Source organism: Balaenoptera musculus, chromosome 19 (genome assembly GCF_009873245.2).
Source record: "Balaenoptera musculus isolate JJ_BM4_2016_0621 chromosome 19, mBalMus1.pri.v3, whole genome shotgun sequence".
In the NCBI taxonomy this organism is placed as follows: domain Eukaryota; kingdom Metazoa; phylum Chordata; class Mammalia; order Artiodactyla; family Balaenopteridae; genus Balaenoptera; species Balaenoptera musculus.
The window spans coordinates 32,075,522-32,322,647 of record NC_045803.1 but is presented as its reverse complement, the minus strand read 5'-3'; the positions used below and the strand labels follow the sequence as shown (position 1 = coordinate 32,322,647).

The 247,126-nt window shown below is 42.0% G+C and overlaps 3 protein-coding genes and 1 pseudogene across 5 annotated transcripts; 1 reads left to right on the top strand and 3 right to left on the bottom strand.

Annotated features, from left to right (window-relative positions):
• Positions 1-12,773: 12,773 nt before the first annotated feature.
• On the bottom strand, positions 12,774-117,600 carry NUP93 (nucleoporin 93). 2 transcript variants are annotated; one of them, XM_036834419.1, is made up of 22 exons: positions 117,473-117,600; positions 101,388-101,580; positions 89,494-89,611; positions 52,587-52,649; positions 46,461-46,589; positions 35,365-35,439; positions 32,614-32,703; positions 30,967-31,106; positions 26,740-26,872; positions 25,155-25,312; positions 23,906-24,071; positions 23,542-23,635; positions 22,530-22,721; positions 21,680-21,806; positions 21,491-21,563; positions 21,153-21,197; positions 19,451-19,567; positions 18,575-18,693; positions 17,701-17,818; positions 17,170-17,253; positions 15,586-15,714; positions 12,774-13,055 (listed from the first exon to the last, which is right to left on the bottom strand). In XM_036834419.1, exons 2-22 carry the CDS (start codon positions 101,564-101,566, stop codon positions 12,945-12,947), a joined length of 2,460 nt encoding a protein of 819 aa, XP_036690314.1. In that variant the 5' UTR covers positions 101,567-101,580; positions 117,473-117,600; the 3' UTR covers positions 12,774-12,944. The 2 variants fall into 2 exon arrangements, with proteins under 2 accessions (XP_036690314.1, XP_036690315.1); XM_036834420.1 differs by lacking the exons at positions 89,494-89,611; positions 101,388-101,580; positions 117,473-117,600 and adding exons at positions 63,857-63,862; positions 75,502-75,512 and having other exon boundaries at positions 12,779-13,055; positions 52,587-52,652.
• Positions 117,601-164,031: 46,431 nt separating this feature from the next.
• LOC118884612 lies at positions 164,032-183,625 on the bottom strand (annotated as a pseudogene).
• A 2,574-nt stretch (positions 183,626-186,199) lies between these two features.
• Positions 186,200-186,738, top strand: LOC118885053 (60S ribosomal protein L21-like). Its single transcript, XM_036833361.1, has one exon. It carries the CDS (start codon positions 186,210-186,212, stop codon positions 186,690-186,692), a length of 483 nt encoding a protein of 160 aa, XP_036689256.1. The 5' UTR covers positions 186,200-186,209; the 3' UTR covers positions 186,693-186,738.
• A 6,291-nt stretch (positions 186,739-193,029) lies between these two features.
• On the bottom strand, positions 193,030-232,781 carry CES5A (carboxylesterase 5A). 2 transcript variants are annotated; one of them, XM_036833354.1, is made up of 14 exons: positions 232,709-232,781; positions 231,380-231,584; positions 229,862-230,000; positions 228,273-228,406; positions 224,698-224,851; positions 224,140-224,244; positions 222,410-222,514; positions 220,933-221,070; positions 218,428-218,433; positions 217,809-217,874; positions 208,814-208,961; positions 196,004-196,153; positions 193,550-193,622; positions 193,030-193,458 (listed from the first exon to the last, which is right to left on the bottom strand). In XM_036833354.1, exons 1-14 carry the CDS (start codon positions 232,779-232,781, stop codon positions 193,227-193,229), a joined length of 1,728 nt encoding a protein of 575 aa, XP_036689249.1. In that variant the 3' UTR covers positions 193,030-193,226. The 2 variants fall into 2 exon arrangements, with proteins under 2 accessions (XP_036689249.1, XP_036689250.1); XM_036833355.1 differs by lacking the exon at positions 196,004-196,153.
• Positions 232,782-247,126: the final 14,345 nt, after the last annotated feature.

The window sequence follows — 247,126 nt, the reverse complement described above, 5'->3', positions numbered from 1 at the left end:
GGCTGCCCTGGAGGAGGGGGAGCCTCGAGGGGAGACGTAGGCAAGGATGGAGGGGGTCTGGGGCATGGGGCTTGGGAAGGTGCGGTCAGTGGGAGGGACCAGGTGGTGGGACTGGAGCTCACGGTGCCGTGGGGGGCGGGGGAGGGAAGAAGTGGTGGGAGAAGAGGCTGAAAGGGGTCCGACTGTTTCTTCAGTCACTCACATTTATTGAGTGCCTACTGCATACCATACCCCGTGCTAGGCAAGGAAGGCACCACGGAGAACAAGACAAAGGCCCTGCCCTCCTGGAGCTCACATTCTAGTGGAAGAGACAGACAAGCAGTAAACAAGCAATCATCATGGTACATTCAGTGATAAGTGCTATGAAGAAAACAAAGCTTTTTTTTTTTTTTTTAAAGGAGGGGCATTTAGGCCTCTCTGAGAATGAGAAATTTGAGCTGAGATCCAACAATAAGGAGGAGACACCCATAAGTGAGCAGGTGTGAGCACAGGGGTTCCAGAAAGAGGAGAGAGCATGTGCAAAGGCTCTGGGGTAGGAGTGTGGTTGGGGCTTCAAGATGGCAAGGAGGCCAGGATGGCAGGAGCCGAGGGACTGAGGAGATGGGTTTGAGACATGGAAGGGGGGACACCAGGCCTTATAAGCCAGGGTTAGAAGTTCCACGTTCTATTATGTGATGGTCAGATTTATATTTTTCAAAGTTCACTTTGGTCATTGTGTGGAGATTGGATGGAGGGAGGCAAGGGCAAAGCAAGACTAGTGGGGCCACTGTGGGTGCATGAAGGTGGTGGCCGGGCCGGGGAGTAGATGTGGATGGCAGGGTCGTGAGAAGTGTTGGGAGTTGAGATATATTCTGAAGGCAGAGCTGATAGAACCAGCACACGGATTTGTGTAGGGCAGGAGTTGGAGAGAGAAGGGAACAGGGAAGACTCTATGGGGGAAATGTGGTGTCATTTCTGAGTAGGGACACCTGGCAAGGAGGGCCTTGAATGCCAGGGTAGGAGACTGGCCTTTGTCCTGGGGAATCAGATCTCATCTGTTTCTGGAAAGCTGGTGGGGGGCATAGTGGGGTGGTGAGCAGTGCCAGGAAGAAAGCACAGGGCCAGGGAGGGCCGGGAGGGGCTCCAGTGACAGTCAGGCAGAACAGACAACTGCACAGCTCTGAGCCCTAGGGCTCACCCCTGACTGCACACAACACTCAACCATCTCACTGGAGCCTCTGACAAATGCTGACTCCCCCGCTGGGGATGCTATGGGCCTGGGGCCGAAAAGGGGGTGAGGGGCCGGCATCAGTATTCTTAGAAATCTCCCCAGGTGGAACTGAGGGGCAGTCAGGCTGAGACCCAGTGGGCTAAAGAGAACAATCTTTCACACGCAGACTGCCCACCCCCACACCAACCCCCGCCCCATCCCCACGTCCACATCGGCCCCGGTCCCACGAGGCTCGCCTGGAGAGGATGGGTATGATGCAACCCTGGTGTCGTGAAATAGCCGGGTAAGAGGATGCGCTGCTCGTCGGCCTGATTCACAACACCAGCTGCAGCAACGATACCAGAACTCGGCGAGCTTCCTCCTCTGGACGTGGCTCCGAGGGTCTGAGGCAGTGATGGCAAGCCTGGGCAAACATCCTCCCGGACCGATGGCTGCCCTGGGCCAGCGCCATGCAGAGGCCCAGGGCTGCAAATGATGGAGGCTGGGTCCCTGCCCACAGGGGGGCGCACAGACTTGATGGTAGCGAGGAAGTGGGGAGCAGACACAAAACCCTGTATACAGTAGAGGGGGAAGGGCAACAATGGAGGTGTCTGGCACTGGAAAGGTCTGGGAAGCCAGAGGCTGACTGCAACCTCTGCAAGCGACCAGGACCAAGAAAACTGAGATTTCTCTTGAGCCTTGCAAACCACATTAAGTGTGTCTATTGCAATCCTGGTCCTTCTATCCCGACAGTGTTACAGGAGTTGAACATTGAAGTACCCTGAAGCTACTGGCAGCTAAAGCAAAAGGGAAACATGTTTGATGATTAAGATATTTTCATTGTTAAAGGAACAACTCCTGGTTCCTTTTACTTCACGGTTAGACTTGCTTTTTGAAAAAAGTCTTTTTAGCCAACATTCATTCCACAAGTAATTGTAGGTATTAATAATGGATTAGACACAGCCTGGCTGTTTTGGAGGATACACAGAAGGACAGGGCACGATCACTGTCCTCAGAGGAGGTAACGGCCACAACAGCCACAACCCAAGGCCCAAAGGCAGAAATCCCTGGATAAAATGCTACAAGGATTCAGAGAAGGGATGACTTCCTCTGGCTGGGGTAATGATGGAGTGGGATGTATGAAGCAGCACAGTTAGAATAAAGGCAAAAAGAGATAAACAAACATTTAAGGCAGGAGAGTGCCATGTGTTAGCTTGGAGCTTCCTGGCAGCCAAGGCAAAAAGTAGAATTATAATCAGTAGTCACTATCTGATAAAAAGAGTGAGATTTCACTTTTTTCCCCCTCATCCTCTTCTCATAAAGAAAATAAATCTCCGTCAACCCTTGATCCCTCCATCCAAGCTTGGAAAAGTTTCCAAAACGAGGGTGGCTTGAGCTCATTTCTGCTGCATCAACACAAACTGAAGCAGTGATTCTAACAGAAATTCAGTCCTGTAGTCACAGGCATGACCATGTGCTCTTCACCCTGATGACTCAGCCTATGTGCTCTCCAAGAGACCAAGAAGCCAAACCCATTGTTTCTCCTACCCCCAGCTTTTCACTTTTAAATACACCTTCAGTTTTTCTAACTTTCCTGTAAACCTTCTTGTCTTTCTTGAAAAAAACAGAGGAGAAACATGGTCATTCTGCTTGATTTTGAACTCCACAGTGCATTCCTAATCAGAATACTCCTTAATGGCATCTTTTGGAGCTCAGGAGCCTCTGACCTGATACTCGACCTGGGACCAGGGGTCCTAGAATCATGGAACTGCTTTAAAAGCTCAGCTTCCCTCACCCCATCCCCCAAATTGGGTCCAGCCGTAGACACATGGAGGGAGTGGGAAGGATAAGAGTCAAAGGAGGCCTGGACCTGGCTCTGCACCACCTACCTCATGACCTCGGGCCTGTGTGCCTTAGTTTCATCATCTGCCAAATGGATAATTCTTCTCAATGAGTGTTTTGATGATCGAGAGAGGGAACTTGTGAAAGAAGCATTTCAGAGGACATTAATATTGCTCTGCAAATATATATGTGTGTGTGTGTATATATATTCCGCCCCCCACCCTTCCCACAGCTCTTTAGCTACCAGCAAAGAAAGGTAGGGGTGGGGGAAGAAACCAACTCATCCTTGACTATTTAAGGCAATACTTTTTAGTAACGGCAGGCACTAAAATTTATTAACAAACAAACCAAAAAGTTAGGGCATTAGGAGGAGTTGCGGGGAAGGGTTGCTCGGGATCAGAAGGTGGAAACCCAGAGAGAGTTGGATTTGGTCATTTGCATTCATCACAACTCGGGCTTCGATAGGGCAAACGTCCAGAGGATCCCAGAAGCCCAGAGAGAGGGTCTCCCCCATCATCTTGTTGCCCCTTTACCAGACACTTGAAATAAGCTACTGACCTCCTTAATATATATCCCAAAGGATCTTCTGCCGGTGGTCACCCAGGGTTCAGCTGCAAGATGACACTTGCCATCCGGAATGCATTTGTGCTGAAGTGGGGAAGGGGCTGGATCCAAAGGGAGTCTGCCCTCCAAACGGGGTCCCTCTGGCTGGGTGCGAGTTCCCAGGGTATGGAGCCCTACAGCAGGAAGTCCGAGGGGCTTTGCGTGGAGCGGGAATCGAGTCCTCACTCCCAGGGAGCTTCGCTGGCAGCAGCACTGAGTGCTGGAGAGGCTCAGGACAAGCCCAGCAAGGCCTGTACCTGCCAAAGGTGGACGCGGGAAGGCTGGGGGCAGGTGGACACTAGGAAAGAACACCCCTGATGAGGGCCCAGGGATTCAGCCAGAGTTGTCAGATGGTCATTCACTTGTGATTTCCTGGGAAATGGACACTGCCGTCCCTGCCACCCCCTCACCACCCCCACAGTAATGCATTTCAACTGGTGCCATTTTAACTGATTAACCATCAACATCAAAAACCATCCTAGACAACTAGCTTTGACCTTGGTGGGTACACAAAGGGCAAGTTGACCCAATGGGCACTAGGTATGGCACATATTTTTCCTAACTAGTTAGAATTTTTATCTTCCTATTTAGTGCATCTCTGACAATCTACGATTTATTGAAAGCCCGTGTTGAGGAGGGTGGGGGGAGTCCACATTTAGAGGGGCCTACTTCACTCCCTGCTTCCAGTCAGAACAATGGTCTTGACCCTGTTCTTGACCCAGGACCTGAAAATCACCTGGGGAACTTGAAAAAACCAGTCAGCGCCTAGGCCCCTCCCCAGACCAATTAAGTCAGAAACTCAGGGGGCAGGGGCTTGGAAGCCAGTATTTTTAAGAGCTCCCCAGGTGATCCTAATCGGTATCCAGGGTTGAGAATGGCAGAGCTGGGGCTATAAGCTTGAGAAAGATGTGACTAAGGCTGTGCACAGCACAAAATCTGGCTTTTCTTGATAAAGGTAATGCTGATTTAGGGTTTCTTAAAAATAATCTTTCATGTTGTAAAAGGATTTTAAAGAGTTTTTTTATTCTGGGTAGACTCATGGATACATAAGCAGGCCATCAGCCCTTTGCTTGAATTCACTGCCTAAGGCCAACAGACAGTTTTACAGTTATTGATCTGTAAGACAAGTGTGTGTCCCCAGATGAGACCACCCCTCGTCACTCTGCCTGATGGACCACACACCCCAGGTGCAAACCCCACATACTCACCTCTTGGACAAGGTGGATGCCCCACAATCAGGTTTCTGCTCAGCCAGGAAGGGCTGCACATGAGGCCTGTGACCTCTGGCAGTTCTCCACCTGGCTCCAGGGCCCCTCAACTCACCTGAGTCCTGCTGTTTCCCCAGCTTCAAGGTCATAGGAGAGATTAACAGCTGCATGAGACTGCTGGGGCCGAGTGGGGAGCTGGAGTGGAGCTCACTGTATCATTCTGGGCTGGCTGGGGCCCCCCACCCCACCCACCCGTCTGCGGTCTGGATCCTGGTCAAGAGCAGATGGCTCCTGCATCCCCCAGCCACAGGAAATCCTGCCTCTGATCTTCATCAAGCCCTTTCTTGTGGCATCTCCTAAGGCTTCCTATTTTATTATAGTGTCTGTGCGCACCCACACACGCACACACCTGCTTATCTCTTCTCCCCGCCGACCACACCACACCATGAGCATACGAAAGCAGGAACTGCAACTCAGTCTCACCTAGGAAGAGGCCCTTTGCTGTTCGTCTCACCTCAGTAAAAGGTAAGCTTCTTGAAGGCAGGGATGTCAATTCATTTCACCACTGTGTCCTAGAACAATGCCTGGCACAGGATAGATGCTCAAACATTTGTTGAACTGCATTCTTCATTCAGCGGTCACTGAATCAACAGGAATCACAACTTGAACTTGACATGCCAAGGTTGGTCCCCTTGTAGCAAATTTTTGGCTTACTGATTTTAACCTAAATTTGTCTCTTGCAAAAAACAAAAAGATTGCCATCCCTGGGGTGGGGGTAACTGAGTCCACCCTGCACCCATGTGAAAAACCTGTTGTGAAGTGCAGAAGCCAAATGGTAGAGGACATACCTATAGCCCTAGAGACCTGTCTAAACAACGCTGGGAGTAGGGTGGCCAAAATTAACCTTTATTGAGGGCCCACAGTATGTCAGGCAATAGGTAGGTGATCTCTATAAATTAACTTCATATTCCCATTAGCCTGATGGAATATGATTGGTATCCCTGCTTTACACCTGAGCAATCTAGTTCTAAGCAGTCAAACGACTTGCCCTCAGTCACATGATTACCAGATGGTGAAATGGGGATTTTAGTCCAACTTTCAGGCCAGCTCCAAGGCTTGTGGTGTCTCTTGAAAATGCCAGGCCCTGAGGCCTGGTGGGCTTGTTTCATTCAGGGCTCTGTGCTTGGAGAGCCTTCAGTCTTGGGCTGGTCCTCCAATATTCATTTCCTTTTCCTCCCCCCGACCCCCACTGTTGCTGAGCTCTTTCCTTTCAGAATTTAGTTTTCAAAGAAGTCTCGAAATCTTTCTTAGGCCTTTTGTGCTTTCTAAAGCTAATAATCGCTGCCGGCCACTAGAGGGCCACATCCCAAACATTCATATTTAGGGAATCAAAATGCCCTTTTGGGTTTGGTTTAATTTTCCTAAAAATACAAGCCAGCTGATGTGTGTGGCTGACCAGTATGAAAGCTCACCCAGGGACCCACTCTGAGTGCAAGAGGGTCAGCCGGGTAGTGAGGGTGATGCCTCCGGGCTGGCACTGTTTGGTGGGAGGCATTTGCAGCCAACTGGGCAGAGGGGCTCTCCAGCCGACCTCCCCGAGGAAAACGTCTTACCCCAGCAACAGCACCGCCAGCATGCAGCTCTCCTGGGCTCTGGGGCCTCACTGCCCACCATCAGTCCTCATACTTCTCTGTGGCTGTGTGCTTCCCGGGGCTTCTATGGAAATCTGGCTGTTCCAAGGGAATGGCTAAAGCACCCATTTGGGGTGACCCGTGGCCCTAACCTTGTCCTCTTTCCTCGTGGGTGGCATTTTAAAGGTTTTAACTAGGACTCCGCTGAAAAGCCTCTAGCTCTGAGATCTGGGTAAACGGGGCTACGCTTTACTGCAGCAGCCAGCTCTCCACCTGCCCCCAGCCCCGCGACAGCTTCCCCTCTCCAGCCACCGGCTCTTGCCAGCCCCTGCTCCAGGAGGTGCTGCAGGGCGTGGAAGAGACCACTAAGCCCTACATGGGGTGGGCCCTACATGGGCACTTGTCTGAGGCCCAGATTTCCAGGTGATTCATCAGGAAGTGGCCTCGCACAGGTCGCAGAGGCCAAAACAAGCTGAGGGCCCCCAGGCAAAGCGAATGGGCTGAAGCTCTTCCATGTGGCTCCTTCAAGGAGAGAGTACTCCTGCCACCAGGCAGCTGGAGCCTGTCTCTCCCGAGCTTCTCGTTAGGGCCAGGTCTCCCAGGTGGAGAGAAATGAAGACCCCCCTCCCTCCTCAGCCATTTGCACATCCCCAGGCAGAAGCCCAAACCCCAGACCCTGAAAACCCTTCCTGGTCAGAAACACAGGCAGATACTGCCCAGGAGAGCAGGGGACATCTGTCCTGTGACCAGGCCCAAGTCTCTCCCACCATCGAAACAATCTTGCATCCCCTTCCCAAGGCCAATAACTGGCTATTGACCCCCATTTAAAATGCTTTCCACTGAGAGCCCAGCGTCAATGGTCACAGAGCTCCAACAGCTCCTAGTCCCAGAATGCATGCCACATGCTGGGTCACCATCAAAATGCTCTGGATCTATTGTCCCACCACACCTCCAGCCAGACCGACCTCCCTCAGATCCCTAGCCAGGGGACTGAACTCTGAGACTGGTGAGGGGAGAGCAAGACTTCAGAGCTGGGATGGGAGTCCTGTACTTACAGAAACCTGTGGGGACTTCGAGGACCCAGGGGCCCAGCAGGCCTTAGCCTTCCTTGCAGGGAGTGGAGAAAGGGGCCAGGCCCAGTCACCCCCAGAGGCTGGGAAGAGGCACTTCTGCTGCCTTCCGAGGAGCCCCAGGCTGTGCCTCAGTTAAGGACATTCCCAGGAAAGGAGGCCTGAGAGAGGTTTCTGCTCCACTGAAGGACTGAACAATGGGGGCACATGACACTTAGGGAGAACATTCCGGAAATTTACTGGCTACAGACAGGGGTGGTGGTGAAGGAACCATCCTAAACAGAGTAAATGCAGAAGTTACTGTACAGGAAGGAAGGTGAGAACACATATACCGACTCTCTCCCACCCTGTCCCTTCTCCCCACAAATAGCACACAGAGCGACAACGTCAGCAAAGCAAAGATGAAAGGAAAATAATCAGTCAGCCAAACAAAGCAAAGAATTCTCCCCCGCTACATCTCTAATCAAAGTTACTGATCAAGTGAGAAAAGCCTGCACTTTGCTTCGTTGCTCTCTTTATAAAATACACATTTGAAATTCCTGACGGAAAAATACCCAGTAGAAGCTAGCAGCTGAGGACAACGGGGGCCCACACTCATCCAACTCACTCAGCCTGCCTGGCTCTTCAGAACTGAATTCCCCTTACTGCCCTCTCTCCAGTGACTTCATATCTCACTGTCATTTCCGCTGCCCACAGAGGCACAAACAGTGCAACAAATCAGGGTAATCCAATGTAGCTGGAGAGCTCCTGGCAGCCTGTGTCAAGCCTGGAAGCCTCTACGCAGCAGATGCCAGCCTGAATAAGGCAGCCAGAAGAAACTGGGACAAACTTATACTAAGAACTTATTCACTGTTTATCTGAAATTCAAATTTAACCAGGTGTCCTGTATTTTTATTTGCTAAATCTGGGGCAGATGAAGGGGCCTTAGCTGCAGGCCGTGCAGCCCTGGATGCCACCTGAGAGCCTGCCTAGGCCCGCTCTGCTGCGGCCAGCCAAGAGGCTACAGTATGTCTGCTTCTCTGTTAGAAGTCCCCTCTGGGATCACGGGCTCCCCTCTTTCCTGTTCAAACAGAAGCCACTGTCTGGGCAAACTCTTTTGCCCTCCCCATCCTAAGAAACAGATTCTCAAGGACCCCAAGGGCAAAGGCAACAGGGCATATAGAGTATGCCAATATGCAATGCTGGGTTTCTGCCAGCCCCTCAACCTTTTATTTTTTTTTAAAGATCTGGTCTTTATCATTGTTAACAGTAAATCAAATGTCCACCCCCTTCTTCTCAATGTTTCCCTGCAGACCGTGCAGCTCTGCAAGTTTCCTTCTTTGAAGGATCAGTCCTGTTTTATCTAACCCCAGGAGACACTCCCCTCCACCTTCTTTCAGACTGAATGCCTGTTAAAGGTCCCTAAGTCTGAATCCAGGCATGTGGAGTTGGTACAGAGGATGTGGGGAGGGGCCTGGCACAGGAGGCCGAAGCAAAGAATCTGCTCATTCAAACCTTTGCTGAGCAAGCCATCGTGGGCTAGATACCTAGGAGAGAGCACACTGAAGCTATTTCAAAAATCAAGATTAGGACAAAAAATTTTCCTCCCTTCCTGAGTTAGCCACTTAGAACCAACAGTATTTCCACTTAGATGATCCTGGCAAAAAAAGGAAAGAAAGAGCCCACTTAGACTTCTGAACAACTCTGGGATGGGGACTTGGTGACCCTGGCTATCCTCAGCTACCTAGCACAGCCCAGCACATGCAGGACTGTAGCTGCTGAACTGAACTTAGGCTGACACATCAACACACCAGGCCTGTTTAGGCAGGCCCTCCCTGAGCTGCAGCCAGTCACAACAGTTACACGTATAACAAGGCAAGGAGAAGCACAGATCATTTGAAAATAATTTTGGAAACATTTTAGTTAGTGGTTTTAAGCTTTTTTCCACCAACCTTTTTAGTTAGAAACAAGTGGCAAGACATTTATTTCCCTAGTGTCCCTGTCCTGTGAGGGATACTAGTATACTATGAAGATGGCAGAAGATAGGCCGGAGATAGGTGACTTCTGAATTCAACCTACAAAGAATGAAGAACGGGGGACCATCCAGGACCTCAAAACAGCCTCATTTTCCTGCAGGGAGCTACACAATTTCCGTTTAATGAGTTGCTGACTTCTTCCTGATATTCCTGAAATGCAGGCACAAAAGCCTTTTTTTACTGATATAAAATGAGCATCTTGAACAATACCATAAAGTGCACATCTCCATTAGGAATTTTATAACGTTTTCTCCCAATTTGCTGGACACAGGGCTCAGTCAATCTCTATGACTGACTGAGGCTAAGTGAGAGTCCAGGCAGGCTGGGGCCTGCCAGCACTCTGGTGGGCCTGGGACAATGCCCCAGCTTGGGGTTTTATTCAGCGTTCGGCATGCCCGAGTCACTTCCTGAGTGGCATGATGGAAATGTGGCAGTGATGTGAACTACCTAATGAGCTAGACAAAGGTTCAGATGCCTAATGGAGAAACAATGATTGTGGGGATCAGTGTAAAGCAGTAGGACGTTGGCACATCTGCACGTTATGGTTAAATTGAGTATTAAAGCTTTGGCCAAAACAGTTCACTCAAACAGAGCGGGCAGGGGTGAGAATCCAAAGAGTAAATGCTCCTCCATTTTTTTTCCCTCTATATCAGCAAGTGCGGGATTCTGTGGGAAAGTCTATAGTACTGTTCTTCAAGTAACCTAAACCCTAGAATTTAAATGATTCATCAAAAGAATAACAATAGTGGCTGCTCTACTGCCATTACAAGTCCCTAATTAGACTGTAAGTTCTTGGAGGGCAGGAGCAGGGCCTACATTCTGGCTTCAGTGTGCATGGGCATCTCCTGCTCTTTGATGAACGCATCCAGCTCAGGAGTGATAAAACCAAAGGATTCGCTCTTAGAGCTCACTAGTTCCACTTGTTTTCCCTTAGAAGTTAGGCGGCCACGGTTGTTTAAAAAAAAAAAAAAAAAAAAAAAAAAAAAATCAAAGGAACAGAGTCCATGCAATCAAATCCCTAGGCCCCTGAAAGGGACTCAGATCAAGTCAGTATGTCCCTCTGAGTGTCTCAGTGAGTTTATTACGAGCCACTCAGAGGCAGGCACTGACCCTGTCAGCCTCCAAGTACCCTTGATTTTGTTAGAAAGATTGGAATCTCATCCTGGGAAGATGAAAGACTCCCAGGGCCACTTTCTCTCAGTTTCTCTGGGTAAATGGTGAAATCATGGACCAGTATCAAGGGAAAGGATTTAGCTCCCTGACTGAGTGAGCTAAGGATGACTTTTAACCTAATAAGCTATCACAGGACCATGATTTCTGGGCACAAGCTGTAACCATGGGTACATGGGAACCTGTTGATGCTGTGGCCTTCTAAACTCGGCCTCATGTCTCCTGCATCTCTGCACCCAGCAGGCCTTGCTTTACCACAGAATCCGCCGACAGGACAAGCCCTGGGTTTGCTCCATGAGCCTGCCCCAGCCCTTCTGGTATGAACCGAGTTACCTTATTTCTCCTATAAATGTCTCTCGCTACGCAAGTTCTCAAATGCCAACCAGGGACTGCGTTCCTCTCAACTCCACCCAGCTCCCCCTTCAGGGCAGCTTTCCTCTCCCTTCTGTCCAAGGGTAGAGGACCTCATCCCCTTATGCAGGGCTCACGTGCAGCTCTCCTATTTGGAGCTGGCAGAACTGCATGACGCAAGGAAAGGCAAATTCACAATTAATTCTCACAGTGAGAATGATGAACAAGAGGTGAGCCAGGGAGCAAATACATATTTAAACACCTTGAGCCTTCTCTCCTTTATGGCACTGTTATATTTCTATCTACAAGATCTAGTATCAAAAAAAAAACCAGAACCCTAAGTCACACTTTATGAAAAGTCCTCAGAATAATCTTTTTAAGGCACTGTTAAAGCAAATTGTTTGCTTTGTTTACAATATAATCAACACATATAAATTGGGCACAACTTGCTAAATCAAGTCCCCTGCAGTGCTTGCCTTCTGAGACTTTCTTAGTAAAGCCCAATTGAAGGTGAATAGATGGGACTAGAGGAGGGAGACAGCCCCTTAGGCTACATCCTTGATAGATATAAGGGGATCCAACTGATGAACAGCAGATGGCCCCATTATCTATTAGCTCTTTACTACAAGGAAAGGCAACAATTAGTATTTTTACAACCAGAGGATTGTGAGGGTAACCATGCCCTGTGACAAGAGAGAGTTTCCTCCCTAGAAGCAAAAAGTACCTTTGGAGACTCTGGGGATCTTAACATCCTCCTGGGAGAGTCCGCCTCAGGAGCAGTCCATAAAACCAGTAGAGCCGACCATACCCAATTTCTCGTAGCCCCAGCTGGTCCATTCAGGAACAAACACTCGTCCTCACATCCTCTCTAGTTTAGTCCAAAGCTTCGGGAGAAACAGGGCCAATGATGGGGGACAACCTCTGCTCAGGGACCACACCCCCACAGTGCTGATGCCCAATGTAATGAGACCCATGAGCTGGCCTGGCCAACTGGCTTCATGAGTGGGAAAGGGAAGGAGAGGGGAGGCTGTCCAAGCAGAAGAACCAAACACCAGAGAAGGGAAAAGGGGGCTTAGAAGTCCTCTTGAAGAGGAGAGTACACAAGGCCAAGCAGTCGCCTCGCAGTGCTGCAGCTACAGAGGGAGAAGGGGCCACGTTTGCCCTCCCTCGAGCTCCAGCTGAGACCCCAACAAGGTTCGTTTACTAGGCTATCGTTTCCTAGGCCTATGTTTTCATCTCCAGTGGGATTTCAACAGAACAGCAAACCGATTAATCCTGGGATCAGAGCAAATAATTTGGAGGATGGTCTTGGACCCCCGGACGCCGAGGCCCACCTTGGTGAGATAAGAGGGAAGAGGACATGGAGTGCTTGGTATTTTACACACAAATCTTAACTTACCAAGGCTGAGACTGGCTTTCACATTCAAATAAAAATGTGAAAAACAAACTGTGACCCTGCTACAGGGAATGTTGTATCTAATAAAAGCAACTCCCAAAGGCTTCATTTCCTTGCTCATTTTGGGTGAATTTTTAATCATTTAAGGTCAACTTTAACCAAATCACAGATGCCTATATAAGCCTATCATTTTCTGGCCCAAGCACTAGTGAAGACATTTCCTCCCACACAAATAAAAATTTGAACAAAATTTCAAAGGAAAAAAAAAACAAAACAATGAAAATAAAAGAATGTGAAAAGAAATACAAATCAAAGAAATTTATTGGTGTTGACAAAAATACATAATACAAAAAAACAAAACAAAACTAACACAACAGAAACAAAACCAGAAACTCCCCCCACCCTGGCGGGCCCACACGCCTGAGGTACTGACAGCGAGCAGCCCCAGGAGCCCCTTGGAGCATCGCACTCAATTCATGAGGACCTCCATCTGCACCAGCCTCGCGTTGGTGTCCCCAGATGTCCGGTAGGGTATCATCCCAGCAAAGGTAATCAGGGCTCGGGCTTGGCTGCGGAGTTGCTGAGAGAAAGGGGAAGAAGAGAAGAAATCCAGTTAACTTCCGGGTCAGGGCACTGTCCTGGGAACCACCACCCCGGCCTTCCATTTTCTACCCCTTGGGGTCAGGGCAGATTCCCGGTGGGTGGATGACAGTCTCACCCTCCACCATCATGTTCCTCCAGCATGGTGCAGAGTTAGCAAAGCTCGGTTGCCGGGGCCTCAGTTCCAAAGCCCTTCTGCTTAGCAAAAGATGGATGGGTGTGCCGGGCAAGCTGCCTCGCCTGACATGTCTGACCAGCTGCTGACACGGCCCTGTGCTTCAGACTGCCTGCTCTACTTCTCTGAGCCTCTCTCTCTCTCCTGGCTGGTTTCTGTCCAACTGTTACCATGGGGTCCTGAGTTTCTTTCTAGGACCCTCATGAAGCACCTGCACTACCAGAGGCAACAGTCGTGCCTAAGTGAGGCCCATTCCAGCTCTTTCCTCTCCTGCGTCTTCCCCTTTCCTTCCTTTCACTCCTTACATCCCTTCCTTCCTGACAAAAGTGCTTGGCCCTCTTTTCTCAGGCAACAATATTTATGAGATTCCTGGATTGCTCCAGGAAGGAAAAAGATTTAAACTCAGGTGTTTCCAACAACAAAAATAGGAACCTTCACTCCAATTTCCAACGGATAAATTATTGAATAAAGAATAAAGAAACGTAAGAGAACAGCTTCAGGTTGCCCCACATTGAGGTGTGTTGGATGCTTATACCAGCAGGAAAGGAAACCATATCTGGAATAGAAAGGGAGGGTCTACACACATCTTTTGGACCAGTAATGAGATTTTTAAGAAAAATTCAAGGGTCACTTACTAGGCTTCTTAAGGACCATTCAAGAAGAAAACTGAAAGGTAAGTGCCTTTTACCTGATATGTGAAGTAAATTGGCAAGTAAAGGTCCTAATTAATGTCCAAACCAAAAGAAATTTACTTTATGATGAGAGTATCCATCAGATTTTCTTTAAAAGTGCAAAAATGTGCATGGGCTCTCCTGCCTAACTTGCAGCTACTTTACATAAGCTCTAGGGGTATGCAGGCCAAGGGACCCATCCACCCCCTGGCAGCACTGCACCTTAAACCATGAGGCCACTTCTTGGGCAGGCAGCTTTTACACATAAGTCTTTCCTCGACTCCACCCATCCCTTCCTTTCATTACAAAGGACAGCAGTGGGTAAGAGGAAGACAGGAGAATGGCTTTATCCATCATATGTAAAAACTAAGTGCCTAAAAAAGAGAGACTAAAACACACAGCGTGTGAGTCCAGCTGGTCTTCAATCAGTTCCCTTCAGATGTGGAAAATGGACCTGCCAGGCCACCAGCTCTGCTCTCTGTGAGCAAGCCCTGCTCTGACTTGTAAGCAGTACAGAGAGTATCAGAAACGCCCACCACTTCAGTAGTTGTATTCACAACAGCACTGCTGCCAAGGCCCCAGCACAGCAAGCCCACTGCTGGCACATCTCCTATGTAGGCTCTTGCCTGTCCAAGGGCAGATGGCAGACCTGCAGCTGCCTCTCGTGCACACATGGATGGGCCTACCACGTTGGAGGACCACTTCTGAGCACTGCTATGTATGCTGCTAAAGGTGAAAATTCCCACCATCACTCACGAGGCAGAGGTTCTGACAGTGACAATGCCTGTAGGGGTCATAGCGGAGAGAGCCCTCAGATATCCATGGAGGCGGGAGATAGATTTTCACGGCTCTAGTTTCTTCACTGCCAAAATCAGGTATGGCTGTTGTACACCATACTGAGAGACTCACCAAACATTAAGTGGAAATGTTAAGGGAAAGGTAATTCTAAAACACTGCCTGTTTTAATGGTTTAATTGGGTCAAACACCTTTCTTTCCCCTTTTGTCAAATCAATCGTACACCATATGCTGTTGGAATCCCAGGGTTCTATCTACCTGGACTCTACGTGACCCAAGCAATGCCGGAGGCCCCACAGGCAGTGGAAAGGGCACTGGCCCTGGTGTCAGACAGACCCGGCTTCCAGACGTGGCTCCTTCACCTACCACCTGAGGGGCCCACAAAAGCAAGACGCCTCCTGACCTAGGCCTCGGATCCCTCAACTGTAAAGTGGGGATAACGACTGTCCTAGGTACCTCTCTGGAGTCACTGTGAGATGACAGTAGAAACAAGGGTTTGCACCAAATTGTTGACCAAAAGTAAGTATGGTTTTCATGAAAGTGCTGAACTGAGACTCATAAAATGACCTTCTATTTAAAAATGGGCAGGAATTCTTGTGGAATCAGTATAAATTAGCATTTTGATTTTTTTAAAGGTGATATTCACTGACTTGGCACATCTTTGTTTTTTAGCTTGAGAAGAGTAGCAACCCCATTAATGTTCGACTTCTTCCGGGAGCCCCCGACACAAACTTTACCCAGCTGCCAGGTAGTAAAGAAACGAGCAATTTAGGGTCATGACCAGTGGTCTCATGAGGTGCAATGGACAGCAAACCAGAAAGGTGGTTCTCAGCGATGGTTCTGGCCAACCATCTGGCTGGGATCTTACAGAATCACGGTCCTCGATGACTCGCTGGGGCCTGGATGCCGACGATGGACTTGTCCCCTTGAGCCTCTTAAACTGTGTGAACAAGATGTTCATGGTGGCGAGAAGCACTTCCGAGAGGTTGTGCCTGACCTGCACAGAGGGACACACATGAAGTAAGGAGAAAGAACCAAGCCCTGGGGCCGACCACAGGTTGGGGGAGGGGGGAGCAGTGCTCCAGGAAGGCCTGGTCACATCACATCTCCACAGCTGCCAGGTGGAGCGCCACACAGCCACCAAAAAGGAGCTGATGGCATTGCAAGGTCAAGCGTGAAAGCAAAGCGCAGGCGATGCTACTCAGAAGGTCAGGCAGGTCACTCTTCTGCTCCCTTCTTTATGCCAGTCCTCCTAGGCAGGGGCAGTGAGCAAAAGGCATGCCGACCACGTGTGGCCAGCAAGAGTGACCAGCGAAAGCCTGCATTTGAATGTCAGTAGGCAGGGACGCACACGCTGGTTCTCCAGTCCCTACCGCTCCCCACTGTCTCAGATCCACCAGACTGTCTCCATGGGACCAGCACAGCCCGAGCAGAGTCCTTGGGAGTGTCTATGAGGACAGGCCCTGGTGCAACACTTCAGTCCATGAAACACTGAATGATGTAACCAGGGGAGGGCAAGAAACAACAGAAGAAGGAGCGGCTAGGGGTAGAACTGCAGCAGGTGTGAAGGGAAGGCTGGCGAGAGGCAAGACCTCCTGAACTGTGTGTACCACAGCAGGCAGCCGCCTCACCACACATGCAGAAGCTGGCCTTCCTTCTTCCTCTAGAACAGAAACATGCTTTCATAAAAGGAATGTGCTTACTAATGGTTTTAAATTGAAACACTGTTAGGAACATCCCGGAACCAGGCAGCTGGCCCTCAGTGCCTGTGGTTCTAGAGAAGAGTCTTACCCTAGCTGCACATGGGAATAACCAGGGAAGTTCTGGGCTACAGCTCAGATCAGGGAAACCAGAATTTCTGGGCCTGGGCACAAAGATTTTTTTAAAGGTCTCCTAGCAATTCCAGTGCGCAGCCCAGTTGAGCACCCTTGGGCCAAGCAGTGGCAACATGCTAGAAACCCTGCAGAGAGACAGTAGCTCTGGGGCTCTTGGGCTGATAACTGAGTCCATGGTCACTGCACCTGCTTCTTGAGACAAAATGGTTCAGAGAAGGGAAAGAAGGACGTGAATCATGATGCATATTTCATGCACCCAATGGAACTACTTAGACAAGATCAGAGTTAAGCACTGACTCACCCTCTAGAACAAGTGCATAATAAAGAATCAAACCAGATCCCACAGGATCAACAAGAAACCTATTTCTCCCAAGAACATGTCTCGTCTCTAAAGCGAGCGTATTTTCTGAGTCAGGAACTCAGACAATAATCTGATGGGGATATGTGTACTCACAGAAAAACCAGCCCAGGATACCTGAAATTGGACTCGTCTTAGAAAACTCAGTCTGGATGGTGACTGTAGTAGGACTGTTAAAGTTACTGGCACGTTAAAACAAAAGCTTTCAGTAGAAGTCGGGGAACAAAGAATTTTATAATTCAGGAAGAAAAGGACTCACCTCATCACTGAAATTTCTGAAGGCAGCCACTCTCTCTTCCACACTTTCCTGATTCAGGGGCACCAGCTTCAAGCGATCAATTATCTATTTAAAACAAAACCCATCGGTCCCATATGATACAACCATCACAGTCATTTCATCTCCTCAAACACATAGTCAGCATCTAACACGTTCATAGTGGGCTTCCTAATAGAAAATGCTAATCCCCTCATTCAAAGGCTTTGATTCTAACTTGCTGACTGACTCAAGTCCTGTCCTCGTTTTCTGAGGCAGTTTTACAGTTCAGAGATTTCAAATTACTCTGAGAAACCTCTCTGTTTTTAGACTAAAGAAGAAAGGAAGAGAAAAAAGAAAAAGGAAAAAAAGAGCAACATAGAAATCCCTTTTAGATTCACAGGATCATACTTGTCCTTCTTCACTTAACAGGCATACTGGTGACATTTCCTTTCTTTTAAATGAATCTCACGAAGTGTTTTGATTTTTCAAGGGCATACATTAACCTGCACTTCAAACACCCCTCGTGAAACTTACATCAAAGGCTCTGTCAATATGCCCACTGTGATATTCATCAAAAAAGGTGATCAAGTCCAACAGAAGATAGAACGTGGAGTCCACAAATTTATTTGCACTGATTCCCTGAGCCCTATACCTGAAGGACAAAAAAGAAGGAAGGGGGGTATATTAGGAATTTCTGTGCAATCTATGACTTGAGGATAGCATCTAAAAAATGTCAAAACCTCTTAAACTCTCTAGATGAAGTGAACTAAGGAGTGGAAAACAGTGTTTCTTTTGAAATGGCCAAGCATTTGATGGCAGGTTTGACAGAAATCCACCTATAAATGTTCTGTGTGAAGCACAGTTCTCTTGCCTCAGCCCCATCTCAGCAAGCATCTCCAATCCAGTTTTCACTGGGTCACTTTATTAGGCTGATCTGCAGAGGGCACAAAAAGTGACAACTATTGCCCCAGCCTCGGAGTTACACTGGTTAAAGTATGATAACTCCTCGAACTCATGGGGAGGAAGGTAGCTTCTGAAACACTGGCCACTACACCTCTAAGAATTTCCCCATCCATCCATCACTAGCTTTGTTCCAAAATGCCTTTGAGATGGCTGCTAATGACATATAGATGAGTATAATGCCTAGAATTAAACCTCATGTACAGGATTAAAATGTTGAGATACCCTTTCATACCCTTCCTTTTGGCAAGAATGTTTACCAAGTGACAGTGCCAAGTGACAGTTGGTTATGACGTGGGGGAACAGGAACTCTCAAACTGTCAGTGCTGGTGGGAGGGTGAGTCAGTAGAGCCATGCTGGGGAACTCTCTGATGCTACGGTAAAGCTGAAGATGCATCTGGGCGGGCGCTGGGAGCCCCGGCACCCCCTGGAGCCAGCCCCGCCTTACCGCTCCGCGACGGAGAGCGCCATGTTCTTCAGCCTCTCCTTGTTGGACTGCGGGGCACTGATCTGGGGGACGACGGGGCTCAGCAGTTTGTTCATCAGCTCCAGCACCTTGTCAGCGTTCTGTTCGGTTTTTTAAATTAAGAAAGGAATCAATTAAAAATAATCAGTAAGAGGAAAAAAACTAAACAACCGAAACCAAAGAGGGAACTTTTGTTCTGTATCTTGATCTGGGTGGTGATGACACAGATACATACCTGTGGGAAACCCATCAAGCTGTTCACTGAATATGTGTACATTTTTCTACTTTTTAATTAGACCTCAATCAAAACACTTTTAAATGAAAAGAAAAATGAATTATAACCCTCTTTTTGCCCACGTTGGTCAGTTGATAAAAGGAGAGAATGTACTCTTCTTCAGGCCCTAACAGTCACCGGTATTCCCCGCATGTTCTCACAAAGAGCTACTTCCTCCAGTTCTCTCAGAACCCCTCAGCTGTGGTTTTGTTCCCTGACACACACCGGTCACAGCGTGTGTGCGGCTGCCCGGAGGGTGAGCACCAGGCATCTTCACCAGCAGCTTCACCACCCAAGTGTGATGGGCGCTTCCTCTGCTGCCAAGGGAAACTTTGCTCAGTGCCCGCGGGACAGCCTTTCAATATGTCACTCTTGTTTGGCCAGAAAGATCTTATGGGCAGAAATAATTCTGTAAAATGGTAATTTCACCCTGACTGGACTATTAACTGCCTAAGCACTAGGAGAAAATGCCTCAGCAGGGAGAGGGGTACAACAATGGCACCATCGAAATGTTTGTGCATTTAATGCCAAAAGGCCGACGATAGATCTATTAAGTGCAGAACAAAGAAAAGAGCACATTTTACCTTGGCAAGGTCATAAAGCTTTGCTGCTTCTTCAAACAGTCCTTTATTTTCTGCCACGGAAGCAACTTTGTTGATAATAGGCTTTGTGTCACTAGTAAACTTATCTATGACTCCAGGCTGACAAGACAAATTATGGAGGGGAGGAAGAGAGAAATGGGGGGACAGAGCTGTTATTTTAAACACAGAGAAGCAACTGAGATCCGAAAACTACTTTAACTGAAAATACTTGCCCTGGGCAATGCACATATTTCATCAGCTAGACTCTTGCTTTCTTGAAGATATAAGGTCCTATTAAACATATGAAAAGGACCAAGGAAACTACCCATGAAGAGGCAGACTCAAAGGCAGCACAGAGGAGTCACCAGTAAGACTGTGCTTTCTAATTTTCCAAAATGACCTAGAGAATCGGTGAAATCATCAATGGTTTTAATTTTGCTGATGAGTAGGCACTAGGGGGAAAATACCAGGAGGCTCAGAGAAAGTATCTGAAAGATTCTGAATTTGTTTTCTAAGACAGATGGCAAAAGAAATCCAGTCCTGAAAAAATGTATGGCAAGTGGTGTCAGGATACTAAAAAAAAAACAAAAAACTGCATCATCACTCAACAGCAACCAAATGGTCAAGAAAGTATGAGAGAGGCTTGAGGTACCGCGAAGAGAGAGGGCAGACTGTGTGACGTCTGACTGGCCATCTGATTCTCCATCAGCCCTGGACCAAGTCGGGTGACCTGCTCCGCCACGCTGGCAGCACAGGAGATCAGTGAAGAGCACGGGCTCTGGGGTCAAGAAGGACTGGGCTCAAATCCCAGCTCACTTCCTTACTAGCTGTGTGATCTTGAGGAAGATAACCTCTCTTGTCTCCACTTCCAAGTCCCTTGAAAAACAGATGACGGTTCCCACTGTGTTGGGTTCTTGTGATGATTAGGTGAGAAAATACATGTCAAGCATTCAGCACAGGGGCCTGGCAGTTGTCACTGCTCCATAAGCATGGCCACTGTCACCAGCACTGCCACTGGTCTTCTTCTGAATGAAGAATGCCACCGGTCTTCTTCTGGATGGTGTGAGCAGTGGGAGGTCATCTTGAGACTGCTGGCTCTAAACCACCCATTTTTACAAAGGAGGAAAGTGAGTCCCTAAGAGAGGCATGTGGAGAGTGCCCGAGTGGGTCAGGAGGGGTCTGACACCAGGGCCTCTGCCCCTTCTACACTGTCCAAGAGCCATGATGGGTCTTAGGGAACTGCTAAGGCTCACGGGAGCAGCTGCATCTCTGGGGTCAGTGTAGAGTTCTGAGCCCTCAAAAACTATCTTTTGAGGGAGGTCAAGTACATTTGTAACTTTCCCCTCTGGGGAGAGTAGGTGCAGTAGGTAACCAATTTCTTTCTTGCATATTTTCTGAGCCAAGAATGGCAGAAATGTAGCCTTCTCAGCTGAAAATATGGCAGGTGTGAACAGAAGAGTATTCTGAACATAATAAAAAAACTATCTAACCACAAATTTACATATTTAAGGAGAAATGTAAATGTATGTAAAATCAAGGTCATCATTTGGGGCCTGTAATTTTCATTCTTTGTTTTTAAAACTAAGCAACTTCATTCAGATTTGCATCTTCAGTACCTTGAATCCTAAAATCTAACTGTATTCTTTGGACAATTATAAATCCCCAACTGCAAACTAACACACCTCTAGGGGTGCACTTAACCCACCTTTCTACTTCCATCGTTCTCTAGTTTCCCAAGAATCATATCGAACTGCAGAGACAAAAAAAAGTTTACTCAGTTTATTGGACGAGGATATACACATAATCCACAATTCTTTGAAGACAAGAGAGGAATAGGGGAGGTGGGAGAAGTCTTGCACAAACTAGAGAACAGTGAGACTGAATCAACATTTTCATTGTCAGAAACCAAAGAAAACTCTAACACTCCCCTGCCCCCAGCCACATCCACCAAACTCATATTGAGGTGACCATCCAGTATCACATCAGCATGAGAACTTGTACACTGGAAATCATGGGGGCGTGGAGAAAAGTTAACAGACATACCTCTCGACTTTCTATCACCAGCTCGCTCACACAACGCAGAAACATGTTTTCTCCTTGACTGTCTTTCTCGTCTCTAGAAGGGGACAAAATCAACCTGGTTTCTGGTGTGGCCCCAAGGTCTCTAATTGTCATTCTCACAGTGGCAGAAATCAAAACCAGCTGAAGTAAATGGTCAAAAGCCAGTCTAACCTGAGGAAGTAGAAGTACTGGAGGGCCTCTCTCGGGTCCGTGGATTCAAACTTCCGGGTGTAGAGAATGAGTAGCCGCACGAAGTTCAGCCTCCGCATGCAGGGAGGGTCGCCAGGCTCATGGCTGACTGCACCAACGGGGACAGAACTGGTCACAACCACACTGCCCTTCTGACCCACGCAACTGAGAGCTATGGGAACTGAGTCCAAAGACCCCGTGGCGGCACCTACTCCTGCAGCCCAGCCGATGTTCGCCAGTGTGGGCTTAGGCCAGTCCCCTTCACCACCCTGTCCTCAATTTCGTCCCAAGTACAGATTGGAGAAAGTGGCATTTTTTTAGTAAACCACTAGTATGCTGGTCTCTGAATGAAAAGATGGTTGACAACTGACCATTACGGCATGTGCTCTGGAGTGAGTCTGCTGTGCTACTAAGGAAGCTGCAGCCATTCATGCACAGGTATCTTCTCTCCCTCCCCGGACTCCCACCCCATGCAGGTAGGCACACAAGATGGCTGGCTGGGCCTTCCAATGTCTCCAGTTAGAGCCCTAATGGGAACCAGTCTCATGACTCTAGGGACTGTTTCTCCTGCACCACCCTCCAGGCGACCTGACTCACTGGCCACAAAACTAGCACTTAGCACAGCATTTTATCTATTAAACACCTCAGGGAATACTAATGGAGGGGGGAAAGGCAAGAACCCTCATACTAATCATCCCAGAAGCCCAACCGTCTACAACACTCTAAAGTGATTGGTACCACTTGCCCAAATCCCTGCTGGCTGCAGCTATGTGTCCACTGCCACCCGATGGGGGGATGTGTTATGGATGTGCCACTGCCAACAAATACTCACGGAGCTGAGCGCTCTGTCCCGAGGATTTTAAAAGCAGCTTTAGCTCAAAGAGCACCAGCGCCACGTGGACAGCATGGCAGCGCAGCCGCTCCATGCGGAAGAGAAAGGCAATGGCAGCTTCGAACTGCGCGGTCAGGAACAGCACTTGGAAGTAGAGGAAGGGCTGATGGTTCACCGTGAAGTGGGACTCGCCTGCGCGGGGAGAGGAGGTCAAGCTGACTCAGAAGGAGCCGGCCTCTGCTGGCAGCCCCGAGCCCAGAAGAAGCCCTGTGTGCTCAAAGGACTTGCTGGGCGGGACAAAAGCACCAGCCTGAGCCTGAATGGATGCGGGGGCTCTGGACACAGTGGACGCCACTCCAGCCGTGGCCTGTTTCCACGGCCTCTGGACCTCACAAAACAACTGGCGAGCGAGGGCTGTGTTGTAAAACCCAAACTGCTTGCATTAGTTGGGAGAGAAACAGAGCTCAGGACCTTAAAACGGAATACAAAAGGGGCTGTTTCTCTCCTTTATCCTGATAAAAGTCACTCAATAAGGACAGGAATGATTTCAAAGCTTCGGTTTACTCAGATTCACAGATATCTGCGTTCAACACCGCGGACCACTAGTTGGAAGCTCCTTTTCTTCCCCAAATTTTTAAACAGTGAGAGAAAGAAAAAAAGAAAAGTTATTTCTCCCTTGTTTGTGCTCAGATATAGTCACTGCGAGGTCTCTGAGGAAGCAGCAGCCAAGTCCTCTTATGTCTCTCCCTGAGCCAGCGTCTGCCAGAACAGTTCAAAGAACTAGTGGAAAGAGTGTACTGTCAACGACCATGTAAGTCACATACTCTGTTTACGGCCACGTGCGTGGCCTCTACCCAAATTTGAACTCATTGTTTTGTTGTGTTGTGTTTTGAAGATCCAGAGGGTTCCGAAGGAGAGAGAGTTCAGAGATGAAGGATTTTCCCAGAAAAAAGCTAAGCAGTGACCTTAGGTGGACAAGAGAGGGAAGGTAGTTATGTTCAGGGTATCTTACCGTAGTCTTCCAACAACTGTTTCTGGAACTGAGAGAGAGTAAGCCTGTCTTGTGGGGAGCTGGTGCCGTCGTCATCGAAACACACCTGGTTCAACTAAACCCCCAAGAGAAATACAGGCATTGGTACAAGCTACTTCCTGAGCCGGGTGGGGACTTGTAGCCGGTTAGCAGCCATGCTCGAGGCTATGCTAATGGCTGTGTTACTGGTTGCGAATATTACACAATAAAAAATGGGCCAGGAGACAGGAAATCCACTAGTCCAGTCACCTTATTGGCATTATACATTAAGCAGTAACATCTGTGTGCAGTGTGTGAGCAGGGGGAAGGGGAGAATGCCCTACTGGGCAAGGGAAGCAGCGCCTGCCTTCAGCCACAGGTAGTCCTCAGTTTTGTCGGCCACCTCGCTCTGGTTGTCGGTGACGTCACATCTGCCAATGATACAGTACACAGCCCGTTTGTAGGGGTCCGTGTTGTTCCTGAGGGCCCTGCGGTAATGCAGTCGGAGCTTGTTCTCCGTAGCTGGGGACAATCTAGAGACACAAGGGAACACACAGACACATATGCTAAAGATCCTCACGGGCATCTGAAAGCACCCAGGTCCCAACCACACAGCAGAGTCACGAAGCCTTCCTTCACGGAGGGTTAACACTGTCCCACCCATACCCACGGGCACCATCACTTTAACCAGACTTGCAGCTACCAGCACCTGCGTCTCCACCCACTGGCTTCCTCAAGCAGTGGCTGTCAGAGGCACGTGGGAAGGTCTGGGGAACTAATCCTCCACCCACCTCCCCAGCAGCCCTCAAGCAGTGATGGGCAAGAGTGAGTCAGTCCCTTAAGTGCCTTAGCCCCGCTCTGGCTTCTCCACTCCCTTATCCCTGTGAGATCACCTCCCAAATAAACTCCGTGCACTCACACCCTTGCCTCAGGGTCTGCATCTGGGGGAACCCTAAAACACTGTCCCTACTTTACACTAACATGAGCCAGACAGGGCTTATGGTTTAAGACAATCTCTGGACATGGCATTATTGACACTGCCAAAAAAGTAACCCTGGTTTTCCACACGTATAACTGGGGTAACCACCCTTATTTCTTCTACATACATGTATGTATATTTAAACTGGGTTCGAATATGAACTTAAGTCCTATTACATTAACAAAAACCAGAGAAAAACGAATGCTTAGCAGTTCCTTAATGCAAGAGAACTAAAAAAAAACAAAAACAAAAAACTTACTGAATTAATTCAATGATTATATCTCAAGTTTGCTAACTTCTAACTCTGGCCTTTGAGTATGAAGTGTATATTGTCATTTGGGTCAACCAGAAAAGCACTAAGTGTGAACAAGTGAAGTGTAATACAACAAAGTTTCATTTAATAAAGCATCCTTGATGTGCCTGGGACTTTGTAAGTGTACACATGGTGTCAGAATGGGGCTCTTTTAATGTTTTCAACTGTTATTCTACACAGTTCTACTTGCTTTCTAAACTTCATTTTTCTCCCAAGCAGAAACTTATTTGGAGCCATGCACAAGGAAAAGAGAGCAACGCCAGTGGGGGCCACCCTGCTGATTCCACGTGGCTTCTTCTGGATGCACCATCTCATTCACCGTACCTTCTGTCCTTGCTGTTCATGTACTCCTGGAACCAAGTTTTAAACTCTCCCAGCTGGTGCTGGGCTCGGTTGACCACCTGTGAAGCGGCAAGCAGGTCTCCACAGCGCAGGCAGTAATAAATTAACGCCCACACAGGATGGCCTTCCACCTCTCCATCCTAAAAGAGGAAAGGTTTAACTGACGACTTTCGATGTGCTGGCCCTCAGCTAAGCCCTCTTCTTGTATTAAGTCACTTAATCTCACAACTCCACTAGGCAGGGACCATGAATGGCCTCCTCCTCTTTGTTTTACAAACCAGGAACCTGAGGCATGGGGATGTTAAATAATTTTTCCAAGGTACGCTGGTAAGCGGCAGTCTGGCTCGAGAGCCTTTCCTCTACAGCACTGTGTGCACAGGATTCAAAGACAGCCAGTGGGTTCTCCGTGGAACCCCAGTACCCACAGCAATCAGGTGACATGTTCTTCTGTGATCATTTACAGACGTGCACTCAGGCTAAGGACGTTCACTGACCAATAAGAGACTATCATCATATTTGCGTTTATAAAGTGTTAACCATTAATGATTAGCTAAATGGATTCTGGCACTTCCATTCACCTGTTAGTTGTTCATTCACTTAGTATCTTTGTTTTGGACACCGTGCTACGTTATGCACTGGGGAATCTAAGCAAGCAGCTCTGTTCCCACTCTCCCAGCACTAGAGCTTCTCTCTCCTAAAAGTGGCTTTGTCATCACCTGTGCAGCAGCCCTGTGGTTACTCCTCTCTCTGCTTCTCCCCAACTCCTCCAGAAAAGTGGACCTCAGACTTCCTTTCTTGGCCCCTCCACCCTTCCCTCGGCAGGACTCTTTCTTAAGCCCAGATCTGATCGTGTCACTTCCTCACTTAAACCCCTTTGAGCAATTTACATCCTAAGTGCTTAGCCTGGTGCTCAAGGCCATCACCAGCTGGCCCCAAGCTGGTCCAGCCCTACCACACACCCGATACGCCAGATACTCTTTCTTGCCTCCACGCATTTGTTCACGCTCCTCCCTCCTCCTGGAATACCCTTTTCCCAGACCCCTGGCTGGCAAGCCCCTACTCTTCAAGCACAAGTGTGGGTCTCACCTCCTGTATGAAGCCAGGAGCCTGCATCCCACCACCCCTGGTACACAGTTTCGGTTCAGCACTTTGCACAGAGTCTGTATCTGGCTGTAACTAGACTGTGAGCTGAGAAGAAAGGAATGTTCTAGGACCCATATCTAACTCTGTTCTTCCAGCTGTTTGAGCCAACAATCTCAGAAGTCAGCCCTGACTCTGCCACATCCAAGTTCTTCCACAGTCCTATTGGGTCTACTTTCAAAACATGTCCAGAACCCAATGACATCATCCCCCTGCACCCTCCTCCACCCTAAGCTGAGCGACCACCATTATCACCAGGACTCCTGCACCACCGGTCTCCCAAGGTCTCCTAGCTTCTCTCCCCGCCCCCTCTGGTCTCTTCTCCATATAGTAGTTCCCACACATAACCTCATTTAAACTGAAAACGCCTATCTGAGAGAGACTGCTCTGGGAAAGTAACTGACCACATACAGAAAGATGCCAATACCTGAAGTCCAGGCAAGGGAGCCGGAAGTTTAATGTTCAGGAAACTTCGAACCAACTGGTAAGTCCCAGGCACCCCGCCCAGCTGGGCCTGATGCAAGTTGCCAAAGACAGTCACAAGGGTGTAATTCTTATAACTGGAAAAAATTTAAAGGCAAAAAAAGGGAGGTTGAAAACACATATTACACGTATCTATGTCCATACCCACAACATTAGACTGTGAACTCCACAGGGAAGGGCCTGGATTTCAACCTAACATAGAAGAGTAAACAGTGCACGCTTAATGAAGCAAACTACATTATTTATTCATTGGGCAGTGGACCACTGTGAAGATTTCTCATCACTGCGGATACTCAAAAGAATCCCTGGAGCAACATAATAGTGGACTTCAAATGCATTAAGGGCTAACGTGCAGAATAATAATTGCTCCAGCTCACAGCCTAATGCTCTAGTGGGATCTTTTCAAATTTTTCATTTTGAAAATTTTTAAACCTACAAAAAATGAATAGTCCAAAGAATGCTCATATACCCTTTACTTAGATTCACCAATTGTTAATATTTGTATGCATGTTTTTTTCTCTCTCTATATATGTAGATATACACACATACACAAACACACATACTTTTTTTCTGAACCATTTGAAAATGTTATAGAAATATAGAAATCAGGGGCTACCTCATCTGTAAATACTTCACCATGTATCTCCTAGTTAGGACATTCTCCTACCCAACCTCAATACTATCATGACACTACGAAATTTAACATTAATGTACTGTTATTATCTAAAATATAACACATATTCAAATTTCTTAATAACATCCTTTATAGTTTGTTTTTTTTTTTTTAAATCCAGGATCCAGTCAAGGGAATGCATGAAATTTAGCTGTCATACCACTTCCATTTCCCTTAATCTAGGGTAATTCTAACACCTTTTATATAAAGACACTGACCTTTTAAAAAGAATCCAGGCTACTAGCTACCTGGTAAAATGTCCCACAAGCTGAATAGTTTCTCATGACTTGATTCAGGTTCAACTTTTTTGCCAAGAACCCTACCTACACAGCTGATGCTGGTATTGCCACAATGAGGCAGGTAATAATACCATTTTGCCCTTCTTGGTAACATTTAATTTGATCACTTGGTTAAAGGTGTTGTCCACCAGATTTCACCGCTGTAAAAGCACCTCCTTTCCCCTTTGTAATTAATAAGTACTCTATGGGGTAATACTTGGACGTCATGTGAATAATCTGTTCACCAATAATCTTTCACCCAATAGTTTCCACTGGTGGTCTTTGCTGAACCCATTGTCACATTGGTGGTTGCAAATGATTTTCTATCATTTCCTGTTTATTTATTTGCTAGCAGGCTTCTTAAAATCCTTTACAGTGTTTTAAAATTGCTTTTGTATTAAGATTAAATGGTTCAAGTTATAGATACCCAAACATGGGGTTAATACATTGAAGAACTTTCTAAATATGTTTCTTGTCCAAAACAAAACAGACTGCCTCAAAAAGTCAGGTGCTCCATATGTTCAACCACATAATAATATTAATATTATACCACATTAAGTATAATAACCAACTGAGAGAGACAGGGTGAGAGTGAGAGAGAGAGAGAAAGAGAGAGACACACACAGAGAAAAACACCTAACTGTCAATTACAGAAAACAGACTCAATGGAAATTGATGTAGTCATAAAAAATGATACTGACAAAAAATTTTAAAAGCAAACTATATAAAACCATATATTGTACACATTTGGATTATAAGCTGTGTAAAATATACATATCAAACAAAATATTCGCATGTCCAAAAAGGTGGGGGGGGTGGTGTGGGTGTAAGGAAATACAGCAAGGTGCCAGGGGCCTCTGGGAGGGGAGAGGGGACCGCTCCCTTTTTCAGGTCCTCTTTTTGGCATCTTCCAAAATTTCTATAACAGTCATGTAGTATTTTCATAATGAAAAATGAACACAATTCAATTTAGCAAATGTAATGAGTTCGCCATCACTGGAAGTATTTAAAAGCAGAGGTTGGAAAAGAGATTACAGAAGAGTCCTGCAGCAACCAGGACAAACAGATGCCCACTATGGTCTCTTCAAACTTGAATGAAGACAACTCACATGCTGGAAAGGGCCTCAGAGCCTAAATTCCTTGAGAGCTAAGAAATGTGTACCTTGCTTCAAATTTGGAATGTGGCAGGAAACAGACCAATGCTATATTTTCTCAACATTTTCAGCCTTATACCCCAAAAATAATTTGGGACCAGGTCTACTTTGCCACCTGGTGTATTACATCACTTGAAATACTGTATGTAGGTTACACTGCCAGTGGATTAGCAACAGAAAAAATATTTTTTTTAGTGAGTACAATTATCTGAAATATTCCCTTTATCAAAAAGGACAACAAATCTTAAAAAGGATGCCATCAGGGCTTCCCTGGTGGCGCAGTGGTTGAGAATCCGCCTGCCAATGCAGGGGACACGGGTTCGAGCCCTGGTCTGGGAAGACCCCACATGCCGCGGAGCAGCTGGGCCCGTGAGCCACAACTACTGAGCCTGCGCGTCTGGAGCCTGTGCTCCACAACAAGAGAGGCCGCGATAGTGAGAGGCCCGCGCACCGTGATGAAGAGTGGCCCCCGCTTGCCGCAACTAGAGAAAGCCCTAGCACAGAAACGAAGACCCAACATAGCAATCAATCAATCAATAAAATAAGTAAATCTTTAAAAAAAAAAAAAAAAGGATGCCATCAGAGAGTGATGCTACTAGAGTGAAAAAGAAAATAAGCATACAATAGTTGTGCACAGGAAACTCCCAAATAGCTCCAAGTGCTGCTAAAGGAATTAATGGAACAACATAATTCCAAAAAAACTAAACGAAAAGAATAATAAAAGAAATGGGATAGCTTACATATATAAAACCAAAAACTGCAGCCTGGTACCACTGGTGAAGTCAAGCGCCAACGTTAAGGATGAGGTTTATTGAAGAAAAGTAGTCATGAGCAGTCATATACGTACACACATTAAAAAATAAAATCCTAATGTTTTTTATATGCTGTAAGAATTTCTGACTCATATTTTGCTGATTTGTAGCAAATAAATACCACTATATACATTAGGTTCTTTATGGCTGAAGACTTAGAAACTTACATTACAAAAATTTAGTGAAAGCCTGATATAATACTTCATGAACTCTTTGTGCCCTGTGCCAGAAGCAATAAAAAACCAATAATAAATCTGGAGTTCCAGATTTTTCTTAACAAAAGAATGGAGGCTAGTGAGTTTAATATGTCTGATGGTGTTCATCTCACGTAGCTATTATATAATTAATTTAGTATTTGGTATAAAAACCTGTTCCCTCTCTGCTGTACCAGGTCTGAATTACCTTGACTTCCTAATGAAGTACTATTTTGTTGACAGAGGGTGACCACACTACAAGGCCATTGGCAGCTACATGGGCTCAGCAGCAAAGAACTGCAATGGAGCAAGTGTATTCAGCTTGGCTTTCTCTTCTCGAGCCAACAGAGAGAGGCCCAGCACCCTGTCTCTGAAATAAAGAGGGTCTGTTGCACGCTCATGACAACCCCTGCTGGCCAATTCAGAACAAGGAGTGTCCACAGGGAGTGGATGGATGGCACGGGCCCTACCAACGAGGGGGACAACAGTCAGGGCACAAGGGCACAGCCACAAACCCCTTGGTGACCAACTCCAATTAGTGAGGAGATGGCAAAAAAAACCCAGGCACAAATCAGAGGCATTAGCAGCCGGGAAGGACCTGGACTCACAAGGATTAACCAAGTAGAGCCAGAAGGAAAACAAAGGATCAAGGGGTCTTCCTAAGGTTTGAAGGTGGTAACGCTGGGTGGGAAAATTAAAATGCCTAGAGAAAACCAAAAAACCTAAGCAGTAATGGCTGAACCACAGGAGGGACAAGGATCCTGACCCAAGGCATCGTGCCCTAATAACCATGACTCTGTGCTGAGGGACAGAGAGTGGACAAAGAGAAAAAGAAAAGCCTAACAGTGCTCAGTGCTCCCACTCAAAATGATTTTACATCGGTGCATAAATAGTGCTGGTAGAGAAGTGTTTCGGAAAACAGCGTAACACCTCTCAGACTTGCTCAACCTTGTTTAAATGATACCAGCTACAGAGCACTTAGCTTGAGGACTACTTGAAACCCAAGAATGGCTGCCTTCGGGGGATTTTAAAGCCAGTCTCTGTGCTGCCGTTGCCTTACCTCTGCTCGAGGTATCCCAAGGCCTGCCTGACGAACTCCATGCGCACTTCCACGCTGTTGCGGCTCTTCAGGGCATCAGTCGCCGGTGTCAACAACACGTCTGTCATTTGTTTTACCATGGTCCACATGTCAGAGATGTTCTGCACATAAATGAGACTGCATGTGACAATGCTGTGGGGCCAGGGAAATTGCCTGGTTCCTGCCGGCAATCTGACTCAAAGGCAGGCGGGACATGGAGGGGGAAGAGGTTAACGTCCTGTCTGAGGCCCTCAGGCTCAAGCCCAGTACAGAAGACGCACCTCTTCCCGGCCAGCTGCCAGGCTCCCTCCCGTCTTCCCTGCGAGCAGCCCCCGTCCCGAGCTGGTTTTCAGATCAATTACTATTCCAGGTCTGACATAACCACCTACATAATTAAGACCACATAAAACGAACAAGAACACTGAATCTCAGTGGGTTATCCCTTAAGAGAGAGTGAATACATTTATAATCATCCAAAGCTCTAGGAGTTTAAACTCAAGTAGCTGCATTTCAGTCCTTACAAGGTCATTGGAATTTAAGGCTTAAAGTAAGAGTTTAACCTAAATAATACAGGTTTTGTCCTCCCAGAGGCTCTCCAGGGGCCACTGCTCTTACCCCACCGTGTGAGTGGCACAGCCTCCTTTTCTCTTGCCTATTCACTCCCTTCAAAAGACGCCTTCCTGTGGCCTCCTAGGAAAGGCACCGGTGATCTCTCCTGTGTGTTACCACCACACAGCTGGACTCCCTCTTCCCAGAATCCTCCTGGCTGTAAACCTCTCCTAAAAATGTGTTCCCTGAACCTTTGCAAAACATAAAGTTAAGAATCCTTGGAAGACAGTAGCGATTAGAGAAAAAGCAGGTTTACACCTTTTCCAAAGGAAAAGAGAAAATCCTGTTTTTACTGTTTCTCTCAAAAATTAAAAACTGTAGAAAATCCACCCTAAATGTGACCCTTTTTAGGTGGTCAGATGGTAGATAAATTCTTATTTTCTTTAGATTGGTTTGTATTGCCTTATATTTACCATTAAAAAAAAAAATAAAGCATTTTTGAAGGAAAAAAAAGTGTGTGCAAGTGCTTGCTTCCGTTATAGCCTTTCCTCCTTTCTCCCTTCCTCCTGGCCACCTACCAATCTATCCATCCCCTTTTTAATTTTTTTCCCCCAGCGGGAGAAAATTGGCCAAGGATGAGAACTGAGGGACAGGAATAAAGATGGGGAGTCAGAGAGGAACAGAACCAGTGGCTTTTAAAGACCCCACCTGAGTCAAGTTCAAGGGGCTCACTGGTGTGAAAACTGCATCACCTTTACAATTCACATCTCGTGAAAGAGCCTGTTAGTCTGTCTAAGGAGGGAAACTGGCAGGGAGGAGCTGGAGCCTGACAGGACTTCAAAGCAAACACAGCTTTGCTGGGCCTTTTGGAGATGCATAAAGATACATATATTTATATATATAGGATCATCATCAAAAAACCATCCCAAAATTATTTAAAGTAAAACTCTGAAGAACAGTTAACATCTTCTTCCATGGCATAGAGTTTCTCTTCAGCACATTCCTGCCAAGTCAGCAAGCTGCTAATCCCATTGGAACACCAGACCCCACATGTCTCCTCAGGTCAGCTCTGAGCGCTACCTTATCATCCAGCTCTGTGACGGAAGCACAGAGGTCCACAAGGTTAGGCTGCAGGTGTCCGTTGACAATCTTCTCGTTATAGATATAAATCTGAAAGGAAAAGCCAAGTAAATAGCACAAATTCTATTTTCACCTTTTCTTTTTAGAACCCCTTGAAGCAGTTCTGAAACCAGCTTCTGCCCAATGGTCAGAAGCTTTCCTTCCTCAGAGTGGCTGAGCTATCCACACTGCCTGGAGGGCAAGGCCCCCGGCCAGCTTCCCAGTTCTGTGCCTGAGCTTCAGACAGCAGCAGCAACACCCACCAAAGCTAGTCGCTAGCCCAGCCTTCCTAACATCTGAGGAGTGGGAGCAGGGTGGTCCCGGGGGTTGGGGGGGAGTCCCAAGGGCAGTTCTGTGTTGCTCTGCCCAGCAGACCATCAGTCCCAGAGAGCAAGGACCAAAGTGGAAGATGGGACAGTGGAAGGTCTCCTGCTGCTGCTCCTAGGAACCCAGGGAAACATTTGGTAGTCTTTCTGGCAAAAGGACTGAATGGCCCCAGGCCCAGGGCTTGTGGACTTAGTAAGGACTGTCAGGTCGCAGCCCTCCACGTGTTTTAGAAGAGCAGTTGCTGCCCATCTGCAGTACCCGTTTCTCCGGGAAAGAATCCCAGCTCCTTAGTAAAATTTTCTCAAGAAAAAGGAACTATGTGACGTTCAACGAATGGAAAAGCCAATATTACTTTGGATTTTATTTAAAAAAACCCAACATAACGATGGTAAAAACGAGTAAGTTCTACTCTTTGCATCTGAAGTCCTTGCTCTACCGAGGACTGAACAAGGTAGTGATGTTAGACAAGTCAGGACCCTGTCGAACCTTACCTCCCTCTACTCTAAATGGGGGAGAGTATCATGCAGCCTCCAGGAGTGTTATAAAGATTAAATGAAATGGGGAGCCATTTATGAGGAGCCTTCCCTGGGGTACTGTGTTCAACATGGGATATAAAGATTTGCTCTCCACTGGAGGGGATAGCCATGTAAACAGATACATGACACTCCAGTGTCCTGAGTGCTAGTAAACCTTAGTTTTATGAAGTTTTAGTCTTTGCAGACACAGAAGATACATGGTTTCTCTCCTCAAAAGCTTGTAATTTCATTAGGCCTGAATTCTGACGGTGCCTGTGGCAATGGAAGTCAGTCACATAATGAAAGTGAAATTTTAAAAAATGCAGATGTAGTGTGGGAGAAAGAGAGAGATCTAAAAACTGGAGAAAAAAATAAATGAAGGCCCAGTAGTAAAACATGAGGGAGTTGGAAGGAGGGGGACTTATGTGAGGGAAGCTGATGTGGCTGGTTTGAGATGCCTAGAGTTAGAACTGGCAGTGGTACACTGAAGGAGCGAGGCTTAAAGAGAGCATTTAGAACATTTTTCTCAACAAGGGGTACAAGAAGGATCTCCGATAATACCATCAGCTCACCAAATAATTCAGTTAAGGCACCCCTCTGTTAAAGGCACAGGGTCTAGCAGTTTCTCCCCTCCCCCTGTTCACCTCTATAGCCACCATGTGTTTTTGTCTCCACCTACCCCACCCCACCCCCCCCCCACCCCAGCCCAGGTTGGACAGAAGAAAGGAATTGGGTGATGCTGAGGGCCACAGTGGCACCAATCGTGGGAGGGCTTTCCTGGTGGTGCAGTGGTTAAGAATCCACCTGCCAATGCAGGGGACATGGGTTTGATCCCTGGCCCGGGAAGATCCCACATGCCGTGGAGCAACTAAGCCCATGTGCCACAACTACTGAGCCTGCGCTCTAGAGCCTGTGCTCTGCAACAACAGAAGCCACAACAATGAGAAGCCCGTGCACTGCAAGAAGAGTAGCCCCTGCTTGCCTCAACTAGAGAAAGCCATGTGCAGCAATGAAGACCCAACACAGCCAAAATAAAAAAATAAAAAACAAATGAATAAATAAATTTATAAAGAAAAAAAAGAATCGCGGGAGTTGGTCACGACAGAACAGATGTTCCTTGGTCACTGCTGGTGCAGGACAATTTAAAGGGGATGGAAGCCCACCACCCTCAATTCAAGAAACAAGACTGTTTTCCCTTCTTGATACTTTGTGCAGCAAAGCGGCAAATTAGAATAAAATACACAGGTGGCCAGCACTGCTTTATTCAAAAAGTCAATTCCAGGTATGTACTGTCCTAAGCACAGTTTCAGTCAACAGAGTCCCTGAGCTTTACCACAAAGTGTCTCAATCCATACTCAAACTATTGCATGGTCATGATATACCACAAGAATCACAACCCCCCAAATATCATAAGCTTCTCCACGACAGTAATATCAGGTAATGGTGAGTACGCTATGCTTACCAAGGCAGAAAAGCATTTAGAAAATTTCTCTCTACAACAGAGTGAAGAAGCATTTCTGATAATACCATTCACCGACCAGGTGATCAGTTAATACAGAACTCCATTTGCTCAGCAGTGCAGTTACTGAAAGCTTTACCGTACATGGGCTGTTGCCAAATGCAAAATGAGATGCCTTGGTCAGTGTGTGAGGCAGATTTCAATTTCCCTAAATCAAACCTGAGTCATTCTATTACCCAATTTGATAGACTTCTCCAGGGACCCAGATGGTAAAATATTAACATGTCCTCTGAACGAAAACCCAACCTGTCTTCAGGGTTGGACTTTCACATGAAGTCTGTGTTCTCCTTTGCTTCCCAGCGGGCTCACAGGGATTTTCCTGGATTCGATCTTCCTTGGGAACACACTCACCTGCCGGGCATAGGCCATCTCGATGCTGTCCAGAGAGCTTCGACCAGGGGGTCCCGCATCACTGATGTAACTTGGCTGTAGATAAATACACATTCAGAATTGGTTCAGAACAGCATTCAGTCATGTAAAGAAAAAAAAAAACCATAAACATATGTTTGTCTTTAACAAAGCTGTTTCTGTTTCCTACTCAGACTTCCTCAAAATGATGATTTTAGGAGCTTCGATAGAAGGCAACTCTCTTACCATGATCACATGAGAAGGGAGCAGGCATGGGACTCAACTCAAAAATAACAGGAGGTTGGAGAAGCTGTAAGGATATCTCAGTAACGGTTTCTGGAAAGGCACCTCTTTGTAACATTCGGTTTCAATTCCCCAGTCCACCTCATCTTCCCCCTCCATGTCTTTACACCAGTGAGGCTGTGGTGTATGTGGGTCTCCTGTTTCCATCACTCATATCAGACAGCTGAGGAAATGGAGTTTATAGGGTCGCAACACCAGGATTCAGACATTTCCTATCTAGAGTCCACACTAAGACAACAGCTACTGATGAACTTTATGCATCTGAAAATATGAAGCCAGTCTAAGTTGGGCATTCATTTATTCAGCAAACATCTGCTAAGTGCCTGCCTGCCACATGCACAGTGTGTACACTTCCATCCCCACAGGGATGACAAGACAGCCCACAGAGGCTGTTCCCAAAGAGCTTACCATCTGATGGGGAGAGTTAGACACCAACATATGGAAAAAATTATTAGTCTTTTTTAAGAAAGACTAAAGTTTAATTTTTAGCTAAGTTTATTCCCTACTGTAAAAAAATATGGATCAAAATCAGGTATGTTCCAATTAGGTATATTAGGCATATTCTTAAATTTCCAATATTAGTTTGTACTGTACTGTAGCAAAGATCGAATTCTTCAAGCTTCTCTCATTAAAAAAAAAAAAAAAAAAAAAAAAAAAATCAATGCTCTATTCTCTAAAATCTAAAACAAAGCAGTTTAAAGTAGGTTCCCTGGGAGACACATGGCAGATAGCAGCAAAACTTCCTAGCACCACCAAAGCTGGTAAAAGGGATACCAGCATGAGCATGCACTGGGGCAGGACAGGGAACAGGAAGAAGCAGGAAGCAGAAAGGTGGGTTGTAAACCCTCAGGTTCTGGAATGAACACTGGACTGTCAGGACACCTGGGTTCCAGGAGGATGGCTCCACTCCCTTGCTTTGGGGTCTGGGCAAAGCACATATCCTTGGAGCCTCAGGTTCCCCTTGGCTGATGAAGGGGCTGTTCTAGACAATCTCGAGAGGTCCTCCCCAGCTCTGATTTTCTGCAATCATTGGTATTAAAAGAGCTTTAAACAGTTTACTGTTCAAAATATCGAATTTGATCTCACTACAGTACAGTAAAAACCAATGTATTGGAAATTTAAGAATATAACTAATATACCTAGTAGAATACACCTAATTTTGATTCATACTTGTTTATAGTAGGGAATAAGCTTAGCTAAAGGTTAACTTTAGTCTTTCTAAAAAACGGACTAATAAACTTTTCCATATGTTGGCATCTAACTCTCTCCATCAAATGGTAAGCTTGGAAGATGCTGCTGCTTGGCTGACCCAATGACCATTTCACATCCTTACCTCTCACTTCTACTCGCTGCCACTTCCCACTCTGGCATATGGAGTTAAATATATCCAATGGTGTGCTGGTAATGTTTAACAACTGGCTTGGGAAAGGGGACTTTATTTGTAGCGTTTGCTGATTTCTGTTGTAAATATTCCCACCATGGCAGAAATCAAGCTATTCCAAGTAGTATCAACTAGACGGCAAATTTCCTGAAACTCTAACAATAGGTCCTCATGAGCTGACCCCTACACACTACCCTTTCCCAGCCTCTACTGCAGCTAGGAGTGGCCATGCACCCTGGTTCTAGCCAACCGGATGAAAGCACAAGCCTGGTGGTACATTCTGGCTTAGTGCAGCTTCTGCTTTTCCTGATAAAGGGAGAAAAAAGAGCCTGGCATGGCCTTTCAGCTTTCTCCCCTGAATGCAAACAGGCTGTCTAGAGCTGCAGCAATCAGCGTGTGAGCCCGAAGTAAGTGGCCGTGCTAAAAATGGTGGCATACAGAGACAAAGAGGTGTCTCTGATGGCACTGCAGAGCTACTGAATTAAGGCCCACACTCTCCACACCTGCAGACTTGTTAGGTGAGAAAAATAAATCGCTATTCAACCTACAGAAACTCAAGTTTTCTGTTACTCACAGCTGAAAGCATTCCTATTTGAAATGATTGAAAACCATCAGGTTATAGTAACAACAGCCACACTTACTGAGCAACTACTATATGCCAAGCACTGTCTTAATTTCTGTGTTTAACTCCACAACCCTATGAGATACATACTTTTATTATAACAATTTTACAGATGAAGACACAAAAGCGCACAGAAAGCACCTTGCCAGAGGTCACTCCAATAGGAAGTAGTGGAGCCGTGGCTTGTGCCCACAGCCTGGGGCCACACTGCCAGCCGGGGCAGCCCGGGGCAACTGTCCAAGGATGGCCATTGAAGAACAAGAGAGAGTAGCAGTTAGAAATCCTGGCTCCGCTACTCACTAGCTACATGACCTTGATTGAGTATATTGCTTCTTTTGAGCCTGGGTTTCTTTAGCTGTAACACAGGGGCAGCAGCAATGGTATTTACCTCATAGATTTGCAAAATAATCTTAAATAGGAAGAAAACAGTACTTACTTCACAAGGAGTAAGTAGGAATAAATAGAAAGAGCTCACTGTCCAACATTTGACCAGTAAATGCTAGCTGTTACCACTTTTTAAATAAAAAATAAACCATAATGAACACGGGACTAAATCAGATGTTGAACAGTGGATAGATATGGACACTACAGAAACATAACCTAAGATATTTTCTTTGTGCTGGCTGGAAATTCTCATCTCACTCCTCTACAATGAAAACACATTCCTTGTAGGAAAAGAATCCCCCACCAGCTCATTTTCTATTTCTGGACTAATTCTGAGTGTTCCCAGTAACACTGCATTTGAGGACTGTTCTATAATGTGGCCACCTTTCTGGAACAGAACTCTCTGAAAGTTGATGATCCCCGAGTCTTCTGAAAGAACAGAGCACTAAGCCTGTTAATTCCAGTAACCTAACTGGGGGGGATAAACGGGGAGGAGAGGGGGAATGGCACTAAACACTTCTGCAAGGACACAGTTGTTTCAGCTAAATATACATAAACAGCCTTGAGAAATATTTTCCAGTACTACTAAAAACCTAATTTTAAAAAGTAGTTGGTTTTTTGGCCTTCAAATTTCCATTTAAATTAATTTTGCCTAATGCCCTTGTTTTCAAACGTACCTTTCCTTCATTTGCCCTTGGCTGAGCCTGTATTTCACCACACACAAAGTCAGTTATCCATCAACAGGATGTGTACATGCACATTCCTGAGCAGAGGAACCAGCAAACATTCAATGGAATTTCAAAGCCAGGAGCTGCTAGAGGGCTGGGAAAGGAGACGCCGGTATGCTGTGTGGGAATAACGTTCCAAACTCTTCAGGTTTTCTCTGTACTGGGGCCTGATCGGAGCACAGTGGGGATAACAGGAGCACAGAATCAGAGACCAGAAAGGCAGGGAAGATGGGTGGGCAGGGCCAGAGAGAACAACAAGGGGCTCACCCAGGAGTCTGGAGATAATGTGGAGAAACAGCAGTCTCTGGGAGCACAGAGAGGAGAAGGGTCTTCTCAGTGTACCTGGTGTCCCCCAAAACAGCCATTTTTAAGAGAACATTCCTGAACAGGCAGGATGTGGGTGGAGAGTGGCAGGAGGGAACTGCAAGCTTTTATTAAGCAACTACTTTTGTACATAACATATCCAGGGATGAATAAATCTCTTTTCCCAAGGAGAGCACATTCTAGGTGGGGAAAAAGGAATGTAGCACTCACTTCTAGCAAAACAAGTACAGAGTAAAAAGAAAATGTGATGATACTACAGAAGGAAGAGAGTTTTTAATTTTCAAGTGGAATGTTTTGGCTTTATGTAAGCAAAACAGAACCAAAGTAATTAATGTACAATAGTTGGCTACAGTATCTGTACATAGAAGCCCAGTACTACCAGAAAAAACACCGAGGCACCAGAAGACCCAGGTTCTAAATGCAACTCAACTGTGTGACCTTGGGTAATGACATCTAACTTTTCTGGAGCATCATTCTCCATGGATAAAACGGGAAGAATACTTGGGTCATTTATACAATGAAATCTATTACAGACACTAAAAAATGACAGACACCTACATGTACTAACCTAGAAAAAGCTCCAAAATAAGTTAAAAAAAATCAAAACATAATGCTAAGTAGTAGCATTTATTATATAAAATGGTGCCATTTATGGAGTAAATTGATAATAAACTGATCAGATGGACATATATGTATAAATGTGCACATAAATACCTGAGACGGAATTGGAAGGACAGAATGTCAGAGGTTATGTTTGGGTTGGGGGTAGAGGAGAGCAGCTGAATTTTCACAATCTCTCTCTATCTCTACCATTAGAACACTGTGCAAGAAGAAGGTGTTCATGTGATATATCCTGATGTCAAAATGAAGGGCCCGTTGAGTTGGGTTCTTTAAACTTCTTTTTGAAAGAGCAGCTGAGCACTTTCTATATTTGAAATCCTACTCAAATTCCAACACGTGAAACAAATTAGGAAACTACCAGGGAGCCATAAAATACAGCTTGGAATCATCTAGTCTGGGGTTTTCAAACTCATACTGTCAGTCTATATTTTTACTGTATTCCATCAAATCTAATACACCATCAACTGTAAGGCATCATGTTATTTATGTACCATTAGGAAAGAAAAATGCTGACAAACTATGACACACCACTGAATTTAAGGCGTATCTTGATTTCAGAGATGTTAAAATATAGAAAAGATGTGTAACTGGGAATTGGTGAAATATGGTATTAAGTCAGTGATCAAAATTAGAGACTACATTCAACACACACTGTTCACACACCGCATCATTATCTTTAATGATTAACCTACAACTTAGCTTCTCTACTGAGCCTATTGCTTGCTAGGCTGAGCCATTTTCCAGACAATACATTAAAGCACCATCCACTGACTATGTCTAATATCAATACAGCCACGACACACTGAGGCTAGATAAAAATTTACTTTTAAATGTTGCCTAAGATATATCAAGGATTCTCAACGATGCTCAAAGCCCGTAGTGTCATGCAAGGAGCGCAGACTGGGGGTGTTCTTCCCCACAGGCCAGACACGAGGACTAGGGCATGGGAGTTCTTAGCCAGCGGTCTCTTTCTTACTTCAAAGCACATCATTTTTTAAAAAAATTAATTAATTAATTAATTTATAGCTGTGTTGGGTCTTCATTTCTGTGCAAGGGCTTTCTCTAGTTGTGGCAAGCGGGGGCCACTCTTCATCGCGGTGCGCGGGCCTCTCACTATCGCGGCCTCTCTTGTTGTGGAGCACAGGCTCCAGACACGCAGGCTCAGTAATTGTGGCGCACGGGCCCAGTTGCTCCGCGGCATGTGGGATCTTCCCAAACCAGGGCTCGAACCCGTGTCCCCTGCACTGGCAGGCAGATTCTCAACCACTGCGCCACCAGGGAAGCCCAAAGCACATCATTTTTATTCACACTACAACCTGGAAAGTTAATAACAATCTTTCGATTCCTACCTTTCTTTAAAAATTATACCTTTTTCTTCAATGATATCCTAAGGAAATTAACTTCCCAAATTGAATTTATGCTACTGAAGCATCATTTCCCTTATTAAAACTTGCCAGTAATAGACATTACTAATGTGTTGTTGCTCTTCTGTTATTGGAAGGCTTGGGGGAAAAATGTTTCAGGAACCACCATCTCCTAGTTCATTTTTACTTAAAAATAAAAGCCTCAAGCCTCTCTTTATATTAAATTAGCTAAATTTGGACATTTTCCTTCAAATATAAGGTCAGCTCAAAATGACTGGAAGCCTCTTTCCTAGCTAATGACTCTCTGGATTCCAACAACCTTATTCTTGACAATAAGGTGCCCAGGAAAGAATGGTTTAGATGGCAAGTCATACTTTAATTATTTCTTCTACTTATGTCCTGAGATTTTTTTTCACTCCTAGTGACTTTATAAGTCAAGGGACACTTAAAAAGGGAAAGATCCATATTAAAATGATAAAAATGAACTTAATAGTGTGTAGCTTACCAAATACCAGCCACCACCATAAACAGTGCTGCGATGTGTTGAGCGTGCACTCTATACCAGCTCTGGGCCAGGCGCCTTACACACGTTCTACGTTCCTTCCAACGGTTCTTCAAGAGAGGCCTTTTACAATGAGGATGAGAACAGGAGGCTCCCGGGAGAGGCCCGGGAACTTAGGCCTGCCGAATTCCAAAGCCTGTCTCAGGCCTTCACACTCTGTGGTTTCTTACAAAGAGGGTAGAGAAGGTGCCTGCCCAAATGGAGATAATACCACCTTTCCATCATTTTGAAGAACATTACATGGAAAAAACCTGTAAAAACACATGGTTCTTCCACATATCCACCAGAATGGTTGAACTGAAAAAGATAAAAAATACCAAGTGTGGCAAAGATATGGAACAAAGAGAATTCTCATAGTGCTGGTGGGAGGGTACACTAAGACACCGTTTTGGAACAGTGCTGAACATATGTGTACCTTCCGCCCCAGCAATTGCCCGCTTAGATGTGCCCAATGGATGTGCAAACGTATGTTCACCAAAAGACAGGTACAAGAATGCTCTCAATAGCACTCTTTATAAAAGCTAAGAATTGGTAACTATCCAAATGTCCATCAACATCAGAATGGATAAACAGACTGCAGTCATACTATTCGGCCATGAGAATGAATAGCCTTCAACTACATGTAACAATATACAGAATGTTAAGCAAAAGAAGCCAGAAACAAGAGTACATACCATATGACTCCATTTACACAGAGTTTAAAAACAGGCAAAATTAATCTATGACATCAGAAATTAGGACAGTGTTTCTCTTGGTGGTGGTGGTGAGGGGTGGTGAATGAAAAGGCACAGAACGGGGGATGCTGGGGTGCCGACAATGTTGTTTCTTCATCTGGGTGTGTTCCCTTTTGGTAATTCATTGAGCTGTACACTTAAAAAGTGCACACTTTTCTGTATATATGCTATACTTCAGGAAAAAAGTTCAAAACAGCAACAAACAACAAAACCTACAAGGTTCCAGAAATGGCAATTCCCTGGATTATCTGAAGAAACATCTGCATCATTTGCCAGCTTTTTCAGTAAAGCTATCCACTCTGCTAGGTGTCAAAACAGAGAACAGCAAAAGTATCAATAACTCCCTTCCAAGAGGGAGGACTCGAGGTCAAGGAAGCAGAGTCTACTAAATAGACTAGTCTATTTTTAAGACAAGAGCAATCAAGAAAGAATATCTCATTAGCAGCTTATAATTACTTCCAAATCCCAATACAGACTACAACCTATTAACACAATTTTAAAAACTGAAGTTTATAAAACCATGAGCTGTTCTACTTATCTGCCCAGACTCACAAGAAATTAAGAAACATTAGGCTGGCCAAGGATTTTATACATTAGCTCTTTTTTCCCAAAGACTCTACTCCTCTTTGAAATCTTTGAGTCTAAGAAATGTGTAACAGGGTCTTTAATGAGTAATTTCCTAAGATAAATGACTTTAGCATCTATTTATTTTGGGGGCTAATTTAATAGAAAAACTGGGTTTTAAATCAGGAGCCAATTTGTAGATACAGGATGTTTGAAGCTATCCTGCAGGCATGACACACTGCCAAGCTACCCACCTTTGACCCAGACTTCAACACAACGATGGTCTAGAAGCCAACAGTCCTGGATCTCACCAGCATATTACACATCTCTCTGAGCCTCAGTTGTCCTATCTCCCATGAGAAAAGAATGCTAGCTAGTTAAGAAACAACTTCTGGGGAAAAGATTTATCAGCAAGCACTGGCAATATTACTTGAAATGTCTAATGCTATAATTTTTGTGACATTATAATTTTTAACCTGCACCTCCAAATTATCTGAAACTACTTACTTTAAAACAATAGTAAGGGATGCCCATTTTGGGTCAGGTGCTTTATGTTATCACTAATCTTCCCAATAATCCCATTTCACCAATGAAGACATTAAATGTCTGCAGGGTTAAATAACTTGGATGAGGTCTCAGAACTAGTCAGTGCTGAAGCTAGGATCTGAACCCCAGGGCTGTTCTCTCCCCAACACCAGCGTGGTAAATGTGTGGTTAAGTCACAGCTCCCACTGGCACAAGGGCAGACATCACTAATCAAGCAAGACACTCTTTCCTGCTGATCCCAAGATGCAGCCTCAAATCCCTCTCAGGAAAGATCTCCAGGATAAATAAGTGAAAAAAGCATGATACAGAACAGAGCATATAGTAAAAGAACTTTTGTGTAAGAAGGAGGGAAGATAATATATATTGCCTTGTATTCATATAAAGAGACTCTAGAAATATTACACAAGAAAGTAATAATAGTGATTACTTCCAGGAGAGGCAAAGCGGGGAGGGAATGAGCTTCTGTGGACAGGGTACTTTAATTCTTGAGTCATATGAATATATTACCTTTAAAAAAATTAGATTTTAAAGAGGAGAAACCCCTCAACTTAGCACCACCACCAATCAGTGAACACTGGCAATTAAAATAAACCCTATTAAACATACCCACTCTAAAATCACACTGTTTCAACATATCCCTAATACTCCGGTTAGCACAAAGTTAGCTAAGGCCAAATGATTTATTCAACAAATATTTCTAGAGCATCTAATATGTTCCAGGGACTCTTCTAGACACTGGAGATATGAGTAAACATAACAAACAAAAATCCTTACCTTCATGGAGCTTACATTCTACTGTGAGAAACAGATAGTAAGCAATATAAAGACATATACCTATACAATGGTTTAAAGTGAAGAAGTGCTAAAAAGAAAAATATAGCAAGAAAAGGGGATATAGAAAGTGCTGAATGGGGAAAGGTTGGTTTGGATTTCAGATATCAAGTCCCTGGAAGGCCTCACTGCGATGGCACTGGGTAATATTTGAAGAAAGTGAGGGAGACAGCCATGCAGTTACTTGGGGGAAGAGCCTTCTAGGCACAAGCAACAGGAAGCCCAGAGGACCTGAGGCAGGAGCAAGCCTACCCGGTTCGTTCCAGGAACCTGCAATGAGCTTGTCTGGCTGGCGCAACAAGAGCAACAGGGAGAGCAGAATAACTTGAGCTGGGAGAGGCAACAAGACCAGGTCAGGTAGGGACTTAGAGGTCATGGTAAAGACTCTGGCTTTCACTCCAAACGAGATGGGTGTCACTGGAGGATCCCGAACAGAGGAGTGACACGATCTAGCCTGTGTCTTTTTTTTTTTTTTTTAAAGAAATTCACGTTCTTTTATTTATTTATTTATTTATGACTGTGTTGAGTCTTCTCTAGTTTTATTTATTTATTTATTTATGACTGTGTTGAGTCTTCTCTAGTTGCGGCAAGTGGGGACCACTCTTCATCGCGGTGCGCGGGCCTCTCACCATCGCGGCCTCTCTTGTTGCGGAGCACAGGCTCCAGACGCGCAGGCTCAGTAATTGTGGCTCACGGGCCCAGTTGCTCCGCGGCATGTGGGATCTTCCCAGACCAGGGCTTGAACCCGTGTCCCCTGCATTGGCAGGCAGACTCTCAGCCACTGCGCCACCAGGGAAGCCCTAGCCTGTGTCTTAATAGCGTCACTCTGGCTGTTGTGTTGAAAAGACTGTACAAGGGCAAAAGCAGGGAGACCAGTGGGGTTGACAACCTCTAAGATGGCTCCCAACAATCCCCACTTCCTGGGATCCGAGCCCTCGTTTAATCCTCTCTCCTTGAGCATAGGCTGAATTTAGTGACTTACCTTGATCAAAGTAAAGCGACAGGATATTACTTTCAAGATTAAGTCACGGAAAGACCGTGGTTTCTGTCTTGGGGGCCCTTTAGCTCTTCCTTGGATCCCTCACTCTCTTGCTCCAGGGGAAGCAAACTACCATGCTGTGAGCAACACAAGAGAGACCCACATGACAAGGAACTGACGTCCCTAGCCAAGAGCCAGAGAGGACCTGAGGCTTGCCGAGAGGCACGTGAGTGAGCCTGGGAGTGGATCCTCCCCGAGTTTAGCCCTGCAATGAGTGTTGCCTCAGCCAACATCTTGACCGCAGCCTCAAGAGACCCTGAACTATTTCTGGTAAACGCAGCTAAGCTAAATGATTGTTTCCAGCCACTACGGTTTGGAGTGATTGGTTACATAGCAATAGATAACAGAACTAACCAGTTAGGAGGTTAGTCCAATAATGTGAACAAGAGATGATGGTGACTTGGTCCAGAGTGCTAACAGCAGAGGTGGTAAAAAGTGGTTGGATTCTGGGTATATTCTGAGAGTAGGGTTAAGTGGATTTGCCAACATGTGAGAGAGTCTAGGTGAGAGAAGGGGAGGACAAAAATGAATTTAAGGTGTTTGATCTGAGCAAGTGAAAAACTGCAACTGCCCTTTATAAAGATGATAAACTCTGTGAGAAAAGAAGGTTGATGCCAGGAGGGAGTTAAGGGCAGTTGCTACCATGACTCAATTCTAAACATGTTTCGCTTGATGGCTCTGAGATATCTGAGTACAGCCAAGAAGGCCACTAGAAAAATGAGTCTGGGGGTGTTTGGAGCTGTGATGTAAATTTAAGTCTTCAAGTACATAGATGGTATTTAATACCACAAGCCCAGATGAGATCAACGGGGCAGTGACTGAGGAAGAAACAAGAACAGGTCAAGGACTCAGCCCTGGGACACACAAACACCTAGGGGTCAAGGAATTTGAGGAAAATTCAGCAAAAGAGGCTGAGCAGAAGCAGCCAGACACGTTGGAGGAAATCCAGGCAAATGTGGGCGTCTGGAAGGCAATGAAGAGAGGGCTTCAAGGGGGAGACAGTGATCAACCATGCCAGGACTGTCAGTAGTCAAGCAGACAAGCATTCTCTGACCTCTGAGTTTTCATCGTGGTTTACCTTCTGGACTCAACCTACCTCGCTTTCTTGAGTAAAGTCAAGGGCATCTTCTCCCGATGCCAGCAGGGTGTGGAGAATCCGCTGTTTCACTTGCTCCCACTCAACCAGCATTGACTCTCGATGGTACTCCTCAGCCATGCCAAAGGTCTGTTGGAGAGGAGCAGAGAGAGACGACCCAAATGAGAAGACAAAGAACACGGTTTCCCTTGAAGCGCATCAGAAATTCAAAGCCCTCCAGATCTGCCATCTTTCCATGAGTGGAGCAAAAGCAATCTAGTTTAAATTATCCTTTAAGAATTTACTGACAACTGTTTGCAACATGCCCTATTTCATCAAGTCTAACACGTTAAATGTTTTTTTAATTGTGACAAAATTCACTTAACAATAAAACTTACCATGTTAACCCTTTTTAAGTGTACAGTTCAGTGGTATTAAGTTCATTCACACGGCTGTGCAAACGTCACCACCATACATCTCCAGAACTCTTTTCATCATGCAAAAATGAAATTCTGCACCCATTAACCAATAACTTCATTCCCACCTTCCCCCAGTCACAGGTAACCACCATTCTACTTCTGTCTCTATGATTTTGACCACTTCTAGGTACCTCATGGAAGTGCAATCATACAGTATTTGTCTTCTTATGTCTGGCTTATTTCACTTAGCAAAATGTCCTCAAGATTCATCCATGTTATAGCATATGCAGTCTCGTTCCTTTTTAAGGCTGAATAATACTCCACGGTATGTACACACCACATTTTGTTTATCCATTCATCTATCCATGGACACTTGAGTTGCTTCCAATTTTTGGTAATTGTGAATCGTGCTACTGTGAACATGGGTGTACAAATATCTCTTCAAATTCCTGCTTTCAATTCTTTGGGATACATACCCAGAAATGGAATTGCTGGATCAGATGGTCATCCTATGTTTAATTTTTTGAGCGATTGCATAATGTTTCCAAAGAAGCTGTACCATTTTTCATTCTCATCAACAGTGCACAAAGGTTCCAATTTCTCTACATCCTCTCCAATACTCACTATTTTCTGGGTTTTTTTGATTGTAGCCATGCTAATGGGTGTGAGGTAATAACTTATGGTTTTGATTTGCATTTCTCTAATGAGTAGTGATGTTGAACATCTTTTCATGTGCTTATTAAGATAAATATCATCTTAAAACCTCTGAAATTAGGCTACATATTACAATTCATAGCATGTCAAAAGCTTAAATTGAAGTACTTTTTCTTTGTAGTACATAAAATAATGATGGATTATAAAGTCAATGGTATCTTAAGATTTAACGAGCCTCTAAGATAAGACAAAAAGTAGGATTCTCCCAGTGTCTATTTTTTTAAGAAACAGTAATATTTTCATAGGAGGAAGCAAATCAGTAAAAGAAAAAACAGAGCCTTTTGCAATTAGGTTTCCTATCAGTCTTCTCAAAGTCACTACTGAAATGTCTGGCAAACCTCACTTCTATCTGCTGGTGACACTGCAGCTTGCCAAAACAAAGGCACTCACAAGGAAAAGAAAAAAGAGAAAGAAGGAAAACAAAGAAAAGAGGAAGGGGGGCTTCTCTGGTGGCACAGTGGTTAGGAATCTGCCTGCCAATGCAGGGGATATGGGTTCAAGTGCTGATCCGGGACGATCTCCCATGCCTAGGAGCAACTAAGCCTGTGCACCACAACTACTGAGCCTGCACTCTAGAGCCCGCGAGCCACAACTACTGAGCCTGCATGCCACAACTACTGAAGCCCATGTGCCTAGAGCCCGTGCTCCACAACAAGAGAAGCCACTGCAGTGAGAAGCCCGTGCACCGCAACTAAGAGTAACCCCACTCACCACAACTAGAGAAAGCCCACACGCAGCAACGAAGACCCAATGCAGCCAAAAATAAATAAATAAACTAAAACTAAAAAAGAAAAAAAAATCTAGGAGAGTGGTTTAAAAAAAAAAAAAGGAAAGAGGAAGGGAAGAAGGGAGGAAGGGAGAAAACACACACACACACACACAAAACAAAAAACAAGAAAAGAAAAAAAACACCAAAAAACAAAAGCAAAACCAAAACCCCTCTGAGGAGGAGATTAAAGCAACTTAAAGAGACATACTGAATCATAACCATTCTTAGCCTATTATTCTTCAATTGGCAGACCAGGTTTCCCAACAGCTTAAGCCCACTTCTCAAAAAGCCATTTCATTTACAATCAGATTGGCATCTAATTAGGCAGCACCAAGGGAATGAGTATTAGTAATGCCTGCTTTATTTTGGCAATGCAGATAATTTATACTGATAATATTCATATATATGAGCTCTGGGAAACTATCAGAAAAATCATATACTCTTTCTACAAATGGGATGTTTGAGTGTGGACCAATATTTATTAAAATGTGAAAAAGAGAGCCGACACCCACAAAAATGATTAGGAAGAGGGTTGGCACATCTTGCAAATTTGATTTGGTCCATCTATCAATGGATCTCTTTTCTAATATGTATTGTGAAGACAAAAAAAGAAATGACTATCAAAAACTTTAAAAACAGTCTTTCATCTGGTTTTCTTCTCACTGAAGGTCAGGCAGAACAGACCACTCCAAGTAGCCTGGATTGAAAAAAATACCCAGAGAAAAATCATTTTCTCTTGCTACATTAGTGACCTTAAACACGAAAGCTATGCATTTTGAATAGGGAAAAGTATGCTGGAACAGAGAGGTGGGGTAGAGGGGCGGGGAAGAGGTAGTTTCCCTAGAAGCTATCCAGAAATAGTGCACATGTTGAACCACATTTCTTCTAAAACTCTTCCATTTAGTGGGCATCCACCTCCTTAACCTTGAACCTGTCCCAGAAAGGGAAAATAAGAGGGCCATGGGGCAGGTGGACCAGGGCGGGTTGAAATAAGGAGGTGGAGGGCTGGCATACCATACAGCTTTCCAAACTTGCAATAGGAAGTGAGGCACTGACTAAGCGCTGCCACTGGCCCAGGACACCACAGTGTCACAAGAATTTTTCTTAAGGGTAAGTCCTCTGGCTGACAAAGAATGGCAGAGCACTAAAGGCAATTGAAGAAAACACAATCTGTCTCAGAGACACTGTTGATGAGGATGGCAGGGGCAGACTTCCAGCATCACATAAGGGTCAGGGCGACAACAGTGGGAATTAACCATCCCCTGTTAATCAAGCTGCCCACCTGTGTGCCAAGAACTCCTGCATCAAGAACACAGGAAATACTCTGAAAACTGGCAGCTTTCTGGGCTCAAATCCTCAGATGTATCTGAGAAATATGCCAGGCTACTCATTTAGAAACAGCTCCACAACCTGAACAAACAGCACTGTCGTTCCATTCATCATTAGTGTGATAAGGAGCTTCAAATAAAAATAAATGGCCCAACATTAAAATTCTCTTCCCTTCACCATGCCACCCCCAGCTTATCTTAATTACATTAGAGATAATGGAACATCCAATTTGTGGGCTAATCAGGGATGATCAGCCACCCATCTGCCCTCTTCCAGCCTATTCCCTTTAGACCCACATCTGAACCACCAGATGAGGTGCAAAGAAGAACGTCAACTAGAGGAGCTAATGAGAGAGAATCAACAGAGCTACTCAAAAGAGCTAAGAACTAAGAGAAAAGGAGGACAGTGAGGATCTGAGACAAGGTGAGAGACAGGAATAGCAGGGATAAGGAAAGACAAACCACAGAAAATGACAAAGCAGTGAAGAAACTATTATAAATTAAATCCGGGGACTTCCCTGGTGGTGCAGTGGTTAAGACTCTGTGCTCCCAATTCAGGGGGCCCCGGTTCGATCCCTGGTCAGGGAACTAGATCCCACAGGCATGCTGCAACTAAGAGTTCGTATACCACAACTAAGACCCAGTGCAACCAAAAAAAAAAAAAAAAAAAAAAAAAGATTGTCATTGCCAAGACAGGCAGACCTCAGATATATTAAAAAAAAAAAAAATTAAATCCGAATCTTTCAAGTTATGTGGGGAAATATATCTCTTTGAACATAGTTAGGAAAGGAAGGCAGGGAAAGAACTGGGCAACTGAATTAAGAACAGGTGGGGAGCACTCAAACCCCATTTTCATAAAGGGAAGAGGGCAACCTGCTTTGACTTCACACCCACTTATTATTGAGCTGTTGCTGGCGTTTAGAAACTCTACATATGTTCTGATAATGTTGTTCTGTTTTTGCTGGGATGCACCAAATGGGAAAAGATAGGACACATTTGTGGTTTTGTAGCTTGTTTTCTTGGCATTTCAGCAGGATATTGGCAAGTTATTCAAACGTGAAATTACCACCAATAATGCCAAAAAGCTGCTCACCTTTTTGTTTGAAAATGATTCTTGTTCAGCAGCAGCCTCTGGTGTCCAGACAGGTGAAAGGTTTCCCCCCCCAGGGCCAGCTCCCAACACCGGAACATCTCCCTCACAAACACATATGCACACATTTTGCACTGTGGTATGTCACTTAAATGTTTTGGCTGGCTGCACATTTAGTCTCAGTATGGCACAACGTTCAGAGACTGCCAATTTCAGAAACACATTCCGCAGGGTAAATGGATTAATAAGGCTCGGTGGCATTCGACAATCCTAATTTAATTTCATCGGTCCTTTACAGCAGGAGAATCAATGTTGGTGAGTAACTCACTCCAAGTGTGAACCAAAAAAAACCTTAAAAAAAATATTTTCAAATCTGGATCAAGTGAATTTCTCTATTTCTAGGAATAAGTACTATTGCCAAAAATATAATTAATTAAATTTTAGGGAATTTTACTCTGATAATTAAACATATCAGTCATTTAAATAATGTCTCTGAAACATATTCTTATAAATTAGAGCTGGCAAGACCCCCTGCTGCCCTATCTCACTCATATCAGCACTACTTAGACACTTCCACCTGTATGGAATATTTTAATAAAGCACACTGAGAAGCAGCATTTTTTTTTTTTACTTTCTTATTTTTTGAACCACATAAATAATACACAAATACATTTCACTTGATCTAAGGCTTACATAAGTAAACAGCAAAACAGAGATTCCCTTCACCCCTACTCCCTTGCAGAGACAGCTACTGCTTCCAGACTAATGGGAACCCTCCAGCCTCCTTCCTGGGAAAAGCTGCATTTTTAGAACCAACTCCACATGATCGCTAACCTTCCTCCTCCCTTCCCAAAAGACCCCGGGGGCCTGAAAATCTTACTCCATAATGGAATGTTTTGGAAAGGTTTTGATCTTTTAATCCTTGTCAAACAGATGAAGATAACTCACGTTAGTAAAGTAAATGATCTTTGACTATCTTGAGGGAATGCTTGTTGCGAAATATTGCTGCACATATAATGGCTGTTCTGGCTGACTTATTTACTATCCTCTCGAATATCAAGATGTTTTTTGTTTGTTTGTTTCAAAGAGCTTGGAGAAATTGTTAATTTAAAAGCTGGTGTAGAGGGGTTTCCCTGGTGGCGCAGTGGTTGAGAATCTGCCTGCCAATGCAGGGGACACAGGTTCGAGCCCTGGTCTGGGAAAATCCCACATGCCACGGAGCAACTGGGCCCGTGAGCCACAACTACTAAGCCTGTGCGTCTGGAGCCTGTGCTCCGCAACAAGAGAGGCCACGATAGTGAGAGGCCCGCGCACCGCGATGAAGAGTGGTCCCCGCTCGCTGCAACTAGAGAAAGCCCTCGCACAGAAACGAAGACCCAACACAGCCAAAAATAAATAAATAAATAAATAAATTTATTAAAAAAAAAAAAAAAGGTGGTGTAGAAAGTCAAATTGTGTGATAAAAGGAAAAGAAATTGAGGAAAATTATCAATATCATAATTGCTTTTCTGAACTGCTGATTCAGTAGAAACCAAAATACCATTTATACTGTAACAGTGAAACTGAAGAATTGTCTGGCCCTTCCATTTTAAGATTAACTTAATAATTAACTGACCAGCCCAGTGTTTCAGATGCAGTCACTAAATACACGTAGAGTTACGACCATGGTATTTTCCTCAAAAATAGTTCCTGTAGAACTCCCTCTGGTGAACTATCAAGAGAGCTGGGCCTGGAACACAACAGAATCCAGCTTCTAGAACCTCCACGCCCCAGTATACACTGCTGCCCTCACAACAGTATACATATACATTTGGGTTCATTTCTCACCCTCTTCCGGGACTCTTCGATGGCAGACAGCAGGGCATTGTCCTTTTCATTCTTTAGGAAGCCCTAGGAAGGAGGAGAGAAATGACACAATTTAGGTTAAAATTAACAAAATTAACCTTCAAATAATCAAAAGCACGCTGTAGGAAAAAGAAGAAAAACACCCGTAAGGATATCTGCTACCCTGCCTACCTTCACCCTCACAAAACTCTCTCAACTTGAATATGGCCCATATTATAGATACAGCTTTGGCTATGTAGCCAGTCACAGTGCCTGTAACTGTTCCTCGGTCTATATTTCTCTGTTGTTTTCAGTTAATTCTTCAATTTCTTCCTAACACTGAGGAAGGTATCAGCCATCCCTTTGTTTGGGTGTTTTTCACTTGTTTGTCAATGGCTGGGATACCTGAAAAATCATTTATTTATGCTTTTCTTCTGGGGTTGTGCTACATGCACTCCCTATTTCAGGCCTGATGACACCTGCTGCTTATTTAATACTGGTGGGGTGAAGAGGAACTGGCCCACAAGGCTGGCTTAATACACACAGGGTTAAAAATGTCTGCAAAATGCAACTTCATGATAACACAACAGATCTAGTTTTACATCATGGTTCCCCCATTTACTACTTGCATGGGTGACGATTTTAGACAAGTCACCCAGATTCTCTAAACCTTAGTTTATTCATATGTAAAATGAATATTAAATGAGACAATGTAATCAAGTGCTTGGCCCAAGGCTCAATACATGTAGCTCTAGCATTAGGACTGATTAGATCTAGATCTGTTGGCGACATTAAAGAAAGATGCCCAGGGTGACTTCCTAGTTGCTATTCACTGTCCTCATTGCTCAACCTGAGATCCTGGGGAGGAGGGCAAGGGACAGATGCGGACAGAGTGGGCTTCCATGCCGATGCCTTGCCCTTCACACAGGGGTGAAGCTTTTTCCCCACAGCCTGGGATGTGGGGGCCAAGCAGGAACAAGGAAGATGATCCATTAACTATTAAGTAGAGATCAAACTCTTGGTTGTAATATGAAAGATTCTGAGTCACCCTATAGATTAGATCCACCTACACTATGGAATGCAAGGTACCTGCGTGTCAAGCACACTATGGGTGTATTTATACATGTCCCAAATCATCTGTTTTTTCAGAATCATGTTTTTGTTTTAGGAACTCTTTGGGGGAATATAATACAAAGTAGAATTAACCTCAAGTTTTTAAAGTGACATGCTAAATTTTAAAACATCTGACAGTTTTCTTGAAAATTTACTGTCATGGTTAATTGATTAATTTATTGATCACTTATTTATATTTCAACAATTGTAACATTTTAGTATATTTTGTTCAAACAGTTGCAGATATAAGGCTGTGATTCTTAAAACAAAACAAAACAAAACAGGGGTAGGGGGCTGGATAAGAGTGGGGACATACATTTAAATAAAATATTACTAATCTTCACAGGATTCTCCATATCTGTTGTCACATCCCAACCTGGGCAGTGCACTGGAATGGACAGAGACAATGGCCAGCAGCTCGGGGAACAGTTCCCTCATCGGCTCCTCCAGGGCAGTCCCTGAGGCAGCTCTCAGGCAGCTCTGAGGACACGACACAGAGGCTGCTCCCAACACCTCTACTGATATTCGGTGGTGGGGGGCGGGGGTGGAGGGAAGCATCGGCCACTTGCTTCTAATATAATGCCCTCAGTAAACCAGAGCACATAAAGCTAGGACCCCACATAATCCATTCAGAAGGGGGCAGCTTCTCATCACGTGTCTGTTTCTGGCCATTGCAAGGGAGCCAGACACAAAATGATGGGAAGGATTTTAATGGACCTTGTTCATACCCTTCACAGCAAATGATTACATCAAGTCAACAAATCTTTATTATGATTTCCCTTTTTCTGAGTGGGTCTTCAATGGCTAAAGCTAAAGGCTTTAGTGTCACAGTTTATAAACAAAGCTATAGAACTATTATCTTCGACAGCTGTTCCTGAACAAAGGGCATAGATTGTGCTTTGTTGCACCTTTTCATGGCTGCTGCTGATGGTCAGAGTGGTGGTGATAACCACTTCCTGACAAGGCCTGGTCTCATTTTTTTCTTTTTGGCTGGGGTGGCAGGGAGTGTGCCAAGTGCCCCACCCCCTCTCTGGGCTTCTCTGCTCGTCCCAGTAACCAGCCCATCCCATTCTTTTAACTGCATCCGTGTCTGCGTATAACCCATATACACATACACACAATTCAAACACAAATGCAAAGCAATAATCAGACACATTTGTTTAAAAGCAACATAATATTCTGTAAGAAACACAATTTCAAAATTTCTAAGAAATGAAATTTCAAGTAGTGGTTAAGAAAGAAAAAGAAGAAAAAAAGGCATTGCTTTGGGGGCAGATTACTCTCTTCTTTATAAACCTACCTTCCAAAAATCTCACTTAATAAATTAAATGAAGCATTTGTGCATGAGAATAAAAGTACAGACATCATCTACATATGAACAAAGACCATGAGCCACTATGCACCTCTACAACTGGGCTTTCTCTATAGCACAAACCAAGCCCACAAAATATACAGATTTTGAATTTTAATTTTTCATCCTTTATTCCTTCTTTCATCATTTATTCCTTATGTAACCTATGTAAAAGAGTCCCCTCCTATCATATTTTATTTTTAAAAACAACGTATTAGTGACCTATCTTTTGAAAAGAATCTTAAATAATATTGTCAGAATAGTGCTGGGATCCGTGTGCCATCTAGTGGCAGTGAGTTTCTTGTAAAGAATATATACCTTAAGGAAGAATAACAAATTAAAGAACTAATAAGTTGGGCAAGAAAATACCTGCCTCAGCCCAAGTTTCCCACGGATCTCTTCTACTTCCCTTTTCATGTGTGTGTTTCCTTTCCTTCCAGCTCCTCCTGTGAGGCACCTCTCAGGCTCCTCATCTCAGAGATATATTTTTATAAGTTTATCAGAAAATGGGTTTTCTATAGAGGTGAGCTGGGGTGTGAACAGTGTACTAGGAGGTGCCCTCACTCATTGGGTGGGGCTCCCTGTCACACTGAAGACTCCTGTTCAAAGCGAAGGCCCAACAGCTCACTTCCTACTTGGAGATGCCAGCCATCTAACAGACCCTCAGAGACCCTCATCATTAATATCTCCTCTTTTTGCCAACAAGTGCTCCCACCCAGCCCTTCTACTAATACCCCCTCTTTTTGCCAACACAGTCTCCCACCCAGCCCTTCTACTGCTGGCCCACTCAATAAAGAACATTCCATAAACATCTGCAGGCCTGCTAAGTAAGATAACTACTCCTGACTTACCATCTGTATACTGCTCCTCTCTGCCAGAGTCATGGAAACAGACCCTCTTTTAACTGACTCCTTGAATGGGTTTTGGTTTCAAGCTTTCTGTAACATATAATAGCTCCCATTCAAGAAGCAATTAAGGGCCAGACATTGCTCCAAGCAATTCAAAGACATTATTGCTAATCTTTTAACAATATGAAAGAGTAGACATGATCACTCCATTCTCCTCCCTCCCCCGCCAATCCCATTTTACAGGTAAGAAACAGATTTCAGCATTCAACTAACATGACAAGGGTTTCCGACCAGGAAGAGGCAGAGGCAGAATTCAAACACAGCTCTAACTCTCAAAAGACCAACTGAAGAAAAAAAAAAGACCAACTGTTTCTGAAATACTTAGGGAATAGTAAACTTCTAAATTTAGAAAATAAAGATAAATTTCCTTTTATCTCTAAAGGGATGGGAGTCCAGGAGGGGAGCAAAATATCCTTAAATTTGTTTTCTTCATCAGTTATTAGTTCCCCTTTATAGATGATGAAGTTGAAGGCTCAGAGAATACTAATTCTTATATCAGTACTAGTAAGAGCTAACACTTATATGGATATGGTGATTACTTTGTGCTAAGTGTGTTACACATATTTGGTTCACTGGTTTACTTTTAACCCAATGCTAAACTGTCTCTCAATAGTACTTAACTGGATGATCCTTTAAAGTATGTTCTTAATATAAGTTTAAAAGTTGAAAGGGCTGTGTGAGATGGTTTCCAGAGCTTCTATCAACTCTAAAACACTGTGGTTTCATATTAAGATCACCTGGTTCGTAAGTAGCCAAGTTCAGACTTAGAATCCAAATTTTCTGATCCCTTTTCTACCTTTTTCCACTCTACCATGCAAGTCAAGATGAGCTAGACAGCTATTTTACGCTTGCATATTTATTCCTTTCCTCCCCTACTTCACATAGTTAGGTGAGGAATGAAACAAGTTTGGGGCATTTCTTTAGAATGGTGTTTTTCAAAACATGCGCCAGAACCCATAATTGGGTTATGAAATCAACCAGCATTTTTTAAATGAAATAAAATGTAATAGAGATATGTGGTATGGGTAAGTACTGTTTTGTGAAACTTTCTTTCAATTATATATACTTATTTGTATGTATGAAGTGGGTCATGGTGTTAAATGTATTTCTTACTATGGATCACAGACAAAAAAGCTGGAGAAATCACTGTTCTAGCCTGCCAACTCTATAGTGTTCCAAAATATTATTATTATTTATTGCTGTGGAACAATAAACACTGTACACCTGCACAAGCAATATCTCCAGCCACATGTTCCATCTTTAACAGAGCAAGTGGGCTGCCTTGCAATGTATGCTGTCTGAGAACAACCCAGAATGTAACTGCAAGGTAAGCCAAGTCTCCTATCAAAACTGTAGTCACATCTCAGGGACCTGGCAGCCAAACTGGCTTTTAAATGGCTCGGGTTGAGAAAGACAAGTATGAAAAACTGCCTTATTTTAATCACCACGAAGACTCTGGGTTTCAGAATATAAATGACTGTAGAAAAAGTGAGTGGGCAAAGGATGTTTGTTTTTGTCAAATGGCCAAATTCTCTTCACTTATTTGCTTTCCAAAAGTGAAAGCTGTAAGAAAGAAGGGTCTCTGTGAGAAAAATTTTAGTATCCACTTTAGCTAGGAAAGTACGATGGCAAAAAAGAGCCTGTATTGATTCTTTCACAGTTCTTTGCTTTCCACCAACAACAAATAAGTGATTTATTGAACAGTTATGTAAACGGTTTGAATTGAAGCACACACAGATTTCCTAACCATTAAAAAATAAAACAAAAAAGATAAAATAGTCTAAGTTGGCCCCACAAAACAAAAGCCATATTTTACATGGCCCTCAAAACACAAAAGACCATTCTAGGTCTCTTCCCCTTCAACAGACCAACTGGCGATCAACCCTGTCAAAATGTAAAGTGAGGCAGCCATAGCAGGCCTGACTTTCTATCAGAAGGTATCTGACGAGACAAAAACACATGGTGAGTGCTATAAAAAATCTTGTCTCTTCTCTCATTTAATACATAAAATATATACAAATTTATAGGAAGTCAATAACCAACATTCCAAATCCAAGTAACATTAACACAAGTAAGCAGTGACCGTAGTTAATGGTCACTGTGGTTGGAAAAAACATTGCCAAGACACAAGCAGGAGCTAGGAGGGCAATGAAAAAGGAAAGAAAAATAAGCAGGGCAAAAAGTAAACTTAAAAAACAGAATAATCAAGAGGGTCTGTTCCAAGATGAAACAAGAATTCCAATAAGCACTACAAGTATTTCTTAGAACTTTAGATAGTGAAATGGAGAAGTGTCCACTTTCTGTCAAGACAGGAATATGAGCTGTACCCATTATTTTGCTCGAGCTCATTCTGAATAAAATACCACTCCCTTAACCTCTCCCAAACCTTCTTCCCAATTTCTGAACGAATGACCTCTTCTGAAGTCTTCTCTCGGGTAAAATTTTTACAAAGGTAAAACTGCTACTAAAGGAGAAAGTGAGGAAGGACAAAGCAAGATACTGTTTTCAGATGAGCACAACAGAAATCCTGCCAGCACTCGAGCTGCTGGGCTTATCAGATGGTGTGGACATGCTTTTCATTAGCTCCCTTTGTGGTGCCTACAGAGAACCCTCAAGGAATTTTTCAGGTGCAAAGAGATATTCTTTACTGAAAGCCCAAAAGATGAACAGAGAAATTTAAAATTTGGGGCATTTTCAAAATTTGGGGAACATTCATATGGTTTTATAGCATGCGTGGTTATTTTGTTAGATCAATATTTAATGCATTAAAACAAGAGTATATAAAATGTCAGCTTAAAAGGCCCAAGAGAGACTGACTCTCCCTTTGTAAGAAATACAGACTAAATAGCAAATACAAGCTTTATTCTCCAACTCAGATATTCAGAATAAGTTCCACTGCTTGTTTTCTACCAAAATTTTAATATTTTAAATTGTTTGTTCATAGATTGCATTAAATATTTTTTCAGACTGCATTAAATTTAAAAGATATATATCTCTTTAAAATTTAATGATATCTATATCTATATCTATATATCTATATCTATCTTCAAAAAATACCCCTGCAGAAAGCAGTGCTAAGCTGGCAGATTTGACATTGTCAATTGTAATACTTTTTTTTTTTTTTGTAATACATTTTTAATGCTGTTGTATGATTTCTCACTGTGCATTTATGCAAAAGCCTAGCCACCCTCATTCAGCAGGTGGCAGCAGACCCTGCAAGAGTGGCTGAGGAGTTTGTCCCACCATTTGCCAGTTCAGCAGACCCATCGGCCTACAGGCAGCTCTGGAGTCACAGGTGGCAGACCTTGGTGCTGTGTGAACACCAGGCCATCTGTCACTGTTAGGCTGCAGGGTCCCATTTCATACATGGTTTCTGCTACTGGCCTAAACAAAGGGTCACACAATTACATGATGGATTTGGGCCCATTAAGGCAAAGCAAATCACTTGCTCCCATATAATCCAAATTGGTTTACAAGATGGTCTACAAATTCTCACAGGCTAAAGAGAACTCAACGTGTGCAGAGAGATTCTAAACCCAAGAATACAGAGCTCTGAGCAGTGCTTCCTCCTGGGCCCACCTAGGGCCTTACCGGCAGCATTCTGACTCAAGTGTACTGGCTTGCCTGATCTCTTGCAGCCATGCCAACACAACTGTGACAAAATTCCATCTCCCCTGTGCCTTCTGGAAAAGCCACAAGCCTTCGAGAGAGCCACTCATGTAAGTCCATCTAATAGCCTTTGCGGATCCCTCCCTATTATCCTCTCCATCCCACAAAAGAACAAAAAGAAGGGGGTGGGGGGAAGTGGAGAGGGAGAGAGAAGAGGAAGGGGAGTTGGGAGAGGAAAAGGAGCAAGGACCTCAGGCCTACAGCTTCAAGAATTAGCCTTCCCATCTTAGGAGAGGGAGAGGGGGAGATGGGGGAGGAGGGAAGATGGAGGAGGAGGAAGAGGAGGAAGAGGAGGAAGAGAAGGGGAGGTGGGGGAGGAAAGAAAGGGGAAAGGAAGGAGGAGGAGGGGGAGGGAGGGGGAGGAGGAAATAACTATCATATAACAAACACCCAAACTTCCAAGATTTTCATCACTGGGTAAAGAAAGAATATAAGAAGTAGGACTCACTATGATCCAGAAGGAGAAGGTCACCTTTGAAAATGGGGACATGTCATTCCTGTAGGGCACTGGTGAGGGGTGCAAGGATGTGTAGCACACCTCCCCTGCCAACACAATGTAGGCATATAACTACTAGATGCCTCTTCCTAGTTCTACACCAAGGCATCAAGCTGGGGCTGCTTAGCACATCTGGTTGCTGCACTTGGAGAATAAGGCCAAGGTTAAGGTCTGCAATCCTGTGAGGGCCATTTAAGTCTCTTGTGCGGCAAAGCCAGTTCTGTCCCTTTGAGAGGGCCCAGGGCATCCCTGCTATCTATCTCTGGCCATCGAGGAAAGGAAAGCATCTGTCCAGCTCAGTTATTGGGAGATTCCATGGAGAAGGGGAGCAAGTAGTAAGGGCATAATACAAATGAGTAAAATAAAAAATGATGGTCATTTAGTCAACTAGGGAGGGAAAATGCTTTTCAGCAGAAATGCCCCCTCCTCCCAGATCCAGCAGAGCCCTGCAATAACCTTTTGGGGTTGTGTAAGCAGCTTTCCCCTGCTGGTCACAAGAGGTCTGGGGAGAGGATGTGACTTGCTCAGCACTGACACCTCACCACTTCCAGAAAACTAGCCAGAGCCTGCACCCTAGTGATGCAGCAGGATGTGCCATGCTGCAGTCGCTGGACCTCTGCTGGCCACCCTCTCTCTCCACTCCTGGGGAGGGGCGCAGAGGAGCAAGAAAATTAGAAACCAAGAGAGGGAGGGAGAGCAGCCAGCCAACCGCTCTCAGAATGCTGAGGTGGCCCCACAGGAGAAAGCAAGGACAGCAACTCTGAGCATTTTATCTCCTCTCCCTGCCCCCAAAGCCCGTACCCCTGCCCCACCCTGCCCCAAACTAGCATACTTGCTAGAGCCACCCTTTGGGGACACAAGAAGAGGGAGGATTCTAAAGAGAAAACTTTTCAATCTAGCTTTGCAAATGGAATAAACAGTGTGCCAAAGTATGTGTGGCTTCAAAAATCAGCTGAAGAACCCTCTCCTTACCCAAAGGTATGAACAGATCTAAAAAATATTAATCCCATAGCCACTCTTAGGTGATGGAAATATAAGATAAGGAGGATACACTAAGGGATGATAAAAATGTTTTAATATGTCTTTGGGAAACTGATTTCCATCTTGGAGATGGATTAGTCCACGTTCAAAGAACTTTGAGTACTAAAACCGCACTGCAATATAAAATGGGAATGCATCAATCACGGCCTCTATCATGGCCAAAGTCCCCTCCCACTGCCCCCCAAAACCACTCTAAAAGAACTTATTAAAAGAACCCCGTATTATTTTTAAAAAATACAGGTTTCCTGCTTTGTCAGATCTAGTGTCTTTTCCCTTTGGCAACAGGAGACAAAAGCAAGATTTGGGGGCTATGAGAAAGACAGACAGCAGAGGGTGTGTCTCTGAGGCAGTCAGGTGGGAGCTGAGTGGTTTTTGCCAGGCGGGTTTCCACAGCACTCAGGATTAAGCCTGAGTTCTACTTAGCAAGCATAAGGAACGCCGTTAGTCAAGACAATGTTTGGGAACCACGTGTCATGTTAATTCCCTGCTGGTACACGGTGTCAGTCATTTACACTGCAGTCGAAAATCACAGCTCCTCCCGCTCTGCAGCACTGTTTATGCTGATGGGATTGGAGCACTGATCATCATGGCTGTCACAGAAAACGGAGCTTTGGTTTTGTTGCAGTTTCTTCTTATTCAGAAATTCTTTTTCAAAAATTCATTTGTCCGGAGACCACTAAAACAACAGACTTTCTCTTTTATAACTTCCCGTTGCCTTAAATGGAATCTGTCATGGTACCCCTTTGCTAACAGTACTTGGGATTTCACACTCTCTTAATTAAGTTTGGAAGCATTTTGACTTTGCCTTGTCAGAGCTGAGGGAATACTGCAGGATGCACTACCACTGTCACCACGGGCACAGAAAACATAAAACACTGCTTAGCTAAAATGGCAAATACAAGCAACAGGAAAGGAGAGGGCAAGACCACTTTTCAAACACAAATTGCCCCAAACTTACAGGGAGCTAAAACCTTTCACCCAGCTCATGCACACTAGGAGGAGAAGGGGCAACCCTGCACTGTGGGACCTAGAGATAAAGGAGTGATGTGCTGGGAGGACATGTCAGAATGCCTGTGCCCATCCCGGAAGACAAGCACTTCGCCCTTCATGTGGAGCAACACAGTGAACCTAAAAAGCTTGACTTGCAGGATATATCTTGTTTTAATTGTTTGGTTATAAATGCATATCATCTACAAAAAAGGACCAGGAGGACTCCAAGCACAGCTCAATAAGCCATTTTCGGTAAGACTGAGAAGGAACATCTCTGTGAGTAGGTTGCTAAAGCAAAGACAGACTTTGCTGTAAGCTCAATCCATTAGATCCATCACCAACTAGTAAGCCCACAAAGAGAAAGAGTCAAATGCAAGCAGAGGCACAGCACAGATTACGAGTCTGATGGCGTAGATTTAGGCAAAATTGACTGCTTTCCAGATGTACGACCTTGAGAAGCTGTTTAATGATAGTAAACCTTGCTTTACTTGACTGTAAGATGAGCTGACTGCACTACATCAACTCTAAGGCCAGCTCCAGAAATTCCAACTCCATGAGAGGTGGGAACAGGTAAGAAATTAGCATTGTCATGACTATAGTTCACTTCTAAAATAATCCATACCTTAAAACCACCCAAGAAATACAATAAACTTTGTTTTTGAAGGCAGCCAACATATATTTAATATTTAAAATAACCAAAGCCCACAGAGAGCTAGAACAAAAATCAGAATCAAAGTATTTTCATAGGAATGCTAGTTTCATCTTGCCATAAAGGAGAAGCATACTGTCCTGTTTTTTCAAAATTCATCCTATATTGAAAGGAGTACATTTTCACAATTAAAAAAAGAAGAAAGCACAAAGCAAGGAAATTCAGAAGTATTAACAGAAAATAGCTATTTAAAATTTTATTTTATCCATATTTTTCACCAATTTCTTGAAAGCAACAATCAGAAGCTATCTAGATATAAGTGCTAATTAAGTCTTTAGTTCAGGAAAATCTCAAAATTTCTATCTTCTAACAGAATAAAAAGTAATTGTAAATTGGCAGGGCAGTGCTGCTAGAGGTATCTTCAAATTTGATTGAAGGAAAATGACCCATGCGGTCCACCTCTTATCACAGTGTTCCTGGTGACGCCATTTTACTCCTTCCTCACTGCCATCTTAGTGCCACGAACGTCTCATAGCGGGCTGGCCAACAGGCTTGCTTATCTACATTATGGCACTGCCAGAGCATTCAAAGGTTTGGTATGAATATATTTTTTGCAGCAAAAAGAACCAACCCCTGACCCTTTACTACCAGCCAGGCTAAAATTTCCAGATTGAAGAGGTTTAGGAATCCCCTACAAGTACCAGAAAGGAGAGCCTCTTCCGAGTAGCCAAACTTGAGTAGACCATGATGGGGGCAAAGAATATGGGGCAACTGGGTCTCTGCTATGTCTTCAGAGTACCTGGTACACAGCTTACAGAAAGCCAGAGAAAGAAAATAAGACCAGAATCTTCAACCAAGTTTTACTTTAAAAATTTCAAAGGAAGGCTCTGTGATAACCCTTTATGTCATCCAACCATTTATGCAAGCAAAGATGCAGTTAAAATGGGAGTTCTAATTTGCTGCCCTGAAAGTCTTATTTCAAAGTACAAGCCTTGTAAAAACCAAAGGAAAAGAATCCCTTTGCATTCCATTATATAGTAAACAATTAATATATTAAATGTCCTTCTCAGGATTAACAAAATTATATGGAGATCTAGGCTCTTATGCTACAAGCATAAGATTAATGCAAGATTTATGGAATCTTTGTGGGATTCTAAACAGGGCTTAGGAAAACTGAGCCTTCTTATTTCAATGAAAAGACTTATGTGAAAATCCTCCTCTCCCCTAGTTTCAAAGACATCTCCTAATTAGAGAAAACAGCATTCAGTGAGCAGGATGAACAACAGCTAGTGCAACAAGACTTGGAAGAACAGCTGGCTTTACCAATTTGATATCAAGTTAAAAGGTATCTAGTTCTGTGAAGATTCAACTCCTGAAACAGCTACTAAAGCATTTTGAGCAAATTCTTCATGGTACAGTTTACTGTAAAATACACTTACTATAAATTCCTCAGGGTTAAGTGCCTTTAAAAAGATAAACACACAAATCAAAGTTAAAATTCACTTGTTTCCTCTTAGTAACAGCATAAAGGAACAAAGGAATAAGCTGAGTCAAATCCAATTAATTTTAAGAATCAAGATTTCTAAGCTTACAATCACAAACAAGAGTTTTCCACAAGTAGCTTTTAAGTCACAACTATTAATTAAACAGAAGGCACTAAAAATTATACCCATTAATGAGAGTGAAAGCCCTCAATCTACTGATCTTTTAAGATAAAATCTTCTTTTGTTAAAACATTTTTCTTATATATTTTAATCAGCTATTATAAATCATTAACATGGAAGCATTTTCTTAAAAAAAACCAAAAACAATAAAAACCCTAAAATCCAGCAATTTTCTTCATAAATGGAAAATAGACTATAAAAGACAGTGAAAAGAAGCCTGGACTCTCTTAAATATACCATATTTAGATTTCTTTTTTCTCTCAAGTGTCATTTTCATCTTTGACTACTGATAAATTCATACCTCTCATTAACTTAAATTACCAATGAATATTTAATTAAAAGCATGTATTAAAACCACTCACAAAACCTATATTTCAAGTATATATACATATATATATATACACACCAATATATATCACACCTGGTTTCTAGCACATACATTAAAAAATACATCTAACAATCTCTGTATTATACCTTTAATATTTGCAGTGTTCATTTTAAAGTCTATTTTTCCCATTCAACCAAAGACAAATTTTCAACCTCCCACCACTTTATGAGTATGAGAAATACTTACTGTAGACAAAAGGATTCCATTTTCTTTCTGGGAATGCACTCCACCCTCCTACAGAACTCTTTTATGCAGTGTGCAATTTCATTTTCTGAGTTTTACAGTAACAAAGCTCTCGTGCCACAGAACCTAATGTAAATGAAATGGCCCTGCAGCTGCCTTCAAAACCCAGCTCACCTCAACCATGATACAGCTAATTGTTAAAAATGGTGGCTGAGACATTTTCCATACATTAAATTAAGGAGCTCTGATGAAGGCACTGGCATCCTCCCACTTCAGACAAAGGAAAATAATTTGCGACTGTACCAAGGCATGGATAACTGAGTCATCTCCCATACAGGGTCAGTGTTAGAGGTTTCCTCCATCTTTACAAAATGCAAACCACAGCTCATTGTCTCATCCCAGAAATCAATTCTCTGTAATGCTGCACTGGGTCAGAGTTTTAAAGGAATCTTAGTCATGGGTAAATCCAGACCTCCAACGCTGAGACAAGTGAAATTCTCACAGTTCCTCTCCCTTCCCTGAGCAGCTCTCTTCTATTCCCCACTTGACAGCTCCTCAAGTCTTCCTATTGTTAAGAGTACAGAAAGTCCCACACCTCTGAAGGGAGCTAAATCTCTCAACTAGGTGAGCAGTTTCCAAGTCCATGCTTCGGAAAGAAGTCCAGATCCTACAGGTCCCATGATACAAATACATTCCTTGGGGTAAAAGCTATACATCATTGTCTTTTTTTTTGGGGGGGGGGCTTGTTTTTAAGGGAAGACAACAATCAAGCTGCTTTTAAATGCTGAATTAAAAGTATTTTATCTCTGATATTAATCAAGGTATTAAAAGTGGTATAGGCAACATTTATAATTTTACCACCCTCCAGATAATGCTTACGTGACTTGGGAAGTTTTTCATTTCACTTACACAAATCACATTCTCTGCACCAAAAATTGGAAGTATACTTAAAGCATTCATATCACACTCTTTTGAGGATGAATTTAGGATAGGAAAAGTAACTATCTTAATTCAAATCACCTACATTTGATAATACTTAAGAATCCACATTTTAAAGCCTTATGCTAAAGCATTTCTTGTGAGGTAATTCCAGATATATCAAATAGCACTTTTTCCCTATAACAAAACATAAATGACTGAATTCCTTGGTAAAGCATTCTACGCACACACACACACACTCACCTACAATCCCAAAGAAGGATCTGATTTTAGAAAAGAAAAATTCTATTTTAATATTTTACCTCTTGTAAGAATTCTGTACTTCGTATGCATCTTTTCAAAAAAATCCTAAAGAAAGACCACACTACTTACTACTTAAAGATGAAGCCTGCAAAAATCCTAAATAACCAACTATTTAAATCTTTAAGCAAATGTTTCTCTGCCCCACCCAACAGATTTTTTTTAAAGAAAAATGTAGAATGACAGGGCACAAATCTGAATAATTCTCAGAAGAATCAAGTACTTTTTCTATTGAATGAGTTAAATGCTTCTGAATTCATCTCAAAATTTTAAGCAAACCGAGACTTTGTCTTTCAGAGGTACTGCAACTACATGCTATCAATGTATTTACTAGGGCGCAATAATCTGAATTTCTTTACGAAACATAGGCAATCCTACCTGCAGCTCTCAAATTTAAGGAGTTACAGACCGGTCGACGCTGTTGGTCACGCAGCTCTTCCATACCTTCTGTGTGGGATGAGCTCTGCTGGAACCAGTGCTCAAGTTTTTCCCACTTCGAACAGCCAGAATTGAGAGGGGGAAGGAGGGGAGAGGAGAGAGAGGAAAGAGAGAGAGAAGAGAGAGAAAGAAGAAAAAGGAAAAGAGAACACCCTGCAAATGCTGATATGACTGAAGCACTAAAGAGTCTAATTAGACAATGAGATTGCAGGGACCCCTTAAAAAGGGTGCACACAGCCCCTGGGCGCAGCATCATCATTTGTGCTGCTCCACACAAATTCAGAGAAGTCAGCCATCAGTTTGAAAGCACAAACTGATGGGAGTAACAGTTTATAGGTTACAGAAGGGTATTTTATTGTTAACGGACTGTACCAAGTTAAGATTTAAGAGGGGGAGAGACAACATGTAGGCAAGGAATGCTATGATACTTTTTTTTTTTTTGACCCAAGCCACTGCAATTACTCTGATGTGAATTTTTGATGACTTCCGACATCTTGCATGGTTAATAATCGCTTCAGCTGTCATGTTTGGTTAATGTGGAAAATGCATTTGCTGCATTGTGATGCAGTGCTGTGGCCACAGATTGTAACACCAGTTGTGAAGCTGGTCCCTTAACTGAGCAGCAGGAATTTGCACATGCCATGATGCTAAAATAAATGGTGGTTAAAAGATTTTATACAGCAGCAGGCAGATTCTGCCATTTTAGCCTACGGAATTTGTAGGATCCAACATCCACAAGCATCTCAGATCACTGTACCCTCATCAAGTGCACTGTCCTTCAAACAGAACAGTAAATTCACCATCTTATATGTTTGGCCTCTCAGTAGTTAAAATATTTCGATACTGTTTAAATAACTATTCAGATTAATTACAGCTTTGAACAGAACCGAGGTTATTTGCATTTCAGGAATATACAGCCAATGAAACTGTCAGTGACACAGGAAAATGCAGACCTTTTATTAACATATGCTCAGCTCAACTGTCACTTCTCTGTATAACATTTAGGGAAAAATATATGATGTGTAAATAATGAATATTCCCATACTACCGTAATGGTTTTTTAAAATGTTCCTCAGAAAGGGATTTTTTTTTTCCTCCGAGTTTTAATATATAACCTGAAAATTAAAGACTACATCAAAATACTAACATGTGTTTTTTATTGTCACTAAAAGAAATTCAATGCAGCAAACAACTGTGCAATTACAGGAAAGCTTGTGCAAAAGCAGAGATGAAACCACACTGAGAACCAGGCACCAGATGATTAAAGTCAGGCCAGTAAGGTAGTGGACAGTCATTATGGTGCAGATTGCAAAAGAAAAATCGAGAAAAAGACCCTTCCATCTTCAAAAACAAAACCCACAAACCGTACAATGCAATGTGTTGGCTGCAAAACCAATACCTATACTGCGGAACCTGAAGGACACATGATTTGCCAATTTCAAAACACATTTTTATACAAATATTAACTTGGCTACTTAGTATCTAGAATTTGGCTACTTAAGGTTCTTATTCATCTATAATAATCATTCTGGTATTTAAAGAAGCAGAACCAGGTTACAGACTTTGCTGCTTTAAAAGATAAATAACTAATATAATCAACTTGTATTCCTTACATCAGAACTTTTGCCAATTAAATGTTCATAGTTGAGATGTTTCAGACATTTCTGCCCTGAAAAAAATAAAACTAAAGGGAAAAAGAATGAAGATAAGAACACACTGGTGTCTGAACAGTGAATAACAATGAAAGAACTTATGTTACTAACATAAAAATCAACCCATGATTTCCTTTGTTTTATTCATTGTGATAGCACCAAATGCATAATTTGGAGGTGCATGTGTTAACAAGAGCTGTAAAGCTGAAGAGCTTTCTAGTTTTGTTTCTTCTCCTAACTTAAAATTAACTGCACCAACAGTGCTATTTGGTGCCACAGCAGATGTCACAGTAGTTGTAGCTAACACTCAACAATTCAAGCTTTTTTGTTCCAGACCCAATACAAGATAGAACTAGCAGCTCAAAACCGCACAAGGAGGGAGAGAGGGATCGTGTTGGGGGTAGCTTTGAAATTAACCAGGCTCAGCTTATGCTCCAATTACTGAACAAAAGACAATCCTGGGGGACCTCTCTCTGAACCAGTGCAAGAAGCAAACTCTTTTGTTTCTGATCAAATAAATACAGCATTGGAACACAGCGGATATGCAGCAATAGGAGTCTCTGCCTGGGGATGGAAGGGGCAAGAAAAAAAAGAACTCAAAGACCCCAGTGTGGTTACAGTCAAACCACTTCACTGACGGTTAAAACCTATTCCTGAGGGAGACATCTGAAGTTCACTACACGGGGCTGAGAAAACCCCCTTCAATTACTTAAAAAACCCACATCATGGAGCCACATTTTTCCATGCCACTATAGCCAAAGAAATACATTCAGAGGATATATCTTTATGCTAGAATAAACCATAAACCAGCTCAGCCTCAGTCTTCCCCAATCTATGAATATCCCAAGGAGACCAGATGAGCTGCAGAATATTCTGACTGCAAAGGACCTCGGAGCAGAGACTACTGAGAAGTGTTAACTAACCTGCCTCAGACTCCAAGCCCGAATAAGTATGTGGAGGTCATTAAAACGCTGGACAGAAGCCACCTTACAAAGGAGGTACTTTTCCAATTGATTTATCACTAGATGAATTAACCCATTCCTAAATGCCTATTTGGTAGTCCACTGTTTAATTCTGTGTTTTGGCTTTATACAGCCCTAAGCAAAAACTAAAACAAAGAGAAAAGGACAGACAAGTAGTGGACTCAGCACTTATTAATATAAGGGACATAAATGCGCCTGCTTATACAAATGCAAAGATGATGTCTGATTCTTTCTACCAAAGGGGATCGATACGATCTTTTCAAAATCCTCTGTACACTGCACCATTCTGAACTACAACAGCAGCTAATTTGTACATCAGATACACACACACTCTATGTAAAAAATGTAGACACCCAAGTGTAAAGACAGATGGATCTTACTACCACAATGACCAAAGTGTATTAGGTCTTTGTGTATTTGAAAGATCTCCAAATTTCAGGTGAGGGCTTGAATTTTTAAACAGTATTCCATATAAAATTCTAATAAAGTATGCCTTTAGATAGTTCCTTAGAATTCACTGTAATGAGAATCTTTAATAGAAGTTTCAAGTTTGTTGTTTTTATTTCCATCTCTCTACAGATTCTCCCAATTAGTCCATTAAAGAACTTCTTAGCAAAGTACAGGTGTAGGACCAAGAAAGAAAGAAAAAATTTTCCGAAAATAGTAGGAACACTTCCTCCAACTTAAGATATCCAGGTTCCAAAGACTCTCAGACTTTCTCCCTCATGTAGCTAACTGGTTTGAAAGATCTGAGAAGGGAAAAAAAAAAAGGAGGGGGGGAAACAGTTCCAATTTCCTTAGGCCCATGCTTGAAACACACCAAGGATGAGGAGACATTTTTTAAGGGGTGGCATTAGTACTCCTTTTAAAAAAAAACAAAAACCTGTTACCATTAACAAATAAGATTATAGAATAGAAAAAGGAAGCCACTGAAATTCTATGGTTCAAGTAGAATTATAATAATCACTAGGTGGGGACTTCCCTGGCGGTCCAATGGTTAAGAATCCATGCTTCCACTGCAGGGAGCATGGGGTCAATCCCTGGTCGGGAAACTTAAGATCCCGCATGCTGCGCGGTGCAGCCAAAACTAACTAACTAACTAAAATAAAATAAAATAAATAAAAAATCACTAGGTGAAGTTCAAGTGCACAACTGTAAAGCTCTAAAGTACATTAACAATATGCAGGGCTCTACCCAGAAATCAAACTTTTACAGAACGCTGGTTAGCTGTGTTCTGCCTTCTGCCAGGGTCACTGGGCTGCTGGGAAGATCAAGTAATATCACTGGTGGGTAAGTGCTTTTAAGAGTTAAAAATGAGAGGCCACGTGAGGTCGGGCAGTCACTGTCCCCTACTTGCGAGTCTTCTGAGGCACAGCGGGCTCCCAGTTCCCTTCCCAGCCTCCATCACCAACCTCCTCCTGGCTCCTCTCTCCTTACTGAGACCTTGGTCCCTTGCCCCATGCTATACGCTTCCCGTCCTGTACAGTCATTTGCACTGCCACAACTCTTACCTCTAGACCAGTGGCTCTGGAAAATTCTGTCTGGAGCTATTTTCTGAGCAGTGATTCTTATCCTACCTTTAAGTGTTTCAGGGGCATTTCCATGGTGATGTCTTGCCAGAACATCAAAAACTGAAACAAAATCTCAACTCTCAATCTAGTTAACCTTGGTAATTCCTCAGCTTCACCAACAGCACCAATCCTTCTCTTGCCACAAACCTTGAGTTATTTCTGAACATCCTTCTTAAGCCCAACAGGCACCAAGTGCGGCAGATGTTTTATTCCAAATGTCTCTCACATATCTTTTCCTCTCCGCTTTCTCGGCCACCAACCTGGTCCTGGCCATCATCACTGTGCCTGGATTACTGCAATTGCCTCTGAACAACACCGCAGCAGGTATCCTTCCACTGGCCATGCTAACTTCCTTAAGTGTTTCCACACCCTCCCTCCTTCCGTGTTGACATTTACCTACTCCAAAACTTTTAACAGCATGTACTGCCTACACTCCACTGCTTGGCAGTCACTCCTTTCACATTTGATCCCCCCCTCACTGACAGACTTTATTTCTTAGCACATAACTTCTATTCTCACCTCCCTGACCTTGTTCAGGTTATTACTCTCATATCATCTTTCACTTCCTTCAGGCTAAGCCCATTTAATCTTTCAAGGCCTATTGGGATCCTGACTATCCCAGGGGATCATCCCCAATCACCCTTGAAGTCATTCGTCATTACCCCCTTCCTCTCCTCTGAACTCCGTATGGCATGTAGAATCTCATGTCATTCCCATTCAGTTTTGCCAGTCACTTTACACTGTCTTGGACAGTTTGACCCTATTATAGGAATGTTAGTCTGGGCTCTCCAGGTAGAAAACAAGGAGCTTCTAGGGGGCAGTATCCAGAATTTATGTTTATTCTAATTGTCATCAGTGCCTACCATCGTGCTGTCCTTAATGGGCATGCAACAAACCACTTCACTGATTTTCATTAGTGTTCACCAGGCCCCACCCAGGGAGATGGAAGCATCTACTTAAAGGGGAGCTAAATATTACTTTGGCTTATTGTTTGTTCTTTCAAATCTCTTCAGCTCCTTGAGATAACTGCAGCCTTAGGTATTAAGACAGATGCTGAGGTGGTTCTTGGCCAATGTGCAGAGGCACCAAATTCTTCTTTGTGACTAAGCAATATTACCAACAGTATTCAATTCCCAAAGTCGGCTTCCTTCTCAGTTGCATCTAGAGCCAAGGAGATTCCGGGAAAATGAGATGGTCCTAGCCAAAGTCAGTGGTGTGGTATTCACAGCTGATCTGTCCTGACAAATCAGCTGAGAATGAAAAAGCAACCTGCTAATTTTATCAATGACATTTCACCTTGAGTATTAAGTGAGGACCACTAGATTTACGCAGTCACTAAAGAGTCAGAGGATGTCTGCACATCTTTTTTAGCAGTAAAACAAATTAATGTCCACTCTCTGTTGCTCATATGCAAACTTGTCTGCTCAGGGGTCAAGAAACAACAGGGAGAAGAAAGCTCTCTGCCTGAGAAGCTGATGAGTTCCTGCTGCCCCAGAGCAGGGTTCTGCTTTGGTAAGCCTATAAGCCAAAAGGGGTGGGAACACGGTTTAGAAGTGGGCCAGAAACTTTAAGGCAGGTAGGTGAAGGTAATTTCAGAAGTAAGATTTCCACTTTAAACATGTTTTTGGGAAGTAGTTCCTCAGTTAAGTGCAGTTACTAATGGGAATGGGCTAAAATGGGAGGAGGAAGCAGCTCTCCTCAAATATTCCTCCAGGGCAATTCACTGCAGTCCAAAGTTTCAGAAATTCAGAATGAGAGCTCTCTGTCAGTCTGGGTCTGGGTCTGGGTCTGGGTCTGTCTGTCTGTCTGTCTGTCTCTCTCTCTCTCTCACACACACACACACACACACACACAGACACACACACACTCACAGCATCTAATCAAGCCTTAGTATTTAGATAAAGGGAACAAGAGATTTTGGCAAGAACTCGTCGACTATATGAAGAACTTCTACCTCAATAATAATAAATGAAATAATACAGTAAATACAGACTCATTTTTGTTGTAGCCATAAAATTTCAGGGGTGACTCATTTCCCTTGTGGCATAGATTAAGAAAATAAGGCACAGAGAAACTCAGATTCTCACAGGTCCAGGTCCTGGGTTCAGGGCCTGAGTTCTCTGCATAGCACTATGGGACACTGTACCAACAAAACCTGGCTGGGTGTGTGCTTGATGGACTCTATTTCATGGAATCTGAAGTTCTTACATGGAGGATGATGGTGGATAGAAAAGAACAGCTTCTGGCTTGCTAGTTTCGTTACCAATGTACTTTACACAACAGATGTATTTCTTACCAGGTTGATTGTAAATAGAACTCTTTTAAACAACTTCTATTTTAAATTCAGTAGGGAAGCTGTTATTTGAAGGAATACTAAAGCTAAATATCGCCCCATGATTTCTTTAATAAATGCAGATATTCAGAGTTTGGATTTGCTTCCTAAAGCAATGTCTATCATATTATTACTATTATTTTAGATAAAAGACACTAAAACCTCAATTTTCATGCAATTTTTTTGCTGCATATTATTTACTATTTCTGTTATTAACTAGAAAACCCTGATGAGGCCAGAAATTGATTAAGAAAAAAAAAAAGACTCCTCAGTAGAAAAGGATTACTAAAATTACTCAATCCTCAATGTAATTTAAACAAGGGAAAACCTGTATATATTTCATTATCTGGTCAGAATTTCAAATTCACTGAGGTACTGCACCCTCCACATCTCTACAACAGGAACACGAGGATCTGCAATTCTAAAACAGTTTTTTGAAAACTAGGCTGATTTTAAAATCTGCTCTTGGGGCTTCCCTGGTGGCGCAGTGGTTGAGAATCTGCCTGCCGATGCAGGGGACATGGGTTCGAGCCCTGGTCTGGGAAGATCCCACATGCCACGGAGTGACTAGGCCCGTGAGCCACAACTACTGAGCCTGCGCATCTGGAGCCTGTGTTCAGCAACAAGAGAGGCCACGATAGTGAGAGGCCCGCACACCGCGATGAAGAGTGGCCCTCGCTTGCTGCAACTGGAGAAAGCCCTTGCACAGAAACGAAGACCCAACACAGCCAAAAATAAATAAATAAATAATTTTTAAATAAATAAATAAATAAAATAAAATAAAATAAAATCTGCTCTTCCCACACCATTCTCTCCACCATCCTTCCAGCAGTGACACAGGTGAAAATCATTTAAAAAAACAATGGTCCAGTTTTATTAACATGCTTCTTACATACTAAGTCCTCCAGCAAACTACTGAGGTGATTAAAACATTTCCAGTTCTACTATTTTGCCATCTCACATCCTTAAGTCGATACTGGGACATTTCAAGTAGCTGAATCCCCTTCGGTAGACCTAAAACACTGAAGATCTAATAAAGATGGGGACTATATTATATCCACTTATGGTGCTTAACAAAGCATCATGCACAGGGTTAAGTGCTCAAATATATTTATTGATTAACCTATAAGTTGTTGAAGGTTATTATTCAGATGCTCGAGAAATGTCTACAGAACTGCAGCTTATCGTCAGCCTTCTCCAACTGTGGTGCTTCTGGGCAACTCACATTCAGAATTTAACCTGAAGTGTTCCTGTGAAGCTACCTATATATTAGTCACACTTAATCTAATTAAGTTCTATTTAAGCCTTATCGGTGAAAAACCATGTAAAGCTACCTACATATGATTTCTAAAGGCAAGAGGTAATTAAACCTAGTGGAAAGCATGCTGAAGTTGGGAGTCAAAGAACTGGGTTCTAGGTAACCCTACACAAGTTATTCACACCATGCCTCAGTTTCCTCATCTGTAAAATGGGAAAGTGCTACCACACCTATATGAAGAACACTATGTATATCTTCAACTGCCTATACAACAGAATTACTCTTCAAAGCAAAGAGAAGCCATTTCAAATGATTTCTAAGACCCACAGGCTGCACATTTTAATACATTTTTAAAATATTCAGACTGATTTAGACATTTCCAAGGAAATACTTATTCTGCCTCTCTGCTTTCTCTCATGGCATCTGTTGTTACTAGTAGGTAAGGAAAAGTAAAATCTAATGTCATTAACAGTAGACCCAAGATCTTTAGCGCTCACTCAATGCAGGAGGGGGTTACAGAGAGAAGCAAATGAAAAGGTAAACAAAATGAGGATGAGAGGCGCTGAGGAGAAAGGCAGAGAAAATCAGGTTAATGAATAAAAACAACAAGTCCATCTTTCATCTCTCCTGGCTCCTAATGATGGCAGACGGTGTATTTAATCTGCTGAGAGACCAGATTTAAGGCCTTCTTTTGGCACAGTCCATCCATGAATTATTAACATTTGCAGAAGCAATAGCACATCCGCTCACAGTGATCAGAGAGGAAAGTGATGATTAACTAAGATGGGATTATTAATCCCTCCACTTCCCTTTCCTCCATCCCCCTCTCTTCTTCATTCCCCACTGGGCTCTGACTGCTTTTTAGGCAGTGTATTTTAAGCTACAGCCTCGGTATCAGAGTCAATACCTCCATGGTAAAAAAAATAATCAATGACCAATTATAAGTCATAGGTTTTTAATATATATAAGTTTTTAACATATTTTATTGACCACTGTGTCCTTCATGAGTGGTTACAAATTCTTTATGGACTCAAACACTTAGAAGATAAATATACTGCTTTGCAGGCTGAAAGTTCAGGGTTAGTCCACAGGTGGACTAAGTATAAAAGTTGGCAGAGATGGCTAGAAAAGAAGGGTTTACTTATACTAACTAGACTTCTGTAATAACTTAACCCAGTGGACCTCATGCTGGAGGGCTTGTTCAAACGAACATTCTGGGCCCCACCTCCAGAGATTTGGATTCTGTAGCTTTGAGGTGGGGTCTGAGAATTTGCATTTCTAACAAGCTCCCAGGTGATATTGATGCTGCTGATCTGTGCACCACACTTTAGAATCACTGATAAAGAGCTTCTTTCCTGTTGTCAAATGCATTCATGAGAGGAATGGAGAAGGAAATTAAAACCAACCTGAAGTAGAAAGTTAATACAAAGACAAAGGTGAGATTTGCAGCTCCTTTCCCCTCTTAATCCCCAAAGAAAAACCTGGAGGCCTGAAGGGCTCTGCAATGTTTGCTGCTCCAAAACAAACCCTATTCCATAACACTCCCCCTTTCCCCAAAATATGAGCTAGTAGGATGAATAGTTAACAAACGGTGAAGAACATAGATGAAGTTGAGAGCTAGATTAATTTATAACTTCATTCCTAAAACATAAAAAACAAAATCAAATGTGCCCTTTTCCTTGGTCATTTTCTTCCCCATCATCTTCTCTACTTAGGATTTGGCTTTAATGTATGATCAATCCTCAAAAAACAAATAAGTTGAAACAGCCTCACCCAAAACAGCTATGTACTATAACAGAAAAGTCTTATACACCCTCAATATCAAGCTGAGTCAGGCACCAAAAAAGTAGAATATTAGCAGAGGCTTTAGGCAAGGGCCAAAAATAAGGAAATGCACTTCAGGGTACCCATTAAAAGAGCAAAGCATGAGCAGGTTAGCCAGATGAATAAACTAAATTCCACCTCTTTGGGGTTTGCAAAAGCAGAAAACACAAGTAACAAGAGCATGTGAGGAAGAGGCCCACCTCTGGCAGCCAACAAAGCCAGGCTCCTGTAGATCCAGCCTCTCCACCAGGCCCAGCCCAACCCCACACCTAGACTCACTCTACAGAGCAAGACAGCGCTGGTGGCTGCACGCTGCCAGGCTGCAGAAGCCATTCTAACAGCCATGATTTCACAGCTGCCACTTGATTGCAAAAAAGGAGGTATACTCCCATTAGCAATGGCTGCTCTGGATGCCAGCCAGTCCAAAAGGCTGGGGGGGACCAGCGGGGGGGAAAGAAAGAGGGATGCAAAAGACAGAAGGAAAGCAAGAATGAATGGAAAAAAGGAGAAAAGACAAAAAGAACAGACGAAAAAAATGAAAGAAGGGAGGATAGTCCAAAGGAAGGAAGAATCAGGGAGGGTGAAACAGAAAGCAAAAAACTGGCAAAAACAAAAACAAAAAATCTCCCTCCTAACCTGCTCTGAACCCTGACAGTCTAGTCCACCTAAAGTTTCAAATATGGTATTTGTTCTGGTTTGCCACTTTGCATTTGCTTGGCACCAGTGACCTACTCAGCACAAACAAGGCTGATAGGCTCTAGTGTGACAAATCTCAAGAAACCCTGGGCCCCTTCACATAAAGTACATCTGTAAAATATATCAGCAGCAGCAACACTTTTGTTCAGTATCACTTTTTGTTCCAAAGTATATCTCAGATGGAAAAAGTGAGGTTTGTCCCCACTCAGTCTGTAATATTACCCTTCTAAGTAGCATTTTCATACCTATGACTGATTTAGTTAACCAGCAAATCTTTCACATGGAAAGGAATAAATGGAAATGTCACTTCAAAGAAAACAAGTAAGAAAAGGTCTAAGGGGAAAGAACCAAAACATCAAGAAATTTGACCAGTGGCAAAAGAACTAGCTTAGCATCTTTGTGGTGGTGGTGACGATGGTGATGGTGATGGTGATGATGATGATGATGATGAGGAGGAGGAGGAGGAGGAGGAGGAGGAGGAGGAGGAGAAGGAGAAGGAGGAGGAGGAGGAGAAGGAGGAGGAGGAGGAGGAGGAGGAGGAGGAATTTATCCAACCAGTCCACCCCTTGATGCCTTCCTCAGCAAGGCATGATAATAAGGATACAGGGCAAGGTATTAAGAAGCATCTGGGTTCAAGTTCCACCTTTGATAATAACTAATCTATCTTGATCTCGGTTTCTTCTGCTTCTAAATAAAGATAAAGATGATGCTAACACCCATTCACCTCACCTCAAACACTGCAGTAAGGAACAAGACGGTGATGGACAAAGCCCACTGCAAAGTATTATACGAATGGAAAGATTATTATGGTGTGTCCCTCAAAGTTCACATAAAATTACTAACCTGTTACTTCCCCCCTAAAACTTCTAAATTAGGGCAAAGTCATAGAACTTCTCAATAACTATTTTTCCCAACAGGTTTTTTTTTTTAATAATTTTTTAAAATTTTATTTATTTAATTTATTTTTTTTTTGACTGCGTTGGGTCTTTGTTGCTGCGCGCATGCTTTCTCCAGTTGTGGTGAGCAGGGACTACTTTTCATTGCGGTGCGAGGGCTCCTCATTGCGGTGGCTTTTCTTGTTGCAGAGCACGGGCTCTAGGCACGTCGGCTTCAGTAGCTGAGGCGCGCGGGCTCAGGAGTTGTGGCTCATGGGCTCATGGGCTCTAGAGCACAGACTCAGTAGATGCTCTGTGGCATGTGGCATCTTCCCGGACCAGGGATCAAACCGGTGTTCCCTGCATTGGCAGGCGAATTCTTAACCACTGCGCCACCAGGGAAGTCCTTTCCCAACGGTTTGAGGGGGAGAGTGAAATGACATAATGGTTGCTCATGAAATCTGCACATCTCAGATCCCTTTTCACACATTAGGAAGTTTTTTCCACTACAGAATAAAGGAAAAGACTGTATATTACTTCATAGGAATTGACCAATTCTGAACTATGAGGGCCATTCTTATAGTCTATCTCTAACACATGTTTCATGGACTAATTCCTCACTCCCCTGTTAAAATAAATCAATTTTCCTTGTCATTTCAAAGATGTTCTACAGCTTCAAGTACCTGGTCCAAACAATTCAACACTCCCAAAATGGTGGCAGTCAAGAAAGTACACTATGGAGCCATTTTCCAAGTTCTGTGAACTAAGGACATCTTGTTTTTGTAATTAGAGGGAAAAGTGAATTTTCCCTTCTAACGCCATTCAGTTCTCATTCACACCCTTAAAATCCCAAATTTAATGTTTTCTTGTCATCTAACTCCCTCAGCCTTCACTCACCCTCAATTCCAGTCAAGAGGTGTCCAGGTTGTGAAAAGGAGGGTAAAAGTCTTTCATAGGCAATGACTGCTTCTCTTCCAATCACTCTGAGCCCAGCTCCCTCCATAAGCAGGACACTGTACCTGCCCCTCAGCTAGATTCTAATTTCAACTTCACACTGTGAGAGTGGCACCAGGCACACGCTGAGGACCACTTACATGGGAGTGCTTGCTTAGCTGGGACCTACTCTTTGCACACCACCACCCCTGCCCAGTTAGTTCCCTGCTGGTCTTCTCTTCAAGATTCTGTTATGTTAGTTTGCATTTATTTCTAAGAGCCAGTTAGTCCAAAGAGTAACAATTTGCATGACTTCAGGTATTAATGTTCTGCTGAATGTCAACTCCTCACTTTTGTGCTGTCTCCTAGAAGTGAGTAATTTTGCTGTGCAGAAATTCTTTCCTGTATTCTGGAGCACACACCAAGTTGAGGGCTTTGCCTGTGTCTTTAAAAGCCAAACACACATAATACCCATAGGCAGCCAAATCATATTATAAGATGCAAGATTTCAACATTCCGGCATACTGCCAGAGCTTAATGGCCAGTCAGACGCTAAGTAAGGAAATGGGTCTGCATTAAACCTACAAATAAGTCAATAATCAATAGTTCAGGATTACAGTAAAAATTTGATGTGCCCTTTAAATTGCTTCTAGCATCATCCTTCTAACTCCAGCTCAGCTTCAGAAGCAAAACAAAACAAAGATGATCAAGCAAGAAGCTGAACCCAACCTATTTTTACAAGCACAAAGCCTTGGCATTTCAAAACTAAAAGCTGCTCCAGGATTTCACAGAAATCCTTTACAGTGTACCTGTAGGGCAGCAAAACTGAGAAATAATAGGCTGGGCTTTAGACAGTAAATTAAACTGACAGCTCAGCAAGCAGAAAACTATGGCAAAAAAACCAGCACCTGGAGATAAACGGAGGAAGCAGGTTTGGCCTTCCTGCAAAACTCATCTTCCCCCCAAACCAGCAGTGTTTGTATTAAGGTTTAGAAAGCACATTCCAGCTTCTCCCTCAATCAACATTATTTTACTACTAAGCTTATATAAATAAGAGCGATGCCCACCACATCCATTCTCTGTGGGCTTTATACTCTTTATTTTGCTCTAAATGAGTGATCAACTATACTTCTATTTCCTATTTCTACCATCTTTCTCCTTCAAATATAACCTGAAAATTAGTCTACAGTGAAATTTAAAACCTAGGGGAATAAGGGCACAGTACTGAACTCAAACCCACAGAAGGGACTTCAAGTCTGGCATAATAGCCTTTTAGGCCTTAGGCTCCTCCTTGGTGAAATGGAGTTAACAATAGTAACTGCCTCAGAGGGTTACTGGAAGGACTGAATGAGGAAACCCAGAAAGTGCTCAGTACAGTGTCTGGACACAATAAATGTTCAGTAAGCCTTAGCTTTGCCTTCCCTATTTTAGCTGGGGTAAAACAGAAAACCGGAATTCAAAATTGTCTTTGGTGCCATGTTTCACTGTACCAACAAGTAAACTAAACAAAAGAAAGGAAGGGAGACAGGAAAGGAAGGGGAGAGAGATGAGGAGGGAAAGTGGCGGGGAGGAGGGGAGGGAGGAAGTGGGGGGGAAAGGAGAAAGGAAGAAAACACAGCTACTGAAACTAGTACTACCCAAAGTACAGCTGAAGAAGCACCCGTCCACAAGTAGTTTGTTCCCAGTCTGCAGCAGGTAAGTACAAAATCTGAGAATCAGCATTTAGAAACTTTTATAGCAATCTGACAGAGTAATTTTACGTCCACTGAATTTAATTTAAAAAACTAAGGCTTACAGGCCTTAGGCTGTCGTTAGGATCCATGCTTTCACCGCTGGGGCCCAGGATCAATCCCTGGTTGGTGAACTAAGATCCCACAAGCCTCATGGCATGGCCAAAAACAAACAAACAAAAAACAAACAAAACCTAAGGCTTATATTCTGCATGTCTTTTATTTCATTTTTTCTAGTAATTCATTTTTGCTGTATTTTATAAAAGTATCTCTCAGTCTGAGATAAATTGGGAAAAAAGAAACTTGAGAAGCACGGATTATGTAAGCACCTTCTGAATACAACACCCATCACCATATTCCTTCAACATGAAGACATGTGGGGCAGTGTGGGGCCTCATCACAGAGCCAAGTGCTACTGTGAATGCCTTAAACCTTCAAGGATTCACCAGGCCCTGCTCATTTAGAGACTGCTTCTGCTGAGACAGACTCATATGCACTGTGGATAACAGAGAACCGAGTAAGAAATGAGAATGCACTCCCAGATAATATCATACAAGTATATTTTGGTACCTTGAGCAAATCAAGCATATTATAACCTTCCATGGCTGTGTCTACCTGTCCCTAAGATAGTAATAGCTTTTTTTAATTAGACAATTTTTTTTAAATAGATAAAGGAGGAATGGAGAAAACTCTGCCCCATATCCTTGTGCTCGTGTCATTCAAAGAAATAAATCAAATCAGGTAGTAATAAAAATCAGCCAGTGAATCCACACTCCCACTTACGTTCTGCTGACCTAATCCTCCCGTTTGTGTTATGAACTAAACGAATAGCCTGGCTCTAGTTGTAAATGTGTTTTATAAGACAAAGGTTCTTTTTGTACAGTTTCTTGGAAGCCGTGTCACGCCCAGCCCTGCTCAGCAGATTCTGCTGCAGTGCTTCAAGTGCTGTGGTTTACTGAAAAGCACAGGCGGGATTCTGCTGATGGCATCTCGGCCTCACAGCCACTCCATGGTGAGAAGTGGGGACTAGCCCTTCCGCCCTCCAGGATAACTGAAGCAGCGCGTGCACCGCTGCTCATTGTTAGTGTTGCAGACCAGGAGCTGCCTTCACTCTGAGTGTGGGACTCACTCAACCTCTCCATATCTGAAGTGCAAGATGGAAGCCAACCATTTGCGAGACAGGAAAATGCTCAAAAAGGAAACAATACACACTGGTTCTGGGAGCTCTGCAGCAAAAGAAATTATAGTACTGGTCTTGTCAGTAGAGAATGTTGCCCATCCTACCTCCCAGCTTCTTTTCCTGGTCCCTGCCAAACAACAAACAGAAAAAAGCAAAACCAAGAGTCTCTCCTGTCTGAGCCCCTCTCTCAGTTCCTTCACAGAATGTGGATTTTTAATGGAGACAAGGAGAACCTGGGCCCCAAAGTTTTATAACTAGGGAGCCACACTTTGTAACCACCACCTATGGAAGGAGCTGCATCAGGCTGCTGGCCCGGAACACTCCGAAACAGAAATAAGAGATCACAGGGCGCTGTGGCAAGCAGATCAAAGTGGCGCACAGGGTCAAGGGCTGCCATCTGAGAATGACAGACTGGTCTACAGTAGTGCATTCAATATTTGACAAGGTTTTAACCCCCATTTAAATCAAACAGTTTAGCCCATTTCTGATTCCTGAAACCAAGCAATTTAAAGATACCAGACTGAAGATAACAATATACGTTCCGCATCTCCGGAGTACCGAGGCATCAATAGATATCGGCAGGTTAAGAGAAGCTGGTAAAGAGGGAGGGGATGACTCAACTCCAGTTCAAAGGCACCAGGGCCTGGCCAATACTTGAAGTGCTCTGTTAAATTGTTAGATAAATATTTTAGCCGTGGGCTTCTTCCAAAATACTCTTACAGAAACATTCCAACTTCTTTCTTAAGTTGGTAATTGATATTCCCCTGCTCACTACAGGATATAAGAAACCTCTGAGAAGACAAAAAAGCCTGTCATTTCCTGCCTGCACAGAATGCATTCAGCATCCATTTACTTGCTTGTTCTGAAAGCCCTGCATTCAGGAGTAAGTGTGAATGGTTAAGTAAAAAAGCTGAAATCTTATATACTTGGCTCACATAAAAGCAGTTTTTCACATTTTCCACAGACGATGCCTTTAACCACCATTTTTATTCCAAAGTTACCATTTTTAATTCCATTCAGAGGACACTTTAATACAACTGCGTACTTTGCCACCAGACCGTAATGTCTACCTTTCCCCTTATCACAAACAGGCCGAAAAATTGAATCATTTCAGTACTTACCACAGCAATCAGCATTAGACTACCTAATTATAAACACAAAATAGGATGGCACATTAACCTGCCTCTGTGAAGACACTGTTTTTTCCTTTTTACATGTTTACTGGTTTTTACCAGCTCAGATTTACTCTGGGTCAGGGTTTAATGACAAGGAACAGCAAATGTACTCATTAAGTGGGGGTGATGTGGGCACCGCAGTGTTTACACAAGAGACGAAGCCTAGCACAGCTACTGCCCTGAACAAGAACACAGGACACAGTGTGATGTGTGTCTTTTCCACACGCACCTCAGCCACTACAACTGAATTCTGGCCTAAAACGTACCTGGTATTTGTTCTAGGAAAGGGTTCCTCTCTAACTAACGGGCTTTGGATCCAGTGGGAACCGGATTCATTTGCTAGTGAACCCAAGAGCATTACCTATAGGTTGTTTCAAGTCTAGGATAGGCAGCTGTTATAAGCTGGGAAAGGGCAAGATTCAAATATCCATTAAAGTCCTCTAAAAATTCATAAGAAAGGTTACCATGAACTTCCCACTGACTCTCTTAGGAGCAAGAGGAATATAACAAAGGAGGTCAATAAATCAAATGCTTAACTAAAAATCTTCACACTGTTAGATTCCATGCAACAGTCTCTTACATTTTTATATTATGTGAAAACATTTGAAGAGCAAAGTTTTATTCCTTCAGAGTCCATCAATTCAAAATTTCTAATCATCCAATTTGGGCTAGATCACTATTATTTGCAAAAAAGACTGCTCAAGCATATTAAGAGCAGAAACAATAAGGAAGATAAGTATGTTTTGCCTACTTAAACCATTTCTCAGAATTGCTATACAAATTATCAGTATGCAAATAGATGCAACTCTTATGAATGAACCTCATCTCTTCCTTAATTTACTAAAGCAGCTTTGGTAAGACCTCTCCTTGGTACACACACTTAGCAGTTTCAGTTTATAGGAATAGATGAAAATGACAACTACATTTCTTTAAAAATAATTCCAGAATTAAGATATTGTTCACCCATTCAGAATGCACCTTCCCTCAACTAATTTGAGCTAGGGAAAGCTTAGTGCACCTTTCCCTCAATATTAATACTTTGCTAGTACTAATCCTGAAGAACTGCTATTAGCATACTAATCATTCTAAGAAAGTCTGAACTATTCAACAAACTGCCACAGGATTTCTGGAACCAATTCCTTACCAACAACTTGCCAGTACTACAAACACACAATTAGCACTCAAGACAACTACTTTTTCCTCTTAGCTGTAATACACAGCTGCATTTAATCAGCAGTACCTTAATTCTGAAGGTATAAAATTAAAAGATAAACCATGAAAATAACAATTTAGGTGATATGGGATTATACCACCAGTGATTCATTTTTATGCTTACCAAAGCCATTTAGCTTCTTCTGATTATTTAAAAGATAAGCTAAGAGTGGTTTGAGTATACTCTACATTTCCAAGGACAGAAAAAGGAAGGAAATAATGAATATTTTATTATAGATAGCGTGGTAAGTAGAACGAGTTTTTAACAAGTCAATTATTATTGCACCATTTTCTTATAGTTATTTTATCCTCTTTTTAAGACTTCTTTTTCTCTTTATTCATACAGGACAGATTTCCATCTGGAAATTTAGCATATTATGAAGACGTTTAGTTCCATATAGGGTTTTTTTGTGTGTAGAAGGGGCTACATTTTCATTTATCAAGATTTAAATTGGTTGCTAAGTCAATTCCAACAACATAATCTAAAGTTGTTTACTTTGTGCGGGAACATTCAGAAAGTTTTGTTTTTTCCTAAACAGTAAAGCCGACATGCTATATTTGGAGGCCATGAGAAGAGAGATCTGAGACTATGAAAGAGGTGGCATCTAGGAAAGCCTTAAGAGGGTCAGACTGACATTATGGCTCAGACATTTTCAGAGGCGCTACTCCACGCTAAAGGAAGGGGGTGAGCAAAGGCCTAAAGTATAAAAGGAAAATGAAAGAGTTTGGTAACCTGGTTAGCTGAAGTAGAAATCTCTTTCTCACACGCCCCCCCCGCCCCAATTTAATCCTACCTATACTTACCCTGTAAACTAGAGTACTAAAAACTACTTTAAAAAAAAATCAGACTGTTTCTAGTTGGAAAATGTCTCTTGAGAAATCTCTTAAACACATTCTAGAACATTAACCTGTTTGGAGAGAATGACTATGACTAAACTCTGGAATCAGACAAGGGTTGTCAGCCTCACTTTCCAAAGGCCTGAAAGAGAGTGCTGAGGATGAGATCAGATACTTGGTTGAGGTTTGCAGTCCCTGGAACTAGAAATAGATGTCTTATCCTGAAACTCCTCCACGAAACAGAGTTAGATTTGAAGATGTTTCATTTATTACAGTTAATTTACAGTTTTAAATGTTCTGGCACTGTAAGTATAGTGGGTTGAAGTGGGTACTGCCAAAAAGATATGTCTAAGTCCTAACTCCTGGTACCAGTGAATGTGATCTTATTTGGAAATGGGGTCTCTGCAAATGTAATTAAGGTAAGCATCTCAAGATGAGACCACCTTGGAGTTAGGGTGGGCCCTAAATTCAATGGCTGGTGTCCTTATAAGAGAAGGGAGAAGTGGATTTGACACACCTGACAAAAAACCTATGAAGATGGAGGCAAACTGGACTTATGCTGCCACAGATCAAGGAATGTCAGGAGCCACCAGAAGCTAAAAGAGGACGGAGTCTCCTCTCGTGCCTTCGGAGGGCGCTGCCAACACCGATTTCAAAGTTCTGAGCTCCAGACTGTGAGAGAATGCATTTCTAATGTTTTAGGCCACTAAGTTTGTGGTAATTTGCTGTGGCAGCCATAGGAATCTAATACAGTTAGTTCAGCAATAATATTATTATATTTTGGTTTAATGCCATTTGGAAATATTACAGCCTAATGCCGAGAAACTGCAGCTCCCATTTTTTTCGGCCAACCCAGGCTATTTCTGCAGAGCCTTTTTGAAAAATACATGTAATCTAGTGAAAAAGCCCAGAATATAACTGAACTGTGTAACTGTGCACTTTATTACTATATAATACACATCATCCATGGTACATTAGGTCTGTTCAGACCACAGTAAAAATGTGTAGTCTGCCCTCTATATTTTTTTCCAAAGACGGAAGTGAGCAAGTGGATCTCTGTGAGAGGAACCATACTTGCAAGCGCCACAAAGTCACTCAGAATAGAGCAGTACAGTTGTTTTAGTACCGTGTCCTCTTAACAGTTATGGCTCTTCAGCTCTATTACAAAAATGTGTAGGCCTTCTTTATGACCATTTCCAAAAATTAAATCAATAAACATTAAAAAAAAATTCCACTAGCATCAGCCATACATATATTTAAGTGGGTTTATTTAAATATGTTACCTTTGCTGGCCACAGCAGTCTTTTAAAAATGCATTATCAATGCATGCCAACATCACTGTTTATGACAAACAACAAAAAACCTGTATTAATTTCAAGCTCCATTAGAAAAAGAAGGAAATACAATCAATGTTTACCAAACAGAAAAGGACAACCTATTCATGGGAAAATGCCTTTCCAAGCTTATAAGTAATGCAAACAATGGATGGTACAAAGTCTTGGACAGCACCTGTCAAAGGATCCTTCAGCATTTCCTTTTATGAATTTATAAGCTGACATAATAAATTCACTCTGACTGATACTCAGTACGTGGGATTAGGGTGCGTTCTCATCTCAAAAACTGCACTGGTTGGAAAACAAAAGCTCATACACAAAAATCGATCAGATTTATGGTATGTGAATTATATTTCAGTAAAGCTGGTAAAAATAAATGAGAAAAAAATGTCCATCAAAAAGTATATCTGGCCTTTTTAAAAACAAAACATTGAAAATGTCCAAATTAACTCTTCTTGGACAAACAACACATTAACAGAAGAATTAAAAGGAGGACCACTCCATGCTAAGGGTGAAAGCTGGCTTGGCTCTTATATTTGACTACTATGCAGGAAGTCAGGGAAGGACATGATACTACTATGTGTACAGGAAGTTTAGGCATAGATCAGCTGAGCCACACAATACAACTTAAAACTCCAATCTCTATCAATCACTAGAGCTATCTCAGATTAGGCCAAAGACTCAGCCCTTTAGAAGTTAAATTTTCTCCTTTAAGCCTTTGCTGGCAAGAAGATGAAGTCAATAGAGGATTTTATTTTGAAACTAGTTAGTCTTAAATCTTTACTTCAGGTCTAGATTATCAATTCCCAATTAATCAAAACTTACCTTGGAGTGACCATTTCACTATTTCACTATGAATAAGCTATTCCAGAAAAGCTCAACTGAGAGGTAAAATTTTGAAATGGAGGCATCCTTCCTCTCAAAGTTCAAAGACTTCCCAGTGGTGCAGGACCAAAACTCTTAGCCGTGCTCATTCCAAATTACGAAACTCTCTTTGATGTGACCAAGCATGCATTGCTAGGAAGCCACCTAATGGGGCTATTGAAGGACAGTGTTCATGCATAAAGTAGAAGGTTAGAATAAATGATCATTATGACTCAATACATTTATAAACCTGTCATTAATATCTCAAAGCAAAAAATGCTGTACCACATCAGTTGGAATTCATGAAGTGCATTGCTAAATGTTGCTGGGTATTCCAAATATGTATTACAAATATGCCAAAGAAAATCTAAAAAGCAGTTTTTAAAATAAACAACTTATTTGGCATTTTAAACATTAAAAACAACTCAAACAAACAAACAAATAACCTTTCAGCAAGTGCCATTTCTTTCCACACTATTAGGAATACTTCCCCAAATATATGGTGATTATTCAAATTATTTGAGCTATATCTCATTCACTCACCTGTTATGGGAGTAAGTATTTGTTTCTAGGGCATCAAGCAGTTGAAATAGAAGGTGGGGAGAGCAACAGCTAAAACTTAAAAAAAAAAAAAAAAAAAAGAGGCAAGTATACATGCCATTTTAAGATTACATGGAAAGGGCTTCCCTGGTGGCACAGTGGTTAAAAATCATCCGCTTGCCAATGCAGGGGACATGGGTTCGAGCCCTGGTCTGGGAAGATCCCACGTGCTGCGGAGCAACTAAGCCCATGCACCACAACTACTGAGCCTGCGCTCCAGAGCCCGTGAACCACAACTACTGAGCCTGTGTGCTGCAACTACTGAAGCCAGCGTGCCTAGATTCCGTGCTCCGCAACAAGAGAACCCACCACAGTGAGAAGCCCGCGCACCACAACGACAAGTAGCTCCCGCTCGCAGCAACTAGAGAAAGCCCACGCACAGAAATGAAGACCCGATGCAGCTAAAAATAAATATATTAATTAAAAAAAAAAAAGATTACACGGAAATAAGAAGGCATCTATAAGGTGATAGGCAAATATAATTTAGTATATAAAACTGGAAAAAAACTGGATTTTCATACTCTGGGAACATATCAATAACAGGGAAAATAATGAATATCTATAGTTACTGAACTCTCAACTCAAAGTTGAGGGTTTTAGGTTTCTCAAGTGGAATAAATGCAGTAGAATTATGGCCATTACTGTAGATGGATTAAAACAGTTCTCGGAAGGGTAGTGGGGTAAAGAGTATTAATTCAAATAGAGCCCAAATAATAAATAACAGATCCATTTGTACTAGGATTTGCCTTTGTAGGACCTGCATCCTTTCATCTCAAAGGTAAATCAATGATAAAAATGGTATCCCACTATCCCTTCACTCTAACACAAGTCAGTGTTCCAATTCCTCAAAACTAAATGGATCACGGGACTTCCCTGGTGGTCCAGCGGGTAAGACTCTGTGCTCCCAATGCAGGGGGACTGGGTTCAATCCCTGGTTGGGGAACTAGATCCCACATGCATGCCGCAACTAAGAGTCCGTGTGCCACAACTAAAGAATCTGCATGCCATAACTAAGACCTGGCGCAGCCTGAAGGAATGAATGAATGAATAAATGAATAAACAAATATAAAAAAAAACCAAACAACTAAATGGATCACAAGATTTTTCCTTAACAATTTTGAACACACACACACACACACACATACAAAAAAAAAACAGTTTCTGACTAGATTAAAATAGCAATCAATTGTGCCAGTGGCATGCTAGGTTAAATGAGACAGGAGTGCTCTATTAGACCATTTCCTGGTGCCACTAATGGAGCCAAATACTTCCTAGAAATCGATGAGTAGGTTTCAGTAAATAGTGCTCTGTTTTCCCCAGCTCTTTGCCAAGCCACACAAGCAAGATGTAGAAAAGAAATGTGGAAGACGAATAGTAAAATTATTTGAGATCTAGCAAAGAAAGCAAGAGAAACTTACAACTAATGTCTCCGTGCCTTTGATTAAGCCCAAAGAAGGAAGAGAAATCTGTGCTCATAATTATAATAATTTAAAAAGTGCAGGTCGGAAATGCTTTCCTAAATTCAGTCTTACAGAGCACTCTGAAAATAATCCAATGTTCCTCCAAAGCTGAGCCTCCCATTTTCTTAATATCTGAAGAAGAAGAGAATTAACAAAGAAATGTGGTATTCCTAAACCAGCTGGTGAACAAAAGGCCAGGGCCTTCAGCCTGGGTTGCATGCTCAGGGTTGCACCTGCACCAGTCCTGGTACCTGGCAGCTCTTACCTGAATGTCTGTGTCCTTCACAGGCTCAAGAGGCTCAAAGGTGGTGGCTGCACTCAGACTCTCCAGTCGCTGGGAGATGTGGGATATGTCAAGTCCCCGAGACCCGAGGAGAACTGACCTATATGTGGATATAGGGCAGGGAGAAAAAAGTAGAATTAGAACATCTAATATGCTTCCTAAAATACTAGAGAATATTTTTAGTATGAAACTAAAACTTCTTATATACTGCCCGAACACTTTTGTATGGTTGTTTTATACCTTTCCAAAAACATCTACCACCTGGGATAACAGACACAACGTTGCATTTGGTAGTAAGAGAGAGTTCTGATCACGCCTAAATTAGAGTGAGGGACCTGTCTAGGATAAATTGCTAGCATATCAATAAAATTATAGGCTAGACTGCTCCAAACATTTTATAGTAAAGAAAATCGTGAGGTACATATTATTCTCAATCCCCGTTTTACAGATGGGGGAAACAATGTGCAAAGAGGTTAACCAACTTATCAAAAGTCACAGAGTCAGGAAACAGCAGAGCCAGGTCACCAAGCTCCACAGCACAAACTCTTAACCACCATCCTATATTTACAGCCTCTATAAAGATAGATGTAGTAAACCACAAAATTTTAGAAGCTTCAGGAGAACCTAGTCTAAACTTCATTCATTCATTAAGGAAACTGAAAGTCCAGGGCAATCAATAACTTGCAAAGGGCAGGGAAACCAGAATCCAAGGCCAGTTCTCCAAAGCTTCTCTTCAAAAGCCAAACACCATGTGCAGTACATCTTCAAATTCCCTCTCTGCTGCCCAGTCCAACAGTAGAGGAAGCTGTCACCTGACTAATAAATGCTTTTGAAGAGAGATGGGAACACTACAGCTGGCTTTATGTCTACTCATCTGGAGCAATGTAACAATGGGAGAGCAAAAAGAAAATTATAGATTCTCACTAATATCTAGAACACTCTCTGGAAGAAAGAAACTCAGGGAAATTAATTGTTTAGACTGTTGCTTTTGGATTATGATTTAGTACCCCCAAATCCCATCGACAAAGTCTGTGCTCATTCTGAGTAACTTAGAAGAAGCTAGACCACCTGGCGGCACAAATAACCCTAACACCTATGGGTGTTACACTGAAGATGACCAATTCTGAACTAACAGACTTATTGGAAAAAAGAAAAGACTTCTCATACTTATTTCCATTCTACTTAGTACCACAGGAATAGATAATGTGCACCCAGAGGGTCCGCACTGTAGATTTTTGCCTCTTCCGTGCAGACTGGTCAGCTATGATGCCATCCCTGAGGCTTCCCCTCAAGGCTATCATTTCAAATAGATAATCTTGCCCCTCTCTTCTAACAATCCTTGATGGCTAACTTTCTAATACAGTGGTTCCCAGTCCTGGTTGCACATTAGAATCATCTAGACAACTTTCCTCCCAATGATTCTGATTAGTGTTGGGTGAAGCCTGGAGCACGGGTATCAGTATTAGGCTCTCCTTCCCTTTTTTATAACAGCTTTACTGAGATATTATTCACATATCATACAATTCACCCATTTAAAGTGTAGAATTCCATGGGCTTTAGTATATTCACAGAGTTGTACAACCATCGCCACAATCTATTTTAGAACATTTTCATCACCCCTCCCTGCCAAAATTTCCCCCACTCCATCAGCAGTCATGGGAATGTATCAATAAAATGCTCATATCTCCACAAATCTCCCCCTAACCACTAATTTATTTTCTGTCTCTATAAATTTGCCTATTCTGGACATTTTCTATAACTGGAATCATAACAATATGTAGTCTTTCATGACTGGTTTCTTTCACTGAGCATAATGTTTTCAAGGTTCATCCATGTTGTAGCATGTATCAGTACTTCATTTCTTCTTCTTATTGAATAGTACTCCATCATATGGATATGCTATATTTTATATTAATGAACATATCATCATTTGAAGGACATTTGGGTTGTTTCCACTTTTTGGTTATTATAAAAAATGCTGCCATGAACATTCATGTGCAAGTTTTTGTGTGAACGTATGTTTTCATTCCTCTTGGGTGTATACCTAGGAGTGGAACTGCTAGGTTATATATTGACTCCCTGTTTAACCTTCTGAAAAACTGCCAGACTATTTTCCAAAGCAGCTACACTATTTTACATTCCCATGAGCAATGTACAAGGGTTCTAATTTCTTCCACACTCTTGACAATACCTGTTACTACCTTTTTGATTATAGCCATTTTAGCCAACTCCTTTTTAAACTATTATAGAAAAAATCTTAATATGAAATTAAAATAATAAACCCTGTACCTATCACCCAGCTTCAAAATCTAGCATGTTGTAGCAAACTCTATTTTCATCTACATCCCTACCTACTTTCCTCTCTCTACCACCCAGATTATTTCGAAGTAAATCCAAAATATTCTCTTAATTATTTCATAACTTTAAAATGTGTTTGAATGGAATACAAGTAGGTTCTCTACCTGCAAATAATTGATATGCCTCCAAATGTCTTTTAATCTTTGAGTTGCCCCTCCATCTCACTTTTTTTTTCTTACAATTTCTTTGTTGGAGACTCTAGATTATTTGTTCCATAGAACAGTGCTACTCCAACTTGAAATGTGCATGTGAATCACCTGGGAAGCTTGTTAATATGCATATTCTGTTTCGGTAGGTCTGGGATAGGGCCTGAGGGTCTCCATTTCTAAAAAGCTCACAGCTGATGCTTACGCTGTTGATCTATGGACCAGACTCAAAGTAGCAAGGATGCAGTTTCCCACATAACAGGTTTTACTGATTGCATCCCCACGATGTAATTTAACATGTTCCTCCCACCTCTCCTATCCAATTTCCTGTAAATTGAAAGTAAGTGCTAATGGTTTGATCAGATTCAGGTGGCATTATTTTTTTTTTTTTTGGTTCAATTACTTCAGACTTTTATCAAGAGGTATGTAATGTCTGATTACCTCTTTTTGGAATGTTACCAGACACTGATGATCATTGCTTAGATGCATTAATTCCTTAGAGGTTGCAAAATGGTGGTATTCTGTCTCTATTAGCTGGAATATTTCCCCTCAGAGCCACTCTTCATCAACTATGTGGTTACTCTGAATAATGAGTTGATTCTCTAGCATTCTCCAAAGGTGACTGATGAGTTTTGCTTTAGTATCATTACGAACTCATGAATTTAAACATATTTGATGTATTTCAATCCACTGCAGTTATTATCCTTATCATGCTCAAAATCATCTCATCTTTGGCCAGTAGAAGCCTTTTCAAGTTGGTTTCTGAGTTCTTTTGACATGACTCAAGTTGACCTACATAACTTCCTTGCCATCTGGTATGACAAGACAAGTTCACCTTACACTGACTTGCTCCAGACCTGGAATCGGTCAACTCTCCAAAGAGCCCCAGTTACTTTTTATTAAGAAATGGATTTTTAGAGACCACTATCTGGGCACTAGGATTGCTCATTGCTACACTGTTTCTAAGCCTTTCAGTAGGCAGAGCTAGAAATAGAGTTTTTACTTTTGTTTCAGTTTCCTTAAGATAAATTACATCAGGAGTTCATACTGACACTTCCAATTCAAAATTAAAAACATCAAGTTTGGGGTTAACCTCATAGATTTTCTATCTGTATCTCCTTTCTCTCATACCCAAAGTCCTAGTTCTCAGCATCACCACCTTAACTACTTATTTGCTTTATCCTACACTATACACACAATAGTCTCAAAACAGCAGTATCAATCCCTCTACCAACAATATCATTATTGAAGACCGATTAAGATATTACTTGGAAATGTTCCTCTCTGAATGATTATGTCACCAACTGAATGAGCATTTATTTTCCTTCTTTAGGAATTCCCTTCTTGAAATTTAATTTTGTTTTATAATTACGCAAAATATTTATACAATTCCAAAGTCAAATCTATAAAAAAGTCCGTCTTCACCTTATTTTTTCCCTTTTTCTATAGGTAACCCTTTGTTTGTTTACACCATTTATATTAATCACAACTTTTTATTTCCTGTATTTGTTGCTTTGACATCTGGGGCCTTGCAGGCACTAGAGCAATTGCCTCTCCCAGAGTTAGCTAATTCCTAGAGGCCTGTAAGTGCATATAATAACATATGCACACTAATCAATCCAGAGCCCATACCTCAACCACCTCCTTCATGGGTTCACTATCCCCTGCCCTAATCATCTCAGGGTGAGGTACCAGACAACTAGAGACAGCGCCTTTACCCTAGAGCCCACTGAGGCTATTCAAACTAGCCAATCCTAAGCCTGCTCACCCTGCCTTCCCAGAGAAACCACAGTAAAGGCTCTTGCCCACGTTTTCCCCTTGCTTCCTCTGCCCCCTGACTGACCTCAGTGCTCCCTCAGTGGCCCTGCATGGCATGCCCTGCCTCCTGTTTCCAGAGAAATGTGAGTAGAGGGCTTCCCTGGTGGCACAATGGTTAAGAATCCGCCTGCCAATGCAGGAGACACAGGTTCAATCCCTGGTCTGGGAAGATCCCACATGCCGCGGAGCAACTAAGCCCATGCGCCCACAACTACTGAGCCTGCGCTCTAGAGCCAGCATGCCTAGAGCCCGAGCTCCGCAACAAGAGTAGCCACCGCAATGAGAAGCATGTGCACCACGACGAAGAGTAGCCCCCGCTTGCATCAGCTAGAGGAAGCCCGCACACAGCCATGAAGACCCAACACAGCCAAAAAAAAAAAAAAAAGAAATGTGAGTAGAAACTTCTTCCTTCATGACAGTCATGTCATATCCATGTTTGCATGTCTTACCATACCTGATTATAGTAAATCTCAGGTACTTTTAAACACCTTCTTTCTTTTTTTATTAGCAGTTAGGCATATAAGTTTGTTACCTACTTTTTAAAAACAGCTTTATTGAGCTATAATTCACATACTATACAATCACCCATTTAAAACATATAATTCATAGATACATGTATAAATGAATCACTCTGTTGTACACCTGAAACTAACACAACATTGTTAATCAACTATACTCCAATATAAAATAAAAATTAAAAAGAATTTTTAAAAATGGCAGAATGTTGATATGATCGGTGATGGGTACCTGGGAGTTTATTATACTGTTTTCTCTACTATTGTGCATGTTTTAATATTTCCATAATAAAAGTGTTAAAAATAAGTGTAATAAGAGGGGAAAAAAAGAATCTCAAAAAAAAAAGTATAATTCAGTGTGTTTTAGTATATTCACAGATTTGTGCAAGCACCACTACAATCGATTTTAGAATATTTTCATCACCCAGAAAAGAAATCCCCCTACCCACCAGCAGTCATTCCCTATGTCCCCTAATCTACCCACTCCCTTGGCAACCTCTAATCTACTTTCTGTTTCTACAGATTTGCCTATTCTGGACATTTTCTATAAATGGAACTATACAATATGTAGTCTTTTGTGACTGGCTTCTTTCACTTAGCATAATGTTTTCAAGGTTCATCCATGTTGGAGCATGTATTAGTAGTTCATTCTTTTTTATTGCCAAATAGTATTCCATTATACGGATATGCCACTTTTATTTATCAATTCATCAGCTGTTAGACATTTCGATTGTTTCTACTTTTTGGCAATTATGAGTAATGCTGCTATGAACGCTCATGTACAGGTTTTTGTGTGGACAACCGTTTTCATTCCTCCTGGGTATAAACCTGGGAGTGGAACTGCTCAGTCATATGGTAACACTATATTTAACCTTTTGAGAAACTGCTGGACGGTTTTCCAAAGTGGCTGCACCACTTTACATTCCTACCGACAGTTTACGAGGGTTTCAATATTTTCCACATTCTCACCAACATTTGTTATTATCCGTCTTTTTGATTACAGCCATCCGAGTGGGGGTGAAGTGGTATCTTACTGTGGTTTTGATTTGCATTTCCCTGATGGTTAGTGATGTTGAGCATCTTTTCATTTGCTTATTGGACATTAATATATCTCCTTTGGAGAAATGCCTATTCAGATCTTTTGCTCATTTTAAAATTGGGTTGTCTTTTGGTCCAGCCACTAAGTAAAACAATATGGAGGTTTCTCAAAAAACTAAAAATAGAACTACCGTATGATCCAGCAATTCCACTCCGGGGTATGTATTTGGCAAAAATGAAAACACTAATCCAAAAAGATACATGCATCCAATGTTCACAGCAGCACTATTTACAATAGCCAAGATATGAAAACAACCCAAGTGCCCATCCATAGATGATAAAGAAGATGTGATACACACATACAGTGGACTATTACTCAGCCATAAAAAAGAATGAGGGACTTCCCTGGTGGTACAGTGGTTAAGAATCCACCTGCCAATGCAGGGGACACAGGTTTGATCCCTGGTCCAGGAAGATCCCACATGCCACGGAGCAACTAAGCCCGTGCGCCGCAACTACTGAGCCTGCGCTCTAGAACCCGTGAGCCACAACTACTGAGCCCACATGCCACAACTACTGAAGTCCGCATGCCCTAGAGCCCCCACGCCACAACTACTGAAGCCCGTGTGCCTAGAGCCCGTGCTCAGCAATAAGGGAAGCCACCGAAATTAGAAGCCCACGCACCACAACGAAGAGTAGCCCCCACTCACAACAGGTAGAGAAAGCCCGTGCAGCAACGAAGACCCAATGCAGCCAAAAACAAAAAACAAACAAAAAAGAATGAAAATCTGCCATTTGCAGCAACGTGGATGGGCTAAGAGAACATTACGCTTAATGAAATAAGTCAGACAGAGAAAAACAAATACTGTATGATATCACTTACATGTGGAATCTAAAAAATAATGCAAACCAACGTATACGCAAAACAGAAACAGACTCACAGATATAGAAAACAAACTAATGGTTACCAAAGGGGAGAGGGAAAGGGGGAGGGGCAAATTAGGGGTATGGGATTAAGAGATACAAACTACTATATATAAAATAGATAAGCAACAAGGATATATTGTATAGCACAGGGAATTATTATAGCCATTATCTTGTGACAACTTTTAACAGACTATAATCTGTAAAAATACTGAATCACAATGCTGTACACCTGAAACTAATATAATATTGCAAATCAACTATACTTCAAAATAAATTGGGTTGTCTTTTTATTATTGAGTTGTAAGAGTTTTTAATATGTTCTGGATATAAGCCTCTTATTCGACATACATTGTAATATGCAAATATTTTCTCCCCATTCTGTGGGTTGTTTTCTCTGATAGTGTCCTTTAAAGCACAAAAGTTTTTTAATTTTCATGAAGTTCAGTTTATCTATTTTTGAATCTGTCACTTATGCTTTTGGTTTCACATCCAAGAAGGTCAGGAAGATTTAAACCTATAGTTTCTTTTAAGAGTTTTAAAGTTTTAAAGCTTTAAAGACAAATACCATATGATTTCACTTATATGTAGAATCTAAAAACCAAATCAAATGAACAAACATAACAAAACAGACTCATAGATTCAAAGAACAAACAGGTGGTTGCCAGAGGGGAGGGAGGTGGGGGGAATGAGTGAAATAGGTGAGGGAGGTTAAGAGGTACAAACTTCTAACTACGAAATAAATGCGCCAGTGGAATGAAGTGCACAGCATGGGGAATACAGTCAATAATATTGTAATAACTTTGTATGGTGACAGATGGTAACTAGACTTATTGTGGTGATCATTTTGTAATGTACAGAAATATCGAATCACTATGCTGTACACCTGGAACTAACATAGTGTTGAAGGTCAATTACACTCAATTAAAAAAAAAAAAAAAGAATTGTTTCGGTCATTCTAGGTTCCTTGAATTTCCATATGAATTTTAGGATCAATTTACAAATTGCTGCAAAAAAGCCAGCTGGGATTTTGATACGAATTGCATGTAATCTATAGATCAATTTGGGGAGTGTTACCATCTTAATAATATAAAGTCTTCCAATCCATGAATATGGACTTTCTTTCACCTGCTTTCTTAAATAAATGATAAAGTACTATACCCTTTCCTCCACCTTGCATGTTTATTTTACTTAACGACATGGCCTGGAGTCGCTCCATCCACAGCAGTGTATATTCTCATTCCTTTGTGCTACTGAAAAGCTATGCTCATGTACCAATATTCAACCAGTCCCATATTGATGGATGTCAGAGTTGTTTCCAACTTTTGCTATTACAAATAATGCTGCAAAGAATAACCTTGTGCACACATCTTTTCGTACTTTTGCCAGTGTATCTTTGGGAGAGATTCCCTGGAAGTGGGATTGCTGGGTCAAGAGTAAACGCACTAGCTATTGCCAAATTCTGTGCCTCAGACACTCTATCTCCACCAGAGATACATGAGAACGTATCCAGTGCCCAGTGATTTTAAGGCATACCAGGGCTGGGAACCTTGGCATTTAAAAATTAGCTATTAGAATTATGAGAAGAGAAAGGTCATCCAAGTGGCTGGTGCCTGGAGGAACTGTGCAGTACGTGGGCCTGTGCAGGGCATATGCAGAAGTCCTGATGGGGGAGGCGGAAGGAGGAATGATGAAGGAGGCAGGGAATCTAGGGTAGGGATGGTTTTACAAATAAAGGCTGTACCAGAAACTTTCAGCTTCTAAGGGTGGAAAAATCCAAAGGTTCCCTGCCCCCAACCTGCCCCAATTTTTGTAAGCCAGGCAGCTTCTCTTGAGCACAGAGCCAGAGAGGCTGGAGTCAAACAGTCCAGTCCCAGGAGAACAGGAGGACAAAAGCTGTTCTCAGTCAGTACACATGGGGAGCAGAAAAAAAGTCAAGAGGTTTGAGTTAGTCCCACCAGTCACTTACTGACTGAAAATCCTGGGTGCATCACTTTTCCAAGCTTCCTTTTTCTCCTGCTAACATATGAAGGAAAACCCTGCCTCTCTCACCTCTCAGGCTTGTGAGGACCAGTCAAGACAGCACCTATGATAAGCCTATGGGAACTGAAAGTGCCTTACAAACGTGAGGTATTCTCACTGCCCAAGCTGGATTTGAGTTCTGGTGTGACCACCTGCTATCTGACTCTCCTCAATTATAAAACAGAGACAGTAACACTTATTTCACAGGGTTATTTTAAGAGGAAAGTATATAATGCATGTAAAGTACTTGGCACAATGTCTGACAAACAGTAAGTGCTTTAAAAGGTAGGTTAGTACGAGCATAGTAAAGTTATAATCTGCTGTTTAACTTTGGGCAAATAAATGTTTATACATGCTTTGCTTGAACATGAAGAAAAGTGTGAAAAAATAAGCAAATTAATAACACTGATTACCTTGGAGGATAAAGTTAGGGAGAGAGAATGATTGCTGCCTTTTTCTTTGTACACCTCTAGGTTGTTTGGCTTCTGAGGTGAATGGAAAAATCCAATGAGGCATCTCCAATGAGAAAAAGGGGGGATGCAACTGATGATGTGTACCCAGGGAGGGCTTCACAGCTAGTGATAATATTCCATGTCTTAACTGTGCCATGTGCACAGGAGTATTCATTCATTTTCCTATTATTTACACCAGGAGTCAGCAAACTTATTCTGTAAAAGGCAGACAGTAAGTGCTTCAGGCTTTGCCGGCCATACAGTCTCTGTCATCACTACTCAACTCTGCTACTGTAGCACAAAAGCAGCATAGACAATACATAAACAAGTAAGTGTGCCTGTGTTCCAATAAAACTTTAACAGGCAGCAGGTTGGATTTGGCTCCTGGGTCTTAGTCAGCCAACCCCTGATTTATACCTTTATATATGTTATGCATATTCTTCTTTATGTGTGAAGATATTTTACAATTTAAAAATATCACACACATGCAAAAAAGCCAGCAAATCTGTTCCCTAAAATGAAAAATCCAACAAAGTCTATTTAAACAAATGAATTCAACACAGAACAATTCACTCTTAGGTCTACAAGCTAATCTTAACTAAAATCTTGAAGACAGAAATTTTTTTCAAAATTTATTTCGTGTAAGAAAATTTTCTCTATTCACTTCTCTCCTCTGCCCTCATCCTGTACTGAAATATTCACATCACACTTTATGTCTCTGCCTATCAAGGAGATGGAAAAATACAGTCATCAGCCCTTTGGTTTCTTTTTGAGCACCTGCCCCACCCTATACCCATTCTTTCAATGTTCCAACTTCCTCCTCCCTAAAATGATGAATTTAAGGTAGAAAGAGATGAGGAAGAATGGAAATTTACAAGAAAGAGAGCATGACTGATAATTGTTCCCAAGAAAACATTTTCCCTTTTTGCTCTTAATAGGCTGTAAAGCTAATGCAATTAAATTATAACTATAGCAACTCAGCTGGCATCACAGTCCTTTCGCTCCAGCAGCATCCTTTCCACACAAGCAAAAGCCTGCACGCTAAAGACCCGGGGTAACTGCAGGCAACCAGCAGCAGCAGCAGTAGGAGCCTGCAGGGAGGGCAAGTTAGCAGAAATGTCTAAAGGCTGGATGGGGTGCTGGGGAAAAGTGTAGTGGAGCAGTTGGCTGCATTTAGCTACAAGGCTGGATAGTGAAAAATCCCTGCCAGGGTTCCCCTGATTTGCCTTTACCAATACCAACAGAACAAAAACTAACTAGTATTTTAATAAATAAAATTCTGGGGAGGCCTACATAAGAATTTCTACAACATCCTTACTGACTCAGCAGAGCAGCCAAAACATTCAGCTTTCAAGATTAGTTGGAAAAAAAAAATGTAGCCCTTATACTCAACCCCTGTGACATTTACTATGTATCCAAAACAATGTCCCCACCTTAACACCAGCACTTAGGGCTTATCAAGTTTAAGGAATGAAGACTGAGCAGATGACTGACGATTTCCCATACAGTATTTCCCACAGAGAATCTCAGCCACTTTCCAGACCCAGAAAGGTCACCAGTAACATCACCTCTGCATCGTCCCATGACCCTTCCATCAGGGCTAAAGGAGCATACACTCTGGAGTAAACCTCACTGGGTTTGAATCCTGACTCACTACTCACCAGCTGTGTGATCTGAGAGAGTTACTTGCCCTTTCTGAGCCTTAGCTGCTCATCTGTAATACAGGGACCACAGTCCTACCATTTGTTGTGAGGATGAAGCAAAATCTTACTGATGCATAGTAAGTAATCAGTAAATCACATTTCTTATGGAAAGAGGCAAGATTTTTTCCTGCCTCACCAAATAATAAGCTTCTTGAGGGCAAGGACCATGTCTAATTCATGGTTGTAGTCCCAGAGACAGCCCAGGCCTGGCACAGTGGGGATCCCAAACACATGTCTGTGGAATCAACAACCCAAAGCGTGTTGTGTGGCAGCAGCAGCCACTGGCCAGACAGCCAACCTGCACTCTCCTCCCGCTGCACTCTCTTGGGGCTCACCCACTTTCCTCTTCTACAATCAACTGGCAGGCACTGCATTTCCAAGGCCTTTTAGAAGCAGCCTCTGGGGTCGCTGACAGTAAGCAGACAGGATCACTCCTCACTTGGATGGCTTCTCATCACTAACTGCTCATCAGTTTCTTCCAAGTACTCTTAAAAACTCTGCTCATCACTGGGCCCTCTCTGGCTTGGAGGGTAACACTTATCTGTGTGACCCACATTTACCAATATACTACGTGAGCCATTTATGACCAACAGTCAGTGAACCCAAGCAGGAATGACTGGGACGGTTTCTGTATGACAAAGCTCTTTGCCCTTTCTCACCCTGATCATCTCTGCCTGTGATAGGGGCTCGCAGCTTGGTCAGGCAGACAGGCTGGAAAACCCAGGAAGCAGGGAGACAAAGCAAGGCTGCTGACCTGTTTATAAAACCTCTCTTGAATCCCTGAGACTCTGGCTTGTCTCTGTCTTTTACAGACTACATCCAAATTCAAGGCAGGAAAGAAGAAGCAGATCCTGCCCCCGAGCCACCCAGCACCAGTGCTGCCTCCCCACCAGTACTCACGCCTTGACATCTGCTGTCTCCTGGGATGTGCGTGTGAGGGTACGGGAACGCAGGCGCTCGCCTGCCTGCTGGATCTCCTGTAGGTTCCGTTCCACATGGGGAAGCTCTGAGATGCCCTCGGTCTCAGCGGCAAGCTGTTCAGCTTGCTGAAGTAGCTCACCAAACCCCTCAGTATCCATTGGAGATGCAGATCCTAGGTGGGGGAGAAAAAGGAAGAGACCCAAATCAAGAGGAAAGATAGGCTTCAAACACTGCCTGAAGCTGTCATAAGCTTAACGAAACACTAGGACTTTTTGTAAACAGACAAGGAGAGAGCTCATCAACAAGCAGGATTTGTTCCTGAACATAGCCCAAGAACAACAGGCCTGACAGAGAAAATGAGTCAGACTGGGAAGAAATAGATCATTTCTGTCCATACTGACAGCCCCAAGATTGATTTCTGCCACCAGAACAAATGCAAAGATATTAAGGCACAGATCAGAATTCCTGCCTCACTTCAGACTCAAAGCCGACAAGGCAACAGAACCCATGATGGCAACCTCTGGGAGGCGTAAAGAACCCTCACTCAAACTTCCTCTCCCTCCACCTGTCTTAGACAGAAAAACACCTCCACCCCCAGACGGCTGGCAATTTATAAGGCCATCTCATCTCATATGATTCCCAAACAACTCCATGAGGATCCTGAGAAGACAGAGAAGCAACTCCAGTCCACAGAGCTCAGTTCTGTGCCTAGAATACTCTCTGCTGCAATGAGGCTGAACTGAAACCAGAAGAACACAGGTCTTCTGACTAATCCCGTTAGTCTCCTTCGCTAACATAAAAGACAGTCTTTTTAAATTCATGTCCAAGTCTCCATTCACTCATTCTTCAGCTTTATCTCTGAGAGCAGAGATCCATGTCTGCTTGTTATATATGACATTCAGAATATGACTTGTTAATATACCTACTACTTTTAGAGATACTGTTGCAACTAATAATTATACTAATTTAAGTAGCAGCTGGCTTCTAGACCATGAATATTATTAGCAAGATCACCTGTTTCTCCAACAACTGAGAAAAGTTCTGTGAACAATGTTGATATTTAATGCATATTACACATTTATGAATCTTCTATATACTGTACCATCCTTGTATAAGGTTCATAACTAAGAGGAGTTTTTACCTCCTACCACTATTTAAATCAACAGAAGATAAATAGCATCAACATCATTTAAAAAAATTACATTGCTAAAAGGTTAACAAAATTATTATTTATTAAAAAAAGAACAATATTCTTTAAATAGTAGCTCTTGTTGATTATATATTTCCTCTTTGTTTTAAACCCATGGCTTCTATTGTACTTTAGAAATCCCTGTGGTCTAGAATTGTAGTTACAATGTTAATGTAATATATAATTATATCTCAGCTATGAAGCTCAGGTTAATGTTAAAAGGGCATGGTTTCCACCATAAATCCACAGTAGCAGAATAAGGACTTTTAAAAATGAACATTAAAGGACATTAACTTTAAAGGCAAGGGCACAAGGTTAAAACAAAAATAGCTCAGCTGGAGTAAACATGAAGACATTTTGGTATTCTTTATGAAGTGCCAAGCTGACTTTAATCTTTAGACAAAAAGTCATATACACTATAACTCTTTACCTAAAGTTTCTAGATAATCATTGTCATTTTTTTTTTTTACCTAATAGAATCAAGCTGTAACTGGCCACCTCTGCCTGTGAGAAAATGTGGATCACAGAATGAGAAGGGTATTCTCGGGGACAGAAGAACAAAGAAGCAGAGAGTATAATTAAACGACGGCTCCTGCTTGATGGAGAAATGTTTTTCCTCAGAAACCTATAGGGCCAATGATGTTCTATGAACTACCAGAAACATGGTCACTCACCAGAAAGAGGAAAAAAAAGAAATATGCTGCCTCTTACCTCCACACTTTTTTTTAACTCTAAGATAAAAATAATTTGTCTAACAGAGCCAAGGAGAAGGAAATACTTTTTTTCCTTCATAAGGAAAATTCTGGAACTCCCTGAATAAAACAAAACTTTTTAATGTTTATAAAAAGAAAAAAAAAGGAAAAAAATATATCTAACATTTCATGTAACATTTCCACGCCAGACAAATTCAGACAAAGGAAATGCTCAACTTCTCAAATGACTTGCCCATACAAAGATTTAAAGTGATGGATTTGAGGGTAAGTAATGAATGGAAAATAAAAGTCATGATTTACTTTAATCCAATAAATATGATTTTTTAAAGTTAACTAAATAGAATTATTTTGACCATAGTAAAATAGAGGCTGAATCTCGAAACATCCTAAACTTAATATGCCCCAAACTGACCTTTAACCTTTCACCTACAAAACCTGCTCCTTGGCCTGCTCCAGTCAGTCGCTTGGGCCAAAATCCTTAAGGGCCTCCCTGACTCACATCCCACATCCAAATAAGCCAACAAAGTTTTTCAAATCTACCGTCAAAATGCACCCAGAATCCACCTCTTCTCACCACGTTCCCCCATCCAAGTCATTCTCACCTCTTCCTGGCTTCCCGGCTTCAGCCCTTGTCTCCTACAGTGTCTTCTCAATCCAGCAACCAGTGATCCTTTGAAAGTCTGATCACATCCATCCTCTGTTTAAACTTCTTGTACAGAGTGAAGCCCTACAGAAGCAAGCCATCTCTTCTTACCTCCTAGACTCATCTCCAGTCCTGTCCCCCTTCCTTTCCTGGGCTCCAGCCACCCTGGGGCCTCCTTGCTGGTCCCCCAGTGGGTCAAGCACATTCCTGCCCTAGAGGCTTTCTTTGTACTCCTTATTTCCTCTACCTGGAACGCACCTCTCCCAGATATGCTCATGGCTGATTCCCTATCTCTCTCAGCTAAACTGTCAGCTTGCCTCTGATGCCAACCTAGAATATTTAAGAGCGCAACCTGCAACCACCCTCAGCGCTCTCCCCCACCCCCAGCTAGAATGTAAACTGTACAAGGATAGGGATTTTTGCCTGTTTTGTTCACTGAGGTACCCCAGGTTCTTAGAACAGTGCCTGGTACATAGTAGGTTCTCATCTGTTGAATGAATGGGAGTTTTATTCTTCCGTTTGTGGAGACTCTGTTCTTCTTGAAGGCTTCCTACACACTCTTGCCAAAGCAGCACCCACTGGCAAGCAGAGACCAAAGCAAAAACATTCCCTTCCGACTACCAACTGATACTTAACATTTCTGAGGCTGCACAGCATAAGGCAGAGACAGTATAAATGGCATGAATTCAGATCACACTTGGTCCAGACTAGTGCTTTCCCTCTAAATACCCAGACAAAAACCCAGTGATATTTTAGAAGAAACAGCCCAGTTTTCAGGTGAACAAATTCCAAACTAAAAGAACAAATATACATACAGGAAGAACTGTGCTATATAAGTTTAGAGTAGAAAATAAGCTTGTTCCATGTCTGTCTGAGAGAAGAGAGAAATGTATATGATACCATATTTGGGAAAAACTGGATCTGTCCTGCATTATAACTCAACCAGTGGAAACTGATTTACAAAAAAGTTATTAAAGTTGCCAAATGTATACTTTGATGTAGTCATCATCTCATTAAAATTTTTAAACGTATGGTTAATTTTACAAATTTAAAGACAATTTTTAACCCTTCTGCAAAATAAATATCAACTTAGCCACAAAATATAGGGGTTAAACCAACCGAATATCAATTTTGACTCGATACTGAAAACTGATCATGAAAATAACCTCACTATCTTTGTCCAATAGTGAGAACCAGAATGATTAGCGGGAGGGGAGGTGTGAGAGTGAAGTCCAAGCTCTGTGTTGGGAAAAAAATCTGGCCAAGACACACACAGAGACTGGATGCCAGCTGCACCCCTGGGGAGCTGTGGAGGAGGGAGCCAGGAAGAAGCCACACTGAGAACCCACAGAAGTGGGATGTGAAACAGTCAATGCAGCAAAACTGGGGCTGGATGCGAAAAGGCCAGCAAGGACAGACAGCACTAAGGCTCCTCTCTGTCAGCATGACTCTGAGCCTGACTGTTGAGGCCTCTGGAAACACCGAAAGGTGCTTCAGAGAGCATGGCAGGGTACCAGGGCCCTGAGCAACAAACTGCTCTCCGTGCCTCTTGGCAGAAGTCCTACTGAGCCTCCACAGACCTCCTCAAACACCCGGGTAAGCCTTAAAATGAAGGGCAAACTTATCACTGCTGTTAGAAGGCAAGACTGGTTATCCTTTGGTGGCGGGGTGGGGGGGACAGGAGGAGGCAGAAAGGAGGCTTCTGGGGGGCTGGTACCTTTTTTTATTCTGGGTGCTGCTTAATAGTGTGTTCATTTTGAGAACATTCATTGAGCTAGACTTGTGATTTATGTACTTTTCTGATTGTGTATTGCACTTCAATAAAAAGTTCCCCATCAAAATGAAGGACAATGACCCACTGCTTTTTCAGAGGTTGCAGACACCCTGCTATATTAGAAATGGTGGGACCTCCCTGGCGGTCCAGTGGTTAAGACTCTGTGCTTCCAATGCAGGGGGTGCGGATTTGATCCCTGGTCTGGGAACTAAGATCCCACATGCCCCGCGGTATAGCCAAAAAATTTTTTAAAATTAAAAATAAATAATAAATAAATATAAATGGTGAATGCTCTTAGTGGGAAGTTCCCAAGATCCAGACCTCTTCACCACACCTAGAGGATGCTGAGAAAATTAACCAGGGGAAAAAATTAAAGCCCACGGCTTTAGAGAGACAGCTCCCACCTAGAGCTAAAACCAAGGACTGGGCAGACTTCCATTTCCTTAAATTAGTCAGCACTCACCTGTCATTCAGTGTCCAAAAAAATGTCCCTTCCAGGCACATAAACATTCTTAACAAAGAGAAAAAAAAAAATCTCCAAATGGCATATAGGATGAAATGAACTTAAAAAAAGGGCAGAGCAAAAATGCATCAAATAATTTCGGTTCACTTGCTATTAACATGTGTCTTAATTATGAAAAATATGGTCATTTCCACATTCCCAATATAACCATGTTAAATATTTAATCAAGCCAAAAAAGAGTAGTGTAGTATAATAAGAAATATATTTGGTCTTTGTCCCCAAGTTCCTGGCACACAGCTTCTAAAACCCTCGGAATGTCCTGAAGTTCTGAGTCTTTTGTAACTCACAAGGAACCCCTTTTAAGCACACCTGGATTTATGCAAATGAGGTAACTTGGAGAGGCTAAGCTAGGTGGCCTCAGGATGGGACTGGTCACCAGAAAGACCAAGTGATTAGACAGTTGGAACTTTCAGCCTCACCCACCAACCTCTTGGAAGGGGAAGCAAGGGCTGCAGATTAAGCTCTATAAAAACTCTTGAACAATGAGATTTGTTGAGTTTCTGAGCTGGTGAATGCATCCACACGCTGGGAGAATGGTGCACCCCGGTTCCACAAAGACAGAAGCTCCTGTGCTAAGGACTCTTCCGGACCCCGCCCTATGTACCTCTTTACCTGGCCATTCATCCTTCATAATAAATCAGCTGATTTACCCCTGGGATAAAACCCAAATCTCCCCTCATAATTTCCTCATCTCTAAAGAGGAGATGATAATGCTTATCTCCTTCAAGGGGTTGATGATACACAGAAAGTATTTTATTAACTCTCCTGATTTATGTCACTGTAAAATGCTATTTTAGCTTTTTCCCAAAGTTGCCAATTTGGCAACATATTGTCAATTATAAACGTCTCTGCTTCAAAAAAATCTTCTAGCAAATATATGATACTAAATTGACTAATTTAATCACAGCTTCGTATCATTCAGTAAGAACTTCTGGGAGACACCTGCAATTTTTAAATGTACAATTTTTACATTTCCCACATCAAATATGGTTTTAATTATAAATCCAAATTTCCACAATGAAGGTGTGATTCAAAAGAAATTTAGCATTGAATTTCAAGTGGAAATCTTGCCCTCAAACTTATTATTAATTAGACTGTAACAGGATTAAAACACAAGAACAGTGTTCAATGTCCAACACCAAGATTAATGAGGAAAGCCTCACAGGAGGTGTCAAAAGCTAAAGACTGGTTCTGTTCTCCTCTCTTCTTCTGAATACATAAACTACGGTTAAATGACAGCATCATTCTACTTTGTACTATATCTGTCAGCTGTCAATTACAACAACCAAAAGAAAATTACATCCTAACAGATACTACTGTTTCAGATGCCTCTAGAAGAGGAAAACGATGATTAACCAAAAAAAAAAAAAAAAAGTGCTGTGGGATAACTCTTTATAGTCCTGTGAAACTAAGTAAAAGAGTTAGACCTAATCATTATTCAGAAGGTAGACTTCTGGAGAAAACAAAGAACTACTTTTGCAAATATGTTCCTATAAAAAGGTTTCATCTTCAAGGAATTCATGGAAGACTCTGACAAGTACAGGTTTCTGGCAACTGACTATACTGCTGAACTGAATGAATAAGCATTTTCAGAATTCTAATGGAAAACTGATGAATTCATAAAAGTGCTAACAAAAGATCAAGATGAAAAAAAAAATTAATTACATGGGACTGAGTGAACTGATGAGGATGATTATAATTTTTGTGACTTTGTTTGAATAAAAAAAAAATATCCCACAAGGACTCAGAGGCAAAAAATATACAAATCAATTTTCACTGCAAAGTAAAGGAGCTGTTACAGTGGAGGATTACTGGACTGAATGTCAATATTATGACATAGTATGAGTGTGTTTCGTGTTTGGTAAATGCAATCATTGCTGCTTTTGTTGTGGTCATCCATTTACAATGCTTGGTGTCAGTTTATTTATCTCTTGTAAAAATAAAATACAGTGTGTGTGTGAAAAAAAAATTTTCTTAATAGCTGTTCTCTATATTTGTTTGTAAACATGTTGTAAATAAATGCTATTGGTTGGAAAAAAATTTTTTAAAAATAAATAAAATAAAATAAATGTAAAAAAACAAAAAAACAGAAAAACAAAGAACTAAAATAAATTACCCTAGACAGAAGAGAAATTAAAAGACCTGGGTGATTCAGTACAAGTATGGGCCTGGATGACTCAGTGTTTGCAGTAAGGAGTGTGTAGTATCAGCTTTCTTGATACATAAAATAACACTTGTATTATTTCATCTTCAATGAGCAAAGAGAAGCAATCTGGCATCACACAGAAACATAAAGTACCCACACAGCCTACCTTCTGACAAATTCTTGGAGTAGAAGGCCTGGGATAGAACTGTGGACCCCATCCTGGCTTTGCCCCACATTAGCTCTCTGACCCTGGGACCGGCCCTTCCTCATCTCTGGATCCGTTTCACCACCGGTGAGAGGAAGGGGTTGGCTCAGGTGATTTCTAAGGTCCTGCCCGCCGTGAAGAATCTACAGATGTGGGATATTTTAATTCAGTCTTTAAACTCACTTAATGAATGTGTCCTTGGAAGGAGCAGCCCCATTTTAGTGGTGATGAAAAGTATCTGTACAAAGAACCTGAGGAATGATACAGGCCCCATGTTACAGCTGGCATAAACAGTGGCAGATCACCAAGTCTACCTCCAAAAGGCTTTGGCTCTGGCTCGTCTCTCGAAACCAACGGTTCTCAGTTGGGGGCAGCTTTGCTCCCCAGGGAGCACTGGCAATATATAGAGGCATTTTTGGTTGTCACAACTGAGAGAGAGAGGCGACGTGCTACTGACATCTAGATGGCAGAGGCCAGGGATGCTGTTAAACATCCTATGATGCACAGCACAACCTCCACAGCAAAGAATTATTCAGCCTAAAACATCAATTGTGTCAAGGTTGAGAAACCCTTCTGTAAACTAAGGAAGGCTTCTTGTCCTGAGAGCCATGATACCAGCATCACAGGCACCAGGAACCCTGGGAAATATATGCATACATTTTTTAAAAAATATAAGAGAAACACTATAGCTGTTATCAGATTCTAAAGTCTGAGTCCCCTGCCCGCCCCCCCGACCCCAAATAATCTTACAACACTGTATATACAGAATTATACCATTTGAGTTTTTAATGGTGGTAGTCATTCCCCGGTATACCACACAGCAATGGAAAAGATCAAACTAAAGCTACATGGAACAATAGGGATAAATTTCACAGACACAAAAATGAACTAAAGCAGCCAGACACCAAAAAAAGACACTGCATGATTCCATTTATATGGATTTTAAGGAGAAAAAACTAATCTGTGGTGCTAGAAACCAGAACACTGGTTATCTGGGGGGTTGGTGAGGGTGGGGATGGGGAATGACTGGGAGGAAGCACAACAGAACTTTTCTGGTACTACAGGCTGAAACGTGTCCCTCCAAAATTCGTATGTTGAAGTCCTAACCCACACTGTGAAGGCATTTGGAGAAGGGACCTTTGGGAGGTAATGAGGTTTAGATGAGGTCCTGAAGAGGGGGCCCTCATGATGGGATCAGTACCCTCCTAAGAAGAGACACCAGAAAGCTGCTTCCTCTATCTCCCACCCCAACTCCACACACACATTCACCCAGGAAAGTACGTGAGCACACTCGAGATGGTGACCACCTTCGAGCCAGAAAGACAGAGGGTCTTCACCAGAACCCAACCATGTGGCACCCTGGTCTCGGACTTCCTCCAGAACTGTGGAAAAACAAACTTCTGTTGTTTAAGCCACTCAGGCCATGGTGGTTTATATGGCAGCCTAAGGTAAGACACCAGGGTATTGGAAATATTCTATATCTCAATATGGGTGATGGTCATATGATTGAATAAATATATAAAAATTCATCAAGCTATACACTCAACATGTATTAAGTGTATATGTTAATACATATAATACATATATTAAGGTTTGTTCACAGATAGAATTTAGAAGAAATAGCAAGAAACATAACATTAGCATAGCAAGAAACTTAGCATTATCTCCAGAGAGAGAGCAAAGCTAAGATTTGGGAGATTTCTACTTTTCGTTGTATAACCCTCTGTCAACCTGAATCCTTTCCGTAAGTGTATGTGACCTTTTCTAATTTTTAATAACTTGTTCATTTTAAAACTGCTCTAAACTCCCTGCCTCAGAGTGTTTGCCTCACCACTGCCCCTGACTCCTCGATGGCAATGAATGTCAAATCCACACTCCCATCCTGCTTCTTGAACTCACGCTCCAAACCAGGAGGTTCCAGGCACTGCCTGTGCGTTTCCACTCAAACCCACAACTGCCACACCCAGTGCACCTCAAAATGCAGTTATCCACCCACCACCACCGCCGCCACCAGACGCCCTCCCAAACCCCTTCACCTGTACCTGGGCTGCACTCTCTTAGGTTCTAACTCACCCTTCTCCTTGCATCTGTGCATGACCTCGGACTGTTTATTTATAGCTATTCTCCACTCTCCAGACTCAGAAACCAAAACAGATGCAGACACATTTTTGAGAGAAAGCAGGTAGGTATTCCTCATTATCCAAACTATTGCTCTCCCTGACAAAATCTCAGGAAACCAAATACTACAGATTCAGAAAACATGACATCCCTCACTCTCCAAATCTCTCATTACCTAAACAGATTTAGAGAGCAAGGGATACTTTATTTTTGCAGCATCTTCTGTTGCTTATTTTCCTTTTCCAGCTTTATTGAGATATAACTGACACACAATATTGTGTAATTTTAAGGCACACAACGTGGTTTGATAGACATCAATACTGTGAAATGATTACCACAATAAGGTTAGTCTAACTGTTGCTTCCATCTTCATCACCGTCACTCAAAGCCAGACATCCCCCCCTTTAAGCCCAAGTTCTTGCTAGATGCAAGTTCCAGTGCCTCCCACTGCAAATCACTCTGCTCACCGCGACCACGTTCCTCTTTCCACCATCACTTTCCCTATGTTGCTCCTGAACAAAAGCCTTCAATACCTTCCACTCACGGGATCCAGAGGAGGCACTGTTTTTGGAGAAACCCTGTGTACCAGTAATGTGATTCACTCTATCCCTGACTGTCCTTGTGCATACCCTGCTCTGTGCTCATGCCATTTTTCACAGCCAGGAACATCTACTCACCTTCCACCACACCCCTGAGATCCAGCCAGGAACTGTACCCTCTAGCTGGGTGACCTTGGGCAAGTTAATTACTCCCTCTGGGCCTCACCTGTGAAGTGGAAAAATAGATGTACCTTCCTCGCCTGCCACACAGTAACCACTCAAACATCAGCTATCGTTTTACCACGAATTCAAGTCCTACTTACCAAAATGGTTTTCCTCAATACCCATCCCACAGGAATCTCCCCGCATCTAGATTCCTCTCTACTCCATTTATTTATTTGCCTTACACGTTTCTATGTGGCCAGCCATCTGTTTTTGTGCTCCACAGGGTTTCTTTTTTCTTTTTTATATTTTTATTTATTTATTTATTTATTTTTGGCTGCGTTGGGTCTTCATTGCTGTGCACAGGCTTTCTCTAGTTGTGGCGAGCGGGGGCTACTCTTTGTTGCAGTGCACGGGCTTCTCATTGCAGTGGCTTCTCTTGCTGCGGAGCATGGGCTCCAGGTGCGCGGGCTTCAGTAGTTGTGGCTCGCGGGCTCTAGAGCGCAGGCTCAGTAGTTGTGGTGCATGGGTTTAGTCGCTTTGCGGCATGTGGGATCTTCCCGGACCAGGGCTCGAACCCGTGTCCCCTAGCATTGGCCGGCGGATTCTTAACCACTGCGCCACCGGGGAAGTTCCTCCACAGGGTTTCTGCAGCCTCCTTATTTCACTCTGGAGCTCTCACAGAGCTATTTTCGTCAATATACAGTTGTTTATTTGCTGTTTTTGTTGTTTTTATGGGGGGACAAAACGTTAGGACCTGTTAGTCCACCACCCTGCTGACATTCTTCTCATTTGCCTTATGTTATCGTCTATTAATACCTAGATTCCTTCTTCCCCCAAACAGCTTAAAATTTAAAGTATTTTGTAGCGTTACCTTTTTTTTTTTTAATGTATAACTCCAACAGTGCCCTTAAACAGTAGCTAGATCCTCAATACAGTCACTAACTGCCAGAATAACCTTCAGCAAACCTTTCCCAAAATGCCTAATGACTCATTTTCTAAATTCCTGTGTTCGCCTTGTAAAGTTCACCAAAGTTAGAGCCCCACGTCCATGTGAGCACACTCGAGATGGTGGCTACCAACAAGCCCAAAAGAGAGAGGGTCCTCACCAGAACCCAGCCATGCGGCACCATGGTCTCGGACTTCCAGCCTCCAGAACTGTAGAAAAACAAATTTCTGTTGTTTAAGCCACTCAGGCCATGGTGATTTATATGGCAGCTTTCCTTCATTCATTTAACAAATACTTATTGAGCATCTACCACATGCTAGGTACTGTTTGTTCAAAGCAATGGGGATGGAGCTATGGAAAAACCAGACAAAGGTCCCAGCCTCAGGGAGCTTATGTCTGTTAGGAGACAGACAATAAAAATGCATAAACATATAGACACATGATGCCAAGTATTGATAAGTGCTATGAGGGAGGTAAAACAGGGAAATGCGGCAGAGTGGATGGTGGGACTGCTTTAGCTGGGGTGTTCTGAGAAGCTTCTTTTAAAAGGAAACCTTTGAGCAGAGACCTAATTGAAGTAAGGGGGTGAGCTATGTAGATATTTGGGGGAAGAATGTTCTTGCCAAGGAAGCAAGGCAGAAGTGTAGTTTGCATAGCTGAAGAGCAGAAGGCCACGTGGCTGAAGCACATAATCATGGGGAAGGGTGGTGGGAGAAGGGGTTGGGACAGGGTCAGATCATGTCGGCTTCCCACCACCAAGGACTTTGGATTTCAGCCTACTTATGACGGGAGCCAGTGAAGGGTTGAGCCTTCTCTAAGGCTCATTCCCACTGCTGTGTGGAGAACAGACAGGGGGCGTGAGGGGACAAAGTAAGAACAGGAAGACCAGTCAGGAGGCTACTCTATCACCCAGATGTGATACCTGAGACCCGCGTGGACCAGGGTGATAGTGGTGGAAGAGACAAAAAGTGGGTCTGATTCATGGATACTATATTTTAAGAACAGATTTAGTGTAGACATGAATTGCTGATGTAGAGTGTGAGAGGAGAAAAGAAGTCAAGGACAATGCCAAGGCTTTAAGCCTGAGTAACTCAGACCATGAAGGTGCCATTTACTGAAATGAGGGAGACAGGGAAGGGAGTAAGCCTGACATCACAGGGCTGCCGTGAGGATGGCATTAGATTATAGAAGTAAAGCCCATGGCAGAGACCTGCGCACAGCCAGAGCTCAGGAAGTGATGGTTGTCCTTTTTTTCCACTGTCATTGGTTCCTTCTCCTAGGATTTAGGTCTCTCCTTCCCTAAAATAATTCCTCATCAGTAGGGGAAACTGGGTAAGGGGTACAGAGAACTCCGTACTACCCTGCATGTGTTCTATAAATCTAAAACAAATCTAAAATAAGTTTATTTTTAAAAAATTCCTCGACCCCATGTCCTCCTCTGGCTCCCACTCCCTTCATAAAGAGACGGCCATCCCCTGTCACGCGTCATTCATTCATCACCACTGCCATCTAACTTTTGCTTGCCTGCTTCCCATTTCCTGAATTCCCCGGCAGTCACCACTGACCCAACTGCCAAATCCAATGGACTCTTCAATCCTTCCTTTCTCACAGCCTTTGACTGCCTGACCATTCCTTCCTTCCTGAAACTCTCTCTTCCCAAGACGTGGAGACTCCACCTTCTCCTGGTTCTCCTCCTCCTCCTCCCTCTCTCAGCCTCCTCTGCTGTGCCTTCTTCACCTACCCACCCCTCAAATGCCGAGCTTCTATCCTTGGACCTCCTCTTCTCACACTATATATTTCTCTGGATAACATCCACTTGAACTTCAACTACAATTCCTACCACGGCCATTAATCTCCCAGATGGCTACAGACCTCTCTGAATCCGTTCACATACACATGTGCATCCAAGAGAACCACACACACACTCTTGAGCAGGCAGTGCCAGGAGGCTCAATGCTGCCCTTCCCCAGAAAGTCCATCCATGGACCTCGGAGGTCCATCTGGGCCCAGGCAAGGACACTGACCTATCAAAACAAAGGTGACTTCCGTATCTTTATGTCCAGCCCAGCTCTCTCCCAGGGCCAATATTTCCAACTGTTCATCTGACATCTACAGCTGGCTGACCAGTGGATGCCTCAAACTACACATTATCCCAAACGCTTCACTTCTCTGCCCTCTTAGCTGCCACCGCCACCACCACCAGCACCACTTCCTCCTCCTGCATTTCCAGTCTCTCTTGATAAAACGATTAGCACCCAGTCAATTCAGCCAGAAACCACCTCAGGCTCCCTTTCCTCTCCGAACATCCAAACTCCAGGTCTATCTCCCAAACCTTTCGGAAAGTCGAACCCTCATCTCTTTTGCCCCCACTCTAACCTCACGCTTTTCTCCTGATTACCTCAACAGTCTAAGCCTTCTTGTTCCTCTAACCTACACTCCCCTTGGCTAGAGAGGTCTTTCTGAAACGTTCCCCTGCCTTTATACCCTCAGGAACACCTTCCATCTCCTATAGAAGGAAGTGCTCATGCTTTGACACGGCCAACAGGGGCATCCTCCAAAGAATGGGCACTGCCATCCTTACCATCCTCATCTCTTACTGCCTCCCCGCAAAGATACCCTAGCAATTCTCTACTCCTTGGGATGCCTCATGCTGTTTCCTCCCTTCACACCCTGGCACATACAGGTGCACCCTCTGCTAGAACACAAACATACCCTGGCACATGGGAACTCCTGTGTACCTTGCAAAGTCAGCTGGGACAGTCCTACCTACCTCAAACCCCTCCCACACTATTCCCAACCATCTATTACTGTTCTTCCCCGGCCAGGTGGAAGAGTTGTGATGATTTTATTCCCAAGTCTGTTTCTCTCTCTACATGGAGAATTCCTGTAGGGTGAGGCCCACAGACTGCTCAGCTTTGAATCCTCAGCTGCTAAGTTTGGTACAAAAAAGTTACTGAATAAATGTCTGCTGAATTAAAGTGACCTGTTCCCTGAACATACCTCAGGTCCTCACCTCCAGGTCTTTGCTCTGACCCCTCCTTCTCCTTGGCACATCTACCTTTCTCTCTACCTTATTTTCTACTTCAGCCCATCAGGAAGCAGGTTTAGACACTCAAGTTCACCACATCTCCAATGTTCCCACCTCAGGGTATTTGCACTTGCTGTTCCCCTTCCAGGAATGCTCTTGCCCGAGATACTCCCCTCTCTGATTTCAAACAGGTCTCTGTTCAGATATCCTTGTCCTCTTTTTAAAAAGGCCCTGCTACTACATGCTATCCCTCCGGGCTTATTGCTGGTGATGTGCTCCACAGAAACAGCAGCTCAGTGAGCGCAGGCCTATCTCAGTCACCGCTGGATCCCCAAGCCTCTAACAGTGTCAGGAACATGGATTTATTTTCTATTTGTTGAGCACCTACTGTGTGCCAGGTCTAGGTGCTGGGGATACATCAGGGAACAAAACAGATAACGTTCTAGAGGGGGAAAACAAACAATACACAGATAAATGAGTAAAATATAAGAACAACTAAAGCAATAAAGGAAGATAGGAAGTGGGGAATGTCTCACTAGGTGACCCTTGAATAAAAACCTGAAAGAAGTGAGGGAGCGAACCATATGAATATTGAATCGCAAGCACAAAGGTCCTGAGGTCGAAGCATGTCTGCCATGTGGAAGGAGAGGGTAGCAGAAAACGAAAGTGGGAAAGTAACAGTGGGTCAGATTATGTAAAGCCATATAACTCACTGTAAGGAGTTCATCTTTAAATGAGATGGGGACCCACTGGAGGGTCCTTCTATCTGCTGTACTGAAAATAGGTGCCAGGGCAGAAGCCAGGAGACCAGATGGGAGACTATTTCAATAATCCAGGAGAGAGGTGATGGTGACCTGGCCCAGGATGCCAAGCATTGGACGTGAAGAAAGAAAGAAAGAGAGCAGTTAAGGATGACTTAAAGGTTATCGGTCAGAGCCTTTTACATTACTGAGAAAAAAAAAAACAGCAAGAAAAGCAGTCTGGGAAGAGAGGTGGAGGGAACCTTGCTAGCCCTATCTTGAAATGTTCAGGTTGAGCTCCCTACAAATCATCACAGTGGAGATATTAAAGTAGGCAGCTGGATATAGGTCAAGGGAGAGGCCCAGGCTGGAGATATTCACGTGGGATCTGTTAACCTAATAAACAGGTATTAAGAACGATGAGCCTCGAGTGAGATCACCACGAGTAAAAAATGAAAATGTCCCAAACACAAATTCACAAAGAAGAATAATCGAAAGAAAGAAAAAAAGATACGATGCCCAAGGGCACCCTCTCACAGCCCCCAAACAGAACAGAAAGGTGACCCTTGCTGAAAGACATTTTGGTCCAAACAAATCATAACCTCTTCTCACACCCGACAGAGGGGCAAACCTGGACCAGCAGCTCTGTCAATGGGTCGTCCAAACTTGGAACAAAGACCCCTGCGGTCGGCCCCGTAATTTTTAAAAAAGAGACCCAGTAAATGCAGGCATTGCCTTTGCAGAGGATGGGGTGCTGTGGGCCCAGAGAAAGTGCGGGCCACCTCCAGGTTCTAATCACTAGCATCTCCCTGCACGGGAAGGAGCATTCCGCTGGATGCAGACAGAGGAGATAGGCCAAGGCTCACAGGGTAGTCCCTTTCCCGGGAGGGAAACGTCTCCCGATAGAGTATCCCCGAGGAGCAAGCGAGGGAGCTGACAGGGCGCGGTCAGGAAGATATCAAGCGGAGTGTGGTGGCGGGGAGGGGCACCGATCCAGCCAAGGGTGGGCTCGCAGGGCAGGGGTGGGCGTGGGGGCGTGGCGTGGCGCGCCGGCAGAGCGCTGTAGTGGGACAGGAGGGTCGCCAGGGGGCCGAGGCTCCGCATTCAGAAGGAGGGCAGATAGAAAGCACTCCCGGAGCGCAGCCCGACGCTATAATGGGGGGCGGTTCGACAGGGCGGTGTGTAGCTGGCGTCAGGCGTGCCGGCTGCCATGAGACGAACGGGAAGTGTGAGCAGCACGGCTCCGAGCACGTGGACCGGGCTCCGCCCAGCCTCTGGGCCTTGGGTTCAAGGACCTGCCCCGTGTCGGAAGGACGGGGCCACAAACACCCTTACCTGGCGCTGCAGCCGCGTCAGCCGCTCAGGTCCGGGAGAGAGAACGCGGCGGCCGCGTCTCGCGCCGCTCGCCCGCGCTTCCTGATTGGCCGAGACCGGCCCTCCCAGAAGCCCCCGCGCGACGCGCCGCCAAATGAACTTTATGGAGACCCGAGGAGGAGGACACGGACATGGGCGGGGTTTGGGCGGGGCCTTCGACTGAGCTGTCACTCCCCACACGCACCCAGCCACCGCCCTCACCCCTCCCACGTGGTTAGAGTCGGCTCCTGCCGGAGAAAGCGATCCCACAATTGCCTGCGCGGATTTCTTACCGTTCATTGAACACCTTCGGAGTGCCAGGCGCTATTCTAGGTACTGCGGGGCACAGTGGCAGCCACGGCAGACAAGATCCCTGCCCTAATGGAGTTCTCAAGCTGGTGGGGGAAACAAAATATAATAAATCACCTCCAGTTTGTAAGGAGGGCAATGACGAAAAAAGCAGTGTGATGGGAGAGAGAATGTGGTCAGGGAGGGCCTCTCTGAGGAGGTGCTGGCTGAGCTGAAACATGAATAATGAGAAAGGGTCAGCCTTGCAGAGTCTTGGCTGCAGAACATTCTAAGTAGAGGGAACAAATCTGAAGGCTCCACAGGGAAACAAGCCTGGTGTTTGAAGAACAGAAAGAAGGGGAGTATGAGTGCTAGAGGATGATCCAGCTCAGGTGGGATAAGACTCACAGTTGATGCTGGGGCCAGACTTTGCAGGTCCTTCAGGCCACAGCAAGAAAGTTGAAGTTATTCCTCATGCAAATGGAAGCCACCGGAGGATTTGAAGCCGAACTGTGACATGAGCTGACTTACCTTTATAGACGATCTCTCTAGCCCTCTGGGTAGAGAAGAGGAAAGCAGAGAGGAGCTGGGAGGCTATTTCTGTGTCCAAGACATAAGGAGAGTGGACCTTGGATTGTCACAGTGCCCACTCATGCAACATACATTAGTGCTCACAGTATGCCCAAAATGAATGAGACCCAGTCCTTATGATCTGGTGAGGAAGCAGAGTGTATTTCAATGTAATGTGCTAAGTGCATGACAGAGCTATATAAGGATGCTAAGGGTGTTTAACCCGGTCTCGTGGGTTCAAAGTCAAGGAGGCCTTCCCAGGGGAAGTGACACCTTAACTGAGCCGTAAGGATGAATAGGGCTTAGAATGGCAGAGAGAGAGGAGGTTTTTCCTGGCCTAGGGAATGGTGTAAGCAAAGGTAGAGGGGAGAGAAATAGTGCTATTCCCACCCTCACCACACCTTTCCTCTCACTTCTGACAGATTCTCTCCTTGGCAGAACTCTAGCCAGGCTCCTCTGAGCCCTGTTCTCTTCTAGGGCCTCAACCTCAGCCTGTAACAACTTGAGCAAAACACCAACATAGTTTCTAACAGCTCAGGGCCACATCCTTAGGTGACCCTAGCCCCTCTTAAAGTACCTGCCAGAGAAAACTCAAGGCTGCCAAAAGAATTTACCATTTTTTCCAGCCAACACCTGAAGATAGGGTCCCTGTCTCCCAGCCTCTGTGGGAGGGCAGGAGCCTAACTTCAGTGAGCACCAGTTAGCAAATCCAGATGAGTTTCACATGGACTGACACCTCCTTCCCACTTTTGGTAATTTTTCCCTAACTCAGCAGAGCTCAACCCCCTCCCTATTCTGATTCTCCCTTTGAAATGCCCAGTCACCTCTGTACAAATCAAAGTTGAGTTCCATTCATACTGGACTCTGTTCCCTACTGCAATAGTATATTGCTGATTAAAATATGTCCTTACCACTTTAACTAGTGTCCAGCTTTGTTTGTCTTTAACAGTTCACACCAGCATATTGTGGGTTCTGTATAAATGATTGATGCTGATTGACAATATATATGGGTGTGGCCTTTGTCTTAAAGCTATTAAATATAACCAGATCCTGCTGTGGTCAGACAATATCCACAAATATAACAGCACCTTGCATCTGAATAATGTTTCATCCTTTTACCTTGCTTTTTTCTATTATGTAAAGAAGAATTTTTAATACCATAGACAAATACTCATGAAACATTGCCAAACGGAAAATCAGGACATTTACCTTTTGGAGCTGAATACTTCCATATTGTAAAACCCAGCAATTCCACTCCTTGATACATGCCCAAGAAAAACTCTTACACATGTGCACCAGGAGATATTTGCAAGAATCTTCACAGCAGCACAGTTCATAACAGGAAAAAAAAAAAAGCCAAATGTCCATTAACAAAATAAATAAATAAATAAATTGTAGGTATTATAACAATGGAATATTATTCAGCAGTGAAAATGAGTGTGTTATAGCCTCAAACACAACACGGAGGGATCTTGGAAACATAATGTTAAGTGTGAAAAACAAGTAGCAGAAGACTATTAGTATAGTATGAGCTCTACCCTGGCTAGAGTGGCTGGTTCAGGGATGGGCCTATGACTCAACAGAGTCAAGAAAATTCATTCTCAAGATGTTCTGCTCACACAGTTGCTCTCTTTACCACTGGAATTGGAACTGTGAAGGAGTTTTCATAGGAGTCCTCACTCCCTGAAATTAAGCTTTTATAACTTTAGTTATTTAGTTATGAGGGAAGAACCTACCTGGGAATGAAGCCATTACAAAAGAGAACAATGTAGTGATGGAGAGAGAGGCAGAATCCAGTGACATTATGTGAGCTTCTAGATCAAACTAAAGCTAACCCTATCCCTGGAATGTTCTGTTGCATGAGAAAAAAAAAAATCCACTTTTTGCTCACTTTCAGTTGGGTTTTCTGTCACTTACAATCAAAACAATCCTGAAGGATGCAAGATTACTTGAACCCTTGTAGCAGCTCATCTAACATGCTTGTTACAAGGTCAGCAGGCCAGAATTCAGTAAGCTTTTCCCAAATGAATGTGGTTGTCCCTCAGGACATGCTATATAAGGAGGTGCTTTCAACAATGTTAAGAAGAATGTTTTCACCATCATGTTACATTTTGTTCTATACATTTAAAAAATAACATTAAACAAAAAAAAAAACATTAAACAGTTCCATTTTCAAAGAAAGAAACTGAAGAAGTCTTATTTTTATGTTCATTACATTTTGTTTCAAAATGACATCATAAGTTGGCAGAGACTACAGAATTATATAGCAGATTTTTGTTTCTGTATTAAATCTGATGGAGACCCTAGGCGATATTTATTGTTAAAAAGGTAAGACTTGATGATGAACATCTTCATCCTTGCTCTTGTCTTCTGATGATTTTGTGGGGAAAGGATCTCTATCTGGCTTCCTTTTATTCATTTAGTCACTTGAAAAATATTTGTTGGGCAACTGCTATGTTCTGAGTGCTAAAGATTCAGAGGGGAACGAGATTGACAAGGTTCCTGCCCCACAGAGCTCAAAATCTAACAGGAGAGAAAAACAGTAAATAAACAATTTTTTGGAAAGGTTAATTTTAGGGAACACAAGTCTACAAAAAAATGGAAATGGTAGCTGAAAGGAGTGGGTGCTACTTTAGCTGGGGCAGTCATGGAGAACATCTCTGAGGAGGTGGCATTTAAATTTTTTTTTTTTTTTTTTTTTTTTTTTTTTAGTTAATTTATCTATTTAATTTTGGCTGTGTTGGGTCTTCGTTTCTGTGCGAGAGCTTTCTCTAGTTGCGGCAAGCGGGGGCCACTCTTCATCGCGGTGCGCGGGCCTCTCATTGTCGCAGCCTCTCTTGTTGCAGAGCACAAGCTCCAGACGCGCAGGCTCAGTAGTTGCGGCTCACGGGCCTAGTTGCTCCGCGGTATGTGGGATCTTCCCAGACCAGGGCTTGAACCCGTGTCCCCTGCATTAGCAGGCAGATTCTCAACCACTGCGCCACCAGGGAAGCCCAGGAGGTGGCATTTGAGCAAAGAACTGAATCACTGAAGGAGCAGCCATGTGGAGACATGAAGGACCAGCAAGTGTCATGGTCTCTGGGACAGATAGGATTTCAAGACACACCCTCTACTTCCACTGAAATAAAACAAACACACCCAAAACAAAAATTCCAAGTCCAGATGACTTCACTGGTGAATTGTTTCAAATATTTAAGGATGAACTAACACTAATCTTACACAAACTCTTCCAGAGAATAGAAAAAAATAAGAACACTTTCCAATCTGTTAAATGAGACCTTTATAACCTTGAATTCAAAACCTGGCAGAAACCTTACAAGAAAAAAAAAAATAGGACAACAGCCTGAGTAAACATAAGGCAAAAAATTCAAAATAAAATATTAGAAAACCAAATACAGCAATACAACAAAAGATAATACACCATAATTAAAAGGGATTTTTTTTTTGCCAAAAATGCAAGGCTAATTTAGCATTAGAAAATAATGTAATTCTCCACACTAACAGCATAAATAAGAAAAAAATAAATGTGTATCTTAATAAACACATAAAAAAGCATTTTATGGGCTTCCCTGGTGGCGCAGTGGTTGAGAGTCTGCCTGCCAATGCAGGGGACACGGGTTCGAACCAGGTCCGGGAAGATCCCACATGCCGCGGAGCAACTGGGCCCGTGAGCCACAATTACTGAGCCTGCGCGTCTGGAGCCTGTGCTCCGCAACAAGAGAGGCCGCGATAGTGAGAGGCCCGCGCACCGCGATGAAGAGTGGCCCCCGCTTGCCACAACTAGAGACAGCCCTCGCACAGAAATGAAGACCCAACACAGCCATTTAAAATAAATAAACAATTTATTAAAAAAAAAAAAAGCATTTTATACAACACTCATTTATGATAAAAAAATTTTTATCAAACTAGGAATAGATGGGAACTTAATTTGGATTTAAAAAGCTTTCCTCAAATATCACACTTAATGATGAAATATAAATATTTCCCCTGAGAAAAAGATGTCAGTTGTTACCATTTATATTCGACATTGTACAGGAAGGCTTAACCAGTGCAGTATGACAGGAAAGAGAAATACTAGTTATAAAAATTGGAAAGGAAAAAATAAAACTGTCATCACAGACAGATGATATGATTACGTAAGCAAAAAATCCAAAATAAAATGCAGATAAGGGCTTCCCTGGTGGCGCAGTGGTTGAGAATCTGCCTGCCAATGCAGGGGACACGGGTTCGAGCCCTGGTCTGGGAAGATCCCACATGCCGCGGAGCAACTAGGCCCGTGAGCCACAATTACTGAGCCTGCGTGACTGGAGCCTGTGCTCCGCAAGAGAGGCCGCGATAAGGAGAGGCCCGCGCACCGCGATGAAGAGTGGCCCCCACTTGCCGCAACTAGAGAAAGCCCTCGCACAGAAACGAAGACCCAACACAGCCATAAATAAATAAATAAATAAATAAATTTAAAAATAAAAAAAAATAAAATGCAGATAAAATATTAAAATTAATCACAATATTAAAATTAGTCAATGATTTAGCAAGGTTTTAAAATACCATGCTGATATATAAAAAACTAATTGTATTTCTATATATTAGCAAAAATAAATAGAAAATTAAAAATTTTAATGATATAAATTACATTAGCATAAAAATAATACAATGAGGAGTAAACTTTGCAAAAAAAAATGTGCAAGATCTTGATACTAAAAACTACGCGGCATTGCTGAGAGCAACAAAAGAAGACCTAAATAAACACAGGGATATACCATGTTTTCGGATTGAAGACAATATTATAAAGATGTCAGTTCTCCCCAAAGTGATTTAGGTTCAAATACCTCGTCATAATCCCAGAAAAAATTTTAAAGGAAATTAACAAGCTGATTGTAAATTTTATCTGAAAATGCAAAAGGCCAAGAATGTTCCTTCTAGACATTCTTTTTTTTTTAAATTAATTAATTAATTTATTTTTGGCTGTGTTGGGTCCTCGAGCCTGCGCATGGGCTTTCCCTAGTTGTGGCGAGTGGGGGCTTCTCTTGTTGCAGAGCACAGGCTCTAGGTGCGTGGGCTTTAGTAGTTGTGGCACGTGGGCTCAGTAGTTGTGGCTCACAGGCTCTAGGGCGCAGGCTCAGTAGTTGTGATGCACAGGCTTAGTTGCTCCTCGGCATGTGGGATCTTCCTGGACCAGGGATCAAACCCGTGTCCCCTGCATTGGCAGGCGGATTCTTAACCACTGTGCCACCAGAGAAGTCCCTAGACATTCTAAAAGAAGATAAACAAAGTGGGAGGGGAACTTATACTTTCAATTATCAAGACATTTAAAGCTATAATAATTTTAAAAGAATTGGCACAAGAATAGATAAATAAACCAATGAAACAGAGAGTCCAGAAGTGGACCTGATATGGTTACCTGATTTATGGCAAAAGTGACTCAGAGGGGGAAAGATGGTGCTTTCAGTTAGTAGTATGAGCCTATTAGCTATGGGGGGAAAAAAATGTATCCCTACATTACACCGTATACCCAAAATAAATTTCACATGGATTATAGACCTGAATGTGAAAAGAAAGCACAATAAATCTTCTAAAAGATAAGATAGTAGAATTCATGACCTGGGGTTGGCAAGCATTTCTTAAATAACACACAACAATCATTAACTACAAGGAAAAGACTGATAAATTTGACACCACTGAGAGAGTGAAGAAACTGGAAGAAATTTGCAATACACTTCTCTAACTACGACTTATATCCAGAATATATAAAGAACTCCTATAAATCAATAAGGAAAAGACAGATAACCCAATTAGAAATGGGCAAAAGACTTGAATAAGTATTTTACAAAAGAGGATATTTATAATGGTTAATTTTATGTATCAACTTGACTGGGCCACAGGATGCCCAGATATTTGGTCAACTATTATTCTGGGTGTGTCTGCGAGGGTGTTTTTGGAGAAACTAACATTTGAATCAGTAGACTGAGTAAAGAAGATTGCCCTCCCCAATGTGGGTGGGCCCCATCCAATCAGTTGAAGGCTTAAATAGTACAAAAATGCTGAGTAAGAGAGAATTCCTTCTGCGTGACTGCTTTCAAGCTGGGATACCAGTTTTTTTCTTGCCTTCAGACATGAACTGAAACATTGACTTTTCCTGGGCCTTGAGCCTGTTGGACTGGACTGGAACTACTGCAGACTCTCCTGGGTCTCTAGTTTGCCTTCTGTGGAGAAACCTGACTAGTAAAATATCAAAATAGCAGTAAGTATATGGAAGGTACTCAACATAATTAGTCATAGGGTAATGCAAATTAAATCTGCAATGAATAACCGTTAAACAACCACCAGGCCAGAATGATTACATTTTTCATGAAGTACAGTCTCCTTCCAAAAAATGAACCTGTTTTAAAAGTATACTTAGGTGTATTTAATAAATGTATGACCACCACTACAATCAAGGTATAGAAGATTTCCATCATTCTAAAAAGTTTCTTTCTCTCCCTTTACAGTCAACCTCCTCTCTACCCCCCAACACACATCCCAGGAAACCACTGATCTGCTTTCTGTCATTATAACTTATTTTTGCCTGTTCTAGAACTCTGTGTAAATAGAATCATGCCATATCTTTTGTGTCTGGTTTCTTTAGCTCAGCATAATGTTTTTTATATTCATCCATGTTGATACCTGTATCAGTAGTTCATTCATTTTAATTGATAAGTATTCACTGCATAGATATACTCCATTTTATTTATCCATTCATTCTGATAAATGTTTGGATATTTTTCCAGTTTTTGGCTAGGAACATTCCTGTACATGTTTTTGTGTGAACATATGCTTTCATTTCTCTTCTGTAAATACCTAAAAATGGAATTTCTGGGTTGTATGGTATTTATATGTTTAACTTTATAAGAAACTGCCAAAATGATTTCCAAGATGGTTGTACCAAATTACATTCCCACTAGCAATGTATAAGAGTTCCTGTTGCTCCAAACTTGACTAACACTTGGTATTATCAAATATTTTTCTTTATTTGAGCCCCTTTAATAGATGTATAGAATATATGATTATAGTTTCAATTTTTATTTCTCTGACTACTGATAATGTTGAGAAAATGGCTAAATTAAAAAATTGACAAAACCAAGCGTTCAAAAGGTTGAAAAGTGAGGATTCTAGGAAGCATCAGGAATCTGTCCACACCTGGACAACAATTGCACTGGCAGAATCTGTTTGATGTAACTATTTTGGAACTATGGATCTATTGAAGCTTGCAACTTCCAGGGGAAGGCTTGGGTGGTAAATTGAAGTTAATTTCAGTTTATTTAAGCTCAGATACCCATCCTCCACCCCCAGCCATGTGACAGACAGCTGTGCACATATTCCTGGAGCAGCTTGCACACAGTTGCAGGAGCCGGCGTGGGTAAAAACGGCCCTGTACTCCAAGATCCTCCAAATCTTGGGGGTCTGTGCTCTGATCACTGATTGTTGCTTCTGATCTCAGAGGTGCAGACAAAGAGAAGGGCAGTCATTGTTGTTACACCTTCTCCCATTGTTGCAAGTCCCTCCCCCTCCACTCCAGCAGAGGTCATTCCCAGCCTATTTGAAGGGCCAGTGCCCTATTTCCCCCCTACATTTTTCTCTTTTTCCTCAGACGTTAAAGACTATTCAAAAACAACTACATACATGGGTAAAATTAGAAAGTGACCACCTGCACCCAAGGAAAACCATAGGCTCAGAAAAGACCTGAGAAGACCTTAAGTTCACACCTCAGGCTGACCCTTGCCACAGAGATTGTCTACAACAATCATAAAAACAAAAAAAATAACAAAAACCCAGCAAACCTTTGGGAAGGGAGAGAATCTGATTTCCGGAGTTACTACCTTACTAGATTCAAGTGTCCAGTTTTCATAAGAAAAATCATAAAGCATACAAACAAAAGAAACAGAAAAGTAGGGCCCATTCAAAGGAACAAATAGGCCAACAGAAAATGCCCCTGAAAAAAACTTAATGGCAGATCTACTAGACAAAGACTTTAAAACGAAAGTCTTAAAGATACTCAAAGAACTAAAGGAAGATGTGGGAAAAGTCAAAAAAATGATGTATGAACAAAATGGAAATATCGGTAAAGACACAGAAAACCTATAAGAAACCAAAAAGAAATCCTGGTGCTTTCTCTGAAGCTCTGAATCCAGAAATTCTGAAAAGTACAATAACTGAAATGAAAAATTCACTAGAGGGATTCAAAGGCAGATTTGAGGAGGCAGAAGAAAGAATCAGTGAGGTTGAACCTAGGACAATGGAAATCATGGAGTCTGAAGAATAGAAAAAAAAAAAAGATTGAAGAAAAGTGAGCAGAGCCTAAGGTACCTGTGGGACATGAGTAAGCGAAACAACATACGCATTGTAGGAATTCGAGAAGGAGAAGAGAAAGAAAGAAAGGGGTAAAAGAATATTTGAAGAAATAAGGACTGAAAACTTTTCAAATTTGATGAAGGTATGAAAAACATCCAAGAAGTTAAATGAACTCCAAGTAAGATGAAGTTAGAGACACACAACAAGGTACATTATAATCAAACTTTCAAAAGACAAAGAGAGAATCTTGAGAGCAGCAAGAGACAAGCAACTTGTCACATACAAAGGATCCTCAATAAAATTATCAGCAGATTTCTCATTAGAAGCTTTGGAGGCCAGAAAGCAGTAGGCCAATATATTCAAAATGCTAAAAGGAAAAAAAAAACCATCGACCAAGAATACTATGTCTGGCAAACTGTCCTTCAAGAATGAGGGAGAAATTAAGACATTTCCAGGTTAAAAGCCGAGGAAATTTGTTACCACTAGACATGCCCTGCAAGAAAAGCTCAAGGGAGCCCTGCAGGGTGAAACAAAAGGACAATAGACAGTAACTTGAAGTTGTATAAAGAAATAAAGATCACAAGAGGTAAATACATGTGCACTTATAAAAACAAATATTATTGTAACAATGTAACTCCACTTTTTGTCTTCTACATGATTTAAGAGACTAATATATATTTTTAAATTATTAGTCTAAAATTTACCATTATGGTAGCTTTGATTTATAACTCCACATGTTGTTTTCTACACAATTTAAGAGACTAATGCATTTAAAAGAATTATTAGTTTTTGGGGCCCACAGTACATAAAGATGTAATTCTGTGACATCAACAACAGAAATGGGTGGGGATGGAGCTCTAAAGGAGCAGAGTTTTTGTATGCTATTGAAATTAAGCTGGTGTAAATTTAAATTAGAGTATTATAACTGTAGGATGTTAAATGCAATCCTCATGGTAACCACAAAGAAGATTGCCATAGAATATACACAAAAGGAAATGAGAAAGGAATTTTAATATTTGACTACAGAAATTCAACTAAACACAAAAGAAGACAGAAATGTAAGAAATGAGGGACAAAAAAAAAGTGTAAGGCATACAGAAAACAGATAGTAAAATGACAGAAGTCTCTCCTTACCAGCAATTACTTTAAACAGAAATGGATTAAATTCTCCAATCAAAAGACAGAGATTTGCAGAATGGATCCAAGTATATACCGTCTAAAAGAGATTCACTTTAGATCCAAAAGCAGAAATAGATTGAAAGTGAAAAGATGGAAAAAAAATTCCATGTACATAGTAACCAGAAAAGAGTGGGAATGGCTATACTATTATCAGACAAAATTGACTTCAAATCAAGAAAGATGACAAGAGACAAAGAAGGACACTAATATATTAATAAAAGTTTCAATATAGCAAGAATATATAACAATTACAAACATTTGCATACATAATAACAAACCAGCAAAATATATGAAACAAAAACTGACAGAATGAAGGGAGAAATAAATAGCTCTACAATAATAGTTGAAGACTTCGATGTCCCACTCTCAATAAAGGATAGTACAACAAGACAGAAGATAAGTAAGGAAACAGAGGACTTAACACAATAGATCAACTAGATATAACAGACGTGTACAGAACAACAACAGAATTCTTCTCAAGTGTCCATGGGACATTTCCTAGGATAGACTACATGTTAGGCCACAGATTAAGATTTTAAGGGATAGATATTATACAAAGTGTCTTCTCTAAACACAGTAGGATGAAATTAGAAATCAACAACAGAAAAATTTAAGAAATTTTTTTAGTTTGTGGAAATTAAACAACACACTATTGAACAACTAATGGATCAAAGAAGAAATTACAAGGAAAATTTAGAAATACTTGAATTTTCTAGAGATGAATGAAAATGAAAACACAACACACCAAAACTTATGGGATGTAGTGAAAGCAGTAAAGGGGAAATTTATACCTATAAATACTATATTAAAAAAACCAAGTGATATCTCAAATCAACAACTTAACTGTACATGTTAAGGAACTAGAAAAAGAAGAATCAAAAATTAGCAGAAGGAAAGAAATGGTAAATATTAGAGCAGAGAGTAAATAAAATAGAGAATAGAAAAAAGTAGAGAAAAATCTATGAAACCAGAAACTGATTCATTGAAAAGATCAACAAAATTGACAAAACTTTAGCTATACATGCTAAGAAAAAAGAGAGCAATATCAAATTACTAAAGTCAGATATGAAAGTGGAGACACTACTACTGATCTACAGAAATAAGGATAAGAGTACTATGAACAATTATACCCCCAAAAATGATGGATGAAATGGACAAATTCTTAGAAATATAAAACCTACAAAGACTAAATCAAGAAAAAGTAGAAAATCTGAGTAGACCTGTAATTACTAATGAGATCGAGTCAGTAATAGAAAATCTCTCAACAAATAAAAGCTTTGGATCCAATGGCTTCACTGGTAAATTCCACCGAACATTTAAAGAACTACTACCAATCCTTCTCAAACTTGTCCAAAAAATTGAAGGAGAGGGAATACTTTCCAAGTCATTCTACGAGGCCAGTATTACCCTGATACCAAAGCCAGCCAAAGATACCACAAGTAAAAGTTCTCAACAAAATACTAGCAAACCAGCTGCAGCAGCATATTTAAAAGATTATACACCATGACCAAATGGATTTATTTCTGGAATGCAAGGATGGTTCAACATATGAAAATTGATCAAGGTAATACACCACATTAACAGAATGAAGGAGAAAAATCACATGGTCATCTCAATTGATGCATAAATACATTTGACAAAATTCAACACCCTGTCATTATAAAAACACTTTACAAACTAGGAACAGAAGGAAAGTACTTCAACATAATACAAGCCATATATGAAAACCCCACAGCAAACATCATACTCAATGGCAAAGAGCTGAAAGCTTTTCCTCTAAGATTAGGAACAAGGCAGGGATGCCTGCTTTTGCTACCTCTTTTCAACATAGTACTGGAAGAGCAATTAGTCAGGAAAGAGAAATAAAAGGCATTCAAATAAAAAAGAAAGAAGTAAATTATCTCTGTTCACAGATGATAGGATCTTATATGTAGAAAATCCTAAAGATTCCACTCAAAAAAACCTGTTAGAATGAACAAATGTATTCAACAAAGTAGCAGGATACAAAGTCAACACACAAAAATCAGTCACGTTTCTATACACTAAAAATGAAAAATCTGAAAAGAAAATACAAAAACAACTCCATTTACAATAGCATGAAAAAATAATTTAGAAATTAACTTAACCAAGGAGGTGAAAAACTTGCACAATGAAGACTACAAAACATAGCTGAAACAATATAAGAAGACATAAATAAATAAAAGGAAACACATCCCATGTTAATGGATTAGAAGACAATATTGTTAAGATGTCAACATTACTCACAGAGATCTACAGATTCAATGCAATCCCTATAAAAATCCTTATGACATTTTTTCAGAAGTAGAAAAACCCATCCTTTATGGAGGAGCCTCAAAAACTAAAAATAGAATTTCCGTATGATCCAGCAATTCCACTTCCGGGTACACACTCCAAAGAATTGAAAGAAGGGTCACAAAGTGACATTTGTACACCCATGTACATAGCATTATTTACAATGTCCAAACCATGGAAGCAATCCAAGTGTCCACTGATAGATGAATGGATAAGCAAATCTGGTATATACAGACAATGGAATACTATTCAGCCTTAAAAAGGAAGGAAATTATGATGTCAAGAAAGCCATGCCTGGTTCTCTTTCTCTGAGGACTACCCCTACCCTATCTGCTTACAAAATCAATCAGCAGCTACAGATACAAGAAGATACATCAAGCTCCTATCAAGGAGAAATAAGTGGTTAGAGGGTAAAAGTTAAGAATAAGAGGACAATCCTGCAGTCCGTGGAACAAAAACCACATTCACAGAAAGATAGACAAGATGAAAAGGCAGAGGGCTATGTACCAGATGAAGGAACAAGATAAAACCCCAGAAAAACAGCTAAATGAAATGGAGATAGGCAATCTTCCAGAAAAAGAATTCAGAATAATGATAGTGAAGATGATCCAGGACCTCAGAAAAAGAATGGAGGCAAAGATCGAGAAGATGCAAGGAATGTTTAACAAAGATCTAGAAGAATTAAAGAACAAACAAACAGAGATGAACAATACAATAACTGAAATGAAAACTACACTAGAAGGAATCAATAGCAGAATCACTGAGGAAGAAGAACGGATAAGTGACCTGGAAGACAGAATGGTGGAATTCACTGCTGCGGAACAGAATAAAGAAAAAAGAATGAAAAGAAATGAAGACAGCTTAAGAGACCTCTGGGACAACATTAAACACAAAAACATTTGCATTATAGGGGTCCCAGAAGGAGAAGAGAGAGAGAAAGGACCAGAGAAAATATTTGAAGAGATTATAGTAAAAAACTTCCCTAACATGGGAAAGGAAATAGCCACCCAAGTCCAGGAAGTGCAGAGAGTCCCATACAGGATAAACCCAAGGAGAAACACGCCGAGACACATAGTAATCAAACTGGCAAAAATTAAAGACAAAGAAAAATTATTGAAAGCAGCAAGGGAAAAATGACAAATAACATACAAGGGAACTCCCATAAGGTTAACAGCTGATTTCTCAGCAGAAACTCTACAAGCCAGAAGGGAGTGGCATGATACACTTAAAGTGATGAAAGGGAAGAACCGACAACCAAGATTACTCTACCCAGCAAGGATCTCATTCAGATTCGATGGAGAAATCAAAAGCTTTAGAGACAAGCAAAAGCTAAGAGAATTCAGCACCACCAAACCAGCTCTACAACAAATGCTAAAGGAACTTCTGTAAGTGGGAAACACAAGAGAAGCAAAGGACCTACAAAAACAAACCCAAAACAATTAAGCAAATGGTCATAGGAACATACATATCGATAATTACCTTAAACGTGAATGGATTAAATGCTCCAACCAAAAGACACAGGCTTGCTGAATGGATACAAAAACAAGACCCATATATATGCTGTCTACAAGAGACCCACTTCAGACCTAGGGACACATACAGACTGAAAGTGAGGGGACGCAAAAAGATATTCCATGCAAATGGAAATCAAAAGAAAGCTGGAGTAGCAATACTCATATCAGATAAAATAGACTTTTAAATAAAGAATGTTACAAGAGACAAGGAAGGACACTATGTAATGATCAAAGGATCAATCCAAGAAGAAGATATAACAATTATAAATATGTATGCACCCAACATAGGAGCACCTCAACACATAAGGCAACTGCTAACAGTTCTAAAAGAGGAAATTAACAGTAACACATTAAAAATGGGGAACTTTAACACCTCACTTACACCAATGGACAGATCATCCAAACAGAAAATTAATAAGGAAACACAAGCTTTAAATGACACAACAGATCAGATAGATTTAATTGATATTTATAGGACATTCCATCCAAAAACAGCAGATTACACTTTCTTCTCAAGTGCGCATGGAACATTCTCCAGGATAGATCACATCTTTGGTCACAAATCAAGCCTCAGTAAATTTAAGAAAATTGAAATCATATCAACCATCTTTTCTGACCACAACGCTATGAGATTAGAAATCAGTTACAGGGAAAAAAACATAAAAAACACAAACACATGGAGGCTAAACAATACATTACTAAATAACCAAGAGATCACTGAAGAAATCAAAGAGGACTTAAAAAAATACCTAAAGACAAATGACAATGAAAACATGATGATTCAAAACCTATGGGATGCAGCAAAAGCAGTTCTAAGAGGGAAGTTTATAGCTATACAAGCCTACCTCAAGAAACAAGAAAAATCTCAAATAAACAATCTAACGTTACACCTAAAGGAACTAGAGAAAGAAGAACTAACAAAACCCAAAGTTAGCAGAAGGAAAGAAATCATAAAGATCAGAGCAGAAATAAATGAAATAGAAACAAAGAAAACAATAGCAAAGATCAACACAACTAAAAGCTGGTTCTTTAAGAAGATAAACAAAATTGATAAGCCATTAGCCAGACTCATCAAGAAAAAGAGGGAGAGGACTCAAATCAATAAAATCAGAAATGAAAAAGAAGAAGTTACAACAGACACCGCAGAAATACAAAGTACCCTAAGAGACTACTACAAGCAACTCTATGCCAATAAAATGGACAACCTGGAAGAAATGGACAAATTTTTAGAAAGGTATAACCTTCCAAGACTGAACCAGGAAGAAACAGAAAATATGAACAGACCAATCACAAGTAATGAAATTGAAACTGTGATTAAAAATCTTCCAACAAACAAAAGTCCAGGACCAGATGGCTTCACAGGTGAATTCTATCAAACATTTAGAGAAGAGCTAACACCTATCCTTCTCAAACTCTTCCAAAAAATTGCAGAGGAAGGAACACTCCCAAACTCATTCTATGAGGCCACCATCACCCTGATACCAAAACCAGACAAAGATACTACAAAAAAAGAAAATTACAGACCAATATCACTCATGAATATAGATGCAAAAATCCTCAACAAAATACTAGCAAACAGAATCCAACAACACATTAAAAGGATCATACACCATGATCAAGTGGGATTTATCCCAGAGATGTAAGGATTCTTCAGTATACGTAAATCAATCAATGTGATACACCATATTAACAAATTGAAGAATAAAAACCATATGATCATCTCAATAGATGCAGAAAAAGCTTTTGACAAAATTGCACACCCACTTATGATAAAAACTCTCCAGAAAGTGGGCGTAGAGGGAACCTACTTCAACATAATAAAGGCCATATACAACAAACCCACAGCAAACATCATTCTCAATGGTGAAAAACTGAAAGCATTTCCTCTAAGATCAGGAACAAGGCAAGGATGTCCACTCTCACCAATATTATTCAACATAGTATTGGAAGTCCTAGCCACGGTAAGCAGAGAAGAAAAAGAAATAAAAGGAATACAGATGGTAAAAGAAGAAGTAAAACTGTCACTGTTTGCAGATGACATGATACTATACACAGAGAATCCTAAAGATGCCACCAGAAAACTACTAGAGCTAATCAATGAATTTGGTAAACTTGCAGGATACAAAATTAATGCACAGAAATCTCTTGCATTCCTATACACTAATGATGAAAAACCTGAAAGAGAAATTAAGAAAACACTCCCATTTCCCACTGCAACCAAAAGAATAAAATACCTAGAAATAAACCCACCTAGGGAACCAAAAGACCTGTATGCAGAAAACTATAAGACACTGATGAAAGAAATTAAAGATGATACCAACAGATAGAGAGATATACCATGTTCTTGGATTGGAAGAATCAATATTGTGAAAATGACTATACTACCCAAAGCAATCTACAGATTCAATGCAATCCCTATCAAATTACCAATGGCATTTTTTACAGAAGTAGAACAACTCTTAACATTTGTATGGAGACACAAAAGACCCCGAATAGCCAAAGCAGTCTTGAGGGAAAAAAACGGAGCTCGAGGAATCAGACTCCCTGACTTCAGACTATACTACAAAGCTCCAGTAATCAAGACAATATGGTACTGGCACAAAAACAGAAATATAGATCAATGGAACAGGAATAGAAAGCCCAGAGATAAACCCACGCACCTATGGTCAACTAATCTATGACAAAGGAGGCAAGGATATACAATGGAGAAAAGACAGTCTCTTCAAAAAGTGGTGCTGGGAAAACTGGACAGCTACATGTAAAAGAATGAAATTAGAACACTCCCTAACACCATACACAAAAATAAACTCAAAATGGATTAGAGACCTAAATGTAAGACTGGACACTATAAAACTCTTAGAGGAAAACATAGGAAGAACACTCATTGACATAAATCATAGCAAGATCTTTTTTGATCCACCTCCTAGAGTAATGGAAATAAAAACAAAAATAAACAAGTGGGACCTAATGAAACGTAAAACTTTTGCACAGCAAAGGAAACCATAAACAAGACGAAAAGACAACCCTCAGAATGGGAGAAGATATTTGCAAATGAATCATCAGACAAAGGATTAATCTTCAAAATATATAAACAGCTCAGGCAGCTCAATATTATAAAAACAAACAACCCAATCCAAAAATAAGCAGAAGACGTAAATAGACATTTCTCCAAAGAAGACATAACAGATGGCCAAGAAGCACATGAAAAGCTGCTCAACATCACTAATTATTAGAGAAATGCAAATCAAAACTACAATGAGGTATCACCTCACACCAGTTAGAATGGGCATCATCAGAAAATCTACAAACAACAAATGCTGGAGAGGGTGTGGAGAAAAGGGAACCCTCTTGCACTGTTGGTGGGAATGTAAAGTGATACAGCTACTATGGAGAACAGTATGGAAGTTCCTTAAAGCACTAAAAATAGAATTACCCTATGACCCAGCAATCCCACTACTGGGCATATAGCCAGAGGAAACCATAATTCAAAAAGACACATGCACCCCAACGTTCATTGCAGCACTATTTACAATAGTCAGGTCATGGAAGCAACCTAAATGCCCATCGACAGACGAATGGATAAAGAAGATGTGGTACATATATACAATGGAATATTACTCAGCCATAAAAAGGAACGAAACTGGGTCATTTGTAGAGACGTGGGTGCATCTAGAGACTGTCATATAGAGTGAAGTAAGTCAGAAAGAGAAAAACAAATATCGGATATTAACGCATATATGTGGAACCTAGAAAGTGGTAGAGATGAACCGGTTTGCAGTGCAGAAATTGAGGCACAGATGTAGAGAACAAACGTATGGACAACAAGGGGGGAAAGCAGCGGGGTGGGGGGGTGGTGGTGGTGGGATGAATTGGGAGATTGGGATTGACATGTATACACTGATGTGTATAAAGTGGATGACTAATAAGAAAAATAAATAAAAAATGTTTAAAAATTTTAAAAAGGTGAGATTAACCAAGATGGCGGAGTAGAAGGACGTGCTCTCACTCCCTCTTGCGAGAGCACCAGAATCACCACTGGCTGCTGGACAATCATTGACAGGAAGACCCTGGACTTCACCAAGGAGGATACCCCGCGTCCAAGGACAGAGGAGAAGCCACAGTGAGACGGTAGGAGGGGCGCAATCAGAGTAAAATCAAATCCCATAACTGCTAGGTGGGTGACTCACAGACTGGCGAACACTTATACCACAGAATTCCACCCACTGGAGTGAAGGTTCTGAGCCCCACGTCAGGCTTCCCAACCTGGGGGTCCGGCAACGGGAGGAGGAATTCCTAGAGAATCAGACTTTGAAGCCTAGAGGGAATTGATTGCAGGACTTTGACAGGACTGGGGGAAACAGAGACCCCACTCTTGGAGGGCACACACAAAGTAATGTGTGCATCGGGACCCAGGGGAAGGAGCAGTGACCCTGGGGGAGACTGAACCGGACCTACCTGCTGGTGTTGGGGGGTCTCCTGCAGAGGCGAGTGGTGGCTCTGTTTCACCGTGGGGATAAGGACACTGGCAGCAGAGGCTCTGGGAAGTTCTCCTTGGCGTGAGCCCTCCCAGAGTCTGCCATTGACCCCACCAAAGAGCACCGGTAGGCTCCAGTGTTGGGTTGCCTCAGGCAAAACAACCAGCAGGGAGGGAACCCAGCCCCACCCATCAACAGTCAAGTGGATTAAGGTTTTACTGAGCTCTGACCGCCACAGCAACAGGGAGGGAACACAGCCCCACCCATCAACAGTCAAGTGGATTAAGGTTTTACTCAGCTCTGACCGCCACAGCAACAGTCAGCTCTACCCACCACCAGAGCCTCCCATCAAGCCTCTTAGATAGCCTCAACCACCAGAGGGCAGACAACAGAAGCAAGAAAAACTACGATCCTGCAGCCTGTGGACCAAAAACCACAGTTACAGAAAGATAGAGAAGATGAAAAGGCAGAGGGCTATGCACCAGATGAAGGAACAAGAAAAAACCCCAGAAAAACAACTAAATGAAGTGGAGATAGGCAACCTTCCAGAAAAAGAATTCAGAATAATGATAGTGAAGATGATCCAGGACCTCGGAATAAGAATGGAGGCAAAGATTGAGAAGATGCAAGAAATGATTAACAAAGACCTAGAAGAATTAAAGAACAAACAAACAGAGATCACCAATACAATAACTGAAATGAAAACTACACTAGAAGGAATCAATAGCAGAATAACTGAGGCAGAAGAACGGATAAGTGACCTGGAAGACAGAATGGTGGAATTCACTGCTGCGGAACAGACTAAAGAAAAAAGAATGAAAAGAAATGAAGACAGCCTAAGAGACCTCTGGGACAACATTAAACGCAACAACATTCGCATTATAGGGGTCCCAGAAGGAGAAGAGAGAGAGAAAGGACCAGAGAAAATATTTGAAGAGATTATAGTCGAAAACTTCCCTAACATGGGAAAGGAAATAGCCACCCAAGTCCAGGAAGCGCAGAGAGTCCCATACAGAATAAACCCAAGGAGAAACACGCCGAGACACATAGTAATCAAAGTGGCAAAAATTAAAGACAAAGAAAAATTATTGAAAGCAGCAAGGGAAAAACGACAAATAACATACAAGGGAACTCCCATAAGGTTAACAGCTGATTTCTCAGCAGAAACTCTGCAAGCCAGAAGGGAGTGGCATGATATACTTAAAGTGATGAAAGGGAAGAACCTACAACCAAGATTACTCTACCCGGCAAGGATCTCATTTAGATTTGATGGAGAAATCAAAAGCTTTGCAGACAAGCAAAAGCTAAGAGAATTCAGCACCACCAAACCAGCTCTACAACAAATGCTAAAGGAACTTCTCTAAGTGGGAAACACAAGAGAAGAAAAGGACCTACAAAGACAAACCCAAAACAATTAAGAAAATGGTCATAGGAACATACATATCGGTAATTACCTTAAACGTGAATGGATTAAATGCCCCAACCAAAAGACATAGACTGGCTGAATGGATACAAAAACAAGACCCATATATATGCTGTCTACAAGAGACCCACTTTAGACCTAGGGACACATACAGACTGAAAGTGAGGGGATGGAAAAAGATATTCCATGCAAATGGAAATCAAAAGAAAGCTGGAGTAGCTATACTCATATCAGATAAAATAGACTTTAAAATAAAGAATGTTACAAGAGACAAGGAAGGACACTACATAATGATCCAGGGATCAATCCAAGAAGAAGATATAACAATTATAAATATATATGCACCCAACATAGGAGCACCTCAATACATAAGGCAACTGCTAACAGCTATAAAAGAGGAAATCGACAGTAACACAATAATAGTGGGGACTTTAACACCTCACTTACACCAATGGACAGATCATCCAAAATGAAAATAAATAAGGAAACAGAAGCTTTAAATGACACAATAGACCAGATAGATTTAATTGATATATATAGGACATTCCATCCAAAAACAGCAGATTACACGTTCTTCTCAAGTGCGCACGGAACATTCTCCAGGATAGATCACATCTTGGGTCACAAATCAAGCCTCAGTAAATTTAAGAAAATTGAAATCATATCAAGCATCTTTTCTGACCACAACGCTATGAGATTAGAAATGAATTACAGGGAAAAAACCGTAAAAAGGACAAACACATGGAGGCTAAACAATACGTTACTAAATAACCAAGAGATCACTGAAGAAATCAAAGAGGAAATCAAAAAATACCTAGAGACAAATGACAATGAAAACACGACGACCCAAAACCTATGGGATGCAGCAAAAGCGGTTCTAAGAGGGAAGTTTATAGCTATACAAGCCTACCTAAAGAAACAAGAAAAATCTCAAGTAAACAATCTAACCTTACACCTAAAGAAACTAGAGAAAGAAGAACAAACAAAACCCAAAGTTAGCAGAAGGAAAGAAATCATAAAGATCAGAGCAGAAATAAATGAAATAGAAACAAAGAAAACAATAGCAAAGATCAATAAAACTAAAAGTTGGTTCTTTGAGAAGATAAACAAAATTGATAAGCCATTAGCCAGACTCATCAAGAAAAAGAGGGAGAGGACTCAAATCAATAAAATCAGAAATGAAAAAGGAGAAGTTACAACAGACACCACAGAAATACAAAGCATCCTAAGAGACTACTACAAGCAACTTTATGCCAATAAAATGGACAACCTGGAAGAAATGGACAAATTCTTAGAAAGGTATAACCTTCCCAGACTGAATCAGGAAGAAACAGAAAATATGAACAGACCAATCACAAGTAATGAAATTGAAACTGTGATTAAAAATCTTCCAACAAACAAAAGTCCAGGACCAGATGGCTTCACAGGTGAATTCTATCAAACATTTAGAGAAGAGCTAACACCCATCCTTCTCAAACTCTTCCAAAAAATTGCAGAGGAAGGAACACTCCCAAACTCATTCTATGAGGCCACCATCACCCTGATACCAAAACCAGACAAAGACACTACAAAAAAAGAAAATTACAGACCAATATCACTGATGAATATAGATGCAAAAATCCTCAACAAAATACTAGCAAACAGAATCCAGCAACACATTAAAAGGATCATACACCACGATCAAGTGGGATTTATCCCAGGGATGCAAGGATTCTTCAATATACGCAAATCAATCAATGTGATACACCATATTAACAAATTGAAGAATAAAAACCATATGATCATCTCAATAGATGCAGAAAAAGCTTTTGACAAAATTCAACACCCATTTCTGATAAAAACTCTCCAGAAAGTGGGCATAGAGGGAACCTACCTCAACATAATAAAGGCCATATATGACAAACCCACAGCAAACATCATTCTCAATGGTGAAAAACTGAAAGCATTTCCTCTAAGATCAGGAACGAGACAAGGATGTCCACTCTCACCACTATTATTCAACATAGTTCTGGAAGTCCTAGCCACGGCAATCAGAGAAGAAAAAGAAATAAAAGGAATACAAATTGGAAAAGAAGAAGTAAAACTGTCACTGTTTGCGGATGACATGATACTATACATAGAGAATCCTAAAACTGCCACCAGAAAACTGCTAGAGCTGATTAATGAATATGGTAAAGTTGCAGGATACAAAATTAATGCACAGAAATCTCTTGCATTCCTATACACTAATGATGAAAAATCTGAAAGAGAAATTATGGAAACACTCCCATTTACCATTGCAACAAAAAGAATAAAATACCTAGGAATAAACCTACCTAGGGAGACGAAAGACCTGTATGCAGAAAACTATAAGACACTGATGAAAGAAATTAAAGATGATACCAACAGATGGAGAGATATACCATGTTCTTGGATTGGAAGAATCAACATTGTGAAAATGAGTATACTACCCAAAGCAATCTACAGATTCAATGCAATCCCTATCAAATTACCAATGGCATTTTTTACGGAGCTAGAACAAATCATCTTAAAATTTGTATGGAGACACAAAAGACCCCGAATAGCCAAAGCAGTCTTGAGGGAAAAAAATGGAGCTGGAGGAATCAGACTCCCTGACTTCAGACTATACTACAAAGCTACAGTAATCAAGACAGTATGGTACTGGCACAAAAACAGAACCATAGATCAATGGAACAAGATAGAAAGCCCAGAGATTAACCCACGCACCTATGGTCAACTAATCTATGACAAAGGAGGCAAAGATATACAATGGAGAAAAGACAGTCTCTTCAATAAGTGGTGCTGGGAAAACTGGACAGCTACATGTAAAAGAATGAAATTAGAATACTCCCTAACACCATACACAAAAATAAACTCAAAATGGATTAGAGACCTAAATATAAGACTGGACACTATAAAACTCTTAGAGGAAAACATAGGAAGAACACTCTTTGACATAAATCACAGCAAGATCTTTTTTGATCCACCTCCTAGAGTAATGGAAATAAAAACAAAAATAAACAAATGGGACCTAATGAAACTTCAAAGCTTTTGCACAGCAAAGGAAACCATAAACAAGACGAAAAGACAACCCTCAGAATGGGAGAAAATATTTGCAAATGAATCAACGGACAAAGGATTAATCTCCAAAATATATAAACAGCTCATTCAGCTCAATATCAAAGAAACAAACACCCCAATCCAAAAATGGGCAGAAGACCTAAATAGACATTTCTCCAAAGAAGACATACAGATGGCCACGAAGCACATGAAAAGATGCTCAACATCACTAATTATTAGAGAAATGCAAATCAAAACTACAATGAGGTATCACCTCACTCCTGTTAGAATGGGCATCATCAGAAAATCTACAAACAACAAATGCTGGAGAGGGTGTGGAGAAAAGGGAACCCTCTTGCACTGTTGGTGGGAATGTAAATTGATACAGCCACTATGGAGAACAGTATGGAGGTTCCTTAAAAAACTAAAAATAGAATTACCATATGACCCAGCAATCCCACTACTGGGCATATACCCAGAGAAAACCGTAATTCAAAAAGACACATGCACCCGAATGTTCATTGCAGCACTATTTACAATAGCCAGGTCATGGAAGCAACCTAAATGCCCATCAACAGATGAATGGATAAAGAAGATGTGGTACATATATACAATGGAATATTACTCAGCCATAAAAAGGAACGAAATTGAGTCATTTGTTGAGACATGGATGGATCTAGAGACTGTCATACAGAGTGAAGTAAGTCAGAAAGAGAAAAACAAATATCGTATATTAATGCATGTATGCGGAACCTAGAAAAATGGTACAGATGAGCCAGTTTGCAGGGCAGAAGTTGAGACACAAATGTAGAGAATGGTCATATGGACACCAAGGGGGGAAAACTGCGGTGAGGTGGGGATGGTGGTGTGCTGGATTGGGCAATTGGGATTGACATGTATACACTGATGTGTATGAAACTGATGCCTAATAAGAACCTGCAGTATAAAAAAACAAACAAAACAACTAATACTAAACTTTCATTGGGTTATTTGTATGGAAATATGTTAATATAAATGTTTCAGACATTACATGAAATTTCTAAAAATCTTATATTTGTATTTGTATGGAAATATGTATGGAAATATGTTAATATAAATGTTTCAGACATTACATGAAATTTCTAAAAATCTTATATTTGTATTTGTATGGAAATATGTATGGAAATATGTTAATATAAATGTTTCAGACATTACATAAAATTTCTAAAAATCTTATATGGTCTGGTATAATGTTATAAGTAATAATCCTAGTTATTACTTTAAAATGTATATCTCAGAAATAACTAATTTTCTTGTCAACTGCATTATTATGAACTTTCATCAAATCTTTAACCGTGGTCATTTTTAAGTCTTTTGTCATTTACAGACAGTTCTGGGTGTACTCTGATGATTTTGCAAATATGTTCCTATAAAAGGGTTTCATCTTCAAGAAATTCATGGAAAAGACTCTGACAAGTACAGGTTTCTGGTAACTGACTGTACTGCTGAACTGAATGAATAAGCATTTTCAGAACTCTAATGAAAAACTGATGAACTCATAAAAGTGCTAACAAAAGATCAAGATGAAAAAAAAATTAATTACATGGGACTGAGTGAACTGATGAGGATGAGTATAATTTTTGTGACTTTCTGTCTGAATTTAAAAAAAAAAAAAATCCCACAAGGACTCAGAGGCAAAGAATATACAAATCAATTTTCACTGCAAAGTAAAGGAGCTGTTACAGTGGAGGATTACTGGACTGAATGTCAATATTATGACATAGTATGAGTGTGTTTCATGTTTGGTAATTGCAATCATTGTTGCTTTTGTTGTGGTCATCCATGTACAATGCTTGGTGTCAGTCTATTTATGTCTTGTAAAAATAAAATACAGTGTGTGTGTGTGTGAATAAAAAAAAAAAAAAAAAAAAAAAAAAGAAAATATAACATCAGTACAAGCAAGGGAATTACAGGTTTTAATGCAAAACAATCTATAGCAAAGTGGATTCCATCTCTTAGATTTCTCGCTGAGAAGGATGGGTCCCTGCCAAATGTGGGAGAATTTGGATACAAGGATACAAAAGGAAAAGACAACAGAGGAGACTAGAACAGAAAGAATTGAATCTCCAAAGGAGGCTTATCAAAAGAGTGAGAAAATAGGGTATGGTAACCTCTTGCTATTAGGGTCTGCTTCATGGGTGAGCAACTTGTACACTCATACAGGGCCCTTTACTCAGAACGATCCCTTGATTATCATAATAATCTCCCGTCGCCATCTTGAAATTCTTAATACTTTTTGAACAAGGGACGCTGAATTTTTTTTTTTTTTGAATTTTTATTTTGACCTTAGTTCACAAATTGGGTGGACCGTCCTGTTTGTTATAGATCTTCAGTTCCCTCTACTAAAATCACACAAGGGCAAAAAGAATAGAAATTTTGCCACAGACCTGCCTGTGATTTTCTATATGTCTCCCATCTTTTTTTGATTATCTGTTCCTCTGTCTTTGTGTTGGACAAATAATTTAGTGTGGCATTATAATTCTTATGTGGATTTACTGTTATTTTGGGGGTTATTTTCTTAGTGGGATTGCAATATGCATTTTAATTTATCACAGCCTTCATTATGTTAATACTAATTTCATTCTGGAAAATACAGTAAATTTTCTCCAATATAATTCCATTCCCTCTTACATTCTTTGTGCTATATCATCATCATATTTATTAAATCTATATGTGCTATAAACTCAAAAAAAAAAAAAAAAAAAAATTTTAAAAAGGAAGGAAATTATGACATATACTACAACATGGATGAACCTTGAGGACATTTACTAAATGAAATAAGCCAGTAACAAAAAGACAAATACTGTATGATTTCACTTAGAGTAGCCAAAATCATAGAGACATAAAGTAGAATGGTAGTTGCCAGGAGCTGGGGAGTGGGGGTGGGAATGGAGTTATTTTTAATGGGTACAGAATTTCAGTTTCACAAGGTGAAAAGAGTTATGGAGATGGATGGTAATGATGATTGCACATTATGATAGTATTTAGCACGACTGAACTATACACTTGAAAATTAAGATGGTTAATTTTACGTTATGTCTATATTACCCAAATTTAAAAAAAAAGTTTTTAAGGTTGTGGAGCAACTGAGACCATCATATACTGCAGAGGAATTGTAAATAGGAACACACACTTTGGAAAACTGGCAAAATATATTAAAGCTAAATATACACATACTCTGTGATTCAACAGTTCTATGTATGTATATATGTATGTATGTATGTTTTATCTATCTCTTGCATAAATGTATACATATTTTCACCAAAGCCATGCACACCGATGTTCATAGTACCATTATTTGTACTAGCCCAGAAGTGGAAACTACCCAAATGTCCATTAAAAGAATAATGGATAAATAAATTATGGTGTGGTCACATAAGAAAATACTGCAGTAAATAAAAGAATGAACTACATCCACATAAAGCAACATGAATGAATTTCACAGACATAATGGTAAGCAAAAGAAGCCAGACCCAAATGTATGACTCCATTTATATAAAGTTCAAATGAGACAAAACTAATCTATGGTGACACGTTGTCAGATCAGTAGTTATTTTGAAGGGAGGAAGGATTGTTGACTAGGAAGGGAAATGAGACAGTCTTCTGAGGTCTGTTAATATTCTGTTTCTCAATCTGGATGCTGAGTGGATGGATATATTCACTTTTAAAAATTCACTGAGCTGAACATTTAAGATGTGTGTACTTTACCACACATATATTATTCATTATACTATAATAAAAGTAAAAAAAAAAAGTAAAATATTCTCTTCACTGTAGAATATTCGATATTTTTGCTACCCAGAATTCATATCACTTCCCTTCCCTCAACTATTTGCAGTTTAGAACCTTGTTTTACTTCTTTGGTATTCCCCCACAATCCCTAGCATGCAGTCCATGGAAAGAAAGCTAGAAATATTTCTTAAATGACAGAATTCAGCTCCACAATTGCTCCCTATCTTGAGCTGCTGCTGCCAGAGATGGGTTCTTAGTGGGTGGCAGCAAATTGCATAATGCTTTGTGATCTGTGGCTGAGTGATTAGCAGTATTCTTTAAAAGTCATTAAAAGCTTAAAAGGGAAGTTCTTACTTTGCTCTTCAGATGAATTTAATTTCAGCTGCACAAAAGGTGACTTGACATTATCAGACATGGCAAACAGGCTTTGACTAGAACACTAGCTCCTGTGTGTTCACAATTGGTTGGGTCTATCCAGAAATCCTGTGCTAAGGATGCTGAGAGCAGGTCCAGGCTCCGTGGAGGAACGCTGAGATCATTTGGTGTATCAGTCAAGATGTTTGAGCTCCAAATAACCACTTGAATTTGGCCTGAACAATAAGGAAATGTGTTATTAATCTAATTGCAAGTTTGGCAGTAGACTGACTGGTTGATTCAGCAGCTTACAGTCTCCAGGGACTTTCCATCTCTCTGCTGTGTCATCCTCGGTGTGAACTCCATCTTGGGGGCAGTAAAGATGTTGCTGATCAAACAGGATAGACAGTTCTTACCCTATAAAATGGCTCATAATCCTTGGGCTCTGTCAGAGCTCCTGACAGACACGGGACATTGAAAGATATTCTCTACAACTGGGATCTGTTAAAGAGTAAACAAAGAAAATTAAGACCACAGCAATCATTAACTGAGCGCTGTATGCAATAACTGTGCTAAGGGTCTCTGCAAGATTTTTCTCAGTTAATCCTCGCAGCAACCCTTTGAGAGAGATGCTATTGACAGCCTCATTTAAGATGCAGAAAATGAGGCTAGAGTTAAGTGGCTTACTCAAGGCCATATGGTGAGCCCAGCACAGAACAATGATTCAAACATGACTCCAGACTCTATATTCCATATTAATTCCTACACTTATCTCTTCTCTCATAGTAATAACACCCCCATCCCTGTAAAAGGCACCATAGTTTAAAGGTGACAAGCATGGGGAAGATGTAAAGCAACCAGAGTTCTCATACATTGTTAGAGGGAATATAAACTACACAACCACTTTATAAAACTAACAATTTCTAAAAAAAGTTAAACACACACCTACCCTATGACCCAGCCATGCTACTCCTAGGTATTTACCCAAGAAAAATGGAAACATTTATACAAAAACACTTTTACAAAAATGCTCATAGTGGCTTTATTCATAATAACCCAAAACTGGAAACCACCCATGTGTCCATCAATGAATGACACACCTGCAGTATGGCTGTAGAATGGGATACTATTCAGCAAAAAAAGGGAAGAAACTACGATTCCTGAATTGATATAAATGGATCTCAGAAACCATTGCCAGCTAAAAGCCAGATATAAAGAATACATACTATGCCATTCTACTTGTATTAAGTTCAAGAACAGGTAAAGCTAATCTATGGTGATAGAGGTGACAGTAATTGTTCCTTGGAAGTATTGACTGGCAAAGGCACAGAGAACTTTTCAGGGTGCCAGAAATATCCTATCTTGATCTGAGTGGCAATACAGGTGTACACATATGTAAAAATTTATTGAGCTGTACATTTAAGATTTGTGCACTTTACCAGATGAAATGATCTCTCAACGAAAAGATTAGTAATTTTCAAATTACAGAAAATGTGATTCACATCTAATATCAGCCTTGAACCTTGCAACAACCCAGGGCAGGGCAGGGCTGATTATCATCGCGCATCCTGTGGGAACCTAAACTCCAGGAGGGTTAAATGATTTATCCAAGGTTACAGAGGGAGGTAGTGGCAGACCAGAGCCTACACTCAAGTTTTCTGATATCAAGGCCAGTGTTTTCTAGTCCACAAAAGACTCAGAGGTGAACTTAGAAGACTTCGTGAACTATAAGAGCTATCCACTGGACTATTAAATGGACTTTCCTGCCAAGTTTCTGAATTGGGAAGGGAATAAATCCCACATTCTCATTAATCAGCAGCTAACATTCCGATGACATTGTGAAGGTGGTAGCATTTTTTAAACACCTGGTTGTTTTATTTGTTATTAAACAAACTGACTGTTGAGTGAAAAAAAAAAAAAACCTACACATCTCTTCATCGCTGCTGTTTCAAAACAGCTTTGCCGACATCTATCAACTTTGTTTATGTCAAACTGCGCAATTTGTCACTGATGCTGAATTTGCCAAAAGAAAAGTGAATTTGATTGACAAGGCCCCAGGGCTTCTCTCTCTTCCTTTTCAACGTTCCAGATGTCAAAAAAAAAAAAAGTTGGATCCACCCCCAGGAAAGCTCATCTGCGGGTGAAAAATGCACCAAAGGAACTTGGGGGATATGGTTACAGTTTCTGTAGAAACTTTGCCTCCTAGAGACCCCATCTTCTTGATTGGTTCAAATTACCCTCCATTTTCAATTGCTGCCTTTCAACGGAGCCATCTGCTTTGAGGCCCATCTGTCAGGGGCTCTGTTGTGGTTGATTATTAAATGCATTTGCAGATGGAGGTTCAGGAGAAAAAAAGCCTTAAATGACAAAAGAAAATTGTCCCCAAGAATGAACTAGAAAACAGAAACAGACCTCTAGCTATTACCACTCCTAGAAATCAGAAGACTTAATCCTTCTTTGAAAACCCAGGAGTAAATTAACATCAGCAAACGAGCATGGTGGACAATAGTGGATATTGGGTGGCATTGGGGCTTTCCACCACACCTTCTCCTTTCTTTGGTAACTATACCCAAGAACATGCAGGTTAACTTTGGGGGGAATTACCTTTTTCACATTGTGACTATTCTCATAGGGATAATAACAATCTACTGTGAAGGGTTGTTCTAAGGATTAAATTCGTTAATACATGTTAAGGGCTTAGAGCAGAGTCTTACATAGAGTAAGAGCTCAATAAAGGTTAACTGTTTTTATTTCTGGCAGGGCCTGTTGCCACAATGCTCTAGAATTGAGTAGAGGTTTCTCCGACTCACCAGAACAAAGCTACCCTCTGCCCTCACCCCATCCCACCCCATGTTACGCATCACAGGACATAGCAACTGCCCGTAACTTTCACCGAGGGCAGTGGCATGGCATGTTCCTCTTTATGCCCACCAGGGGGCGCTCAGTGAATGTTAGTTGAAAAAGGACCAGCCTGACCCCCAGAGCCCAGACTCTCAGAATGGAGGCTCCAGCACCTGCAACAGATCAACTCTGCTGGAACTCACAGAGTCTGAATTTCTCAAATAGAATTGGCACCCTCAGCATTTGGTCCAAACTAGGGCTAACAGTGGCGTATGTGGCATCGTGAGACAGAGCCAGCTCCTACCTGTGGCCCTATCTTGGTGGTCTGTGGTTCTGTAACATTCCTGGGCACTGGAAGCATTTCCTGAACCAATGACGTGGCCAGACCTTATCTTGCCTTGAGACACAAGAGTGCTGAACACTTAGACTTCAGTGAAGCAATGCTAGAGTTTACCCTTATGAAAACCATTTCACACACTCACCAGGCTACAGCCCCTGACTGAAGTCTGTCTTAGATGTCTCATTCTTTTTTAGAGCAGAAAATAAAAAATAGTCCTCAAAAAGTCAGGGAAGAGGGCATTTAGGGAAGAACAAAACTTTCTTTATCCATCTGGCTGATAATGTAATTTTAATGGAAAATATGTTTGTTTACCTTTTTAATCTGTAAGTGTCTTCACAGCATTTACTTTTTGTAATACATTTGATTTTAAATGATGAGAAGGCTGCTCTTCAGTTTCACGGTTCAGTTTAAACTGGAAGATTTGAAGGGAGAGTTTTTATCCAATATGGTCTCAGTTTTTAAAATCATCCATCAATTTCTATGATGTTTTTGTAAAAATCTATCCTGGCAAGAATCAACGTTTCTGTTTGTTTTTTTCTGAAATTAATTCCTGCAAGCAAAATTAAAATATGTTCATTTCAATGCAAGGCCTTGTATAGAATAAGTACGTAGTAAATGTGTCAAGTGAATGAAAGAAATACAATGACCTGAGAAGAAGCGGGATAACTTCTGTGTTGTGGATTTGACTGGGCAGGACTCAGAACATTGTTTCATTTTACCCGCAAAGATCTATCAGGATCTGTTGGCAAAGAGGGCTCTTTGTTCTCTGTCTTCCATTCAGCAAGCCAGGAATGGGCGTTTGACAACCAGAAAACTCCTTACTTGATAGCTGGATCAGGGTTGCTTTACCTCTACCTGGTGAATAATCTTAGCACCACACTTTATACCCAGAAGGTGTGTAATTGATAATGATATCAATTATCATTATAATGAATGAACAGTTTCTCGATTCTCTGGGACTATGAAGCCGGGGAACCCTATTATCATAAAGGGAAGGTTAGGGGAAAGAAACTCATATGACAGACACTTGAGTTATGCTGTTTAATTTAATCCTTCCAACAACTCTTTCAAAGTATCCTCGTGTTTTAGAGCAGAGAGGAAGCTGAGCAGAGGAAATTGTCCAAGGTCATGTAGCTAAGGAACCAGAAAAGGATTTGAACCCAGGTTGGTCTAATGCCACAGCCCAGGGTCTTGCCACTGTACCATTCTCTTTGTAGAGGAACAAGGGGTTGCTGTTTAGAGAGAAAGAATTGAGCTGCACACCCCACAGCAGGGACTCAGAGGAGGCAAGAGAGGGATGGAGCGTCGTGCCTGTGGCACCTGAAGTGGGCACCCCCTTGCCTCACCCGAGCCCTAGCCCTGGCATACCCCACTGTCATTGGGGGAACAGGATTTCACCCTTGCCCTCTGAGATGCTTCATGTCCTGGCCTCCTCGTACCATCATGGTTCTCAGACATTCCCACAGTGCCCTGGGCAAAAAGTCAGGGGATCCCAGTGCTGCCTGTGGCCTGTTTGGGTCATGGAGGGGGGTGGGCAAATCACTTGCCTTCTGAATCTGAGCCCCATCATGTGTTGGGGAAATCAATAATGCTTGTCTAAGTCCAACCCACCTGGCAGGATGCAATGAGACTCCATGGAAAGATGTGCATGGAAGTGCTTCGAAAACGTTAGAGGCTGTAGGAATGTTCCAGATTCCTCAACTTCTTTCCAAACAAGATGTGATAGGGTGAGTTCCTGAGAAATTAATTCGTGTCCGTTTTTTTTGTTTTTGTTTTGCTTTGCTTTTTTTTTTTTAATTTGTCAGCATCCACTAACAAAGAATGAAAAGATGATTTGTTCCTTCTCCCTCAAAGGAAAACAGCGAAGTGTAGAAGTTTGTATTCAATTCAGCTGCATAAAACAAACAAAAGCCAATAATGATAACAACACCAACACCTAGTGGCCTGAACAAGCTAAGACATTATTTCTCTGTCACGTAAGAGAAGTCTGAAGGGAGCCCATCCAGACAAGGTAGTGGCTCCTGAGTCATCAAGGACCCAGGCTCCTTCTACACTGTTGCTCCACCATCCTTAGCATCCTGCCTCACTGTTCAAGGTGGTTGCTTAAGATCCAGCTGTTATGCCCAGGTTCCAGCTAGCAGAAAGGAAGTCAGGGACCTGAAGCAGCTCCTCATTCCCTTTAAAGATATATTCCTACAGTTTTATATTCACTTCCACTTACAGTCATTGGACAAAATTTGGTTACCTGGCCATCACTGGCTGCAAAGTAGGCTGGGAAATGCCTTAGCTGGATGTCCATGTCCCAGATAACTGCTGGGTTCTTATTACGAAGAGGAAGAAGGTGGATACTGGGGGCAAACCCATTGTCTCTGACCCATCATATCTTGGGTTCTTAAGTTTCAGATTCCTTGTCCATGTGTCAGGTGTGTGTGTGTGTGTGTGTGTGTACGTGCATGCATGTATTAGGAGGAAGGGTGCCAGCAGGGGAAAACACCCAACAGTGTACCATTATCTGAGACCAGTGGACCTCAAATTTTAGTGCAAAACAGAATCACCTGAGAAACTTGCTAGAACTATAGTCAGTAGGCAAAGATTCTCAGGCAGAAAACTAGCACTGATCAAAAAGGACAAAACAAACTGGTTTTCATCAAAAATTAAAATTTCTGATCATCAAAAGATACCATAAGAAAATGAAAAGGCAAGCCATAGACTGAAAGGAAATTTTCTTAATAGTTATCTAGGACAAAGGACATATGTCCAGAATTGTGCACTGGTCTCAGACTATCAATAACCAGTGTTGTGGATGGACCAGCCTTTATGGTTCTTATTATGACTGAAGACACCCTTCAGCTATAAGCGTCAGGAAACTTTGAAAAAAAGAGGGTTTTTTTACTTACAAGATCTAGAAATTACACAGCACATCTGGGGCCACACAGAAATTACATAGCACATCTAAGATCAAGGTTAGAGACAGAGAGAGCATGCATGGGCCTGGGGTTCTGCTTTTATTGGGCTTGGGGGTTGGGGGGGTCTAGGTTTTCTTGAACTCACTCTTTATTGGTGAACTTAAAATATGCAGGTGGGAATTTTAAAGCATGAGAAGAGAAAAAAAACAAGTAACCCAAAGGTCAGTTGTTGAAATCAACCAAGATCTCTAAAAATAAAGGCACCTTGGTGGGGGAGGCAGCCTGGCCATTTATCTTGCCGTGGGGCTGGCAGTGTGTTTACTCTAAATAGTTGCCTTTGAAGAGGATGCCTCTTTTTTTTTTTAAATTTATTTTATTTATTTATTTATTTATTTTTGGCTGTGTTGGGTCTTTGTTGCTGCGCACGGGCTTTTCTCTGGTTGCGGTGAGCAGGGGCTACTCTTCGTTGTGGTGCGCGGGCTTCTCATTGCGGTGGCTTCTCTTGTTTGCGGAGCACGGGCTCTAGGCGTGCGGGCTTCAGTAGTTGTGGCACATGGGTCAGTAGTTGTGGCTCACGGGCTCAGGAGCGCAGGCTCAGTAGTGTGGTGCACGGGCTTAGTTGCTCTGCGGCATGTGGGATCTTCCCGGACCAGGGCTTGAACCTGTGTCCCCTGCATTGGCAGGCGGCTTCTTAACCACTGCACCACCAGGGAAGCCGAGGATGCCTCTTTGAAATGGATGCCTCAGCGAGGATGTCAGGCACTGTGTTACAAAAAAGAAAAAATTGTCAGGGCTTACACTACAAGAATATATAAAAGAACTTCTGAAAATTAATAATTATGAATAATAATTAAAAAGATAATCCAATGTTTCTAAATGGTCAAAAGACTTCAATAGGCACTTCATGAAAGAGCATATAAAAATACCAATAAACGTGAAAAAATAGTCAATATCCTTAGTCATCAGGGAAATCTAAATTCAAACCACAATGATCCACTTCTTCATACCCACTAGAATGACTACAGTTTAAAAGCCTGATAATACCAAGTGTTGACAGAAATGTGAAGCAACTGAACTCTCATATTCTGCTGGATGGAATCTTAAAGGCTACAACCATTTTAGAAAGGTTTGGCAGATTCTAATAAAGACCCAGAAATTCCACTGCTAGGTATCTACCCAAGAGAAATGAAAGCTTATTGTCCACAAAAAGACTTAGGTAAGAATGCTCATAGCAGCTTTCTTCACAGCAGCCCCAAACTGGGAACAACCTGAATGTCCATCAAAGAAGAATGGATAACCCAACTGTGGGGCATGCATACAATGGAATACTAGTCAGAGATGTGAAGGAATAAACTATTGATATACACAACAATACGAATGAATTTCAAAAACAGTGGGCTGAGTAAAAGAAGCCAGAACAAAGTATTGATATATACTATAGGACTCCATTTAAACGAAGTTCATGAATAGATGAAACCAACATGGGATAGAAATCAAACAGTGGTTGTGGGTGGGTGAGAGGTATTGACTTGGGGGGGCCGGGGAACTGCTAGGGTGATGTACATGTTCTGTGTCTTGACTGGGGTGTGGGTTACATGGGGTTGTACATCTGTCAAAACTCATCAAACTCTGCAGTTGAGGTTTTGCTCATTTTACTGAATGTAAATGTAATTTAATCTCAAAAACTGAGTGTGTTTATGAATTGCCAGCCCTAGTCTCAGAGATTTTGATTCGTGGGATCTAGGAAATTGACACTTTTCAGCTTAGGAATTGGCATTTTTATCACCCCCCTTCCTCAGGGTGTCCTGATGCTGGTGGACAGGACAGATGTGAGTTCTGGAACTGGAGAGGGAGGCATGAAGGCCGTGTGGCTTGGAAGGGATTGGCTCCCTGAGTTCCAGAGGACCATAAGGTGTGGGGTGGAGGTGGGAAGAGGGGCCTGGGTCCACTGCACACAGTGCCCTGGTGGGAGGGTGCTCGGGTGGGGAGGTGCAAGAATGCTCGGGACATTGGTGCCTACTGCAGGGGCTCTGGGGGAGCAGGCAGAGCCCCATCACAGAGGCCTGTGGTCAGGGGTGAGGGTAGCTGGGAGAATATCTTTGTAGCTGATGGCCAGTGGAAGCACAACCCAGGGCTAGTGTTACCAAACCAGACTTGGGTCTGCTCACCTGCACGCAGTAAAGCCCATCTACTGACACCACGCTGTGGTGAAGGAAAGTGCAGCGTTTGTTGTAGGACCAATCAAGGAGTCCAGGCAGCTAATGCTCAAAAGGCCCAAACTCCCCATGGCTTTCAGGGAAAGGTGTTTAAAGACAGGGTGAGGGAGAGGGAGTTGTGGAGTGTGTGATCAGCTCATGGACATTCTTCTGATTGGTTGGTGGTGAGGTAATCAGGAGTCAACATCATCAATCTTCTGGTTCCAGCTGGTCTGGGGTCTACCTGCTTGTGGGCAGCATACAGTTAACTTCTCCCACCTGATGGGGGTTTCAGTATCTGCAAAACAGCTCAAAGGATTTGGCTCAGAAGATTATCTATAGCCCTTGAAGAGGAATTGAAGGTCCTTGACTTTAATGGCTAAGCTATTATTTTGTCTTGCTTTCTTTGTTTCTGCATTTCCTCACTTCTCTGATTAAATTTATTCTTTGGAGCTCGGGGGAGGCCAAGGAGGCTAAAGTTTTTCTACAAACAGGAGGCAGGTAGAGGACATGGGGGTTCTGTCCCAGGAAGGTCCCATAGAGTCCTGCTTGGTTACAGTTTCCTCAATTGAGGAGGAAAAATTACTTCTCAATCCTGAGGAGGAACAGGTGTGGAACAAGAAGGGGAATAAAGTTTTAAATAAATAAGTAAATAAATAAATAATAGAGAGGTTAATCATAAACTCGGCAGAGGAACTCAGTTTTAGGGAGACTCCGTTTCACTAGGAATCACAGTAATAGTTAAGATATACTGAGCGCTTTACAAGTGCTAAGAGCTTTATATGCATATTCATTTTGTTTTCCCCATATTATAGATGAGAAAACTGAGATACCAGGGGAGTCAGGATGTGAACCCAGACAGCCTGGTTCGAGGGCTCACATCCTGACCCTCCGTGCTGGTCTCCCCCTTCCACTGACCCCCCCACCCCACCTCTGTATCACTGCTTTCCTGGGCATCAGATAAATTGCTGTAGTCAGAGGTAGAAATATGGAGCCTCAAAAAATGACTGAGGAAAAGAAGAAGATAACTGAGGTTGGACTCCTCAAAGCCTTGGTGAGTGGGAAGCCACAAGCCGCTGCAGGGCCAGGCAGGTCTTGCAAATGAGTGAAATGGGTAGGTTCACACATTAGGGAGTGGTGGGGATGGTGGCACGACCACTTTAAAGGGGGCAGCCATTACTGAGATGGTCCCATCGGGGCCATGCAAGAACACTGGTCCCTGGAGACCCAGAGTTTAAAAGATTTTGATCCTTCTCATTCACATTCCAGTCAAGTGAAATGTGTGCGGGTGTGATGCAGCCCCGGGGTGAGGACTGCAGCATCTGCTCTCCCCTGCCTCCTGGGTCTCCTGGAGCAGGATGGACGGCTGGCCAGTGACCTTCAGAAGGTCAGGCCTCGGTCTTCTAAGGATGAGGATATTTAACTCCCTAAAAGCCCACCCTCCCCTGCATACTGAACCTGAACTTTCTGAGGCAGCCAGGAGAGTCCCACACTGCCCTCCTGTCTGCGTGCACCCTTCCTTCCTGACAGTCAGTAGCTCCATCCCAGAATCTAACCACCCCCTCCTCAGTAGCTCCTTTGCCCCTTGCCAGCTTTTCCAAAGGCCCGCACGTCTGCCAAATCTTAGAATTATCTGCCTCCCACTTTGTCCCCCCATGTCCCCCGCTGCCTCCTGCTCCATTTATTGGCTGATACTTTTTTTTGTTCCTTTCTTAAATTCCATTTGCGCCATCGCGTGGCCCAGTCTTTCATCTCGTTCCATATCTAGCTGCAGCCTGAGCTTGGGCATCTGTGGGCTTTGCAGCCAGATATGAAAAGAGGAGAGTTTAGCAGCAGTTTAGATTATATACTAACTTAAAGAAAACCAGGTCTCTGCATCTCCACATACATTTCCTGCCCCCTGCCTCTCCAACCCCAAGTCTTCCAGTTTAATCCAAGAGCTCTGGAGATTTTTTTCTTTTTGGCGTAAACAACAGACATTTATTTTCTCACGGTTCTGGAGGCCACAAGTCCAAAATCAAGGTGTCAGCAGGGTTGATTTTTTTCTGACTCCTTTCTCCTTCGTTTGTAGATGGCTGTCTTCTCCTCTGTGCGTGTCTGTGTCCTAATCTTGTTTTATAAGGACATCAGTCATATTGGATGAGGGCCCACCTTCATGACTTCATGTTAACTGAATTATCTCTTTGAAGACTATCTCCAAATACAATCACCTTCTGAGGTATTGGGGGTTAGATTTGCTTTAACCTCACACATGCTTCTTATGAAACCTTGTCATCAGTAGGTGTGAGCCGGGGTCTCACGATGCAGGATGTGGGTGTGTGGGTGTTCCAGACCCCCCTACAGGCTGTCACCGTCCTCCACCTGACCCTGGGGCCTCTGCCTCCCCTTAAGATGCCTGGCACGTTGCACCCCACCCCTGGGCAGATGTGAGGGAAAAAAGCCCATCTCCTTGCTCATAGCAGGACAATTCAGTGGTATGAGCTTTGCCCCAGAGCACCCCAGGGGGAGAGGTCAAGGACAGAGAGCCCCTGACAACACATCAGTGCTGGGCCCCCTCCTTCCCTGTTCTGCTTCCCTCTTGCCTTCAAAAAGTCACGTGCACAGAATTCTTGTCTCCAGCTCTTAATCAGAGAAGCCTGTGGGCAGAAGAGGGTCAGTGCTGGACTGAGCAAGGAGCAGGGCAATGCCTAAAACAGGATGGCAAGAAACCCCTCTACTCCCATCACTAAATTCAAGATACTAAAATCCCATTATCATGGTGAAAAAATAAAGTCTTAATTGTCCAACAGTAGAGACTAGGCTTGATAAATTACAGCACACACTTACAATGCATATTACGCCATCGTTAGCAGTGTCATACAGAGTCTGGCAAAATGTTGACATTTGTTGAAGCTGGGGGATGGGTACATTTCATTTTACTATACTCTCTACTTTTATATATGTTTGAAATTTTCCATAATAAAACGCTTATAAAAAGGTGGATAAAGAAAATGCTGTTGTACTTGCAAATTATTCACCATGTAGTTAAGTGGAAAAAAAAACTGGCTACAACTGCTAATCCCACTATTTAAAACAATAAATCTATACATACATTTTTAAATATTAAGAAATTGATAATTAAGAGAATAATATTTAAAAAAGAAATTGAAATGTACATACCCAATGACCCAGCAATTCCACTTCTGGGTAGAGAAACACACATGAGAAAGGAAATGGGTAAACAGCCTAAGTGTCTATTAATAGAAAAATGGCTTTTAAAATGGTACTATATTTGCAAACGAAGCAACTGACAAAGGATTAATGTCCAAAATATACAAGCAGCTCATGCAGTTCAACACCATAAAAGCAAACAACCCAATCAAAAAATGGGCAGAAGACCTAAATAGACATTTCTCCAAAGAAGACACACAGGTGGCCAACCAACATGAAAAGATGCTCAACATCACTAATTATTAGAGAAATGCAAATCAGAACTACAATGAGGTATCACCTCACACCAGTTAGAATGGGCATCATCAGAAAATCTGCAAGCAACAAATGCTGGAGAGGGTGCAGAGAAAAGGGAACCCTCCTACACTGTTGGTGGGAATGTAAATTGGTACAGCCACTATGGAAAACAGTATGGAGGTTCCTTAAAAAACTAAAAATAAAACTACCATATGACACATCAATCCCACTACTGGGCATATACCCAGAGAAAAACCATAATTCAAAAAGATACATGCACCCCAACGTTCACAGCAGCACTATTTACAATAGCCAGCTCATGGAAGCAACCTAAATATCCAACAACAGAGGAATGGATAAAGAAGATGTGGTACATATATACAATGGAATATTACTCAACCATAAGAAGGAATGAAATTAGGTCATTTGTAGAGACGTGGATGGACCTAGAGACTGTCATACAGAGTGAAGTAAGTCAGAAAGAGAAAAACAAATATTGTATATTATCACATATATGTGGGATCTAGAAAAATGGTATAGATGACCTTAACTGCCAAGCAGAAATAGAGACACAGATGTAGAGAACAAATGTATGGACACCAAGGGGGAAAGGGGTGGGGTGGGAGGAATTGGGAGATTGGAACTGACATACATACACTATTGATACTACGTATAAAGTAGACAACTGATGGGAACATACCGTATAGCACAGGGAACTCTACTTAATGCACTGTAGTGTCCTAAATGGAGGGAATATATGTATATGTAAGGCTGATTCATTTTGCTGTGCAGTAGAAGCTAACACAACATTGTAAAGGAACTATACTCCAAAAAAAATTAATTAATAAAAAAAGGTACTATAATCATTCTTTGAAATATTTGGCAGCAGACAAAAAGAAAATTATCAGACCACTTAAGTGCAGGTACCCTCCTAAATACTTAGGCACATTAACGTAATTCTCACCCTATAAAGAAGGTATTATCGTCAAGCCATTTTATAGATAAAGAATAGAAAAATTAAGAAACTTTCCCAAAGTTCATTGGGCCAATGGTGATCCTGGGGTTTGAACCCAGGGAGCAGTCATCCTGGCTGCAGAGCCCATGCTCTAAGTCATTATGCTATTTCACCACTTGATGATGAGATGGTCCTATAAATATCAACAAATTTATCAGACCTAACATTAGTTGCAGCCCTTCACATGGCAGGCACTGTTTTTAATAGGTGACATGTATTATCTCATTTTGTCCTCATGACAACTCTTTTAGGAAGGGAGATACTAACTTCTAAAATCTTCCTTTTACAAAGGAGACAATCAAAGCACTGAGAGTTTAAGTAACCTGCCCAAGGTCACACAGCTAAGAAGCAGTAGAGACAAGATTCAGACCTATGTAATCAGGTTCCAGAGACCGTGCTCTCAACCCCCCTGCCCTAAGTCAATAAATCACAACAGTATGAGAAATACAGTTCAAACAAATTTAAAAAACCCAAAAATAATGTGTTTTCTAGAAGTACATGTGTAAGCAGATATTAGAATAAGTACTCAAATGTGAAGCAGAAAAATGCAACCACAAAGCTGAAGTTGTGATATAAAATATATACTAACTTAAAGAAAACCAGGTCTCTGCATCTCCACATACATAGAGAACTGTCTGGAATGATATTTATTACCCTGATGAGTCGTCATCTGGGAGGCAAGGGCTGGAGCCAGCTCCAGGAGTGGGGCTGGCTGTCTAAGGGGACTTGAGACCTATCTGTAATGTTCTAATTCTTTTTACAAGAAGAGTATATTCGTGTATTATGCATAATTAAAAATTAATAATGCCCCAAATAGTCTACATGGATATATACTAAAATGGTACCAAGGACCATCTCTGGGTGGTGAGATTTTCTTAGTTCTTTTCTATAATTTATAAATTTTCTACCAAGAGAAAATATATGACTTCAGCAATCAAGGCGGGGGAGGAAGGAAGGGAGCAAAAAGAAACAAATGTATCATTATTGCCCCAAGATGATGCCCCCAACTTCTCCCCTGGTTGTCTCCAGTTCATTCTCCCAGACCCACCAGGATGTCCTGGTCTCCAGCCCCTTCCCCCAGAACAGCTTACTCCCCACTCACTGCTCTCTGAGCCCCACAATGGTGCAGACTACATTGCCCCGTTTTGGATGGATATGTGGGCTTGGCCATGAACTTCTCCAGGGTGGGCCCTCCGTGCTGGCCTCTGACCTCCCTGCAGGCTTCACTCCAAGCCCTGGTCCATGGGCATCAATTAGTGTTGATGGAATTTACATTGTTCAGAGTCCTTCAAAATAGAAGAAGAGAGGATCCTTCATGTCCACCTTTCCCTCCCCACCTGGAACCCCCTGTGAGTTCCAAGGGTCTTCTGACTACCCCTCCCACCCCCATGTGCCTCCAAGGGTGCATTGCCAAGTCCACTGAGCACCTACTATGTGCCAGACACTGTTCTGGGCACTGGGATTGGCCCACAGTGACATGCCCAGTAAATGGCAAAGACAAGGATTGACCCCAGCCTTCAGATGCCATATCTGATACTGACCCCAGATCCTCAGACCCCAGACCCATCAGTGATTAAATTCATGGTTTTGTTAGAGTCCCCGCAGCACTCACAGTTAATTTCTCCAATGTGGTTATTCTAAAGTCTACAGCAATTTACTTCACAGCTGCCCTTCACTGTTCTTGGTTCTTCCTTGACCGAATAAACCCTTAAGGTAACAAGCAGAAGAAATGAGGGACTATAGGTCAGATCTCATCTGAACCTATAAAGCCAAGATGGGGATTATTATATTACTTCATGGGCTAAGTAAAAAAATTATGCATTTTAAACTATAATTATAAGACATCTTTCATGATAAATATATAATGGCTTATGAATGGTTTCCTTCAAATAATGTCCCTGTTTCCAAAGAGAAAGAACTTTAATTCACAAGTTTGCTTGTCTGACTTTTTAATGTACACACCCTGCCAATTAACATCTGCAGAAAGCAAGGATTTTTCCGTTAGTAAAGTCCCTGGCCCCATGGAATGTGCATTCTGTTAGGGAAAATTAGAAAAAGACAGGTGCTCAGGAAAAAAATAAAGCTGGGAAGGGGGATGGGGTAGGTTTCTGAGGGGGAGAGGATGAGACTTGAAGGAGATGAGGGAGGGAGCCACTGACAAAGTATCCCAGGCACAGGGGACCAGAGGTGCAAAGGCCCTGAGGCAGAACAGAATTTTTGACAGTCCTGAGGTACAGGACTAGGCAAATGGAACTGGTGGGAGGGAGTCATGTAGGGCCTTGTAAGCCAACATAAGTACTTTGGTTTCTACTCCAAGAGAAGTGGTGAGCCATTGGAGGGTTTGGAACAGAAGATGACATGTTCTACCAGGATGAGTCTGGCCACTGTGTTAGGAACAGACCAAAGTTCTAGCTGCACTCACTTGAATTCTCTTGAAGCCTCTTGAAACATTGTTGTTATTGCTATTAAGTATTATTCATATTAATAACAGTTGTGGAACTTGGAACTTGTGGAACTGTCCAAGACTGAGCTCTGAATAACCATTTTATCTGGGCCCAGAGGGACAGGGAGGTGGCACAAAGCTGGAAACCGAGTTTTGGGATTATTCACCATCTTCAAGGTCAGCCAGCATTCAAAGTCACCATAGCAACAGCCCCGACGCTTCCTGACACTGAGGTCCACAGCCCTCCTTGCTGCTAACAGTCACTGGAGGGCCCTGCTTTGGGCCTAGTGTATCCCTTTGTTTCTTCTGTCAGACAAATTTGGAAAATACTGCTTTAATACAAAATGTTCCCATTTTATGGCATCGTAAATATGTCTAATTATCTCCAATTGTACTATGAAATTCTCAAAAACATCTTCACAAAATGAATTCAACTGTGCCTGACTATAACTTATAAATGCATTCCAAATAGGACTTTTAGTAGTAGGCAAATTGGGGACAAAGTCAATGTCCTAAAAATTCAAACTAAAGCTTTAGAAAAAAGGGGGGGGTCACTGCTTATAGCAGTTCATGCTAACCCCGAATTGTTTTCCCAAGGGCCTGTCTGTCATCTGTGAACTTAGAACTACTTTCTAGGATCTGAGCAAAGCAAGTCTGATTGCCTTAACTTTTTGATGCGCTGGTTGGTTAAGACTAAATTGGGATTTCCCACAGAGTGCAATGAACTAAATTACCACCAGGTGGCAGCAGACATCCAGTAAAAGTCAATCCCTTTTTAAACTGTAAAGTCCTCAGACTTGCAGATAGGAACCAAAGAGCTGAGATCTATGGCATTGGGAGGGGGAGTACTTAGAATTCTGGGTAACCATAGCTAAATTATGTTGCTGATTTTTAAAAAACGTATCCAGCTTTCAACGTACCTATGATCCCCTGACCCCCAACCCCTTCCCCCGGGGACTTACTAGATAAATGAACCAGTTCTCAACTGGGGATTATTTTGCGCCCCAGGAGACGTTTGGCAATATCTGAAAATATTTTTGGTTGTCACACTAGGGGAGTGCTACTGGCATAGGGTAGGTGGCGACCAGGGACGCTGCTAAATACCCTGCAATGCACAGGACGGCTCCCACAACGAAGAGTTATCTGACCCGAAATGTCAGTACCGAGCTTGAGACACCTTGGATTACACAATAAAGTCCTGCTTCTGATGAAGTGAGACTGGGCTCCCTGGGTCTCTACTTTTCTGTAGCCTGGCCCCCTGTCCAGGGAGGAATCACTCAGTGATGCTGCAGCACTGAATTGTGTGAGGACACCGGAAAATAGATCCTATCGCTGCCTGACTGTCTGATCTTCTTGGATCTTTGTCTTTCATTATTTTGGAAAATTCTCAGCTATCTTCTTTTCAAATATCTTTTCTATCCATTTTTTTCTCTCTTCTCCTTCTGGGATTCCAGGTACACATACATTGGACATGAGATATTGTCACACATCTCTTGGATCCTCTGTACTGTTGTGTTTTTTTCTCCATTAATTTTTCTTCTTATTTAACTTGGGTAATTTATATGGCCCTCTCTTAAAGTTCACTCATTCTCCCCTCAACTGCCTCAAATCTACTGAGGAACCCATTGGAGTTATTCTTTTTTTTTTTTTTTTGGACAGTCCTATTTTTATTTTTATTTATTTATTTTTAAAAATTTTATTATAGTTGATTTACAATGTTGTGTGAATTTCTGCTGTACAGCAAAATGACTCAGTTATACATATATATACTCTTTTTCATATTCCTTTCCATTATGGTTTGTCACAGGATATTGAATATAGTTCCCTGTGCTATACAGTAAGACCTTGTTGTTTATCCATCCTATATATAATAGTTTGCATCTGTTAATCCCAAACTCCCAATCCATCCCTCCCCCGCTGCCCCTCCCCCTTGGCAACCACAAATCTGTTCCCGTTGGAGGTATTCTTCATATCTTACTATTCTTTTTAATTTCTAATATTTCCATTTGCTTCTTTCTTAGAGCTTCTGTCTCTCTCCAGAAATTACCCATCTGTTCTTGTAAGTTTTTCATAGAGTTACTTAGATTCCTACTTTTGTAGTTCTAACGCCTGGGTTATCTCTGAATCTGGTACTACTGACTGCTTTGCCCTTTTAGTGTGTTTTTTCCTCCTTTTTTTGTGTGTGTTTATAATTTTAGATGAAATGCTTGACACCCTGTGTAGGGGGGAAGAAACTGAAGTAAATAGTGTTTATGACTGGGGATGGACCTGCCTCTTCTACTAGACTGGGGCGTGTGTGTGTATGTGTGTGTTTGTGTGTGCGTGTGACTGTGTGTTGGGGGACTTGAGGCAATTTAGTCAGGAGTTGAGCAGAGCTTGGGTTTTATTGTTGCTATGGTTCTCTTAAGTGCACCACCGGCTTCAAATTCTTTTTGTACTACGTCGTGCTGAGGGGAAAGGCTTGCTGAAAGGTTTCACTCAGTGTTGCTGTTTTGCCCTCAGTTTTGGGCCTGCCCTGTGCACCTGCCCCTCAGGGAGTCTCTCTCCACACGTTCTTCCTCCCCCAGTGGTGGATTTCTGCTGCTCAGTACTTGCTGCTTGATAACTTGGTGGTGGAATCCAGGGGCGGGTTCTTGTGTCCTGGTCCAGCCGCAATCGTAGGCAGGCCCCCTGTCCCTTGGTCATGGACACGGGGTTTTCTCAGTGATTCTCCCCTCCCCTGCAGTAAAAGACCTTTAATGATTGGGACCCAGGATAGTTTCCTGTCCCTTTCCCAGCAGTAGAGGGTTTTTAAATTTTCCTTTCCCTCAGCTTCAATAGGTCTTCCTCAGGGCCCAAAGGGGAATGGGTTTGCTGCCTTTTCCCAGTGGTTAAGGGATTTTGTTTCTTAGGGGGAGAAGTGTCTGGGCAGGGCTTCGAGCCTGCACCCTCTGGTCTTACTACCTGTTCCCAATGTTTCTCACGGGTCCCTGATAGAGGTCCATGGAGAAGGGCCTGTAATGAGGCCCTGTACTCTCCTGTGGGTCCATGACTCCTGACGATTTCATACTCTCATACTCACCTGTATTTGGCCTTTAGCCTTTGATTCGAATTTTTAGAGTAATTGTACTCACACATATGGTGACTCCATCTTCCACTTGTCGCCAGACGGTAAGCCAGTGTTCACTTCCCATCTCTCCTCCAAAGTGCCCGTCTTCCCCGAGATGTCAGGGTAATTGTTTGCCTTGCAACCTCTTTGAATGAGTCAGAGAAAGTCATGATTTTGAGGATAATCCTTTTTTTTCTTTGTATTAAGGTGGGAGTGGCATTCCTTCGAGCTTTCTATATCCCAGGAGCCAGATGTCACCCCAGGGATTCTGAAAGAGTCAGTTTTCAGGTGACACTTCAGGGACTCACTTCAAGGTGGTCACTGCTTGGACCTGATGTGGTCCAGGCTGCAGAAAGGGTTCAGAGGAATTGTTGGAAGAGACGGCCTCAGGAAGGGGCCTGGGAGGATACTGTGTAAGTTGAAGAAAGAATTGTAGACCTGTGGGAGGGTCAGTAAGGGCCACACAACAGTGCCACAGTGTCACCATGGCAAGTTCCCCTCTTTCCCACTCCAGGTACATCCTCGGTCTGTGCCCCCTCCATGTCTACAGGCGGCTCCACATGGAGGAGAGGGACACTGCACTCTGGTTCCTTCACATCCACTTACTGCAGCTGTTGACGGCCAGAGACATAGAGCAGATGCAGTGTCCCCCTCAGCCCCTCCCAGGGCCCAGCCTACTGGACTCTTCCTGTCCAGAGGCCAAGCCAGAGCTGCCCGAGACACCTTTCTGCCAGTGGTGCCCTCTCTCATCCTTCTCTCACTAATGAGGATGACTTAATTCCAGCCCAAGACAAAGACACTGACTTGGTCTCCAAAAGAACATTTCCAAAATTGAGGCCACAGAAACAGAAATTCCCCCTCCCTGACCTCTGCTATTCCCATCAGATAATTCCCCAGCCTCCACAATAAGATGCCTCTTTGGCCCACAAACACCTTCTACAGAATACCCCTGTCTGGGGTCCCACAAGCCCCCAAGGCCAGCTGAGCCTCCCGTTCACAGCTCAGCATGTTTTAACTGGGGTGGCTGCTTTGTCGCCTCCTTGGGCAGGAGCTCGTTCCAGGAAGCCACTTCCTTGTCTTTCAGCTTCTCGGCTGCCTGGGTGGTGACGCCAATCTGAAGGTACCCTTCTTTCTGGTCATATACTGGCCAATGGGGAAGCCCCTCCCCGTTGGGATTCCTGGGAACAGAATCACATAGAAATTCCCCAAAGCTACTGTGTGGTCCCAACAACCCTCAGAGATTGTCAGGGACCCCCTGGCTTCATGTCTGCCAAAGGCTCATATGCCTCCAGAGACAGGAGGCTGACCATCTCCTGGGCAGCCTGTCCACTGAGGGAGCTCTCACATCAGAGGTCACAGGGCGGGGAGTTTGACCATCACACATTGGAAGCTCCTCCCACCCAGCAGACACGCCCTGCCCCTTCCCAACCCTGCTCCGTCTTTGCCACCAGCTCACCCGTTCCGAGCAAAGTTGGCCCAAAATTTCATCACCATCTTGCTGAGATCGGTCTCCTCTTCTGAGGCACCATCTGTGGGGAGGAGACAAAGCCATTGCTACTCAAAGTGTGGTTCAGGGGCAGCAGCAGCCCTTGAGAACTTGTTAGAAATTCAGAAACGGAGCCCTTACTCCAGACCTACTGAGTCAAACCTGCATTTTAAGAAGATCTTGGGTAATTCAAGTGCACTTTAGGCTTGACAGTTACTGACCTAGGTCGGGCTCAGTGAAGGGCTGTAGTCAATCCATGAACTGGCTGCCTTGGTCTTCTGTGCCCACCCTCCTGCCCCTGCAGCCTCAGGGTCACAGGGCCACACCCCAGGGTTTCTGCTACAGTAACCCCACCTCCCAGGATGCTCTCCTTTGGGTCTTTTTTCAATTTCCTTCACCCACACACATTTTCACAGAATCTGAAAAATAACCAAACTGCAAGGTCTCCAAAGAGTCACCCAACCAGGAAATGCCCAGAGGCACTGCCATGAACAGCCCTGGGTTGTGTCACACACAAGTTGTCGGTAACTGCTGAGGGTTAAGACATTGAAGACATCTGTGAAAAGTTTTTCTTTAAAATATTATACTCTTAAATGTATTAAAATATTAAAAGATATGAGTTTTAGATAGATAGATAGATAGATGGTTGGAGAGACAGACACATATTAGTCCTGATTCAAGGTTAAGAGCAATTCTAACCTTACTCTCATGTACATTCTGATATGCTCTTGTGAGTGCGAAGTGAGTGGTGGCATTCTAGCCCTGAGCAGGGCCCTGCAGGTGACCCACCTCCTGTCTTACTGATGCCCAGGTCTGGATTCTTAGAGTGACCATGGATGAGGGCACAAGGATACACATTCTCCATCATGCACATTAGAGCAAGAGAAAGATTGAGACTCTTTGTCCTTCAACCCTGTTATGGTGAATTCAGGAAACTAAGACCTGGAGAGAAGGAGGAACTTGCCCAAGGCCACCAAACCAAGACCTGAGCACAGATCCCCTAACTCCAAGTCTGTAGCCACCAAAGGGCCATCACCTTTCAAAAATGGAGCCCCGAAGACTGAGAAGAGCTCATCCCCGTGGTCCCCTATCACCGTCTTGGGTTTCATCTCTGATGAGAAGCTTGGGCGATACTGGAACTCATACATGTAAGTGGGGCCTCCGGCATCTGGAAGACATGGATTATGCACAGTTCACTTCAGCAGACGCACACCTGGATGGTATCAAGGGCTCCAGAGGTGGGTGGGAGGGGCGCTGTGAGCAATCAGGAAATTGGGGGCACATCTTGTCCTGAGTGAACAACAACAATATTAACAGCAGCTGCCTATTGTGAGAACCAACTGTGTGCCAGACCCTGTGTGTTCCTGCAGGAAGCCCCTGGTTATCAGCATAATAGAGAAAAAGATTTTTGGAAAAATTTCGTGACTTGATTAAGGGTGCATAGTTGGGGGAGGTGGAATAGGATTTGAGCCAGGTATTTATTGAATGAATAAGTGAAGATTGAATGAATGAATGTTGAAACCTTGGGTAGAGCCATTCAAAATAACTATAGGGGCACTAGGTCAACTCACATAAGCCCCTTCTGATGCATTCATGCACAAGGACGTCTATATGCACACACTTTACACTACTGTATTTCATTGCTAACAGGTTAGTCTTCATTCCCTTGGAGAATACCTGCAGCCTGACAGGTGTCTTCTATCATGCCCCTTTTTGAGCGTTTCTGGTGTTTTTCACACGTATTCCAAAAAGAGTGAAGTAAATCCAAGTTGCTGGTCTGAAAGGGCAGATATTTAAATACAAGCCTATGCAGAAAGGGGAGAGTCTATTCCCTGTGTCTCAGGAAACCACAATTCAGCATTTCCTTTTTCTCTGTCATCTCACAGGTCTTGCTTCCTGCTTGGCCCAGGGAGTGTTAAGGTGGTGGCAGAAGGAAGAAGGGGCCGAGGAAGGGTAAAGTTCCTCCCTCCTCCTCTCCCCTGCCCCTACTCTCACCACCCCCTCTCTAAGCCCCAAGAAGATGTCAGTTTTCCTGCTGATGCTTCATCAGAGTTGCCCATCTTGCTCCTTCAGGGCTAACTCACGGGCCACTCGCCTGGGGAGCTCTGTGCTTTGCATTGATCATTAGGCCCAGAGCGAGTGACTCTACCGGGGAAGGGTCAGGCCCCAAGTCAGACTGGCGGGGAAATATCACACTTTTTCCCTTCCTGGGGACAGAATCACATTTGGAAAATGCAGAAAAAAGGAATAAGAACAAAAAGATCACATCTAATCCCACCGCCCAGAGAAACCTCTGTTAATATTTTAGCACTTATCCGACTTATGTATATAAAATTAGGATACTATTGTATATGTTATTTCATATGACTATAATAATTGCTTCATATCATTAAATATTTGCCCACAAAGTAGCTTAACAATATATGCCATCCCCACAGGAGGATGTAGAATAATCTATTTAATTGCCTCCCTCACCCCCCATCATTGCACTTTGGTTTAGCAAGAGGTGTTTTTTGGAAGAAGCAATCCTTTTGTGGTCCCATAATCCACTTATTAAACAGTTGCTTCAAGGTCAGGCAGAAATTGCTGTACGGAGGGGTTTTATTCTTGGCTCTGCCACTCAGAAGTTTTAGAATGGAACTCACAACCCAACCAGAGAGGAAAGACCTTTTGTGAATGAGAGAACTTAATTATGGCAGCATGCTGCCCAAAATATATTCTCCTTGTTTCTTTTATTTTAAAAGAACTTTCTGCCTTAAACCTCTGAGATTTATTAAATTCCTACAACTACAACACAAGTCTTCACAAGAAAGTAGGCACAGAATTGAATAATAACATTTAGGAACAATAAGAAAAGCAGAGGGAAGGAAAGCTACCAATCAAAAATACGCAAATTAAAAGTGTGATGTTCTTTTTTTTTTTGGTTAGGAGGGGCTTATGAAATTAGCAGCATTATTTTTATTTTTTATTTTTTTAATTAATTAATTAACTAATTTATTTTTGGTTGCATTGTGTCTTTGTTGCTACGTGTGGGCTTTCTTTAGTTGTGGCGAGTGGGGGCTACTCTTCGTTGTGGTGCACGGGCTTCTCATTGCGGTGGCTTCTCCTGTTGCGGAGCATGGGCTCTAGTTGCAAGGGCCTCAGTAGTTGTGGCATGTGGGCTCAGGAGTTGTGGCTTGCAGATTCTAGAGCACCGGCTCAGTAGTTGTGGGGCATGGGCTTAGTTGCTCCGCAGCAGGTGGGATCTTCCCAGACCAGGGCTCGAACCCATGTCCCCTGCATTACCAGGCAGATTCTTAACCACTGTGCCACGGGGGAAGTCCCTATTTTTATTTTTTAATCTGAGTATCTCAACTGAGAGAATTAAGAAATCCACACTCTTAGAAAAGGGAACCCCCCTGCACTGTTGGTGGGAATGTAAACTGATACAGCCACTATGGAGAACAGTATGCAGGTTCCTTAAAAAACCAAAGATAGAATTACCATATGATCCAGCAATCCCACTACTGGGCATACACCCAGAGAAAACCACAATTCAAAAAGACACATGCACCCGAATGTTCATTGCAGCACTATTTACAATAGCCAGTTCATGGAAGCAACCTAAATGCCCATCGACAGACAAATAGATAAAGAAGATGTGGTACATATATACAATGGAATATTACTCAGCCATAAAAAGGAACAAAATTGGGTCATTTGTTGAGATGTGGATGCATCTAGAGACTGTCATACAGAGTGAAGTAAGTCAGAAAGAGAAAAACAAATATCGGATATTAATGCATATATGTGGAACCTAGAAAAATGGTACAGATGAACCGGTTTGCAGGGCAGAAATTGAGACACAGATGTAGAGAACAAACGTATGGACACCAAGGGGGGAAAGCTCTTGGGGGGGGGGTGGTGGTGGTGGTGGTGTGCTGAATTGGGAGATTGGGATTGACATGTATACACTGATGTGTATAAAATTGATGACTAATAAGAACCTGCTGTATAAAAATAAATTTTAAAAAAGACTAAAAATAGAACTACCATATCACCCAGCTATTCCACTACTGGGCACATACCCTGAGAAAACCATAATTCAAAAAGAGTCATGTACCACAGTGCTCATTGCAGCACTATTTACAATAGCCAGGACATGGAAGCAATCTAAATGTCCATCGACAGATGAATGGATAAAGAAGATGTGGCACATATATACAATGGAATATTACTCAGCCATAAAAAGGAATGAAATTGAGTTATTTGTAATGAGGTGGACAGACGTAGAGTCTGTCCTACAGAGTGAAGTAAGTCAGAAAGAGAAAAACAAATACCGTATGCTAATGCACATATATGGAATCTAAGAAAAAACGGTACTGATGAACCTAGTGGCAGGGCAGAAATAAAGAGGCAGACGTAGAGAACGGACTTGAGGACATGGCGGGGGCATGGGAAGGGGAAGCTGGGACGAAGTGAGAGAGTAGCATTGACATATATACACAACCAAATGTAAAATGGATGGCTAGTGGGAAGCTGCTGCGTAGCACAGGGAGATCAGCTCGATGCTTTGTGACGACCTAGAGGGGTGGGGTAGGGAGGGTGGGAGGGAGGTTCAAGAGGGAGGGGGTATGGGGATATATGTATACATATAGCTGATTCACTTTGTTATACAGCAGAAACTAACACAACATTGTAAAGCAATTATACTCCAATAAAGATAAAATAAATAAATTAATAAAAAAGAAATCCACACTCTTATACACTGAAAAGCAATTTCACAATATGTATCAAGAAATTTAAAATGCCCCTACAGCCCAGCCTAGTAATTAAATCTCTAATAACCAATCCTAAGAAAATCATCAGAGATTTGGTTAAAGATTTATGCACATGAGGCTGAGCATAACGTTTTTGTAGCATCAAAGTATGGGCACCCTGCCTAAATATCCACTAGGACAGGAAGACTAAAGTAAATTTTAATGCATTATTCCGTGAAATAATGGATGTTTTTTTATGAGTTTTTGTTGACATTGAGGAAATGCTTACAATACATGATTCTGTGAACAAAAACAGAAGATAAGGGTTTCCCTGGTGGCACAGTGGTTAAGAATCTGCCTGCTAATGCAGGGAACATGGGTTCGAGCCCTGGTCCGGGAAGATCCCACATGCTGCAGAGTAAGTAGGCCCAGGCGCCACAACTACTGAGCCTGCGCTCTAAAGTCTGCGCTCTAGAGCCCGTGAGCCACAACTGCTGAAGCCTGTGCACCTAGAGCCCGTGCTCCTCAACAAGAGAAGCCACTGCAATGAGAAGCCCGCACACTGCAACGAAGAGCAGCTTCCGCTTGCCACAACTAGACAAAGCCCACGCGCAGCAACGAAGACCCCACACAGCCAAAAATAAATAAATAAATAAATTTATTAAAAAAACAAAAAAAACCCATAAGATAAAATTAATATTTAAATTATATGTAAGATATGGAAAGATTAATAGAAGAAAATATGTCAAAAATTTATAGCAGATTCTTCTAGGTGGAGGAATTATGAGTGATATCTAGTTTCTTCTTTATGTGTTTCCATATTTTCAAAATGTTCTACAACTGTAAGATGTTAATTTTATATTCAGAAAAGTTCTTTTCTATAAAAAAAAGAGTAAGACAAGTACAAAAATTTAAAAAGGAAAGAATAATGTTGATAAAATCTGGGAAGTCCAGGCAAAAAAGATCCTGAATGCAGTCATGAGATTCAGATAAAATACAAGTCCAGGATGGCTGGGTCAACAGACAGTGAGGAAGAGGAAACCACATGTATCTAGACACAAGGCCAAGTTTGTGAAAGAACAGATTTGACCCCAGGCAGCCCCTGGCTGAAGAGTTTCATCAGGACCCTCTGGAGGAGGGAGTGGTAACCAGCACCTGTACATGACTGTCCTGAATTTTGGGGGCATGGTAGGTGAGCTGTAGCTACTTTTTATTATGCTTTTAAAGTCCCCAATTCTAAAGCCCTTCTCGCACAGTTAGAGAGAGTGGTCTGGATCAGAGAACCATTTCCTGCCTTGCAGACTAGGTGAAGGATAGCTCCTAGAAAAGGAAGGGTCCAGTGAGGACCTCAACAAGGTGCCCCAAAGGGACACCTCCTGTTCGGGTGAGCTCATCCATCCCTGACCTCACATCCCCCCCGACCCAGTCTTGGGATATGTTGAAAGGTCCTGTGATAGACCCAGCACACACTGGAATGGAACAAGGCCAGCTGCAGACATCAACATTCTCCAGACCACCTGCCCTACACCTCCTCCTGCTAACTCCTTTCAGCTTTCTTGGTTCCAGACAACACTCCTGGTCTTACTCTTGGCCTCACTCTACCCCCAGCTGCACTGGTTAACAAACTAGTTTGCAACTAGCTCTGACCTTGGAAACCTTCCAAGACCTATCTTCCAAGATTTCCCCTCTAGCCCCACAGACCACCGCAATTCAGGTGAGGAGCCCTGTGGCAGATGCTGTCGGTGCTTCCCCATATCCTCTGCTTCCGGGCATGTCTTTTGTTAGCAATTTTATGAACCTAGTTTTTCCTTAGAGTTCTGAAAATTCTTACCCAGTTTTGTATTATGATCTGAAAGTTATCAGGAATCTGTATTCTAGAGTACCTGTCAGAATCCTTTCTATGAATTTCTCTGAAGGTGAAACACTTTTGTAGGAACGCTTTTGCAAAAGCATCAGAGTAAAACAATAACTATATGTAAATAACAAAAGACTTAAAATAGCCATGGTTAAAGATCTGATTAGAGTTCATTACAATGCAATTGATATGGAAATTTGGTTATTTCTGTGACACACACAACATTTTAAGATAATAACTGGAATTACAAGTGATAACATACTAGGACATCTCAGATTTTAGGAATTTCATGCAATTTCTGGAACACATAATACATACCAACATAAATGCAACATTAAAAAGCTTAGTATTACTTCTTTTCTGACAATGCGTCCCATGTAACTTAATATAGTAAATAAACCTAATTAGTTTAACATCTTTCTTTTTTTAAAGGAGAGAGAATAAATTTTTTAAGGTGTTCCAGGAACCCTCCAAAAAATCCCAAAGTTAGTTTGAGGTCAAAAGATTTCATTTAGAATTTGATTTTGGGGAAGTTTGTCAAAAATAACAAAAGGTTTAAAAACACTAAGTCAAACAGGATCAAAGGTCACTGTGAAACAATACTTAGTTATCTACTTAACCAAAGTGATGATTAAAGACTTCTCAGGCAAATATAGAAGGTGATATACTCTGAGCAAAACTTAGCTCTTTTACTACTGAGAGGACTAGTTTTACCTAAGTAATCAAAGACAACATAGAAACGTAGGTAGATTATTTTAACAAGTCTCAAGGTCTTTGTTTTCTAGGCAGATTATTTTAAAAGGTAAGGAAAAACCTTTCACAATCTCTTATGAAGAACAGACCAATAGTCCAATAAGACTGTCCTTTTAACAGTGAGAAAACCAAATTTTAATTTTGTACCAGCTTACTTTTGATATTAAAACTCATTCAACTTATTTAAAAATTTTAAAATACATTTAATACATTTTTTAGGAACATAAATTTTCATAGTAAATTTCTCAATGTGGCACAAGTTATATTTACTAACAACCCCAATAAACTTAAACTAGCTTTTATTTACTTAAGATTATTTTAGATCATATGAACTTGAGAAATATTTGGGCTAGTTTCTATTATATTTCTGAGAGTTTGACTTATACAAGCACTTAAGTTTTCTTAAACCAATTAAATAGAGCTCTTTTTACAAATTAACTTTGGAAATGCCATCTAGAGGTAGAAAATACACACACATCTACAACAAGCATATTTACACACATAAACATACAGACAGATGCAAAGAGACTTTATAGTTTCATTTTAAAATTTAAGTCAGGCCAGCACAGTAAGAGGCAGCTGTACCTTCTCTATGCTCACCCTGCTTTCACAGTTTCATTTAGCAAGCCTGCTTTTGTCCAGGCCAGACCAATACTGTTATCAGAGAGAGTTAAGCAACCAGCATCTATAAAACACAAGACAATCCCAGAAAAGCGCATGAGTTCTTGGCTAAGGGCATAGGTTATAGCTGAAATGAAGCTTCTGGAGACCAAAATTCTATAAAGGATGCTCATTTTCACTCATTCTAGCCACTATGGCAGGCCAGTAAGGGGAAGCCCTGTGTTAGGGATGGGGACTTTGTGACAGCATTAGAGTTAGCCCTTAGACAAGATTGCCTCTATGAAATTTGACTTTGTCTGGGATTCTTCCCTTACTTTTATCTGGGAAAGAATCATGGGTCATAGGAGCACCCTAATAAAGAGCACCCCTAATTCTATCCACATGGGACAATCCAGGTGGTCCTCCTAAGCAGAAAACAAGGCTGTTCCTAATCACTTACTGCACCACATATACACTCAAACACACAAATTCACACACCTGTCAAGGAATAACCATCCAGCCTTTTGCCCTGGCCATCTGGCCTTTCTAACCTAGGAACACAGCCCTAGTTCTTAGCCTATGAAGACTGTAGGATGCTGTCTTAGCAAAATATAAAGAGAAGGGATGAATTGTTCTCCTAATCTCACTGTTCAATCACATACCCAATTGTGACACCCATAATTTCAAAAACAGAGGCAGCCCCTTCCAGATCTTGCTGTGAATGGCTGCAGTCTGGATGCCCATTCCTGGCTCATAAGGACTCTGCAGAAGTGGGTGAGGCTGAAGCCTACCAAACCTGAAGCCAAACCTCAGTTTCACTTAATGTGTATAATCTTTTGGCATCACATGAGCTATAAGTAATACCGCTCTTAGGTTTCAGTGGCAGTTGATTGGGATTATCACTTTTCCTTTGGGGAACTCCCTAAGGTTTCCCATATGAAACTAAATGATCTGGAAAGTAAAATCCTAGGAACTAACCCTAACTCCTAAGCAGTTGGGCAGGTCTTAGGAGAGAAGACACCTGTGGGGCCTCTAAGTTAGATACCCCCAAACCTTTCCATCTCCATCAATTTACTCAAAAGATATATGGACAGCATACACTAAAAGAAGCACTGAACAAATATGAGCTTGTGTCCTACTAGGCCCATTACTGGGCTTTGTCTATGATGGAGAACACTGCACTGGGAGACCAGAACTCTGGGAACCCCACTGGCTGACATACGGGCATCTGTTCTGGAAAGGGAGTGGTGAGAGGCAGGGGTGGCTATGGGTGAGGTGATCTCTCATGCACCACCTACCCTGGATCAACATTCTGTGAATCTAGAATTATATGGCATTTTCCAATGCAGCCTAGACATATGCAGTGTTTCTGGAACCTCAGTTATTCTCATAATAACATCATGTTTTTTTGCCATATCAGTATACCATCTGTACTACTATTACCAGTTTTCTTTAGATTAATTCTTTTTATTTTAACAAACTTATTCAAAAAAATTTTTACACCATTTCCATAAAGGGAAGACCTGTATAACTTACTATGTACCAATAGTAAGCATGGAAAATGTGTCATTGTATTTTAAAAAATTAAAATAATGGTAAAAATAAAAAGTGAATAAGTATATAGGTAATAACACCTCTAATTGATTTACAAAAGTGTATACCTGAAAATAAATACTCAATGGGAAAAGTGGACCATTGATGGTCAGTTAGTAATATAAGGGCAGGGACAAACTTGTCCACCATATGACCACCTGTTAGGTGACCAGGCATTGGCTTCATCAAGGGTCATCATTACTGTAGCCATTTCCTTGAGCTTCAGGGACCTTCTTCCTTTTGATACTTAAATCACTGGGCAGAAATCACATTATGTTCACACCTCTCAAGGGCTTTGATGCTCTGTTGTAATTGTGTTGCTAGACACCCTGGGGTCAGTCAAGTCCTAGGACTGACTGAGGCAGAGTACCTGTGGAAATTTTGGCCTGGGGATGGTTCCCAGTGGGGAGAGAGTCACTCACCATGGGCACAAGTGGTCACCCTACATGGTACAAACAACTGGTGGTCATGCCGTCTCCATCGGGCAATCATGTGGGACTGCCTAGTTTAGCTCCTGTTGAGTGAGAATGTATTGCGAGAGGGGAGTAAATTATGGTCACAAATAGGCTCAGAATTTAGTGGCTTATTTCTTGTTATATAAAGAACTTGGGTGTGGTTCAGGTCAACAAGGTGGCTGTCCTCCATTCAGGGATCAAACCAGGGGGTCAGCAGACATTTACTACATTTACATTTAAAGGACCAGGTAGTAAATATTTTAGGTTTGCAGGTTATATGGTCTCCATGGAACTACTCATCTCTACTGTTGTAGCAAAAGCAGCATAGACAATACCTAGGCAAATGGGCGTGACTGTGTTTCAGTAAAACTTTACTTTAAAAACAGGTGGTGGGAAGGACAGGAATAAAGACGCAGACATTGAGAATGGACTTGAGGACACGGGGGGGGGGGGGGGAAGGGTAATCTGGGATGAAGTGAGAAAGTGGCATGGACTTGTATATACTACCAAATGTAAAATAGATAGCTAGTGGGAAGCAACCGCATAGCACAGGGAGATCAGCTCAGTGCTTTGTGACCACCTAGAGGAGTGGGATAGGGAGAGTGGGAAGGAGATGCAAGAGGGAGGAGATATAGGGATATATGTGTATGTATAGCTGATTCACTTTGTTATAAAGCAGAAACTAACACACCATTGTAAAGCGGTTATACTCCAATAAAGATGTTAAAAAAACAAAACAGGTGGTGGACCAGATTTGGCCCATGGGCCATAGTTTGCTGACCCCTGATCTAGACAATGGTGGCTTTGCCATCTTTAATTCATGGCTTCTAATGTTGTAGTTGGTGTTAAATCTCGTCCAGCTGGAGTGGGGAGGAGCAGGAAGGAGTGAATATTGGGGAAAATTGGGCCAGGCCTGGACGTGACAGTCCTCACTTCCACTCAGGTTCTACTGGAAAGAACTTAGGCACATGGTCAGTCTAATTGCAAGGAAGGCTGGGAAACGTGGTCTGGTTGTGCACCAAACAAAGTAGGATGGATTTTAATGGACGGTTAGCCACAATTCCTGCCACAATTAATAGCCATTAAATCATGGATTTGATATTAGAGATTTTTTTCCTAATTCATAGCAAAATAAACATGTAACCATTATATAAACCCTTTAAAGTTTGTTTGCACACCATCTAAAATGACCTTGCATAACTCTGGGAGTAAGTACTACACTTTGGTAAACACTGAGTTTTTCTGTTTCTTTGATTTAAATTACAGTAGCCTGGTTGTAAATCCAGTCCCTACTTGCTAGGACTACTCTATAAAGCTTTCCTTCAGCCTTTTAAGAGTCAAAAAGGAAAAAGGGTGAATCAGAAAGACATGTAAAAATTTAGACCTAGAAAAGTTAAGATTGAATTATATTCTGGAAGAAGTTCAAATTATTATTATAGATTTTTTATAGACATCTGGGCAAATACAGTGACCTCCAACTACAGAAGTGTTTTGTGTGTTTTTTTTATCCTGGAATTGTCAAAATATATACATATATATAAATGCCCCAAACTTTCCATGACTTCTGATCATACTGGGCATTAAGAGGTGAACAGAATTTGGAGGACAGAGAAGAAAGGACATTAGCAGCAGTGCAAGGTGGATTTGAAGGCTTCCTGGGGAGGTCAGCAGGGGCTGAAAGGTGAATAAAGGACAGAGGGCACGAGTGCCAAGCTAAGGAGAACTGGGTTTCACCCTGGACAGACAATGGGGAGCCATTGCAATGGTAATGACAAGATAACAAGGGTGTTTCCAAAAGTAGAATCTGGCAGAAGCAGGTAAGCCACTGGAGAGGCCAAGAGGGTTACTCTGAAAAGGAACCTCCCAAACACTCACTGGGAGGGTGGAGGGTGAGCTCTCTTTTCCAAAGACAGATAAGTTCTCTGCAGGTGAAAGCTTGGCCTTTGGGGCTCCCACAGGCCTCAGCAAGAATAATGACATAAGCGTTTCCAAAACACTAGATGGCAAAAAGTTTTGCCAAATCCCAGGACCTATTGATGTGAGCTCTCAGTTCTCACTCTGAAAGGTCACAGGAGCCACAGGGAAGTTGTAACCAACTGAGATCCCCTGAATCATTGTCTGTTCTGTGCCTACTTGTCCTTCTATAGAAGCAGGTTGGGAGCACATTGAGGGGTGGCCACAAGTGTGTATGTGGGAGGCTGAGTCAGTCCACGGTTCCCCCAACCCATCACCCAGGTTTCAAGTACCCTTCAAGCTACACACATAAAAAATGTCGTTTCAATATACAATAAGCATGAACATCAAGACGTGCAACTTAAAACCAGATACTCAAACTGTACCTGTCAAGTTGGCAAGGAATCATCTCACTACTATTTTAATGGTTGTGCCCAGTATTGACAAGAGTGTAGAAAAACAGGAACTTTCACCACTGACGTGGGAGATAAATTAGTACAGCCTTTCTTGAGGCAATTTGGCAAAATCTATCCAAATACTTAAAAAGGGTATCTTCATTGCCCTAGCTATTTTCTATTGAGGAATAATTCTGAATGAGCCCTAAGATGTCTGTATCAGACTGATTGTTCACCTCAATGATACTGATAGTAGTAAAAAGTATGAAATAACCTATGACCAACGATAGTAAATGGTTAAATAGTTTACTAAGTATTTCTACTATGGGATGCTATGTAGCAGTCAAAAGTGTAGAAACATACATAATATTGTTTTTAAGTGTTCATTAAAAAAAAGCAGTGTGGCACTGGCTATTAAAGAAGGAGGATAAAAACCTGAATTTATTTTCACTCCCTCCCCCAGTTTTTCTAAAAGGACAGTAAAATAAAGTCTGTAAAGGCACAAGCCCATGTGTCCAAAGTGGAAGAGGAGACGATGGCAACAGCACTTTGGAAGCTGAAAGATGACAGAACAATGACCACTGCTTTTAGGGCAGAGAGAGTGAAAGTCAATGCATGGGGAGGAGGGAGGCCCCGAAAGATGGATGCAGAATGGAAACAGTAGACAACACTCTGGATTAGAGGTGCCAGGTAGCTGTGAAAGTGGGGGATGCAGATACCCCCAGCTTATGCACATCAAGAGTGCAGCTCTCCCCTCCAAGATCCACCCCGGCTAAAGTTCCCCACATGTACTCTGCTTCTGCCAGTCCCAGAATTGGATTGAATCTGGGGAATCCAATCACCTGATCACAACAGAGCACCAGAAGGACTGTGGCAGCATCAACATAATGTGATTTCTGTCCAGAGATTTGAGTGTCAAAAGGAAAAGTTTCCTGAAGTTCAAGGAAGCGGCTGTAGTAACAGTGATGAAGGCAACGCCTGGTCACCTACCTAGTGGTCATGATGATGGACAAGGTTGTCCCATCCTTATGTTACTAGCTGACCATCAGTGGTCAGCTTTTCCCACTGAGTAACTTATTTTCAGGAAAACCATTTTGTAAGAGAGTGGCCAAGATGGCGGAGTAGGAAGACCCTGAGCTCACCTCCTCCAACAGGCACACCAAATAGAGCGACTATCAATGAGAATGATCTGCAGACTAGCAGAAAAGGTCTTCCACAGCTAAGATACAGAGAAGGAAACACAATATGAGAGGATGGACAGAGAAGACCCACACCCCCTGGGTAGGTGACCCACAAATGGGAGGATAGTCACAATTGAAGAGGTTCTCCCCAAGGAGCGAGGAGTCTGAACCCTGTATCAGGCCCCCCCAACCTGGGGAATCTGCATGAGGAAGACCAGCCCCCAGAATCTCTGGCTTTGAAGGCCAGCATATAGGAGAGCTGGAGGGCTGTGGGAAAGGGTGCACATAAAATATCACATACTCCTAGACCCAGCACAGAGGCAGTAACTTGAAAGGAGCCTGGATCTGACCCACTAGCTAATCTTGGAGAGCCTCCTGAAGAGGCAGGAGGCAACAGGGATTCCCCCTAGAGAAAAAGATTACAGCGTAAGCCATTTATGGGAGCTTGTTCTACCACAAGGACACTGGTGCTGGCAAGTGCCACTTTGGAGTCCTAACTCTAGTCTATTAGCACTGAATCTTAACTGTCCCCTAGCTAGTTGGCACAAGTCCCAGGACCCCCTAGGCTGAGCAGCCAGCCACTCTGGGACATAGCCCTGCCCATCAACAGGCCGAGGACCCAGCCCCGCCCACCAACAGGACAGCACCAGCCATAAAACCACCCAGCCTCAGCAGCCAGCCACACTGGCACATGGCCCTGCCACCAATGGGCTGGGACCAGCCCTGGGACGGCTCTGCCCCCAGGACCCACTGGCAGCCACCAGGGCCAGGGACCAGCCCCACCTACCGGTGGACTCACAGTAGTCGGCCCTGCCAAAATAGAAGGACCCATGCAGCCCCCATAGGTGGCACCACTAGAGCCTATAATTTTGGTGACCAGAGGGGAGTCTGCTGCTGGGCCCCATAGGACAACCCCTACATGAGGCCACTTCTCCAAGATTGGGAAATGTAACTGACCTATCTAATACACAAAAATAAAAACTGAGTTAGGCAAAATGAGGCAATGGAAAAATATGTCACAATGAAGGAACAAGATAAAACCCTGGAAGAAGAACTAAGCAAAGTGGAGATAAGCAATCTACTCAATAAAGAGTTCAGGGTAATGAATATAAAGATGCTCAACAAACTCAGGAGAGGAATGGATGAACACAGTGAGAAGTATAACAAAGAGTTAGAAAATATAAAGAAAAGTAGAACTGAAGAATATAATAACTGAAATTAAAAACACGCTAGAAGGAATCAGCAGTAAAGTAGGTGATACAGAGGAACAAATCAGTGAACTGCAGGACAGAGTAGTGGGGCTCATTGAAGCGCAACGGGAAAAAAATTTTTTTTTAAATTACAACAGTTTAAAAGACCTCTGGGGCAGCATCAAGTATACTAACATTTGCAATACAGGGGTCCCAGAAGGAGAAGAGAGAGAGAAAGGGACAGAAAACTTATTTGAAGAAATGATAGCTGAAAACTTTCCTAACATGGGAAAGGAAACAGACATCCAGGTCTAGGAAGTACAGAGTGTCCCAAACAAGATCAAACCAAAGAGGTCCACACCAAGACACACTGTAATTAAAACTGCAAAAGTTAATGATAGAGACTATTAAAAGCACCAAGGATAAAGCAACTAGTTATGTACAAGGAAATTCCCATAAGTCTATCAGCTGACTTTTCAGCAGAAACTCTGCATGCCAGAAGGGAGTGGCATGATATATTTAACGTCATGAAAGGAAGAACCTACAGTCAAGAATACTCTACATGGTAAGGCTATCATTCAGGTTTGAAGGCAAGACAAAGAGTTTTATAGATAAGCAAAAGCTAAAACAGTTCAGCACCAGAAAACTGGCTTTACACTAAATGCTAAAGGGACTTCTCTAAGAAGAAATGAAAAGACCACAGCTAGAGATATGAAAATTACAGAAGAAAACATCTCACTGGTAAAGGTAAATATATACTCACAGTAGTAGATCAGCTCCTCCACAACAAAGGGCCAGATCGAGATGGGTAGGAGAGGCAGAGTTGCAGTCTTCCCCAAACCCCATCCCCAGTGTGGTGACCCACAAGCAGGAGGGATCTCACAAATGCACTGCTTATCCCTGAGGAGTGAGGGGTTTGTGCCCCACATCAGGCATGCTAACCCTTGGGACCTGCACTGGAGAGACAGCCCCCAGGATGCCTGGTTTTGAAAACCAACAGGGCTTATGTTCAGGAAAACCACAGGCCTATAGGGAATGGAGATTTCTTTCTTTAAGAGCTTGTACACAGACTCATTTGCCCTGGGACCAAGCACAGAAGCAGCAGTTTGAAAAATGCCTAGACCATATGTGAAGAAGATTTATTTGTTAATCCTAAAGCATCTGCTGGAGGGGCAGGAACCTATTAGGACATTCTCTGGGGACACCGGCACTGTTGGGCACCCTTTCTGCTTCTCCTTCTACCTTGCTAGCATCGGCTTGGCAGACACCTTTTTTGCACTCTCCCTCTGACCTGTTAGCAACAGGGGGCATGTCTGGCATCTGAGACTCTCCCTTGGCCCCAGTCAAAGCTGGCCAAGCAAGTACCTCAGCCCTACCACTTCTGCAGCCCCAGCAAAGCCAGTTGGGTGAGTGCCCTGCACCTGTGCTATTCCCACAGTCTCACCAAACCTGAGCGGGCAAATACACTGCCCCTGCATTACTCCTGTGGCCCCACCAAAGCCAGCAGACACATGCAGCCCATAACGGGGATACCCACCGAGTGGTTCACTCTGGTGGCAAGGGGTATTATATTTCTGGGTCCCAGGGATCCGAAAAAATCAGAAAGTTCTTGACACCCTCAAAAACTGGGACCTAGCAAGAAAAAATCAGGCTGCTTAGACAATCACAAATGATTAAGAGATGACCAAGAGCTAGGTCAAGGTTAAATGATAAGTCTTGATCTCCTACTCAAGTCTGCTCCTTCAAGACTGTTTTGCCTAATACATGGAAACAAACACAGAGAGCCAAACAAAATGAGGAGACAGAAGAATATTTTCCAAATGAAAGAATAAGATAAAACCCCAGAAAAAACCTTAATGAAACAGAGATGGGTAATTTACCTGATAAAAATGTAAAAGTAATGGTCATGAAGATGCTCACCAAACTTGGGAGAGGATGGATGAACACAGCAGAACTTCAACAAAGAATAAATATGAGAAAGTACCACACAAATCACAGAGCTGCAGAATACAAAAACTGAACTGAAAAATACACTGGAGGGGTTCAACAGCAGAATAGAAGAAGCATTGAAAAGAATCAGTGATCTGGAAGACAGGGCAGTGGAACTCAACAAAACAGAGCAGCAAAGAGAAAAAAAGAACTTTAAAAAGTGAAGATAACTTAAGGAACCTATAGGACAACATCATGCAGAATAACATTCACATTATAGGGGTGAAGAGTAAAAGAGACTCACTTCAGATCTAAAGATGCACACAGACTGAAAGTGAGGAGATGGGCAATCTCTGTATTTTTTGGTTTCCCAGCACATGGAGATCAGCTCAGTGATTTGTGACCGCCTGGAGGGGTGGGATAGGGAGAGTGGGAGGGAGGGAGATGCAAGAGGGAAGAGATATGGGGACATACGTGTATGTATAACTGATTCACTTTGTTATAAAGCAGAAACTAACACACCATTGTAAAGCAATTATACTCCAATAAGGATGTTAAAAAAAAAGTTATATTTACATCCTACAACAGTCTATTAAGTCTTCAATAGCATTATGTCTAGAAAACCAATGTACATACCTTAATTTAAAAATGCTTTATTGCTAAAAAACACTAACAATCACCTGAGCCTTCAGCAAGTCATAATCTTTTTGCTGGTGGAGCGTCTTGCCTCGATGTTGATGGCTGCTGACTGATCAGGGTGGTGGTTGCTGAACACTGGATTGACTGCAGCAATTTTTAAAGATAAGACAACAATGCAGTCTGTGCACTGATTGATTGAATGATTTTTCTGTAGCATGAATGATTTCTCTGTAGCATGCAATGCTGTTTGATGGCATTTTACCCACAGTATGACTTCTTTCAAAATTGGAGTCAATTCTCCCAGACCCTGCTGCTGCTTTACCAATTAAATTTATGTACAATAGTATCATAAATCCTTGTTGTCATTTTAACAATCTTCACAACATCTTTACCAGGAGTAGAGTCTATCTCAAGAAGTCACTCTTTTGCTCATCCATAAGAAGCAACTCCTCATCCGTTAAAGTTCTATCATGAGATGGCAGCAATTCAGTCACATCTTGAGTCTTCACTTCTAATTCTAGCTCTCTTGCTATTTCCATCACATCTGCAGTTACTTCCTCCAGTGAAGTCTTGAGCCCTTCAAAGTCATCCATGAGGGTTGGAATCAACTTCTTCTAAACTCTTGTTAGTGTTGATATTTTGACCTCTTCCCATGAATCGTGATTGTTCTTAATGGCATCTAGAATGATGAATCCTTTCCAGAAGGTTTTCAATGTGCTTTGTCCAGATCCATCAGAGGAATCACTATCTGTGGCGGCTATAGCCTTATGAAATGTATTTCTTAAATAACAAGACCTGAAAGTTGAAATTAGTCCTTGATCCATGGGCTGCAGAATGGATGTTGTGTTAGCAGCATGAAAACAATAACAATTTTGTACATCTCCATCAGAGCTCTTGGGTGACCAGGTGCACTGTCAATGAGCAGCAATGTTTTGAAAGGAATCTTTTTTTCCTGAGCAATAGGTCTGAACAATGGGCTTAAAATATTCAGCAAACCATGTTGCAAACAAATGTGTTGTCATCCAGGCTTTGTTGTTCCATTTATAGAGCACAGACAGAGGAGATTTAGAATAATCCTTCAGGGCCCTAGGATTTTCAGAATGGTAAATGAGCATTGACTTCAGCTGAAAGTCACCAGCTGCTTTAGCCCCTAACAAGAGAGTCAGCCTGTCCTTTGAAGCTTTGAAGCCAGACATTGACTTCTCCTCTCTAACTATGAAAATATTAGAATGGCATCTTCTTCCAATATAAGGCTGTTTAACCTACATTGAAAATCTGTTGTTTAGTGTAGCCACCTTCACTAATGATTTTAGCTAGATAATCTGGATGATTTGCTGCAGTTTCTACTTTGGCACTTGCTGTATCACCTTGTACTTCTATGTTATGGTGACAGCTTCTTTCCTTAAACCTCATGAACCAAGCTCAGCTAGCTTCAAACTTTTCTCCTGCAGCTTCCTCACCTCTCTCAGCTGTCACAGAATTAAAGGAAGTCAGGGCCTTGCTCTAGATTAGATTTTGGCTTAAGAGAATGTTGTGACTGGTTTGATCTTCTATCTGACCACTAAAACTTTCTCCATATCAGCAATAAGGCTGTTTTGCTTTCTTATCATTAGTGTGTTCATTGGAGCAGCACTTTTAATTTCCTTCAAGAACCTTCCCTTTGCATTCACAATGAGGCTAACAGTTTGGCACAAGAGGCCTAGCTTTCAGTCTGTCTCAGCTTTCAACATGCCTTCCTTAGTAAGCTTACTCATTTCTAGCTTTTGATTTGAAATAAGGGACGTGCAACTCTTTCTTTCTCTCGAATATTGAGAGGCCATTGTAGGCTTTTTTTTTTTTAATTTTATTTATTATTTATTTATTATGTTTATTTTTGGCTGTGTTGGGTCTTCGTTTCTGTGTGAGGGCTTTCTCCAGTTGCGGCGAGTGGGGGCCACTCTTCATCACGGTGCGCGGGCCTGTCACTATTGCGGCCTCTCTTGTTGCGGAGCAGAGGCTCCAGATGCTCAGGCTCAGTAGTTGTGGCTCACGGGCCCAGTTGCTCCGCGGCATGTGGGATCTTCCCAGACCAGGGCTCGAACCCGTGTCCCTTGCATTGGCAGGCAGATTCTCAACCACTGCGCCACCAGGGAAGCCCCATTGTAGGCTTTTTAACTGGCCAAATTTCAATATAGTTTTGTCTTGGGGAATAGGGAGGCCTGAGGAGAGGGAGAGACAGAGGGGAATGGTCCATCGACGGAGTAGTCAGAACACACAAAACATTTATTAAGTTCGCCATCTTATATGAGCATGGCTCCTGGCGCCGCAAAACAATTACAATAGATCAAAGATCACTCATCACAGATCACCATAACACATATAGTAATGAAGAATGTTTGAAATATTGTGAGAATTACCAAAATGTGACATAGAGACACAAAGTGAGCAAATTCTTTCGGAAAAATAGCACCAATAGATTTGCTCCACACAGGGTTGCCACAAACTTTTAATTTGTAAAAAATGCAGTATCTGTAAAGCATAATAAAGTCAAGTGAAATAAAATGAGGTATGCCTATAAAGGAGCCCAGATAGACAGATAGATAGATAGATAGATAGATAGATAGATAGATAGATAGATAGATAGATAGATAGATAGATATAGATGATAGATAGTGGGTGAATGGATGGATGGGTAGATAAATTCACCTCTTATCAATCATCCCACTCTAAACAAAGAAATCTGTTTCCTACAGGTCAAGGTATAAAAGCTGTTCCCTAAGCCTCAAAGTTGTGCTCTAGCAACTGTGACAATACCAGCCATGCTGCTCACTGGGCTGGCCCTCTCCCCGCCCTGCACATTTATGGTCAAGCTTCCACACACCTTTGCTGGCCTTTATCCCCCCATCCATTCTTTAGGTCCCAATTTGAGACCCAACCCATCCATGGAGCACAGCAACCTCTTTGCCCAGGAATTCCCTTGTATTTGGACATAATCAAGTGACAGGTTTTTCTCTCCCCACTCCTCCCTTCCCAGGGAATAAAATGAGGTGCACACATACAAACTTTTAGCAGAGCAGAAGGGCTATGGTGGGCTGGGTCAGTCTCAGCTGTGGGAAGGGGGTTCATCTTGTAGATTTGTTACCTGGGGCAGTGCCAGGCAGGGCAGCTTCCCAGGTGCAGGTCCTGAGCCCACCTTGCACCTTGTTCCACCTCTGCCAGGAGGGGAAACCCGTGACTTTCAGCCAAGACCAGAGGCTGAGAGGGAGGAGAATCAGGCTTTGAGGGTCACGCAGAAAGGTCCAGAGCCCAAAGGGCCACTGAGGCAAGAGTAGAAAGAACAGGGACCCACAGGGGAAGGAACTACTTTCTGCCCATCTGAGGCAGGCTCCTAGGGACTTGATGGGAAAGTATAAAAAACAGGAGAGAAAAAAACTGCTGGCCCCAAACTCTGTTCTGCCTGTGAGTCATTTCAGTCTTTTGAGGTAATGAACTGTACTTTTCCCCTTTCCAAATATTACAGGGAAAAGGGACAATGATTAATGGTATAGGTTTGTAACTTAACTATTTTGTATGGTTTTCTCTTCCTTCTAAGTTCTAGGGTATCATATCACCTGCATCCCAGGATCCCTGAGGGAAGGGAATATTTTTTCCCCTTTTACTTTGCTGACCTCTGCTGGATGAGAGGCAATCCACAGGAGAAGGCTGATTTGTCTCTAAAGTTTTGTTTGGGTTTGATTTAGTAATTCAAATTCAAGATTGTTTGAAAAAAATAAAGGATTTTTCTGTAAATAAATAATTTTTAAAATTTACAACAAGAAAGTGTTAAATATTTTATGTTTTTACAATGATGAAAAAGCAGAAGTGATTGTGAAATACATGTACCTGTATTGTTGATGAGTGTGAAGTGATGTGACCCTACGGAATTGAATTTGTAGAACGTAAGGAGAGTAATTTTAAAAGGGCCTTTGGGGCGTCCCTGGTGGTGCAGTGGTTAAGACACAGGGGACACAGGTTCGAGACCTGGTCCGGGAAGATCCCACATGCCATGGAGCAACTAAACCCCGTGCGCCACAACTACTCAGCCTGCGCTCTGGAGCCTGTAAGCCACAACTACTGAAGCCCACGTGCCTAGAGTCCGTGCTCTGCAACAAGAGAAGCCACCCCAGGGAAAAGCCCACCCACCGCAATGAAGAGTAGCCCTCGCTCTCCGCAACTAGAGAAAGCCCAGGCGCAGCAACGAAGACCCAACGCAGCCCAAAATAAATAAATAAAATAAATAAATTTATAAAAAATTTAAAAAATAAATAAAATCAAAGGGCCTTTGATCGAGTTCATCTTCTGCAAATCCAGAAGCCAGAAGTAATTTTAAAAAGTAAAAGTACTCACCTTTTGGCTGGAACTGCCATCTTCCAGTAATTCTCCAAAATGACCAACACAAAGGGAAAGAGGAGGAGCACCCGCTACATGTTCTCTAGGCCTTTTAGAAAACATGGAGTTCTTCCTTTGGCCACATACATGCGAATCTACAAGAAAGGTGACACTGTAGATATCAAGGGAATGGGCACTGTTCAAAAAGGAATGCCCCACAAATGTTATCATGGTAAAACTGGGAGAGCCTACAATGTTACCCAGCATGCTGTTGGCATCATTATAAATAAACAAGTTAAGGGCAAGATTCTTGCCAAGAGAATTAATGTGCATATCAAGCATATTAAGCGCTCTAAGAGCCGACATAGCTTCCTGAAACAGGTGAAGGAAAATGGTCAGAAAAAGAAGGAAGCCAAAGAGAAAGGTACTTGGGGTCAACTGAAGCACCAGCCTGCTCCACCCAGAGAAGCACACTTCATGAGAACCAACGGAAAGGAGCCTGAACTGTTGGAGCCCATTCCCCATGAATTCATGGCTTGATGGGTGTAAAGAAAATAAAAGACCTGGACTGTAAAAAAAAAAAAAAGTAAAAAAGTAAAAGTACTCATTCCCAAAGTTACTCATCAAATTATGCCCATAAATATCCAGGAGCACACTATTGGCTAAAGAGATTGTGATATATCCACATCAGGCAGATATGAAAGCTGATTTTTTTCTTCTAGTTTTGTTGAGATACAATTGACATATAGCACTGTGTAAGTTGAAGGTGTACAGCATAATGATTTGACTTATATGTATCATGAAATGATGACCACAATAAGTTTAGTGAACAGTCATCAACTCATACAGACACAAAATTAAAGAAACAGAAAACCTTTTTCTCCTTGTGATGAAAACTCTTAGAATTTACACTCTTAACAACTTTCTTTATAACATATGGCAGTGTTAATTATATTTATTATGCTGTACATTATATCCCTAGTACTTATTTATCTGATAACTGGAAGTTTGTACCTTTTGACAACATTCATACAATTTCCCCTCCCTCACCCCTGCCTCTAGTAACCACAAATACAATCTCTTCTTATATAAGTTTGCTAGTTTCTGTTCGCTCGTTTGTTTGTTTTTGAAGTGTAATTGCCCTACAACACTGTTAGTTCCTGTTACACAACATAGTGATCTGTTATTTCTACATATTTCAAAAAAAGCACCATGATAAGTCTAGTTACCATCTCTCACCATACAATAACACATAATTATTGACTATATTCCCCACACTGGATATTTCACATCCATGACTCATTTTTTTACAGCTGGAAGTTTGTATTTCTTAATCTCCCTCCCCTGTTCTTCTCTTCTCCCCAACTCCCACTCCTCTGACAACCACCTGTTTATTCTCTGTATCTACGACTATGTTTCTGTTTTGTTATGTTTGTTCATTTGTTTTGTGTTTTAGATTCCACATATAAGTGAAATCATGATATTTGTCTTTCTTTGTATGACTTATTTTGCTTAGCGTAATAACTTCTAGGTCCATCCATATTGTCAAAAATGGCAAGATTTCATTCTTTTTTTATGGCGGAGTATATATATATATACTCAGCCATATATATATATATATACACACACACACACCACATCTTCTATGTCCATCTATTGATGGGCACTTAGGTTGCTTCCATATCTTCCCTATTATAAATAATTCTGCAATGAACATAGGGATACATATACCTTTTCAAATTAGTGTTTATGTCTCCTTTGGAAAAATACCTAGGAGTAAAACTGCTGGATCATATGGCAGTTCTATTTTCAGTTTTTTGAGAATTCTCCATACTGTTTTGCAGAGTAGCTGCACCAAATTTACATTCCCACCAACAGTGCCAAGGGTTACCTTTCCTCCACATCCTCCCCAACACTTGCCATTTGTTGTCTTTTTTTTTTTTTTTTTTAATTAATTTATTTATTTATTTTTGGCTGTGTTGGGTCTTCGTTTCTGTGCGAGGGCTTTCTCTAGTTGTGGCAAGCGGGGGCCACTCTTCATCGCGGTGCGCGGGCCTCTCACTGTCGCGGCCTCTCTTGTTGCGGAGCACAGGCTCCAGACGCGCAGGCTCAGTAGTTGTGGCTCACGGGCTTAGTTGCTCCGCGGCATGTGGGATCCTCCCAGACCAGGGCTCGAACCCGTGTTCCCTGCATTGGCAGGCAGACTCTCAACCACTGCGCCACCAGGGAAGCCCCTGTTGTCTTTTTGATGATAGTCATTCTAACAGGTGTGAGTGATATCTCATTGTGGTTTTGATTTTCATTTCCCTGATGATTAGTGATGCTGAACATCGTTTCATGTGCCTGTTGGCCTTTGTATATCTTCTTTGGAAAAATGTCTGTTCAGGTCCTCTGACCATTTTAAAATCAGGTTGTTTGTTTTATCGATGTTGAGTTCTATGAGTTCTTTGTATATTTTGGATATTAACCCCTTATCATATATATCATTTGCAAATACCTTTGCCCATTCAATAGATGGTCTTTTTGTTTTGTTGATAGCTTCCTTTGCTGTGTAAAACCTTTTTAGTTTGATGTAGCCCCATTTGTTTGTTTTGGCTTTTGTTTCCCTTACCTGGGGAGACAGATCCAAAAAAAAAATATTACTAAGACTGATGTCAAATAATGTACTGCCTATGTTTTCTTCTACAAATTTTATGGTTTCGGGTCCTACATTCAAGTCTTTAATCCATTTTGAAAGTATTTTTGTATATGGTGTGAGAAAGTAGTCTAGTTTGATTCTTTTGCATGTTGCTGTCCAGTTTTCCCAGCACCATTTATTGAAGAGGCTGTCTTTACCTCACTGTATACTCTTGCTAACTTTGTCCTACATTAATTGACCATGTAAGTGTGAGTTCATTTCTGGACTCTCTCTTCTGTTCCACTGATCTATGTGTCTTTGTGTGTGTGTGTGTGTGTGTGTGCCAGTATCATACTGTTTCGATTACTGTAGTTTTGTACCAGAGTTTGAAATCAAGAAACATGATACCTCCAGTTTTGTTCTTCTTTCTCAATATTGTTTTGGCTATTCTGGGTCTTTTGTATTTCCATACACATTTTGGAAATACTAGTTCTAGTTCTGTGAAAAATTCCATAGGTATGTTGATAGGAATTGTGTTGAATCTGTAGATTGCCTTGGGTAGTAGGGCCATTTTAACAATGTCAATCTTTCCAATCCATGAGCATGGTATATCTTTCCATTTGCCCATCATGTTCAATTTTTTCATCAGTGTCTTACAGTTTTCTGAGTACAGGTCTTTTATCACCTTAGTTAGATTTATTTCTAGGTATTTTATTCTTTTTGATGTGATTGTGGATGGAATAGTTTTCTAAATTTCTCTTTCTGGTAGCTCATTGTTAGTGTATAGAAACACAACAGATTTCTGTATATTAATTTTGTATCCTGCAACTTTACTGAATTCATTGATGAGTTCTAATTTTTTTCCAGTGGTGTCGTTAGGATTTTCTATATATAGTATCATGTCATCTGCAAACAGTAACAGTTTTACTTCTTTCTTTCCAACCTGCATTCCTTTTATTTATTTTTCTTTTCAAAGTTCTGTGGCTAAGACTTCCAGTACTAAGTTGAATAAAAGTGGTGAAAGTGGGCATCCTTGTCTTGTTCCTGACCTTAGAGGAAATGCTTTCAGCTCTTCACTATTGAGTATGATGTTACCTGTGGGTTTGTCATATATGGCCTATATTATGTTGAGATTTGTTCCCTCTACATCCACTTTTTTGAGAGTTTTTATCATAAATGGATGTCGAAATTTGTCAAAAGATTTTTCTATATCTATTGAGATTATCATATGATTTTTATTCTTCAATTTGTTGATGTGGTGTTTCACAGTGATCAATTTGCAGATATTCAACTACCCTTGCATGTCTGGCATAAATTCTGCTTGATCATGGTATATGTTCCTTTTAATGCATTGTTGAATTCAATTTGCTAATATTTTGTTAAGGAATTTGCATCTATGTTCATTAGTGATATTGACTTGCAATTTTCTTTTTTGTGATATCTTTGCCTGGTTTCAGTATCAGGGTGATGTTCGCCTTCTGTAATGAGTCTGACCCAGGTCATTTCAAATTCCTGCTTCTGCCCTGGATCTCCAAGCATGTGAAATTTTGTGTGTGCCCTTAAGAATGGAGTCTCTATTTTCCACAGCCCTCTGTCTCTCATGAAAGTTAGACCCACTGGCATTCCAAGTCAAATGTTCTGGGGGCTCATCTTCCCAGTGCAGGACCCCTGGACTGGGGAGCCCAATGTGGGGCTTTGACCCCTCACTCTTGAGGGGAACCTCTGCAATTGTAATTATAATCCTGTTTGTGGGTTGCCTATGCAGGGGTATGGATCTTGACTATATAACATCTCTGCACCTCCAACCCATCTCATTGTAGTTCCTTTTAAAATTAATATCTTTAATTATACAAGATCTTTTCTGCTAGTCTTCAGGTCATTCTCATTGATAGTTGGTCTGTAAATAGGTGTAATTTAGGTGTGCCCATGAAAATAGGTGAAATTGGGATCTTCCTACTCTGCTATCTTGGCCATGCCCCACAAAAGCTGATTTTTAAAAGACTCTCTGGCAACTTGGAAAATACATATGACACACGCTTAATGCTCAGCAGTTCTTATTCAGGGTGTGCACTGAACACGTAAAAACTGAAAATATAGATTCCCAGGTCCTACCCAAGAAGATTATGCCTAAGTTGGACTGGGTGTGGAAGGGCATTGGATTTTGGAAAAACCCTCCAAGTGTATTTCTACTTACACCCCATATAAAATTCTGAATTAAATGAAAAAAACCTGGATGCCAACTGTCATTTATATTTCAACTTTAATTTGATAAAACATTTGATTGCATGTGGAGAGGAAAAAGGAGGGAAGAGGGCCCTGTATCTGGATGAAGTGGATATATGCTCCCTCCTGCAAGGTACCAACCAAAATAAGAACCATATTTGATGACACTAGGACTGCAAGCAGTATATAAATAATGTATAATTTCATTTAATATAATAATATTTAAAAATATGAGTTGAGTGGTATTTTTCTAGCTGTTCTGTTAGTTTTGCCAAATACCAATGTAGAAATTAGCCTTCTGCAGCTGCAGAGGCAACTGAATTTCCAGCTTGCTTGTATGTGGCTCAGTCCCTCTTTTAAGAGCCATAAAATGTCCCGAACATCACTGATCCATAACTCTCAAAATCACCTAAACTAGAGATAATCCAACAGCTTTGGACCATCTGCTGAGGGAGGCAGGCAGCATGGCAGGAAGAGTCTTGCGCTGGAGAGACAAGAGACTCAAGGCCTGGTGTTGACTTGCTGCTAACTCACAAGTGATCTTGGGTGAGTCCCTTCACCCTTGCAGATTACTGTAAAATGAGAGGTAAGGGGTCCAAACTTAAACACCTTCAGGGGGCAGGTAATATCAGTGAGTGAAATGGGCCAGGACCAAGACAGTGGAGAATAGTGAGGACTGGGGAAAGTTGAGAGTTCATGCCTTTGTAAAGGGATAGCCACTCCTCAGCTCCTGCAGATTGTTTTATCAGGGTTGCTGAGAACAGTTATGAAGGTTGTGCACTGCACAAGGACACTATTTCAGAGGACATGTCATTCACATCATAGATGTAGATATTTTCTGTAGAGGGTTTTGAGGAAAGGATACCTTCTAATTTGCACGAAGGTGTTATATGGGCTTTCAGAAGCCCTAGTTACCATGTGGGAATACAGTTCTAATGTTGCTGGATCTGTTGTTCTTGTTTTTGAGAAGCTGGAAATATGGCTTTTAATGTGAAACGTCCCTAATTTAAAATTAGGTGGAAACTAATTCCAAAACATATTTGACATTGTGTGAGCTAACCAAAACTCTTCTGGGGATCAGATTCAGGCTGTAAGTTGAAGATCTCTGACCCAGAAGAACTGTAAGTTACTGACATTTCAGAGACCCTCCTATTCTATGTACCTCGTGTAATTTTGAAGGAATCAGAAATAAATACTAATTACCTGGGTAAATTATATGGATGTAACAGGAATTATATGGATATAAAAAGTAAAAGTGCATCCTTTGAATGAGGGTATGTATAACATTCTCCCTACTTATCATCTGGTTAACTTTAATTCATCCTTTCTTATTACAAATGTTATTTCTCCAGAGAGAGCTTCCTAAGACTTTCACCTAAATTAGGTTCCCCTCTTACACTTTCTTAAAACACCTTCCTTTACTGAGTGAACTCTTCAACTTTATATCTTAAGATAGTCACTTGTGTGAATGTTTGCTTACTGTCTGTTTGCTCACCATTTGGTGGAGAGTATGTCTTTGTTAACCGTTGTATCCCCAGTGGGGCTATTGCTGGTACATATCAGGCACCCAATGTAGATTTATTGAATGATGGATTAGTCTCCACCCCATCAGTAAAACATCCTTTCTTCTTGGTATCTCTGACTGAACTTGCTGCCTGGTGTTTGACTTCTGCATTCCAGAACTTGGAGGACGTCTGGTTTCCATTTCTGAGCAGGGTCTCTGGTATGTCCCTCTCCCCGACATATCTCCTGAGCCAGAGAAGAGAGCCAGTTCAAGGCAGTGATGTTCAGGACATCCATGCTTGGTTCGTGGCTAAAACCCACCTAGATGGGGGTTGGAGGACTCATAATTCAGGTAACACACACCAAGACATGTTAGAAAGTTCACTTCATCTTGGATGCTGGGGTAGAGGGGGAGAGTTTTCAGCCCATAATTAAATTCTGTTCCCTGTACATATTTTGCATTCTTATTTTATTTTATATGAGTAACAAGATCATTATGATGCCAACTAATAGGCCAGCACTCCTGCGATTTATTGAACAAATCTGGTAGCTTTCCAAGGCAAATTGCATTTTTTGATGTTGAAAATAATTCTTTAAGGATCATCCCCAAGTTCCCAAAACATCAGCTAAAGCAGTTGATTCCATAAAGTAGCTAAACACAGATGAAGCTAATGATTGTGGGAGAAACCGCAGAAGGAGAAGGAAAACCAGAATCACACAAAGATAACCTGTCAAGGAGCAAAAGAGAAAATGAAAGGCAGGAGCAGAGAAAGGAAGGTTAAGAAAGAAAGAGAAGCAAGGAGAGTTCTGGAAGAGGACATCATCAGGGGGAAGGTGTCTGTCCAAAACTCCAGCTCCAGCTCTTTCAGTTTCTGTCCCACGCTCATGTTCAAGTCCAGCTGTAAGTATTCCTCAGTCTGACCGTCAGCCGGCCACAGGGGCAGGCCTTCCCCATTAGGATTCCTGGAAGTGAGAGATTTTCAGCCTCAAACACCCGGTGAGATTTTTCATCCTCAAACACCTGGTTATGGAGGAAGCTGGGAGGTTCACTTACCCAGTCAGAGCAAAGTTAGCCCAATATCTCATCATGTTCCTGCTCAGCCGTTTCTCTTCCTCTGTAGCTCCTTCTGAAGGAGATAAGCACAAAATCCCGCTCTCACAATGATTCGCCAGAAGCCCAAGGGGCCTCACGTTGGATGAATCACTTTCACACCTTTCCTCCCATTTCATCCTTAACAGCCTACCAAGTCACTGCACTCATCATGTATTTGCAGATACTGACTTGCCTGAGGAATCATGGTTCCAAATGGTGGAGGCTGAACACACATCTTCCCTGACCATCCAATGCTCTTCCTGCCCTTTCCACGGGACTGCAAGTTCCTTGGGGACAGAGACCACCTCTCTCTCTAGATCAATCAATTATTGTACTTCTTTATTTGAAAATGTAACACTGCTTAAAGCACAAAATTCAAAATGCAGGAAGTATATCTAATGAAAGTAAGTTTCTCCCTGTCTCTTCCCTCTAGTCACCGAGTTACCAGCCTCAGAGGCAACCATTGTTACCACATTCTTGAGCGCACTTCCGAAGGAGTCTAGACGTGCATGAGGGTTTAAGCAGACACTTTTAACACACTTGGTGCTATAGTGGACACACATTATACATCTTTCTCTTTCACTAAAATTGTATCCAGGAGTTAGTTCCACATTGCTGCCTAGAAACCTTCAATTTACTGTTCTTTGTTGCTCTATAAATATATAATACATAAATATATATATGTAAATATATAATTCATGTATCCAGTACTGTATTGATGGGTCTTGACATTTTTTTCAATCTTTTGCTCGTAAAAGCAATGTTTTAGTGTGTGTGTGTGTGTGTGTATATTTTTGCACATGTGGAAGTATAATTGCACAAAAAATCCCAGAAGTTGAATTGCTGGGCTAAAAACTACATGCATTTAAAATTTTTTTAAATTAATTAATTAATTTGTTTATTTATGGCTGTGTTGGGTCTTCGTTTCTGTGCAAGAGCTTTCTCCAGTTGTGGCAAGCGGGGGCCACTCTTCATCGTGGTAGGCTGGCCTCTCACTGTCGCGGCCTCTCTTGTTGCGGAGCACAAGCTCCAGACGCGCAGGCTCAGTAATTGTGGCTCGTGGGCCCAGTTGCTCCGCGGCATGTGGGATCTTCCCAGACCAGGGCTCGAACCCGTGTCCCCTGCATTGGCAGGCAGATTCTCAACTATTGCGCCACCAGGGAAGCCCCATGCATTTTAAATTTTGATAGAGTTTTCCATTGACATATGAGGTTGTCAATTTTCCCCCACCTGCTCAAATACATTATGTAAAATGTTCTTCCCAACCTTGATCTATGAAAAATGAGTCCTTGGTCAAGGTTAGTTTTTAATCCTCTTTGCTATGAGCGAGGTTGAATGGATTTTTATGTTTAAAAGCCACATGTTTCCCTTTCCATAAACTATTTATATCTGTTACCCAGTTTTTGACTGGGTTGTGTTTTTCTCATTGATTTTATGAGCTCTTTAGATATCAAGGAATTTAACCCTTTGATACATACATATGTTGTTCATTTTTTCCATTTTTGAGAGTCCATGTGCCCGTCACATAGTACAGGTTCAGTGATGGTTACTGAGTAATAATAATAGTAATATTTCTTAAGCACTCACCATATGATTTATGAGAATTGTTTCATTTAATCCTTATGACAACCTAGGAGGTAGTTCTGTTATTATTGGCATTATAAGATAAGAAAGAATAAATAGAACAATGAACAAACCACACTGCACAGACACACTCTAGAGGAGAGGTTCTGTCCTTTTCACGGAGAGGCTAGCATGAACTGGTTAAGAGCCTATATTGTGCAATTTTTTAACTAAATAGTTTAGTCATAACTCCTGTATGTAGTTCCTATGGTTTTTTAAATTTTGATAACCTCATCTGATTGGCTTATTATTTTAGGCACCGAACAGGTCATGAATTCAGGAATAAATGAGCTAACCTCACCAGAAACAGTTCACAAGCATTTACATTAGATCACCTGGATCCAGACCACTTTCAGCTGCAATTATGAAAAATGTGGTTCTTGCCTTTGAAAGCCCTGGGTGGTAGCCTCACGGGAGCTCTGGGAAGGGCAGGGAGGGTGAGACCAGGTGTCAAAGAGAAGGAAGTAAGTGGTTTTTGGTTTTTTTCCCCAAAAAATCAGATTGCATGAATGCCCCCAAGTGCCCACCCCTATAGGCTTTAGTCCAGAGAAAAACACTCATCAAGCATATGTTGGCCCCTCTTTTTCATGGTCCCTTTTTCTGAAACTACGAGTGGAGACATTCTCCAGGGAAAGGTTGTGTCTGTAAACCACCCTGCCAGTCGTCCCATCCCCTGCATAGTGTTGCCGTTGGTGAGGCTTCGTGCTAACAGTGGAGATTCTCATCTTCTCCCCAACTCATCCCAAGCTCGTGTTCCTGCAAGAGCAGGAGCCCCTGAAGCCAGTTTCTTACCAAACATGACAATGTCGCCCTTCAGGAAGGCACCTCCAAAGACAAAGCAGATTTCATCAGTGTGATCAGCTTTGACAAAAGGCGGCTTCTTATCCTTTAAGCACTGGGGCCGATGCTGAAACTCATAGAAGTAGACAGGTGCACCAGCATCTGCGGAAAGGTAGGAAGGGTTTGTGGCAGGCATGCATGCAGGGGGCAGTAGGGGCTGGCCCTGCATTTCCGTCCATCTAGTCTGGGATCCACAGACTCATGGGTGGAACAGCCCAGAGACAATGTGAGGCTAGTGTTTCCTGCTACAGTGGCCCTCATGCCCCTGGAGACAGAACTCACTACCCCTCAGGGTGGCCTGAGAGGGCAACAGTACTACTTCTCAAAAAAAAACCCTTTATACTGATCCGAGATCTACCTCCTTGTGACTTCCTTTGTTTGACCCTGGTTCAACTGTCTGGGGAAAACAGAACAAAATGATTTCCTGCTACCAAGATGCTCTGCTGCATCCTATGTTTCTTCACCTCTCTTCTAAAGGTCTTTGCTCTGTAATTTCCCCTCTTTCTCTGCATCATCAGTTTTTCTCTATTGGATCATCACCATCAGTAGCAAACATGCTTACAAAGTCTCTCATTAAAGCACACACACGTGTGCACACACATATGGGCACACACACACAGAAGCACACACAAACATATCAATACATACTCTTGGTCTCAACTTCCCCTCCAGTTACTGGCTTATTTCTCTAAATCCCTTCTAGCAAGAATTGCAGTGCAGTTGCCTTATTATCTCTGCTTCCTTTCCTCTCATTTTCTCTTTTAATAGACGTATCAAGTATGGACAATAAAAAGCACAGATTTTAAGTGTACATTTTGATGAGTTTTTACAAATGCATGCACGTTCATGTAAACACCACCCCAAGCAGGATACAGAGCATTTCCATCGCCCCAAAAGTTCCCTTGTATCTCCTTCTAGTCACTCTACCAAGAGAAAACCAAAGTTTTTATTCCTATCACAATTGATTAATTTTGTTTGTTCTTGAACTCTGTATGGAATAACACAATATGTACTCTTTTGTATCTGGCTTCTTTTGCTCAGCATAACGCTTTTGAGGTTCATCCATGTTTTGCCTGTATCAATAATTGACTCCTAATCACCAAGTAGTAAGCTACTGCATGAATATACCATAAATTACTTATCCATTCATCTGATGATAGACATTTTGGGTTCTTTCCAATCTTGGGCTATTATGATTAAAGCTGCTGTGGATATCCATATACAAGTCTTTTCTGTGGTTGAGTAACAGGGTAGGTGTATGCTTATAAGAAACTTACAGTTTTCCAGGGTGATTGTAACCATTTCATATTCCCACCAGAAGTTCTGAACATTCCACATCCTTGGCAATACTTTTTGGTATATGGTTTGAGTTTTTAATATTAGCCATTTTAGCAGGTGTAAATGGTTGCCTCATTTTGGGTTCACTTTGCATTTCCCTGATGACAAATAATGTCGAGCACCTTTTCATGTGCTTTTTGCTTTCATTCATCCTCTTTAGTGAAGTGTCTTTTCAAGCCTTTTACCCATTTGTAATTGGATTATTTGTCTTTTCATTACTGAACTGTAAGAGTTCTTCTATTCTGGATATGAATTTTTTGTCAGATTTGTATTGTGAATATTTTCTTCCAGTCTGTGGCTTGCTTTTGCATTTTCTTCACAGTAATTTTTAAAAATTCACCAACATAAAAGTCAGCATTTTAACAATTTCAAAGTGTGTAATTCAGTGGCTTTTAGTACGTTCAGAATGTTGTGCAACCATCACCACTATCTAGGTCCAGAACATTTTCATCACCTCAGACAGAAACCCAGACCCATTCAAGCAGTCATTCCCACACTCACCCCTCCCCTTAGCCCTTGGAAATTTTTTGGTGCTATAGATTTGCTACTCTGGACATTTCACATAAATAGAATCACACAACATATAGCCTTTTATGGGCTTCTTCCACTTAGCAGTTTTTCCAAGGTTCATCCATATTGTAGCACATATCAATATTTCATGGCTAAATTATAATTCATTGTATATATATATATATATATATATATATATATACACCACCTTTTGTTTATCTATTCACCAATTGATGGACATTTGGGTTGTTACTTCTTTTTGGCTACCATAAATAAGGCTGCTATGAACACTCATGTAAGATTTTTGTTTGACCACCTATTTTTAAAAAGTTTTTATTGGAGTATAGTTGCTTAGGAGTGTATTTGCTGGGTTGTTGATACCTCTACGTTTAATTTTTTGAGGAACAGCTGAACTGTTTTCTACAATGGGTACACCATTTTACATTCCCATCAGCAGTATGAGTGTTCCAATTTCTCCACATTCTCAACAACACGTTATTTTCTGGATTTGTTGTTGTTTTTTGTTTGTTTGCTTATTGTAGCTACTCTAGTGGATGTGAAGTGGTATCTCGTAGTTATGATTTTCATTTCTTTAATAACAAATGATGTTGATCATCTTTTCATGTGCTTATTAGCCATTTGTATATCTTCTTTGGAAAAATGTCCATTCAATCCTTTGCCCAATTTTTATTTGAGTTGTTTGGGCTTTTTGTTTGTTTGTTTGTTTGTTTACTTGTAAGAGTTCTTTATATATTCTGAATAATAGACCCTTATCAGATATATGATTTGCAAATATTTTCTCCCATTCTGTGGGTTTTCTTTTCACTTTCTTTATATTGTCCTTTAATGCACAGTAATTTTTAATTTTGATGAAGTCCAATTTTTTTCTTTTTTGTTTATAGTTTTGGTGTTATATCTAAGAATCCATTGCCAAATCTGAGGTTATGGAAATGTACCCTGTTTTCTTCTAAGAAGTTTACAGTTTCAGCTCTTACATTTAGGTCTCTGATCCATTTTGAGTTAATTTTTTTTTTAACATCTTTATTGGAGTATAATTGCTTTACAATGGTGCGTTAATTTCTGCTTTATAACAAAGTGAATCAGCTAACATATACATATATCCCCATATCTCCTTCCTCTTGTGTCTCCCTCCCAACTTCCCTATCCCACCTCTCTAGGTGGTCACAAAGCACCGAGCTGATCTCCCTGTGCTATGCGGCTGCTTCCCACTAGCTATCTATTTTACATTTGGTAGTATATATAAGTCCATGCCACACTCTCACTTCGTCCCAGCTTACCCTCCCCCCTCCCCATGTCCTCAAGTCCATTCTCTATGTCTGTGTCCTTATTCCTGTCCTGCCCCTAGGTTCTTCAGACCATTTTTTTTTAGATTCCATATATATGTGTTAGCATACAGTATCTGTTTTTCTCTTTCTGACTTAACTTCACTCTGTATGACAGTCTCTAGGTCCATCCACCTCACTACAAATAACCATTTTGAGTTAATTTTTGATTATGGTGTGAGGGTAGGGTTCAATTTCATTCTTTTGCATGTGTTATTCAGTTGTCCCAGCACAATTTGTTGAAAAGACTATTTTTTCCCCATTGAATAGTCTTGGCAGCCTTGTGTAAATCAATTGACCATAGATATGTATAGGTTTATTTCTGGACATTGATCTGTTTGTCTATTCTTATGCCAGTAGCACACCACCTTGATTACCATTGGCTTGTAGTAAGTGAGTTTTAAAATCAGTAAATATGAGTCTTCCAGGTTTGTTCTTTTTCAAGATTATTTTGGCTATTCTGGGTCCCTTGAAATTCCATATGAATTTTAGGATCAGCTTGTCCATTTCTGCAAAAAAGGAAGTCAGAATTTTGATAGGAGTTGCATTAAATTTGGGAGTATTGCCATCTTAAATCTGAATCTTCCAAACCATTTATTCTTTCATTTCTTTCAGCAATGTTTTATAGTTTTCAGTGCACATATCTTGTACCTCCTTGGTTATATTAATTTCTAAGTAATTTATTCTTTTTGTTGCTATTCTAAATGTTGTTTTCTTAATTTCATTTTTTGATTGTTCACTGCTAGTGTGTAGAAATAAAACCGACTTTTGTATGCTGATCTTGTATCCTGAAACTTTGTTGAATTTATTAACTCTCATGGTTTTTTGTGGATTCTTTAGAATTTTCTACACATAATATCATGCCATCTGTGAATAGAGACAGTTTTGTTTCTTTCTTTCCAATTTAGATTCCTTTTAATTTGTCCTTGCTAGAACTTGAATAGAAATGGTGGGAGGAAACATCTTTATCTTGTTCCTGATCTTAGGGAAAGATTTCAGTCTTTCACCATTAAGTAAGATATCAGCTGTGGGTTTTTTACATAAGTCCTTTATCAGTTTGAACAAGGTCCTGTGTATTCTTAGTTTGTTGCGTGTCTTCATCATGAATGTGTGTTGAATTTTGTCAAATGCTTTTTCTGCATCTAATAAGATAATTGTGTGTTTTTTCCTGTATTCTATTAATAAGGTATACTATATTGATTGGTTTTCATATATTGAACCATGCTTATATTCCTGGGATAAATCCCAATTGATTATGGTATACAATCCTTTTAATATGCTAGATTCAGTTGCTAGGATTTTGTTGAGGATTTTTGCAACTAGGCTCATATGGGATATTGGTCTATAGTTTTCTCTTCTTGTGATGTCTTTGTCTGGCTTCACTCTCAGGGTACTACTGGTCTCATAGGATGAGTTACGAAGTATTCCTTCCTCTTTCACTTTTTTGAAAGGGTTGAGAAGGACTGGTTTTAATTCTTCTTTAAATGTTTGCTAGAATTCACCAGTGAAGACAACTGGTCCTGGGATTTCCTTTGTTGGTAGGTTTTTGCTTACTGATTCAATAATTTCTTTTGCCATAGGTATATTCAGATTTTCTATTTCTTCTTGAATTGGTTTTTGTAGTTTTTGTGTTTCTAGGAATTTCTCAATTTCATCTACCTAATTTGTTGCCATACACCTGTTCATAATAATCCTTTTTATTTCTGTAATGTCTGTAGTAATGCACCCACTTTCATTTCTAATTTGAGTCTTCTTTCTTTCTTGGTCAGTCTGATTAAAAGTTTGTCAATTTTGTTGTTTTTCTTTTATTTTTTTTTTCAATAAACACTCTTTTATTTTTATTTTTTTAATTAATTAATTTACTTTTATCTTTGGCTGCGTTGGGTCTTCGTTGCTGTGCTCAGGCTTTCTCTAGCTATGGCAGCGAGCGAGGGCTAGTCTTCGTTGAGGTGTGTGGGCTTCTCATTGCGGTGGCTTCTCATTGCAGAGCATGGGCTCTAGGTGTGCAGGCTTCAGCAGTTGTGGCACACGGGCTTAGCTGCTCCACGGCATGTGGGATCTTCCTGGACCAGGGATCAAACCTGTGTCCCCTGCATTGGCAGGCGGATTCTTAAACACTGCGCCACCAGGGAAGTCTCTGTTGTTTTTCAAAGAACCAAATTTTATATTCATCCATTCTCTCTATTGATTTTATACTCTATTTCATTTATCTCTGCTCTAATCTTTATTATATTCTTCCTTCTGGTTGCTTTGGATTTACTTTGCTCTTATTTTTCTAGTTCCTTAAGGTGGAAGGTTGGGTTATTGATTTGAGATCTTTTTTTCTTTTTAATGTATGCACTTACAGCTATAAATTTCTCTCTAAGCACTGTTTTCACCATGCCCCATAAGTTTCAGTATCTTGTGGTTTTGTTTTCATTCATCTCAAAGTATGTTCTGATTTTCCCTGTGATTTCTTCTTTGACCTATTGATTATTTAAGAGTTTGTTGTTTAAAAACTATTTTGTAGCAAAGCACACTATCAACAAAATAATAAGGCAATCCACAGAATGGGAGAAAATGTTTGCAAATCATTTATCTGATAAAAGATTAATATATGTAGAATATGTAAAGAACTCCTAAAACTCAGCAACAACAACAAAAACCAGCTAAATTCAAAAATAGGCAAAGAACTTAATAAACATTTCTCCAAAGAATATATACAAATGGGTAATAAGCACAAGAAAAGATATTCGATATCAACAACATCACTAATTATTAGGGAAATGCAAATCATAACCACAATAAGATACCATTTCACACCTATTAGAATGGCTATTACTTAAAAATGATAATAACAAGTGTTGCTAAAAATGTGGAAAATTTGGAACCCTGTGCATTATAAATGCACAATGTAAAATGGTGCAGCCACTGTGGAAAACAATAGGACAGTTCCTCAAAAAATTAAACATAGAATAACCATATGATCCAGCAATTACACCTCTGGGTATGCACCCCAAGAACTGAAAGCAGCAACTTGAACAGATATTTGTATACCAATGTTCATGGAAGCATTATTCACAACAACCAAAGGTGGAAACAACCCAAATGTCCATTGATGGCCGAATGGATAAACAAAATGTGTTATATACATACAACAGAATATTATTCAGTCTTAGAAAAGAATGAAATTGATACATGATATGACACGGATGAACTTTAAAGGCATTACTCTAAGTGGATTAAGCCAGATACAGAAGGACAAATATTATATGATTCAACTTATATGAAGTGCCTAGAACAGTCAAATTCATAGAGACAGAAGGAGTGGGGAGTTATTTTTTAATGGGTACAGAGTTTCAATTTGGGATGATGAAAATGTTCTGGAGATGGACAGTGGTATGGTTGCACAATAATGTGAATGAACTTTAATTCCACTGAACTGTACACTTAAAAATTATTAAAATGGTAAAATTTTTGTTATGCATATTTTGCCACAATTTTCTAAACTATAAAAAAGTGCCATTTAATTTATAAATATTTGTGAATTTTCCGGATTTCCTTTCATTATTGATTTCTAACTTCATTCCACTGTGGTTGGAAAAGATACTCTGTATGATTTACATCTTTTTAAAAGTTACTGAGACTTGTTTTGTGGTCCAGTATATGGTCTATAGTTGAGGATGTTCCATGTGTACTTGAGAAGAATATGCAATCTGCTGTTGTTAGGTGAAGTGTTCTTTATGTTTCTGTTTGATGTAGTTGGTTTATAGTATTGTTCAAGTTTTCTATTTCCTTGTCTATCTTTTGTATAGTTGTTCTAGTATTGAAAGTGGGGTTGAAGTCTCCAACTATTAATGTAAAAGTGTCTGTTTCTCCCTTTGATTCTGTCATTTTTTGCTTCATATATTTTGGGGCTCTGTTGTAAGGTACATCTGGGTTTTTAATTGCTATATCTTCTTGATGGATTCACTATTTTATCCTTATATAATGTGCTTCTCTGTCTCTTTTAGCCTGTAACAATTTCTCTGTAACTATTTAGTCTTAAAGTCTATTTTGTCTGATTTAAGTATTGCCACTACAACTCTCTTTTGGTTACTGTTTGCATGGAATGTATCTTTTGCCATCCTTTCACTTCCAACCTATTTGTATCTTTGATTCTAAAGTGAGTGTCTTGTAGAAAGCATATAATGGGATTACTTTTTTTAATCCATTCGTTCTGTAATCTCTGCCTTCTGAGATCTTAACCATTTACATTTGATGTAATAACAAATAAGGAAGGACTTATTTCTGCCATTTGCTAATTGTTTCCTATCTTTGTTTGTCTTATATACTTTTTGTTTTTCAATTCCTCTATTACTGCCTTCTTTTATGTTAGATAAATATTTTCTGGTGTACCATTTTGATTTCCTTACTGTTTTTTTTAACTACATGTTTTTAAGTTATTTTAAGTGGTATCCTGGGTATTACAGTTAACAATTAATAATCTATTTCAAATTAATGCTAACTTAGTTTCAGTAGGATACAAAAACTTCCCCCTATATAGCTTTGCACCCTTTATGTTGTTATTTTTACAAATTTCATCTTTGTGCATTGTGGGTCAGTAACAGATTTATAATTACTGTTTTATGCAGTTGTCTTTTAAATCATATGGGAAAAAAGAGAAGTTAGAAATAATAAATACATTAATACTTTCTTTTATATTATAAGTAAACATAGCATAAGTAAAGTGGTTACCTTTAATGATGTTCTTTTTTCTTATTGTGGATTTGAGATAATGTCTAGTGTCCTTTTGTTTTAGCCTTAAGGACACCCTTTAGCATTTCTTCTTAGGCAGGTTTACTAGTAGCAAACTCCCTTATTTTTTGTTTCTCTGGGAATATCTTGATTTCCCCTTCATTTTTGAATTATAGTTTTGATTGATGTAGAATTCTTTTTTGACAGGGTTTTTTTCCTTTAAGCACCTTAAATATGTCATTCTAATGCCTTCTGGCTTCTATGGTTTCTGATGAGAAATCACTTGTTAGTCTTATTGAAGAGACTTTGTACATTATTAGTCTCCTCTCTCTTACTGCTTTCAAGAATTTCTCTTTGGGACTTCCCTGGTGGTGCAGTGGTTAAGAATCTGCCTGCCAATGCAGGGGACACGGATTCGAGCCCTGGTCTGGGAAGATCCCACATTCAGTGGAGCAACTAAGCCTGTGTGCCACAACTACTGAGCCTGAGCTGTACAGCCTGCGAGCCACAACTATTGAGCCTGCATGCCACAATTACTGAAGCCCACATGCATACAGCCTGTGCTCCACAACGAGAGAAGCCACCACAATGAGAAGCCCGCACACCGCAATGAAGAGTAGCCCCCATTCGCCACAACTAGAGAAAGCCTGTGTGCAGCAAAAAAGACCAACGCAGCCAAAAATTAAAAAAAAAAAATCCTGGCTTTTTATTGTTTGATTATAGCATGTCTCTGTGTGGGTTCTCTTTGAGTTTCTCCTACTTAGGATTCACTGAACTTCTTGGCAGGGTATATTCATGTCTCTTATCAAATATGGGGCATTTTGATCATTATTTCTTCAAATATTATTTTTGTCTGTTTTTCTCTCTCCTCTCCTTCTGGAACTCCTATTATGCATATGTTGGCATGCTTGGTGGCATCCCACAGGTCGTTAGGTTCTCTATTATTATTGTTTTATTCCTTTTTCTTTCTGATACTCACACTGAGTAATCCCAATCGATTTATCTTTAACTTCTCTGATTCTTTCTTCTCTATGCTCAAATCTACCACTGTTCCCCTCTAGTGAAGTTTTAGTTATTGTATTTTCAATGCCAGAATTTCTATTAGGTTCCTTTAGCATTCATGTTCTCTTTGAGCAGAGCCTGAGGGTCAGCCAGATGTGAGAGCTTAAGGCCTTCTCAGGCCTTTTCTGAGCATGCTCTCCACTATGGACTTATACATGGCTTTCTAGATTCTCAGGAACATGAGGGGGCTTTTCAAGCCTTTATTCTCCAAAGTATCTCATTGCCCAGTCTTTCTTCTTGTCTATTATTTGTTCCGACTTGTTATCCCTGGACCCTAGTGGCACCTGAAGATGTTTATGAAAAATGCCCATCAGGTAGCTGCTTCAGCCCCTGAGAGAGTTCTGAGTTTGGCAAAACAAAAACCAAGACTTTTGAGCTTAGCTGTTTAGGGAGCCACCACACAGGTCAAAACAAGCAACCACAATTCATTGAGAATAAGGCCCATTCTTCTCCCTCTAGTACTAGGAACCTATACTATAAGTGTGGGCTGTTGTCTTCAAGACCACCACCTAGCTGGGTAGCAGGGGATGGTGCAGAGTAAGTTAAAATGCCACAAAGTTCTTTAACTGAAACTCAAGGTTATGTCTTGATGAAATGTTCCCTTGCTTGCTGTAAATTCTCAATTTGTTTCCAGAGTTCTGATAAAGTTGATTCTGACGGTCCTTGCCAGTTTATCCACTGCTTTTGTGGTGGGACAGTCTTTGCAAGTTCCCTACTCCACCATTCCTGCTGATGTTGTTAACAGTGTATTTTGATAAGCAAAAATTTTGCTAAAATACAATGAAACCTTTTACACTTGGATCTACAATTTGTCTCAAACTAATTTTTGTGTATGATGTGAGTTAGGGAGTTGAGGTTCACTTTTTATGTTAAGATATCCATTTATTTCAGCTCCATTTGTTGAACAGAATTTCCTTTGCCCACTGAATTATCTAAGTGCCTTGTTGAAAATTGATTAACTGTCCATCTTATGGACTGTCCACTCTGTTCTATTTGTCTATCCTTCAGCCAATAGCAGGCCTTCTTAATTATTATAGCTCAAAGATAAGTCTTGAAATCAGGTGACTTGTAAGTCCTCCACTCTGTAATTCTTTTTCAAGATTGTTTTCTCTACCCCTACGTTTCCAGATAAAGTTTTAGAATCTGCTTGTTCATTTTTCCAAAACCACTGCTGAGATTTTCATTGAGATTGGGATTGTATTGAGTATAGAGATCAGTTTGCCCATTTTATCTTGAATCCATTTTAATCAGACTTTTACCTCCATCATTCCATCAAAATGTTTCCTCTCAAGGTTACCAGTGACCTCCAAGCTGCCAAATTTAAGAGTTGGTTGTTACGTGTCAGTTTAATAGACCTTATAATACAGTATCCTCCCACAGAACCCTGTCACTACTATCCACTACCCTGCTTTATTTTACTGTATAGCACTTATTGCCATCTTACAAGTAGGTACTCTATATTTACTAGTTTATTTGTTTTCAGTCTTCCTGATTAGAATGTGAGTTTCATGGTTGCAGGGTCTTTGTTTTGTTCACTGCTATGTCTCCAGGGCCTAGAATAGTATCAGGCATATGGCAGGCCCTTGATAAAAAATATCTGTGAAAAGGAAAGGAAAGGGGGATGGAATAAAGGGAAGAGGAAAGAGAGAGAGAAAGAAAGAAAGAAATAAAGAAAGAAAGGGGGGAGGGAGGGAGGGAGGGAGGGAGGGAGGGAGGAAGGAAGAAAGAAAGAGAAAGGGAGAAAGAAAGAAGGAAAGAGAGAGAAAGAAGGAAGGAGGGAGGGAAAGAAGGAAGGAAGGAAGGGAGGGAGGGAGGAAGGGAGGGAGGAAGGAAGGAAGGAAGGGAGAAAGGAAAGAAGGGCAGGTTTCAGAAATACACTCACACACCTATGGTCAATTACTCTTTGACAAAGGAGGCAAGAATATACAATGAAGAAGACAGTCTCTTCAGCAAGTGGCATTGAGAAAGCTGGACAGCCACACGTAAATCAAAGAATTTAGAACACACCCTCACACCATACACAAAAATAAACTCAAAATGGCTTAAAGATTTAAATATAAGACATGACACCATAAAACTTCTAGAAGACAACATAGGCAAAACATTCTCTGACATAAATCGAAACAATGTTTTCTTAGGTCAGTCTCCCAAGGGAATGGAAATAAAAGCAAAAATAAACGAATGGGACCTAATCAAACTTACAAGCTTTTGTACAGCAAAGGAAACCATAAACAAAACAAAAAGACAACCTACGGACTTGGAGAAAATGTTTGCAAATGATGCGACTGACAAGGGCTTAATTTCCAAAATAAACAAACAGTTCATATAACTCAACAACAACAACAACAAAAAAACAAACAACCCGACCAAAAAATGGGCAGAAGACCTAAATAGACATTTCTCCAAAGAAGACATACGCATGGCCAACAAGCACATGAAAAGATGCTCAGCATCACTAATTATTAGAGAAATGCAAATCAAAACTACAATGGGATACCATTTCACATCGGTCAGAATGGCCATCATTAAAAAGTCTACAAATAACAAATGCTGGAAAGGGTGTGGAGAAAAGGGAACCCTCCTACACTGCTGGTGAGAATATAAATTGGTGCAGCCACTATGGAAAACAGTATGGAATTTCCTCAAAAAACTAAAAATAAAGTTGGCATATGATCCAGCAATCCCACACCTGGGCATATATCTGGACAAAGCTATAATTCAAAAAGATACATGCACCCCTATGTTCATAGCAGCACTATTCACAATAGCCAAAACATAGAAACAAGCTAAATGTCCATCGACAGATGAATGGATAAACAAGATGTGGGGTGTGTGTGTGTGTGTGTGTGTATATATATATATATATATATATATATATATATATATATATATATATATATATATATAAATACTACTCAGCCATAAAAAGAATGAAATAATGCCATTTGCAGCAACATGAATGGACCTAGAAATTATCATACTAAGTGAAGAAGGTCAAAAAGAGAAAGACAAATACCGTATGAGATTCCGCTTATATGTGGTGTCTAAAATATGACAACAAATGAACTTATCTATGAAACAAACAGACTCAGACATAGAGAATAGACATGTGGTTGCCAAGCGGGAGGTGGGTGGGGAGGGATGGAGTGGGAATTTGGGGTTAGCAGATGCAAACTATTATATACAGAATGGATAAACAACAAGATCCTACTGTATAGCACAGGGAAGTATATTCAATATCCTGTGATAAACCATAATGGAAGAGAATATTAAAAAGAATATATATATACACATATATATATATCTGAATCACTTTGCTGTACAGCAGAAATTCGCACAACTTTGTAAATCAACTATACTTCAATTTAAAAAATAAATAAAAATAAAAATTTTTTAAAAAGAAAGAAGGGCAGGTTTGCTTCCCCACGAGTAATCTTCTCTTTCTGATTGCTCCACTACTCCTTCTAGTTAAGATCTTTGGGAAGACACTTCCGAAGAGGAAGGAAAGTGGGGGCCAGGCCCCAGAAAATATGGAGGGGTAGAACTTTTCTACATGGTCCTGAAGAAGGGGAAGGAATATAAACAACAAGGACTGATCAACATTCCTGAACTCTGAAAGGCAGGGGAACTGCTAAGGTCAGCATGCAGGGCTATATCCCAGACAGCCTTGGGAACCCCCTCTCAGCAAACCATAAACAAAACAAAAGAAGGGCAGAGCAGGTGGACAGTCAGCAGGCGACAGGGATCCCTGCAGCCACCAGCCTTGCAGGAGGAGTGGTGCTAGGAGACTCACCTCTGTGATATTGAGCTGTGACCAGCCCAGGGATCACAAAGAACACATCTCCAAGCAAATCCAGGAAGCAATTTCGTGTATCAATCAGAGAGTGCTTGTTGTAGAAATATTCATTAGCCACAAGGTATAAATACTGGACAGGGATGTGCTGTAAAACATCACGGTTGCAAGAGATCTAGGTCAACAGCAATAGCCAACACACAGCAACAACAGTCAAACATTGCCTGTGCAGGCAAAATTCTGAGTGCTTTACATGCATTGTCTCATTTAATCCACGCAGTGACCCTACGATGCAAGTATCAAAATCAGCCCCATTTGACAGGTGAGGGAACTGAGGTTTAGAGAGGTTAAATGGTTTGTCCAAAGTGGTGGAACCATGATTCCTTCACAAGTCTATCTGCATCCAAATCCCATGCTCTAATCACAGTATGCACGCCTCTCTGAAATATTTCAGAAACAGCCACCCCTGGGCAGATCTGGCTACGTTGTTTGTGCGGCCCAGTGCAAAGTGAAAAATGTGAGGTCCTCGTTCAAAAACTCTAAGAATTTTAAGATAGTGACAACAGAACATTCAACCAAGTATAGGACTCTTCTAAGCATGAGGCCCTTTGAACTACACAGGTTGCACACTCCTGAGGCTGGCCTTGCTCCTGGTACCAGCACTGTCTCCAGACCTTTGCTCTTTGATCTAAGCGAGTTGGTCTCTTGGAGTTACCTCTTCTATTAAAAAGAAAAAATTGGAGATAGCCTCAACCACCAGAGGGCAGACAGCAGAGGCAAGAAAAACTACAATCCTGCAGCCTGTGGACCAAAAACCACAGTTACAGAAAGATAGACAAGATGAAAAGGCAGAGGGCTATGTACCAGATGAAGGAACAAGAAAAAACCCCAGAAAAACAACTAAATGAAGTGGAGATAGGCAATCTTCCAGAAAAAGAATTCAGAACAATGATAGTGAAGATGATCCAGGACCTCGGAATAAGAATGGAGGCAAAGATTGAGAAGATGCAAGAAATGAATAACAAAGACCTAGAAGAATTAAAGAACAAACAAACAGAGATGACCAATACAATAACTGAAATGAAAACTACACTAGAAGGAATCAATAGCAGAATAACTGAGGCAGAAGAACGGATAAGTGGACCTGGAAGACAGAATGGTGGAATTCACTGCTGCGGAACAGACTAAAGAAAAAAAAATGAAAAGAAATGAAGACAGCCTAAGAGACCTCTGGGACAACATTAAGCACAACAACATTCGCATTATAGGGGTCCCAGAAGGTGAAGAGAGAGAGAAAGGACCAGAGAAAATATTTGAAGAGATTATAGTCGAAAACTTCCCTAACATGGGAATGGAAATAGCCACCCAAGTCCAGGAAGCGCAGAGAGTCCCATACAGGATAAACCCAAGGAGAAACACGCCGAGACACATAGTAATCAAACTGGCAAAAATTAAAGACAAAGAAAAATTATTGAAAGCAGCAAGGGAAAAATGACAAATAACATACAAGGGAACTCCCATAAGGTTAACAGCTGATTTCTCAGCAGAAACTCTGCAAGCCAGAAGGGAGTGGCATGATACACTTAAAGTGATGAAAGGGAAGAACGTACAACCAAGATTACTCTACCCGGCAAGGATCTCATTTAGATTTGATGGAGAAATCAAAAGCTTTAGAGACAAGCAAAAGCTAAGAGAATTCAGCACCAGCAAACCAGCTCTACAACAAATGCTAAAGGAACTTCTCTAAGTGGGAAACACAAGAGAAGAAAAGGACCTACAAAAACAAACCCAAAACAATTAAGAAAATGGTCATAGGAACATACATATCGATAATTACCTTAAATGTGAATGGATTAAATGCCCCAACCAAAAGACATAGACTGGCTGAATGGATACAAAAACAAGACCCATATATATGCTGTCTACAAGAGACCCACTTTAGACCTAGGGACACATACAGACTGAAAGTGAGGGGATGGAAAAAGATATTCCATGCAAATGGAAATCAAAAGAAAGCTGGAGTAGCTATACTCATATCAGATAAAATAGACTTTAAAATAAAGAATGTTACAAGAGACAAGGAAGGACACTACATAATGATCAAGGGATCAATCCAAGAAGAAGATATAACAATTATAAATATATATGCACCCAACATAGGAGCACCTCAATACATAAGGCAACTGCTAACAGCTATAAAAGAGGAAATCGACAGTAACACAATCATAGTGGGGGACTTTAACACCTCACTTACACCAATGGACAGATCATCCAAAATGAAAATAAATAAGGAAACAGAAGCTTTAAATGACACAATAGACCAGATAGATTTAATTGATATATATAGGACATTCCATCCCAAAACAGCAGATTACACGTTCTTCTCAAGTGCGCACGGAACATTCTCCAGGATAGATCACATCTTGGGTCACAAATCAAGCCTCAGTAAATTTAAGAAAATTGAAATCATATCAAGCATCTTTTCTGACCACAACGCTATGAGATTAGAAATGAATTACAGGGAAAAAAACGTAAAAAGGACAAACACATGGAGGCTAAACAATACGTTACTAAATAACCAAGAGATCACTGAAGAAATCAAAGAGGAAATAAAAAAATACCTAGAGACAAATGACAATGAAAACACGACGACCCAAAACCTATGGGATGCAGCAAAAGCAGTTCTAAGAGGGAAGTTTATAGCTATACAAGCCTACCTAAAGAAACAAGAAAAATCTCAAGTAAACAATCTAACCTTACACCTAAAGAAACTAGAGAAAGAAGAACAAACAAAACCCAAAGTTAGCAGAAGGAAAGAAATCATAAAGATCAGAGCAGAAATAAATGAAATAGAAACAAAGAAAACAATAGCAAAGATCAATAAAACTAAAAGTTGGTTCTTTGAGAAGATAAACAAAATTGATAAGCCATTAGCCAGACTCATCAAGAAAGAGGGAGAGGACTCAAATCAATAAAATCAGAAATGAAAAAGAAGAAGTTACAACAGACACCGCAGAAATACAAAGCATCCTAAGAGACTACTACAAGCAACTTTATGCCAATAAAATGGACAACCTGGAAGAAATGGACAAATTTTTAGAAAGGTATAACCTTCCAAGACTGAACCAGGAAGAAACAGAAAATATGAACAGACCAATCACAAGTAATGAAATTGAAACTGTGATTAAAAATCTTCCAACAAACAAAAGTCCAGGACCAGATGGCTTCACAGGTGAATTCTATCAAACATTTAGAGAAGAGCTAACACCTATCCTTCTCAAACTCTTCCAAAAAATTGCAGAGGAAGGAACACTCCCAAACTCATTCTATGAGGCCACCATCACCCTGATACCAAAACCAGACAAAGACACTACAAAAAAAGAAAATTACAGACCAATATCACTGATGAATATAGATGCAAAAATCCTCAACAAAATACTAGCAAACAGAATCCAACAACACATTAAAAGGATCATACACCACAATCAAGTGGGATTTATCCCAGGGATGCAAGGATTCTTCAATATATGCAAATCAATCAATGTGATACACCATATTAACAAATTGAAGAATAAAAACCATATGATCATCTCAATAGATGCAGAAAAAGCTTTTGACAAAATTCAACACCCATTTCTGATAAAAACTCTCCAGAAAGTGGGCGTAGAGGGAACCTACCTCAACATAATAAAGGCCATATATGACAAACCCACAGCAAACATCATTCTCAATGGTGAAAAACTGAAAGCATTTCCTCTAAGATCAGGAACGAGACAAGGATGTCCACTCTCACCACTATTATTCAACATAGTTCTGGAAGTCCTAGCCACGGCAATCAGAGAAGAAAAAGAAATAAAAGGAATACAAATTGGAAAAGAAGAAGTAAAACTGTCACTGTTTGCGGATGACATGATACTATACATAGAGAATCCTAAAACTGCCACCAGAAAACTGCTAGAGCTAATTAATGAATATGGTAAAGTTGCAGGATACAAAATTAATGCACAGAAATCTCTTGCATTCCTATACACTAATGATGAAAAATCTGAAAGAGAAATTATGGAAACACTCCCATTTACCATTGCAACAAAAAGAATAAAATACCTAGGAATAAACCTACCTAGGGAGACAAAAGACCTGTATGCAGAAAACTATAAGACACTGATGAAAGAAATTAAAGATGATACCAACAGATGGAGAGATATACCATGTTCTTGGATTGGAAGAATCAACATTGTGAAAATGAGTATACTACCCAAAGCAATCTACAGATTCAATGCAATCCCTATCAAATTACCAATGGCATTTTTTACGGATCTAGAACAAATCATCTTAAAATTTGTATGGAGACACAAAAGACCCCGAATAGCCAAAGCAGTCTTGAGGCAAAAAAATGGAGCTGGAGGAATCAGACTCCCTGACTTCAGACTATACTACAAAGCTACAGTAATCAAGACAATATGGTACTGGCACAAAAACAGAAACATAGATCAATGGAACAAGATAGAAAGCCCAGAGATTAACCCACGCACCTATGGTCAGCTAATCTATGACAAAGGAGGCAAAGATATACAGTGGAGAAAAGACAGTCTCTTCAATAAGTGGTGCTGGGAAAACTGGACAGCTACATGTAAAAGAATGAAATTAGAATACTCCCTAACACCATACACAAAAATAAACTCAAAATGGATTAGAGACCTAAATGTAAGACTGGACACTATAAAACTCTTAGAGGAAAACATAGGAAGAACACTCTTTGACATAAATCACAGCAAGATCTTTTTTGATCCACCTCCTAGAGTAATGGAAATAAAAACAAAAATAAACAAATGGGACCTAATGAAACTTCAAAGCTTTTGCACAGCAAAGGAAACCATAAACAAGACGAAAAGACAACCCTCAGAATGGGAGAAAATATTTGCAAACGAATCAACGGACAAAGGATTAATCTCCAAAATATATAAACAGCTCATTCAGCTCAATATTAAAGAAACAAACAACCCAATCCAAAAATGGGCAGAAGACCTAAATAGACATTTCTCCAAAGAAGACATACAGACGGCCACGAAGCACATGAAAAGATGCTCAACATCACTAATTATTAGAGAAATGCAAATCAAAACTACAATGAGGTATCACCTCACTCCTGTTAGAATGGGCATCATCAGAAAATCTACAAACAACAAATGCTGAAGAGGGTGTGGAGAAAAGGGAACCCTCTTGCACTGTTGGTGGGAATGTAAATTGATACAGCCACTATGGAGAACAATATGGAGGTTCCTTAAAAAACTAAAAATAAAATTACCATATGACCCAGCAATCCCACTACTGGGCATATACCCAGAGAAAACCGTAATTCAAAAAGACACATGCACCCGAATGTTCATTGCAGCACTATTTACAATAGCCAGGTCATGGAAGCAACCTAAATGCCCATCAACAGACGAATGGATAAAGAAGATGTGGTACATATATACAATGGAATATTACTCAGCCATAAAAAGGAACGAAATTGAGTCATTTGTGGAGAAGTGGATGGATCTAGAGACTGTCATACAGAGTGAAGTAAGTCAGAAAGAGAAAAACAAATATCGTATATTAATGCCTGTATGTGGAACCTAGAAAAATGGTACAGATGAGCCAGTTTGCAGGGCAGAAGTTGAGACACAGATGTAGAGAATGGACATATGGACACCAAGGGGGGAAAACTGCGGTGGGGTGGGGATGGTGGTGTGCTGAATTGGGCGATTGGGATTGACATGTATACACTGATGTGTATAAAATTGATGCCTAATAAGAACCTGCAGTATAAAAAAACAAACAAACAAAACAACTAATACTAAACTTTCATTGGGTTATTTGTATGGAAATATGTTAATATAAATGTTTCAGACATTACATGAAATTTCTAAAAATCTTATATTTGTATTTGTATGGAAATATGTATGGAAATATGTTAATATAAATGTTTCAGACATTATATGAAATTTCTAAAATCTTATATTTGTATTTGTATGGAAATATGTATGGAAATATGTTAATATAAATGTTTCAGACATTATATGAAATTTCTAAAAATCTTATATTTGTATTTGTATGGAAATATGTATGGAAATATGTTAATATAAATGTTTCAGACACTATATGAAATTTCTAAAAATCTTATATGTTCTGGTATAATGTTATAAGTAATAATCCTAGTTATTACTTTAAAATGTATATCTCAGAAATAACTAATTTTCTTGTCAACTGCATTATTATGAACTTTCCTCAAATCTTTAACAGTGGTCATTTTTAAGTCTTTTGTCATTTACAGACAGTTCTCGGTGTACTCTGATGCTTTTGCAAATATGTTCCTATAAAAGGCTTTCATCTTCAAGAAATTCATGGAAAAGACTCTGACAAGTACAGGTTTCTGGTAACTGACTGTACTGCTGAACTGAATGAATAAGCATTTTCAGAACTCTAAAGAAAAACTGATGAACTCATAAAAGTGCTAACAAAAGATCAAGATGAAAAAAAAATTAATTACATGGGACTGAGTGAACTGATGAGGATGAGTATAATTTTTGTGACTTTCTGTCTGAATTTTAAAAAAAAAATCCCACAAGGACTCAGAGGCAAAGAATATACAAATCAATTTTCACTGCAAAGTAAAGGAGCTGTTACAGTGGAGGATTACTGGACTGAATGTCAATATTATGACACAGTATGAGTGTGTTTCATGTTTGGTAATTGCAATCATTGTTGCTTTTGTTGTGGTCATCCATGTACAATGCTTGGTGTCAGTCTATTTATCTCTTGTAAAAATAAAATACAGTGTGTGTGTGTGGAAAAAAAAATTGTTGTTTATTTATTGTTGTTGTTCAACAACAATTGTTGTTCAGAGGATCACACAAGATACAAAAAGAAAAGCATGCTGCCTGGCACAGAGCAGGCCTTCAGTTCTGTCAGTTCCCTCTGAAACCCATTGCCAAGTCCTTTAACAGAGCATCCCATGCTTTTTTGACCTGACACCAGGCTGCCTCCCAGTCTTCAGTCCTTCAGTGTGGCCCCAGCACAAATGCCAGAGGATGGAAAGGAAACATCATAAAGGTTCAAGATCTGCCACATTGGTGATGTTCGTGGGAGTCTGGTGCTCTGGGGAACACTGGGAGAAGTTACTGCACCTCAACCCCCTAACACTAAGACAGAGGCACAGCCCTTCATAGGTTTCTTTGGGATTTGGAGGCAGCGTATACCACGCCAGGGGATGCTGCTTGGACACATTCACTGGGTCCTCTGAAGGCCAACTGCTTTTAATCAGGCCCAGAGCAAGTGAGGGCTCTGCAGCGGGTCCAGGTTCTGGTGCAAGTTCCCCTGCGTGGCCCATAGGACCAGCAGACACCTCGGTGCTTGAGGTATCCAAGGGGGGTACATACGCCATGTGGAGCCTCTGGCGAGCCCCAGCTGGGCAGTCACAGTGCAGACCCCTAGGGTTCTGGAGCAAAATTATGGCTTCTGCATGAGAAAACTACTTACCATTTGGAAAGTACTTCCTGCCTTGCTACTGGGAGGAAGAGAGACTGCGTGCCCTTCTGGTCCTCCTGCAGCTTCCCACACACCTACTTCCCACCCGCTGGGACCTAGCTCAAGATACCTTCTCCTCTTGAAATGCCCTCCTGCTCAAATGTTCCGCTTCGCTAAGGCCCAGATCAATGGCCTCCTCCTCCATGAGGCCATCTCCAATCCAGCCTGAGAAATTCCTCTGTCCAACATATTTTAAATACCTGAAACCTTCATCCCAACTCTCATCACCAGACAACCAAGACTCACCAAACATCCCCTCTAAGCCTTAGGACCTGATGGATCCCTTGCCTTCAGTCTGGGCCACTCTGCAGCCATAGGGCTATTTCTAAAGTGGAAGTCAAAGCATGCTTCTCTTTTTCTGTTCCCAGCTCCCAGAATAAACTTTATATTCCTTCCATAGCATGAAACAGCTGCCAGCATCCTCCCCTGCTGCAGCCAACCTCTTCCACTGATCTCCTTACGCTTCTCTGCTCCTAACTGGTCCTCTCAGCCCCTCCGGCTCCCCTCAGTCCTGCTCCTCCATTAACCAGACAAACTTAATTCATCCTCCAAAGCCTTCCTCCCCGAGGAAGCCACCTGCTCCCTCCTGTGGGCACCACAGGGCCTCGAACACATCTCTGCTCTGGTGTGTACAGCACCTTACCAAAGTGCCCGGTCATGTCCGTCCACCGCAACAGTCTCTAAGTCCCTCAAGTGCAGGGGGAGTGCCTGCTTATCACTGCACCCAGTGCCTCGGGAAGTTCTGGGGCATGTGGACGCATAAGAAACATTTGTTCAATAAAAAATGAATGAAATGAATCTGCCACAAAATACACACTGAATAAATGTTTATGGAAAGAAGAAAGGAAGGAAGGAAAGAAATCCATCTCTATATCCTAGTGTCTAGGATAACTATATCTCTAAATCCCTAGTGCAGGGAGTGAGTGAGTAATGGTCCTCGGTATTGCTAGAACCTAGTACAGTGCCTGGCTGGTATGTAGGTATGTAGTGAATATGGGTCCCTAGTCCCAAGTGGTTTTCAGAATTCAGAACTTTTCCGTTCGTAGACAGATAATTCAGTACATATGCTACATATTATGTGATATGTTCAGGGGTGGGGGGACGGGGCAGCACCCCAGCCCCCATATTAATATGCCCACAGAGAAACATATGGTGGGATAAAGTGAATGAACGTATAGCAACAATAAAGACCAATGGCTACGTATCAGTCTAGGTCAATTTTGGCTGCCATGTAGGTCACAAGAAGCCTTTGGGTTGTCAGCACGATTTGGATGTTGAGATTGTGGATAAGGGATTGCAGAACTCTGCTTAGTAAAGATCTACTAAATGAATGAATGAGGAAGATCTGTACCCCCAGTGCTACCCCTGTGTGTGACCCAAGGAGGTTTGTGAAATGAATGGATCTTGGAGAGTCAGGCTCACTTACCAGGATTGAGTGTATCAACTGCAGGGCGAGGGACTTGTTGGAGCCCCCGAGGATCTCAGGAAACTCCTTTGGAAAGAAGCAGGTGCCCCCTCTGTGAGCACAGCAGGTCATCTGAAGGGAAACTGGTCTCCCCGAGGGCCCAGGCACCCGCCTTTCAGAGGGGAGGCTGGCAAGAGCAGGAACCCTTTCAGCCCCCAGGGGTCCACGTGTAAGGAGCAGCCTCAGTGGGTTGGTTGAGCAACGAAGTTTCTTCTCCTCACATTTGATAAGAGGCAGCCATTCCCTGTCATACCTGCAGTCTTGTGGGAGCTGAGTGGCTGCCCTGTGGAAAGGCCATGTTATGGACTGAGTGCGTCCCCTACCAAATTCCTATGTTGAACACCCAGAATGTGACTGTATATGGAGAGAGGGTCTTTAAAGAGGTCTTTAAGCTAAAATGAGGATGGTAGGGTAGGCCCTAATCCGGTCTGATTGATGTCCTTATAAGAAGAGGAAATTTGGAAGTGCTGAGACTCCAGGGGTGCGCACGCATAGGAAAGACCTTGTGAGGACACAGCAAGAAGGCGGCCACCCACAAGCCACGGAGGGCGGCCTCAGAGGAAACCAAACCTGCTGGCACCTTGATCTTGGACTTCTAGCCTCTAGAACATTGAGAAAATAAATTTTTGTCGTTTAAGCCACTAGTCTGTGTTATTTTGTTATGGCAGCCCTAGGAAACTAACACAGGCCACCACTTGGCTTCAACAGCAAGTTAAAAGAGAGGTTGAAAATCTCAAAACTAGTGGTTTATTTACTGCTCTCTTTCTAAAGACCTTTGTCATTAGGGTCTCAGAAGCCAGCAGTTGGCAGGGGAAGGCAGCTTAGTGAGGTTGCAGAGAAGATGGTTAAAAACACAGGGGCAGCTTGGTACAGAGTAAGAGCTACGAGCAATTATTTTTAAAATGACCCTTCCCTAGCCAATATCACAGCTTAAAAACATGAGGGGGTAGAAGTAGTATTCACTTGTCAAATGAATTTCTCTGGTACATTTTCTGCTGAAAATCTTGGGGTAACGAGTCATGACAGATATTTAAACATATCTGTCTTCTCCCAGAGTCATTGAAATAATCCACAAGTACATTTTAACTACAAGAACCCTCTCTGTACGTTCAGGAGCTAGGATTGGTTTTTGGAGATTTCCTATGGTCTCAAACAACCAGCAATGGTCACACAGAATGACAGCACCCATGCAGCCTCTTGTGCATGCAGACCTGGGCACCAAGTTCTGTTCTCCCATTTGAATAACTCCAATATCTAACATTTACTGAGCACTTAGACTATATGCCAAGCTACCTGATGTGTACCTGTGAGGTGGGTAATAACATTAGCCCTATTTCATAGATGAGGGAACAGAGGTTCAGAGAGGTTACGGAGCTCCCTAAAGGTCACGCAGCAGGTAAATAGAGAACTCAGCATTTACAGGCAGAGCCTAAATACACAAAATGTATACAGTGCTGTCTCCTCTCTAGCTAGGAGACTTAGGAAAGTCACATTAGTCACTTTGAGTCTCAGTTTCTTTAGTTGCAAAATGGGGATAATAATGCCTGTTTGCAAGTTGTATCGACAGCATGCACTTGGCTTATGGAAGGCACTCAGTCACAGTGGTTATGGTGGCGTGGCTATTATCAGTAGCAGCTGCCTTCCTTTTTCTAGCACAGATCCAGAAAGCATTAGAAGACCTAACTTAAGCCACAGCCTGTGACTCAGTTGCCTCATTTACAACGAGGGAAAAAATCCCCAACCCTACTTACCCCTAAACTTTGGTCTATGTGTCAAATTAATAATTACCAGAACATGCCTTTAACAGCTCAGTGAACTCAGGGTTCTGATTCTGATTCTAGAGTGTCACCAACTAGCCTTGTAACTTGACACACTTCTGTATTTCATAACCTCACTTCCCCCAGCTTGAAAGGTAGAGGTTGGTCTGCAGAAGTGAGCTTTGATATATTAAGAATTGAGGGGTTTCCCTGGTGCCGCAGTGGTTGGGAATCCGCCTGCCAATGCAGGGGACACAGGTTCGAGCCCTGGTCCCGGAGGATTCCACGTGCCGCGGAGCGGCTGGGCCCGTGGGCCACGATTGCTGGGCCTGCGCGTCTGGAGCCTGTGCTCCAGGCAAGAGAGGCTGCGATGGTGAGAGGCCCGCACACTGCGATGAAGAGTGGCCCCCACTTGCCGCGACTGGAGAAAGCCCTCGCACAGAAACGAGGACCCAACACAGCCATAAATAAATAAAAGTAAATAAAATTTTTTAAAAAATTAAAAAAAAAAAAGAATTGAGCACTCTGCTCTTCTGAGGACAGACGAAAAGCTTATTTTGAATGGGGAGGGTCTTCTCAAACTACAGGGTCACGAAATCATGGCTCCTACTCAGCATTCAGGCCTCAGCTCAAATGATCCCTCCTCAGAGAAGCCTTTCCCGACCCCTGCTTCCCTCCCTAAAGAAGGCTCCTCTTCCCAGTTGATGTCCTTCATAGCACTTAGACTCTCTGAAACCATCCTTTCAATCTTGCATGTCACCCGTCTCTCCCCTTGAGAATGTAAGCAGGCAAAAAGCAGGAACCATGTGACTTGCTCACTGCCGAATGCTGTTTTTTTATGAGTGCAGGGCACATAGTAAATGCTTGGTTCATACTTGTTGAATGAATGAAACAATTCAATAATTTTGCAACTTGCACTGCCTTAGAGAGCGTTCTTGGAAATCAAATACCAGAACCAAGGCTGGACATGAGAGTGTAAAGGACTGAAGTTTTCTAAACCTGTATGAATTTCACCTTTGAGGTAGTAGCAGTGCTTATTTGAAACAATCGTTTGTAATGTTTTGAACAAAGTTCAAATGGGTCCAATCCTCTCTTACTTTTTTGTAGAGTTGTTTCTTTAAACCTATACGAGGAGCAGGGTGGACACTTGCTACGGCTGCCCCCAATCCGCAGTTCTCCTCCTTCAGAGAGAGGAAAGATGAGAAGTACACCCAAGCTGTGTACCTGGGTGACGGGCTCCAGCCCTCATAACGCTGGGTGAAATCTGTGGGCGTGCCCAGTGTGAAGCAAACAGGAGCAGAAGGAGGCACAGCAGGAGTTCTTACCACGGGCAGCAGGAAGCCACACTCGTGGTTATTGACTCCGATGACAGAAGGAACTGGCTTAAATGATTTTTGAGCCAATAGGTCTAAAGGGTCATGAGGAGAGAAAAGGCCATCAACCACTCGAGTGAAAGACTTGGTTTTCTGAAATAAGGAAGAAGAGAAAAATCGGCAGCTGTTTCTCTTCACGAAATCTGCTGTCCCCAAACCCTAGCCTAGCTGAGCCAACCCACTATAGCAAAGGGCATTAGGAAGGGAAAAATAAGCCACTCTTGGCCCAACCCAACACATCAGTGCTGCCTGGCCAGCTCTGCCATTCACTTAGGCAAAGGGGCTCAACTTTTCTGGGCCTTAATTTCCTCATCTGCTAAATAGGGATAATAATAGTAATAACCTAAGAAATATAATACCCCTGCACAACGGTTCTCAGAGCATGGCTCCTGGACCAGCAGCGTCAACGCCTGGGAACTTGTTAGAAATGCAAATTCTCATGCCCCATCCCACACCTGCTGAATACACAACTCTGGGGGGTGCAGCCCAGCAAACAGCCCACCAGGTGAGTCTGATGCATGCTCAAGTGTGGAACCACTGGCCAAACGCAATGGGCAGAGTGGTGAGGGGAGGGGATGGCCAGGGTAGTGTGGGTTCGTGTGAGTGTCTTCCTGAGGCATCTTCCTCAGCACTGGGCCTTGGATCTGGATGGATATTTCTTGGGTCTTAGGAAGTAACACCTGGCTCTATTCATGATTTTTTTTAGGTCTCTGTTCTGGGAGTGGGGGTAGAAGGGAGCACACAAAAGAGCTTTCACACTACACTGGGTCAAGAACTTATTACCCATTTCCTGGACCCTAGTAAAACTCACAGCAGATTCTCAGTCCATGCCAAATAACTATTTAACAAATGTTAGAATCGAACAGGTAAGGACCTAATTCTCTCAAGGACTACCAGAGGGTCTCAAGATTGGAAGATTAGACATAAAAGATCATCCAGTCCAATGAATCATCCAGTGATTGAAATTCGTCAGCAGTCATGTAGACCCTGCTTGCATACCTACAGAGGTGGGTATCTCACTGCCTTCTAAAGGAGCCGGTCCTTTTTCAGACAGCTGAGTTTTTAGAAAGTTCTTGGTCATCTTAAGCCAAAATGGCTTCCCAACTTCCAGCTCTTGATCTTGACTTTAGTTTCTAGTGGCCTGTGGAGCAAATGTGGTCCCTCTTCCCAGTGAGATGCCTTCAATGATGTAGAGACAACCTTTGTATTTTGTTGGGTCTTATCTAAGCTAAGCAGCACCCTGGCTTGTCAATGTCCTTAAATTACCTATAAGGGTTCTATATGCCACATTGTTTTTTTACAGCCGTTATTATGAATCCCCAACCGCCATCTGTCCAAGTCCCAAATCAAAATAAATAAGAGAGTGGCAGGATTTGTCTACCACTCCATTCAAAGGGCAACACTGTCCCCAAACTCTCCCCTCCCTCTTCACCTGGCTGATGCTCAGCAACTCCTTGGAGGATTTTGCTCGCAGGAACTGTAGCAGGGCCACGGAGTCTGACACGTTGCAGGCACAAATATCTGCAACCATCTGCGACTATTTCCGGAGAAGGGACAGGTCAGCGCACAGGACTGAAAGCCTCCAGGAAAATGAAAGTTGGAAAATGTCCTCAGTCCAGCCCCAGGTTGGTGCTTTATATATGAAGTCCGGCCTGCTGCCTCTCCCCACCCCCACGTGCTCATAATGGAACGCACACATTGAGGACAGGTTGGCACTGCATCATCCTTGCTCTCTTGCCTGACCCTCCTTGTCATCTTTAGCAATCACCAGAGCTGGATCCATCTCAGCTTATCAGCTCTGCTCCAGCCCCACCCCAGCCTGGAACATCTGAACATGCCCTGAGCATCCTTTTTCTATCTCTACACCAATTCCATTCATTCTTTGAGGCCCAAGTCCCATCTTTTCCAGGATATTCTTTTAGACCATTGCAGCCCCCATGAGCCCCTTCCTCTTCTAATCTCCTGTTACTCCAAGTGTCCTCACCTCCTCTACCTAGCTCTTTGCTAAACACCTTCTTGCCCTGTCATTGGACTTCCCACATGTGTAGAACTTGTCCCTTGAGAGTGGTGGTCCTTACTCTTCTGGGAGTCATAGATGCTCTGAGAATCCAATGGAAGCTACAGACCTTCTCTCTGGAAAATGCACAAACATAGAGTCTCCATACAACTGTAGGAGTTCTAGGACCACCTATCAAACTCTCCATGGATTCCAGGTTAAAAATCCTTGCCATAAAAAGATTATAGTCTTCTCAAGTTAGTATATGTCTTCTCCACTTATAAACCCATGGGTCTTAAAACAGAGCAGGGAAAACAATGAGCACTCAATATGTGTGTGGCGAATGCACAAACTAAAAAAAGCTTGATATATCATGTTACCAAAATCAATATTCCCTGTGTATTGAGGGTATTTTGTTTTACGATATTATAACTCTATGTTCCCACTCTTGGTGTAAGTTGTTATTTTCTACAAGGTGTTTAAGAAAATGCACCACTAAAGCGAATAATACCCAGGAGGTGGCTCCACAGTCCAGGGCTTAATTAGTATTCATTGAATGAATCAGCTCATTCGTTAACTCATTCATTCAGCAAACATTTATAATCACCTAATATACACCAGACATTATGCTGGGACATGAAAGATATAGAGACCTTGGCCTCTAGGTCCTCTTATCTGGTAGAGCGCTAAGACAAGATGATAGATGACACATACCTAGAACATATGCCTCACTTCCCCCTCACAATCTCATGCCAGACAGCATTTATCAGTCACAGCATTATTTCACACTGAGCTGGAAACAACCTCAGAATCTTTCTTAACATAGTACTCTAGGTGGAGTAGATTTAGTACAGGAGAAAAGCCATACATAATACAGAGGACTGAATTATATATCACAAGCAAAGAGTAATGGATAAGATGTAAGAACTATTACACATATGCTTATACACACACACTCACGCACACCAGCAGTAGTGCATTGTGTACCTGGACCGATTTGCTATTGAACCAGCCCTTCCATGGAGCAACAAGGGTCACCTTGGGCCAACATCAGATCCTTTGGTCATGGTCAGCAAGGATAGCCAAGCACGTGGTCTATGGACACCTGACCACATTCTCTCCTGACCAAGGAGAGGAAGCTGGAGAAGAGTTAACAATATACCTACATCATCATTCCTCTCGTAATCAGGGGCCTTCAGGTAAGGGATGATGGCCACCCCACTCTCCATGATGGCTCTGTGGAATAAGCCTTTGGCCATGGGGGACAGAATCTGGAGAGAGAACACAGGAGACCCAGGAAAAGTTATCCAGGGGGCTCCCCACCTATCACACACAAAACCCAGCCCTTCTTTAAGGAAAACTTCCCAGGAAGCCTTCTTAAGAGCTCTAAACTCAGAGGGGAAAAAATCCTGGTTTGGAGGTTTCAAGGACTAGCTGCGAAGGTTTGGGCAAGTTTTCTAACCTCTCCGAGCCCCAGGTTCCTCATGAACTTGGAGGTCAAGCATTCTGCCGTGGGAGTGCTAGCTCCTTCACCCCCCGTCCTTGAAATGAGACTGAGCCCTTAACTCACGATGTATTTGTGAGGCTCGAGGGAGACAATGTGTTTATAAGTGTTTGTTCAACATGAAAGCAGCAATTAGATGTGAATGACTCATTGTCCTCATTTTTGAGGTGACAAAAAGGTGACACCGAGGTTCCTTCAAGTCCCAAAGAGAAGAACTCACAAGGCTGGAAACACTTATAGCTCCTGCTGACTCGCCAAAGATGGTCACGCAGTGTGGGTCCCCATCAAAGAACTCGATGTTCTCCTGGACCCAGGTCGGGGCAGCCACCTGGTCCATGAAGGCCCAGTTCCCCAGTGCGTGCTTGTCCCTTGTGCTGTGGACAAGAGGCAGGGTGAGAATGCTCAGGTGGCCGCTGTCTGCTTCTCACAGCCCAGGGAGTGGGTTGCAGAGGCCGTGGGCTGGTGTCAGGGCATCGCCACCTCAGCTGGAAAGGAGCTGAGAGTCAGAGGCCTGGGGCAGCTGGGAAAACCAGGCTTAATTCTCACCCTCTGCTGGGATTTGGGTTTCTTTGAGAATCTGATGATAGCTCCACACCCCAGAAAAATGCACAGACGATCTTATATGTGCAATCCAGGGTAATCATAGGCTCCCCTGCATCCATGGATTCCAGAAAAGTCCTGCCCCTGAGAGTTGGTCTGCACCAGGAAGCAAGACCACCCTGGGCACAGGGGTTCCAATGAATGACTAAATGAATAATAATGATAATAATAGCAGCTGCTGCAGCATCGTGCACAACGCTGTCCCAAGGGCTTTACAGCTGATGCTCCTATGATCCTCCCACCCTGTGAGGTAGGTGGTGCTGGTCTTTCTCCTTTATCCCTCTGGGTCTTCTCTTCACCCTTCTCCACCTTGTTCTCAAGACTGACCTTTATGAACTGTGGCCAGTGGGAGACACCAGCTGGGGGCTTCAGGGTGGGATACTGAGGGACTGGGAAGTTTATTCTGCCACCCCATGCCCCACCACCCTCTGCTGGGAAGTGGTTTAGGCAGTGGCTGCATTTCTCTGCAGCCACAGCTCACATCACCCCCACGCCCATCAGTGATATCCGCAAGCATGTTCTAAGGATACTGATGGATTCATCGTTTCCTTCTCACAGACAGTAAATGGAGGCACAGAGAGGTTAAATCCCTTGCCCAGGAGCTAGAAAGTTGCAGATTTGGATCCATGCTCCTAACCATGTTCCATGCTGCTGCCCCTGCAGAATAGCCTGTTTCCCAGGATGAGTGGACAATTAACGGGGAAACAAGGGGAGAAACACAGAATCAAAGAAACGCCTAGACCAAAACATTCGTGTGGTACCCACCATGTATGAGAGTAACCCCGGGATCATAGTCTACTCCTCCTGTCCCCCAGTCCCCCACACCGCTCCTCCCCTTGGTTCCCTTTCTCCATCCATGACCCCTGGGCTGGCCCTAACTCCGCCCTCTCTCTCCCACAGCCTCCGCATCTGGTCAGGAGCCACGTATGCCCTGCCAATTTTACCTCCATTCCATCATAGGCCCCACATTGGTCCCCATTCCTCCATTTCTGTTTATCCTGATTCATAATCTGGTCACTTATGATCTGGGTGACCTTGAGCAAGTCACTTAACTTGCTTTGCCTCAATGTTCTCATGTCTGAATGGGGTTAATAACGGTGCCTGCTTCCCATGGTTGTTGTGAAGATTGACGGTGCAGGCACACAGCAAGTGCCATGTACATGTTAGCAATACCTCCAGCCTGTTTCACCCCATGACCTGCACCTATGCTGTACAGTAGCCTCCCTACCGGACTCCCCATCTGAAGGCCAGGTGCCCCTAGCCCAGCCTGCACTCTGCTTTGAGTGACCTTCCTACTATATTGCTGTGCAGGGCACTCCTGGGTCCCTCCTTCTTTAAAAAAAATTTTTTTTTAATTAATTAATTTTTTTATTTTTGGCTACATTGGGTCTTCGTTGCTGCGCGTGGGCTTTCTCTAGTTGCAGCAAGCGGGGGCTACTCTTCGTTGTGGTGCGCAGGCTTCTCATTGCGGTGGCTTCTCTTGTTGCAGAGCACGGGCTCTAGGCATGTAGGCTTCAGTAGTTGTGGCATGTGGGCTCAGCAGTTGTGGCGCACGGGCTTAGTTGCTCCGCGGCATGTGGGATCTTCCCAGACCAGGGCTCAGACCCATCTCCCTTGCACTGGCAGGCGGATTCTTAACCACTGTGCCACCAGGGAAGTCTCTTGTCCCTCCTTCTTTATCCAATAAAAACCAGTCACCGTGCACAGCCTAGCATTCAAGGTCTTTCCCAATCAGGCCTGTCCCTACCTTTTCACATCCATCTCCTGTTATATCCTCATCTACCTGTCTACTAGAACCAGACGTTATAAGCAATTTTTGGAGACCTTTCTGTCGAAGGAATCTTAGGCAGAATCCCAATGTACAGATCTGCTAAAAGTGTAATCAGGGCACCCCTCTCAGGCCTTCTTGCCTCCACCGCAGCCCCATAGCCACCTCCCCGTGCTATGTGCTCAAAGCCCAGTTTGCAAATATTGCTCCAGGCCCAGGTGCTGCTACATTTCTTTCCAACTTCCCAGCCTTTGCTCAGACAGCTCCTTTTGCCAAGTGTGCTTTCTCCCAACCCCTCCTCCCCAAACCCAACCTCATCTTTAAGGTGCAAATCAAATTCCACCTCTCTCAGGAAGCCTCGCTGGTTTCTGGCAGCTCCCTCTGTTTCTACAGCTCCGTCGCCTCTCACCCTCAGACCATTACTCATGTCCTGCCTGGTAGGGTATTTGTGTCCCTGTGTTATCTCCCCCATGACACTGAGAGCCTCTCGAGGGTAGGATTCACGCTGGACTCCTTGCCACCTTCCCCGTAGTTTCTGACCGTGGCCTCTCACTACTCCTTTGGCTCACACTGCATCCTGGTCAGGGCTTAGGTTCTGCCATGTTCTAAGTAGGATAATGGAAGTGGCCAAGAGCCCCAGCTCTATTCTGTGACCTCTGGGAAGCTGATTCACCTCTCTGTGCCTCTATTTTTCAACTGTAAAATGGGAATAACAACAGTATGTTTCTCATAGAATTATTCTGAGGATGAGCTATAATGGATGCATAGCAAGTGCACAACACCATGCCTGGCTCATAGTGAGCATCTGAAACATGTTCGATGTTACTGGGGGAAGGGAAGCCATGCAATGGAGTGATTATTTTCAGGTGAGCGCCTGAGGAGCCTTGATGTGGGCCCTATGGCAGAGACTACGAACTGCTCACACACCCTGTTTCCTCACTTTCTAGGGCACACATCCCCCTTGCAGTTGGGTGTGGTTATTATAACTGAGTTCTACCAGTTGTATGTGAACACAGTGATAATCGCCACCTCCAGGCTGACCCAGAAAGACCACTTTCTTCATGCTCTTTCTTCATCTGCTGTCCAAGTACAGCAGATCCAAGAGGATCTGGGGCCCTTGAGGAGGGCAGAGCCACAATATGGAAGGAGCCTGGGTCCCTGATTGACCACACAGAAGAACATCTGTCAGTCAGAAACATTTGATTGGATTTTAGTTGAGTGAGAAGGAGATTTTTATTGTTTTAAGCCACTAAGACTTGGGGGTTTACATGTTATAGCCGCTAAAATTACCTAACTAATTTGGGCCAAATTTGTTCAATGTCACTAAAGGCTCATTTCTCCTTAGGTTGCTGGGCACTGAACCCCCTGTGGCTGCTGTCCAGCTGCCCCTTGGGGATCAGGGGTGTCAATCACTTGGGGAGACTCACTTGAAGAAGCCGAATATTCCTAGCCGGTACTGGATAGTCACAACAAGCACGTCCTCATAGGAAGCCAGGGCAGACCCATGGAAGATGGATGCTGAGCCAGTCTCGGAGGCACCCCCAGGGAGCCACACCATGACCTAAGGAGGGGAGAGGAACTCTCCAGTCAGCCCACCAGGCACCCATATCCCCTCCGCATGCATGTTGGGACATTCTTTCTTTAGGGAAATATGAATGTCTCACTTTCCTTTCCAAACAGCATCAGAGGTTTTTGTCTTTTGAAGAAGGCCCAGGATTAAGCATGTGGCTTCTGGCATATGAGTGCCTGGGTTTGATTCCCAGCTCTGCCACTGACTAGCTGTGTGACTTTGAGCAGCTTCCACAACCTCTCTGAGGTTTGTTTTTCTCATCTGTAAGATGTGAAGAATGAAAGTATCTCGTTTATGAGGTTATCATTAGGTTTAAATAAAATTCTTCATCCGAAGTCTATAGAACAATGTTGTATATTTCAAGTGCTCAGAAAATGTTAACTAAATGTCTTTGAACTTGTGACCCACAGGAGGATGGAAATCACTGTAAGCCATATGTGAGAGGAAAAGCTGCTTTTCTAAGACTTTTCCCTACTTACAGAGAAAAGAGAAGAGAGGAGGGAAAAAAGGGAAGAGAAGTATGGAAGCTTTACTATACTGATTAGAAAAACTGGGACCAGGAAACATCAAACATGCAAATGGTATTACCACAATTTATATACTTAATAATAAATCCCTCCCCATCTCTTTTTTAAGGTCATATTAGTGACTACAACTCTTGGGGCAAGAAAAGAGAAGAAAGCCACAGAGGAAAAAGGAGAACTGGACAAAGCATTGGCTTTGACACCCGGATCTGCCACTTACTGTGTGTATAACATGGACCAAGTCACTTATGCCCTCCCTGTGCCTCAGCTTCTTCAGCTGTAGAATAGGTCCAATAATCCTCACCCACTGGGTTATTGTGGGGGTTAGATGAGATAATGAACTGTGCCTGGCACATAGTCAGCCCTCAATAGGTGTTGCTGTTACGATACAATAGAGCGAGTCTCCATTGCAGTGGCAAGGGGAGAGAGGGTGATAGAGGTTGTGGTTCAAAATTAGATGGTAGAATTACCTTCTCCACTCACTTGTACAGTGATCTTTCACATTCTTAAGTGAAACATTTCACATTATTACCTGACTGTCTTCATTGAAAACAGAAAATTTGAAAAAGGCATTTTTCCTCTTTAAAACAGGATTTCCCAAACTGAAAAATCAGAGTCCTCTGAAGCAGAGTCTTTTCTAAATGCTTACAGACCATTAAATACCCAACAGAGGGGAAAAACAAAACAAAATAAAAATCAAAGATCAAGTCACTGCCAATAAGGAAGCAATCAGAAAAGGAGATAAAGTGAATCTGTCATTAGAATGATTTTTTAAGAAAGTTATTGACATGTCAAGTGATTGCATTTCCCTTTTACCCAGTGGGGGCCTAGATCTGATTCCAGACATCCTGCCACTCCGCCTGGGTCCCAGGCCCAGAAACTGCCAACTGGAGCCCAACTGGAGCAAGGCAGGCCTCCTTACGGGGAGCTTGGAGCCAGTGTCTGCATGGGCCGGTGCATAGATGTTAAGGTACAGGCAGTCTTCCGACACACTGAGTTTGGGATAATGCACCTTGAGAATGTGTTGATCTGAGAACAGCCACTCTGAGTTCTGGAGGCACCTTGAAAAAGGGAAGGAGAAACCTTCAGAGTTGCTGTCAGCAAACTTGCCTGGGAGGGACCAGTTCTTATGACAGCAGGGAGGCCTAATGGTCTCCAGTGCCTGAGCAGAAGAGGCATACAGCACTCTTGGTACAAAGTCTAATAATACCCTAACCCCTATGGTGGCCCAAACAAACAAGCTATAATTCTCTTTGATCTGGTTCCTGGGTAAGAAAGCACATTATGCAGAATAATTATACCATTAACCCCCAGCACCCACCCATGCCTACCCCCATCACCATAATCCAGACACACACATAAAGACTCAAGGTGGCTCAACAATTCCCCAAGCTGTAAAAGGTAGGACACTGGGTTGCGTATCAAGGGTTTTACTCTGGCGGCTCCCCCGTCTGCCCCTACAGGAACAAAAGGACATTTCCAGGCCTTCTACCAGGAACCAACTGAGATAGACAAGCAGGGAGATTCCTGCATTCAGGCCTTCACTTAAGCTGGTACCTCTGCCTGGACTGCTCTCTCCCCAGATCTTCTTGCTCATGTTCTTCCCTTTCTTCCAGATTCTGTCAAAACGCTACCTCCTCCAAGAAGCCTTCTGAAATTTCTCCAGTTAGACCCTATATTTTAATTGTTGGTTCTCAGTGGATATCAGTTGAATGAATGAATGAATGAACAAGCAGATGAGATTCAGCTTATTGTCCTTGGTCTCTGGACCACATGGGGTCTTCTGTGGCTTAGTGAGTTTTCTGGCACCAGGGTACTCCTTCTGCCTGGGACCCCAATGCCAAGAACTAACATGGCCCAACCTGAGGGCTTCACAGAATCTGAGAGTCAAAAGATTCTTGGCGATTTCCAAGTCTCACCTCCCATCCAATGCACGAGACACCTCCAAAATTTACCTGTGAACTTCTTGCCCATCTAAGCTTGAAAATTTGCAGTGTCTTGGAGTTCCTGCCCTCCCAGCTCCCCTGGGGCACAGAGACACACTCATGTATCCATTCCACTCTAAAGCCCTTACCTAGTCTGAGTGTGGAGACTAAGCCTGGGGAGAGGTCACATGGAAATGCTTCAACAACCCCTTCTAACCAAAAGACTCAGTAAGCCCGTCACAGTGGTTCCCAAACCTGACTGGTCCTCAGACTTCCTAGAGAGTTTCTTTACAATCCAGTTATCCAGGCCCAGCTTTGGGGATTCAGATTCAGGAAGTCTGGAAGGGAGCCCAGGGAATCTGCTTGTTCTAAACCAGACGGGGAGCCATGCCACCACAGAAGCCTCACCCACATCTGACCCTCCACATCCTCCCACTGGGCTGCATGATCTTTATCATGTGCTCTGCCCCTACGCCCAGGTCACAGGCCACCCATAGGACCGAGCCAGCTCTTACAATTTAGGGTAGGACGTAGCATTTTGGAAATCATTCCACAGCAATGCAGGCTCTGGTTTTGCAAATCGCAGGAGTCCTACAGGGGGTGCAGCATAAGGAATCCCAAGGAACACGTTCACAGGCATGTCGTTTCCCAGCACAGTAGCTTGCTTCCCCCGGGACCATTCCAGCCTGGTGTTCCTCACTGGTGCATCTGCAGCTGGCCCTAGGGAAACACACAGGGAGGAATCAAGAGCTGGCAGGGAAGAGGCTGGGAATAAGCCAGACTCAGAGCTCCCCATAGTGGGACGCTCTTTCTCAACCCAGAGGCTGCGCAAGTATCTGGATTCCTTCTCAATGAACCCATGTCTACTGCTCCTTCAACATTTCCTTAGAAGTCATCTGCATCAGAGTACCCACTTAATTTCTCCTAGGAGCACAGCACCAAGCCACACCATCTTCCAAAATTTAATTCAGGAATCCGTCTCCCTTCTGCTGCACACAAACTTTCCTTTACTATGGAACTGATACACACCAGCCTTTAGAGATCCTAGGACCCCACAAAAATCTTCTGGCTCAAAGTTTCCCACATTTCAGTCATTTTTATACCCACCAGCACAATTGCTGGCATGTCTGTGTATCACCCATGTGACTACTGGCTTTTATCTTTTCTTAAAATTAAATTGAAATAAACTTTTAAAAGTTTACTTAGAGGAATTCTAAACAGTAACGTCTATGGAACTGTGGTTTTGATGACTTAGGTATATGCTTTTGAGTACACATGAAAATACATATACAGCAACGAAAATAAAAAATTCTCTTGCAGATGCCACCTGAAATCAGCTCATCCACCTCCAGGGGTATGAGGATAATTCTTACGGAGAATGGCAATGCAAGCTTCTCAGTTTCTACATCGAATATGGAGCCTTGAGAAGTTAGCTGCTCAACTATTTACTTAGCAGGACCCAGATTTCTTGGCATTATCTATTCTAATGTCATTTCAATAGTGACAGTCCTCCCTGGGCAGTTGGCATTACAGAAGCACAGGCTCCATCCCACGCCCCTCTCCAGTGCCTAGGACAGAGGGCTCTCCAAGCTCCCAAAGGTGCGAACAACCCAAGGACAAGACAGGGTCTTCTGTGCTCTACCCACACCTGAGAAGACCCTGGCCTAGGGCTCTCAGTAATACCAGGACATTGGTCAGGTGCCCTGAGGTTACTACACAGCCCTCCATGGGCCCCTAGAGACTCCTGAGAAGTAAATTCATTTCCACCAGGGAAAATCCTCCAAGGTAGGGAAATCCCCTATCCCATCTTCTGAGGAGCCCTCCTCTCCCACTGGGTGTCTCACCCTCGGTGGCAGCTGCAAGGACCCAAACAGCCCAGAACAGGGTCTGGCCTGGGTGCACCCACTCCCCACTCATCTGGTTGGCCCGCCTGAACTCCCTGGACATCCGCGGCCACGGCTGGCCTCAGGGATCTTCGGTCAGGGACAAGAAAGGGCTTCCAGTTAGGAGACAAGTGTTGAGCAGGCAGACACAGGACACAGGCTCGGTGAACAATAATAGCATCAGACTAAGATTTTTGGAGGAATTGGCCAAGCAAGACTTTCCTGTTCTGATTTACACAAGAAGCTGATGATTAACTCTTGAGCGGGGGAAAGATAATTTGATAGGCTTTCGGCTCACAGGATGGTAGAAGCAGAAAGTACATTTGGGTTCAGGTAAGCCAGAGACATCAACTCAGATGTCTACAGAGGCCAGGAAGGCAGCAAACAAGCAGTGAATGAAGCTGGCCAGGAGAGACAATAGGGAATCATGGGGACTGTGGAAAACTAGACATCACATGCTCTGTTTAAAGGGGCAATGACTTCTCAACTCCAGTAAACATTTGCCTTGTGACAATGTAGGTGGGCCAAACCAGAAGTCTATGATATCTCTCAATTCTTAAATGTGGTCTCAATTAACAAAAAATCACCATGTGAGCCCAACACAGCATTTCTACTGGCTTGAGTTGTGTCGCGGATGAAGACTCTGCAATTCTGATCTAGACCCAGGCCCCCCACGGTAAATATAAGGAGACAAGCCTAGGGAGCGAAGTTATTAATATAAGCAGTTCTGTCGGGGCCTGTCCTCAGCATTCCAGGATCTCATTGCAGTACTGGTGGGTCATGGAAGATCCGCCTCAGGACTCAGGAGCATTACCATCCTGCCCCTCGCAGGCTCCATGCCTCACTTAGGGTTAAGGGCCCAGGATAGAGCTTCCCAAATACTTGGGGCTGGGCAGATGGAGTCAGAATTATCAGGGGCACTTGTTGAAAAGTGCGTTCTTTGGCCCCACCCCCTGGAGATGTGGGGAAGGAATTTAACAACAGCAACAGTGGGTTTGGGAAGCATCAGTCTAATGCATGGGAGGTTTCCCAGAATAGTCACCTCCTAAAAGAGGCAGGGGAGTGACAAGCAGGGCACAGAACTCTGCACAAGCAGGGAAGGCCTTCCTCAAGGTCAGAGCAAGGGGCTGCCTCATGCACTTTGCTCAAGTCAGGTGCTCCATAAACTTTTGCAGATTTGAAGTCCTCCAGTAAATAACACCTTTCTGCCCAACTGCAACTCCATTTCTGATATGCCACTGACAGCACTAAGAATTATGGAAAGGGGACTTCAGTGGAGTCTTATGTGAGGGTTTGATTCTTAATTCAGCAAAAAAATCACATATGGTTCAAATAAACGTTGAAAATCCCTCAAATTGCCTCTGAAATCCAGCGGACACCTGGAGAGCAGTCCCTATGCATGATGAGAACCACGGACGGGGGGTAAGGAAGAAAGGAACTGCCCATTTCAGACGTCTGGATGTTCAAACTGCCCACCTTTGAGGTGACCGTAAATCCCAGGAGGTGAATGGGGGGTGGGGTGGGAATATCTAAAATGTTTCCAGCTTGTCTGCAGGGTTTACTCATTTTGGTTTAACATTAAGCATACAAGATCCAGCAATCCCACTCCTGGGCATATATCCAGACAAGACTACAATTCAAAAAGATACATGCACCTTTATGTTCATAGCAGCACTATTCACAATAGCCAAGACATGGAAACAACCTAAATGTCCATCGACAGATGAATGTATAAAGAAGGTGTGGTACATATATACAATGGAATAAATACTACTCAGCCATAAAAAAGAACAAAATAATGCCATTTGCAGCAACATGGATGCAACTAGAGATTATCATACTAGGTGAAGTAAGGGAGAAAGACAAATAACATATGATCTCACTTATATGTAGAATCTAAAATATGACACAAATGAACCTATCTATGAAACAAAAACAAAATCAGGGACATAGAGAGTAGACTGGTGGTTTCCAAGGGTGGGGGGAGAGGGTAGGAGTGGGAGTTTGGGATTAGCAGATGCAAACTGGTATATATAGAATGGATAGACAACAAAGTCCTACTGTATAGCACAGGGAACTATATTCAATATTCTGTGATAAACCATAATGGAAAAGAATATGAAAAAGAATGTATATATGTATAACTGAGTCACTTTTCTATATAGAAGTAGTTAACACAACATTTTAATTCAACTTTACTTCAAGGAAAAATAAATTTAAAAAAAGAACATCCTGAAATTGCAAAATGAACTATTAAAAAAAACTATTTGCCCCTAAAAAAATTGAGCATACAAATATTTTAATTCATTTAATATTTATAGACATGTTTGTTGTAACAGGTTCAAAAGAATTATAGCTGTTTAGACATCAAAGCACTTAGCTCATGTCTGGGCCGTATAGTAGCAGGTGGTCAGTAGTGTTTGCTAAGTCAGAATCTAAACCTTTCTTTTCTCTGGGCCTCAGTCTCCCATCTTATGAAAACTGAGCAGACGTTTTAGGATTATAAACTCTAGAGGCCCAAGTATGAATGAGGTTTCCATTCCTGCCTGTGATTCCAGAGGAAGCCAGAGCAGGGTGGAGAGGCAGAGAAGTCTCCAAGGAGAGGAAGAAGGCTGCTGACAGGAGAAGTGACTGGCTCTTAGGCACAAACTTCGCCAGCTCAGAGTGCCACCTCCCCTGGCCCTGCCAACCAGGATCTTCAGTGTCCACCTTGTCTACAATCCTGAGCCTTCTTAGACTAACTCCCCACTCTGGACCTCCCTCAGTGCCACCAAAAGGATTCTCCCTGCTCTATAATTCTGTCCCTGCATCCAATCAGAAATAATATTAATTCTTTACACCACTACTCATTCAACAGTTTTGAAAGTGTCTTCACATGTACTGTCTTATTGTCACATCTCTCCCCACACATTTTGGAAGTCTTTCTTCTCCAGCTTCTCATCCTTTAAAACCCAGTTCAACTGCCACCTCTTCCAAGAAGCTGTCCTAGGTTTTCCTGAACAACTCAATGCTTTGCTTTTTCCGCCCCTCCTGTTTCCTAATGAGTTGTGTACATGACTGCCTTTCTCCTTGGGAAGGTCTTTTCCATTCGTGTATCCATCACAGCTTTTTCCGTGTACCCTGGTGTTTCCCCAAACTCAGCCATTGACCTCCTAACTTTACAGTTTGTATCATTCCCACTACTACTTGACTATCAATTCACTTGATATTTTTCTTTAAATTGACCTTAAAAAAATTGACCTTTCTTTAAATTGACCTTGGCCTTTAAAATTTTATTTAAATTGACCTGTGGTGAACATGGAAGTGCACAATCCCAGGGTTGGCACTGGGAGAAGCCAGCCTTGAACCCTGAACAACAGGTTCTGACATTGCCCTGGAATAAGGAAGCCCAGTGTGGGGAACAAAACGCCTGGAGTTTTTGCCAGCATTCATGGAAAGCCTTTCCTAATAACAGCATCAGTATTCAGAAAGGTTGCCTTTACATAAAACATTAGCAATTTGCATGTTACATTTATTAAAAGGGATATTAAAAGGGATGGGTATGTGAGCTATATGGGAATTAATTACAGTGCCATTCATAATTTATTCCATGTGCAATAAAGAACTAATCAGATTTCATGTGTGTTTACCCTTCTGAAGGATAACTGCTTGTGGCTTATTCTAGTTTTTGTTGACCTTCTCATTATCAAAGAAATCTTTAATATCTAATGCAATGGGATAGTACTTTAAAAAGAGTAAACCAGTACGTTTTGCATTGTCATACTGCAAAATCATTCCCATTTCCCCCGACAACCATTATGGTGAAGCAGGAGGGTGTGGTGCAGAGGGTCTCAAAATAGGACAAAGAGGATAGTCTGCCCCTCCTGCATTGTGGACCTTGGGAAGGAGAAGGAAACAGAGGTAGGGAAAGCAGAGGATGACACAAGTTGCCTTGATTCCCCCTCTTAGACTTAAGTCCCGAAGTGGGAGGTATGAGAGGTGGGAGAGTTTCAAAGCAACCTTGGATCTCCAGGAGAAGGCTGCCACCTGTGTGCCCACACCTGTGCGTCATCCTGCAGCAGCCACAGCAAAATAAAAGAGGTTAGACAGAGAAATCTCAGGTGATGCGTCCACTTCCCTCAAATCTGCTATTCCTTGGAAGGACCCCAGATACGGCCTTGAAGGGAACTCAGAGGTGATTGAGAACCTGGCTGGGAGCTGGAGGGGGAAGAGGGCAGGGGGCCTATAGAGGTGCTTCCCAGGCTTGAAAACAAAGTGGAACCATAATTTGACCTGGGTGGAGCACAGTGCTGAGTGCTGGTCAGAGCCAAAGTGGGGGACTGAGTTAGCAGGGGAGGACCCATGGACTTTGATCAAGACAAGAGGACAGACCACGAACTCACCATGTTAGAATTCATCATCCTCCCAGGAACCTGGTGCAGAGGGAAGTTGCTGTGGAGACCACCACAACAAGAGGACTTTCATAAGTGGGTCCAGGCTCCCTCTGCACTTCTACTCATATGGTCATATATGTTTCCCCTAACTCATACAGCCAGACTGCATCTTGGAGAGGAGGAGGGAGGATGGGAAGCAAATCTGAGAGGCCATGCATTTATTTGAAAAAGCTTATGTTACTTAAACAGACTGTTTAAAGTATTGAATAGGACTGAGTTTACCAGATGAAACGCAATGTAATTTTCTCCCATTAACTGGAGGGACAAGGGTGTTCTCTCTTTGTTATAAAGGGAAATTAACAAGATATATATACATATATATCTTATTAAGATAATTATATACATATATCTTATTAATATATAAGATATATAAGTATATATCATATATATGTGTATATATAAGATATATATACATATGTCTTACTAATTTATATGTATATATGTATATATGAAATATGCTACCACCAAACTGAGTCTATCTTCTCTGCAAAATCAGTATTGAAAGAGAACTGTGGAGAATATGGCTTCCTAATTGCATATCTTCTATTTGTTGTTCTGTCTAGGTCACCTTTGATTATCTCAGGTGTCCCCTAATGTACAGGACCTCCACTTTGGGAGACACTAATATATGTCAGGAAACAATGGTACTAGCTTTCATGTATGGAATGCCTTGTAGGTGCCAGACCCAGGGCTAAATGCTTTGCAGCCATTCCCTAATTTAATGCAATGATTCCCATTTTGCAGATGAGGAAACTGAGGCTTTGCAAGGTAGGATGAATTATCAAATATCACAATGCTGAAAAGCAGCACGGCTGGGACTTGAGCCCAGATTTCCTGCCACCAAGCTGCAGGCTTTGCCATTTAGAGAGGATGAAGTAAGAAATGAGGAACAACAATACGATCGGGAAGGTTGGCTGACTTCTGCAGTTCTTGGACTACGAAAAATCACTTAATCATCTAGGAAGCTGAGTAACCACTTGACATCACCTCCTAGGACTGTGATGTCCCCATCAGTAGCACAGACCAGTGGCCTGGATGGCCCCAGAGAGACATAGACCTTTGATGGGCTCTCTCTGTCCTCCAGATTGCTCTGCTGAAACCCTGAGGGAGAAAACAAAACGAGAGAGGACCTCAGTCTGAGGCATGGCTTAAAACATGCGCTAATCTACCCCTGCTGATAGGTAGTGGAGATCAAAGCCCACTTTCCGATTCTCATAAGGGGAGGCTGAAGGAACCCTGAAGGCATCAGAGCAACCCTGTGGCCTCAAAGTGGAAACTGGCCTACAGGTTGACAAAACAAAGGGAGGATGGTCTGGGGATGGAATCAGGTCACCAGGCAATGCCCCTCTCATCCCACATGGGCCCAGAGCTGGACCTTTAGAGTTTCCTTCTTATAATCTTCCTTCAAACTCACTTCACATTCATGTTAAACCCAAACACTGCCATTCCAGATAGATGCCTCATTACACCCCATCCCTATAACCCCATAACTACACCCATCACTGCATCCCCATCACTGTACACCATGACTGCATACAGTCTTTGTTAATTACATTTTCCTCTCCTGGATGTTTTGCCTTGACTTCACCTGATGAAATCCTACTTCTCTTTTAAGATCTCACGGAAATACCATCTCCTCCATATAGACCTCTTTATTCTCAAATGTGAGATTCATTTTTCCCTTTCCTCCTATATATTTTGTTGATGTTTCTATTATATTATTTATAATACTCTGTCCTTGTTCTATAGCTGGTTTAGCCACAAATAATGATGATGATGACGACGACGACGACGACGACATTACTCGCACTTGGTCACATAACCTCAGCCCACTTCTGATTTAAGTCATAGCTGCAGTGGACAGTTCTGTGCAGGCTCAGCCTCATCTTGCATGGACAGCATGCCACTTGAAGCATGGGTGGGCCACGTGACTTTCTATTCTCTGCTCCAGGACTTTCTCCCCTTTGTCTTTGTTCAAGTGAGACTGGAATTACAGGACGGTTAAAGCCCCCAGGAGTAACCCTGTGCTCCAGCATCTGGAGACATTCTGTACACTGCTCAGGTGGCAGGAAGTCCTAGAGAAATTGGTCTCTCCTTGCTCACGGCAGCAGTCTCAGTAATACACACTGATCTTGTGGTTTCCTCACCTCTCTGCCTCAGGCTCTACTCTCAGGGAACCAAACTAAGTCAATTAGTACTAGGAGGAGACCTAGGAAGGAGACCCTCAGTGGGATTCTGTAACTGGATCGTTCACCAGTCAGACGGCATCATGTCACTAAGACTCTCTCCAGCTGGAGGGGCAGCACTAAGGTATGGATTAACTCTAAGGTATAGAGGCAATGGTAATTATAAGGATTGTGGTTTGGGCTAGCTTTTAAGTTCCTTGGAAACCTAAAAGAAAATGACAGACTCAGCTATTAACACAGAGTATGCCATGAAAATTGGAAGGCCTTCTGTCAGTTCTGAAAGATACCTTACCTCCTGGAACCATAGTTAGATCATTCTGAAAGTTAGACCCAAAATTCAACCATAAGAGTGAGAGAGCTACAAAGGAGGTTGAATGTGCAGCCGTGAAAGATCCACTATGTTAAAGTCAGGTCCCAGATAAGAAATGATTAAGATGCCGAGACATGGGTTGGAGACGTTTGGATGTATACATTTCAGAAATGACCATCCAGATTCTCTTAAACTCTCCAGACTAGCAGGAGCAGCTCTCTCCTTCTCACTAGAAGAGGGTATACGTGATCTATGACATGTGTCTCCTATGAAAATGCTTTTCCTCGTCAAGATCACCCTGCTCTATGCGTTTCCCCAAGCTAATAACTAGGGGCAGGTTTCAGCCTAAACAAGGAAAATAGCTTCTTCTCTGGGAGGAAATGGCCTTCTCACTGAATTAACTGCATGACATGGCTAATATGTCCTGGTAGGAACTGAAAAAACATTTGTGGGAGTGACTCTTGTGGGTGGTGGACCTGAGGCATGGGGCAGAACATAAGACTGTGTGGGAGAGAATTGATTAATACAAAAGCACATTCTCATGACTCAGGATGTATTGTCGGGAAAGAATGCCTCAGGCTGGTCTAACATGCTGCAGGAATGGCTCCTTGAAGCTTGGACATGATGACAGCCTATAGTAAATGAGATGGGAATGCTAGAGTTGCCATGGCAGAGTCCTGATGAAGAGATCAGAAAGCTAGGGATTGTGGGTCAATTAGAATACCTTTATTTCCTAAAATGAGGGAACCCACCACCTGATGATGTTTACCAAGAGCACCCAGGAGCTATCTTCACAAGGGCAACAAGGAATGCACTAGTGTAAAGGTCACCAGCATCTTTGAGAAGCCTGATGGTGACAGTCCTTGTTAGGTCAGTGTTGACCGTAATCAATTCTACCATGAAAATAGGCTTTATCCAGATTCAGTGTGAATGAATCTGAAATAACAGAGGCCAGCTAGTGCTACTTAACCACTACAGATAAGGAAGAAATAATTACCTTAATGGGCAGCAAAGACAGAGTGGCAACCAGGGTGCCTTAGCCCATAGAGATTTATGACAGTGGATAACAGACAATGGTATTCCTAGAGGTAAGATAGATGGGCAGCCAATTTGAACATTATTTAACTTGTAAAACCAGAAAAAGTCAAGAGCTGGTGAGCAGACGTTTTATGTCAGCCATAACAATGAAAAATCATAATACCTTACCAGATCTTTCCAGATCTAAACCATTTTTCAAAACCTATTGAGCCCACTGAATAAAGGATGTGGGTCCTCTTAAGGAAGAACTATGCAATGCTACTACCAATAAGCAATTCCCCAATCCTTCCCTAAAGAAATTTGTAGCCAGGATCCAGCTCATAATGGGAAGTTTTAGATTCGGTCACTCGGTGCCCATGGGCTAGCATTTCTTCTCTACCAGGACCAGTAACATACCAGGAGATGCTTCTCAAAGGGCATATAATTCTCTGCTGCAGTTGGCCTGGCCTTACTCCAGAATTCCAGGGACCTGTATCATGATTCTCCCACCGGAGCTTGACATAGACTCTATAGAGTGCATCTTTTCCTGTCTCTGACATCTCCAACATCATAGGGCTTGGCAGATCCTATCACTCAAACAGCAGGCAGCTTTTCATGTCGCCTGGTATTTGCAGTGAAGCCACATGCCTCAGTATAAAATGTCATACCTACAGAACCCAAGGAGGCCTAGCTTCCTTCTTTTTGTTAGGAATTTCAATTTGAATAAATTTGTCTTTTACTTTTGAGAGAAGACCCTCATATGCTCCTAATCCCTGGATTCCTAAAACCTTCAGTGAAGTGTCCACTCCCTGAATTTCCACAGGATTTATCTCCTACCCTCTGGAGCACAAGGCCTACAGAATGCTAGCCACCCCTTGCTTATCCTGTCCAATCAGCATGAAGTTGTAAATTTAATGGGCGAGTATGATGTTCTGTGGGATACCTGGCAGTCTAGATGTCTTTGGACTATATTATGACAGACAGTGGAGACTTAGCCTTATAAGTGAATATTAGTCATCCTATGAAAATGTGAACTTTTTCTGATCTTCTTTCTAAATTGGAATGGAAAAGACTGCATTTTCTAAATCAATGGCTACATACCTTGTAGCTGAGGCTTTATTAGTCTGCTCAAGCAAGGACACCACATTTAGCACAGCAGCTATGATCAGGGTTACTGCTTGGTTTACTCTACTGTAGTCTTCAGTCATTCTCCAGGTTCCATTCAGTTTCTACAGATGCTAGACAGTTGAATTAAATGGATATATGAGAGGAACTACCACCCCTGTATCTTTTAGGCCCTTAATGGTGGCACTAATCTATGCCATATCCCTCCTGCAGGATACAATATTGTTTTTTATTTCCTATTTTGGCCATGGAGTGGGGGTCTCCTGGATTCTTGCAGGTCAGAGGTTTCCATTTGGCCTTCCCTCCTTCCCTTGGTGATAACTCTAACTCCATAAACCAGGAACCCAATATGGGGGATTACTCCAATTGCCAAGTATATAAATCCCAATTTATGTACTTGGGCACTTGGAGAAATGACTACTGAGTGGGGTCCATTGACCCAGTGGGCCCACTATGAGCTGGAATTTAGCTGGAACTCCATTTATTACCTGTCCCTCTATAGGCCCCCACTCTGATAAGGGCATCATGATGACACTTTGGGTCTCCATATATTAATGTCAGTTCAAACTCTGTGTCCAATAATCTTGGAAATGTTTGCTGACATAGTCACCCAAGTAAATAGCCATAAGTCCTTTTGGAGAAGAACTAGGAAATTATCACAGTATATACTTGCCATAATTTTGCAGAGCCCTTTTTCCTAGGGACTCAGTCACCTTTTCATTCAATGAATGACTTCCAGATCTTAATATTGCCTCAGATCTACCTCTCCTACCAGGGTATGGACTGCATGAGGGCAGGGACACATCAGATTTACCTTTTACCATCAATGACCAGCTTAGAGCCTGACAGAGCAAGTCTTTAATAAATGTTAAGTTTAAAGTTATGAATGTGCTTTTCCATCCAATTTGATAGTTAAAGGGGAGTTTTACTCAAATGTGTCCTGAAATAATCCAAACCCAGAAGAAATATTTGAAGTGATATTCGTTGAAAAACTGATGAAAAACATCAACCCACATATCTAAGAATCCCAACGTATCCAAAACAGGATAAACACATGCACAAAAATTACACCTTAGCACATCACAATCAATTGCTAAAAACCAAAGCTTAAAAAAATCTTGCCAGCAGCCAAAGAATAAAATACATATTGGATTCCAGAGGAGAACAATAAGAATGATGGCTAGTTTCATTAGAAAGAATGGAAGGCAAAAGATAACAAAATGATGAAAAAAATAGCATTGTCACTGTAAAATTCTTTACATAGGGAAAATATCCTTCAAGAATGAAGAAGAAATAAGAACATATTCAGGAGAGAATATGCTACTGGCAGACCCACACTGCAAGAAGGACTAAAGGATGTTCTTCAGGAGATATGGAGTGACATCAGAGAAAACGGACTAGGGAATTCCAAGGGCCCATCCCTCAACAAAAAACATATATAGCACATTCTATGTAACACAGCAGAATGCACATTCTTCTCAAGTGCACATGGCACATTCTCCAAGGTATACCATTTGTTAGGTCACAAAACAAGTCTGAATAAAATAAAAAGGTCTGAAGTCATACAAAGTATCTTCTCCTACCACAACGGAATGAACGTAGAAATCAATAACAAAAGGAAATTCAGAAAATTCACAAATATGTGAAATCTAAACAAGACACTCTTAAACAACCAATAGGTCAAAGAAGAAATCACAAGGGAATTAAAAAATACTTTGAGATGAATGAAACCAAAGTACAACATACCACAACTTATGGGGTGCAGTGAAAGCAGTTCTCAGAGGGAAATTTATAGCTATAAATGCCTACATTGAAAAAGAAGAAAGATCCAAAATAGATCATTTAATATTCCACTTTAAGGGACTAGAAAAAGAAGAGCAAACTAAATCTAAAGCAAGCAGAAGGAAGAAAGTAACAAATATTAGAGTGGAGATAAACAAAATAGAGAACAGAAGAACAATAAAGAGAATCAATGAAACCAAAAGCTAGTTGTTTGAAAAGACCAAGCAAATTGAAAAAAAATAAACAAAACAAAACAAGAAAAACCTTTTCTTAGATTAATCAAGACGAAAAGAGAAAAGATTCAAAATACTAAAATTGGTAATGAAAGTGGAAACATTACTACCAACCTTACAGGATATGATTCAGGCTGAAAGAAAATGATAAATCAAATATAATGCAAATGTATTATGGAGTTCTAAGATGCACAGAAGTAAAATGTGTGACAAAATAGCACAAATGGGAGAGGTAAAGATAATTATGTTATATTAAGTTTCTTATACAGTGTAGTTAAAAAACTCAATAGCAGAGACCAAAAAAAAAAAAAAAAAAGAATCATAGAAAATACTCAATTAATCTAAAAGAAAATAGGAAAGGGGAAACCACAAAAACAGCAAAAGAACTGATGGGGAAAAAAAAAATACAAAACCAATAGTCAGATGATAGACTTTAGTCTACCCATATTAGTAAACACGTTTAATGAAAACAGACTAAGCACTGCAATTTAAGACAGATTTTCAGTACATTCAGTACAGTAGATTTCAAGATGAGAAATATCACCAGAGATAAAGAATATCATTTTTTTCAGTAGATGAAAAGAAAATACAGTGATCAGAAAGATATAAAAATCTTAATTGTGTATGTACCTAACAACAGAAGCTCAAGATACATAAAGAAAAAATTGAACTAAAGGAAGAAATGGAAAATGTTACAATCATAATTAGAAGTTTTAACACAGCTCTATCTATATAATTAATAAAATAATCAGAAAAAATCAGTAAAGATATAGATTTGAACAACAGTATTAAGCAATTTGACCTAATTGACATATATGAGATGGACAACCACAGATTATTATTTTCAGGTGCACATGGAACATTTACCAACATAGACCACATGCTGGGCCCTAAAGCAAGTCTTAATAAATTGCAAAGTATTAAAATAATACAGAATATATTCCCTGACCATAATGCAGAAATCAATAACAAAAATATAATTAGAAAATTCCCAAACACTTGGAAATCAAGGAATACACTTCCAAATTACCCATGGGTCAAAGGAAAAAATCACAAGGACCAATTAGACAACGGAGTTCAGGGGTTGGTGGATTTTAGATAACGTAAGTGTATTGACATCATCTATAGGAGCATGCTTACTTGGGTGAGACTGTTGTTGATTGGTTGGCACTCAGAAGTGTGTTTATTAAAGTGAGTTTGCCCCTGATGGACTGATTTTCAGAAGCTAGGAGCTAACAACAATTTGTTGATTTGCAAAAGCACATTCCCTGAAGCAAGTTGTCATTGATCAATTGAACAAGTTTAAAACCAGTTCTGGTGGTGACTTGTTACCATGGCTACACAAAAATCAGTCTGTTAGACCTACTAGAGAATGGACTTGAGGATATGGGGAGGGGGTGGGGTGAGATGTGACAGGGTAAGAGAGTGTCATGGACATATATACACTACCAAATGTAAAATAGATAGCTAGTGGGAAGCAGCCGCATAGCACAGGGAGATCAGCTCGGTGCTTTGTGACCACCTAGAGGGGTGGGATGGGGAGGGTGGGAGGGAGGGAGATGCAAGAGGGAACAGAAATGGGAACATATTGTATATGTATAACTGATTCACTTTGTTATAAAGCAGAAGCTGACACACTATTGTAAGGCAATTATACTTCAATAAAGATGTTTAAAAAAAAAAAAAAAATCAGTCTGTTAGTCTGTTAGAACATGTTCATTTTCAATATGAAAAATCAATATTTTTCTACCAATGAAAATCAGAAAATGAAAATTTTAAGTGCTAATTATAATAGCATCAAAAAAATCAAAGACTCAAGAATATATTTAATGGAAGATTTGAAAGACATCTGACTTAAAACTACAAAACATTGCTAAGAGGAATTAAAGATCTAAAGAAATGGAGAGGTAAATCATATTCATGAATTCAAGGATTCAATATTATTAAGACGTCATTTCTCCCCAAACTGATCTATAGAGTGAATTCAATCTAAGTGAAAACTCCAGCAGTCTTTTTTTTTTTTTTTTTTTTGGTGTAAATTGAAAAGCTAATTCTAAAACTTATATGTAAAACCAAAGGACCTTTAAAAATGTTGGTGGATTTACACTACTAGAAATCAAGACTTACTATAAAGTTAACTTGGCCCCTACCTCATCACACACAAAAATTAATTTAGGACAGATCAAAACCTAAATGTGAAAACTAAACTATAAAGCTTCTAGAAGAAAATGTAGAATAGTCTCATGGTCTTAGAATAGGCAAAACATTCCTGAGAGAGGATACAAAAAGGTACAAATCAGAAATGAAAAAAGTGGACAAATTGGACTTCATCAAAATTTAAAACTTCTGCTCATCAAGAGATACCATTAAGAAAGTGAGAAGACAACCCACAGACTGGGAGAAAACATTCACAATATATATATCTGACAAAGAAATAATATCTGGAATGTATAAAAATTCCCACACCTCAATGATAAAAAGACAGATCACCTAATTAATTCTTTCATGAAAGATTCAAAGACTTGAACAGGCATTTCATGAAAGAATCTATCCAAATAGTTAATAAGCACATGAAAGGGCACTCAATACCATTAGCCAGCAGAGTAATGTGATGAAAACCCCAGTATCATTACTTACCACCAAAAAGGTTAAAAATAAAAAATCTAACTACACCAAGTATTGGCAAGGATGCCAAGTATACATTGCTGGGAGGAGTTAAAATGGTAAAAACCACTTTGTAAAACTGCATGGCAGTTTCTAATAAAGTTAAACGATTGTACTCATAGTTGTTGGACAAATGGCTTCAACAGGGAAGGGAGCAGGGAGCTCGCAGCCCCTAGTCTGATTTTCCCCTAGCCTTGAGCGTGGGTACTTTCCGTCCTATGCTCCCACTTTGAGCTTCAAACCATGACATCTAACCCCAGGAAGTTGCAGGGCCATGTCAAGGGAGAATAAGTGTTTCAGCCCCTATCAGAAGGAGGGGTAACTCTTCTACAGTGACTCGGAGCTTGGCCATGTCATTTGCTTTGGGCAACGAAACAACAGCAAATATAACACAAGCAGAGATTTGAAAAGTGTTTATATATTGGGATTTTCCTTTTCTTGCTGCCCTTTGAGACCCTGCCATCCCCATGTGTGAAACAGTCGGGCTAGCCTGCTGGACAATAAGAGTCACAGGCCCAGAGTCCCCATTGCTCCAACTGACAGCCACCCAACCCACACAGTCAGAGTCTCCTAGATGACTGGCTGTTGACCACAGATGCATGAGTTAAGTCTAGCTAAAACCAGCAGAA

Bases quoted from the DNA above. Each gene is read 5' to 3' on its own strand.
- CES5A (XM_036833354.1), bottom strand. From the start codon at position 232,781: ATGAGTGGGGAGTGGGTGCACCCAGGCCAGACCCTGTTCTGGGCTGTT. The intron at 230,001-231,379 runs GTAAGAGCTGGC...CCCTTTTTCAAG, and splicing joins GCTACGTCCTACCCTAAATT to GTGCCTCCAGAACTCAGAGT. The intron at 224,852-228,272 runs GTGAGTCTCCCC...TCTTGTCCACAG, and splicing joins GGAATATTCGGCTTCTTCAA to CACAAGGGACAAGCACGCAC.
- NUP93 (XM_036834419.1), bottom strand. From the start codon at position 101,566: ATGGATACTGAGGGGTTTGGTGAGCTACTTCAGCAAGCTGAACAGCTT. The intron at 52,650-89,493 runs GTAAGAGCTGCC...CCTCCTTCCTAG, and splicing joins TGAAGGACACAGACATTCAG to GGCTTCCTAAAGAATGAAAA. The intron at 21,807-22,529 runs GTGAGTATTTGT...CCGTTGGTGCAG, and splicing joins GGGACAGAGCGCTCAGCTCC to TCAGCCATGAGCCTGGCGAC.
- LOC118885053 (XM_036833361.1), top strand. From the start codon at position 186,210: ATGACCAACACAAAGGGAAAGAGGAGGAGCACCCGCTACATGTTCTCT.